This window comes from Athene noctua, chromosome 7, assembly GCF_965140245.1.
Source record: "Athene noctua chromosome 7, bAthNoc1.hap1.1, whole genome shotgun sequence".
Taxonomy (NCBI): Eukaryota; Metazoa; Chordata; class Aves; order Strigiformes; family Strigidae; genus Athene; species Athene noctua.
The window spans coordinates 40,862,983-41,151,340 of NC_134043.1; the positions used below are offsets into that span (position 1 = coordinate 40,862,983).

Below are 288,358 nucleotides of genomic sequence, written 5' to 3' on the forward strand. Positions count from 1 at the left end.
TTATTGTTTGGCACTTGTACTTGAAGTGTTCTCTGTGAGTCAGGCTGAAAGTTAACACGCACTAAATAATAATACAGAAGCAGCCAATTAGTAAAAATGCATCAAAGCACTCTGTAATGGAACCATAGTAGCAGCTGATATAGGACTTTTGATGTAATTACTGGGGCTAAGATGTCAAATGATTGAACAAACCAGCAAATCAATGAACTGTGCCTGTACAGACTATTAAAATCTAGAGTGGCAAGGGATCTTAAGGTATCATTCAACACAGTACTCTGCAGTGAGTCATTTTTGGCAAAAGTTTGCTGAGAGGTTGTGAAATCTGCTCTGTTGTAGGTTTTAAGAACAAAGCCTAGGCAATCTGTGCCAATGCTTACTCACCCAAACCATGAGAATTTTTTCCTAACATCTAATTTAAATCTTCCTTCCTCAAATTTTAGCTCATCGCCTCTTCTGCTAGTCTCAGTCAACATGAAGAACAGGTTGTTTTATTCTTCTCTGCTGCAGCCTTTCACAGATTTGACATACCATCAGACATTGCACAGGCTCTGGTGAGGGCTGCGCCCGCCCATCCACCACACCGTGAGTGCCAGCGGGTCTGAATGGGGGGGCTGCCCCACTGCCAGGGCTGCAAACAGCTAGTTCAACCCTGAGGGCCAACGTATCTTTGCATATCCTGTCTCTGCTATCTTAGTCAAGGCTGGGGCTCTCAGGTGATAGAAGAGGGCGCTAAAATCCAGCATCACTGTCACTGAGTCTTGATAAGGTTATTGACCTTATAGATAACTTCTTTAAGTTGGAAAAAAATAATTCTCTCCTTACTTCTAAGCACAAACAACTAACTCTTGCTTTAACTAGGCATTGGGCACAGACTTCACATTCATATTGTGAGAATATCAATATATTTTTTTTGACCTATTTAAATCATATAATTAGAAAAAAAAACCACATAAGCAGGACTGACACATTATTCAGCTTTGGAAAAAAAATTAAATAAGACAAAAAAAAGCCCCAAACTGGGCTTTTAAAGTTTGGGATATTGTCCCAGCAGTAGAAAAATTACTGAGAGGTTGTTGGAGAAGGGACATCTTTTAAGTTTTCTTGCTTTCTTTCTTTCCTAGCTTAGAGTCCTGAAACTGAAGGAGTTGCTGACCTCTAACTGTGGTATTACAAAGTGAAAATGAGGACATTCTGATAGGAAAATAGAGCCCTGTGCGTCACTCACTGTATGCAAGTCTTTAATACTAGCGCCCCCGGATAATTGACTAGTCATGAAACTTTCAGCGATTTAAAACAAAGAAAAAAACCAACTATTTAATTTCACTGCTTCTCTACAAAATATAAGTTATTATATTTAAAAATGAGTGTTCAATTGACTGAGGAGTCTCAAACTGATAACTCAGTTGTGCCCTCAGCAATAGCTGTAGCAGGCTGAATGCAGCCTCAGTGCTTCCACTACATGGCACACAGCGGGAGATAAGGAGGATGATACAAACAGCAGGGTTACAACAGCCTCCTTTTCTGTGAGCACATCTCCCTATCTATACTATCTATTAGCAGACATCACATGGGCAATAGAAGCTAAACTGAAGCTCCTTAGGTGATTTCAGGGCTGTTTCAGAAGATAGCACACAAAGATGTGACACACGGCAGCTAAAAAGCAAGGTGCCGAAAACATTTAGAGTGAAAGTGTTGTGCGAGGTGGGGTAGAGATCTGGAGTATTTTGCAGGTCTGCAATAATGGTGGCAGGGGTCTCGCAGGAACTCATCTGCAAAGTACAGGAGGAGTGTGAAGAATGAAACGAAACAAAAAGCCTTACACCCTTTCCTCAGCGAAAGGCCTTTTTCTCAGGGCTCATACCTGAGAAGACAGGTGCTGGTGTTTCCCTTTAATAGCCTCACAGATCCAGTTTGGCAGTAAAAGGAATAAGTGGGTAACATCCTCTAAGAGCCTGCCCACAGTCACTGACGGGACCTGCGGATGCCGGGGGCTTCTTCCCCTGCCACTGGGGCAGGTCCCCGACAGTGCTGGGCTGGGGAGCGCTGCCTGGGGCAGGCTCATCCTCTGCCCCTTCCTCTCACTTGCTGCAAGGTGTTTAAAGGCAAACCTCAAAGCTTCTGCTCCGAGAAGAGATTTTTCCCCATCAAATTCACTTGATGGATGTTTATCTGGAACACTCTATTTATTACCCCGAAGCTTGTATTCCCAGTTATTTCACATGAACAATGGTGGAAGTCACTTGAATGGTATCCAAGGAGGCAACTTCACTGAACTAAACTAATTAATCTTGTCTTATTGCTGTTTACAGTTGTTTTCAAATAGACAGTAACTGATCCCGTAGAGCCCATTATAGCTCCCCAGTACAGAACACTTCATGAAGACATGCAATACGTTTATCAGAGCTGGTTTTGCTTCTTAAAATAATGTTGTTAAGCTACTCCATTTCATTCATAACGTATTATTTTCCACTTCTTGCTGTCAGCCTCTAGCTCACATTTTGCTCCCCCTGGATCTCATTTTCCTTTTCGTTTCAATAACATTGATTTCACCCGTATGCGCCTTCTATTTCTGGCGCATCATTCCAGTTTTGCCACTAGGTGTCATCAGAACGCACCCCAGCACCGCGGCTCCCCCCCTGCAGAAAGATTCGGGAATTCGGGGAGGGAGGGGAAGGGAAATTCTCATGAGCTGCCAGTAATTGAAAGAGTAATAAGGGGACCACAGTTCTGATTTCTCCATGCCTTTCTCTGTTTAGCTACACTTTTGCATTACAGCAACAAGATGCAAACAGCACGCTCCAAACATTTACACTGAGGGTGGTTGACATCAGTTTACCTTTGGTTTCATTAAGAGTTATTCTAAAGTCTTCCGAGATTTACAGCGTTCACCAGCACGCCTGGAAGAACTCTCCTTGCGTCAGGCCTTCCTGGATTTTCAACAAGCCACTGGAGCTCCCCATTACACGACATCTACAAGAAGAAAAAAAAAAAAAAGTACAAATTGAAGAGGCATCAGATAGGACATTCTCATTTATTCCAGGGTTTCACTTTAAAAGCATTTAACACCCCCCCTGCCCAGTAGACAGTAAAGCAATTTCTTTTTCAAAACAAATGTAACTCTTCATCCTTGTCTATGTCTCTCGCTCCCTAAATTTTTACTTTTTCAACCAAAAACGTTAAATGCTGTTTCTACCTATCACAGTCTAGCTGCCCATTTCTGTATGCTGTCACTTGTCCAGCTCTTCATCTCTACACTCATTTACTGCACAGGGGAATTCTTTTTTTTTAAACCATCTGGACTAGAAACCTCAATAAATGACAGGCATTCACCAGGGCTGTTAATCAGATCCCTGATATAAAAACAGTATCTGTCAAGTGCAGAAATAAACCTGCCCTGAATTTACATAGATGGCCAGGCGCCATAGGACTTGCTGTGTGCGTGGGGGAAAAGTAAACACAGGCAAAGGTGTGCCAAGGTGGTAGAACCACGTCCTGCAGCCAGGCCCACAGCCAGGCCAGCAGCAGGCCGCTGCCAGCTCTGCTGAGCTGGTTTCGGTTCCTCTGACACCAGCCAAGGGATTCAAAAGATCCGAATACAGGGAGAGATTCACCCCTTCATTCTCTTAAATAGCATCTATTAGCAAGTTACAGAGAGCACACTGCAGGAAAAAAGACCAGAGTCACTAAAGCTTCTAGTACCTTTCAGAAAAACAAACCAGCACAAATAAATTCCAAGGTTTATTTTGCCTCAGCTCACACAAGCCAAAACATTTTCATTGATTTATCATTCCTGTAAGGCCTAGTTTTTAGACTTTTACCTTTTGAGGTGGTTTAGCTGGACTGGATGCTACCCAACACCTTTTAGCTCAGCTGGCTTCTGGCTGGGTCAGCGTGGGATCCTGCTTCCTTCAGGGATCCGAGGAAAACAACCCTACATTTTCATTTGCAGTTATTCTTAATGTGAGGCAGATCGCAGAGCCTCCTTCACTCACTTAATTTCTTTGGGGGTAGAAAGAAAACTAATTAAACAAGGATAAGGAGAGTCTCAATCTGGAAACCCTCTACTTCTTGCTGTGCCCATGATGTCCGGAATTGGTACAGAGGAGGGAAGCACAGCAGGGAAAAAGAGTCCTGGGTCAGTTTCGAGTATGTACAGAAGCCTGGGAAACTCTGGCATATGCCTTTGGCTTGTGTGAGATGGCTACTTGCATGAAACTCTGGCTTCACAGGATTCTGCAAACCGAAATTACTGTTAAATATAACCCCTAGATTTCACACAGGACGAGTTATTATTAATATCCCATCTACTTGACCTAGATTCAGTACACTGCAAAGTGCCATGTTTAAATTTAACTTCTAAAGAAAAAATAATTAAATTGAAAAATCAGTCACTGGACAATTTCACATTCAGTTCATTTAAGGTCAGATTGTTGCTGTCTCAGAGAACATAAGTTATAATAGTTTAAGTTTTCTTAATGGTTCAAGTTCAGAAGTGATGTGAAATTAGTCATAGCTGAATAATGGCTAATGAGTCTAAATTGCCATATAGCATACATATCGAGTGGTATGTACCCATTTACATCCTCTTTGACTCACTAGTTGGATCCAAAAAGACAAGGGGCAGGAATTGCCACCAGGGGTTCTGGGTGGTTCAAAACGTCATAGCTGAAGTGGACAAGGCAGGCACTCCAGTCCACGGCTTGGCAGAGGGATCGGAGTTGCTTCCCAAGGGTATTTCTGCTGCTACACAGGAGTTGCTGTTAGATGTGATCTGCTGTGGGTGATGGACCTTTGCAATCCATGCGGTACCATTTCAACAGTTTTGCACCTTAGGGAAAACCCTAATCCAGGGTTAAACATGTTCAACTTGCTTCAAACTTCAGTCCTCTTCAATTAGCAGCTCTGAGTTATGTTTTGGGTTTCTTTAGAAAATCTATAATCATCCAGTTAGAGAGGTTCTTCTGTCTTACATCTAATGGGTTCCCCAGCTGGAGGTACTTCGGGCTTCCATCTATTTTTTCAAACCACAATAATTTCATTCAGCACAACCTTTTCAATAGAATTTCATAGTACTAATAAGTATAAAGATTTTCTAACTTCATCGTGGTATATGCATCTCCACTGTTCAGAGATCTTAGCTCAGTGTAGTTTGGTTCTAGATTAAGATATATAATTCCAGATTTAAAGATTTGCATCTTTGGTTTTTGGGCTTTTTTTTTTTTTTTTCTTTTTAGTTTATGGCTCTGACTAATTAAGTATAGAAGTATTTGCCTATGAAAAAGGATCACTGGTATTTTTATTATAGCACGATAAATGTCAGTTAATGCTAAGTTTTTAATTTGTCTTTACAAGAAGTAAAATTTTATTGTATACTATATTTTTAAAATGTCTTGTTAGGTTCTGTGGCACACAATTTTATTGACTTCTAACAGTAAACTGAAGTAATCTAATTACTTTAGAAAAGTAATTTGCAAAGTACTTTAGAAAAGTACCTTTTTCTTTTAATGATATATTTCTGATTAATCTGTGTTTTCAGGGTAAAAATGTTGGTACGGCTGGTACTAATAAAATCATTCTTTGAGGATGAAGTGTATGTGACATACTTTAAACAGAGCCTTGGTAGACTCAGTTTTACAGACGTGCAGAACTTCTGCAACTTAAAGCTGTAGTTCTAAAAATTTAAAAGAAAGCTATTTGCAAGTTTAACTGCACTCATCTCAGAATAGCAGCAGCTGGTCATAAGAAAATCCATCTATCTGCATTACTTCCTTTACTCTGAGATGTAGCGTAAATCAAATATCCCTAGTGCCAGCTCGACTGATAGCCAAGCGTTACACTTTTATTCCTAAAGCTTTGCATTTCAAGGGAGCATGAAGCATCAGAAAGAATCACAGATTGTTAGTCTTTATCTGCATATCAAGTCAGAATTTTTATTACAAAGATCCTTGTTTTTCTTTTCAATGGGCATGCCTGTGGGAGGAGCACAGCTGGTGAGACAGCTGTAGTGAAGTTGACTTCATGGAGGTTCCTGCAAGGAATCTGCTCAACAGAGAATTACAGATTTTTAGGGTGCAGTTCTTTCCTGTTTCCTTCTTCCCTGTGTTAGTGAAGAAAAGGAAATTCCTTAGATGAATCTCCTTTATGCAGAAGTTTTGTGACACTTTTGTTAACTGCATTTTTCCTTCAACAGGAAACCAAGCAAAGGAGGACAGAGGCCATGTCAGAACATGGAACTGAGCTGTGTACCTCAGTCACTAGGCTTCTTGTCACAGCCAAGGCTATATCTCCAAGGGCAGGCATTATGCAGATAATAGAAGTATGGGAGGAATCTTTGAAAAGACAATGAATCACAAATTCAAGTTCTAGCTATTTAAAAAACTTGAAGAGTTCTTCTAACTTAGCTGTATCCTGAGAATATTAACAAATATTTTCAGTACATTTAAAAAAAAAGAAAACAAATAAGCATGACCAATTTGAAGTTCTCAGGCAACAGGAAACAATATCTTTTTTTCCCTTTTTTCTTTCTTCTTTTTTTAAAAAAATATCAACCTGAAGGCTTCTTAGAAGGCTGAACTATTTCTATTATAATCCCACATTCAGGTGTTCCAGGTGTGGCAAGTACTACTGAGCTTTCCTTGGGGTCCGTTGTTATCCTGATACGATGACTCTGTGAGAACTTCAGAAATACTTGGCATCAGCTCTCAATTCCTTTACAATGCCTACAAAGAGATTTCTTTGGAGGTACATATTTAACCTCTGTATTTTCAGCACCAAGAAGAAATGCATTTCTGCTGGGGAGTGGTGGTGGTAATTTTATGGCTTCTTTATCCTCTAAAGCTTTAACTCTGAAAATACAGAGTTCCAATACAGCAGAAGCATTTTGTTTGTTTAGTTGTTTTAATGCCGCTAGAAATACGAAGATCCTTCTCAGCAAATAGGGGGAAAAATATCCCACCACCAGTAGTATAGGCAGACCAAATATCACGCCTTCGTAACAGTACACAGAAATAAGAAAATTAGTCAGACTGGTCTACTGTTGTGTGTCAGATACAAATAAGTTTGAAATTAGATTTTTCTCTTTACAGTACCTGTACATACTTTGTAGAGATCAGCTTACAAATGGCTCCAGGTTATCTACCATGACAAGGCAGTCTTGTCCGTGGGTGTGCTGCAGAGCCACAAGCTGTAGGATAAGTGCTAGAGATCAGAGAAGCCAAACATTCAAGATTTCCAAAAGTTATGGCAAGGACACTCAGCTGGTTGAAGTGAATGGTGTCACTCTTTCCTCCTTGCCATTATAAGGCAAAGAAAAGAGCTGCGGTGTGACCTCCATCTTCCTTTCAATAATAGAAAATGGGTGAGAGGCTAATTTCCCATCAGCACAGGGGCCTGGCAGCCTGTTTCATGGATTGCTTTGATTCAGTTCTGGTAAAACTGCTCCTGTTTCCCCCTTTCAAAGAGTCCTTAGCTGTTTTTAGGGTCCTGGTGTTTCTTTTTATCAGCAGGCAATATAAGCAACTCCCTTTGTCTCAACTGTGTGTGAAAGAGACACTCACAGAATTGAAAATTTTATATTAAACTAGAAAGCAAGTGGGTGATCTGTTGAAATGCATCGTTGTGTGAACTGCTTGTTGAAAGCATGCAGCCAAGCTTTGAGAAAAGGTGGGAACAATCACTGCTGTCAGCCTTCCGAACACCAAGCAAAAAAAGTTTGATGGTTTTCATCTTCTCTATCTGTCATGATGAGACAAGACAATTCCTTTGACAACGTGGTGAAATGTATTTCTAAAATGAAAGAGGATGACTGTAATTTTTTTGATTTCGATCTTCTTAAAAGAAACCTTATTTGCTATCTGGAGTCCATTTCTATTGACCTTGTTCTCTGTAAACCTCCAGATGTATTTTGGAAGAATCAGATACTTTAAGATGTGATCAAGGCAGGAATAAATTTTCCACATGAGAAGATTTAAAAGGATGTCTGGTCATGTTCATACAGTCTTTAGCGGATTACTGTTTGTAAAGCCGATATGTTGTATTTAAATTCTGTATTGTAACCACTTCAGTGTTATTCCTATTTGAGACACTGAAGAATATGAGCAGTTACCCCATTCAAACATTGTCATCAGTCCATTTGGTATTTGTATTAGCAGTGGAAAACAGAATCCAAACAACATCACGTAATTTAAGCCTCATTAACAGGTTTCAAATCAGACTAACAAGAATCAAAAAAGCATAGGTATTTCTTCTTTACACCCATACTAATGTGTTGAGAACCCATTTTGTCAGTGACCTCAAGTTCTCTATCGCTGCCTCCTGAGGAACAACATGCAATAGCATTTTGTGTTCCTTATGCCAAGGTCAAACAAGGCTAATGAATCAGGATGAGAGACTTCCTTTCTCTCTCATGACAAGAACAAAATTAATTTTGGTGCTCACCAACATTTTTACTGAAATACTGGAAATCTCTGACAAGTTCTACCTTTGTTATCAATGTTCTACACTATTACAGAAGTATGGAGTTGAAGGTCTTTAAACACATGCAATGAGCAAATGAATAAAAAGAAATAACCATCACCATCCAAGTTTCTTCATTGCTTTCTTGTAACTCCTTGACTTGGAACATTTGCCAACTCTGGAGATGTTGACAGTAAATATGCCTTGTGGAAAAAGAATAGATTTTATGAACTTACCGCACATCGGAGCTTTTTCAAGTCACAGAATCAAATTTGGCAGGTAGCCCTAGGAAAGAAAAACTAAAAAAGAAAAAGTTTTTTACTGTGCATATATACTTTTTAGGTGATCAAGCCATGGCACACAGAAAGAGACATGCCAGTAAAGTAGGTTAGAGTGGCCAGGTGAAGTTCCCAACACCGAGCAGAGAGAGGGCTTCAATGGCCCACTTCATACAATCTATCAAGCGTCTGTCAACAGCATTTTAGTTTAAAACTTTAGCTGTATATTCTTTAAGTGACAACACGGAAGTGCATTTCAAATCACAACTGAATTCTTGCTCACTCGCAATGTGGAACAAAACCTGACAGTCTGAAAACACACCTTTGTAAATACATTTTCCTCCTTAAATGCCTGTGAGTGCATTATACCTCTTAGTAGATCACACATCACCCTGGTGCAGCGAGAGCTCCCTCACCTCTTGCAGCCCACCTTGCCCACTCTTATCTTGCTGCCTCCTCTCTGTACTGGTGGAGCATCATCCTGGCACACAGCAAGCAGTTGCTACAGGACACAAATTTAAATATAAAATATATCAATTTTCCATTAATTCCCTTTAAAAATGGATGTCAATTATGGCAGGTGTTGTGGTTTAACACCAGCTGGCAACTAAACACCACACAGCCACTCACTCACTCCCCTCTGGTGGGATGGGGGAGAGAATTGAAAGGGTAAAAATAAGAAAACTCGTGGGTTGAAATAAAGACAGTTTAATAGGTAGAGCAAAAGGCGTGCATGCAAACAAAGGAAAACGAGGAGTTCGTTCAGCATTTCCCATTGGCAGGCAGGTGTTCAGCCATCCCCAGGAAAGCAGGGCTCCATCACATGTAATGATGACTTCAGAAGACACCACCACCATAACTCCAAATATCCTCCCCTTCCTTCTTATTCCTCCAGCTTTATATGCTGAGCATGATGTCATATGGTGCAGGATATTGCTCTGGTGAGTCAGAGTCAGCTGTCCCAGCTGTGTCCCCTCCCAACCTCTTGTGCACCCCCAGCCTGCTTGCTGGTGGGGTGGTGTGAGGAGCAGAAAAGGCCTTGACTCCAAGTGAGCACTGCTCAGCAGTAACTAAAACATCTCTGCATTATAAACACTGTTTTCAGCACAAATCCACAACATGGTCCCATAGTAGCTGCTGTGAAGAAAATTAACTCTATCCCAGACAAAACCAGCACAGCAGGCAACATGTGTAAGGAGTTTAGTATTTTCAGGAAGAGGCTAAAACTGTTTAATGCTTTTTTTTCCCATGACAGGGGACTGCAGAGCAGGCCAGCTCCAATGATTTAGAAGGCACCAGAGCGTTCCCGGCATTCAGTCCCAGAGAGGGAATGGCAAGTCATAACTTTTAAAATGAACTTCTGCATTTGAAAATGTAGATGTAATTTTTAGCACCACCTACATTTGAACAGTTCTGCTGCCTCTGCTACCACTAATCAGTACGTCCCGCACTAAATCGTTTACAGAGAGCAACCACTGAAGCTGATTTACGAGCCTGGTGCCAGGCCTGGCACCACAAAGGGCTCAGGTGGTAGAAAGTATCTGTGCTTGTGTGGTCCCCCACCCCTTATGTATTCCAAAGATGGGTAGCAGAGAAAGGGAAGGCTGTAACTGGGGTCTGTTTAGCATCAGCAAAGAACTGGAGTCTGGGATTTATGGTTTGGTGGCTGTCACAGCTGAAAAGCATTCACTAATGAAGTCCAAATTGGTGTCAGAGAGACATTGTGTTCCTGTTCCCATCTCCCTTTTCTTGGGGTGAATAATACATCAGCACTCACCTGTGAAAGTCACAGGTAACTCTCATATTGGAGGGTTTTTCTACATGAACTCTGATTCCCTCTCTGCCGGGGGAGGCAGGCAGGAAGGTGAGATGCAGGAAATGCATCTCTGCCCCAGGAAAGGAGCAAGGCATAGACTGAAGGCACTCTGGAGGATTAACTTTTAAAGATATGTAGCCCTGGACTCAGGGGCAGATAGAGAACAGCAGACAGATCTCTTGTCCCTCTGATGCATGTCAGATATTCAGAAGGAAAAGAAGTCAAACCCCAGCACATAATATAAGGCATGCATTTGCTCTGCAGCATGGGTGGACTGTGTTCAGAACAGGAGCACACCTCTGTGTGATCCCATCAGGGGTTATACAGACAAGAAAAAGCAAGGATGGAGCCAGTGTATTTGCTCTTACATAAATCAAACACCCACTATTTCCTTTGTCCTGTTTGGCAAAGGGTAGGCTCACACTATTCGACTGTGAGAGCCTCAGAGCAGTTCCAGTGAAGCCAGGCGGTGAAGATTCATTTTTTATTCAGCCTTTGCAGAAAATGTTGGAGAACATTTTAAAATTCGAATTGCATGTGAAAACCTGATTTGGCACAGTTGAACATGAAAATTAGCTTTGAATGAAGCTACCACCTGCCTTCCTGAGGAGATAATATATCCCAAAAAGGAAGTATTTACAGGCACCACTGACCTTCTAAGGCAAGCATCAGATCTGCCAGAAAATGTGCTTAGCACAGTCAAGGCTGACGGAGCTTAGACAGATAAAATGAGAAGGGTCATGGTAATGTTGTCCCCTATTCTAAGGCTTTCTTATGTGCTAAAATCCGACATCACGGTATCTCCTGCCAGTTTTACTCTCCCTGCAGGTGTTGTGGTGGTGGTTCCTTTTTTTTTTTTTTTTTTTTTTTTTAAGGGGTGGGAGGTGGGGTTTTGCTGCTATAAGTGAGCTGTAGGGAAGATAATGAAGGTGAACTGTTTGGTGACTTTATAGTTTAGGGAGCTGCTTTCAAGTTCAAGGGAAGAATGGAAAAATCTCACCAGCACTTGCTGGAAAATGAAGGCAGACTTCAGAGATGGAGGAGGGAGCTGACACCTTGACAGACTCTGAGAACTGATACTTAAGAGGCTGATAGAGGGCCAGAGAAACAAGTGGCATGGTTTGATGTGGTCAAGGAAGAAGCTAGAGAGAGGATCAATGAGTCAGATATAATCAGAAGGCAAGTAAGTATGATGCTGCGGTATGTTCAGACATGGGATGGCAAGAGCTTGTCTGGCAGAAATTGGTCCTTGAACAGTAGGAAAAACCTCCCTCTTACAGCTGGAGGAGAGGAAGCGTCTAAATGGAAAAGTAACTTGGGTGAATGGCTCTGGGGAAAACCAAAAGTGACAACCTTTTATGAGCAAGAGTCCTCCTGAAGGAAACACAAAATCCTGGGGAAACGAAATGGAAATTTCCTTTGCTGGACAAGAGCCGTGTTTCGGTCTGGAGCGCCAGAGAGGGTGCTCATTGCCTGGAAAAGCCATCTTGAAAGCCATGGCTCAGATTTAGTACTCTGACAGAACCAACTGGCTGCTGTGTGTATTGGGCATTTAAATCTGCTGAAATTACATCGTATATCTGAAGTGTAAACCGCAGCCTTTGAAAAAGAAGCCTGCGTGCTGTGGCTGCACCTAGCCTAGGAAAACAGCTTACAGTAGCTAACACCTCCTAACGAATGTGTTTTTCAGCACCACTACAGTCAAATGCTTTCATTTAAGACTGACCTAAACATGTCAGTCCCTCTCCTGATATCAACCTGCTTCACGAGTCCAGACATGGCTGTCCTGGCACTTGTGCTGCCTGCATTTTGTGGTTGCGAGTCTGGCTATGCCTGTTCCTCTCCTCAGCCCGTCTGATGGGGAAGGCATCCCTTTCCTCCAGGGTGCCTCAGGTCTTCTGTGCAAGAGAAAGCTGTCTGCTGATTCTAAGTTGTTCCTGGACTAATAAAGCCACTGCAGACGCCTACACCTGTCTAATCTCTTGTAAAGGGACTGACCTGATTCTGTCCCTTCACAGAACACATGAAAAAGTTTTATGCTGAAGGAAAGTTTTACTACTGTTTTCTTTAGTTCCACTAAAGTCCTTAACATCCCTTTCTCTTTATATCTCATGGAATTGAGACAAACAGTGGAGTCACTCGAATACTTTCTAACAGTCAGTGAAAAACTGTTGCCAAAGTGTGAACTTCATTGTTCAGTTTTGTTCCATTTTCATTTGGCTCGCACAGTAAAATCACAATATTTTGCCTACCTTTATTTCAGGGGGGAGGAAGGAGTAGTTTTGTTTGTATGGTTGTACAGATCTGAATTTGTTTTCAGAGAGAAATATTTTGTGCAGTGGATTTATGTCTGAGAACACATCTACATTCTGTGGATTTTGCTGGCCAGTTCTCTAACTTACATAACCCTGCTTCTGAGATGTCGGGTGCCCTTTTTTCAGTCAGCATCTTACCCGCATAAACCAGTGAATGTTCATCAGATTCAGCCAGCAGCAGCCTTACTGTGTGTTGCACAGAGTATTTTTTTTTCCTATTATAATCCACCTTCTTGCTGCTGCTTTAGTATATTGCCAACATCTCCCTTAAGCAGTCCATAATGCTTGTCTAAAAAATATAACCAATTTTTGTATTGATCTTTCCTTTTCAAGTCTGATAGGTTGCAGAAGAAATATGCAATTCAAAACTCAAACAGTCCATTGCTCCAAAACACATGTACCCAGAGACAAATGCAGAACAGGTGTCAGCTGTGGTCCTCGATGCTCTAATAGAAGTTGCTTGGCTGTGAACACAGGATGTGAGCAAGATTGCTGAGAAGTTTTTCAGCCATTGAACTGGTTGAATGGCTTCAGATAATCTAAACAAATAACTTTGGGAAAACGTATTTGTTTTAGCAAAACTCACCAATGCCTGAAACAGATCACATTCCAAATACCGTAAAGTCCTTTTTTTTGGCCTGAAAAATATCACCTCAGCTCCTTCAAAATCCAGTCACAATATTGCAACACAAATAATTTCCCCTTCCTGTCATTTTGACTCTCTCACCTTTCTAGGTGCATACTCCTTTCAGTTCCCCTTCTTCAGCCTACTACAGATAAGACGCTTGTGTTCATTTTTTCAGGCTTTCATAGCAGATGCCCACCATGTTGTGAGTGATCAGTCAGTATTAGTGCTGCAAGTTTCCTTCAGCTTCAAATTACCTGGTAACACAATGATTACTTTCGATTTTTCAGCAGACCACCTTTTTTATCTTTCAGAATTATTGACTTAAATAGAACTATTTAAGAGAGGTCACCTAGTCCAGCCTTTTGCTCAAGGCATTTGGAGTTGGATCAGGCTGCTCACCTGGCTCCATATAAGAGCTTCCCCAAAGGCGGATATTCGGATATTGCAATAACCTTCCCGGACAACCTGCATCAGGGCTTACCCGCTTTTACTGTGAAACCTTTTTTTTTTTTTTTTTTTTTTTTCTTATGCGCAGTCAGAACATTCTTTCCTACGGCTTTTGGCTGTCTCCTCTCATCCTCTCATGGGGCTTCTGTGGGACACATCAGTCTTTTCCCTGTGACCACAGATCAGACACTTGAGGACAGTGGCCAGAACAGCCACAACCTTCTCCAGGCTCAACAAGCCCACCTCGCTTTCCTGAACACAACATGCTGGTTTCCCAACCACCTTTGTGGCCTTCTCCCAGACTTGCTCCAATTTGTCAAAATCTCTCTCATATCAGAGGCCCCAGACAGGACATGTTACTCCAGGTGCAGCTTGGAAAGTGCCAAACAGAGGAGTTTTACCACATCCCTGAACCTGTTGGCCATGGTTTTGCTAATACAGCACAGTATTCAGTTAGGCTCTGCTGCCACAAGGGCGCACTGTAGACCCGTGTTCAATTTGTACACCAAAAAATTTGGGTGTCCTCCCACCCCGCCCGGGTCCTTTCCCGCAGAGCTGCTTTCTGTTGAGTGGGCCCGGTCTGCAGTATTGCATGGGGTGTCTCCTGTCCTTCCCAGACACGGGACTTGGCCTCTGCCTGAGCCCCATGAGGTTACCATCAAGCCAGGTGTCCAGTTTGCAGCGGTCGCTCCGGGCAGCAGCCTTACCCTCCAGCATTAGCGCCCGGAAAGGCAGCCCCCCGGCTGGGGATTAAAACTTGCACACTTGCCAAGTGCTCTCCATCCCACTGGTCACTGGTGAGTGCGTTACATGTTACTGACCCGAGGAGCAACACTCAGCTGGCTCTCACAGACCGCAAACAGCTGACCAACGTGTCACGCGTGGTGGCCCAGCCGCTCCTCCAGCCACCCTGCAGCCACCCACTCCGTCCATGCTGCCCCCATTTGCCTGCTGTGACTCCAAGAGCGATGGTGTCGAAGCCGTACTGAAGCCAATGTAAGGGCACCCACTGCTCCCCCTTGCCTGCACAGACAGGCATCTCCTCCCAGAAAGCACTCAGGCTGCTCAGGCATGATTTTGCCTTTTGTAAACCCATGTTGGCCAATCCCAACCACCTACTTGTTTTCATGTGCTTGGATTTCTGCCATTTTTGAAGACAAGCATAAAATTGTCCTTTTTCCAGTCACTAGGAACCTCCCTCAACTGCAGGCCTTTCAAAGGCGACAGGCTCCATTTGGCCTCCTCCACTTCTGGTGCTTGGCAGGAGTTGGGTCTTGGCATTCAGCATCTAGCACAGTATCATACAAATAAACATGAATAGGACACTAAACCAAATAGAAATATTTCTAAATCAATGTTACTTTAATCCAAAACCATTACAATATCTAAGAATTCTAGATACTCAAAAATATATACACAGTTTTAGCTGAAATACTGGTCATTCCGATAAACACTTGAGGATGCTTAGGTTGTCACTTGAAATAAGAATGTTAAGAAAAAAATGGTTAAAAAAATATACTAGCCATCGTAAGAAAATCATCATGACCACTGTGACCAGAAGGTGACAGCTGTGGAGATTTACTGTCTAACCAAGCATGAATAAGTAGTACAGTACCTCACTTATTCAAAGTGACATGTTCAAAAGATATACAGTGAGCCTCACTGGATTATTGCCAGATGCGTAAAGGTAGTGAAATACTTCCTGCAGAGCTTAAGACAACCATGTTCTCTTTTTTTCAGACAAATGTGACAAATTCTTCTGCAAAACTTTTCTGAGCATAAAATTTATAGTCCAAGAACACAGCGTAAGAGAGCAAAATAATTTATTTTTTAATGAATAATCTGTTTCTTACAGGAAACATTTATTAGTTTATAGTAGATGGACTCAAATTCCCAGTGTAACATTATCATTGGAGTTCAAGTGGTGATGTGGACAGGGCAATATGTATGCCGGTTTCCGTCTTCTGCCTTCCGCCATCTTACTGAAGTCAGAAGGAAATATTACTGTTTTGACCTGCAGAAATGAGACGCACACATACCTGTATCCTGCAATGATCATAGAAGATCCTATTTCTGTATTTTTCTTAAAAGTATATATCTATATAGATTACTGAACCATGTCCTCTGTTTGATACCCTTTATGGAAATATTTTGCACTACAAGGACCATGATCCAGACACACGCACCAGCAGAAAGTTCCTGCTGATGTGTCCACGTACAGCCTGAATCCTTTTTCTTCTGCTACAGAAAGATGGCAGTGCCAGGTGACAATCCCTGACCAATACAGTGCCCCTTATAACTTTTGACTTCTCACACAGGAACAGCTTGCAGCTCAGAGCCCAGTGAGCAGACCTAGAATAACAGACATACGGGAGGATGTGGTCTGTAACTTCAACCTTACTACCTCAGTGGTTTTCACAATTAATATATTTATTCAAAATGGTAACTGCAATGTAAATATTATATTTCAGTACTAGCCCTTTGTAATTAAAAAATCCATTCATTTCATAGCTAGCTGACTGTAATGCTATTACACCTCAAGAGAAAACATCCTAACACCAAAAAAAAAGCTGATAGCCTTTGTGCAAGTATGAATTTTCCTTCTCATGTAGAGCTCATTTCTAAAATGTGAGAGCCCAGCAGGCATAATGAAGTTTGCCATTTATCATGTAATTATCATCTCAAATGCTCAGTCCTGCATGTCATGGACAAAGTTTTGGTGGCAAGCAGAGGTACAGTACACACAATATAAGTTAACACAGCAAAGAGTACAAAGCGTGTTGAATATGAATTTGAACATGAGTCTTCCTTGGCTTACAATCACAATCTGTGAAACGCAAAGAGCTAAAGGACTAAGCAATTTCTCTCACTGCTGAATGACACGACACATTCTCTCACTCTTAGTGGCCTAAATATTTCTCCAGTGTAAGATGCTCTTTGAAATAATCAGCCATCCAACAAATCTACACATCCCTGGCCAGTCCCCTCCTTAGTACAGGTTTTCTGTACCTTATATGGGAATATTTTCAATTGCAGAAACTTGTAATTGCTTTACATTTCTCATCACTGACAGTAGGTTATAAAAAGCAGCTAAAATAGCATGTTTCCCGAAGAACCAATTAAAATACACTTCTGTAGATCTATCTCATGTTGGACAGAAACACGATCCTCATGCAAGTAACTCCTCTGAAAGTGGCTGAGGAGCTAAACCTGACTCCCCACAAGCATGAGTTACAAAATCAGACACAAACAGATGCACATGCAAGACTGCCTACCGGTTACTACCTTGCAATTCTCACAGTCCACAGGATTAATACAATTTACCCGCTTCCTCGGAAGATGCTAAAAGTCCAGATTCCCTTAGCTATCTCTTTGTAGGCGATTCTCCAGTGAATTATCCTCTCACAACACAGTCGACTGCTCCACTGAATAGTGGAAATTGGGCAGAATTACACTTGCAGAAAATGGTCTCTAATATGTGGCATCTATGAGCTATATGTTGGTCTGTAAATTCTCTATTATAAAGTTTCTGAAATTCTTACTCCTTGGCCTTTCTGGCTTTGTAATGGCCCCGTTGGCTTTGTATTAACCCTAACAGTCTTACAGTTGAATCTTTTTACTCTTGTACTTTACTTTTTCACTTTATATCAACGAAGAAAAGATTTTTACAGAATAGATCAAGCTTTTCATCAGGGAAAAAGATAATTTCAAAGCTTCCTCAAGCACTTGCCTTCAAAAGCCTGCTGCATCAAGCAGCTGTCTACTTTGCCTACGCTTCAGAGCAAGTCCTGGCTCCAAAGTGACCCGTTTCCAGTCTCAGGTATGCCCAGGTTGGTTTTAAAGTTAATCCTTAATCTCCATCAGAGATGGCATAACCATGCTGCAGCACTTTGGCAGTGCAATAGTAAAACCATAATCACCCACCTGGCTCTACTGCTTCTTCCTCTGAAACTCCAGTGTGGTGAATGTTTACAGTCTTACTGCAAAAATGCCCCAGTAAAGGCTGTAACAGGATGCAGCAAGGAAAAGATGTTAAAACACAAGGGAAGTAAACACAGGTTCTGTAATTATACTTTATGGCAACTCTAGTGCTTTGTCTGCTCCTGAAGGCTCCTTTAGGTAAATTTGTTTGTTCCAGGTTTTTTTTCTTCTGTACCAATTAATAAACACAAGAAGCAGGAATATTTTTCTTATTATTTTATTGAAAAGGTACATTTAAAAAAATACACAGACATTTTACTATTATGGATTGCAGATAAAGATGCTCTAAAAGTTAATTCTATTTTGTTTTTCTTTCTTCCACCTGTTCTCCCCATTATCACATAATGACTTCAGTCTGAGTACTGCATATTGATATCACCTTTATAAAAGGGTTGGGGCATTACTGCAATATATTCAGTAAACAGATAATACAGTAAATTATAAATATTTTATGTTCTGTACATTATTGCATTAGGGAGCCACAACATTATGCAGCATTGTTACAAAGGAAACTAGTTAGAAATGAAGAAGAAAGGATATTTAGGTACAAATACATGGATCCGTTGCCTTCTTGAACAATGCATGTGAGCTGTGGTAATGTGCAATTGAAAAGCTTTTTTTTCTCTTTAAACATTGCTTAGCAACAACAGTGAGTAAACAACAAAAATAAGTTAAATGAAAGTAGCAAACAAGTAGTAATCTTAACTATTTATATGTTATATGGCTTTCTATTTTAAATTTCTCTAAATAAAGTGTGACACAAAAGAAATAATTAAAAGCTTCAGCACTGCATTGCTTTCAAACATCTGCACAGAAACTAAAAATATTAAAATCAGACGTGTGATACATCTTTAGTACTACACAAGATACACCAGTACTGGGGCCTAGGACAGTACACAATTCCTGTCAACAAGAGCACACTGAAAAGAAAAAGACGCAATTCATTTTTGAGATGTTACCCACAATCAAGCATTTGGTTCATCTACCTTTTTTCCATATTAGATGATACCCCATTGGTTTTCAGAGAAGTATTTACATAAGTGTGAGTGAGGAAGACCCTAGTTTTCAAGTCTGTCAGGAAAATATTTTACGATCGTTGATTACAAGGTGCATCATATATATTGAAAAAAAAAATTAAAAAGTAATAGATGTATGAATCTTTAATGGTGTAAATTTTATGAGCAATTAAGTTTTTACTAAATCACTCTATTTGGATTAAAAAAGGAGAGACAGAGAAAGACTGAAAAAGAAAGTTGTCTAGACTCCAGAATGCAGTACCGTCAAAGATGAATTTTATGATGTGGGTGGCTGAGGTGTCACGCTGGATGGCATTTTCAAAAGAGAAAGACATTTTAACATCTTGACCCTTTTCCTGCTTTTCTTTTACCCTTTCTACTGGCCATAGTCATCTCTTTTTTACATCAATAAATTAGTATGGTGCAAAAAGTATGGAAGCAGGTGTTGCCCTGATGGGACCATGGCCTGGCCTGAGGAGAGCTGGTGGTATTGCAGGTGCCTGGAACAAGGATGCAGAGGGGCGAGGAGGAAGGGACAGAGCTGATGATACAGCTGCAGCCGCAGCCAGAGGAGATGAAAGGAAAGCAGGTGCAAGAGGCTTAATCATGTCCTTCTGGAATGCAAGTTTTGCCTGGAATAAAACACACAAAATAGCAACGTAAATACAGTTCTCCCCATGCCCACTTTTACATGAGAGAGAAATGAACCCTGGCAAAGGGCACACCATGGTTTCTCACAGAAACCTCATGTCAGCTGCTTAGAAATTTTACCCACATTGTCTTCTTGCTCTCAAGGCAATTAAAGCAACCAAATTGTATATGTAAAGATACATAAATATCTTGAGTGTAGGGGCAGTCACACTGACATTTAGAGGAAGCGTAATTTGGATGTAAACAACATTAGATTATGTAAATCATAACTGTGCAAGAAATATTAAAAAAAATAATAATTAAGACTTCAATGCCAAAAGTCAAATTTTCCACTTGCAAAAGTGAATATTAGAAAAGTAGAGTGGTCAAGATGGCAAGCTAGTATTAGTCCAGTCAGCTTTTAACCTGCCATTGCAGAGCTGCTCTTTTCAAAATAGAAATATTTTTTAAGATCAACACCATAAAGAATTCTTTCTGAAAGAATTATTACTCAGTTTATGATCTAAAATTGTTGCTGGTGCTTGCAGTGAAAAAGCTAATCAGAAATATATACACCAGTCTCACTGAAAAGGGTTTGCGCCACAACCACACATTTGTGGGGGCAAAGATACTCACATCCTTCATTGAGTGGAGGGCTCTCCTTATGCAATAGGTTATAAAATGAAGTATTACACAAGTGAAGAAGATTAGTGTGTGCAGAACCTATCACGTGCGGAGACTTAGAGAAAGCCTGCGGCATTTGCCTCTATATGCTTACAAAGACATATTAACGTTTCAGCTTTTAAAGGCTTTTCACGTGCTTACTCTTGCACACACGCATTTGCATCTCTCTCTTTCCAACCTATAAATTGTTTCTGTGCCATAGGTGGCATGCACTTTTCCCTAATGAATAAAATACAGGCTGAGTCATGAGCAAATGAACATACAATCTGTGCTGTGCTAGAGCCAGCCCGAACTCCAGCTGCAGCTGACTGGCAGAACCAGCTTGGGGAATTCCTGGGAATGCAGGTCGGTGTGAAAGGGGAACAGCTAGGGGCAGGTGTTTCGGTAGCCAGTGACAGACACAGCCCGATGATGCAGATAGGCAATCAAGTCTCTTAAACACCTGGTAACTCTTTTGCACCAACATAATACATCCACACAGCACTCTGCTTTGCTGTATGGAGAGAACGAGCATTAGTATTTTTATATCTTAACATCTTATGTCCTTTTCCCTGACCGCATCCATCGTAACTGAGAGTTACGTCAGGTGCCCAGAAAGGCAGAGTATTTACATTGCTGCCTTCAAGAAGTGTGCTAGCCCAGCAGAGCTGATACCGTTCCATGGGGCACACGGTTCATTCCCATTCCACTGATTATTCCCTTCTTCCTAGCAGTAAATAACACATGCAGTGCTGTCTGCGTGTCTTTGTCTGGGCAGACAGAACACGTAACTATCTTCAAATCTGATCCCCATGCAGACTCAGCCTTCAGGGGAGAAAAGCTGCAGAAGCATCAGGTCTGTCATGTTCCTGTCTCTGTGCACTGGGAGTCCCCAAGGTCACAAATTCACACAGACAGTGATGAGAAATAAAAATACTTACTGCTAAAATACTTGGGCTGCGCTGCAGTTTGTTGTAAGGACTATATTTGGGTTTCATAGGCTTCCCTGCAACTCTGTCCTTATGCCTTCGGCTGGAAATGTGCTGAAATAAATATCCTCACATTTAATTAGCTGTTTAAACATTTCTCAGTTTTGAGTTTGAAATTGATTTATCAGCAGGATATGCCTAAGCCCCTGTTTGTAAGATAAAGTAGGTTCTTTAGAGAGAGCAAAGATGAGTTTTGCTAAATTAAACATAACAATTTGGAGCACATCAAACAGAGAATCAGAAACTAATCAAATACAGTGAATTCTGTGATCCGAGACAGGCTCTGCAAATTATTGATATTTTGGTTAATATTTCCTTTTTCCACTTGAGGAGCTTTGAACCAGGCAGAGCTGTGATCACTAGGTCATAGGGATATTCAGAAGTAGGAGGCAAATTTCAGTCTCGCTGATGCTGTTTGGCTGCATAAATAATTCACTGTTAGTTGAAGGAAGAACCAGTACCCAGGGATATGTCTACACCATGCAATTTAATATTATCTTAGAGATAACTGAAATAACTGGGAATGAGAGGACACATCCACAGAGCACAGCACCATCCAGTTAAGAGACTCCTCTTTGGGTAGCAGTGTTTGTACTGGCACAGCTCTGCACCCAGGGCTAATTGGCTTGGACAGAGCAGAGCTGCATGTTCACACGGCTATGCTGTTAGTGGTGGTGTTGCTCTACACAATTCAGACATATCTACAGTATTGCCCTCCTGCTGATTGTCCTAAACCAATAGATTCAAGTCACATTCTCCTTCTCACATAGTATTAAAAAGTATCCCAGCTGATTGAAACAGCAGCAAAAGAGGAATTGAGGGAACCTCAATCCAGAATTTCTCCATTTGGGAGTCCAAAGTTTAAATCTCTCTCTTGAGCCAGAGAAAACTTTTAAACTAGATCTGCTATGTTACTCATTGATACTGACCACCTCGTCCCTGACTCCCAAGACCATTTCTTCCCCAGCTGGAACACCTAGGTGAACATGACCTATGGTGAACTATTTAGAAATAGTTGTGGGATGACAGAAAAGAAACACGAGGTCCACTTTTTGCCAAACCATCTTCACACAGACCTACATTGCACCTAAAATACTGCAGCGCAGCTAAAAACAACAAAGGAGCCCCAGATACATGCAAGCTACCTGTTTAAGTTGAATTTCCGAATTAACATGGACATCACAGATTTCACAATGAAATGTCTTGTTCTGCAGTCCTGAGCCTTTACTGCCATTCTGCATCTTCAGGCGGGATCCAGGCCTGGGGTAAGACTTGATGGGACCAGCACCGTTCCGAGCCTCAACCATGGTCTTGTGCTTGGAGCCTAATGGGCACGGAGACACAGGTGAGTTAATGATCAGCAACATACAACCATGTCCATTAGCCTTGGGACTTTTTGTAACACATTTATCTCCAAGACAGAATGATTAAAGTCACCACAGATTGGGACTAATGACGACTCTGGATTTGGTGAGTCTAATTCCCACTTCCTCAATCTAAAGGGAAGACAGGCAGTGGGTGAAGGGTTTGTACAAAAAGGGAACAACAGGCACGCTGGACCACTGCCTCTCTGTCTGGGGGCAGTGTGTGACTGTATGGCCAAGGTGGTTTTTGCTTATTCTTCTGCCAAAATCCATATAGCTGCTGAATCATAAAAAAAGGCATTAGCCAAGAATAGGATAGGAATCACAGCAATCACTCAAAACCTGCCTAGGAACAGGAATACTTCAGTCAGTATCCTCTGATTTGGAAGAAATGGTTGCTTCGGCCATTTCAAGAATAGATTACAGCTGTCAAACCAGCTTCAGTGGTTTGTTAACAAGCTTTACATCAGCAGCGTATCACAGAGCAGCCAGAGCACATTAGGGATTGCTGCTTGTGGCCTTTTGAAGGGTGCATATCTAATCTGCAATAATCAAAAGATTCTAGGACATCTAGGAAATCTAAGGAGCCCACCATAAATTATCAAACATATCAAATAATAAAAACTACTATAAGTTGTACCAGCATAAAAACAGATACCAGAGACAGTGAGATGAAATATGAAAGAGAGAGCGAGCTGACATTTTAGAAACCTTAGTGTTTCAGACAACTATGATCCTCACTATGAAGGTATGATGGAATCCGACTAGGTAACATGAACTGTAGGGATTTTGTCAACTAAAAGCCTTTAGAGAACATGAAGGACAGTTAAAAAAATAATAGAGAGCGCTTCAATGAAGTATCAAACACTACACGTGAAACTGTCATTAACAGAAAAGTTTTTGTAACTTGCCATTGTAAGTTTTAACTAAAAGACTCTTCAGTGAAGTGTGACTACCACAGTGACAGAAAACCAGCTTGTGAATTTTAAAAATAATCACACACTACTGACTTGCACTGTATGCATACTCACCTGTATTGTGGGCTTCTAGTTGTGACAGGGAATTCACAGCCACTTTGCATAATGAACAGTAAAGTAGTTTTTTGGCTTTTTCCTCTTCTGACTCAGAAACTGTGTTAGGAGCTCCATTTGTGCTCTTAGAGGATGAGGCAGGTGTTGCTGGTGCCACTGCTGCCACTCCAGGTTTGGGAAGAAAAGGACCCACTTCTGTACTGGACTGCTGACTTGCACTACTGGGTTTTGCTTTCCCTTTGTCTTCTAAAAGAAGCAAAGTACTTATGTCATAACATGCTGCACACACACACACACACACACACACACAGAATCGCACAGTAATAGTCCTGTGGTTTTAGCGAACCTAACAAAACAGGGGCCTCATTCATCTTTTTTTATACAGGACAGCAGCATCCTTGAAATCCTGTTAAAATCCCACCATGAAATGTGTGTAATTTGACAAAAGGGGTGATTTTCCTGGTTTTTAAGGTTACCAGTGAATACCAATGACTTCAACAAATTCATGCCAGCTGTTGTTGCTGTCATGCTGCAGGTTTGCCCAGTTGAAAGGAGCCCAAGAAAGCCCAAAGGCAGCCAGGGTTAAGGACTGGAGAGCACTCAGAGACATGCAAGGCTTTGCACTGGGGATTACAAGAATATTTCTGACAAACAATATATTTGCCTTTAGAATGGCTCAAGTTTCTCAAAGTCACTGGGAAGACACTGAAAAGCTCCAGCACCATCTTGACATATGATATCCCTCATTTCGGTTACTGGAGTTGATTATGGTACTACACTGCACACATGAACACAGCTGCTAATATTTTTTGGCTTTTCAAAGAACAATTTCCCATATATCTGGAGATCAGATAGCTCCAACGTGCATTTGGTGCATTCCTCTATCACTTCACAAGCATGAGTCAATCATCTGTGCTCCTATGAGACAGGTAGGCAGGTATTACTTCATTTTACAGATGGTGATTTCAAAGCAAGAGATTAAATGTCCCAACTGTGCCTAAAGAGGAATTTTGTGCCAGAGCCAGTATTCACATGCTCCTTGCCTACATGTTGTCTACAAGAGCTCATTACATTTTAAGCCATTAAACTGCAGTCTGTGTGACCACAAGCCATTGTTTTGCAGTAGTGAAAGTTTACAAGCAGTAAAACAAGCCCACCCATAAAGAAGATGGGAGGGGAGGGGGACAGGACAGTGGTTCTGGTATGAGCAACCCTGATAAAATGGACCTAAGAAATGATTGTGTAAGTGACCTGTTGTCACTCTGAACAAAAGGAATCAAATTTTATCATCTAAGCGAGTACAACATCTACATAACAGCAACCTCTTAAAAACTACTTACATCCCATTCGAAACTTACGGCAGAGATTTAAACAGTGTTGAACTGATTTGAAAAACTAGGTTCTATTTTGAGCACTTGGTTATTTTTAAATATGGGCCCTTGCACTTAATATTCACAGCTACCAGACTCTGTTTTAACATCACTCTGTGTATCAGGCCAATGCCGTGCTACCAAGAATTCTGAAAACAGGATTGTACCCCCTACAACAAACCCTTCAGAGTGCATATGAACTAAAAACAGGCATCCTGAAACTAAAATCCACAGTTGTTGGCATATTTCCCTGAAGTGCATTGCAGTACATCAATTTTAGATTGTTAAAAACCAGAAGAAAGAAAATTCTAATAAAAGAATTATTATTTTCTTAAATAGCTATAAAAATGCTTTGAAATTACGCAACATGAACTGTACTAAACATTGAAAATTATCAAGTACAAAGAATAGTAGGGCCAAATTAATGAAAAAAACAGGTTCTGAAGGTATTTTGATTGATAAAGTATGACAAAAGAAAGTGATGTTAAATCATAGTTCATAGACTCTTCAATTTTAATCTCTATCGTAATAAGTTACATCTGCAAAAAAATATACGGCTTGTGAGTCTTCATAAAATACATGGGTTTAATAAATAGCATTTACTAACATTCGAAATTAACGAGTTTACAATATGGAAAGATTTCAGAGGTTGGGGGGGAGGTTATGTTGTTTCTCATGTATTTTTTCTAATGTAAGCATAATGATTTGGTGCTTTTGAAACACTTCCTGGAGACAGAAAACATCTCCTCCTGTGAGAGAGCGAGCAGGACAGGGCCAGCAGTGACGCCAGCAGATGTGCTCCAAGGTGGGCCCCTGCCCTGGGAGACTGCCCCACGCACCCAGTGCACCGTGCACCCTCCTGCCTGCAGCCCCTGTCCTTGCTCTTCAAACTGTCTGCAAGAAGAGGGAGCAGGTTTTAATTTGTTTTGCTGTCAAGCGTCTGTGGAGTTAGATCCTGAGCAACGGAGTAAGATCCATTTTGCACAGGCCACCAATTACCATTTCAGAGTGATGGTTTTCCATCGCTGAATTTAACAGATGATTGAAAAATGACAAATTTCATTTCCCACTTCTCCTCACTTAGCCGGCCACCAGCTGATGTGGTATGCCAATTTTTAAAATATTCCCTAGATTTACAGTGTTTTCACTATTCATAATACAAAGGAATTCTGGAGTATATAATGCGTAACAAGCTAACAAGAAAACTTCTAGAAAACGAAAGAGAAGTTACCAGCATCCAGCTGGGCTCAATTCTGCCAGTATTGCAGCTTTTGGAAAGAACCTCAGTTCACATAATAATTCCATCATTTGGAAAGCTTCCTGACACAAATAAGCTCTTCATCCATGGGGATGTATAAGGAGAGACATACACCCCTCTATGAATTAATGTTTCCTGCCACCATTCTGAATGCTTAATGCAGAACATCTTCAAAGATCATAATTGTAAGGTTATTATACAGTTTAACTCCCACAGAAAGTACATGGAGCTAAGTGCATATTTGTCACTGCAGTGGGGCCAGAATTGGGTTTTCCTGGCTTCTAAAATCAGAAAATTGCACTTCTCTAAATGGGCTTTTGATAACAGCTCATTGTTTTCAATCCACAGAATTCGAAACACCATTACTTACAGTTTTATGTTTGAGACAGAAATGCCAAGTATTCAAATGCGAAAAGCACAGGAAATGCAAATAGCGTGTATATACAAAGCACGAAGAAGACTACTCTTTTACTTGTACTTATACCACAGAACTAACAAATAATATCTCCATGCAGAAATCAGAAATGTAACTGCTAATGCCCGCATGCAGATATATATACTGCCAGACTGTAATCACTTTACAAAATACATGTGGATGGTGAGATGCAGCTGTAGGCTCATAGTCCTCCTGCTATTTCTGAAGGCAAGTATTATTGAGAATAGGCTCACATTTGCTCTGATCTCCACCTGGGCCAAGCCCACGAAGCCCAACAGAGGCAAACACGTGCATGAGTGAGTCCATCCTGCCCAGGACCAGGGATGCACTGGCTTCTGCTGCACAGCTCCGCAGAGCACAGCTGGAAGCAGGAGACCACGGCAGTATCAACCTCCTCCCAGAAAACTGTAGCTGTGATTCAACCTGAGTCAGGGTCAGGTTGAAATGCTCACGTCATAACTCATGTGCAAGAGGTTAATTTAAAATCTAACTCGTACTGTTGTACTGTATCCGACTATGGGGGGTTTTTTCCACATAGGAAGGCCATATTTCATCTGTGTTGAATTCCTGTCTTTAAGTCTCCCTTTTCCTCAAGACTCCAGAGAAGTAAATCAATGGTTCATTTCAAGTTCTTACTGAAGTCTGAATTTATTCTGAAATAGAGCCCAAGGAAAAAATAAAGCAAGCTAATTAAGTATTGCTTCAGGCTCAGTAATATCAATGCTCTTGTCGCCTACTTACATTGTTTCAATTCTGCTTTGAAGTTGTTTTCACATATTTCTGGTCGTTTGCCTTATGTTTGTGTCAGCAGCATGTTAAAATTCAAGACTTATTTATCTAATTATACCCTCATTTCAACTGTACATACCAAAGTCAGGACACAGCACAGGATAACATCAGGCAGGTTCAAATCTAACAGGTTCTAGGTTCTGATGCAAGGCCAGCTGAATGATTTACCAACCTTTGAAGGTCATGTGCCGCTCACTACAGTTGCTATAGCATAATCTGTAAAACCTACCCGTTAATGCTGAAATCCTAGTCCAGTTAAGTGAATGGGTTTGGCACTATCTCAAAAAAAAAGGGCGCAAATGCTACAATAAAACTTTTCCCCTCTGACACTCAACTTGCATCTCTTCGGTTACTTTCTTTCCTGGTGAACAACTAAATGGGAACTCTCTGCCCTGGCTCATAGACCACTAGTCAACGCAGTCCATGCAGAAAATGAAAATAATGTATTTTTTTTATCCCCCTAACCACTCCATTAAGCAGTTCGGCTTATAAGGTACCTTTAAGAGAGTTCACTTGGTTTACTTTATCATTTGTGTGAAGTGTTTACAAATTTATAACATATATATATATGCACATTATAAATTTATATTTTTAAATGATCTCTTACCATACTAAGATATGACTATAAGTATTGCTTTCTACAGCTAGGAAATACCTTTTTTTCTTTTTGAGCAAGAGTGATGATTTTGGTGCATCTTAGAAGTTCTAATTTGGACTTCACGATGAAAATACACACTCCATTTTCAATAGGAAAGTAACTTAAAATTCAGATCCTTAATTCAGAATTGAGATTCTTAATAAAAATAAAACCAGGAGAGTTCTAAAACTCATTATAAATCTAGCCATTCAAATGATAAAGGTTTTTCTGTATCATTGCTACTTATATCCCACAACATGCCTATCTGCACAGTTTTATCACCGCAGACAGGCAAAACATAACTTTGCAATAAACTTCTGTTCCACAGCAGCTTGTGCAGATAGCAATGGAAATTAAAAGATTATCCAAGGTAAAGATAATACATGTGATACATTTGCAGGAGCACTTTCCAACACATATGCTTTTAGAAACAGAGTTCTGCTATGATCCTAATACTCCTTACTAAACTGTCACGTACATTTTCTGCTTGTCTGTAATAAAGAAATAAACCTGCTCTTACTGTGACAGTAACAGAAGTAATAATATTTCAGTTACTGAAAACAGACATTCTGTGTGTGTGTGCATGTGATAAAAAGTACAGCTTTACACCTGTCTGCGCCTCTCCTCTGCCAGAAGCTGGGACTATAACCCACGACTTGTGCCGAAGGCTGAGCACACAGACAGACAAGGATCCCAGGACAGAGAACAGCCTCCCAGAGCAGTGCTGGCTGCAACAGAGGCAGCTCCCCACTGGGAAGAGACCATGCCGCACTGAAGAGCTGCCATACACGAAGGACTTACAATGTAAGGGCAGCACAGACATTGCAGAACGGCCACTGCTGCTCTAGACAACCCCACACCAAAGCTCTTTTGAGAGGTTTGCTCATTTCCCATCCTTGAAATGGAGATTTGTTTTTATAATTCTTCCACCTGCTCCTGCAACAGAACAGCCTAGAAAATAGCATAATGGAAAAACTATTTTCAGCTGTCTAGATATTTATTATTCTCCTTCGTAAAGGTAAGAAAATAGTAAATACTTGTGTTCTTTTTCTTCTTGAAATACCCGAAGGAAAGAGCCATGCAATTTTCAATGGCATTTCCAGCCTAAACCAGCTGCATTAGGAGAAAGACAGCAACAAAATAATTTACTGTGTAACTTGATCACTGTATGGTTATCAAGCCCATGCAACCGGTGAACAGAACCGATGCATCGTTAGGTGCATATCCTCTGGTGCGATCAGCCTTGTTCAGAGTGGGATGTCACAATACCACCCCACTACTGAAAGAATGACTTTTTAAAGCATGGACAGCTTGACGACCCTGAACGCCTTAAATTAATTTCCATCTATGCCATGGTAACTAAACTCAAAAGTGATTTCTGAAAGTTTATGTTTTATTTATGGGTTACTAGAAATGTGGTGCAAAGACTGTCTTATGATAGTCTTGATTTCACATTAAGATGTGTTACAGGGAACTGGTATTAGTCTGAAGTGTTGGTTTTGGAGGGTAATTGAAACTTTGAGGTAAAGCAAGCATATCTCCCAAAGCAGTAGAGCTGCACTGAGTGAAACAGATTTTCAGGTTCTCCCTGTAATTTCAACAGCTCCAAATATGCCTATGAATATTAGGCTGCATTAAACAACCTTTGAAGCATACAGTGATTACAGAATGGGAAGAGGAAATCAATCAGATTGTCAGACTATTGTATAAATACTCCTTCCCTCATCAACTGTGTGGCAAAGGTAAAATCAGTTGCATTAATTACAGCCATATACAATCCAAGAAATTTTGCTGAAAAGCTTATCACTGTAGCTCATTTGGCATCAATAAACACAAAGTAAAAAGATGTTTATTGAAAAATAAAATGCTCAGTTAAAATTTGACATGATAGATGATTGGCACATCTGACATAAAAATAAAGAGTGACACTTATTTCCCACTACATTTTTGCTTCCTACACTTCTTTATAAAACATGCCCATTGACAACGCTGCAGAGAGGCAAGTTAATTGATATTATTCAAATATATCATTTGACCTTGCTGTTCTAAGGTTTTTTTCACACAGAACAAGAAGGTGGTCCCCAGATGAAGCAATTTTCAGTTTAAGAGCAGAGATCACTGCTGCAGACAGACAGGTATGAAATCACAAAAGAGACAGAACAACCGGTCACCAACACAGGCACCGCTGTGGCAGCCAAACTTCACACAAACTTTCTTCTGCTTTTCAATCCATCACAGAGAAAGATAAATTTTCAGAGGTGAGAGTAACAGAAGTTAAGTTTGGCAGCTGTTTGCTGGGAGCTCTTCACAAATTGGACCAGGAAAAGGGGAAAGCTGCTTGGGAAGCTGGCTTCAACGGCTGATGGGTGGTAGGTGCAAGTCAGCATCTTGAAAAAGACATTACAGAAGACATACAAAGGTATAAAGAGTTTTGAAAGTGAAGGGCTTGATTTTGGAGAGAGAAAAACCAGTAGCTTCAGCTGTACCACAGAAATACTGTAACAAAATTTGCAGCATTTACAACAAAAACATGGAAGTAGAGAGATCACAATCAAAGAGGTTACAAGCCTGGCTGAAAGTAATTAAGGGAGATGTTAAGAAACAAGGACAAAATAAAAACAAGGTGGGAAAAACTCATTTAGTCACACTGTACTTGAAGGACTGCCTAAACAAACCCTAGGATTTATCCTGGAACGCAGGCCTGGGGCAGAGAGAACACCCACAACTACTGGAAACAGTAGTTGCTGTATATCTCTTTGCCCTGAAATAAGATATGGAGGGAGAAGATGATCAATGACTGAATTAATAGAATGACAAAAAGGGCCTCCTTCAATACATTAGAGAAAAGCTACTGAATAGAAAGGCAGACAGTAGCTCTAGTAAGAAAAGCAACTTTCAAAACATTGCTCTTCACAGAAAGTCTTATCTTCTGCTGGCTCACACTGCTATAAAAGAATAAAGCATCACTTACACAATTAATTACCCTTTTTATGAAGAAAAAGATGAACACTACGAGAAATATATGCCATAAAGATAATAGCAAGAAAGCAATTAAGTCACTAGTGGTCACAGCCTTACAGCATTTGTAACCACTCTGTCCTGCATCTCAGCATCACTCAAAAAAACCAACAAAGAGCATTAGATTATTTCTTGACACTCATTAAGACAGAATTAGCTAACTTTGATAAGGGATTCCAAAATCTTTTTTTTGTTTTAGCTCCACATTTGCTGAATAATGAGACTCTAATGGCTGTCAGACAAAATACCTACTTTCTCACCAGTTGTGCAGTCTACTGAGAAATGAGGCTAAAAAACCCGTAGGGCTCTGTTCTAGAAAAATTCCACTGCAAACCTACATGCAAATCAGACAGCAAAGCGTATCTATTAACCCTTTGATTACCATTAGCTTTTGTAAAATGTTTTTTCTTGTCTTTCAGGCCTGTCTCAAAAACAGATAGGTTTGATAGAATGAAAGTTGTTACATGAAATAAATCTGTTTGACACATGCTAAAGGAAACCAATTTTGTTTCTATACAAAAATGAGAAACAAACAGAAGCTATAAATACAAAGCTTTTAATCTCAAACACAAATGTGCACTGAAATAAGCTACAACATTTTTTCTCAAGATACTGAAGATACATCAGGAAATGTCTGGATGGCTCTGCAACACTGAGTGAACTCTGTAGCTAGACTGATTATTTCATTAACTGCATCACTACTCTCCAACAGGCTGAGCCAAAGCATCTTTCTCATTTCAGAAGTATAGCTTGTTTGGCTATAGTACAACAGTGATATTGATACTTAATTTCTTGGATATTTTATTTCTTATTTGGCATACCAAAGACTCCAGGGAATTTTCTTACAAAAGAACCTGTCATTTTTTTCAGAGTAAAAAATTATTTGCAACTGATCAGACTAAAGTTGTAATGTTATCAAGGTTTACTTTTGAAATTTTGGATGGGTTCAATTTTTATGAAAGCAGACTGATGAGAATTAGAAAATATTCACAAGTACACACAGTTCTGCAACCGTAAAATCTTGCCCTGCAAAATCTATTTCTGTACCTATTTGTACACCTTCCTGAACAGAGTGCCTGCTGCTTCAATTACTTGTGTGTCTGAGATGATCCCACTATAACATCTGATTTCTAGTCAGTTCCTTGTATATTTGGAGATTCTGGGGGAATTCATTTTGGTTGGTTGGCTAGTGTTTTAGATCTGTTTTACTGATCAAGATAAAGAAAAATCTGGGTGCAGTCACCAGGGAGGGAAGAAAAAAAAAGGGAGGGGGGGGCATTCATATTTCAAAAATCAAATTCAAATCAACACAATTTCTCCACGCAAAATAAGAAGAACAAGAAGAAGGGATGATTCTGCACTGTTAGCCAAAATGCAGGAGTGTACGGACTATGTCTGGAGCAAGCAAAGTAACTTCTAAGACTCACCAGAAGCAGCTTGTGTTGTGTCTCCATTTCACCTGCTTGTCTCCAGTTCTGCTATTTTACAGAATCCAGGTTATACTGGACTTCTCTTTTCCTCATTTGAAAAGAGATTTTTACAATTTACACACCCTCCTTTTACAATTTTTAGACTGAATATGGGTAACTATGGTAAATGCAGTGCCTTAGTTCTGAGGAAAACCAGGTCATCTACAAACACAAATACAGAGCAATTTCCTAGGGTACATTGCCGATATCTCATTTCTCAGTGACACATCATTCTCCTGTTTATAGAAGGTTGGGAAACTTTCACTAGATGTTTGTTCACGAAACTCAGCAAGATCAGTAGCACTACGCTGCCAACAGTTGAAAACAAGATGGATCTGACCAGCAGACACATAACAACACATGGCTAGCAAGGGTGGATGTTAATTTAACAAGAATCCATAAAGTGAGGCTATCCCAACAGCTTGGGCTGACTGGGTCCCGTTGCTGTATGTCTAGGTAAATTTACTTTAAATCTATCTTAACCTTTCATCTTTTCTGATCTATGACAGTCTGTATTGGCTGGAATGGAAAAATATGGTTTGGGCAAAGTCTGAAATATAATGTAAGTTCTGTTATTACAAAATGTGACTCATTTCGGCAAAAGTAAATGTTTTTGCTGGTTAAACATCTTTTTCTGACACCAGACATCTATTATTTTGTACATATTTTATATTCCCATTACAGACTCTGCCACATTTATTTTAGAGGTTCTGGAACACAAACTTTCTATAGTACTGCACTGTCTTTTTAACATTTTAATAATTTAGGAATGCTGAGAAAAATAACATTCAAAGATTACAACAAACATGCTGTATTCTGCCCAGACATCCTTTGCTTCTGCTTAAAAATGCCTTGGTTCATCTCCTCAACTATAAAAATAACACTGCCTCCTCCATCTATGAATCTGAAATATATTACTAGAAAGACATTTCACTTGCTGTTCATGAAAAAAAAAAAAAAAAAATTCTTAAAATTCTACCCGCATCCGCTAAAGTGCTTTGGAACTCAATACAAAATTTATGGGTGTCTAACTGAATGAATCAAGAAGAACTGACAATCTGCATGCAAGTACATTCTTGCGGGCCTGCGTCTGAACTACTCACTTGGTACTTGCCCAAGCAGAACTGCCATTGAAGTTAACTTTGAAACACCTTCATTTCAGTTAAATGACATCTATAATTGTGCATTCTCATGGATTTCCGTGGCAGGCTTGCCTGAGGACTGCCCTCAAGATTTGACAGTAAATTGCATTTCAAATATAACTTGTCTAACAGACGCCAAAATATTTTCACTCTCCTTGAAAACAAGTAATAAGGAAATTATATGTATCCTATTGCTTGTATGTATACAATACTATAAACTATAAGAAATGTAGCATGCTAGTACTTCTTTATACTACAGGAAATGTAGCATATTTCTCATACCAAGTCAATAACGCAGCAGCTGTAGAGTTAAGGCGGAAGGATGATTAACAGAAGATTTTTCAAAAGACCTATTTGTCTGATGTGCTAGTGATGGATGTTGTTGCTTTTGGTTTTGATTCAGCATCTCTGAACAATTTGGTATCAAAACCAACTCACCAACTTCCTGGTCTCACAATTGCCTGCCATCCCCTAGCAACACGCATTTTTTCTTGTGTTCTAAATGCTGCTTGCATTTATGTTGCAAAACCAAAGATAAGTATGAGCAAAAATAGCATTTACCAAAAAACCCCCAAATCAAGCTACATCACTGATTGGGTGGAAGTTACCACTAGACCAGCTTGTACTCTCAGAGGTCTTTTCCTTTACTCAGTTGCTGAGAAATACTGAAAACATCCACCAGCAAGACTGTATTCCCCAATCATAAGTACACATATTTCCCAGAAAAAAAAAGGTTAAAAGAAAATTAGAACATTTATCTCATTTAGGGGAAAATCCAAAGCATCCTGAAGCAACAGCACTGGGCCTGACCCGTTCTTTTATATTTGGAGACTGAGAGAAAAGGAGGAAATTTAACTAAAATTTTACAGACTTGACACAACCTTTAACTTTGGCACAACTGGACACAGACAAATTCCATTCACCTGCCAACTGTATGAGTAATCATCAGTATTCTGTCATTTAGTCCCTGATTATGTGAGAAAACTAGATGTCTGGCATCAAAAGAATGGCCTTTCTTTAGAAATATATCTTGTTCGTAAGCTTTGTGAAAGTATTAGGTACAGATAAAGCTACTCCTCCCAGGCTTATTAAAAAACCAACAAAACCAGCAGCTGTCTTTTTTGGGAGTTTTCCATTCTAATGGATTTAAAGGGCTAATTTCAGTCCTACGTAAATACAGAGAACTTCCACTGATTTGAATTTATTAGTCATATAAAAACAAACCTAGGGCTTGCTTCACAAATTAATTTTCTCTTCGGCAAATGATACTGTCATTCGTCATCAAAATCATAAACATCTTAAGGTGACAGAAGGGGAGATTTTATTTCTCTCATTTGCAATTTTACAAAACCTCATTACATAACCCTCATTTGTTAGGATACTTCTGGATCATCTTTCTTCCTAATAGAAAACTGTAAAGCAGATGAGTGACACTGGTATATCAGTCTCAACTCTCTTTTTTGCCAGCTACTTGGTTTTTGTCTCATTTTCTCCCCTTCTCCATTTCCTCACCTGAAGACTCAAGAACTGTTGTAATAGTATGTTGTAAAGACAATGATGAGTAAAGAAAGATGCGATACATAATAGTTCTGGTAGAGCCACTTTTCTGGTATTATGTCCTCTACAGAAATATACATACATATATTTGCTAGTAAGTTTTGTTATTTCATATTCATTTTATTATCATTCCATTATCATCCTATCCCAAAACATCTCTGGATATTCAATGGGCACATCATTAGCAGAACAAAGAAGAAAAAAAAAGATGCCCTATTTCACAATATAACAGGGTTGCTGAAAGATTCAATGTATATAAATGGATTATTTAAATGATCACATGCATCTAGCTAAAATAAAAACAACAGCAGCTGAGAGCATCCCTGGCTCTGCTCCCACTGTCCAGCAACATTAGTAGAGTCATTCTTGCTTGGCCCAATGCCTACCTTTACCTCTTCTCAAAGAAAAACATGGTATAATTTTAAGGATGCTAATGAAAAAATATGCAGTGAAATTCCAGTTTTTACAACTAGAATAAGTAAAAGCAATAGCGGTATACTGTTTTAATGATACAGGACACATGAACAGGTGGCCAGCAGGGACAGGGAAGGGATCTCACCCCTGTACTCGGCACTGGTGAGGCCGCACCTCTATCACTGGGTTCAGTTTTGGGCCCCTCCCTACAAAAAGGCCATTGAATGACTCGAGCGTGTCCAGAGAAGGGCAACGGAGCTGGGGCAGGGTCTGGAGCACAGGTCTGATGGGGAGCGGCTGAGGGAACTGGGGGGGTTCAGTCTGGAGAAGAGGAGGCTGAGGGGAGACCTCATCGCCCTCTACAGCTCCCTGAAAGGAGGGTGCAGAGACGGGGGATGAGTCTCTTTAGCCTAGTAACAAGTGATAGGACAAGAGGGAGTGGCCTCAAGTTGATCCAGGAAAGGTTTAGACTGGATATTAGGAATCATTTCTTTCCAGAAGGGGTTGTTGGGCATTGGAATGGGCTGCCCAGGGCAGTGGTGGAGTCCCCATCCCTGGAGGGGTTTAAGAGTCAGGTTGACATAGTGCTGAGGGATCTGGTGTAGTTGGGAACTGTCAGTGCCAGATTAACAGTTGGACTGGATGATCTTCATGGTCCTTTTCAACCTAGATGATTCTGTGATTCTGTGAATGCTCAGGCACAGAGCAGAGCACTCAAATAGAGTCTTATTTCATCTTACAATATATTTTTGATGCAGAGCTTCAGCTGTAACTGAAGAAAGAAAAGATTGACCTTTTTCAATCTGAACAGGAATTGCAACAGCTCATCAACGTAATTGTGTCAGCTGCAGAGCTTATTTTTCAGTTAATGGCACCTATAATCAGTTTTCAGTAGAGGTGCAGAATTTGATATATGCAGTTAGCATTATCATAGACAGACTGAAGAAACTCCTGAAGACTTCCAGGAGCTCTCAGGAGTTTATCAACACCAAAACATGCAGAATGACTGCTCTTCCGTTCAGGTTGTAAGATACACGTGGAAAGATGAGGCTTGAATATCCACTTTTGAGAAGCATGAATAGTAACAGTGTCAGGGAAGAAAATATTTAAATACCCAACCTATTATAATGATTTCCTGTTAATAGAGTTTGATTTGCTAATTATCCTTTTGGATAATTCATCCTAAGATCATAAAGCAAACAGCAACTTTCTGAAACAGCTGCTGAAATAACCCACCAGAAAATGCCCAGAGGCTATTTAGTACCGAATCCAATAGATGTGTTATGTGCCACTGGCAGTGTATTTTACATACCAATACATATCAATAATATAATGTTCACATAAATACATGCATGGTACTTGCAAGAGTGTATCGATAAATTTATGAGATTTATTAATTCTATTTTATATTATTAACTGTAAAAGCACTGTGGTCAAGCAGTAAATTCTACACTGTGCCTTTACCTCTGTTTTGGGGACAACAGGGCAGTATAGAGCGATTTTCAGATGGCTGTAAAACACTGAATGAAAACAGAACAAAACTTACCATCCTCAGAGGGTTTAATGAAAAAAAGGCCTTGAAATGACTCTCCTTGCTGGCTTAATCTCATTGAATTTACTACTCAGTTGATCATAAACTAATGCCTTTATCTAACAGAAATATGCCTGTGCTTAGCAGGCACTATCTGAATACACATAAACACAGATGCATGGTTATTTTATAGCATATAACTTCAGCAGAATTCTTTATGTAAGCATAAATGTGAAGAAATGATGAGGCTCGTGAGTAGCTTTTGATGGAGGCTAGACATAATGACAAGCATATTTGAGGGGCATAAGACAGAACCTCTAAATATGGCTCATTGACATTGGGGGACAGTAAGCCAAACACATCTTTGTCATGTTCCTTTCCTAGAGCCTCCCTCTCTCCCTGCCCCACCCTCAATATTCAACTTTGTCACAACATATTTTGATGTCTCGATGACTTCAGTGCATAACAAAGAAATAAGAGATTGAAGAATAAATGCCCTAGAAACACTCTAAACTTAGAGGTTCTTATAATGGTATCTGTATGTCAAACAACCTAGAATTCCTCAGAACAGATATACCACAGTTCAGCTGTGGAGGCTGCATGTCTCTATCTTCTAGCTATTTCTGAAGGATTTTCTGAAAAAAAGTTTATTGGAGCTATGTAAACAAGCCATTCATTTAAAATGAGTGGAAAACAAGGTGATAAATGGAAATAAATGTTAAGGTGAAAAAGGATTTTGTTAAGAGAACTGGTACCATTTTTAGGATTACTTCAAGTACAGAGATGCATATGGGAAAGTTTAGAATTTAAGCACTGGCAGAAAGATTTTTAAAATAAGCAATGAAAGCAACATGACTAAGGGAGTGTCCTGATGGTGGACTTGTGAAATAGGAACTGAGCCCTCCCATGGGACATTACACCTCATTGGTAGCTGATGAATAAACAGCACTGGTAATTGGGACACTGGAGAAATCCAACCCATTGTTATCTTCCTGAGTAAATGTGATTCAACACACTCCACTTTAGGAGTAACAGGGAAAAAAAAGACTCAGTTTTGTTGTCAAAGCACCCATAGAAAGCCCTCAATGAACTAAAACCCACAAAGACCTCAAGGTCAAAATCTGATAAAGCTTGGAGTTACCAGTCCTGTCTAATGAGCCAACTAATTGCCATATGTCTACATGACATCAAGTGGCATTTATTAGGTCCATCAACATGTCTAGGCTGTTTTCAAAATGTGAGCTAGCCCATTCGGTGTCAGACACTGTACGGCATTCTAGCATGACAACGTTCCTCAGAACAACCTCCAGCTGGTTTTAGTTACACAGCTGGAACGACTGGAATAACTCTTACAGGGCCCACTTAGGATCAAGCAGCTGGCAAACAACTTCCCAGTCGCATCCCTTTCCTACCGTCCTCACTGTACAGAGCAGATCCGCACAGGACTGCTCATACCCTGGAGTATCATCACCATGACCCTGGCAATTGCTTGTTAAGCTATCCTGAGGCATGGCTACAGAACAAAGCAGTAGTAAGAGGGGTCAGGATTTGAAACAGGGTCTAGCATTTGGCCTACTTAGGTGCACAGTGTTGCCTATTCCTGTACCAGCTGAACAAAGGAATTTTGACAGAGCATGAAAAGGGTTTATCTGTACCCAAGTCCCAAGCAGCAGAGCCTTCTGCTCTTATTTGAGCAAGGACTGAACTTGAAATGCCCATACCTACCATTTCATAAACAGCTCTCACTGGCACAAAGGAAATACAGCATATACTGAATGGATCAAAAACAGGAAAAAAATGACCTTACTTTTATGATCTGAAACTTTGTTTTGACTATTTTGGATAGTTTAAAACAGTTGCATTTACTTCCTGATTTTTATATCAAAGCAAAATGCAAAGAAGGTGATACCGCATCATCTGTCTGCTTAATTTTGAACTATTTATTTTGATTTTGAAGTGTGATCAAAGAATTCCTCTTTGCTTGATAAGTAAGCAGTGACATTTTAATCCAGTTATTATCATATGCATTCCTAAAGGACTCATCAATGTAAGCATCTAGGCTGTGCTAACCTTGGATCACAGACACTGTCTTCTACTGCATTCTCAGAGCTATATTTAAAACATACTCTAAATATTCTAAACTGTGTTATGTACTGGTTGTTACTCCTGTCCTTTTCTAAAGCAATGCCATACACATATGCCATACACATATGCATACTCCTTTGCAAAACCATCCTGAAAATCCTGAGCTTCCACAGGGAGGGAAGGGAATCTTTGCTCCTGTATTGGGTTTGCGTGGCAAGGTTTTGTTAGCAGGGGGACTAGAGTGGTGGCTTCTGTGAGAAGCTGTCAGAAGCTTCCCCTATGTCTGATGAAGCCAACGCCAGCTAGGCTCCAAGATGAACCTGCCACCAGCCAAGGTCAAGCCCATCAGCAACAGTGGTAGCGCCTCTGTGATAACATATTTAACAAGAGGGGGGGAAAAAAGCTGAGCAACAGCAATTGCAGCTGGAGGGAGGAGTGAGAATATGTGAGAGAAGCAATTCTGCAGACACCAAGGCCAGTGAAGAAGGAGGGGAGGAGGTGCTGGGGCAGAGATTCCCCTGCAGGCCGTGGTGCAGGCTGTGGTGCAGGCCGTGGTGCAGGCCGTGGTGCAGGCCGTGGTGAGGCAGCTGTGCCCTGCACCCATGGAGGTTAACGGTGGAGCAGAGACCCACCTGCAGCCCGGGGGGGACCCATGCCAGAATATGTGCACACCCCAAAGGCCCAAAGGAGGCTGTGGCCCCGTGGGAAGCCCGCGCTGGAGCAGGCTCCTGGCAGGACCTGTGGCCCCATGGAGAGAGGAGCCCACGCTGGAGCAGGTTTGCCGTCAGGACTTGTGACCCCCAGGGGACCCACCCTGGAGCAGCCTGTGCCTGAGGGGCTGCACCCCGTGGGAGGGACCCGCACTGGACCAGTTTGTGAAGGAAGGAGCCTTTTGTTTGATGAAGCCTGTGGGAAGGACTCACGTTGGAGTGGCTTGTGGAGGACTGTCTCCCTTGGGAGGGACCCCACACAGGAGCAGGGAAACAGTGTGAGGAGTTCTCCCCCTGAGGAGGAAGGAGCAGCAGAAACAATGTGTGATGACCTGACCACAACCCCCATTCCTTGTCCCCCTGTGTCACTGGCAGAGAGGAGGTAGAGAAATCAGGAGTGAATTTGAGCTCAGGAAGAAGGGAGGAGTGGGGGGAAGGTGTTTTAAGATTTGGTTTTATTCCTTGTTATGCTACTCTGACTTGATTGATAATAAATCAACTTTTCTCCAAGTTGAGTCTTTTTTGCCCATGATGGTAACTAGTGAGTGATCTCTTGACCCACGAGCCTTTCATTATATTTTTCTCTCCCCTGCCTAGCTGAGGAGGGGGAGTGATAGAGCAGCTTTGGTGGGCATCTGACATCCAGCCAGAGTCAACTCACCACAGCTCCACATGAAAGAGCATCTCCCAGTGCTGTTAACACTGCTGTTCTGTAAACATGTCTCAAAGCAGCTACAAAAAAACTTGCAGTGTCACAGTAGTGATTTTCTAGTGTATGAAACTGTTCTATATCCATTACTAGACTTTTCCTGGGTGCTTACAGAAACTGTGTGGGAGACAGGTTATGAAAGAGTTTCTTATGGACACTTCCAATCAGCAAATACTCATCAGGACAAGCTGACATGATCCAACAAGAGGTAGGGGAACAACCACCTTATCGTACATCATCTGTGGCATTTTCTTCCTGTTTGCAGAAATAGTGAACAGGAACTTACAAGTACCAATAAACAAGTATTTTCTAAATGGTGAGGAGTTGTGCGCTTGGAAAATAAGATCACATAATAGTCTAATCATGTTAGGATGAAAAATTTGCACAATCCAACTCATTGATATCCACTTACCTAAGGTTGCAGTCAACTCAGCATTATGGTACTATGGCTTTATCATTAGATATTTGCCAAGGATCAATTTACAAAAGTAAATTCTGAGTCATAATGTATTATTAACATCAGCAGGGAAGACCACTCTCTCACAACCTGGGCATCGTCACGCTTAGACCGACTTCCAGAATCACCCTTTTTTGTCTTAGGTCACTTTTGTCTGCAGGAGCCTACATTCTTCTGGAAACTTCCCAAAAAACTTAGATTAATGTAACTTTTGTAGCTCTACCAGCAGCTACACTTCTAAAGTTGAAAGAAACAGCTGTAGAGAGACCACTGCATCATAAGTTTTGAAAAATAAGTACTGGATGAATTTGAGGTTTGCCTTTGATAGATTCATCACACAAGCTGAGCTAACAGTGAAATCATTTTTCCAGTTACTACTACAACAGTGACTTCTGACAAGTAAGTGTTTTGGATCTCAAGCCACGTCTGACCCATAGAGGACATGGCTCTGTAGCAAACTTAACTTGACATATAAGTTCAATATATAGCAACTGGTCAGTCTGGAGAGCTCCAGATCATTCAAAATGACAGCACATCTAAAAGGCTTCTAGTCATGTCTGTTGTGTCCTTTTATTAGCAGACCTACATAAAAAGAATAATAAATTCAGCTTATCAGTTTACTACAATACTCCCTACTCATTCTGCACTAATACCAGTGGAAGTACAGCAGATAACAAAGGAACACAAGAACTTAAAACTGTCTTCTCTGTTTAGCTGCTTATTCTTCTCTTCCATACTCAAGAAAAGGACATCAGGAATTACTTACTTCTTGATGAACATTTCTCAGGAACTTAGGAAATTCTCCAATGTTAAACAGCTTCACAAATAGCGAAATTTAATTCTCTTCCTTGATTCCATGTAGCCCCTACCTTATGTCCTTCTAATGCAATTTTTTCAGACCTGCACCACACAAATACACTCTCAAATCCCCTGTCCTGAAGACCAACATAGTGCCTGGCCAGTCAGCAGGCCAAGCAAAACAGAGCTCACATGGTAGCATCTCTCAGGATGGACCTTAATGCTTCCCCTCTACCCAGGTGCCAATTCTCATCAAATTTATAGAAGCGTCACTAAAACCTCTTCATCTTGATGATTTTTTTTTTTTTTTTTACATTAGGCAATACAGTAAAAATTGTGAAGACAGGGCCAGAGAATAACAGAGATAAAGACAGATGATGTGACCATAACGCTCATTTCCTCTGGAAATCAGGAAAAAAAACACGACCACAAATACACGTGTGAACTGAAAATCTTAGTATTAGAAATCTTTTAAGGAAAACTAAAATATACCTACACAGTTAATACACAGCAATAATCCATTTCTCAGATGATGAAAACTGTGTTAAAATGTTCAGAAAAAAATGGTATCAGTTAATTTGCTCCAAAGCAAAAAAAAAAAATCCACCACTGATTCCCAGAAGCAACATAGTGATTGCTCTAGTTGCAGTAAGCATTATGTTAAAGAGCTAAACATATATTAAAGAACAGATGAACTATTGCCTCCGTAAGGGAAAGCTTAGCTGAATTAGGAAAAAATATGTTTGGTCTCATGTCCATAGGCTGGTAAAAACCCCAGTCTCCCAGCCCTTCCCCACCTCCACAACCAGCATTCCCTGCGTATACAGAGAATTTGCCATTCCAGGTTCAGGTTTTTGCCCTCCCAAACGCCCCATCCGCAATCTCCTGCAGAGCAGTAACAGGCTCTGAGGAGCCTCCCCTCCACTGAGAACCCCACTGTTCTCCTCATGGGAAGGAAGTGTTTAACTAAATCACCACTGTGATTTACTTGTAATGTAGAAGCCCTTGCAGTGGCATAATCCAACAGACACAGATGGTAATCTGTCTAATTTGTGAGGAGTAATTAATAGTGTAAAGCACCACACTGTCAAAACAGAGCAATATAAAAATATCACGAGCGGGTTTCCCTTGTCATTGGTTAAATTATTTTATCAAAAACTGAATGTAGAGGTGTGAATGATTTTAGGTACATTACACAGAAAAGAATAAAATTAAGTCAGGGACAGATCTCACAGGCTGGCAAAGAAACCACAAGAGAGATCCAGACTTATGGAAGAGGTGATGGAATCTGTAAAAGATGCTGAAACTTTAGTTATTTGGCCCTCGGTCTTTGGCATAGGCGGGGGAGGGCATTATACAATTACATTATCACAGATTGCATTCTTAACATGTTAAATCCTCTACAGTTTTAACTGATATCTTAAGCAGTTATCTGAGTTCTTACGGTTCTTACTGGAGCAGTACGCTGTTTTAACCAAAGCTGCTTCTGATATTTCAGAGAGTGAAACATTTATCAAATATTTTAGATTTCTTTCCATTGACATTCTATTTAGACCAATAGTCATTTGCTGCTGTTTTATAGTAACATGGCTCGTTGAGTACTGTGTCCAGGTTTGGGCACCTCAATACGAGAGAGATCTTGAGGGGCTGGAGCAAGTGCAGAGGAGGGCAACGAGGCTGGTGAAGGGCCTGGAGAATAAATCCTGTGAGGAGCCATTGAAGGAGCTGGGACTGTTTAGTTTGAGGAGGAGAAGACTGAGGGGCGACCTCATCACTCTCTACAGCTCCCTGAAAAGGACATTGCAGAGGTTGGTGCTGGTCTCTTCTCACAGGTGATTAGTGACAACAAGAGGGAATGGCTTGAAACTGCAACAGGGGAGGGTCAGACTGGACACGAGGAGAAAATGTTTCCCAGAAAGAGTGGTCAGAGAGTGGAACAGGCTGCCCAGGGAGGGGGGGAATCCCCATCCCGGGGTGTGTTTAAGGGTCATTTGGATGAGATGTTGGGGAATGTGATGCAAGGAAGAACTTTGTAGAGTTGTGCTGATGGTTGGACTCGATGATCCCAAGGGGCTTTTCCAACCTGAATGATTCTGTGATTTACCTGAAAATGCTACCTGTTATCTCTCTCAAACCTAAAATGTGATTTGCTAGATGAAGCAAACCAAAATTTGGGATGCATCATCATTGCTAAGGACCAGAAAAAGACAGTTTTGGTGCTGCTGTGAAGAGATCAGGATGAAAAGTAGCTACTGATAGGGAATTATTTTCTTGTGTGTGTGTCAGAAAACTGTGTCATTTACCTTACAGCATCTGAGTCGATTTCAGCTCTGGTGAAGATAATAATAAACAGTTACCAAGGCAGAAGCAAATTTATCGGAAGCAGTCTATTAGACCAACAGTTGGGTAACCCACAGCAGGTGCTTTCTCCTGGATAACAAGTACAGCATTTCACTGCCAATGAGTTCAGGAAATTCTCCTGTTTCATTCAGTAACACAACACTGACAGAGCAGAAAGAGACTCAAGCAACTCCACTGCAATTAGTGTTACTGATCTTCCTCAGATTACCAATACGGAAAAAAAAAAAAAAAAAAGTGATGTTGAAGCACTAATGAGCTGTGGAAGTCAGGAAATATCCCTGCCATGAGGCTTCACTACACTTCCGTAGGCATGTTTTCCTGTTTTAGCAATACTATCCTACTCAGAAAAGAAAAAAAAAAAAAAATCTTACAAAGGTTTACATTAAATGCTTCAGCTAAATACATCTCAGACTTGTCCCTCCACCCACATCCATCCATTATTATTGTTGTACGAACAACATCCATACTTTATAGGAGTAAATTCACAAGTTTTTAAAAAAAAATAAATCAACTTTAGCGTTCAGGGACACCAGATGTTTCACAGATGTGAAAAAGCACTTTGATAATACCAAAACGAAGAGAGCACAGTAAATAGTTTAGAAAACACAAGTCATGGATCACTGTCATGCAACCAGATTCTCTCGTACAAACACCAAAAAAAGGAGAAAATAACGAATGTATAGAACAAAAAGTTTTCATTGACCTGATTTGTCAGAGATGTTGGCTGTGACTGGCGTGGTGGAGCAGCTTGTGTTAGCCTTTGCGCTGTCCTTGGAAGAACCAACTTTGGGTTTATTTTTCGTTGCCTCTAGTGCTTTGACCTTCTTGGCATGTTTACTTCCTTTGTAGTGGGCCTCGGCCTGGCTCTACAAAGGAGAACAAATCAGGCTCACTTTTTTCTGTACTTCTATATAACACAATGGATGACAAGGCAGAAAAGTGACACTTTCAATAGTAGGCACCATATTATTCCACCTAGAAAATTTTAGTAGATTTGTACTAACAGTTTTCCTAGATGTAAGTTCTTATATATTCAAATGGTAGGATTTTAATGAATGGCACATGTTTTCAGTAACTCAGAAAATGGGGTTTCAAGATTATATAAAACTCTGTCACTCCTAATGGAATTCTTCACCTCCATGGTGCTTAAAGATTTAAAGCACTATAGAAATGTAAACACACCCAATTCAGAAAGATGATACTCAATTTGCATGTAATGTTCCCTAGTCTTTATTGCTTGTAGTTAGAAAGATGTACCATGCTGTAACATGACTAAATAATCCATTTTTCCTTCTGTTTGATCTAGTACAAAAGTCATCAAGTATTTTCATCATTACACTAACTGCAATTGAAACAGGCATTAATGACATTATGTCTTCACTATTAGATCAAGCCAGGAAGGGTTAAAATGAATAAACACCATACCTATAAACTTCAGTAGACCCAAGTAAATCACAGAAAACTAAATACTTATCAGACTTGATTGTTTTATAAATTGCCTTGAATATTTTTTCCAACGACTAAGAAAACTGAAGCCTGAAGGACAGGAAGGAGAGAAGTTTTTGGTTTTTTGTTGGGGTTTTTTGTGGTTTTTTTTGGCTAAAGTGCTTTATATATAAAGTACTCTTCTTGGTCTGCCCTAACAAAACAGCAGAAATATATATCAAGATGTAATGTTTACTTCACCTTTGTCTTAAAACTATCCTCAGAAACTAGGTCAATGTTTTTGAAGTTGCACAGCTAAAGCTAGACATGTAAGTAAGTGCCCATTTTTTCAATGATTTTGAGTCCCCATTATTGTTCCTGACTCAGCAAGCTGCCTTGACAAAATCAGGCCACTTTGTCAGGTGCAAAACTAAGGAACTACATGCTTAATACAAACTACAAAGCTTAGAAATTTCAGCTAAAAAAAAGTTTTTCTTGACTTCTTAAGAAATTAATTTACCAAAACCGGGTAAGAAACATAATTTTACACAAAACGCAGTCTATTGTCATAACAGCATACTATCCAGCAACAGCTTTGCATTATTAGTATTTCTAAACATAATCTAAAAAAAATATTTCAGACATACTACTAGGTGCCTCTATTGAAGGTTACATATTAACTAAGAAAGTTAATATTGTAGTTTATTTCAAACTAAAACACTCAGAGAAAGCATGCTTCATGTAACCAGGTGACACCTTGACACCTGGCATATAAAAAGCATCAGTGCAAGTAAACTTCTACCATGTCCATGCAAAAACACGTTCTCTCTCTTCAATTGATCAGGATTAATGTATTTAATTGTTAAATGAAGTGAGCCATGAAACAAGTCACATGCTTTTTATAAAAAGCAACTATAACATCTAAGACATTTGAATTCCGTAAGGAGTGTTGCCATAACAAGGAAAATTGTTTTAAGATCAGCAGAAATAGGCATTACAATACAGTCACCTTGGGACAGCATGTAATAACATTTTTATCATATGACAAAGTGAACAGAAGAAACAGTTGAACCAGACAAGAGAATAGACAGTGTATTGGAGTCCTCACAAAAATTACATGCATCATTCAAACTGATTGAGAACTGCTGCTAAAATAGAGGAGTGAGGTTCATACACACCAAGGCTTCTTAAAGTGATTATACACCCTGTGAAACACAGTGTTTTCCATCTTGAACGGATAGTGTATGTGACATGCTGTGGCTGCACCTTTTCTTTTTATAGATTTCAGTAAGCACACATTTAATAAGAAAGGCTGCTAGATAAGTTTTACTTTTAATTCCTTTGAAATTGAGATTTAAAAAAACCCCAACTTTATTATAAAACCAGTAAAAAGTCTACTCATCGATCGCTATTAAACTACTTCTTGATTTTAAGACCTCTGAAATATTAACACGTGTACAAACACAATTTAAGGATTATAAAGAAACCACTAAACAGCTATACCACTGCTACTATGTGCACTACTTAAAGGGACACTTGTCAACTTCCAGGTTGGGCCTCTTCAGTTCTGAACGTGGGTAGAGGAGCACAGATCTGTTTGCACCCTGTTATGTTGATGGGCCTTACACAGGCACAGGAGTCTCACCCTGTCTTTCTCTGCCGTTGCTGGGTTTGTGTATTTCTCTTAAGCTTTGCTGTTGCTACATGATGCACTAGAAGGATTGTTTGCCATCCACAAAATTAAATAAACTACTCACACATTACATTGTACAAAAAGTGAAGCTAAAAAATGAGGTGTATATATACCCTTTCCATTCCAAACCTTTTAACGTTAAATAATAGCAAGTACAAGATTTTCCACTCAAGCCTTCTCAAGTTGATGATGTCCCTTTAAATATTTGAACTCTGTGGTCTGAGCAGATGTGTGCTGTTGATAGGATCATATGCTGCCTGAGGCCAAAGCTATAACGTAAGAGACGTAAGTGCACTCAAGAGAAAGACTTAGTAAGTCAATTCCTTGATAATAAGCCTTTCTGCTGATATTTGCAATAATAATGCCTGCAATATCAGTAATAACCTACTGCAGTCTTTGATTCCTTTCATTCAATCCTCATATAGTGTACATTAGACCTGTCGAGAACAAACAAGCCCAGGCAGAATTAAAATTAAGATTTCCATAAACACAAGCAAAGTCTCATGGAAACATGGTGAATGGAGTCACTTTTGATTTAAGTTTTATAATTATAATAATCTTTTTATTATGAAAATTCATGGTTGTGCATTATAAGGCCAGAAAGTATTGCTACAACCATCTAAAGCAGAGCTTCTGAAAACACCAACCTTTTCTAAAATTGTTTGAACTAGTCCATACTCCTTTGGGGAAAAAAATTGTCCAGCCTTAATTTTGAAGTAGCTAGGGATGGAAAATCTACCTTTGGTAAACTGTTTCAGTGCCTCACTTTGTCGGTTAAGAACATTACATTTATTTCTACAATGAATTTGCCTAGTTTCCACTTCCAGTGTCTGTATTTTCTTAAACTTTGGGGTTTCAGGCTCTTTCAACTCATCTCTGTTCTGAATGGAAGCACAGATACTCTTTCCAAACACGAAGTTAGAGAAGCATTCCCTGAGATACTGAAGCAGTGTTTCCTAGCCCCAGAAGCACTATTTTCTAACCCTTTCAGATACACCCGAAGTTCAGAGTTTGCTTATTATCCATTATGGGATAAATTGATTCTGTTGCCTTTCGGTGCGTGAAACGCAGTATCAGCATGGAACTGTGTTCTGTGAAGCCATCTTACAAAAACCACTGGGAGCTTTCTGGAGACATAGTAAGCAAAAGAAAAAAGAACGGCTATGGGAATCTGAAATTGGAACACAAATTCTGATTATTATTGGTACCAATTACTCTGATTGTTAATGTCCTGCTCACTACTAACGCTAGTTTTATAAAATATTTGCACAAGTACCACATTAAAGGCAAACATATTTGCTCCAAGTCCCATTTTAAACTTGTTTCTGGCACAAATACAGCAATACAATACAGGTTACAAGCTCTGTAACATACATCATTGAAATAAGCCATGACATACAAAATTTGCATTTTTAGTTAAGACATGAAGCTGAACATCTACTTTCATTTGCTCTGATAATCCAAAGGAAATGCCGTACACACAAGGTGTAAAAGTCAAATGTATAAAAGAAACGTATTTTACCAGTTTTAATATAAACCCCAATAAAATATGAAATTAAGAGTAAATATCTTAGGGATGCGATATTTTAAATGGATACTGAATGTACTTTTTTGATCATCATTAACTAAACTGACTAATGCAAATTCCATAGCATGAAAACAGTATTTGAGAAAATAAAAAAAAAGCTAGGAAAAGCCAAAATAAAGATAGGTAACCTTAAGGAATCTCTTTGTACTCATGTACTGCGGTGCTTTTTAACTGCATAATAATTTATTCCAGTGTATAGGGCTGTATTTACTGTAGGGGTGAATCAATTCTAGAGTAAAATAATTCAACATTATCGGCATATTTTTTATTTCAAAAAAAGTTAAATTTATTGCTTATGTAATAAAAATTAAATTTCACCATTGAACTATTATTATAATTTTTAAACAAAATGCTTAATAGGTTAAGGAAGACACTTTTTGAAAAGGTACAGTAAGAAAATATTTCACATGAAAGAACTCCCTACCTAAAAGGAAAAGCTAATTTCCACTTGGTTCTAAAACTGATTGTGGTCTACTCGCTTGACATATACACATTACAACATTTTAAAATGGAATCTCCCTACTTATTAGAAAGTATAGAAAGTCATCAAGTTCTGCCTAGTAAGATTTAATGAACAGGAAAAGCTTTAAGCTGCAATAAATGTGACATTAAATACCAGAATGCAAAAATACGTTTGTAATGACAGGCCAAATTCCCCAACAGTGTTTGTGCATTTGCCTGGCATTACTTTTTGACCAACAGGATGCATATTTTAAGACACTAAATCTATGGTCCAAATCTTTAGAAGAGTGTGGCTTAGTGAAAAGCTGTATTTTTAATTCAGTTGCAAATAACTAAGGATATCATTGTCAGACAAATAAATATGCAATTTTCTCCTGTTTTTCAAATTTCTACACCTTAAAACAGTGGAAGGATGCTTGTCCTTTCTGAGCAATCTAGATTTTTAGTTCTGTCCAGAGTCTTTAAGTAGTAATGAAAGAAACCAACCAAGTAATTTTTAATTTTTTTTTTTAATAAAGCCTTCTATGGTATAAAGATTAATGACTTAGTTGTAAGAAAGGACAAGTTTTTCTCTCTAAAAATGTATTTCATTGAGACACACAAATGATTCAAAGGTTACATTTTATTTAAAATCTAAAGTAATTGCTACTTTCACCTCCAAATTACAAAGTTTGAAATTTAAGTATCAGGATCTTAAACTGTGAGACTGCACATAACACGTTAACCTTATATACTACACTGCATCTAATAAAACATCAGCAATGCAAATCTTCATCTTCTACACGTAAACATGCCTTCTAAAATAAATGTGAATATCATTAGCATATTATAGTGCTTAAAATAACCCTGGTAGCTTTACTTTGCGTAAACTTAACTATGCGTATATGTACAGATATGCATATATAGAAAGATACAGATAACCAGGAAACTGACAGATCATACAGATTCACTGATAGTGGTATTACCTTTAAGCAAACTGAAATTCAGGTAAGACTGCAGTACAAAAGATTACTGGAAATTATCCCCATCAGGAGCAATGACTGGCAGTATATTTGAAATCATCACTATTCATTTTGACAGTTCACAAGTGACTGAGTTTTAGAATCTATTTGGTGTGTGAATGAGTAATTAACTGAATTTATTACTACATAAAGAGACGAAATATTAACCTACCAGATCACTTCAATGACAACCTTGTGCAAGGTTTGACTAAATCAGATGGTTCAGGGTGTATGTGTGACATCAAGACTTTTTTCAGGTTTCTTCATGATCAGCTGAAGTAGCCCTTCCTTGATGGAAATAAGACCACTGGACTGCCAACGCTTAAGCTGAATGCTTGAATCTGTTACCACAATATCCAGTCTGACAATTAATATATAAAATTACATATATGTAGAGCGGCATGACATTAGGAAGGAGAAATACAGAAATAAAGGGAGACTGAAGTATCTACATGGGAAGTCCAGGTTCATGCCTTAAGCTCTGCAATACTAGGTGAGTGCCATAACTAAATGGAACTGAACATGGTGGCTTGGAGCTCCTATTTCTTCTCCCCTCCTACTACATCTTGTTAAAGCGGGAATTCTGCCCTGCATGAGAAGTCTTCTCCACAGCAATTTTATCACAAATGCTGTACTAATTTGGTGTCAATACAGTGGTAATCTCCGATGAAAAATATTTTGTTTAAAATACCACAAAAGCTTCTGCCAGTAACAGTTCAACCACATAGAAAATTTACAACTGGAAGACTTAACAGATACGTAATAATCTTGAAAACATGTATTCTGCTCTGGAGTATTTATAAAGATAAATTCTTCCTGCATACCATAAAAAGTTTTACATAATTTTAAGCTAAAAAAAATGTAACGTCCTAAATACAGTCATAACATACGCTGTAGAAAGACCACCTCTCAACACCTGTGTACCTGCCCACTTCTATACATCAAGCCGATTCTAATTCCAGAGGGCATATCATTGATACAGAATTTCCTTATTTTATAATTATTTCAGAATACTTACAATGTCCTCATAATATTCAGGTCTTTATCTGAAATTATCACTAGCTTGAATTACTTAAGCTTATTTTGAAATCAACAGAACTTGTGTCTGAAAGATATAAATAAGGCCTAAGTAGTGCTCGAAGATAAGTAACAGTATTCCTGTAAAAGCATGGATCTAAGCAAGGCCATGACTTCTCGAATTCCTGGTAACTACAGAATTCCACCATAACTACATAGTCTCAAGTACAAAAATCATCATTGTTTTTGGAGGTGTGGAAGTAGCTAGGCTAACCATAACTGCATTACATGAGGCAGTAAGGAGAAGGGGTTTAAGGAAGAGTGTGCACCACCCCCGTGAGGGCTCTCCTGGCATGGCTGCAATGGGAGTGGTCCTATTAGAGGAGGCATCTAGCTAACTGCAAGATTGGAGGAGCACAGAGGTGTTTATATCCATAACATACTGTCATTTTAATTCACAGCATGTCCTAAACTACACAGCTCCCTTCCTTCAAATAGTGAAACGTCTACCAAATGTCTGATCACATAGTTCACCTCTTAGAACCATATTGTAAGAGTATACATCTTTATGTGAGGAGCACATAAATTAAGAAGAATTTAGACTAGAATAGTAACTTTAATTAAAAAAATACACAAAGTGATAAATTAGGAAGTGGTGTTGAAAAACTTAGTTCTATCTCATTTGATATTAATCAGATGTAATTGAAGAAATCTGCAAAACTGAAGAGTTCATACATCTGTTATATCAAAGCTATGCATTATTTCTTCAGTTCTGTTCTTAACAAATTTCTAAAACCTAATTGCTCCAAATACTAAGGTAGATTACTATTGAAAAGGACACAGAAAAATCACAAAGCTGTGAACATCAGCCATGTCAGAAGTAGTCAACTCATATTTTAAATATCTCAAACTTAGTTAAAAGCTCTGTTAAATAGCTGTTATCTGAAAAGAACTTTCAGCATGTTATAACCCTGTACTGTATAATCGTGCAATATTTCTGTCATGTTGGAGCTAACAACTTTCATCATTTTGTCAGTTCTGTCTACAAAACAGAAAATTACCTTCACAAGTTCCTGAGAGTTATGCTTTTAATTACCTCCTATCCACTTCACTACCCTCCATACCCAAAGAATCAATATATATAGTCTTATTTATAGAAAAAACTTAAAACATTTGACAAAAGACGACAGTTCTGTAGATTCTGACTTGATGCTATTGATTATTCTGTGTTAATCTTTTTGACAGCACGAGTGATTCATCCAAATTTGCAAAGTTAACATTAGGTAATACTTGTCTAAACTTCAAAACTTTGCCTTCCTGTTTTTTAAAAAAAGATGATCACTATCATCACATCATTTTTATTAGCTATAAATGCAATAAACAGTAAGATGACCTTCAGCATCTCTTAATGCCAAACTGTTACATCTGCTTTTTCTGATGAGCCTACAAGGTGTTTTTCTTGATTTCTGAGTCTTCACAGGTGACAACAAAAAGCAGTACCAACTTACAGTCATTACTCACAGAGCAACATGCTGCAGAAACACAAGTTTATTTAAATATCAAATGACATCCTATCAACAAGATGGTACCTACCAGGCTGTATTGCAGCCAAAGACCTTCCTACAGGAAACAGAAAGTGCACAGAGGGAAGCAGGTATTTCTTTTAGATGTGACCAACAGATGATAAACTCTGTTTTCAAAAAAACCCACCACAAAACAAACAAACAAAGAAAACAAATAAAAAACCATGTGGACTGCTGGCTGCACTGCTGACATAATGTGAGTTTGGAGTACAAAGAGGTCCGGCTGCTGAGGAAAGGGACTGGATTAGCACTGACATTACTGTATAGTGCTCAAGCTCCAAACTCTGGGCTATCAGTACAAGTAAAGAGGGAGAAGAGCAGAGAGAAGTTACTTACACATAAGGTGATGATTCATAGATATGGAGAAAAAAGCAATTCTGCAGAAGCCAAACAGGCATCCTTGCAACTGCAACTCACTTTTCTCTTATGGCTGCAAGCTACAGTGTCAGATGCCATAACAGAATATAACAGACATCTCAGAGACAGTCTGGCCAAAGCTCCACAGCTGCTGGAGGGACTTACCGCCACACAGCAGCTGCAGGAGATGCTGCAGATTCATCTGGTGGCCAGAAGAAATGGGAAAAAATGAGCCAAGGGTAGGCAGAGAAGGAATCTACATGGGATAGAGATAGAAAACAGGCATTTTTCCCCTTGCCCTGTTGCTACTGGACCCTCTTACGGGTATCATAAGGATTCAGCAAAGTCACTCAAGCTGCTTTTTGTTTCTGCTAGCACGTCTGTAATATTAATAATTAATATCAACAAGTCAGACCTATGTAATTAATATGAAAACTTATTTAGCAAAGCTTATCTATAGTCCACATAGATATACCATGGATTTGGAAGGAATCCCAGAATTCTTAAAACGAAAAAAAAAAATTTTTTTCAAAGGCTAAGACGGATCTTTCTTAGCATGCTTGTTTCCTCTTGGTGGAATACAGTTACGTCTCTTGCTCTGGTAGCCTTTAAGCAAGCGTAAAATCTGACTCACTATCACAATCTGTTCCATGAAGAGGATTCTTCCTCTTCTGCTGCCTGGTCTCTGGTGGTAGTAAACATAACTGAGATGTTTCTCTCTTTTTTTGAGCTGGATTATAACACAAGACCATAGCTTGAACTTTACTGACACACTAGTCACTGCTGCACTGGAACACATACTGTTTCATCATCAGATAGAAATTAAAAGATAAAATGGTGTTAAGATAAAACGATAAAAGGTATTTTGATGCAAAGATAGAAACATCTGTGTTCATTCTAATATACTGGAGCAAATCCAACTGTAACTATTAATGGATGGTGCTTTTTTTTAAAAAAAACCCCACAGTTTAAAAAAATATAAATTCTTCTGTATAACAGAATAAAGTTTAAACAGGCTGCAGCAACTATCTCATTGACTATTCTGACTAATCAGTCTCATCAACTGCCAATCTTCATAATGCTATCCTCCCTAAATTGAATATTTCCAATTTAATTCAACAGCAGTTGACTCCTGATATCTACCATCATTAACAACTAGTTTAGGAAAAAGCCATTTCTCTACTCCCTCCTCACTTTTTTGCCATTTCACTTCCAGTTGTTGAGAGCTCTACTAACTTTCCAGTTTTCTGGTAACATAATATTGAGAGTAATTAACTTTCCCTTTTTTCTTTTAATGCTTTTTCTCCTCACTAAATCCTGCTTTCCACCTCTTAAAAAAAAACAAACAAAAAAAAAAAAAAAAAAAAAACAAAAAAACCAAACCCCACAACAAGAATTAAAAAAAAAAAAAAACAAACCAAACGAAAAAGAACATAGAAGGCAAACCTAGTAAGTGGGGATTCAGTTCTAGAAACTCACCTCCAACTGCCTGGTGTGGATATCCCAGGTACAGCAGATACTCAAATGACAAGACAGTTAGGTTTAGGCACCCAAACCCACCTTAAGTACCAGCTAGAGCATCTTAACTGGATCATGTGAAAAACACTGTTGAAGTAACCTCAGTTATCACTGTTGTCAGGTCAATACTACTATCGTAGATAAAATTCCCACTCAGGGACCTCAAAATTCAGGCTATTAAAACAACTTTAGTTTGGTGTTACTTCACAGAGATGGCATTTTATTTTTCTCTTTCTCAAGACTTTGGATCATTTCTTTTGTACTACAGTTTCTGCTGGAGTTGACAGAGCTTGGAAGGGGTGGTCAAACTGCTTATGCCATAATTTATTATCAGAAAAACACAAGTTCCAAATTGACTGTTGACTGACTTCAAAACTGCAGTTAATGAATTCTAGGAAATGATAGACAGAGTATGATGGCGAATGCCTATGAGTATCAATCAAACCCCATCATTTATTTTTTGGAAGAAGATAAATGGGTCAGGCTAAAACTAGACCAAATTCAGTTTGTACGTAGATGTTTTCTTCATGTTATACTTTTAAAAATTTCTTTAAAAGTATGGGAGACTGTACTGTAGAATTCAGTTAGGAAACACTATTCAGATTATAATCTGGTAGAAGAAAAACAGCATTATCCTAAAATTTTTTATTTTTCAAAATACAGAAAGCAATACTTCAACATTAGATGTTTACTCTCACATTGGAGACAACCCATTTAAAAAATCTCCTTCCAGCCCTAGTATCAGACTTTCTCTTCCTGCAGATAGCTGCAGATCCCTGCCTCTGAATCTTGATACCGGAACATTCTCACTAAAGCTAAACATGCAGACACATTAGCAGAAGAAAACTGAAACCTTTGCAATTTACTGTATTAATCTAGGGGAAGGTTTGACAACTATAAACTGATGAGTCTGAATGTTTGATTTATTGATCCAGACCAATGGGTGTCCACAGTGTGAATGAAAGATTGCAGGCAAGGAAAGCAATTTTGTTCTCACAGATGAACATCCACTGATCCGTATGTTACTCATGGAATAGATAAAGCACTACCAGAATCAGGCCAGAATCATCAAACATCATGCAACTGAAATTCATTTAGGAGAACAAAAGTAAGAAAACTACTTAATAGCTTCCTTCTGTCATTTTTATTTCCTTTGCTTGCGTAATTTAGGTCAAAGGAAGTTCAAAGAAACAGAATGCCCATCAACAACAAGGAGCATGTTGGCCTTGTAGAGCCAGAAGAAACTGCAAGTGTGAAGTGGCTGCACTACAAATCTCACTCTGCAATGTGCTATGCTCGAGGTTTTTATGCAGGTTATCAGTGTTTGATGCTACCCAAAAGACTCTTAATACATTCTTAGGATGTTACATGGTGGAACTGATTGGACTAGATGATCTTCACGGTCTTTTCCAAACTAGATGATTCTGTGATTCACTGAAAGATTCAACAGTTACAAGGTTCACAAAATCTGACTCCCTTTTCCCCAACCCACAAAACACAAGATGGATTGCAGAGACCACTTCACCTCTGAAGCATAATTTCATGTTATAAAGTGACCAAAAAGAAAAATACAAGCAAAGAGTTCAGATTTTCATTTCTGTGAAGGAGCTTTTAACAAACGAAGAAAGAACTGTAAGAGTCTGCAGATCTTAGCTGAAAGGCCATTAGCAGTGCCTCAGTGAAATTACAACAACGCAGACTATGGGGAGATGGTGGGGGTGGTGAGAATAATAGCTGAATATTATAAGATCTCGCTCTCTCAGGAAAAAAAAAAAAAAAAAGCAACACACACTCAGATAAATAACTCTTAAGGCCAAAAGACTGAACCTGGAGGATATATTTAAAATCTTATGTAAGCTTCCCAGGAGAAGCTGAATAATCCAAAGAAAGTCTAGATAGCTTTTAAAATAGAAGTGCTACACTACGAAAACACATTCTCCAAAAATTCCTGTAAGTTGTGGTTATGAAATATTTGTGAAACTTAAATTTATATTTAAGCATTTTCCGGTATTAATAACACTACTAGAATCTCAGTGCATTCTAAAATCAAATTCCCATGTTGTTTGTGGGTGTCGTGGTAAAGCAAACTGCTGTAGAAAGTAAGGAACTGCATTTTATCACTAACAGTGACACAGTCCTAATGCTTCATCTCTTCATGCAGTCATCCATTACAAAAGGATGATCGTATTTTCTAGTAACTAGAACTGGGCATATTGATCACGTTCAGAAAGAAAGGAGAACGACACCGTATGAATACACCTGCTCCAGAAGAAGAAAGAAGGCTATAATCTGCCATGCTTTTGTGATGCCACTATTGAAAGCAGAATATGATACTCACAAAGTAGAACAAAAAGGGCGTAAGTCTAGATTGGTAAAATTGCTCGGTTGGCAGATGTACAAACCAATATAATATTTCAGCTCATTTTTTGTTTTGAGCCACTAAGTGGTGATTCAATCCATCTGCCTGAAGTGCTGTTTGTTCACCTGAATGTCAGTGCAGACAGAATGACTCCTCTAGGGACAAGCCCCATCAGAGGAACCTTGACTTCAGGAGGAGAGGGAAGAGCAGGAACAGGCTGAGCTGCTTCCCTGCTGATGGAGTAAGGTCCAGCTCAGATCCATGGAGCCTAGGGAAATTTTTAAAAACTTTATTGGTTCTTTGTTTTAATCAGTGAAAGTAGGTATCTGGATCAAGTATCAGAGCAGAAAGATTTTTCTGACCTTAAATCTTAACCTTAAAGAGGAAACAAGTGAATTAAATTTTAAATAATGACACTTGAAATCCGTTATCTAAGTAGGTATTGCCACTTCAAAGAAAGTTTAATAAGCCTGTCAAAAGATGACAGATTTAGAAATCAATCTGAAGGTTAAGATAGCACTGCTTCAGAATCCTTACCAGACTAGACAAGAAAGCCAAACTGTTGAAACCACTTTACAAGACACTTTTCAAAGTGGAATGGTAGAGGCAGAGAAAATCAGAGTAATAGGTATGGGTGTTTTACTCCAAATCTCTAGGAGCACCAAGTACTTGAAAGCAAACTATTTCTGAGAATGAAGTTGTAACAGCAACATATAGAATATTAAACACATCACTTACAGATTTGTTCTTACAGGTGAGATCAACAAAAATATATGAGAATTTGGGGGGTTTTTTAATAAGCTTAATGACATTAGTAAGTCGTCTCCCAGAACAAACACATATTTTTAAACTGTTAAAGGTCATAACTTTTGTAGACATAGTTTTCTTGAATTTCTTTCATTTTCAAGCTACTGAGGAAAAACATTAGTTGGGTATATATTTTAAATGTATCAGTCAATGTACTCTTTTGTAATGTATTTTTTTAATTACACCTCAGAAAGCAGTTTCCTTGAACTTTATCATATGCGAAAAGACAGCTAGAAATAAATGTTCGTATTTATTACAAATGAAAGTTACCGGAAGAGTGACTTTATTAAGAAATCAAAAGACATTATCAGCAAGGATGTAGGAACAACAGGAAAATTATATTTCTTCTGGGAGAAGAGTGGGTATGACACAGAGAACTCGAAGGGAAGATTTTCTGTCTGCTCTCATTCTTTTTTTTTTTTAATTTCTTTTTGCAGTGCATCTTGGAGGTTACTGACTGCCAAATGGGATATCGACAATGGACGTGACATTAGATATCACGCCAGACCCATTCAAGATAATCAAAGAGCAATGTTAACTCTATGGACTTCCACCTCTGAGTAGACAAATGATCAGTCTAGCAGGCTGAGCAGAATGTAGCCAGAACTGGAGAAAAGAGATTTAGATTAATTATATCTAATGTACCAGTTGGAAAAAAAGAAAAAAAGGAATTAAAATAGCCAATACTCACATCAGAGTTAAAGCGAAGCTGGCAAACATTACAGGAAATTACTTGTTTCTTCTTTGGGGGAATGGAGACTCCAAATGTATGGTTTATGACTGCTTTTTGCACAGGATCCATCTGAAGAACAAGCAACAATCAATTTACAACTTTTTAGGGCAACATACAGTATAGAATAAAAATGAAAAATAACAATGTCTGCTGGAAGCTTTTCCTTTTCTTTTTCTTTTTTTTTGAGATAAACAGGAAGAAATAAAATTTCAGCCCTCATAATAATTAGATTTAGCATACGTTAGAGAATTGGTAGCACGCCAGAGCTTATGAAAAAAAGGCAGCTCCGTTGTTACCGCCATCCCCAGGCTACTAAACAGTTTCTCCCCGCACCCCGCACACAGTCTATGCTGCGGGGCCCCACTGTCACGTCTGAATTGCAAAGAGCCCCCTGAAAGCCTTTCCCTATCACCTGCTGATCCAACAGACACATTACAAGAAACCACTTTTGCCCCCTAACAAATCACTGTCATTTCTCTCTACTTGTTTTTTCTGTTCAGTGATAGATATTAGCACTTACGTGGAAAATATTCTCTCCTGAAGACCTCTTCGTGAGAGGAGGTCCTTTACAGGCTCTATTAGAAACACCACTTGCTGGGAACAAAGGTCCCAATGCCCATTTCTGTGCAGAACAGATGAGTGACAGAGCCCATAGGAAGGCTGGAGTTTGGAGGAGCACACAGGGAGTGTTTGCACCAACAAAGGGTACTGAAGTGACCACACCAGAAAACACTATGAAGAATGTAAGATAAGTGAAGCACTGAATATATTAATCCTAAATTTGACTGAGCATTTTCAGGAACTGGGAACTGATTATCACTTTTTTGCTAAATATCAGGACCCCTGTTGGTCCCCAGTTTAGAACATCCTCCGAGTGGCAGAGAGCTCTCTTTTTAACACTGCTGGAGCTTAGGGAATGGCACTGGATGTTAGGGAAACTGAGTTTGTAACTGCTACTCTGTTGAGGCCTCAAGCATAATATATCGTTTTTCCTAACATGGCATGGATACAGATTAAAATTAATTTCCTGACTCAAAAAGATTCAAACATATTTTTCTAATTCAAATAGAATATCTGATCTGGTCTGATCTCACAGTTGATCCTGCTCTGAGCAGGAGGCTGAACCAGATGACCTCTGAAGTCCCTTTCAACTCGAATTATCCTACGAGCATCTCTGCAGGAGTGGTCCTCCATCCTTATTTAAGATGAGAAATGGATTTGGAAGAGAAGAGGGCAAACAATTACAATCTACAAGAAAAGTGCTCATTTTCCAACCTTGTTTTTAAACCAGCTCAGGAGAAAATATTTCAATTTGTTATAAAGTCGTATTTTTCTGAAGCTTGCTTTGCAGTTCACAATGATGATTGTTTTTCCTTTACAGTTTTATTTGAAGAGACCAAACCTGGCTGTTTAATATTGGGTGGTACACGTCATATATTTGATACTAAGCTGATTAATAAAGGAAGAGAGAAAAGTTAAAGTTACTGATTCATTAGTTAAAGAATTGTAACAGTAAATTAGCTGCTTCCAGACTTTCTAAACCTGAGGATAAATACTGTAATTTTCCCCTAATACACATTTAAGCTTCCAGAGAAGCCTGTACTAATGAGGATTTTCTTCACATATATGCAGATACACAAATACACAAGCTCAATAAAAACATACTGCATCATATCTGCCTAAAAAGACATTCTCTGATAATCTATTACTTAACATTAAACACTCACTTAATTTTGTTGGACTACAGCTCCATAGGTTTCTTGCTACATTCCTTTTAAACCAAATGCATGGTTTTGTAAATGTCATTGATAACAAAGTTTCTGGAAAGATGATATCATTTTTATCAGCTTTTGCCATTAAATACTGTATTTCATTGTCATAGGGGTACCATATTAAGACAATTACAAAAGCAAAAACCCCTTGTCTAGAATGAACTACTGATTAAAGTGTTGTTACAAACTATGTGATAGTCTAAAAAAACCCTCTTATAATAAATATCCTTATTTCCTTTTTTTCTGTTTTTAGAATATATTGACAGTCCAAAGTTTAAAAGCTTAAAATATAACAAAAAACCTGTTTGACTTATATTATGCAGGGTGATGCAATAAATGGTACATCACAATTATACATGCAGATTAAAAGTTTTTGGAGCATCCATTTTATAATACATATACCAGTCAATATATATTACTACATTACATATATCAAAAAATTGTTGTATAATTAAGGAATAGGGTTTTTTTCTTAAATGGAAGATATGCTTTGCTTTTCAATTTAACCACTAATTGTTAGATCAGGTAAACTAGAACAAAAGAGTAATACTGAGAAGTACCTCAACCATTTGAAGTGTCTGAGATCAGTGAAAAGAAAATAGCAAAAATACCCACTAACGTCTGCAGTCCCGTTTAAAAAAATAAAAAGGGAAAAAGAAGCGGTGATCAATGACTCCTCTGTGCATTCCAGATAACAATCCACAGCGCTAGCGTTAGGCAGTGCAGTTCAAAACCATATAACGCAGACTACGCATAAAGTCCCAATTTCAAACAGATGTAGCAGCACAAGGACAAAATCTACACAAATAATACAGCTCACGCTGCTTCCAGAAAGTACCACTCGGGATCCCCAGGGGAAAAGCTAATGATCCTTCCCAAACTGGAGCCCCGCATGTAGTCTGGTCATGATTAGAATTCAAGAAGTGCAACATTAACAATTAATAGCTTTTAAATATATCAGAAACTGGGATGGATTACAGCATGCTGGAAAAATAAAATAGTATCTCTCTGTTAGAAGATTAATGCTGCAGAGTAAACTGATCTCAGATCACTACACAAAATTGTCCTCTTCATTGCAGGGAGGAAAGGAATAGGAAAGAGGGAGAGAGTAATTTGTTGAGGTGTATATTAGGAAATGACGCAGCATACTTTGCCCAGTGGGGAGCACCAGTATTTAAAAACCAGTTCTATAAAACAAAAAAATAAGAGAAGCTAGCAGCTACTACAAATGCAAATAAAAATCTGCACTATGCTGTTTATGCTACAGGAGGAATTAATAAAGCAATTCACAGTGCTCTGGTAGCCATAACTAAGTTTAACAACCTTTTAGTCTTGTTCTCCTATTTCAATTGCTTTAATAAAAATTTAAATTTAAAAATGCCTTTCCAACAAAGTTGAAGTTGCTATCTTTTTGCAACGAGGTTCCTTAAAACCACTCAAGTGGTGTAAGTGAGGAAGGATTAACAGAATCTGGACAGGTTCAGCAGTAATCTACTACTACTATTTCCTGATTTCAGAACATGCAAACATGAGACTTTACAACTACTGAGACTGGTGACAATGACTTTCAAAGCACTTTAAAAATGCAAATGTAGTGACAGACAACCCAAAAACGTAGTACTGCTAAACTCTATTGAAGTTCCATCTAGGCTATCATTTCATCCCCCAAAACAATCATATGTAGTTACCAAGAGAACAAGAGCAGCACAAACATACATCCTATTTCCCCCAACTATTTTCACAAGGTTCACATATTTTTCCACCAAAAATTTTCCAGAGCCAGCTGTTTTCTGTGTATTTGTTAAATCCCGGTGACTTTCTCTTGCATAGTCACCCCTTGAACTGATGTAAAACAGTCTGCACTCTTTGCATTGTAGGCATTGGATCTCAATCTCCTGTGTCAAGAAACAATTTTTGTTCTAACTTGCAACTCAATTTTGTAAAACCTGTACCACACCCCAGGTTATCTCTGTGTTGCTCAGTCATTCTGTGCACAGAAACCATTCCATTCTTTTGAGCATCATTGTTGCCCTTCTCAATCCTACAATTTAATAAATTCAAACAAATATTTTGAAGAAATGAACAGGAAACCTATACAATACTCAGGGGCGGATCACTACTGAACTCTGAGCTGATGTTTACACGGAGTCACTATTATAAACTTGAGATCTCACTCCCAAGTGTTAATAGCCAATTCACAGCACATTACTTTCTATGTGAAGTTTTGTGAAGTTTTCAATGTGTGCCATCACTTTACATTTGTCTAGATGGAACTTCACCAACTATTTGTTGTCTGGCTTCTCAGTCTCATTAAGGTCTTTCCCTATGTTTTGGTCTTTCTTTGCTCCCACTACCCTAGAGAACACCATTAGCAAACTTCCTCAGATCACTTACCTCACAAGCATCTTTCTGGAATATCAGGATCCCCTTATGCCAATTTAGTTTTCTTAAAAACCTTTGCCAAGGGGTTTTGTGAAAACCTTTTTGGTAATTCGAAACGTGTCCATTAAAACATCGCTATTCAGATGTTTGTTGACCCTTACAAGCAGGTTTGTAAAGAAGGATTTTAAAAAGGAATGATGTTGACACTTTACAGGCAGTTTACAGTATGAGGTGTCCTCTTATATTATTTATATTGAGGTTTCTATTAATTTGCCTAGCAAAAAGATGCCACCCAAAAGCTTACATTCTGCATGGAATGGGTTTCTGAAACTTGCATCATATTTGCAAGTCCTCAGGTACAACAGCAGTTTTATATGAGCTGTTACACATCATCATCAGTAATTCAACAATTTCATCCTTGAATTCCCTTATAATTCTTGCTACCAGAAACTCTCCCTGCCCTGTACTATACCATGGTACCACAGATTCTTCTGGCGCCTTCTGAGAGCTGAACCAGACTACTAAGAGACATCAAAGTAGGCACAGGAAGGAGAAAAAAAACATAAATTGAGCAAGTGCATCAGGAGAGCTCCTTCAGTGAAATTAAAGTTCTGGTTATTTTAAAAGATGTCTTTACACATAGCAGACAGTATAAACACCAATTTGCGACCCTCAGAAATAAATTGCACTGATCCCACCAAGAGGTAAATTCCCACAAACAGAAAGGTTACATATAATTTCTAAGCCTTTTGTTTAAATGAGGTGACACTACATGGGCAAGAAAAGCTGCTTTTTGTGGTGTTGGAAATCCAGAATATCTGTATTAGTTTTTGCTCACGTGCAATCTCCAGTTTAAAAGTTTGGATAAGTCCAGATGCTTATCTGAGTTGCAGCTGTATAGTATCCAGGTCTAAATGGCTAGTTACACATCTGAGCTAGTGATAGTGCACCGATTTACATTTGCCATTTCTACCTAATGACTTAATTTCTAAGCCTTCATTCTCTTCCCGATCTGCTTAGCTACTGAAGCATGCTAAACAAGTGTCAAACATGTTATTGCTACCACTCCAACAAAAATCTACAGCCAAAAGCTCTGTCTTCTTGCAACAGCAGCATAACCTCACATCTGAGTAAGGTTTAGAGTTGTGACTGGGAATTTATGCACTCAGCTCAGTTACCTCTCATCATGTAACTCTTGGGTCAAATCTAAAATTGTCTGTTAGACAAGCATTTGTAAACAGAATGGTAAGTGGGTATAAGAGATTTAACTGAGTATCACTTAACCACTAGGCATTAAGAAGCTCATGAAAAAACAGTAAGAGTGGCCCTACGGCATACTGTGTTGTTTTACTCTGATGAAGCAAAACTTTAAACTGTATATGGAACAAACTGATAACATAATCCAATGTTTCCCTCTGGTAATCAAAGGGAGAAAACAGGGGCATATATAATTTACCAGTGCAGGAGCAGCATCTAAATTAAGTTCTGGGATTTTTTTCAAGTGTTGGACAACACTTCTTATTTGTGTGTCATCATTGTGAAGACACACAACATCTTTTTCAGTATCCTTCTAGATCACAAGAGCTATGTGAACTCCTCCTGTGTTTAAGTTCCACTTGTCAGGTAAACTGAGCACACTGCCACTGTGGAGAACGACCGCACGCTGAAACTTATAATAAATTCTGCCATATATACACAGTCTCCTACCATAAATGTGACCAAAAAGAGTGACAGAAGTGAATACACATACTCAACAGAGCACATATTTAAAATCCCTAGCATAAAATCAGAAACATTAACATTGTGATACAATAGTTGGCACAGTTGACCAACACAAACTGGTAAGAATCTGTTCTCTCCATATTTGTGCTGCTTTTATCCCAACAGGGAGCATATTTCTCATTTGGCTAATGCTAAGTGTAATTTACTGTTCAAATCAATGCAACGCTGTTATACATTTCCTTGCCTATTCTTCATCACCAGGAACACCTGAGTCAGCTCTACAGATGAAGCTCTACCTGAAAAGAGGTGGTAGTAAGGTGGGTGTCAGTCTCTTTTCCCAGGTAACAAGAGGAAATGGCTTCAAACTGCACCTGGGGAGGCTTAGATTGGATATTAGGAAAAATTTATTCACCAGAAGGATTATCAAGCACTGGAACAGGCTGTTCAGGGAAGTGGTTGAGTCACCATCCCTGAAGGTATTTCAAAGATGTGTAGATGTGGTGCTTAGGGACGTTGGTTTAGTGGTGGACTTAATAGCACTAGGTTAATGATTGGACTCAATGATCTTAAGGATCTTTTCCAACCTAAATGATTCTATGATTCTGTGATGTGCACGACTTCCTTATCTTGGGGGAATGCCATCAATGCTCCTCAAGTACCAACCCTCCTTGACTAGCACAGAGCACTTCCCCACAGAGATGTATTCCTGTATGGTGAGCTTGCAGTTCTCTAAACACCACCTCCCCACACCTCTACCTCTATGCTCTTCACATCTGGGAATCTGAAAAAAACAAGCAGATGTAAATGGCCAATAACCAAGCCAGGGGAGGGTTTCTGTCAAGATTCCCAGCAGCTGATTCAGAGACTTGTGCAAATGTTCAAACAAAACAGAAAGAATAATTAATTTACAACATTATAGGGGTTTTTACCATAATCCTGTGGTCCAACTGAGGGTTGCTTTAATCACATTTTGTTGTCTAACAGACTCTCTTAATGTATGTACACGTAGCACATTTGCATAGAGCATGAAATCTGGATCTCATTGAAATCAAACCTAACGTCACTCAGACTGCAATGAGCCCATGATTTTACTTTTTGTTTCTCTTTTAAATTCTGAGTAGATGTCTTTCCCCAAGTGCAGAAAGACATAAGCATCCACTAAGAAAAAATTCAGACCCCAGGGACTAATATCTCCCTTCACTTCCACATGGTTCCCAAAATACAGTAACAACGTTGTACTCTGAAGGCTTATTTCTCTGAATGCAACTTCTGTGTTTGTGTCTCCCCCTCTTGATCAATTTGGCAGCAAGTTCCAGCTTCCCCAAAGAAAACTGTGACTGTGGTAGTTGTGGTCTCCACACACTACTAACTAGTCAGTGAAATCAGCCTGGAGGCATTTGAAAACAAAACAAAAACCTTGCTGTAATTCACTTGCTAACACATCAGATACTACAGCTATCCGTGAAGAGTTGTTGAAATAACTGTGAGTACTTGAAAAACAAAGAAGGAAAGAGACACCTTTGGAGTTTAGACTTCTAAGACATTTTTAGTACAAGACAACTAAAAGGGCACCCAGTGCTGGGAACAACCTTTTATGTCTTAAAAGAGGTGAAATATTAATAAATCCAGCTTTCTCATTTTCCTTTTAGAGACTGAGGTTCAACTAATATTATTTTTGTAGATCCCACATTACTTCTGTTAACGGAGTTGCAGGGCTGGAGTCCTGGACCTGGGAGACCAGTTTTCTATCTCCGGCCACTAGCAGTTAGGCTTCCCTCCCTACTTTTTTTATGTCCAGTCCTATGGCATAATGCAGAGTCACTTGGTGTGCTATCCTCTTGCATGTTCGCCTTTGTAGAGTACAGCTTGCACAGAAAAATGAAAAAGGGAATGATTCTCTCTGAGTGCTTGTATTCACAATCACAGAGAATACTGAAATCAATGCCTGCAGCAATCTACAGATTTGTTTTAGACCAGAAGGAACCATTACACTTGACTTCCCCAAAAATTCATGACACAATTTAATTCATTGGAGAGTTTCATCCCTTAATATTCTGAAGGCTGACAATTTGTGGTCAGACAGACCCTAAATTTTGAGAAACAAACCTCAACAGCTTGATTTACAAGTTTCCAAGTAAGTTAATTTACATCACCGGGGAAGCAATGCTTACCATGTCTATTATAAATCACTTGATCTAGTTGTCCTTCTCTGTTAAAGGTCACCCTAATCTCAGGTGCCTTCTGAACGCGTAGGCACTTGTACGCTGCAATCATATCAGCTCTTAACCTTCTCTTTGATAAACCAAGTCCCTTAAGCCTCTTGCTATGAAAGCCTTGATTCATTTGGTAGGTTTTCTCCTACTCTCTTTCAGATTTTCAATGTCATTGAAACATAGGTACTAAAAGTTAGAAGAATACGCTCAAATATACTTTCTCTTTACCTGCTTAATGACAGCTTTTTTGTTTTAACAAGAAATGTATTCATCTTCTTGCCTCAGCATCAACTTGGGAAGCACAGCCCTAAATCTTTACTGACACGCCCATTTATGCATCTTGTGTGCTAGCACAAGTAATTTCACCATCACACGTCCTTCTCTATCTTAGGACATGTTCTAACCCTGCCTAGAAGAGGGAGCTGGCTGAAATGGCACCAAACTGGGAATCTTATGTCAGAGTAGCAACTGCTTTCAGTAGGGTTTTCACTTAGAAAGTCTAATTTGCAAGAGTTTGTCAGACCAAGCTCCGGAGGCCAAGGATGTATCTGAGCCTTCTCAGTAGAATTTTGGTTCTCCTAAACCAGTCCAAAATAGTTTAGACCAACATAAGCAAAAGGAAAAACAATCTACACTGTCCAACTGAAATAAAATGAGGGATTTTCTGATCTTTTCGTCTTCTATCCTCCTCTATCTTTGAAATTCCCTGGCTTAACTCAAAAAACTCTGTATTAAAAAAACACCAAAAACCAATAGGTAAACAAACTCTAATCTCTTCCTACCCGTCTCTTCTCCCTGTATAAAATGATATGATTAAGTACAGAAATCAGAAGAGAACTGAGAAAACACCTTTTAATTCTTTTTTATTATTATTTTTTTCAGTGCTGGGGATATCTCCTCTGTCCTTCCTTCCCTTCATCCATGGAAATATGTATTGCATGTTAAAAATAATTTCTGGTTTAGAAAATCGTAATTAGGAGAGCCTTAGAAAGAGTGTTCTAAAACTTAAATACCACTGCTGTTTTAGAAATTGTTGTGGGAAAGATTGTTAGAATTTCATAATTGATTCCTGGAGAACAACAACGCAAAGAAACACTTGGTGAGCCAGCACAGAAAAAAAAAAAAATAATTGGAATCTGGTCTCAGTTTCTTATAAGACCTATTCTCAAGTGAGGATATAAATACATAAAAGGACTTTGTTTGTAATGTGAACACCAACAACAGATTTAACCCTTATGATACAAAAATGTCAACTTTTCTGCTCCAGACGAGATTGGAGATTTTTGTGGGTGAAATAAAGAAACATAAAGCTGCCAAAAATGTTTTGGGATAAAAGAAAATTCCCTCCCAAGCAAATGGAGAATGAGGAAAAAAGCAAGTATCTGAGGTTTAATGCTTCTTTATTTATCCTAAACTAAACCCGCTTTAAATAATCAGCAGCAGCTTTTTTTAATGCATCAAGATTACTCCTCTACCACAGTACAAGACTTTGTATCTGTAAGATTAATTTTTAGGACCATGATAGTCCAAACCTCAGAAAAAGAACAAAGTCAAGTACAAACCCAATAGTTAAACTAATACTCAAGGAATATGACAATTTCCCTTCCCTTCGGGGCTTTGCTGGCTCACAAATGTAACTGTACATGGCTCACTTCACCTGAGCATCATATTATTACTTTGTAAAAAGGAAATAAAAATGCTTTGAGCCTCACAAAAAGGCTGAAAGGTCTAAATAACATGTTTAAGATGCTTCAAAATAATCTGATGGAAGATGCTATACAGTTCTATTTATTTATTAAGGCTGCTGTTATTCAGAACACTCAGCTGTATTCAGCTAAACAAAAAACCACTACCAAAACCATCTTGCCTCCAGACCCAACAAAAAAATAAAAACATACTACAGTTTGAGACTTGCTGAAAATCAGACCAATAACATACTCTGAGAGCAAAACTATTCTTGTTACACTACCTATTACCATCTGGCAGTAAAATAATATGAACAAGTAAAATAATGTGAAAAATCACCTTTCAGTAGAATCCTGCCAAAAGACTCAAGCCTAGGAGTTAGTAGTCAGAAAAACAGTTTAGATAACATGTGGGGTAAACAAGATTCCTGATTTTTGCTTTCATCTTTGAGATGGTCCTTTTCTTCTTAAGGGTCTGCTCTAAGTTTTGCTGACAATTTTCCTGCTCCCAGCATGGTCCAGAACATCAACGACACAAAGATGAAGGGTATCCCATTATGTATATTTGAATTTCTTCTACAGTTCTGAACTGTGCAAGGAGTTGTTAGGGACAAATTCGTGGCCTTGGTTAATTTTGTGAACAGGAGAGGATAAAGACACAAGAAGCCTAGTCTTCTGAAATGAATTAATATAATTATCTTTCACATACTGAAAAAAATATCAAAAAGGAGGATAAATTATATCTGTATATATACATTTGAATATAAAGATATAAAACTGCTAAATATGAGAAGCAAATCAGAACCAAGAGCTGCATAAATACGTTAGCTGACAGCTGTCACCTACTCTTTTCAATAAGTAAGGAATAATATGTTTTCTTCATTTAAAAATCAGTAATGTTGTTTCTGTCTTAGGTTTGGGTTTTTTTTATTAGACCACACCCTACACGAACAGCCTTTAACATGGTTTTGATTAAAAAGAGCTGTATTTAGATGTGAAACTTTAAAGAAACATTCCATTTCTAATTAAACCTGTTGTGAAACTTACTGTAGTATCAAAGTCTGGTGGTTGGTGGTTTTGGTTTTTTTTTGTTTTGGTGGGTTTTTTTTCTTTCAGTCTAAGTAAATGAGACACAAAGCAAGGTAGAAGCTTGTCTCTTCTAACAAATACACGAGCAAGAAATGTGATCTTCTTTCCCTAGTGTTAACCTGGGGAAGCAGCTGAAGTTCGTGGTATCTCTACTGTGAGACCAGACAGACTGAATACAGAGAAGACTGTTTTGAAAGGCACAGATTTCAGATCAGCCTTGCTCTGGTAGTTGCAATGAGCTGGTCAGAGCTTCAAACGTGTTCTCACTGGTTTTCAGGTGTGCTAAAGAAAGACAGGTTTCACACCATGACTTTAAATTGTCACACAGTACTTTTAAGTTGTCATAAAATTGACTGTATCTAGATTAACAGACCAGTAGCTATACTCAAATTCAGAAAGAAAGAGTACAATAAAAATTAATTCTTAGTACATGCTTGTAATTCATTCATTAATAATTATTGTAGTAATTCTTAGTTTCTCACTGACCAATGTGAGGAGGGAAGAAAAGCCAGACATACAGCCAGGATGCTGCAAAAGCAGCCACTTCTGTATTCATCAGACACATGGAGAATTAGATTTATCTAAAGGTGCTCTAGAATGTTGCTTAGGACAAGACTTACAATTAGGAACTAGCAAAACCTTTATAAGCACAATGGTGCAACACACATACCTTGCTTGTCTTAAACTACAATTCTGTGACTGCTTGCTTTGAGGGGAGACGTTTTCCTCACAGTATTTGCAAAACATCCTTCAGTGATCTAATGTCTAAAATATTTACGGCTAACAACCCTCTCCCTTTAACCAGCTTCCTTATGTCATGAACATGCTACTAACTTGAGAAGAAAGCAATTCAATGAAGACAAAGGCTTCTTAGCTTTTCCCTATGCTGACCAGGAAAAGAAATAAATACTGCTGAAGTGCTGGAGGCACTAACTTCCAGATTTCTGTAAAGACAGAAACACATAGACAAGGAACACATTTTCTGGAAGACTCAGCAAACGGTTGGATTTGTATGCAGAAACTGTATTTCTTTAAAGAATTAGGCTTCTGACCTAATTACTTGTACGCACAGTAATGGATATATTGCAGCACTTTAGGACTCATTTTTCAGAAAACCCACTGTGGCTGCCGAGCCCCTGAGAAGCGGTGGGGAAAGGCTACGGCACCTGGTGACTTCTGTTTCTCACCAGTGAGTGTCAGTGCACTTTGTCCTTTGAGACAGGGTTTCCTATCTGGCTGCTGATGTGGGAACTGAGCGGAGGAAGCTCATCCATTCAATTCCTGTTAGAGAAAATACAAAGCAACATGAAACCTCAAACAATAATTAACATTTGTAGAGATTCTCCCTTAAAGCTCATCTGTATTATTTTAAGTAAGATTTTTTCCTGAGAATAATATGTATTAAAGACTAGCAACAAGTCAGAAAAGTACTTCTTTAGGCTCACCAATTTAACATAGTTGCTCTTTGAAGAGATTCTTGACAGGAACTAAGGAACCTGCATCTTTATGTTAAAATACCACAAACCATAAAAGCTTCAGACTGATTGACAACTCCCTGCTTTTGGCAGCAATTTTATTTCTTTTTTTTCCCCATATCTAACTCTGTATCTCACCAGGTGTTTGCTTCAAGCTCAATCTTTTTTGAAAGTTTCAGCTGAAATGGCTCAAGTATTTTGTGGGAAAAATATACCACCTTAAATAAGCATTTTTCAGGGCTTCCAAAGGCTGAGAAGAATTCTTCCAAAAACTGCTACCACTGTTAAAAGAGATCTCTGCTGGTTTGCATCAAAGCCATAGAAAGACAAGGAGAAATTCCTGGCTTGGTACAAAAAGCCTAAAGACACAAAGAAAATGGACTACAGGAAACTGAAAAGAGTCAGACGTGGAGGGTTATAAAAGGGCTTTCCAGCCAAGTACTGTGAGAGGAGGGAGTCAGAGGAGAAAGCAAAGACTAGTCACAGAGCAGAGGTCTGTGTTGCCAGAATTTGGGCTTTATTATGTGGTTCCTGAACCTCTGTTTTCCTCACCTATAAGTATCTGTGAAAACACCTATTATTCTTTTTATTCCCTTTCTAAAAGGTAACAGGCGGATTCCTCATGTTGTAGTTTGGATGATTCTGGCTATGGCTTGGAAAACACAAACTATTATATCCGTAATAATTAAAAATGAAATAGGAATGTTTTTAAGAGCTTGACACAGGAATAGAAGGGAAATCTGAAGTACCTTTTGTGCTGCATGACTATAAAAAAGGATATAAAATGTCTCTAAGAAAGAAATCTTGCCATTACTTGATTAAAAAAACAACCAACAAAAAACCTCAAACAAAATACCCAGCTACTCCAAAAAACACCTCTTCGTCTAAGTTAATTGCTTAAATTTCCTTTCTGTGCTGTTAATGAATGTAATGTACAGCTCCTACAAAACTTCACCTGCTCTCTGGAGCACTGTTTCAGAGAGAGGAGCAGAGCAGGTCACCTCCCTCCAGCACTTCACAAAAGGGAAACGGGAAATCAGAGCACATGGACAGGCTACGTAAAGAGGACCGTAGAGAAGGGGTTGCCAACATCCAGTTGGCTGCATCTGTAATTTGCTCCTCCTATATACAATCCTGAGCTCCAGAGCGTACTTTGGCACTGTAGCAGGGCGTTAAGTGGCTGAATTTCAGACCCTGCTAAGGAAAGAGAAAGCTCCTGAGCCACAGAGCCATGCCAAATGCAGAAGAGGCACTTGGCGCAGAAGGGCGCGTGAAGCCGGTGGTATGAGTGCCCTGCACACTTATCTGCAGACCTCTGCTTCTGCCTTGGCTGATTACTGGGCCCTTCAAATGAGAACTAGATAGGTAGCAAATAAAAGTGAGGGACATAATTGAAAATGCAGAAGAGGAAAGAGCAAATTAATCCCTCCCAGTAGTTGTCTTGGGGGTAGGCCAGGGATACTTAGTACAGGCAGGGCTATTGCTGGAGAAGAGACAGAGATTTCTAAGTTACTAGTCAGCTTGTCTTTCCCTTCCTGTAGCCCATTCCAGCTGGCTCACCTTCACTGGCAGATGTAAAACACTTCTGGTCCACTTTGCAAGGGGACTGAGGGAACTCTAATATAAAGAATCAGCATAAACCTACTCGAAGAGAAATAGACACTAAAGCAGTAAGTAGGCCACATTAACCCGTGTGTCCTCTAAAATATGAAGGTATGAACCAGCATTTAGAAACCAATCATGGGCTAGTTAGATGGAAAACATTTCACTAACGTGAAAGCTACAAGAGATGCTATAATCTTTGATTACCCCCGAGGCCCTAACAAACTCAGAAGGAAGCATATGAATTGCTGATCATTTTCTATGATGATAGAATCTTTCTCAGATTCTGCTGATACTGCTTTTGTGCAGACTGATCAGTCCCTGGCTGTACCACTTCAACTAAATTTGAATGATGTAGTGCTGCTCGCACTTCAGGACAAGGTAGGTCATGGTGGAGTCCTGAGATTTTTTTTTCCTGAGGAGTATACATCCTTTATAGGGAGATGCAGACTGATCATTAAGTTTGCCTCACAAGATGAACCCTGGCTTTCAGCCACTTTAGCACATGCATCATGATAACCTTCCACGATGCGATCACAAAGCATCCTTTTTTCATTCAGTACACAAGATGAGTGACATGAGATAAAAAATCAGGGAGGTGTAGAGAAAGAATGGTACAGAAGGCAAAGCTGTGTGGTAGAAGCCAGGGAGTATGAAATTCAAGATTACATTATAATAAACGCAGAATGAGGACCACAGTAATCTTAGCTTTGATTTCTACTGACTTTATGCACTTGACTTTGAAGTCTTACAGATCTTTAAACATAATCAATATGCAAGATGATGCATGTTAAGGAATCATTAGTCATTTTAGTGTGCTAAAAAAGAGCTCTGCTTAAAACAATACCATTTTGTACAGCATGCGTTCCAAATCGGAGGTACCAATTCGGGAAGTTCCCATAATGCTGTCTCCAATTCTGCTATAGACAAGAACATTTTAAGTAATACCAGCCGAGAATTTGATTCAAGCTATATGTTTCAGACAGAGGGGTATGAGTAACTGAGCAAGAGCTTTTAGAACTTGATGCCAGGACAAACATGATGTCACCTTTCGATCCACTGCTGCAGCACTTCTGAGAGAGGGTTTGTCTTTCTGTGCAGCAATTCAGGTTCAGGCTGTGACAGTCTGATCATGCCTGTCTTGTTCTGACCAAACTATTTGCCAGTGCTGGGAAAAGACCAGGAAAGAAGAGAGCACCTATTCTGCAATACTTCTCTGTTTGGAATCCTTCATTCTGCCCTTAGAAGATCCCTTTCTGGCTGATCTGTTGAAACAAAAAGGCATCCTTACTGAGGAATAAAGGCATGTATGAAAGGAGTTAGTGCAATCATTCCCCAATTAATTTTTCCTTTATAATAATAACTAAGTTCTAAGGAACAAAGACATTTAATCGTGGTGTGAATCAGTAAGTACTATACACATGTGCACAGCATTTTTAGTACTAACATTATTAGAAGAAACAGAGGGGAGGTGTTTTAAACTAAACCACACAATTCCATCAAGAAAATAGGATATACTTGGGGTAGGTATTTCTTTTAAAAAAAATCAGGGTCTGCTCAGTGCCTCATTTGGAAGTACCCCATGTGGAGAGAAGCAAGTGATCAGAACACTTTCACAAACGAAATGGGAACGCTGATATTTCATCTGGAGCATCACAGATGTTTTCAGAATTGAAAATGTCAAAGTTAACTGTGGAAGAAAGGGTTTACCCCAGATTTTAAATGTATTTCCATAAATAAGAGAAGTTCTTTCGGAAACACGGTAGGGGGAGTTCCTTTAAACATGTTTTACCTTGTTTTTCCTGCCCTCGTAGTTACTGTATCAAGCTCCTAAGCAAAAACTTTTCTTTTTTTAGGCCACTAGGCCACTGAAATTAAGTTACAAACCACCTCCTGGCAAGGTTTATAAGTATGTTTCTGTATCTGACTGCTATTGAAAAATGAACAGGTGGATCCAAAGAAGTTTTCTCTTGAGACCACATTTCTTTTTGCTACCTTCAGTGAACACTTGGAAGCATGAACAGCAGCCCGGGCACATGCTGCAGGGTCTCCTCAGTCCTACTGAAGGCAAAGAGATTGAGTGCTGCACACTAGAGGTTTCACTGCCTACAATCCTTGACAAGTCCTTGTGAGTGAAGTGCACAGATTTCCTGACTGATCCAGAAGGCAAAAGATGTCTTTTTTTGTGGTGAGGGACAAAAAGCTTTTCCAATATTCTGTTTCTGCACAATATGAAAAATTAAGGCACTCTGGATGACGCATACATTATGGGCCAACTGGATTTAGCCTATACTCACTCACTCGAACTTTTCTGGAAAAAGGCTTTTTACAAACTTTTATATAGTCCCCCCCCCTTACAGTGAAAAATAACAAAAAAAGATTGTATATACACAAACATAGAAATCTATATTTGCAAAGACTGTGCTAAGTTAGAAAGAAAGGAAACGCATGACAGCTGGCATTCACTGTGCCTGCCAGTAGATAACCATGAATGATTTAGTTTTCCAATGAGCTTTAAAGTCCATTGTAAAAGACTGTTAGGGAAAATCAATACCTGCAAGATAAATGGCAAAGTCTGTGAAACAGAAATAGAGTAGTACTGATCCACGGTTCCTCAAAAAAGAGAGTTAAACATGTGGTGTCTGTGGTGCATAGCAGCATGATTTTATACAATTATCTAGACTTCCAAGGGAGGAAGTACACATTCAGTTGACAATATTTGCCGATTACGCCAGGCCTCTTATTTTTAATAAAACCCATAGACGTTTGGAGAGGAATGACAAGTGTGAAGGATAAACGTTCCAGGAATTAGGCAAATGGTATATAACCCAGATAAATGTAAGCTAGTGTACATAGGCAAAACCAGTCTAAATATCCAAATTAATCTGTCTCTAAAGGCTACTGCAACTCAGAAATTCAATAATAAGACCAGTAAGCAAGTAATGCTGGTTGACTCTACTACTACAGCATCCCTAAAGAAAAGGTTCTCCAAGTCTTTATGTCTTTATGTCCTGTGAAAAAGCTCACCTATAAAACCAGTGCAACTGGAAAGCAGACAAATCAGTAACAAATAAAATTCCTGAATGTATTAGAAAGAGGATGGAAAATGCACACCATGCCTAGAAGGTGAGAATGACATACTGCTTTCTTAAAACTGTATTGAGTTTTGGTCATGCACTTTAAACCTACCTGGATTTTTTCTAACCTTTTATCTCTTTGTACACATGCACATGTGTGTATCCCCCCAATTTATACACATACACATCACCACATCTCCCTCATAAGTGCACAAGTTTCACATATACATTTTGAAATGATTTAGTAATATTTGCTACTGTTTATAATATGCACTGGGCTGCTGACATTTGAAAGAAACTGGCTGATACGTTACCTCATAACCATCCCACAGCACCTTGTGCTGTAGCACAGGTCTGTCAGCAAGACGTATTTGCAATTCATGAAGAAAAAAATATGCTCCTGCTGTTTTAACTTCAGACAGAAGGTGAGTTTGCAAAAGGAAACACTTGGCAGTGGTTCAGCTGATCACTGTCTGGCGACGGTAACACTGCTTCCCCTTCCATCCCCCCCGCAATTACAGAGACAAGTACGATGCTGTACAGTTCAGGCAACGGTCACGTACAAACAGATCGTACTCGCTGACTTGGCAGAAATGACCCAGAGCAATTTCTTTCCTGTTGCTATTAGCTTACTATTTGGCAACTCGTTCCATGCTGAATTACCTCCACACATGGAAACCTGAGTGGCAACATGCAAAATATTGGTTTTGGTGTTCTGAATGCATTTAAGGTAATAATTAATTAAACAAATGATGAAGGCTGATAGCAAAACAGAAATTTTATAACATTCAGAACCATTTTATGAGCTGTTACAGAAGCAGGAGCTACATTAAAGGAGTGGTTTTGTTACTGCTACTCTGATAAACGTGGAGAAGTATAGAAGCATTGAGCATTATTTTGTCAATTTTTTTTTTTTTTTTCCCAAAAAAATCCAAGATGCTTTACCATAAACTAAAAATAGCAGGTTCACATTTTTCATATTGGCTGGCTGCTCTCTTAGACTTTATTGTTATTATACAGAATTAACAAGACCCTCCAGTTGCTTCACATAGCTTAGTTAGAAGGTTGGGTACCAGTCTGAGCCTTTCACACAAGGGAACAGCAACCACCACAGCACAGACAAAAAGGGTTCTCTAGAATTGTGTCAGCAATGCACTGTTTTAAGGCAGCTTCAGCTGTGGATATTAGAACCAGCTTGGAAAGCACACATTGAAACTAAATGTGGAAACACCTTTACTTACTGTGTTAAAATTTGGGAAGAATCCAACAGCAGAACTGCTGTCCACAGGGAAGGACATAAAGGGTTTGATATCCAGGGAAGGCTGCATCATCAAGGTAGGTGTGCGCACAAGGGTGGGAAGTGTAGTAGCGCCTGCCAAGAGCAAACAAAACCAGGAATTCATAGTATTCTCCTTTCCACATCACACACAGTATAGCTGACACAATCGCCAAGAAAAAATAATACAGAGAGGTAATAAAGTGTCCCTGTAGGAGTTAATATCATTAAAAGAAACCTATTTTCACACACTGCAGATGAGGCAGAGCACTTCCCTATGGCCATGGATACTCAGACACTAAAGGGGAGACATATGGCATATAAATCACACTGGCAGGTAGAATAAATCCTTTCTCAAGCTGAAAAATTCTTCTGTGCCAAAAAGGCCAGGATGGGCATGCATGGAAGTCAGATGTTTTGCAATTCATGGTTGCCTATTAGATTAGCTAGCACAGACAATACACACGAGACAAAATCCAGAGGTTTGTTTCCAAATAGTGAGCTGCATGTTATTTTTTCCTCTTCTGACAGTAACTATCAGGTGCTGCACAAACACCATTTCACCTAACATGTAAAAAAACGCCTTCTGTTTTACAGTGCAAGGCAAATATTAGAAAACCGACAACTAAATAATCAGCTAACACATAAACAAACACAACTCCTTATATACAATGCAAACTACCATTTTCTTAATTGGAGCCCAGATCTTTCTCTCCAAACAAGGGCTTTCTAGAAATCTGCATACTGAAATTCTTTCTGTATACCACTTGAGAATCATTCCCCAGAAAGACCCCGAGGGAATGGGAAGGCACAGATGTCCAAATATTCATTTTTAACTAGTTATCTGCCCTATTCACACAATAGTGTGCCTAGTACACAGCCTCCAGCTATGCCTGTGGGAGTATTTTTTTCCTGAAATCATACAAAATAGATTTCAAATAAAATTTCCCTCATTGAATTAAAAAAAACAAAAAAAAAAAAAAAACACAAAAAAACACAAAAAAACCCAAAAAAAACAATAAGAAAAAAATCTCCGTTTCTTTTTCCTGGGTTGAATAAATAATTCAGCACTGACTGGAGCAGGCACTGGAACACAAGTGTCCCACACCTCTAAAGGAGGGTGAGTCACACTCTGTCTCTCCTACCTCTGCCAGAATTTCTCCATAATTACCTCCTTCTCCCACTCACCCATGGCCAGCACATCATCTAGGAGCGTAACAGTGCTCTTAGGAGTTTCTCTGGTCTCAAGCAGAGCTTCACCCAATACCTAAACTTTTTCTCATAGAAGTTATCTGACCATTTAAAATGTAGTCAGGAAGGGGGGGGGGGGCGGGGGAAGGAGAAAAGTAAGCAAATAATTTTCCCTCTCTTCTCCCATAAAATCAGATAATTTGCATCTATTTGCAAGATGCCAGGCAATGCATATGGGCTGCCTGAGTACCAGTCTTCCATTAAGGGATCTCCCTTTCTCCCTGTTAAGGACATGCAAAATTTAAGACAGAGTAAAAATTTTCCTCCTTTTCATCTCACCATCCTGCCTCCACAGACATAATTTCAAACCCATCTTATGCTATCCAAGAGGAAAGCTGAGTTCAGAAACCAGATGGGGCTGCATAGATTTTTTGGACGACCAAACACTTATAACTAGCCCTGAGCTCAAATTTTGTAGATGCTGGAGAGACAGTCATTTTGATCACAGCTGCACCACAGTAAACATTATATTATGGTCTAGAAGATGAATAGGAGGCTATATCTATTCTTTGTTTCTCCTACAGGAAAAGTGTGATGGTTGCACAAAGATGGGTCATTGACAACTATGGAGAGGTATCTGTTGAACACCATCCCAACTGAGCTGCACAACTTGAAAGAAAGAAGATGCTTGAGACACTTTCCCAGAATATTTTCTCCCTTCTGCTACCCCAATACTTTCATAAACGTAAGGTTTATTTCTGCATAAGCCCATGAAACTCACTGACAGTTGTGCTTAATTAACTGTAAGTCAAAGCTTATTCAAGTGGAGTCACAAATGTCAAAAAACTAAAGGCTAACATGCCTATAGTTTCTTCTTCATATCCATAATGAAAAAAATGTATCAATAGGAAAGCAGCGTGTCAGAGGATTTATCCAAAGAAAGTATCTTCAACTGCAAAAATGATTATTTCTACTAGTTGGTTTTGAAACAGTAGATTTACATAATTTGGATTTCAGAGTTGTATTCAAACAGCAGCTATCTTGTATTCAATTACCTAAAGCCCATAAAGTGCCATCATCAATCTAACTTCTACAAGTTTCTCTTTGAAGTTCATAAGCAATTATAGATCCATGAAGTTAAAAAAGATGTCCTCTCTTTACATACACATACTTCAATGAAGCTATGCTTACATATTTTAACTAAATTTTACAGAAAAAAAATATAACAGCATAGAGTTGTGACTGACATTTAAAAACAAAGTTAAGCCAGCTTTCTGACGCCGTCTTTAACCAAGGTATTGAAAAAATGTGCCAGGGAAGTTTTAAAAATTAAAAAATAATTAGCACCCTCCTGCAAACAATGCAATTTTCTTTGTACTCCTTGGCTGAGCACAGAGTTCATGCAACAAAGATATTTGAAGTCTGCCTACAGTTTTGCAGTCCAAGGTGTTTCTGCTGCCAGAGTAATATCTGACCAGTAGACTCGGATACAATTCGGAGTCTGTACAGAATAAAAACCATACACACCTACCAGGCTGATTAATGGAAGCATTAATAAGAAAAAACTTGTTCACTTCTGTTCATCAGCTTACTACTTAAACTATTGCAAATCAAATACCAGTGGAGCTGTTTGACTGAAGTTTGATTTTCAGAGCCACCTTTGAAAGTCTCTGGAATAACGATCAGCTAAAGAGAACCTAAACTACAGGCAGAACCACTTCAGAACAAAATCATCAGATCAAACAGAACAGGGCACAGTTTTGAGCTAGCATTGTTCCCAAAGGTCAAACAGATTCTCACCACCACATCTGTATGCAGACCTGAGCTAAGCAGGAATACTGGCACAAGAATGATGTAGCTGACAAGCTTCATTATCTTCATAAATTTAACAGATGTTTACCATTTCACTAGCATTTTAATAATAAAGACAACTTACCGTGTCAAACACAGATTGTTTTAAACTACTTGTAAATCTTTAGCATAAATATAACTGACCTTTCTTGTAAATTCATTTGCTCATTCCAGCTTCATTATTTTTAAATGGTGTTTTACCTTCGTAACTTCAATTTTGACTCCCACAGCAGGAGTCACCTATGTACTGGAGATGCAAGCAGCAGTCAGACTTTGCCAAAAGGCACTGAACCTCACTGGTCCCTTTTACCCTTGTCTAAGAGGAGGAAAACATGTTTTCATCTGAGCAGATGATCCAAAATGTCTCATTTTATTAAAAGCTTTTCTTCCTCCTACACATACTCATCTGAAAAACAAGTCCCTGTGTCATCGGTGCTGCTCCCCTTTAGCCATATACAGATGTGGTTTCACGCACACCAATGCACTGGGATGCTGATGTTTCTGTAAAAGTTGAAATGTTGTAATCTTTACTCAAATTTGATCTCTCTCTAACAAAAAAGGCATGTAATGAATAGATTAAGCAGTAGTGAATAGATTAAGCAGTGAAAGTGGTATCTTGGGGGAGCAACTAGAGAGTCTTGCACTGGTCACTCCTATGGCAAGACGAGTCTCAGGGGCCAGTGAGACAGCGTTCAGTGAGACAGCGTTCAGCCAGGTGCAACAAAGGGAGCAGACAACATGGTGACTCGAGGAGTCTCTACCAACAACCCCCTGCAGCTCTTTTGCGGTTTCACAGAAAAACTGCAGAAGCCAAGATTGGCAAGATTGTCGCTTTGGCAGAAGCAAATCACAGCTAACTTTGGCCATGGTGAACAGTCACTGCTCATCTTTTTCAAGTAAGAGTCATGTCAAGTTCAGCTCTAAGCACACAGTTTCTCTCTTTGTACCTCCCAAAAACTATTTGTGAAAGTATTACTTTACAATTTTCTCCCTAAGTGCTTTTCTTTATCACTGACAAACACAAAAATAAAATGTGTAATGTCTGCACATTAGTTCCTCTGATTTGGGTCAATATTAGACCATTACATGAAAACCCCAATTCCATCACAGAACTTACTCATCTAAAAAACTTTCGGCCACAACAGCCCCCATCAACACTACAGGCTTGGGGAGGAGTCGCTGGAGAGCTGCCAGTCAGAGAGGGACCTGGGGAGGTGATTGACAGCCGGCTGAACAGGAGCCAGCAGTGTGCCCAGGGGGCCAAGAAGGCTAATGGCATTCTGGCTTGTGTCAGCACTGGCGTGGCCAGCAGGGACAGGGAAGGGATCTGACCCCTGTGCTCGGCACTGGTGAGGCCGCACCTCGATTCCTGTGTTCAGTTTTGGGCCCCTCACCCCAAAAAGGCCATTGAATGACTCGAGCGTGTCCAGAGAAGGGCAACAGAGCTGGGGCAGGGTCTGGAGCACAGGTCTGCTGGGGAGCGGCTGAGGGAACTGGGGGGGTTTAGTCTGGAGAAGAGGAGGCTGAGGGGAGACCTCATCGCCCTCTACAGCTCCCTGAAAGGAGGGTGCAGAGAGCTAGGGATGAGTCTCTTTAGCCTAGTAGAAAGTGACAGGACAAGAGGGAATGGCCTCAAGTTGTGCCAGGGAAAGTTTAGACTAGATATTAGGAAGTATTTCTTTCCAGAAGGGGTTGTTGGGCGTTGGAATGGGCTGCCCACGGAGGTGGTGGAGTCCCCATCCCTGGAGGTGTTTAACAGTCAGGTCACTTTAGTGCTTAAGAATATGGTGTAGTTGAGAACTGTCAGTGCTAGGTTAATGGTTGGACTAGATGATCATCAAGGTCCTTTCCAACCTAGATGATTCTGTGAAAACACATTTTGTGAACAATTTCAGCATACTTAAAGAAATTAATTACTTTCCAGACTTGAAAGCATGCTCTTCTGAAGTCTTCATTAAAGGCAACTATAGAGAAACCTAAAGCCATGCTCAAGTGTCTCCCCTTTTTCTATTACCTGAAGATATTACTAGAATGTTTAATACTCTGATGCAAGGAAGCAGTCGACACTCAGAACAAGAGCAGTGGAAGAGTAACTTAAGTGCTATCAGGACTTAATAGAAGTATGAAGTCGACTAATTTCTGTGAACTGGACAATCTACATTCACCTCAGATTGCATGTGGTGGCCTTTGTTTTAATTTGTGTCGTGCACAGTACTTGGGAAAACTTCAAAGGGACCTCGTTTGAGTTATTTACACCCACCACCACTTAGGCACATTACACTGAGAGTTTTCAGCTTATGGACAGGCTGCGCTGGCTTTTTCATCTCTGAATTATCTGACCGTTTTCAGCTATGAGCAACCTCTACTTTCTACACCAGTATTGAGTAGTCAGTCTCATCTGGCCAGGGCACAGGAGCAGTATAACTGATAGGATGGGTCAGTACTGGGCTTTCTTCTTCCCTGACCTTTTCAGTGAAGTGTTTTTCAGACACTGTTTAACCCAACAGTATCCCTTCAAAGGTAGATGAAAAGTTGTCCCTTTCATTTTGCCTACATTAGCTGAATTCGTAATGGACTGCAGCCACACTATGCACAGCCAGCCTGCCTTTAGACTTCACAGTCATCTTCATTTAAAGTATTTTCCTTCAGAGCTCCAGAAGAGAGAACAGGCACGACATATTTTAAACAGCTCCGTGGAAGGATTCTGAGATAATTCTGCATGCGTCCATCTATGAGCTGCTTCTGGGACCCTACAGTTTCAGTAGTTTATTAAGTTGTCAGTGGAAATTCTGAACATTGTCAGAAATATTTACTTCAGCATGTGGCTCAAAAAACAGTTTTAGAAACAGGTTAGAGCCAGAGGTAGTGCCTAGGTTTTCATATTGAATAAAAATCTCTTCAGCTCTATCACCTATGCCTTGCCAAAAACTAAAAAAAACCCAAAAAAACCCCAAACCCCACCACCACCACAAAAACCCCAACTTGCACAAGACACTTTCTTATATGCAGCTTTAAGGGAAGATTGACACAATGAAATTATGTTTATAAAAAAAACCCACCTAACTACAGAAATAGACATCATTGAAAAATAGCTTTCTTCCCTTATATCTGATGCCCCCTTTGCACATGCCCCAGATCTACCTGCTTTCACTACAGGGTTTTTTCCCCCACAAATGAGGGTAAAAATCAACCACTTGCAAGTCACTACATTTTGTAGTTTAGGTATCTATATGACATTAGCCCCTGAGATCTTTCCCAATACTTAACATAAATATTAGTCTTATTTCCTTCTCAATATGATGAGTTTACAGGATTCTGAGTTTTTCTAACTTTGTTTAGTTACAGTTATACATTGGTATTAGAGAATATCACGTGTTCCTGTTTATTGCTAAGATAAACCGATAAGAACAAGTTAAGTGCGAGTAAAATAATTCTGAGTTTCTGAACAGCCGGTGTTGATATCAAAATGCTTAAGGAAAAATCTATTCTAGAAGTATTCCATAAATAATACTCATGGAAGTAAACCTTAAGACATTTTTCTCCTCTTAAATAAAAAGCAATGTGAATAAATACATCATTTTAGTAGATTTTCTTTTTCAGGATTCACTCAGAAGAACAAACATTGCTTCCTTATAATAAAGTATTATGATAAATGAGATGATAACCATAGGGACTACAGTTCTGTCAAAAGTAAAGTAGTCAATAAGAGATAAGACCATTACTTCAAAAGATTTTCCCAAACGGCAAATTAACATGATCCTAAGAGATAACTCACTATCCAGGCAAGTTATTTTTAAAAATAACTTGAAGCAGTAAGCCCAGTATATATGAGACATGGCACTGGCCACAGCTGACAACAGGAAAAATGCTAAGAACTTCTCTGCCCTCAGGGCACTGTACAAACTAACTCACTAACGAATGAGGATGCAGATCCTTTGGGAGTTGATATGTTTACCATCAGAGCTACTGATACACACGCATCTTCTAAAACTTGGAGAGTGCACTGAATTCATACCTCTTAAACATTATTCACCTATCAGTGGACCAGTCAGACCTTCCATCAAATTATGGATGGATTTAAAAAGCACTGTACATGCCTATCCAGGTTTGGGAACTAATATTGGGTAAATCCTCAAAAGATGTGTTTTTTCAGAAGCCACGAGGACAGGCAGCAAGAACTGGTTGTAGAGCTTATGGCTATTCAACAGCACTAAGCAAGAACCACTCCACGTAATAAGACAAGTGATAAGAAAGCACTGGTCCAGGTCTAGCCTTCCATAGCAACAAATGGATACAGACATGTCAAGTATTTTGCACTCCATTCTGAGTTGATTTTTCCAGTAGATGTTTCAGCAAACCCAAAGGCATTTGACACAACTTCACTGCAATGTACAAATTATCTACATATTGTATAATTTAAGCTCTTCGTGCTCAAGAATGACCTATTTAAATCCATGTCAGATTATGAAAATAATTCTCTCCCTACAAATTAAAACATGATTTCCAGTATGCTTGAGCATGAAGTTAGTATTTTCATTATTATCCATCTACAAATAAATGTTCTATGAAGGCGTGCTAACAGAATTCCATATTCTCTTTTTGTATAAAATCAGATACCGTGAAATGAGGTATTTCTACATTTCAAATACATGTAGGACTCCACCAACTAGGTCAATAACAAAAATAAATTGAAATCTGGTGCTGTTGAAATGAATGGAAGCTCTAGAGCTCTAGCATTTAATCAATCCAATAAGTCAACCATCACTTACTTACCTAATATTGGTAATTATATATAACTCATTTACAGTCAGAAAGTAAGTACAGCAATATATTGCATGTATTTCACATAAGAATTCTAAAAATAAAAACATAAACGTACTTGTACCTACAAGTAAGTAAATCTTTATTAGATCAGATCCTTCCTCATTGAAATATTAGGGATGACTTGGAATTACTTTAACTTCGATAAACTGTTAATATTCATCTGCCTATCTAATTGTTTTCCATCTCTAATACCTTATGATTTAAGGTTGTTCATTTAAAAGAATAAAAACATAAACTACAGATCATAAATACTATGCATATAGTTGATATGAAGACAATCCTGGAAAAGCTGATATTGAAAACTTCTATTATTATAATATTGATATTCAGAAGAACTGTGTCAATATTTGTTTCCTTAATCTCTACATTTAGTACAAGGAGAACAAATACTGATGTTTACCTAGCAGGGGAGGGGGGGGAATGGTAGAGGCATATCAATAGGAAACTAGGATTTTAGTATTTTAGAGACAAATGCAACAAAACATTTATCAAGAAAAATCTTATTCTCCTTGCAATTGCCTTCATTTCTAACAGTTTGTAGTAACAACAGGAATCCCCACAGGTTTTGTACAGAATATACCAGAACAGATGGAGTGAGAAGTCGAGTCCAATAATTAGAAGTGGAACAGATTATCACGCATTTTCCTTAAATAACTGTGTTACAATTGCCTGATCATAACATTTGGAAGAGCCCTGTCCCTCCCTGGATTTGCAGAATCTGTGACACACTCCCGTTCTCTTTCTCCTTTAGCCACCACTTGTGTTCTTGCACACCTGCAAAACATACTGCCTTTTACAGCAATTGTGCTACAATGCTCCACACTTTTCAAATTTTTTTTTTTTTTGCAGTATTTATATTCCCAAAAGAAGTGTAGTATCAAAGCATGTTTGTTAGCACTGGCTCCCTGTCAAGTCTAAGCAATTAAATAAATTAAGGAACATCTTTCACTATATTTAGCAGAAACATCCTGGCTGCAGTACAACGGCAATCTGCTATTATCCATAGGTAGTATGGAAATATTTATTATCAGTTTCTTAAAAGAGCTAATTGTCTAGACTTCTAAAGCAACCAAGACAATTTGTTTGACTGGAAAGCAGAGCAGCATGTTATAGGTTAACACCATCAAGCTCAGTAAACTGAATTTTATTCCAATCCAGCAGTGACAACTATTAATAAATGTAACCCTCCTGCCTGCATTAAAGTCAGCTGGCGCTTTGCAGTCTATCCCAGTTTCTTTTTTCTCAGAATCTCCTGGCTTGCTCAAGCCTCTCCCTCTGATACCCACAGCCCAAGTGAGCAGCTCTGTCCCATCTTCTGTTCTTATCTGCTTCTAGGAAACACTGCTTTGGAGTTGTTTTCACTTTGAAGTTTTCCAGGTATGACAGAAAAAACATCTGTGTCTTTTTCAGTTCTCTACTCTCTTGCCTAATGCACTAATGGAGATCTTTCTGAAATCCATAGGATCTTTTTTCTTGATTGATTCAAACCAGGCCCTCCCCATTGATTCAAACCAGGCCCTCCCCTTGCCTCTTCCACTCTCCCAACAGAAAGGAACAGTGACAGAGGGTATTTGTTTGCTTTTATGCTGTCACCCTTAACTAAGACCATGACATCCCACATGCCTACTGAACTCAGTCTTGTCCAGAGCATGGTGCAACTTCCATGCCAGTCCCTGGATTTTTCCCCTCAGTGCATATTAGCTGTTGGGCATCAAGCCTTCAGGTGTGCCAAGATGAAGCGCTGCACTCCCTTTCCTCTCAGTTAAAGATTCTGATTTAAAACAATGTTTTGTTACAAAATGAAGCTTCCCTAACAAGGAAGAGGAACAAAAAAGCTCAATTTACATGACTTTAAAGGTTTCATCATTTGAGGGATGGGGCTTGGTTGCAGCTAGCTTTTAAGAGAGTCTGTTGTCACTTCAATTCTCATACAACCTGATGTTTCTCAAAATCCAACTCTTATCCTGAATTCTGTCATTGCTGAGCTCATCACCTAAAAGTGAGCCTCAGCACAGACTTTTTTTCAGGAGGTACTGAGTTGCTATCCACTGAAACCAAACAAGTCTGCCACCAGGAATGCTGCTGGGTGACCGTTTGGTTAGTAGTCCGTCAAAACCATTACGCCTTAACTTTTACATTTGGGGGATTTATGTCTGCAGTTGTCTTCTTGGTTCTCATTCCATTTCAATACTCCAACACAGCAGCTCAGCAGCACTGTGCACAAAATATCATAGGGGGTCTAGACCCATATATGAATCCTCACAAGTGTGTCTAATCACTTAACCACGTTAGACAATTTCCAACTCTCTTAGAAGTCACCATAGCTCAGAGAATTTCATGTCTTGTTTGTTTTTCCCACATATTAGACAATCACCTTTAGAAAATATGGTTACCCAAGTTGCTTCTTGCTTTCTTTTTGTAAGTTCTTCTATTGGTACTGCTCCCTAAATACTCGTCAGATAAAAGATTGCAACAGCAGCTAATTTAGGTTGTTGAAAGTGGTCTATTGAAACTATCTCCAGTGGAAATCAAGATCTCTACTGAATGAAAAATTTTCCACATTCAGAAATTTAAAAAAAGCTTGAAGATCCAGTCCATCCCCTTTCTATCCAAAAGGTCACAATTTCAGTCAGAATCTTACCCTTAGTTGCTATCATTTCTATAGCTAGGTACATGCTTTTAGAAGAACCACTATCTTTCTGTTTAGAAATAAGAAACAATGAGACCAAGAAGAAAGACAGATTTTAAAACCATCATAACATTGTCCCTGCAGCCTACATTCCACACTGAATTTAACTGCTCTGCCACAGCATAGGGCATGCAGCATACAGCCACCCGTCCAAAGGAGGTCAAACACGTAAAGGCAGTGGGGAGATTCACCACACACACAGTTTAAGTTAAGTCCAAGTGATATAAATTTTTTTCTAAGATTGGTTTACTGAAGAAATTTCTAGATGGCTTAGAAGTAGTTTAAAGGAAAAAATAAAAAAGTCTTACATAATTTCCTAGAAAGCTCCTCCTTCCCAAACTTCTCCAATTCTTACCGCTGCCCCTAACTAAAGCAACAAGAATGTCTTCATATTTCCTGGAAGATCCTGGAAGATTTAAACTTACTCCTGATTAGATGCAATACTAGCAATACTACATCTCCTTCTTTTCAGAGCCCATGCTCATAAAAGTCACAGCAAGGAACAAGTGAGAGCTCCATTTCTTGAGCTTTACAAGTTACCAGTGCACTTTGTACTGTACCTGGAAACACAAAAACCACAGAGACCTCATCCCACTCAAGAAAGTAGGAACCAGATTCAGCACTTCTCTCACCTAAAAATACAAATAAAGGTACTTTAACCTGGCTGTGAAAAGAGCATAAGAGTTGCTTTTCTGACCAAAGTTCTGTAGGCCATTTAGAAATGGAAGACAGATATTACAAGTTCACCAGTGCCTTACAACATTCAGATGCTGCAGAGGTTTTTGCTATAACCACACAACCATGTGGTTATAGCAAAGCAAAAGCATAATAAAACACAGACCATGTAGTCCCATAAAGGCTTCCCACTGTTAATCGGTGCCATGATGCTTACCTTAGTCCCTAATATTACAATCCGCCTTCTCTGCAGCATTTAAACTCGAGTGAGATAAATAATCCTTTCATTTCAATGCAGTGCTTTTGTAATATTGGGTGCTATGAGACAGTGGGCAGCCAGCAAGCCTGAACAAATCTGGGCTGTTGTAATTGTGTGCTTAGCTTTAATTACCTTTGAGAAGAGTGTTTGCAAATTGACTCGAGAGGGAGGGCAGCCTGCTATTGACATCACCAGATCAAATACAACCTAGAAGACTGATAAACTGTATTTCAGTGGCATTTTCCCTGCTATTATTCTTAGAAATAAACTTAGATGGGTTACTAGCTAGCTGTCTGCTACAGATCTGCATTTTAAATAAGTTCTGGGAAAAAAAAAAAAAATAAAAGAATGGTGTCTGCTTCAATTTTTTTAAAAGCTCATAAAAGGAGACCTCGGAGCACAGAGTTACAGAAAAGGTGGGGTCATGACATTCAAAAGATCAAAGTCCACAAATCCTGGCTTCCCTGAAATAAGGTTTATTTATTCTCAGAGTCAGGATTGAAAATATTTTCAAGTTCTTATTCATCAATCCTAACTATAATAAGTGCTATCTACCCTATATTACACAGGGAGGAATGAAGGCAATAGATTTCAAATTAACATATCGGGTAGCACAGATCACCACACACATGATCTTATTGAAGATTAATTAAACACTGGTGTCTGACTAGAAATCTTATTCTGCTTTTGGGTACAGCAGTGCACCAGCTCTACCAGGATTAGACCATAAAGGCTTTTGATGCTGTTACATTTTCAAAGACTGAATGACATGAACTTGGGCAAAACTATACTTAGCTACATTCAGAAAGAGGCCAAAAAAACCCCAGTATATAACCGAATGTTTCTGTTTAATTAAATTGAGATTTGACCAAAGAAGAAATTTTTAAAAACAAAATATTAAAACTGACTTTTAAAAGGTCTTCAGTCAGAATAAACGTTTCAAAAAAGTCACCCCTAATTTCCCAGGGACTAATTAATATCACTTTAATATGCCTTATTTCATAAATTAAATCTAATTAATCAAGCACTTTACTGAAAATAAAGAGAAATAAACACGAGGGGAGAGTTGATGTAAAAAAAGTGTGAAAGCATTTTTTATGAAACGTGCCATGCAGCCTGCATCTACTTTCCATGGCCACACCGAATAGAGGCTGGACAGCCCCACGGCCCCTCCATTCCTGAGACTCCCCTTGAGCCAGCGCAGGGAGTCAGACCAGCTGGAAACAAACTGGCAATGTATCAACGAAAGAGAAATTTGCTTTCAACCAGACCAATGAGCTGGTTGAGCTGAACTTACGGTTGTGAAACAGAGAATACTGAGACACAGGTGGCTGAAAAGAAAAATTCTGTGAGTGCTTGATGCTTCTTATTCTCATCCAGACTAGCCCTAATCTTTCCTGCAGTGCAGCAGACAAATTTCATGCCTGCCACACTATGTTTCGGGTGGTATCTCTCAGGACAATATCCATCTTAGCTGATTATGTGGCAGTTAACTCCCATTCAGCTTGTGATACACAGCAATCCTTTCCTGCATTCTCAGAGTAGTGATTCCTGCTTAGGCATTGCATTGGTTATTACTCAGCTCCTGTTTTCCTACTGCTCTGGGACTTTTTCTTCTTTTCAAAAGCGGTAACACCTCTGCTATTTCCATCTGTGCAAGTGTCCTTGTGTTGTGTTTGTCAGAACGTGTGTTTTGAAGATTCTAGTTCATCGAGACAGTCTGACCTTTCTTACAGGTTTTTGTTGTTTATATTGGTGACTGTCACATTAACACAATTCATCTAATGAAAAATAATGCAAAACATGGCACCATGCAACCCAAACTTATTGGCTTCCTCTGACACTCACAGAATAGCAATCCACCTTTCTCTTTGGTATTCTGCAAGTATTGTAAATGCACTTATAGAAAGATTTCTTAGAGTTTGATGCTTACTTCAGTCTCATTTTATTTTCTAATTTTGTCCTACACATTCATGTTACTCTTTCTTCATCATCCTCAGTAATGTAAACTACTTTCCATTTCCTCCTTCTACATACAGTCTGTGCCCAAGTCCATACAAACTTTATAGTTTAGTCAAATTACCCTTGTCACACTTCCTATCTTTCCTCTGCCATGGGATAGTTTGCAGTCGTGCTCTAATTAGGGTCTCTTTAAAAGAGCTTCCAAACCCTTACAGTATGCTTGATAAAAGAAATATCCTGATAAGGGTATCTTAAAGAAAAATCCCCTTAATCCTCTTCTCAAAATTACTTTCACTGCTGGTTCTTTGGTGTATTACGATCTAGTCGCATTTTGTTGCAAAACTTTAAAAATCAGGCAAGATGGCTATTCTGTTGTTATTTCTGTTATGAAGCAACTTAGTATTCAGTATCCTAAATGTTAGTTTAAAGACAGATCTAAGCAGTATACAGGCTTCAGCCTGCCTCCTGGAACAGACAGACGTATTTCACAGAATGACTTGCAGTCCAGAGAGGAGCACAGCTTACTCTATCTATTACCACATATTCTGGCCTACACACTGAAAGTCTCTCTCCATTTCTGTGCAAATGTCCTGAATCATAACATCTCCTTGCATAAATACTTGCTGCAGTAGCATGCTAAATTTGGCAAGAGAAGTTTGCAAAACTGTGTATGGAAGACTGGCTCATTCATTAAGGTCAAGGCTTATACATTCCTGTGGATACACCAGTCCTGGTTTCACAGTTAAGCATGCATTTCAGAATGGGTTTAACGTATGCCATACATTTCTGCAATAGATACAGCCTTTCAGAGTGAAACCATACTCCAGAATATACTCACTGTTGTAAAACCTAAGGACTCTAACCAAAGTCCCTAATTCGAGAGCTCAAGTTCCTTAAGCAGGTGATTGAGTAGGCAGCTCTGAACTTGCATTTTGCAGCTGCAGTTCAACCACCCACAGAAGGAGCCCCCATTTCAACATGGTCACCTACAACAGACAGCATAAGTGATCTCCCTCCATCTGCACTATGTACCTACACCCATGGAATTTCTGTGTTGTTTTTCCAGAATTTTCAAAAATATTCTCTGGAAGTATTTGATGTTAGAGTCTGGGTCAAACTTGTCCATAACTATAGTATATGCCCGCCAGCACAGGAGAAGATTGCGCAACTGAACTCACCATTAACTTGCTTTTATGCACTTTGACCGGGAAGATACATGATGACCTTAGCTGCTTCCAAAGTAAAGTAATTCCATAGGTATTTTAAAAAGTGTATCAAGAGTGGAGAGTAAAACATGAAAGACAAGAATAAGTCCATTTGCCAGTAGCAGAATGTTTATACTAAAGAGATAAATATATATAAAGTATTCTAAATACACCCCTTAAAGACGTGATGGATTAAGTTTGAGGTTTATTAATTTAAAGTTCATTTCACCGCATGTTTTGCAAAGATAGTTTTCATCTCACAACTTCCGGCCAACACAGAAATTCAGGCTTCTACAACACCTTTTACACAGGAAATGAACTTCAAATATCTTCTATTAAACACTTCTGAAAGTTACACCAAAAAAATGAGTCATGAAAAGTGAAATTTAATCCTCAGATGTCTTTTCTATTAAAGAAGAAAAGAAATGTACGTCACGTATTTTACATGCTTTATGGAATGCCCACTTGAATAGAATACCATGACTGATACCTCAACTAAAAAAAAATCAAAACCCCAAAAGATAGGTATGTCTTTAGGCAACGCTGGAGCCAAAATAGAAAATAGCCATAAACATTTTCTTTTTCCCAGATTTAACAACACTGTTTGCAACAATGAACTCCAGAAGAGTCTACATGAAGAGTTCTACCTGAAAAAAAGAGAGGAAATGCATCTCCAACACAAACTCAGTAGTTATCCAATGGCATGAGATCTCACCTGCAGCACAGTATTTAATTCCTGGTATCCATGATGAAGGATAGGAAAAACGAATTAAAATGAAAATAAGAAGAAATCATAAGAACAGCTAAATTCCAGTGTGGTAAGAATTAGAAAACTTTTAACTAGTTTTGATATTGTAAACCTCTATGCCTACAAGAACAGAGGTTTGGACAAGATGAGCCTTGTCCAGTATTTCTATTTCTACATGTGCATATTCAAACAAAGTGGAAAAAAACTGTAAATTAATCTAAGAATTTGATAGATACATATGATTTTCATATGTAGGGCTAGGTATAGATTATAGATTGATATAGAGTGCAGAATTAAAATAAGACTTAGACAAAACCTACAGAAAGTAAAAGTATCTGGACATTCTGTCTGAAAAGTTTTTTAAAGATGACCTTGGTCACACAATGAGAAATATGGAAAAAAGGTATAAATAGTGAAATCGTTTAATGTGTTTGCAAATAATATTTGAGTTGCAAGAGTGACAGATTGACCTGTCAGAGTAGCAGTTAAGGTGAAGCACAAAGAAGCCCAGTTCCTTCTTCTGCATAAAACCATCATTCACAAAGCCTAATAACCTGGCCACAGGGACAAAGCTCAAAGTATCCCTTACATGAAGCAAGGACTTACCATTCCCTTTCTGATAAAGCTTATTGTGTTGAGCAGCAGTACCTTTTAACTTGGAAAGGATTCACAAATTGAAAAGAGACTGAGGCAAAAAAATATGAGAAGCAAGCTCTGGGAAGTCTAGAAAATACAAGAAGTTAAATATGGACACCCTAGGAACAATACACGACATGCAGAGGCAAGAGAAGGGACAGGGTGTTTGAAAGGCTTCTGAAGTAAAGAATGCTGAAAGTTTTGAAGAGCAGAGAGAACTGAAATAAAAGGATATAACTGAGAAAAACAAGTCTGAACCATCAGGGAAAGCTTCTTGACACCAAGATTATTCTGAGTGATATTTAATGTTTACGGTGGCAGCCTTTTTGAGCTGAACCAGACCGTGGAAATAATCTCCCAAGAGAATATGGGAAACTCAACCACACATGCATTTGTATCAAGACTGAATAAAATAATGTTATATGTATAAGAGAAGCAATTCCACATTGACAAGGCAAGGATTAGATGACCGGCAATGGGTACCATGATTGCAGTCATTAAAGACAAATTGCAATAAGGTATTTATAGTCAGTGTCAAACTTTTATGAAGTACAAACATGGCCTTGCTCGATTTCAAGGAGGCTATGTCTTTCAGAAATAGTTTTATCAGGAGTTTTGGTTAAGAGATCAATAAAACACAATTTAACAGAAGAAAACAAAAGCACAAACATACTGTACAAGCTAACATCAACGATGTCACCGTTCTACAGCACAGAAGTGGGTGCTTCCTCCACAAATAGGGTTGTCAAAATTTAACATCATAACATGGAAATAAACAGAAATATCTCTGTATTTATTTGTATAGAGAAATAAAAAGCTTTAGCTTAATAAAAGACAAAAGCACTTATTTCTGCTTGAAATTTGCTTTTTTATTTTCCTGTGGTACTTTCATTTTTTGCATTTGAAATGCAGAGAATATAAACACTAACAGAATCACTCTGACAGGAATTACGGACCTATTCCTGTGGACAAGCACAGCAGAAAAACTTTTCACATGTATGCTTCTGTGAAATCTGGTTGTTGACAATTGAACATTTCAGTAGCTCTCAATACAGCAGCAGTTGCAAATTCTGGGAAAAGAAGGTTGCTAAGATTCCCTCTCACTCTGCAAGTGGAATTTTCCACTTTATATAAATACTATTTTTGTCAAAGCAACTTGTACAGAGCCGTGCTACCACTGCACATGAAATGGAAAGTTCCACAGCTGTAATGAAACTGGGAATTTTGTTCATGGAACACTTTTATTTTTGTATTAAGGACAAACATGCATCATAGTCAAGAGCAGCATTGCTTATCTTTGCAATAAATACAAGATTTACAATTTTATTCCTAAATATAAGTTGTATCTGATTTTAAATGTTAATTTTCCATAACGCATTTCTAGCAAAGTTCACGATAAAACACGCTGAGCACAGCTGCTAGTTGCCATGTCCCTCACACCTAGCATAACAACTTGCTTGCATACAAAGCACCATGATCTCAATCTGTGAAAAGCACAAACAGCTTTCATTTACGGATATTATGATTTGTGCAAATTGCAGCAAAGCAAGCTATCTATCAAAGAATTTATACTTACTTCTTCTAGAGTGATGGCAACTTTCAGCCGTTATTACTAGACACATCAAAGCATTTTGATTAAAAGTTGATCACTGAACCACAGAAAGTAGGGCCAGACTATCTCAAGTCATTCAATCCATCTACACAAAAATAAAACAAGACTTCTACCTTAAATCGACAGTGTCAAACTCCACAATATTTGAAAATCACTCTACTATAGATAGCACTCAGAACAGAGGGAAAAGAAGTAAAGATAAGTGAAAAGCTGGCAGGAGATGAAAAAAAGACTGCTACTGTCTCCATGGAATTTTGTGCATTTTCTGTGCACATGTGTAGCCCAAAAAAGAAAATCACATCTCTGAAACAGATCTTCATGAACTGTAAAGAGGTATTCACTACAAAAATCCCTAATATGTCTCACATTTAAAAGAAAGGTTGGCAAGATTATGTGATATCTGCAGGAGTAAATAGCAAATAATGACAAGTGTTAAGGTCTTGGTCATAGTCTGAAACTTTAATTACTTAAGAGAAAATATAGAGGAAAATAATCAGGCAGATTATAGTTTTCAATTATGAACACTAATTGATGGAATTATAACAACAACTTAGGCATTTCAGAGTTCATCCTTCAATAGTAACTAGATGCCAAAAGATCTGTTCTGTGTAAACCACTGAGAACAATATAGACATATGGTCCAGCCTTCCCTGAAGGTCTGAAATCCCACTGCTCAAAGTTTTGTTTACACTGGAAAAGTTACAGTTACAAAAATATAAACAAATATTTGGTTTGTGAAAAAAAAAAAAAAAAAAATTGTCATTGGTGATAAACCACACCAAAAAAGAATCTTACGCAACTTTCAGTTTTCAGAAGAGCTTCTAGGCCTGGACTTAGGGGCAATAATAGCTTTGCTTGTAGGGTGAGCAATTTAGGGAATCAGTGAGATTTAATACACACATCAGAAGGGAAATGCTCCCCAAAAGATTAAAACATAGGGAAGAGGACTGAAATGAGATATAAAATTTCACTGTAAGACAAGGTACAGAATCGAGCTTGAAGGGATACTGACTTAAGTGGGCACTGCTCGGCTTGAGGCTGGCCTGTAGTTACCTGGTCTTTGGCTCCTCCTGTGACAGATGTACAGTCCCATTTGGCACTATTACATACGTAACTGTCCTCAAGAGAGCAAACAGGTACAAAGAACCCTCCACTACTTATGTTACAACCGCTCTGTGAAAAGGAGCCTGTCAGTCTCAAGTACTGCTGTTATCCCATCTCTCATAAAATTCATTTTATTAAGCGACCTGACAACTCCTGTCCCCCACTTCCATTGACCTATACCACTTAAACTCATCAAGCACATTTGCCCAAGTTTATTTCACTCTCATTTAGATTCCCACTAGATTCTCCTTTCTTTTACTGCTTTACAGATGGTTTAAGGTATCTGACAAATGAATGAGTAGGTGGCAACTCTTTATCCTGACGTCTACCCTCCACACATTAAAAGTCAGAATGACAAAAATCTTTACATTTGTGAATTCCCTTGCAATGCCTTTCAGGTGACAGTCAAGCATGTCCAAACAGTTTTCTTAGTTTCTTCCCTGACACCACAGCAATGAGGCGATGGCAGAATTAGTAAAAATATGCAAGACGACTTACATCCTTCCCTATCCGATTGGTATCTCTCCTCAGCACCGTGTGTGTACTGCTGGCAGCTCTCACAACAGCAAAGCACGAGCCCCTGCCTCAAGCTCCCATCCCCACCCCATCCAGAGTGCTCTGCTGTCCCAAAAGCCTGCTCCTGTAGACCATTCCACTTTTCACCACTGCAGCTTAACACAAAATAAGTGGAAGAGATCCCTTGCAGAGAGCCTGAATCAGTTCTGACTACAACGACAACTTCCTGAAGCGGTGCATAATTTGAAGGGTACCTGTTCATATAAGCTTTAAAAATACCTAAGAGAAAATAACCAAGACAAAAACCCCCATTAGTTCATTCAAAGTAATCCCAAACTTTTCACGAGAAAGTTACAAAGCTGTTAACACCAAGTAATAGAGAGCTTGTAACAGGGCTCTCCTCTGAAACCTGCAGTTCCAATGTTAACCACAGCAGTGACCACATCACTCCCTTAAGCACATCTGGTCTCAAACTGTACAGCAGAAGCAGCTGTAAACAAACAAATGAATAATTGCTATGAGATCTCAGCTTAAGTTTTAAGTTGTCACACAACAGTCAAGGCCTATGTAAGGTTAGAGTTTCAGTTCAATTGTTTTTAAAAAGTCTAATAACTGGCAGCTTCAAAAATGTGTTATTTTATTTGAATTACATGTATGCTTTGGGTTTACCTATGGACTTTCAAAACCAAAAGGCTGCTCAGAAAGCTTCTGTATCTGAGACAAAACAAATACGGAAATCAAGCTTTCACCAAGAGTTGGATGAGTTTCATAGTGTGAACAGGCTAACTTATTTGAATAAAACAAATTAAAGAAAATGCACTAATGTTGTCTTCACTTAGGATTGACACAAACAAGTATAACTGGAGTCATGAGTAACCGAGGACCACATTGAGTATCTGTCCAGTTCTCTGAAGTCTAAAACAGACATCACATCGTCTCTTGTGCTGTTGTCAGTGAATGAAGCTGTTCTGTTTGCTGCATTAAAAGAGGGTTTGTGTGATGCTGTCAAGTCAGATCAAAGAACAACTGGTTGCAATCTGCATCCTCCATCTTTCTCATAGAGTAGGAAAGTCTTCTTTGATAACAGATGGTTCAAACAATCAGGAACCCTGGATTCAAGAAATGAGGTGACACCTTTACAAAATACAGAGCACTAACATGATACATTGACTGAAGAAAGTAGCACTCAAATGGAGTTGATTTAAGATTCCAAAAGAGGTCTTGGTACACACTGCACTGACAGCATGCAGACATACATATTAAGAAGCAAAATTCTCACAGTACATCCAGCACCATGAGTTCAAAGAGATTTGTTAAATATCGGACATATTATTTAAAATAATATAGTTTTGTTTTCATTGACTCATCTGTCGCTACTTTTGTTTAAAAATAGATTTCCTAACGTAGTATATCTCAACTACATAAAAACTACTTTCATTCCTATTCACCCCACTTCAACATTAAGCATCCTTTTTTGAAATTGTTCTCCTCTCATAGCTGGTTTCCAGCACTAGTCTCAGCAGTGTTCAGTCTGATTTTCTCAAGGCTTTTTCCCCATGAACGATTTTCAATTTTACATGTCAGTAAAATATCCAAGCCCCTGGCACGCTGGGGTTAAGATCAAAAACTGATGATAACTCCTCCCAAACCCCTTTTATTTTATTATTTGTAACAAAAGCATTGCCTTTTATTTTTTAACATGCTTCATTTTTCGGATCAACACTGTAGCTAGATGAGAAGTTTAACTTTTATCCCCTTTAGAAACTGATCCCACTTTTCCAAAGTAGCATTTGCTCTCTGTTCCATCAAGAAATTGAGAAGACAGCCTGAGCTCCTCTCCAGGCAGCATGCATTGTATATACAAGGAGCTCTTCATTTTTCATACAACTCACTCCATTAGAAAAGGTAAGCCACAGTTTACTGTTGAATTTTAAAACACTACCTGGTGTATAATTCATAAAAACTGTTACTTGCATAAACTTTACTTTTTCTGGTATGCTTTCTGCTTTAAAATGTTACGTGCAATTCTTCAGCCATAGGTGCAGTATCTATTACTGGCTGTAAGTGACCATACACTGGCATCCATTTTGTTGCTATCAACATTCACTTGAGCATTACAGATTTTTTGGCTGACAACATCACCTACTGCTTTGTTGTTACGCTTAAAGTTGCCATGGAGACAAAAGAACAGCTGAACAGCAATTTTAATGCTTGAGAAATGCTTATTCTTTAGTAATAGGATGCTACTTGCCAGTATGGAGTCTCAGGTTTTAATGAAAGTTGTTATAAATAGTAACTTTTGAATCAAAGGCTCACTCAAAAAAAAAAAAAAAAAAAAGAACAAAGACAAAAAAGGACTTGTGTTACCTCCTGCCCACCCTAGTTCTACTGGTAATGAACAGAAGCAGAGGAGACTGTCTCCCTGGTCTCCCTGCTGTGGCACAAGAGATGAGCACAACAGAAGTTGCCTCCAGCCCCATATTCTGCAGGATACAACAGCCGCTGCACCAAGACGCTTACCTTATTTTCTCTCCATGTGCCTCTAGGTTGCAAATAACCTCAAAATGGGAAGGAATAAGGAAGTTCCATGCTTCATCTTCCTCACCAACTCAGGTAAAGTGCTGCTCCATCCACAAAACCACAACATGAACTACGAAAAAAAATCAAGGATCCTCTCCTTGAATTTCTTCCTCTAGCCATACAGATCCGCTTTTTTTCTAGCACAACCCTTCCTACACAGAGTATGTGTAGAAGCTCAGACTAGCAGCTGAATCCCACTGCTCTCTGCTCATAATCCATTAACTCACATTACAGTGTAACTTGCCACTGATGGGAATTGAGGGCGCTCAGCCTTGGCATACTTGGCACCCTTCAGATTCCAGTCCTAGATGTTTAATTCCTTCCATCTCACCGAAGCTCCTGCTCCTGAGTGGGCAGAACACATGGGATCAAAATGAGTATCACCTAAAGACTTTTCTATCTTAAATCCTGTTGCTGGTGAGTCGAGAATTTCTAATCATTGCAAATAGCAGATTATCCCTGCTTTGGTGCAGTGGATCAGAGACAAAAATGCAATAAAGCAGAGTCTTGTCCTGCAAGCTTACCAGCAGGCAAAGTAAGCAGCTGTCAGGGACAGCTGAAGGAATATTCTCCTAGACAAGAGCCTGCCCTCACCCTCCACTTGACACTACTGTCCTCCTCCCACCACCTCAATGGCAGCAAGAACACAAATCCTACTCCCAGAGGCTGCTGCCTGATTCTCCCCAGCAGTAGGAGCAGCTTTAGTCCCTCAATTTCCTGCTCCACGAGCAGACCCTGACCTGCCTGTTCCCATCAGGTGCAGGATAATACAGTCAGGGCAAATACTCCAGGAACACAAAAATGTGGTAGGGAATAATGCACAAGAGGAGGAAGAAGTCTGAGGTAAAGATGATTCTTCCTCCTCCTTATCAGACCTCTCTTCTGAAAGACTCCTGCATGCCCTCTCCCAGTCACTGAATTCTCTTCCCTCCCTGCCTTTGCTGCCCACAACACTGACATCCCACTTGCAGCTCCTTTTACCTCTACAAAAGCTTCTTGCGAACCCACAGATTTCAAGAATCCAGCCTCTGTGCCAAAATGCACTTTGTGACACTTCAGACAGAACACTTCACAGTGAGGATTACGATCTTTTACTCACGTTGGAGAAAATCTGCTTTTGCTAAGAAGCCTTGAATTAACTTCGGAGCTCACAGAAGCAAAAATATTAAATGTTAATATATGAAAGAACAGGCAGGCTGTGACAGCGGAGGTCTGTTCCTCTAGCTTGGAAGTTTCCAGCTGAGTGAGAACATTCTATTGATAAACTGAAATTAAACACACAGATTGATCCTGGTTTTACAAATTCTCTGTTCTATAGCAAAGGTACTTAAAGTGGAAATAAAATTCTGAAAGAACACTAATTTTTTGGTTTTTTGAGCAAATATTTTTCTATTATTTGAGGAAAAGAGGGGAGACAATTATGAAAGCTTTTATTAGTTATTTATTTCAGCATCTCAGACAGCACTCTGCAATCCTAAAGTCTAAGCAACGTGATGCAAATGATCACAACAAAGAGAAGGAGTGAAAAGGTAAGAGCAATTTCATCAAAAAGAGGGCAAGACAGTATTTAAAATAAGCTCATTGCCCACTCTCAGGAGTTGCATTATTCCAAGCTCTGTTTTGTCTCAGCGGGTCCCGCTCTAGACTTGTCCAGTCACAGAGAGATTACACAGTTTAAGCAAGTCACCTGGGCAGATGCCCAGCAAGACAGGAGCTCATTCCAAAAAGAGACAGTGCTCTCCTCTTACCACATCTTATTTAGAGGCATCAACAGCCTGTGACAGGGATGCCCGGCAACAGCACACAACCCCCATTTTGGAAGAGCGTCTATCAGGGCCAGCGGAGGGCTGGGACTTGGGCATCACCCCACCAACACTGTAGCAGCTGCCAGTTTCTGACAAGTCTGAGCCAACACGCTGGTCTCCAGATACAGACAGAAAAATGCAGTTTGGCACATCACTTCTGACAGGTTGCCAAGCCCAATTCCACATCTCTCTAAAAGTGAGGGATGAAGGGAGAAGATAAATCTGCTAACAAAATGATGATGTTTCTGATCCTTGTGCCCTCACAGTCAAGCCTGAATGGAAGGGAAAGAAGTCCACGTACCATGAAACTAAGTAAAACTCAAAGGGAAAAGGAAAACAGCTGAATGGCAGACTCAGCTCCATCCCACTGTCATTTTTATCAAATATGTTTGTAATTGCTCCCACCATGAGAGAGAAAATTCTTCTCTGAAACACAATTAAAAAAACCATGTGATGGGGAATGAAATAAAAGGCTTCAATTTAAAAGGCTACATGGAAAGACCATTTTATAGGGGGAAGACTTTTGGAAAAGTTTGTTCAATTAAAAAATTCCAGATGGAACTCAAAGCAAGAAACATAACTTCAAGGTCAAGTTGTATTTGAAGATTAACATATATTCCGAAATTATGAGGAATATGAAAGCGTGTGCATTAAAAGCTTAATAGCTGTTCCCACAAATTCCTTGCGAGAGACAATGTACTAGCATCTATGTGAAGTCTGGCTTAATTCATTTAAGGACACCTGATAAAAACCCACAGATGTAACTTCCTCAAAGTATTAGTCTTTCTTTCACATGACAACTAGATTTAAAAAATAAAGAAAATTAATGCCTCAATAATACCTTAAATATTATGATATCTTAATGTCTTAATATCTTAAATAAACAAGGACAATATCAGGATAAACTGGGGGCTGAAGGAGTAGGGTACTCGGACTACTCAAGAGCAAAGGATGAAATGCATTTAAGAGTAAACAGAGGTCAACATACAAAGTTTTAGAAGGGATCCAATCAAATTATGGAAACGAAGAATAATGCAGAAACTGGCAAACACATGCACAGATGATCTAGCAACTTCTAGCAAAAAACACCAAAAGCACAGACTTAACTCTTATCTTGCTATATTAACTTAGTACTTCCTTGCTGCACCTTAGTCAGTGAGATGAGGGATTCCTCGGTGTGAAGGCGCAGATGCAGGAAGCATTTCCTCTGAGAAGTTTGGCAGAGAGAAGCTGCATTGCTGCTCAGAGCCAGGAGCTCTGGGTAGAACACGGCTGTTACAGCCACCACGCAATGTCCTTGTAAACTCAAATTAACAAACCCTGCTGCCCTTCCAGTAAGTACATCATTTATCCTTTTGTTTCTTGTGGTGTGAACAACCATTCCAGATGCAATTTAATACGTTTGAGTATTTTCTCAGAGGTCACTATCAGGTACTTCATTATTTCATGTTTCGTTAGGAAATTAATCCTTAGGGTATCAGGGTTTTAAATTCTGATGAAAGGTCTTAAAATTCCTCCTGGATTTGTATCTGTAATTGACGGTGTTATATAATTTTTAAATACTGAATGACTTACAACTGGATATAAAATACTGTCTTTGTAGAAACTGTTATGCTTCTTAGTATTTCTTACACTTTCCTTGCTTTAAGGGTCTAGGATTTCAAGCCCTGATATTTGCATTTAGAAGAAGCGATCCCTCTCTTTCAAGCAGAAGTCTTCCCTTTGTTTAATTTTTAAAAGCAAAGACAGTGCTAAGATCATAATTTTTGTTAGACTTGCATAACTACATCTTAAAGTACTTCTCAAACAGTTGTAACAGAAGATTTCCCAAATCTTACAGCTAGCCCTCCAACTGTGGGCAAAATAAATCCCTAAGTTTACAGACTCGGCACGTTAAATGTATCTAGACGAATCATTCCTATTTAGACCAAGTATTAGAAAGTTTTTCTGTGTTCTGTGGTTCATTTCCTCTGTAATCAGCTCACCCTCCCAGTCCACAAAAGCTGCTCATTTCTTTTAACTCAAAGAGCGACTCAGATCCCCGTAATGTATCTCTGAAAAGTTAAAGACTATTACTAGCTTCTTAAGTATCACTACAGTATAGCAAGTCTTTAGTTTTAATTTAATTGGATTCCTGAAGAGGAAGAAAACAGGTTATTTAGTAGTTTCTGTTTCCTTGTTTGTTTTACTATTATTAAGCTGTAATAGGATTCTATCCCTTTCATTATCTTATACTATTTCTCAATGGCCAAACTTAAACAGGGACTCAAAAAGTAAAATTATACTATTCTTAATGTCCCAAGAGCAGAGAGCTAAAACAGTAAACTGATACCACTTACAGCTGCTAGAAGTAAGCATTTGGCTTAAAGACCCTTCATGTAATCTAACAAACGTTTCAAAGCACCACATACACACAGAGCATGCCGCTAAAAGTAACTCCAAGGTTTCTGCACGCAGAGAAACAGCAATAATCAAATGGTAGAATACTGAGTATCACCTGTATGAATGCAGTGACCAGGATAGGAACCACAGACTAACCCCACTACAGGGAAGCACTGTTCAAAATGTATCTTATCTAGTTGACCAGATATTGACAATTTTGAAATAAATTATTGTAATGAGGTTCTTAAGATGCTTAAATGCAACCATAGAACACCATTCTTACTGCTATTACTTGACTAATTTAAAAGGAAATTAGTATCTGTACCCTCACTGCACCACAAATATTTGAGGCATAAATACTGTAAGCAAAGAATGCCCCTTAGTTTGATACACTGGGGCATAATTAGAAATGATGGGATGGAGTAAATGAATGGTATTCCCAAGGCTTAATATTGGGAAAACCAATACCCAAAACAACCTATGCAATAAAGCAGAAGGAGAGCATCCTGTGGGAAAGGCAGGAAAGCTAATAGCTTAGGACTTCTAAAGAAATATCAGAAAATAATGAAATCAGTGACTGCAGTCTATTTTCACATGTTTCAGTATCAGTTTCACTTATGTTTCATTTGTATTTTTAATATTAAAACTTATAAAATTTATCTTAAATGTGATAATTACCATAATTTTAAAATTTAAAGAGCACAGAGCCACTGAGTAATCATGCAGTCTCTAACACTGCTGATCTTAAAGTATAGCCTTTACTATTGAGTATGCTTAATGAAATGCTGACTGATTTTGTTCTATAGCTGGAGTTCTACTTAATCAGAAAGCGCACGTCACTCCCCATGGGCTCCTTTGCACTCAAGAATCAGAACCAAGATAAAAATCCACCCCCCCAATTTTACTTATCTTTTGTTTAAATTGGACAAAGACCAGATTTTGCGGATTGCTGAGCCTATTTCTATTCTCACATATGCTCTTGTTCATTAGATTAATTCCACTAGCCTCAGAAGATTCAGAGGGGTGAAAAATAAAGACTAAGCAAGTCAGATACAAGACAGTTGGAGCTGAAGTATACATCCACGACAGACTGACCGGCAGTACATTAGGCAGCTGACAGGCAGTGGAGATGCTGATCAGCCTTTTGTTTTAAAGCATGTCAGAAATACAGTCTACCACTTCAGAGGACAACTCCTCAATCCACTGCAGTAAGCAGCAAAACTTCCAGCAAAACCAGAATTACAAGCTAACAATTTAAGGGGAGAGAACAACGTTCACAGTGAATCTTGCAAAACTTGATCACTCAGCTTTACAGCTTGGCACGTACCATAAAACTATAAGAACACCAGGAAAGAGAGATGGACACCCTACTCCTTTACCTCCAAGTATATCTTTCACTGGCTGAACAGCTACCCTTTCAGTGCCATCAAATAACGAGCACAGAAATTACTTTTCCAGTTAAATCATGGATTGAATCTATCCATATTACTCAATCTTCTCAAAAGATTTAAAACACTTTGTATAAACTCTTTTTATGTCTATGGTGTCCTTAGTTTCCTATAGTTCTTAGAAAGCCTGGAGTAAAGTCTCTCTTCCCACTATTAGTGATATCCCTAATGTGATCTTGACTGTATCCTCTATGTTTGGGGTTTTTTTCCCCAGAAACCCCACTGCTTCTGTAATTCTCTGCCACAGTGCTCTCCCTAGCTGTTCTGACATCTCTTCCTCCCTTCAGTCTCAGACAGCACATTAAAAATAAAAAAGTCGCAAATACTTCACTCATACAATTTTCCTTCCCAGCCTCAGCCTTTGTCACACACTTAACCTGAAGTTATACACTGTGCTCCTGCAAAATGGCCTCTCTTCCCAGGCACCCTATCTAACAAATCTTCTATTTACAGAGAAGCACTTTACTAAGTTATCTGTAGTCCTAGAGATTTGGGACTCTCTGAGAGAAGAGACAGGCTTTTGCATTAAACTAAATGAAGCTTCTTGGTTTTGCAAGAACATGGAAAGGGGAGAGAGCAGGGATTTAGGAAGAGCTTCAGCTATGGACATTACCTTTCAGGACAGAATTCATTAACTCCTATAAGCTTTTTGTACTTACCAAAAATCTGAATAGCTATACAATACAGAATCACAGCATCATCTAGGTTGGAAAAGACCTTGAACATCATCCAGTCCAACTCTTAATCTAACACTGACCATTCTTAACTACACCAGATCCCTCAGTGCTGTCAATGCGACTCTTAAACCCCTCCAGGGATGGGGACTCCACCACGTCCCTGGGCAGCCCATTCCAACGCCCAACAACCCCTTCTGGAAAGAAATGATTCCTAATATCCAGTCTAAACCTTCCCTGGCGCAACTTGAGGCCATTCCCTCTTGTCCTATCGCTTGTTACTTGGTTAAAGAGACTCATCCCCAGCTCTCTGCACCCTCCTGTCAGGGAGCTGTAGAGGGCGATGAGGTCTCCCCTCAGCCTCCTCTTCTCCAGACTAAACCCCCCCAGTTCCCCCAGCCGCTCCCCAGCAGACCTGTGCTCCAGACCCTGCACCAGCTCCGTTGCCCTTCTCTGGACACGCTCGAGTCATTCAATGGCCTTTTTGGGGTGAGGGGCCCAAAACTGAACACAGGAATCGAGGGGCGGCCTCACCAGTGCCGAGCACAGGGGTGAGATCCCTTCCCTGTCCCTCTTGGCCACGCCAGTGCTGACACAAGCCAGGATGCCATTGGCCTTCTTGGCGACCTGAGCACACTGCTGGCTCCTGTTCAGCCGCTGTCAATCAATCACTACATGTTTGTATGTTCAAATTAAGATCTTGGAACTCTTGCTATTTCTTTAGGAATTGCAACCTTCTTTTTATAAGTGAGTAAGTTTTAAAAGTTCATAAATGCATGTCCTATAGATTAAGAAATCTGCTATCTAGTTAGCCATGATTTTTCTACGATTTACTCATACATGCAGTACTTTGATTCTCTGTCAGAGATAACCTCACCCACCCACAAGGCACGGCTGCTTTCTTGTTCTGCTGTGCTACTATCTGTCACTTCAGGAAGTTGGCAGTAGCTTTTCAAAGAACTTTTCAGAACTATTTTTACACCTATTATTGACATTTCTACGTAAGCTTCAACTGTACCCCTAGGACATGGTGACAGACATTATTATATGGTATCTCAAGTCACTAAAGAGCAGTTGTTAATATCAACAACTGATTAATTTTTACACAGTATACAGAGCACATGAATCAACCTAAGAATAGCCCTGGCAGCTATTGCCAAACACAATCTCTAATCTACATAATCCTCTTCAATTCAAACTTTAAAAAAGAGAAAATAAAACTTGTTTTCAGTAGCATGGAACCTCCAAAATATTTTCAAACTCTTTAAAGGTGGAATTCTGGGAAAAACAACACAAGATACTTTAGCTACTTCTCCTGATTAAGAATTAGCTGCCTTCTCAGAATTCTTTTAATTTCCTATCTACCCTTAAGACATGGGCTACCAAAAAAAAATTTTAAAAAACTAATCAAGGAACTGGCCTATGGCTGACTCATTAGCCTCTTGCCATACCTATTTCATTCTGTCCTCTGAGTCTAGTTTCATGAAGGCCTCCTGATGTATGTTGTCAAGAACTACTTTCCTAAGAACAATGTAGTGCTGTATCCCTAAGTAATCATAAGTAACATAAAAGTAATTTAAGTCTCCGGAGTCTGCAATAGTTCTATTTTAACAATTATATATTATATACAAGGATATATTATATTTTGGTTTCTTTACAACAAATTGAACACAACTACGTATAGGACAAGTTTAGGGGGTTTTTGGGGGCAGTGTTTTGTTTTGGGGTTTCACTTCTATTCATAGCCTTTTCTCAATCAGTCAAAACAGGCTATTCTACAGGCTTAGGATAGACACCATCCAAGTTGTTGAGCAATATGGTAGTGTTATGTAATATGGTAAAAGTTATGACTTCATGCTTTCCTGTGCAAGAACAAGAAATACAGGTCACAGCGAGCAAGATATGGTGAGATGAACTTGATCACTCTTTTGTGTTTAGCAAATGTCTTGACATTTAACAATGCATGTATTGTTGTAGAATGACAAAGAGGAGCAGGTCAAAAACAAATTTTCCTTCCACCATTCTGAAAGCTCTTTCTTCAGATTCCCCATAAAATCTAGAAAGAACAATCTGATTCTGTACTAAACTGAACTTGACAACTAAAAATCACAGCATCACCAAGGACATAAATTTTAGTTAATGTCTAACTACCTGCTAAAATCAGAGAAAAAAAAATTACTTCAGAATATAATTTAGTTATATATGCAAGTCTTTTTTTTTTTTAATTCTAGTACCACACAAGCATATAAGCAGGATGCTAAGTAAGAAAACAGTATCAAATGGAGCTCTGCATAGGCATGAAGATACTAGTCGGCCAGCAGGCGGGTTTTGAAAATAACATATAAATGCTGGTGCGATGCCTCATCACTTGTGTATAACTGAACCTATCACTGTTACATCAATCATTACCTCTTCAAATAAAGGAATCTGCTTTATCAGGGAACAGTGGTCATCGGTCTGAATCTACACCCAAAGGGTGTATATAGAATTTCTTTGGGGAGCACTGCCCTTTGGAACATGCAAGCCTGAGATACAGTTCTCTTTGGTAACAACCGTTAATGAAATTACTTAATAAAACAGAGATTTCAATCACAAAGACTACAAAAGTTTATTTGTGTCATAACATAAGCCTAACTTCATTGTCTGGCTTGCATTACTACAATAGACAGCACATTTAGAACAACTAGGAGGCCTGCACATTACTTTTTACTGTAAGACCACGTTTTTCAGTAGCTTATAATTTGTCAGTATAAGTTTTCCTTCTCTGGTTTAAATTTTTATTACTGTTTTAAATTTCAAGTCACTACTGAGAACATATATTATAAATAACTGTATGGAATATACACATGAACAAAGAAAAACTGGTAGACATCACCCAATGAGGATTACCTGATGCTGTCCATTGAGAAAGATTCTTAAAATTTTGGGTAACTTCTCACATTTCTGTTGATCGTTGATATTTGGAAGAATCTCCTCACCATCTCCATCTAATCTTTGATTTATTGATGTACCTTCTGAAGGGTTAAATATCACCAGTTCCTACCCTCACCTTTGCCCCAGAGAGATTTCAACAGCCTACCAAAAAACTGACCAATCTCAGAAAGGACCATGCTACTTCTGAAGCTCATGCCGTACCCACAACCTTCACACACCAGGGTAAAAGAGCAAAATGTCCACTCTCAAAACTGAAATTTAGTGCAGTACTACCTCCTCTCTTTCCAATGGACAGGTCTCCTCCAGGGGTATGAGGACAGGCAGGCCTTTCTCTCAACCATTCTTTGCAGGTAGCACATGCCTACCCACAGAAATCAGGGAACAACAACATTTTTCAGAATCCTCACAAGAAGAATGTTGGAAACAAGAGGAACTAAGGTTTAGCTTCCTCTTACAAGTTTCTGGATTCAGCAACTTTTTGCCTGAATTGAAAATTGCCAACTTTTATTGTCAGATAATATTATTAGCCCTATAGATAAGACAATAATGGGAAATAATAAGTATACCATCCCCTGTCCCTTCATGTCCCTTTCTGGTTGCACTGAGGTCAGTTACGTTCTGGCTTCCCTTTGCCTATCTGCCTGCAATGAAGACAGAGCTTCTCCCTAAAGGCACACAGAACGAACAGAATAAACATCACAGCAAAGAATTAAAGGAAGATATAAGTAAATCACACGTAAAGAAATTCCTTATCTATGCCCAAGCAAGCTGTATCAGGATCAGATTTTTTCTCGACTAATCTTCTTTAGAGACTCACAAAAACACTAATGAAAGATCTGATCAAAATTCCAGAAATTAAAGAAGAAAACTCTTCCAAATATAACATACTTCTAAACAATCCCTTGTTTTAATTGCGCAACTCCAAATCTCAGTCAACAAGATTCCACAGAATTGAAGCCAAACCCATCCCCAACTGTACACGTCTAACTAAAAAAGAAAGCTGTTGTTCAGATAGATCCTACCTGGTTTTACCAGTTAAACCAAGTTTTGTAGGAGAGAGTACTGCCTGCCTCTGTGTCCACTACCTATTGATTGTTGTGTAAATATTAGGCTTCCTGCTTGGGGAGAAATACTGCAAAGTTTCTTTCAGTTCTGTTTGCACATTTCAAACTTGTGCGTGGTTTAGAACAAGGAAGTTTATGTAATGTTCCCAAGAAAGTGCAGTACATCATGGCTTATTTTAATTCAGGTATGAATACATGACACAGATGAATTCACAAAACACTCCTTTCATCTGAAATTTAAGTAGTAACCCTTTTTCCCCTGAAGGTTTAAGCAGCTTTAAGTGACAAAATGATTATACTTTCCTGTTTCTATAAAGCAATACTGGATAGAAACAGCTTAGGATGAATTTTTCCTGAATTTATTCAAATACGAATATACCATCAACTATAAGGAAATTTGAATAAGTCATTCTAAAACATCTCAGTGTTCCCTACAGCTATAGAATATAATGATTTTAAACTTTGCTCAAAGCATTTTAGTATTACAGCACATAACAGCATCTTTTCCCCAAAGGCCAAGTTTTTAAGCACTGAACAAACCCAAATATCTGTTTGCAAACCAAGAAATCTGTATATACATCTGGGATATTCACCTATCTAGACATAAACCTATGATGCAAATTTTATTTGTGCACTACCCATTACTAGTGCCCATCACTGAAATACTTGCTTACTTGTAAAGCTGGCTTCATCTTTGCTACAAAGAAAGCTTTTTAAATTGCTGTTATCAGGAAGTAATATTGGGAAAGTGACGGTGGAGTACTTCTGTACTTCTGGATTACCACTCTTTACCCAACACCTCCCACAGGCTCGGAGTCCCGTTCAAACACTCCCTTTCTAGGACCCTTTCTGACCCCTATTGCTACCTCTTGCCCCTGTGACTCAGAGCCTGCTTCCCCAAAAGCAAGGTCAGTGGTAGTCACTGCCATCAGCAAGGGCTAGTCATTTTTCCTCATCTGGCAGCATTTGTGTTGCTCAGGTCTTGCTGAAATTCGTATCATCTTTGGTGCACAAGCTTCCAAGTTTTATTGTGTTTCCCCTCTTAACAGAGTATCTCAGCTTAAGAGAACTGCATGTTCTGCATAAAGCAGTTCTGATGAGTCAAAAGTGAGGTTTTTTCGTTAGTTGGGTTTCTTTGTTGATTTGGGGTGGGGTTTTTTTTACGCTTTCTGGATAGACAGGATTTCCTCTATTGTTTTCATCACATTGCAACTGTCCCCAAAGGCTTGACCCCAATTTTTGAACTCTTACTGCTCTCTCTCAGCCTGCCAGCCATTTTTCCAGGACACCATCAGCTTGGGCTTGTCGTTCACCAGCCAAGGGCAGCAGACAGACAATGCGTGGCCAGCACAGACTTCCCATCACCTATGCCTTGTCTTCCAGGTGTCAGGAATAACCCAAGATTTTTGGGCTGCCTGCACTGCCCACAGCAAATGGCTGCTCGGCAGTGCATGGCAGGCTGGCCCATTCCTGTGGGCTGTCAGATAAGCCACACTGGAAAAACAAAGATAAATATGAATCCAGACATTACCATGATAACAGTAGCACAGGGAAATTATGACGAGTGATGTTTAACTAAGCATCCTAAAGGTGGCATGGAAGGTGTGGACTGCTCCAAGTTCAGAGAGAATTAAGACATTTCTAAATACAGAATGCTGAAATCACATTAAGGGAGCAACAGAAACAACCAAATCACCAGATTTCTCTCAGACTTCTCTGTTAAAACCTTCTACAACATGTATTTCTTTGCAATACAGAAAATTGTCATGGCTATGACTGAATACACAAAATGACAAAGAGAAGCAAAGGTCTAGAAAAATCAGAGAGCATTTACCTACCACAAAGAACTCGGCATCCAAGCTGTAAAACAATGATCATCAAACAAACCATAAGAACAATGTCACAGACACATATTTGGTGAAAAAGACAATAAGGGATAAATGCTTATGAAAATAGCTATATTTGCAGCTCTGAAGCATCTACAAACACACAATCTGACTTGCTGAAATCTGAACAGCTTCATTAGACTAAGATGAATACTGCACTAATCCTAAATTCTGCCTAATAAAAACATCTCCCCAGGTCATTTTCATGACTTTAGAAATTTAAAACAGGTGACAGTAACCAAAAATTATGGTCAATGGATACATACTGATTTTAGTAAAAAAAGAGAAAAAAAAGTAGCTTTAAAAGCAATGGAATCCTATGAAACAGAATTTGCCACAGTCTGAGGACGATCATACTTACACAGAGCAGAGGGTATTTTATAACAATCAATTCACAGAAAATGAGCATTCTATTAGTATTTATTTCAACATCTGAAAGAACTATCAATGACATTCCTCCAAACAAGGTTGCCTTATGTAAAAAAAAAAAAAAATATATATATATATAAAATGTTTTCTATAAGCTAATCATCTAAATATAACCAGGACTTTGAGGATAGAAAGAGAGCATTTATGTTTTCAACCTAACAAGGGATCCTAAGAGGAACTTTCTGAATGCATCATGCACATTTTTAACGCTGCAGCTAAGCAGCACAGTGTAATCTGCAACATATTAACATTTCATAAGCTCAGTAATTTGAAGTTGTTCTTTAAAATACACATGAAGGCATCCTCCCTTTCAAATGCTATTACTATTCATGGTTATTGAAACTATTATACAACATAGTATCAGTCAACAGGATTTAGCGGCATAATGCTAAAAGGAAATTAAAGACATACAATAATCAAGCATTACATTTTTACAGTAAACCATCAGTGTGCTTGCAAATAAGAAACAAATTTATTTTAATATTTAAGAAATACATTCTTCCAATGGGCTTACTAACATGAATTTTCATTTATAGCCTTCCTTCAGAAAATGTCACGATTAGCATCTGAACAGGGAAAAGAAAAAGATAAAGTTCAAATGCTGACTTTGGGCATTTGTATTTCTCTGACGTAGTTTACCTAAAGATAAAAAGTATCTAAAAAAAACCAGATCACAGGCACCCACAGTGCTAATATTTCCTAATTCGACTACTCAGTTCCTAAACTACAATAAATGAGAGCAGCTTTCACTAATGGATTGCTATTAAAAATAAATCAGCAAAACAGTGCATGTATTTCTCCTTCCATACAGCTGGAGCGAGCATACAGCCGTCTATTATGCAGCTAGTTGAAAGACAGATTTCAACCTCCACATGGAATTACTTACCCAGAAGCATGTTTCTCATCTACAGTTAGTTCAGCAGAATAGAAAGTTCTGTACAATAGATCTAGCAAAGGGAAAGTTCTCACAAGCTCCTTTTTGACTTGGTGCAAGTTTTGAGTAGGGCTTGAACTTGAGCTGCTGAGAAATATGCCTTGCCCCATAAAGCTGCTGGGACACCTTACTTCACTCTCATTGGTGAATGATACCTCTTCAGACTATGTAGAAGCGATGCAGAGACAAGCAGTAGCTGGTGCCACCTTAATTTAACAAAAACCATAAAAAAAAAGTTGTCACTTCACTGAAGCGTTGAAGTTATATATTTTAATATATCTCTCCTGCACCTGGTTTTAAACTAGTTGCCCATACTTGACCAAGGGAAAAACTCCCCACTGAATGACTGTATTACTGTAAGTAACTCTACTGTATTACTCTAAGTAATACAGCATATCAAGGAAAATCTAAATGGTAGACTAAACTCAAGTTTTGCAAAACCAAATGTCCCGTTTTTCCATAGTGCTTGATTACATCACAGGTGAATTTGCCTCCTCTGATACAAAGGTCTTCCTTTAAAGAAATACCAGCAGGGACCTGGTTTAGGATTTATTTTGTTTAGCTCAGAAGTCACCTAAGAGAGTAATTTAGACGTGGAATAGAAGCATTTAGAACACTGCTGCTATCATGGGAAATACCTACGGTCCACTAAAACCCAGCAAAGACTGTTTTTGCACCATTAAAAGTAAGTACTGCTATGAAGAGACAAAAAGTCTCTCTTCCTATTATAAAAGCAAAAGACATGTCATCTGAAAGCTGGGACTCAAATCATAAACTTTGAACAGAAAGACGTACTCATGCCCTGCATCCCCTCAGTTTGGGATGTACTGTGTCAGTACACCACAGCTGGGGTCTGCACAGAACTTCTGACTCTCCAAAAGAGTTTTTCCAAGAGTATTCTAGTAAGGATTCTTGACAGAAAGAGTTCAATTAAAAAATATATATATATATCCAAGAGCATTAGGGACAGATTTTTATCTGATGCAATTTGCAGTTGCAATAATGTCAGATAATTCCCCGTGGAGAAACTGAGGATTATGGAAGAAACCTTGTATATAACCCTTTCACTTCAGTGCTTTGCCTTCAATGTAGAGAGTTAAGATTTACTTGATATCATCTATTTTTTACAAAAGTGGAGTGATGGGAGGAGGGGTAGAAGAGGACTTTAAAGAGCAAATTACTTGGAACAAACTTCCATACACCTAGAAGTACTAGACAAAATTTTTGTGACCAGTTTAATTTTGTACCCAGTCCTTAATAAAACATATTGTTCCAGTGACGACACTCTTCTCTAGGGTGTGACTATTGGTTACGCAAAACAGCACATACAAAACTTTAGCTTGATCTTATTTTATTCTACAACCTCCTACTCTTCATTCTTTCTACTAAAAGGGGAATTACTTTGATAATTGCCTGCCAACATGACTTGGCAGCAATTACATGATTTTGTTACATGTCCTGAAATATTTGGTGTTCTTGTTAAAATCCCTTCCTTTAAAAAAAAAAAAAAAAAAAAAAGAGGGGGGTGGGCACCGCTAGCAGTAACCATCACAGAAAAACAGTGGAAAAAATGAATCAGGTTTGACATAAAAAAGGCAAATAAAAATGAAACCCAATTAAAAATAAACTCCTCTGATTTTTAAGCAAATCTTGTGATCTTGGAAGATGTGACTCATTCTTATTGCACAACTGGGACTGGTAACACCAAACCTCTATGAAACTTTATGTGGGTTTTATATAGACTCTGATTATTTAGCAAGATGACCAATATTCCCAAATAAATACTACGTTCTCTCATGCTGACAGTAATACTAATACTTGTATTTTCTGTGTTGTCAAAGGATTTTTTTTTTTTTTTTCATTTCACTAACTGCAGAAGTGTCTCACACATTCCATAAGCACACAGTATGTTTATGCATTATAGCAAGACGAAATGGCAATAACTATATCCCCCCCTGAACTGGCAGCCATGCTTCCCCCACTCCCTCCACTTGTTTCAATGACTGTAATGTCTCTTTTTTTGGCAATGTTTGATAGTTCCTTGCTAAAGCCATTACAATGCACTAGCGTGCTCAGGTTTAACCATGTAGCTGGTTCGTTGTACTGTAGCTCCCTTCTATTTCCATTTCCCTCTCAATAGCATATAACAGCTCGTCTCACAGAAGACCAGTCTTTGGTTGCAGAGGAAGGTCTTAGAAGTCACTAATGTCGGTTTTAATGTTTTAGCCTGCCCTCTAGCTCACATCTAAAATGTGATCTTCAGGACACAGTTTTAACTACCAATCTCTCTTCCCTTCCCTTTAAAACAACTACTGACTCTCATCTACTCTGCTAATGCCCACTGTCCCAAGATTTTCTTTTGTCCAAGAAGGCCTCCTCAGAAGTTCATAATCAGCGCTGTCACAGCATGGATGGCCCCTCCACACCACCAGCATGAAAGCCTCTTCGGCTATGAAGGCATGCAAGCACAACAGGTACAAGCACAATAGAGATGTGGGTAAGGAGAAAAGTGGGACAGCACTTTGTTTTGGAGCATCAATTTGAGGTGATCATGCTGCTATTGCCATTCATGGTGCTAAAGAAGCAACAAGAGTAAGGATAGGTGACCGAAGAGAGAGAGGAGAAACAGTGGAATACAGAGAAGAAAGATGAAAAAAAGGACTTAAACATTGTATAATATACGAGAGAAGAATGAAATGAAAGGTCAAAATGTTATTGTAAGTTAAGAGAAGGCAGAGAAGGAGAAATTAAAAGGAAGCAAAAACATTAAGGAGAAATTAAAGTAAAACAGCCAAAGAACAATGGTAAATTAAATATGACAGAAGTGAACACATTTTTTTCCAGCTAGTTATCAGGCGCTGACCTTCCAGAAGACAAGGTGGTACAACATTCACTGCAAGTGTGGTGCCTACTACCACAAATCTAATTAAGGGGAAGAGAGAGAGCACAAGAGCATGCACACTAGGACCACAGAGCAACAAGAAAGGCCTCTTGAGAAGGTTATCTGCGGGCAAGTGAACTCGTCTCATTCATGCGCAACTCCTGTAGTCAAAGAATAAAGAGCTGACATACAGCTCAAGTGATAAGATAAGATGCTCAGGTGATGTCTTTTAAAAAAAAAAAAAAAGTTCATGCTTTAAAATTTTTTTCCCCTGTATTTTCCTAGTACCTCTCTTTCGCATGTGGAGGCTGGAGAAGTGGCATTTTGAGCATTTATAACACATTACTTATCATCTTTGACTAACAAGTTTTGATAACAAACGAAAGTCACCTAGAATCCATCAACGTCTACACAAAACACTGTGTTTAGACTTCCATTCTTTCTACATCCATTCTCTGTCCCCAGACTCCTTTGATACAGGTAAGTCTCCCCAGTAGACTGCAATATAACTTGCTTGTGTTTCGTCTGATGTTCAGAAACTTGGAGAATTTTACTGTCAGGATGTAATTGAAGAAAAATAAGACAGTGTATGTAGATGTGTCATATTTTCAGCTTGAGTACAGAGCAAATCATCCTTCCAGAAGTTCAAAATTTAGCACTATGTACTTCTGGAGAGATTAGTGTCAAACAGCAATAATAGTACCTGACTGTCAAATTCGTAAGAGGCTTCTCTGCACGGCCATGCTTGGATCCTTCACGTTTGGTCCTTTGCTTTTCACGCAAGAACAACACTCTAGGCTTGTTGTACCTGTTTTCAAGGTTGTATCTTCAGTGCACCATATACTAGTCACCTACAGAAGTGCTGCAGAAGCTTTTCATGAAAGGAAAAATGTGCTATAGCTACTACATCTAGTAATAACATAGACCCATCATGGTTCTTATTCCTCATTTTTGTTCACTAGATATTTTCACATATATATTTTGAACACAAGAATGCTACTGTTAAGATCTCAGCTAAAACGAGTATCATGAATATCTCAATGAATTTATAATACATGAAACATCACTCTAATGAACTACAAGCACTCTCCAGAGACATTGACTTAAACCAGTGACCAGTATGTGAAACGACGAACCTTTGGTCAATAAACCTCTTGTAATAAAGGATTCATACCAGTAACCCAAACTTTGCTAAGCACAGGGAGTGCCAAATCATCCATGCTTTGCTTCTGAAATTCAAGGTGGGAATCAAAGCAAAGGCAAGCTAACTTTGTCAGGAGAATACTGAAGACCTGTCAAACATTCTGGGGAATCTACTGATTAGTATTTCAGTCCAATGCATTTAATACATTCCCTAAGAATCATCTCAGTTTGAACAAGGAAAACAGAAGCGAGGTAGAATAACCTGACCCTACTGTACAGACACACAGGAACAAGCAGAAGACATCATCAAGCACATGTGCAGTGAATAACAGCTAAATCCCTCTCTCACTAGATAAATTTCACAAGACATGATGAACTTCCAAGGCTTCTCAGAAATCTCTCCAAACAGAAAAGTATTGAATCAAAGAAGTTCAATTATTCTTTGAGTCTTTTTCCCACATCAGGTTAGTGAGTTGTGGTATTAAACATGAAGACACAGGCTCAAAGCAGAGGTCAGCAACTGTGTTCTCCTAAACTCTCAAATTATAACCCCAAGACTTATGCACATCCAGTCAAATATGAATCACAGCTCTGTCTTCCCCTCATACAGAGCACTAGGTCCAGCCCTCACTAAAAGTTTTGCTCTAGGAGAATTTAGAAAAGCAACATTTAAGTCCGCCCCTCTCATAGTAAAAACATATTTGAAATGCATATTAAAGGACTACTAAAAACTACCAGCTCACACTGTGTATCTTGTTACTTGTGCTTGCATGAAGTAAATCCTGCTTATTGCTAGTTGTCTGTATATCTACTTCACACAGATGCTTCACACATATATTCACGTGTGTATACATGCCATTAAACTTTGCACTCTGTACTTTGTTGCATGCTAAATAAAATAATAAAACAATATTCCTGTTCCAGTTTACAGTAGTCAAAAAAAGAAAATATATCATTACATTCCAGATCCTTAGATCTTAATTTTGCCATGAGAGGTGAACTACAGCGCATCCTCAAAGATGACATTTTACCTTCAACCATTTCTCCGAGGAGACAGGCGAGATGACAAATATATTCCCCTATATGCTATCCTTTTATGGAGCACAGAAGTCTTTCCATACTTAGCAACTAGGTGTCACTCCATTTAAGACATGCACCTTTGTCATGGCAAAGGATAAGACAGCCATAAGAACTTAGTGTAATTTAATTCTCACCCTGAACAGGGATCTTCATAGACAAATTTTTAAATCTTTCTCCACCCTCAAGGACTGCAGTGGATCCGACAGGTGTGCAGCCCTCAAGGCCCTAACAAATACTGATGAGAATATCAAAGGCATGCCACTCCAGTTATAAAGGTACAGCAAAACCTACTTTTGTTCAAACCATTAATCACCACTGCCCCATCTCACTTGCTACTTTGACCCAAGAATTTGTCATTATAAGGTCTAGATGACAACAAATGTTTTAGGACCCATCCCAGTACTTACTTATGTAAGTGCTTCACTGAAGTTGGAAAAAGAGAACAAACTTAGTTTCTGCTTAGGATCTTGTGCTCCCAAACATTGGAGAAGAGGATGTTTCCCAGGCAGTATATCAGTTCCCCTTAATTCTTTATCACGAACATGCAGATTTTGAAAGACTCATCACATCAGAGTTCTCTAACTCTGTTTATATTGTATTCTGTATAACCTTCAGAAAAAAATTAGAATTGAAAAGGCAGTGTATTTGGAAATGGCAAAAATTAAGTCATATATATCTCTTTCCCGATTTTTCCTTCCAAAATTCAAATACCATAATGTTAATGATAGAGTTCCTAAATAATGTGAACAAAGGGGAATCACACTAAGCTGCTGCAAGTTAGTCTAAAAAATTCTATAAAACATTGCTTGATGCTTTTTAATAATATGTATTACAGTAATGCTGAGAGGTGTCAAATGACATCAAGCTCCACAGTACTGAACTCTACATACACAAGAAAGAATTCCTGACCTAAGAGACTACAGTTCAAGTAAGCAATACCAAAAAAAGATATGTGACAAGTACATCAAGTTTTATGTATAATGAATTAAAGCATCTGTGACTTTCCCAAAGTCAAAAAGAAACTACATGATATGCCCTGCTTTATAATAACAAATCTCTACAAAGCAAGTTCTATTCTGATAATTTAATTCAGACATCTTTAATGGAGCTGGAAAACAGTTATCCCATCATACCAGATAAATCCCAGTGACATTGCTCCTGAAATACAAGGTTTTTTTAGAAAGTGATGACACGCCATTTAAAAAAAAACCAAAAAAAAAACCACAACAAAAAACCCCACAACAACTTAACATTCCAATGTCATTTGCCAAGTACCTCCTCACCGAGGAAGAAGCAACACTTGTGTTCCAGAGATTACAAAACTGTGGTGTAGACCTGTGCAGGTAGGCTGGGCAAGTCTTTGTGCTTGAACAAAAGCATAAGCACTTTCAAGTAGAAAGGGAAAAGGAAAAGGGAGCAGGGGACAAGGATTTGGGTTGCTGAAAGCACTTTCTACAGCTTGGGCAGGGGGAGCATATTATGGCGTATGTTGATACCAGTAAGAGCTACTGTCTGATTCTAAGGAAAATATTTGACTTCACTGTCATGAATACCTTGAAAGAAACTCTTTAACTATCTTGAAAGCCACCCCTTTGACACCAGAAATATGAAAATACAGTAAAGGCTGTGGGAGAGGAGCAAAAAAAAGTTCCATGCAGATAATTTTTTTTTTTTTAAATCAGCATGCTTCTCTCTGTTGTTAAGCCATAATAGATGTTAGCAAACCAATCATCAATTCAGATGACATAAATGGAAGCAGAGTAGGTCACAGTCAAAGAAATGTTAGATACGTGATAAAAAATGAGAAAGACATTTGCACTAACATGAAAAAGTAAGTTTAAGACAGCTTTCTAAGCCATTATTTAGTTTGAAAATACATTAAAATCCTTCCAGTGACTCTAAGAGCCTTAGGAATTATTAAAAAAACCCCAAATGTAAACAAAACATGCATACTGTTTGCAAGGATTAATATGCCAAAAAAGTTTGAACGTAGGCAGGAAGTATCAAGAGAGTTTTAGTGAGAGAATGAAGCCATAAGAAATAAATGACACATCCAGGTATAATATGGACTGACAGCTCAAACTGCATTAATCCTCTGTTTTAAGGACCATCTCATAAAAAAATACGAATTTGTCCTTCTCCCTCTCCTTGGAGTGTTTCAAAACAAAATTTTAAATTAGAAGCAGCAGCATAGCAAAGACAAAAAACATTTGATGAGCTGATTTGTTTCATTTACATTTTTAAGGAGATAATGACACAATGATAATTTAAAGTTCATATTTTTGGCAGGACAGGACTTTTTTGTAACAAATACTCAGAGTTGATGACGGCATTGAGCCACTGACTTGTCCAAATTTGTGCTAGTAAAAGCCCCAAATTACCTTCTGATGTTTGAGTGCTGGGTTATGAAAAGAGTAACATCCTGATAAAAGAAGAAACAGAAAAAGAAATTAAACCATATCAAGAAACACCATCCCTGACTCACAGGCTCACTCATTAGGGGATCTTAGTGGCAGACTTATCCAAGATATTAATATCTGTTTCTGTTCAGATTTTAACTTTTTTTTTCCCCCCCCGAATGGACATTCTCATTTAATGGCAGGGCACAACAGGAAATTTCTACAGATGAACACACTTCTGATAAAATGCAGGGCTGGAAGGCTGTATAGTCTAGTCCTAACCTGGGTGTTTCAACAGGACTCAAGTATGACACAGTGCCACTGTTTTAGCATTTGTATTAATCCAGAGTTGTAAAACAGATGCTGACGACATTCTCCTGCCTTCAGGGGCTGAGTTGTTTAACTGGCACAATCTGAGAAACACAATTTCTACCCATGCTCTGTAAATGTGAAGTGAGATGTCTGTTCTTCTGTGGACTGTGTATTGGTTCCAGTCTTCTCCCACACAGCCTCTTCAAGTTGGAGAGGAATTGCATGTTCCCCAGACTCCCTTTCCTTCAGTCCTTCTCTGCCACCTTCTCCTGGTTTTCCTTTTCTTGGTCTTTCCATCTATCCCTTCTTAATTCACACTCGACTGTGCATAACTATGATGACACTGGCCCCTCTCTTCCTTTGCTTTTTCTTCTCACACAAGAATCCTTTTTGTCTTTGGTGCTGCTTGAGTTAGAAGCTGGGGTTTTTTCCTGGGTTCGCACAATATCTCATTCTGGAGCCTCTGTTCCAGTATTTCTGCATTTCTGCAATACATCTGATCAATGGCACTAGCTTTGGAGCCAGCTGGAGAGAAAGCACACTCTTCCATCAGCACAGCTACATTGCAGATCATGGGAAGGGAGAAAGCTGTAAAGAATGGAGACACCCAGCACACAGGAATCCATCTCTGGGCTATTTTGGACAGGGAAGATGGGTGCGAGAAGATGATCAAGGACCCTGGCATTGCGGGTGGGGGGGTGGGGGGTGTCGTTTCTGGGGTAAGGCAGCTGAATTTCAGTGTAGTAGGGCACAGTCTGTTGTAATAAATTCCCTCTGAAGCAGATGGATGTCTGTTACTCTCTGAAGGGACCAGTCTCTCAGAGCATGGTGACAAGTAGTAGCTTGTTTTTATTTCAGCCTTAGGTGTGAAAGCCAATTAAACTGCTTAACTGACACAAGACCCAGAGTTAATTTTTCTTGGCAGCCAGCCTTCTCTTTCTACAAAGTTACTGAATTGCGTGCATGGGCTTTGCGAAGACAGCATCTGTACAGACACATCAGAACTAGAAGCAGATTTACACCTGTTAAAATCCATCTCAAAGGTTTGCAGGTTCACAGATGCACACAGTTGTTTGAATGTTTCAGAGATTCTGTAAGTATTTATATCTACTACGAATATAAGCATATGCTCCCAAAGCTGTGTATGAGCAAGTGCAAGATATACAGAAGGTTGGCTGAAAATTGCCAGGCTTCGATGGAAGAAGAAAAACAACCCTCCCCTCCACGACTCCAGGAACAGTGCAGCAGCAGTGGCTTCGCTGTCAGACCTCCACCTATACCATTCTGGTGGAAAATTCCATCAGTTCGCTCTGCAGCTTCCAAAACTAATGCTTCTAAAAGCATCACGAGTTGTGTAGGGTATGTCGTTTACAGCTCAAAAATCACAGCAACATCTCAGAGCGATTACTTGATCTTGAAATATTATCTCTGAAATCACATTATAATCGATAAGCTTTCCTCATGGAAGGTTATTTGCAATGTATATATGGCATCCTCTCTTTCCAATCTGGATAAAATACTAATCTGGCAATTTTAACCTCTAAGCTTCTTCTTTGACTCCTTAGCTGCCTTTTATCACATGCATTCAGGTATGTATTTCCTCCAGGGCATCTGAGACCAGTTTTATCCCTTTGGGACAACTTGCTCACATAGAACATCTTTTCTTTAACAGGGTACTCAGTCAGCTAATCTAAGTTCTCCAGAGACATTTAAAGCACTCACAGCATTAAGTAAGGTCATTCCAGACACCCATTATGAGTTTTGAAGCAACCTGATTTAATCAATCATAGATTGAAGTCATTTGGATTTGGTCAATCAGAATGGCATGTATTTTCATTGATTTTCTTGAAACAAATTTGTATGTTCTTCAACAGGTTCATAGCACTGAAGTCTGCCACACTTTTGACAAAGTGCCAACATACTGCAATGCATGACAGGATGCAGATTTATAGCCATAAAAACATAACTGAGTTTTTAATTGTCATACAGAAAACAGATAAGCATCACAACAGGTCTTTTTTTAAATACAACTGACATGCCTCTGCATTTTTTCTAATAAAAATCTCATTCAAATTAGGTTATTTCAACACCATTATTATCTACATAAAAATACCAGAAGCGTCAAGCTATTTGACTAATCTTTTCCTAATCTAGTGATCATTCCAGAGGGCTATTTCACTATTATCTCTCACTCAATTCCATTTCCAAGAGCACTGAGCCTCTAAAACTACACAGAAGCCAAAAGAAACTGCAGACACCGTGTCCTTGGAAAACTGGGCCAGCTGTCTTTCTGGGACTTGCAGTCCTTCAGATTCACCTCAGTTTAAGTCTGAGAAATCTTTAAATGAATGGTGCTGAAACACAACAATTGCAATTACCCCTGCTTATACAGTAGTAATTTAAGCTGCCATAATAGGTTGGTTTCCTAATAAAAATATGGGCAAGATCTACTAATGTAGATGAGACTTACATCTGTCCTACCTGTAAATGATATTACAACACAGATTTTGTTGAGCAAGCCAGTTTGCTAGGGAAGCTTTATGAATTGCCACATAATGAAACACAAACAACAAACATTCAGGAACGGATGAACTAAAAGCAACTGAATGAGATGGACACTGCAGTATAGCCTGCACCTCCTTTAGCCACAGAGCATTTAGGCACCGACTGGCACTTACATACAGTTTAATGGAAATAAGACACAATTTACATTGTCTTTTAAACGTATAAAGGTTTTCTGGACTCTTTCCTTGAAAAAGTGCTCTGAATATTAAAGTCTTGTCATCAGATCGCTCTATTTCCCAGTGTACCCAGTTATTCCTAAGTCCCTTGTTTTTCCCAGTTATGTCTGGCCTCTTGGGCTCAGGAAAAAAGTGATGGAGATCACTCAGTGTTTTCCAGTTTAATAAAATCATAATAGTTGTATTCTTACAAATAGAAAGCTTCTAGTTTAGAGAAGCAAGTTTTAAGTCACTTGAGTAGAGGACCATTTTTTTTGAATGAGTCTTTTTTTAAATATGGACAAATTCCCATATTGTTCTTATGAACTACTCCAAAAACCCTCGGGCCAGCATCAAGCATTTGATAGGATCACAGTGGAGAAAAACACTTTTACACCCACTTCAAGTCCTCCAAAGGCAAATCAATTGCTGCACCAACATCAACATACTAGCAAAAATAAGACTACAGGTCCTGTTAAAAGCCCTGCTGGGCAGCAGATGGAGCCAGCACCCACCTACAAAGCTAACAGAGTGACATTAAAGCCCTTTGTTCACTTGTCTTTACATTTTTCTCCAAGTCAGGCTAGTGAAGAAGTTGAACGTGCTTTGGTATATGAATTTGGGATAGAAAAGTCACCTGCTTCTTGTTTCCCCAAACCTTCTGACTGGTGTAGTGACTAACTGTAACTCAACCCTGCTATTCTGAGATCTGCACTACTTTACAACAACTCCAGGTCACTACTTTTGTGGGTTTCTACTTACCTGGGATGTTCTCCTCAGGTGCTAGGCAGACATGACGAGAGCATCCAGAAATATGGTTGCACAGAGCAGCCTGCAAGGCTAGGTCATGCTATCTCATTTTAAAAGCAGATGAATAATGGTGGACTGTATTTTCAATCTCATTTTCACTTCCTTCTGCAATACACAGAAATATCTGTACTGCCTGGGTATGGATTAACTAGGTAGTCTGGGCTTCCTGTCAGCACTATAGTATCACCAGTTAAAGTACCTTAACAAGTGCCTTTACTTAGTGAAGGGGCAGTGTGAGAAAGCAGCTCACCCTCTCCCAACCTATCCACAATTATTTAAGAAGCAGGATATTATTCTACTATTTCTGTATTTTCAACATATTTCTAGGTCTCCATGCCCACTGCTCTACTGAGCACGTCAGGTATCTTCCTTTATTTCACCAATTTCAAAGAAAAATTTAATGAGTACACAGTAGCTAAGCAGACTTAGTGGAAGATGAGCAGAAATGGTTGATCTTAGGATAATTTAGCCTTAGGTTTCCCCTTCTCAATTTCACATTCTTTAGATAAAAATAACATCTTTCTTAAGAATTTTCCTTTAAAAATTTGCTCCTTAGAGAGAAGCTTGAGAAAAGAGTAAAATGACTTTGGTTTCTTCTTTAAAAACTGGACTTCTACAGAAAATTAAGAACACCACACATGGAGGTAAATCAGTGTTCAATTTGTCATCCCAAATCATTAAAAATATGTTGTGTATGAGAAAATAACTGCTTTTGGAAGTATAGGTTTCAAGACGTTTATACACAAAGCAAAAAAAAATTTGCATAAAAGATAACTCACAGAAAGAAAAAGCCTCTGTAATTAACTGAGTATCTTCAAATCCTACAGGCCAAGAATCTTATGTCCTTCAAAATCAGTGAGAAGAATACAGACCAGTATCAGTCTTGCCCCAGAGCATATTCAGTGGGTTAACATGCACAGAGCAGCCATTCTCAAATACATCATGAGAAAGAGGTAGGTACCTCCTGAACTTAGAAAAAGAACCTTACAGAAAAATTTTGCCCTCTTTGGAAATAAATTGGACCTGCAGCCAAACAACTGTCTCACCTCAGTGTAAACAAACATGAACGATTAGGAGCAACAGAACTGTGAAACACGAATATTTCCACATTACGAAATCAGCAAAAGAGTAATTCAGTATTTTACTCTTGGACATCTCTGAACAGAGTCACACAAGCACTCTCCTGTCTATCTCTCCCAAACAGGTCACACACACTTGTATCATTCAGCATTGCTGGCCCCTAACAAGAGAAAAACTGACTAATGAGACAAGCGTTGCTTCTGTACCAGAGCCAGATTTGGATCTAGACGGAAACTTGAGATGCAAAGAAGAGCCAGAGCAACTTCGTCTCAATGCTTCCTATAACCTTTCATTTTCATACAGGGAAGTTTACTGGGAACAGAGTTACATAAAGAGTAGCACCAGAATACATCTGCTTGTAACCTCACATTCACTTTTTGAGGAAGGCCAATATCCTAGTTTTTCCTTACAGAGAAATGGACATCTTCTATCAATAAGAACACAGAGATAAAGAATGGAATAAAATAGAAACCATGTCTGACATTACTGGCTGTGAATCTAAACACAGATTGCAGAACAGCATAAACCAGCACTGGCTATTTCAACTACTTTCAAAATCTCAGTATGAAACAAATTTTAAATCTGAATTAAGATTAATCTTTAATCCTGGATCCCACTCTACTAAGTGCTTGTCAGGCTTCACTGGAATACTGTCTACAGTTCTGGTCCCCACAGATCAAGACAGACATGGACAGACTGGAGATGTACAAAGAAGAGCCTCCTGAAGATGACCAAAAGGCTGGAGAACCTGCCTTATGAGGAGAGACTGAAGGAGATGGGTCTCTTCTCATGGAAAAGATAAGGTTTAGGGGGGATGTCAACACAATATTTCAGTACTTAAAAGGCAGCTGCAGAAAGGATTGAGGCTCTCTCTTTGCAAGGAACCACATGAAGAGGACAAGGGGCAATGAGTACAAGTTACACTGGGACAGGTTTAATCTTGATACAAGAAAAAAAAAAATTATAGTAAGATCAGTCATTCACTGGAACAACTTCCCCAGAGTCATGGTGGAGTCCGTGTTGCTTGAGGTTTTCAAGATGCAACTGAACACAGTGCTAGATAACCTCATCTAGGGTCCCATTCCCAGGGAAGGTTGGACCAGATGGTCTTCTGAGGTCCCTTCCAACCTAGGCTGTTCTCCGATACTATGATTAATCAGTTTTGCAAGAATATGACATGATAAAGGTTATAAGTATACATATATATGCTGATGATGCCAAAAGACTTATGAAAAAAAAATCATTTTAGTGAAAAAATATCACAAGAATGCTAAATTAACATAACACAATATTATCAAAGAGCTTATCTCTTGATCACCTTTTTCAAAACAGCCATTTAAACTCTGTGATGATTTCCACAATTCTGCCTGTATAGCATTTCTGCTTAAGCAAGTTCCAAGTGACAGCCACTATGCATAGCACAGTCCATCAATGAGGAAGAGTTTTATCTAATAACAGATAGAAGATCTAAACATGCGGTTCTAGAGCACAAAAACAACATTAAGAAATCTCATAAAGCCTACACTCATGAAATCAACCTACAAGGGAAAGTGGCCATCTATATTGCTAACAGCCACCTGCCAAAATCCCCGTAGACTATGTGAAATGACTGAGTCCACTCTTTGTACAAAACCCTGAGAGATGAAAAGTTATTGTTCTTATGACTAAATGATCACAACTCAAAATACTGTGACTTAAAATTTTCAAGATATAAAAATTCCAAGAATGATCCAGTCAAGACACTTTTAAAAATCTCTACTGCTCCATGCATTCTCTGAAGCTCTAGTATCAAAGTGACATAGGAAATCCACTTTTATATTCTAACAAAAAATATTACCCATAATACCAGGGTTTGGAAAGGTGAATATGAAACGGAAATTTCATGTCTTCAGCTTCAGTTGTTGAAACATGAGGGGAAACACACACAAAAAACGCCCCCCAAACAGTTTGGTTTTATTTTCTCTCGTTACTATAATATTGACAAGAAAGTGCTTGTGGATTGTAACTAGCTGCAATAGCACCTAATATTGCATGCTCTGTGCTCCTCTTCCTCAGAGGAGGTGGTTTTTTGTAGCAGATAAGAATAGCCAGTCAATGCTGACCTGGAAATGGGCTCATTATCATTTCCCATAAGACTAGTGTCTTACTGTGAAATATATTCAGTAGTTTTACAAACAGAAAGGTCAAGTCCCAAAACCTTTATTCATCTTGTACCTCCCATTTTTGTGTTGTCTATCCAGAAGAAAATTTAATTCGCTGGAATAAAGATATTATCAGTTTTCAGTATAATACATTACCTTGCCACAAGTTCTTTCTTCTCCCCTACCTCACCCATGTGAACTTTGTTATTGCAGTATTAGTTACTGGGTTTACTTAAATCATTTCTTCTCTGTTACACCTTAAAACATTGTAACAAGACAGACCATAATCAAGTATCAGCTGATTCTTCAAGACCTCTACAACTGGTTTTAATTCTTTTCTATGCAGATGAGAGCTAGCACCAGCAGTCAAATGAAAAAAAAAAAAAAAAAAAGCAAGCATAAGAAAATAAGTTGTGCTAAATGATACTAGTTAAGCATAAGAAAATAAGTTGTGCTAAATGATACTAGTTCACAAAATGAGAGACTAGCCCGTTAGTGTAAGAATCTAGCTTAAAATTTAGACATAGCCTGCTGCTCAGATATCTTCAAGAAAGGAACCAACCAGAGGTTGGTAAGACTGTCTTTCAAGCATCTCTACTATAATAACATGTAAGAGTTCAAATGTTTACTTCCCAATATTGTTAAAATGGAGCTTTAATACTGTTCATAATAGATGGAATTTTTATATAGAAGCTTCTACAATATTGTTAGTAAGCTCAGTTGAATTAAAATTAAAATAATTGTAAAAATACATGCTTCCCCCCCCGCCTTTGTACCTTCTATAAGTTTGTTGGGTTTATTTTCTTTTTGTTCCTTGCCTGTACAAAACAGAGGACATGCTTAAGCATGCTTAACCGCCTTGCTGAAGAGGATACTAACGTATAAATTCCCAAGAACAGACATATTTACATGATATAAATCCATAAAAAAATAAAGCCAATCCTCGAATCTTTTTACATAATTATATATTATTACTCAGTTTCTGTTTTTCTCAACTTTTTATTAAGAATATAACACTTTGTGCTTTAACATAATTTCCCCTCATCTCTATTGACTTGAGAAGCTTTCCATCAGGAAAGAAAAAAAAAAAAAAGGTAATGAAATATGATAATTACAGCTCTGGTCCTTTTTGTCAGCTACAAGTTTGGGAATCAGAGCTGCTTTTGCTTAATAAAGTAGCTGCTGAATTAAAATCCTGCTCATCTAACATCATATCTTTCAAAGGGGTAAGGGTAAAATATTTAAGAAAGTTTTCCCATAATAGCCACTGGCAAAACTCTTAATTATGCTGAAACTATGAGAACTATTTTGCCTTATTTTTTCCTATCATGAATATTCAGCCTGAAACAGATACAGTTGTTTGGAAAATTGCAATTACATTATCCCTTGGTGCCTCTTGATCTTATGCAGACGGCTCTGATAATTAACATTTACAAGAGGACAACCACCCCTCTGTCGACGGATACAGCCCGGGTATCAAGATTAACACCAATATAGTTTGCCAGCTTGATCCAATTTTATTAAGCACAGAGCATCTTATATACTATTAAGGCGTGATCGCATACAGCTAAACAAGCTGTGATTGGTTCTAAGCTACTGTCCACACAATATAACTCATATTTCATTGGTACAACGCAAGAAGCACACGCAAGAAGCACGAGCCTATGGACCTCCTACTCAATGTTTCAACTTTACTCCATATCTCTACTTAAGGAATTTGCTAAACAATAGCTCTCTATGCAGTGGCAAGCCAGAGAGGAACATTGAACAGTGAGTTCTTTACACAGAGGCAGCTAGCAGAGAATTACTTATGTCGGTACCAAGGACCAGGTGGCCGTTATCTTCCAAAAACTTCTCTACATCTCCCCCTTTTTCTTTTTGAACAATCAGGACTTGGCTTGTCACCTTAGTGATGAATTGCTTGATACACAAAACACTAATACCTATTATAAACATTGCAATCATAATATAAAAGCAAAATCGAATCAATTCCTGCAACAAGCTACCTAACCAAAAGGGAAGATTCTATTTTCCGAAAAGAGTCTGAAGCCAACTATCAAATCCGGAGCGATGTTGCTGAATGTGCTGTATATTCTGTTTCATCAGGCTAAGTGCCTTGTGAATGGATTCGGAATTATCAGACAGATTCATACAGCACATTCCATCAAAATCTTCACAACCATGTCCTTGTGCCAATAGTAAGAAATCAACTGCTGCTCTATTTTGTAGCACGGCATGTCTAATCTACATCGGTTAGACACTACTATCTACATCGGTTAGTAAAGCTGAAATGATCTCTGAGGTTAGATTAAATTGCTTTACACTCCAACAAGCCAATTTTTCTAAGTTAACTAAAGCATTTGCAGAAGCAATACCTGGCGCTAACAAAGAGGCAAAAAATAACTGAGTTCTACTCGTTAGCTCCACATTGTCCTTGCAGTCTTCAGTCAGGATTTCTAGAGATCGGGCTTTCCTTCTACCTTGTGTGAGATCATGCTGACTGGGTGCAAACAATGTAAGTTTCCCTATGTAACAAGGTCCTCCAAAGGCATGTCCTGGGATGCTGCCCCAGGCTCGATCTCCACAAATCAAAAAATACCCTTTGGGCAACATTTTAGCACTACCATTATTCCATATTCCTTTTTCTGGTAATCGTGAACCTAAAAATACAGAAGCCTCTATGCTTCCACAATAATTACTGAAGAGATGTAAACCAGGCCAGGGAGAAGAAACATCAGTAGCATAGGGTAAACGACTGTATGTCAAGCCTGGCTGAAGTCTGTCCGGACTGATGTTTAAGGAGCGTAAATGAGTATCAAATGTTGCAAAGGAAAAACATCCCCATGGCATTCCTCCTGTGCTTTTACTTTCATGAGCCATAAGGGATCCTTTTAATTCTAATTCTTGTATTGGATTCAGGGCACTGATGTTGAGACTATTGATTATTCATCCTTGAAATAAAGGCCAAGACAGATCATGACATGTTTGTATACGGTTATAGAGGGTCATGCAATTCCCTATGACATCATGAAAAACATTCTGAGCCTGAGTAAAGTTGAGAATCATACCATCAAAATCCTTAAGGTTAAAATAGGGATATCCAATTAAACATGTTCTAAAAGGGTCAGTAGCAGAAGCAAGGCTCAAATAAAATGAATCTTGGCCAGTTTGATTCACCCATGTAACCCACATATTTGTTCTGACATCAATTTTTGTCACATCTGATATTACCAATGTTGACATATTTACTAAAATCCACATTAATGTTAACCACATCATGATAGCCTAACGGCGTTTTCTCCTTTTAGTTTTACGCTTCCATGCAAATCTTTTCGCACAATTTGCTTTAGTTTTTTCCCATAATGGGGCAGGCTAAAGATCCAACTGTCAGCCAACCTCCTTCTAAAATAGCATCTCGGATTACTCCAGTCCATCGTCGTTGCACAGGATCAAGGTTAGATACTGTAGTATGACAAGATGGAAGTTGTTGTATAGTCGGAGCTGTATTTGTTGTAGCTGCTGTTGGTGGTGGTGGTGGCAGTGGTGGTGCAGAAGGAATTGCAGGGCCTTCATTAGAGAGCCACCAAGTGGTAGATTTTAAAGAGTCCTTTTTTATCTCAGCACTGGGATGCAACTCCTCCAGTTTTTTCATTAGTTGATGTAACAGTTTGTCATTTTCTAGGTCGTCTGCAGCAGGAGCTGCTGGAGGCGTGTCTGTTGGAGGCGTGGTACTGCCAGAGTTATTAAATGACGATGAGGAAGAGGAGGAACCAGAAACCGGGAGAGATGGATATGCTTGTGGGCGGCAACTAGATCCACCTTGCTCCACCTCCTCTTTCTTAACTTCCTCCATCTTAGAAGCAGTCTCTTTCACTTCTGTTTTATTCTCAGTTGAAACCGGAACTGCACTGCTTGTACCCCCCCTTCCACACGAGCTATGACTTCTGCTGCAGAAGGAGCAACAGGAGCTGACATACCACGAACTGGCAACTTAGTAACATCAAGGCCAAAAAATTACACCACTCCACGATGTGGGGTGGCTGCTTTGTTCACCTCTGTGTTATCTGATTGTAACGCCTCTATTGCTGCAGCGGCGACCTTCCACTCAGCTTTCATCTCTTGTAAAGCAGTAATCACTTCCCACCACACCGATCCAAGACCCTTTGCTTTCTTTCCTGCTTTTCCACCCTTTATAGTAAAGTTCCACGGTAAATCTCCTACAGCCCTCCACTCGGATGGATTAAATAACATAGAGGCACTGAGGCAAAGCTGTTGTTCCTGTGCCCATTGCACCAAGTCCTTTAGCTTGGACAGACTCACATCACTACCTCTCTTAGAGAGTATACTTGTGAGGAGCCGTATCGCTGCTTCCACTGCTTGTGCCATAGCAGCTTACCTTCGCAGAGGACAGCCTGCAGAACTGTCTCCTAACTCCAGAAGTGCGTCTGTGCGCCGGCTTCTGTGTTTCCCTGCGTCGCTTTTATCCGAAGTTCTCCGCTCACCGCCACGTCTCAGTCAATGTTTTAAGAAGAAGGCAGCCCCACGTTGGGCGCCATTTTGTCGACGGATACAGCCCGGGTATCAAGAATAACACCAATATGGTTTGCCAGCTTGATCCAATTTTATTAAGCACAGAGTATCTTATATACTATTAAGGCGTGATTGCATACAGCTAAACAAACTGTGATTGGTTCTAAGCTACTGTCCACACAATATAACTCATATTTCATTGGTACAACGCAAGAAGCACACGCAAGAAGCACGAGCCTATGGACCTCCTACTCAATGTTTCAACTTTACTCCATATCTCTACTTAAGGAATTTGCTAAACAATAGCTCTCTATGCAGTGGCAAGCCAGAGGGGAACATTGAACAGTAAGTTCTTTACACAGAGGCAGCTAGCAGAGAATTACTCATGTCAGTATCAAGGACCAGGTGGCCGCTATCTTCCAAAAACTTCTCCACACCCCTCCATCTATAAAACACCCAGCGTCCAAGTTTTAACAACATTATGTATGAAGCTGAAGTTCACTACGCCATGTGGGAACTGAAAATTGGGATGCATCTTCACATTAGCTACATGAAATGCTGCGTACTTGCTTTTATGATTGGATTTACAGAAGCTGTGACAATTTTAAAATCAATTAATAATCTGTCACAAAAGATCATTCCCCAAGATGATTCTGCAACTCTACTTTCCCAAAGGTAGAAGAGCTTCCTCTCTAGATAAACGTATCCACAGATATACATAAACCTATTCTGCCTTAGAAGACACACCATGAATGCCACAGTGAGAAACAGCCTGGCTTTTAGATCAGTAAGACCCCACTCCTTTTTCCCCCTCCTCCTCAAAACGCAGCTTCATCGAGTATTTCTATTAGGTAAGACTAAGTGTATACTGTAGTTCCAGATTACTTCCAGATCGTCAAGAGCAATATACAATTTAACACAGACAAAGTACATCTCAGTCTTGTGTAGATTATATGAATACAGTGTTTTCATTGATCCCACACCCATGCAAAGTAACACACATTTAGCAAATGAACAAAATCTTAAGAGTCTGTTTCTCAGCTCTACATTACAGACAAACAGAACTGTCCTGCAAACTCTTCAGAGTTCAGAAACGATTAACTCAAACGACAAGGTCATCAAGATAAGAACAAAATCAATAGGATCGTCCTTCTGAGCTCTTTTCAGGTATGGATAGTAAGTCTCTACAGCACATTGTTCTCCACACTAGTTCCTTTTTATTCAAATATTTACCCTAGTTGCAATTTAACTTATGGTTTATTTTGTAAGGTGTCAGTGTTCTGGTTTTGACTTTAATACAATTTCTTGCATCTGGTAGGACTGCACTCTTGTAAGGCCTTGCTCAGTATACACAACATCCCAGTCAAACCTGGGTAATGCATAGCTTGCTGAAGAGAATGGGAAAATAGTGCTGAAATAATGGAAGACAGCATCTGGATATTATAGTTATGACCACCATTATAAGCCAGAATGAAAGTCTAATGAATTAACATCAAATCTAATGTAAACACGAGTGCAGAAATTGGACTCTTTTGATTGCAGCCAGTGATGATCTCTCCTGAACAAACCTATGCACAGCCTGAAGGAGGGGCTGGACTCCAGACACCACCAAAACTTGTATGCATGAGCTAGTGGTGGGAAAGCACTTATCAGATGATGACAAGCACCAGCATAGTTTATGTTTAGATGTTGAACAGTAAATTTTAAGGTCCTTTGCAAAGTAGTCTCTCTACCACCCTTCCAATCCTTCCACCAATAATGTCAGCACCAACTCATTCATTTCTCACAAGCGGATCACTCCCTATGCCACCCCTGACACTAGAAATTTCTGTCTAATGGTCGCCCAGTTTGTCATCATAAACCTTTTGATGGATTACTTTAAAGAAACTGTCACCTTCTAGTAGCTAGGTAGATAATTCTTGACAGGACTCATATTTAACATTTTCCATGTACAGTTTGTGAAAAAGCAACAATACTGCATATCTGGGCTATATAAACCAGGTATTTTCTACATAATCTTTATTTTGGCCTATAACCATGTTCCTTTCTTCTGTCTGTGATCTCACACTTCCTGATTCAGGTTTTAAAGCACCTGTAAATCAGGAAATCGGTACTGTCTTGTGCCCTCTACCCCTGGGGAGCCTACCACAACACAACCCTGTCTGCCAAAATATAGAAAGGACACACGGCATTTTTACCAGGATACTGAAGTTACTGCCACGAACATAAGATACCAAAAGTAAGAATTTTTGGGGAAAATGAGGAAAATTTAACCAATACAGTCAGACGTACAAACTTTGCATTATTTAACTCAAAGTTGTTTTCTTTACTTTGAAGATTTGTCCCATCCTTTCAATAGCACATAACCTGTAACACTGGAGTGCCTGATTAATTTAATCTCATTTACTTAAGTGCTTGTAAAAGAATTCAGAAAATGTGCTACAGAAAGTATACTAATAATATTTCAAAAGTATACTAATAATATTTCAAAATTCAAATGAAAACACAGTGTAATGCATATGCATAAATTCACATTTTATTTATATAGAAATGTATATAATGTGATAAAACCAACATTCATGTTTTATCTGGGAAGAAACTGATTTTCAACAGCAACAACTGCAAGAGCGATCCCCTAAAACACGTTTGGACACCACTGAAATAGTATAAAAAGATTGTTTTCAAAATTTATTTCATAAATAATTATGAAGGTAATTCAGCTGTTTGTTCTGATTCAGATAAATGTGCATATATTACACATGCTGGCTGGGAAAAACAACAAACCTATGATTTCTGAAACTCTCAGAGTCTTAAAGTTATAAATATGGCAAATGAATGGAAATATTCTATTAATATGTACCTCAAACACAGATTATAATTAAATGGATTAGTACTATACAGAATCTTTTAGCTCCCCTTTGGTTAATCTGGATTAACATGTAGATTTTTTTAGGAATAAGAGCAAAGAAAGTTTCTAGATGTTATGTAATTCTAATCAGCCATATATTAACTGACTACATAAATCTACAGGAGTAATGAGTTACATTTCAGTACCATTATCATTAAGCCTGCAAATGTTCAGCAACTAAATGAAATTTCCCCCAGAAAAGGTGCCCCTACTATTGTAAGGATTTAAAGACTTAGAAATGTTCTGGGTTCAAAGGAATGGAAATAAAAGTTGTTACTCTAAGCAATGTATGCTTTTAATAAATGTGAATGCTATTTATTGATAAAGGAGGATGATTAGGAAATATTCTAGAAAGTGTGCAAATACAGTCTCTCACACAGCACAGATTTTGGTGTATCTGCACAGGTGCAATGATAAAAGCATCATGCAGCAGTGCTATGTACTTCGTTCACATTAATTCAGAGTAGATATAACACTTGTTATTTCAACATATAATGCAAACTTCAGCACTGAAGTTCCATTCTTCCTTTTGGAATTATTCAATGCAGTAAGACTGGATACAGCTAGGATAAATAAAACTCTTGGCTTATAAACCAATTAGGTGATAAAACTTGTAGGTTTTATCACCTAATTTCAAAACTTGTATGTAACTAAAGAAGAGAGAAAATATTGCCTGTATTTGAGTAGCACTGCCAATACATTTAGACACACTAATACAAGTCAAGGTTTATTAAGTATTAAAAATGCAAAATCTTCTATGCTACCATAGAAATCCAATCTACTACCTTAGCCTTTATTTGGTAAATTAAAATAGACAGAATCTAGAAACACATTAGAAGTAAATATTTCTCCATCAATTGTAGGATTTAATCATATCCATACCTCTTCATATAGTTATTGATGGCAGCACATTTCAATAAAATCACATCTCAGAGCCTTACTTAAAAACACATAAGTAGTCTATCAAAGCAATAAACACATAAAACCACTCACAAATCAAGAAAATTAGCTGACTGATGTGGATGCTACAACCAGAATAAAGTTATACCCATTCCAAACAGTCTCCAAGCATGACATTGAATACACTGCATTTTCCACACCTTGCTGAGGATTTGCAAATAAAAGCTGGAGTACCACACCATGCCCACAGAACTTGCTTCAATGCTTGACCATGATCTGATGTACAACCCCAGTGGTACCTGGTACCAGTGGTGAAGCTCCAGAGTACAAGACATTGCACTGGTTTTACTGCCTTTGAGTCACTGAAGAGAAATCTATGTTTAATCACAAATCTTCAAGATATTTACTAAAATACTTCAAATTAAGCTCTCAATTGCTCTGTTGAATTGCAAACTCAACACCTTGTCAGATTAAGTCCTTGCTGAAACCCAAATGCGTGCCACTTTGTCTAACCATTAAGCTGTTATGCATAGGATGAACTATCATACAAAGCTACCTTGAGTTTTCCTAGCCTTGCTAATTTTAATATCCATATTGCTGATTTGAATCTTCAAAAGCTTTTGAGTGAACACTTTTTTATCCCAACAGTAACTTAAAGTACAGTTTTTAGGAAAAAAAACCAAATACATCGCATGTTAACAGAATAGAGGCTTGCATTATCACAAATTAATATAACTACTGACTCAAAAATCAAGACCTACTTTAACCATAATGTATAATTTCCCATTATACAGGTCTCTGCCAATTTAATATTCATACACTAAGATAGTTTAATGTTTTCCATATGTGTTTGAAGGCAGTCCAATCTGGCTAAAAGTAGAAGTTTCAAGCTCTTCAACTCAATTCTCTGTACACTACCATCTTGAAGGGAGAAATCAGGAATACGTTTCTGGAGTGGAAACTGTTTCAAGACTCCTACCGAATAAAACAAGTGTGCCACAGAAACCTTCCCAGAGGTGTGCTCAGCAGAAAGCAGCTTGGCAACAGACAATTCTACGAACCTCTCAGAAATCTCAGAGGCTGAAACACTGAATTCTAGATGTGGACATATGGATTTGCAACGTCACCTTAGAGAGACAGAATTTAGAAACTAATTAATGATGTCAGTCAACATAATCTAATGTTTTTTCTTGTGTAAAAGCTTAGCCGTGGACAATACACTTGTACGATAAATGTGGAGAGAATCCCCTTGGGTTTCAGGAAGTGGCAACTTGATCACAGTGGCTACATTGAAACATTTTATCACAGATCTGATTTTGCAAGTGGTAATTCTCCTTTGATCAGTTGCTAAGTTGAGAAGATAATCGAGGGACAGTGAATATCTGGAGGCAACTATACCGGCCACGTTCAAAATACAAACAAGCTATGTAAATCAAGAGCAGCTCATCTCTAATAAACTCAGAATGGTGGTACTCTCTATAAATAGAGACTAAGTACCAGCAGTGCCACCACAGCATGCTAATCACATGCACACCCTTAAACAGCCACTGGTGGGCTAAGCTTAATGACAGGCCAGAAAAAGCATTTGAGGAACAGACAGAAACACCTGCCATGAATTAAAATAAACCTACCTAGCTTCTGTTTTCAGTAATATGGTGCTTAACTGCTACATTTGGAAAAGGCATAAAGAAAAAAATCAGTTTGTCTTTGCAGAACATTAGAACACATATTCAAAACAAACTAGACAGAGTTCAAGCCACAACAGTAGATAGAGATACAGGTTTTATTTGGCAGCATGGAAAAAACAAGAGTTATCATCTAGACACAGGTCATTTCACACAAGGAGAGAAGCTCTGCAACCTCTTGCACTTGAAGAGATGCAGAAAAGCCCTTATCTAACATAATAAACAGGGCAGGCAGTCACTGCCTTTACAAATGCAGCTAAAGACCATCTTAATCCTTCAGAGTATAAAGCACCACCAAAATTTCAGCAATATCCACTCCCTCAGCTGAAGCCATCTTTGTTCGAAGAAATACTATCTAAAAGGGGTTTTGCTAACGGCATATGAGTCTGAGCCTTCTCCAAGATGCTGACAACCACAGCCATGTCATCATTCCCAACTGACAAACGTGGAAGTGACTTCAATGGCTGACAGGGGTCATAAAGGTTACCAGGATGGAAAAAAAACCCAAACTTAATTCAGCCGCAATGCCACAAGCACAAGACACAGGCATACTCAAATTTGTTATATTTAAAGCTCCCCACATACCACATACACTAAAAATATATCATATGCATTTACTTCATAAAACCTTCCTTGCAGTTTCCTCCTGTACACAGGAAGGAAGAACTGCGCACAAAAAAATGCTCAAAACATCATCTCAAAGGAGTTCTAAGGGCATTTGGTATGACAGTGATAAGCGGTGTATAAATAATATCATGAATAGAACCTATTTTTACGCACATTTGTTTAGTTTACATATCAGCAACTGAAAAGTAACTAGCAAACAGTTCTTCTTGGTTGGCAGACAAATAAAATTGTAGTTTTATTTATGGTTACAACATACAATTGGGAAAAAAAACTGCTTATTTTGAGATTACCCTATAAAAGCATCATTATTCAAGGTAGTCAAAGACCAAAACTTTTGACTTTCAAAACACTTCCAGATGTTCCTCCAGAAAGATTTATTTTTTAGTAGTTTATGCTAACGTTACAAAAAGCTTCCATATTTTTAAACAGCTGTAATTAAGATGCCACAATATTTTATGAAAGACATTCAGGTACTGCATATTTCTCAGTGACTTCAGCTAGCATGTCTTTTACACTCTTGTTAGATTCTGTAGTCCTGAATTCTGCATATTCCCAAGCATATTTCCTCTGCTTAGGCATAACAGGAAATAACCTGAAGTGAGAACCAAATAATTTATGCTCTCATGAATACACGCAACTCTAAATTAATCGCAATTCACTGAAATCATCCATCACTGCTTAGACAACTAGTATAGCACTTCTCCGCCCACCTCAGTTTTGTATTCTGAAATTATCTTTAGTTATTTTTTAATTCTACATGTGCGTATGTTACATACAACCATACATATCCCTATAAAAGAATGTAAGTCAAAAAACTGCTGATTTAACTCATTAGACAAAAGACTAATAACCAAATCAGTCTGAAAAATCATACTTTGAACAATGGTTTTAGTAATAGATTAGGTCATATTTTTTATCCTTGAAAGCCCAGTTATGAAGAAATAGGCCTTGAATCAGTTCCATATGCCCATAAAATTGCATGCAGAATTTTTTTTTTCAGTTGTGTAATAGTGTACTCTGCTTATTTCAAATTATCTCCTTGGGATATGTTCTCGTACTCAGGTATTTCCTTGAGTCACATTCATGTACTTTAAGTGTTTTCACTTTCAGACATTGCTTAGGACTTACTTCCCTTTTCTGTTTTTTTCATTATTAAAATGCTTAAAAGCATTTCAGAAGTTTCCTGTGATACAATCTTTACCATCTCCTATAAAAATAGCAGAGTTTCTCTTTATCCATGCCTTTTCTACATGACCTCAATCTCCTAACGTTTGAAAGAACCACGTTCTTCTTCGAACTGCTTAGATCTTATTTTCTTTTGGTGTATGAGATTTATTACCTGTGAAATATTTTATTGCCTTATTTACTCGCTTCAGTGTCCCATTCTGCTTTAGGGGTGCCTGTAGCTGATCTGCCTACTTTCCAAGACAACGATGTTAATGACTCCAGCTGATGTTCCTACTTTTCCAGCCAATGGAAATGTGAGCCCTGTTCCTGCAAGCAGCATGTTTCCTGAAGCACTGCCCAAGCTCACTCCAAAGTGCTCATTACATAGAGCAAAGCCAGGCATATACCCTGAGCTGCTCCACAAAACTGCAGAAGACTACACTCAGTCGCCTCCTAAAGAAAACTAAATCCTTTATCTTTTCCGTAAGTAGAACTACTCAACATAAAAGCAGGTGAGTCATGAGAAGGGGAAAAAAAAACCCCAAACACCAAACCAACCCACTAAAGCTTATTCTCTCCGAGGAAGTGGCTTAAGACACAGATAGTTTGATAATGGGAAAATAAAAATCAGAATCAGTATATTTTTGTAAAACCTTATATTTAAGGATCTCCACGTCATTTAAAGCCATTAATTCACTGAGCCTTTCAACACGTCTTGTCCTTGTTCAGATAGCACTGAAAAATGAATGTGCAAGCTTTTGCTCACAAATTTTACACACAAAAAGCCAAGAAAGTATATTTTTTAAAAAATAATGTTTTGGTTCAGTTGCACACATAGAAAACACCTTAAGAAATCTGAATTTTCTTCACCCAGCAATATGAAACTGGCCATTCAATTATCAAATAAACAACCGAAAAGATAATTCATGCAATAAATACCTATGACTAAGAAATTCAATTTCCCCCTTAAACATGGAGAAATAAGTGCCAAACTTGAAGGAAAACATCCTGCTACGAGCTCCTTCCAATTACTGTGCCATCTCAGATGTACCGTGTAGCCTGATCAGAGTGGTCATTCCAACTTCCTTGAGTCTCTTGTAGATACTTACATTCTATTTAACTATGATACACAGCCCAAATGTTTAACACCATTCCAACATCTCCAGATAAAAAAATAGTTTAACAGCATTTGACAGATGAAAGGAATGAACAGGCAGTGCACAAGGACACCGATTATGGTTATAAGCTTACAAATCCAAGTTAAAAAATCTCCACATTTATGCAATCACATATTTATATTTTTGTTGAAATGTAACAGAAGTTTCAGATTCAGCAAGCATAAAATTTGGACTCTGCATTGAACACTGGGGACCTAGAATTGGGTTGCTGAAAAGCTGGGTGTGTGCAACATGCATCACAACCTGAGATAGGCAGTTAGGAGGTCTCTGACCACTTCCTGTCTCATTCTTCATAGCCTGTTAAGGCTGTGTACTTGTTTTCTGAGGGCGGTCCATTGATTCATTCTTCCTTTTCAAAAGCAAATGCCCTCATGACTGAGTTTTACTTACAAGGCATGTAAAGAAACTAACAACTTACATAAGGAAAACCACCAAATTTTTACAACTCTCTCATTAACATATCAGCTATACTGTGCTTAGCCCACTAAAAAAAAGCAACCCTGCCCAAGCCAAAGACTGTCCTACGGAAACACACAAATCTAATATGCAGAAAAACAGATTAACCTCCAGGAAGCTGTTCTACTTGGTTTTGCTCATATATTAGCCATTCTTCTACCATGATATAATGAAGTGTTGCCAAAACAAATGTTCACTTTCATGAGAAACATCAAGAAAATCACTTGACTTTAGCAGAGTGATTTTTTTCTAAATCATTCTCTCCTTCCAATCTGCTCTATTGTCTTCATGCATTACGTTCCAAAGCAGATTTTAAAATTTTGGGGATTAAGTCTTTCCCGTAATTCTGTAGAAGTCTAGGATAATAAAATCCTGGATCTTAAGGCATACCTCTGAAACAAATAATCATTTAGTAAATTACTATAAAATACAACTAGCTCTGAGCAAAATTCTTCGCACTTGTAAAGATGATCCTAACTAGTTCTATGCCAAGACAAAGCTGAAGACTTTTTCTAAAAAAAAAAACAAAAACAAAAAACACCCCACAGTGTAATCTAAAATCTTGTTTAAAGTTTCTTTTTGCTACAAGGTTATATTGAACAGTTACATGATTTTTTTTTTCTTCAACTTGAAATCAAGACTTACTGTACCTAAATATTTAAGACTCCCTTATAGAACATTCATTGGCAGGCAGGTATTTTTCATTATAATTCATTATATCAAATCTTTTTTTTTTTTTTTTTTTTTTAAGGCATTTTATTAAGTCTCCATGCTCCAGATTCTCTCCAATTCTTATTACCATTTACATACCCTATGGTGAGGCTGACAAGAAGTAATGTGGATTTGACAACCAGAAGCACAGGAATCTAGCAAGAAATTACTATGCAAATGTGTCTGGGAGAAGATAACAGTAATAAATATTTGCTGATGGGTCTTTTGCTCCAGTAGGTGGCACATTTATAATGAAAACTTAACAGCAGTTTAAGCCAAAGATCAGAAGCCTCAGATGTACATGTGCTGATGGATGACAAAAGAGGAAAAACACTTCTAGGTGTTGTCATTTTAGGGGAACCAAGCCAAGCTCACTACCTTAGATGAAAATATTTTCCTTCCAACTTCTCACATTCTATGGATGCTTTATTTAGTGAAAAAAGTAGTCTTTGTTCAGCAGTTACTAGCAACTTCCAAAACTGTGTTTCAAAATACTCAGATACTGTCAAAGCTGAAACATGAAGCAAAATAGGCAACATTAGGTTTGCCATTAAAAGAAATGCCTGAACAGTTATTTAAATAAAACAACTTTTTAACATGTTAAGCTTAAATTAATCCTACAGCTAAAGGAACATAAGTCACAGTCATTCCTGACTTTTGTCAGCAGTAGCATGGCCAGCAGGGTCAAGGAAAGGATCTGACCCCTGGACTCGGCACTGGTGAGGCCGCCCCTCGATTCCTGTGTTCAGTTTTGGGCCCCTCACTACAAAAAGGCCATTGAATGACTCGAGCGTGTCCAGAGAAGGGCAACGGAGCTGGGGCAGGGTCTGGAGCACAGGTCTGCTGGGGAGCGGCTGGGGGAACTGGGGGGGTTCAGTCTGGAGAAGAGGAGGCTGAGGGGAGACCTCATCGCCCTCTGCAACTCCCTGACAGGAGGGTGCAGAGAGCTGGGGATGAGTCTCTTTAACCAAGTAACAAGCGATAGGACAAGAGGGAATGGCCTCAAGTTGCTCCAGGGAAGGTTTAGACTGGATATTAGGAATCATTTCTTTCCAGAAGGGGTTGTTGGGCGTTGGAATGGGCTGCCCAGGGAGGTGGTGGAGTCCCCATCCCTGGAGGGGTTCAAGAGTCGGGTCAACATAGCACTGAGGGATCTGGTGTAGTTGGGAACTGTCAGTGTGAGGTTAACGGTTGGACTGGATGATCTTCAAGGTCCTTTCCAACCTAGTTGATTCTGTGACAGTAAAGCACACTACATTTTTACTTCACTGTAAAGTAAATTATAAACTCTGACACTAAAAGAAAATTATAAGAGTGGAGAGAAAACACTAATATACGATTATATAAAATTTCAGTTTAGACTACAAGGGAAGAACTGACCTGGGGTAACTACTTAACTTCAGTAAGGGGAAGCAGAGGGAGGGTTTACACAGCAGGAAAAAAAAGCAGGCAATTCAGGAGTGACCAACTTTCCCAGACATTCAATGATGTGTAGAAGAGCGGAACTCTCCTTTTGTTTTAGTTTGAGTGTTTCCACTTCAGATACTGTTACAGAATAACTTCCTTTGTTAATTTAAACCATGCTGGATTTTCAGCTCTTAAAATATAAAATTGCAGCACATTTTTGGATTTATTCATGGACAACACTCTCAAAATCCTGAATACTGGCTGACATATGGATCATGGGTCATCCTTGACACAGAAGTGAGAAAAGCTTACATAAAGGTCAAGTTTGCAAGTCATACAGAAATTGCAAAAATAAATTCCAAGCAATACTGAAATTCATAGAGCTTTTTTACTCCCAGTTCTGTGGGATAAAGTTTGATATCAGGAAAAAAGCCATATTCTGGCGCATGCGCTTTGGAGTCAGAAATCCTGAACACCAACTTGCAAGGTATTAGAAAGATTAATATTATGTATTACAGTCACAGGCTTAAACGTCTTGTCCAAGACAGTTTTGTGCAACTAAACTGTAAACATTTTACCTTAAGTATAACAGGAAGGAATTAGTCATCCAAATAAATTAGTATGCTTATACTGTGCTTCTACTCCTACCACAAACTACAGAAAGAATTCTTTGTGGATAGATGGATGTGGGTTCTGGGGACATGCTCCAAAGGAGTTAAAGACATCCCAAGGATAATGATCTGAATAAAACACTGTATTATATTGTCTCTAAACAATCCCAATGGAGTGGGGAAAAGACAATGGCTAATGGGCATGCCTGTCAGGTACTAGTAGTAATGTACCAAAAAATATAAAGACTCAACAAAATTATTTACATGGTTAGATTACAGATGTTGTCAGTTCCAAAACTTCAGGTAAAACTGTAAGGAAACATCTGTCAGGTAAACCATACAGGTAGTGTCTTTATAAGCTGATTAGGAAATAGGCAGAAGATTCTGTATTCCCTGTTTTTTGCCTTTTCATTGAAGGTGTGCTGTAGATAAATAAAAGTCTTCGATATTAATACCAAGAAAATTAGGTGAAATAGTAAGCACACATGATATAAAGGAAATAGATTACAACTACACCACCCCAATCCCCACATTAATATTAAGCTTCACGCATTTGAAAAAAAAGAAAAAAAGACAAAAGTCACTGCACATCCTGGGTGGTATCAAGAAGTGGACATCGAGCTGCTGCACAGCTGTCTTTCATACAGGATTAGAACATACAGCTTTAGAAACAGAGACCATCTCTACAGAAGAGCAAAACAAGCTGGGTATACCATAAGCAAAGGATTTGACCTGGAAAACAACTGTCCTTTCACAAGTACTCACTGAGAAAAGCTTGATCCTGGCAGCTGGAAATTAACTGGAGGAGAGGAAAAGACAGCAAAAGTCCAGAAAAATCTTGAGAAGTATTGGTATCATAACTTGATGCTAAGAAAAAGAACTTTATGAACTCAAAGTCTGGCTGAAAGAGTATGTTACTGTTGATCGGACTTTAAAAACCAGGATCCAACAGTCCACTACTGTGGAGGCAAAGCTGTCATTTGGATTCATCAGAGAGCCACTGAGACCACTAATGTGAACCATGCTATTAAAAGAAAAAAGTAACACATGCTCTCTTCAGATGTTACACAGTCCCTGTTTGCAACTGCACACTTAATACAAACAGTGCTGGACTTTAAATCAAGCTTCCTTGCATTTTAGAAGGAGAATTCATCTAATAGTATAGGTTCTTTAATAGTAGGGAAGAAAAGGCACCTCCTGACTCATAATTAGAAAATTCAAATTGGCAGTAAGATGCAGTTCTTAACTGCAAAGGTAAAGGGTTGTTACACTGTTGAATTGTTTAGATAAGTAAATTCATCACATCCCGAAGTCCTTAAATTGAACTTGGATGTGTCTCTAAATAATGTGTTCTAGTTCAATTGCAGATTTATTGGACTTAACAGCAAGCACTGGCATGTTAGGGAAAGCAATTTCTTCTACTGAAGGAATTAATGCTTGAGATTATTTTGTCTGGTATTGTACAGGAGATAAGGCTCGGTGATTCATTTGGTCCTCAGAGTCTATGAGCCCAACTGGATGCACTGATTCTTAATTTGTTTATACCAGAAGAGTCAGGCTAGACCATACATGGCTTTCAAATTTGTTGACTTCCAAATTTCTTGGTAACAAGTTTCGTTTGATTAGTGTAACAAGAAGATTTTTCTCATTATTTTCAGTTAATTGGTAGAAGTCCCTTCAGACCTCACTTCACTCTAGCAGTTGATTGCTCCACTAATGGTCAACAACAAGATCAAAGAAAAAAGAGTAAGAGACTGTTTCTACAGGATTGCAGTTCCTCAGAGTCCTCCACTGTGTGTCTGCAATGTCACTGGTTTTTGCTCTAACAGCTACACAACACCTGAAGCCTTGAGCTTGCAATACAATTTCTACTGACCCTAGGACTCTATTAAAGGTAGCCAATAAACTACATGTCCACACAATAGATGGCCTAGAAAATAATATAGTGAGTAAAGGGATTTCAATTTCAGGGTAGGTAGTATATTTACAGTAGCACATCAGTTTCTTGCAGATTACCGCCACTCAACTACCTACTAAAATCTGCCATTTTGACACATTTCAGGATATACAATTTCTAGCTACATATTTTGGACCACTCAAGACAGAATAAAAAATGCTGTTTTTTCACCCAGATTCCATGCACGATCCCTATCTGGTACATGAGCACCTCATCCAGTCTTTCTGAACTACTACTGTTTTTCCAGCAGTATGCTTTTACCACCCAGAGATCAGTGCAGAACAAATGAGGAACATCCTGTGTCAGAGGGGCTGGATCAGCTCCCTTCTGCGTAGTGTGGAGCTGTCGGTTCCAAGAACGATAACCCCTTGCACAGGATGAATGAGACTCCAAGCAGTCAAACAGCCTGCTAATCGGCAGCCAGCAGAACGAACACATTCCCGCTCTCCGCTCCGTAGCTATTCAATTAATGCATGACAACTTTTATGATTAGGATTCTTATCTTAGTTATTTAAAGCAGTTAAAGTAACTCTGATGCATTGCATCAACCTTGCAGAGGTAAGACTTGAAGCAGCCGTGGTAGTGTGCTTACTGTCTATCAAAGCAATCCCAGGTTTTCAAACGAGGAAAGCACTACAAAGTAGAAATACTTAAAAAGTATAGATGGCTTTATCTGCCCAATTCATCCACTGACTTCAAGTCTGGTTAATCATAACAAATACTTCTGAAGCAAAACTGTAAAAAGACGGGAAAATAACTGCATTTAGTTTAAGACAGAAAGTATGTGTCTGTCATTCCATCACCTCCCAAGAATTGAAGCAAAAAACAAGGACATTACGATTGTAAACATGGCCTGTCTTTGCCAGGGTAGATGTCCAGTGCAGTAATATGCAACAGACGGGATCATTATCCACTAAAACCTGCTCTTTCCTTCTGTCATCGGAGTCTTGACATAAAATGTGATTGAAATCTGTAACTTCAGTTTCAAAGACGTCTTTAAATTTCACTGATGCTTGCTATTCAATAAGCCCTTCAAATATATTTTTTGCATATAAAAGACCACCACCAGAAGAAGCCTACATCAGTTAAAAAACTCAACAAAGCTTCTCTTCAAAACAGCCTTCAGTAAAGGTGGTTGGATGTTTTATTTGAAATAATGATAATAAAAATGAAATCATCTGTCAAAAATATTATTTATAAAGCTATTTTTAACCTTTTGAATTGTGTTTTATTTAATAACATGCCTATTATGCATAGAATGGACTTCTGATGATAAACAGTTTGGTATAACAAATTGCATTTCTAAACACAGATAAAAAGGTTTGGTACACCATATTTATTCAAATACTAGTCTCCTGGTATAAAAATAAAGAAGAAACACAAAATACTTAAAAATTCAAATGCTTGTGCATTTCTTCAGAATTATTTTGATTAATTGTGCATTTCCTCAAAAGACATTTTCTCCACAAGAAGTCTTCCTAGATTTAAAAAAAATGTTTTAAATTAAAAGCCAAAACAAAACCCCCCAAATACAGCACAGAATTCACACTGCCTAGTCATTTGCCTCTTCAGCTGTGATCAACTTCACTTGCAATTTATAAGCACAGCTGATGGGGGCAAAACCCTGGGATGCTTCAGCATCCCATACCTTCTGGTGAGCAGTACTGCATCACTGCACACCACACATTTGCTTCACGTTTTGCAGGTAGAAAAACAAAGGAACTGATCAAACTTTCAGCCAGAATGCGAAAAACGGGAAAAAAAAAAAAAAAATCAAAATCCAGTGTGCATCTCCTCAAGTAGTATTTTTTAATGCCTGTCCCCAAAAATATCATGTTACTACTTTTCACCTTTTTAACACAGCATTTTTAATAGCCAGTTGTATTTTCTTCTGCTCCAATTCAAGCTCCTATTCTTAAACCATACCCAACAACTTGTGAACACTTACATGAATGTTTAACCTTATGTACATGATGAGCCATCACTATAGTCTCAGATAAAGTGCACATGTGAGGAGTAGCTGGTCCTTGAAAAGTCTGGAACACCCTGACTCCAGCCACACCACTGTTTCATTTCATGCATCAGGATGCAGCAATGCCTTCTGCTCTCACAGATTCCTTCCTCTTATTTTAATTTATTTCTTGAGTTAATTGGCACATCACAGTTAAGCTCTAACCCAAATCTCTCCCTCATCACCACCAAGCCCATTAACATCTTTCCAACAAGGAGCATGTGCATGAAAGACAGGGAGGAGAAGTCCTGCGTTTAGGTTGCAGAGCACCTTCAGAGCATGGAAATCCCCAGTAGCCTTTGTCCATTCTTGCAATAGCTCATTATGGCTTATCCGGTTTCTTGGAAGAGTCCAGTAAAGTTGGGCTTGATCAATGAATAAATATAATTTGTGAACAACATGATAGCTTTAGGTAAAAGCTGGTAAAGCCTTGACAAGTATTTACAAATCCAATATCTGGTTATAAATCAAAATTTATAATTACATAGCTATATATAACACACGGTATTATGTCAGTTCAATGATTTTTTTTTTTCAGAATTACTTAGTAGTTTGGATATGGATAAACATTTCAAACTATTCTTTCCATAAATTATACTTTACTCATGGGTATCTTCATATACTTACCGAGCAACAGACTGTTTCTGCCTCATAACTGAATAATTGTTAGTGAACAAAATAAACCACTAAGTACCAAACACTGACTATTTACCATAAAATCTTCTAAAATTTGTGAATTTATAAAATATTTAAATAAATAGCTTTGTCATCCAGATATTCATGTGCATTTCCTTACAAAGCATAAGTAGATTACAGACTTAATTCATTAGCTGCTGGTAAATGATTATGTTATCAGTTTGGATTTTAAGATTCATTGATTGTCCAGTTGAGAAACATTACCTACAGAAGTTTACCAACAGCATAGATACCATGCAGTAACAATAACTTCCACAGTAGTAGTACATAATTAAGAGAAAAATGTGAACTCAAGTATTTTTTTTCCAGCAAAGGTAATCTGAAGTAACCTCTAAAACAAAAGGCATTTGTCTTGTTTGTTTTGAGGAAGGGGGAAAGAAAAGAAAGAAAGAAGATATTTTTCCTTTGAAGGAAAAATACTTGTTAGAGAGAATAAATTACAATGAGCAAGTGTTTGCAAATGACAAATTGAAGAAGGAACCAACAATATTTTTACTTTTTTCTGCCACATTTTTCCTTGTTTCTGTCAATAGTTACTAAAAAATATCTGGTACTACACCACTTTAATATAAGCATTCTTTATAATAATGTTGACAAAAACACTTGGGTTTGTTTTCATGATGATTTAATACCCAGCAAATAAAATTATAGTATTCCAGCTTTGGGTTTTCTGAAAGTTTGTGCCCTGCTCATCAGCTGAAGTGACTGAAAAGCTTAAATCTTATTTTCAGAAGTAACGTGGGTACACAGGTGCCAAGTGCTATTTATGTTTCCTTAAAAAGAGGTTGCTACAGAGGATGGATTTTTTCTATTCAGAAACTTACTAGAGACGTATCAGGCTTCAATGGTACCACTAACAAAGCTGGCCACAATACACTAATTGCAATTCCTAACAATAACCTTCAGCTCTTTCCAACTAGTCTGCTTTTTCCTGATGAGGTGATCGCTGTGACTCTTTATCCAGATGTGCCACTCGAAAGCCTAGAAATCTTCCTCACCTCTTTATTTTCTCCATGCTCTATTTGTGTTCTGCTGATAAAAAAAAAAAAAAAAAAAAAAAAAAAGCGCCTCCTTTTCTATTCCCGCTTAAATGCTAGGTCCCAGAAGTATGGTTTCATTCTACCTATTATGAAACACAACATTTCAGGATATCATCACTGCAAACACCCTAAACTGAGCAAGAGGAGACTGCACACATGAAAATTTTGAATCCGGTTTTAGAAAAAAGGCAAGACAATTTTAAGAACTTCCTACAGGAATTTCTTCCCTCCCCTTCCTCTCTCTGTTCCCCCTACTACAAGGTATCATAAAGAAAGAAAATGGAGGCCCCTGTGCAAAGTCACAAACTTCCAGGTGGTATGTTCTGACTTCTAATTATGTCATTACAGAACATTTAAAGAGAGCAAAAGGGAAACCAGCACACTGGAGACCTGTTCTCTGTCTCTTCTTCTAGCTTTGTAAAAGTATAAACATTACCCAAGTGAACAGCTAATAAAACAATGAAGCAAAAAAATCCAAAGAACAACACACTACAATAACCTCAGGAGTCCCCAGACCTGGAATCATACTTGAATCACCTGAACACAGGCAATCTGAACACAGATCTCATACACCATCCAGAACAACCACACACACTAACAAGAGCTACCACCACATATATCATACCATAAATTATTGTCCAGTCAAAAGTCTGACACTTTCACAAGTTCACTACCAGGAAAAGGTTTGCTCACTGAGCTTTCACAGTCATATCCTTTCCCTCAGGTAGCGTCTATAACACACTATATATATTTGAAAATCTCAGTCCTTAAAGAAGCTGTATTTCTCTAGTCACAGAGTATTAAAAAGACTTCGTCATCTCCTCCCAAGATCTGCACTACTCAATCACAAACAAACTTTTCCAGGCTACAGAATTTAGCCTTTTATCTGCCCCAAATGCTGGTGTCAATACAAAAGCACTCTCCTTACATCCACACACATCAAAAAGTACCCTGCTCTCCCCACTTAAAAAAAAATAAAAAAATTTATCTGTACAGGAACAAAAAGCATACGTGAAAGAGGGAAGTTTTCAGTTCATTTTCTCTTCAAAGACATGTTATGATTACTGCTCAGAATCCAACAGAACAGAAAGCTTATGAAAGAAACCACACAATTTCTTGGCTGAACATTCCAGGTGAAACCTCCAGAACATCTTTGGCTCTTCAGCCTACAGACAGTGAAAAACATATATAAACTACAGCTTCAGCAGTAAGGCTTCAACAGGGCTGCCACAGTGAACTACAGTTCTCAGTTTACTCAGCTCCTCTGACAGGAATCATCAGTGACCTTCACTAAAAAAGGCAAATTCAAGATTTCCACAAAAAGCTTGACTAGAGTTGAGTCCCAAAGTCAAGTGATGAACGTGGAATTGCTCACAACCCCATACCACTTCCCCAATCATTTTTTCCTTTTATCTTACAGTACCCTCTTCTGCAGAATCTCCTTGTAAATAATCTCACAGTAGTGAGGCTGCTATCCCCCAACTGCTCTCAAACTGTGAAAGAACACCAAACACTAACAATGATGTCTTCTAAAGGAGAAGAAATTAAAATTATAGTGCCATGTGATAATTGGCAATCTGATACAGAAATGGCTCTTGAGTCAGTAGAACTCCCCACCAGGAAGTGAAGTAGCTTTGTCCAGTGTAACGAGCACACCAGATCTTGCTTCTCACTTTACCTACCAATGTGAAATGGCAGGAGGGGAAATATGCAGCAATAAAGACACTTGGAAGAGGATGCAAGATCTTTGAAGCTGAAAGCACCTTACAGATAACAACCTCTTGGAACAAAGAACTAGCCAGCTTGAAATGTGACAAGCTTCTATTCATAGAGATAAAAAGCACAGATAAAAAGAATCCCAAAAAGAATAAAAGGACAAGAAAAGGCATTCTAGCTCAAGCACTTAAAGAAATAAAACAAGTTTTATATGTCATGGTGGTGACATGTCACACATTGTTTTCCAAATGTTGGTAACAATATTTTCTGTCTGGTAGCCTTTAAACACACACTGAAGAATAGCAAGCAAATCTATTCAAGGGTCCTAAAATGACAGCAATCTTTCCTCTTTTTTTAAAGCTGTATAAAAACCAGGCTGTCAGTCTGCATCTATCTTGTGACTACAGGGTGATCCAAACAACACAGCTTTGAGAAAGGAGTTTTGTTGAAGTTATACTCTGCTGGGCCTTCCACGCATCCTTGACAAAGTGCAGTAGTCTCCATAGCTTCACTTCTCTTCCTCCTCTATGATGATGTAATAATAAGCCTAAGTTTACTTCTTAAGTAAGCTTCTGGAAGCTATGCCTTCCAGCTTCTTTCCCAGGAAGGCAAATCATTAGCAGATCAGGATCTCTCCCCATTACTTAAGAGAAGAAATATCACTAGTTCTAGAGCCCACCACGTCTTCCACACAAAATGCAATGTCAAATTCTGCTCAATTCTGTCTGCAAGAGGCAAAGAAGCAAATATTGTATCATTAAAAAAATGCTTATTGCAGGATCAAATCTGAATTATGGAGACCTATGTTAAAAGCAACACAATTTAAAAGTACCTCATACACAAGAGAAATTAATGTACACTGGACAAAGTAACCCCAGTAAAGCCTATAAATGCACAGTGTTAACCACCTTAATCTTTCACTAATGATAGCTGCTAGTGAGGGAACAGTCAGCAATGTGACAGAGTTAGAATGCCCTCTTCCAAGAATGACGCACAGGTTAAAGTGTCGTCTCATCAATTTATGAATTACATGTATTAAAGGAGGTTTTACAAAGGTATTTGCTAACAACTTATTTTGTCTCCTATAGATTTCCAAAGAAAGAGCAAAGTTTGTAACGTGCTCTGAAGTTGCTTTCTAAAAAGCATCTCCCTTGAATGTTTAGGGTGCTTCATATACAATTTTCAAGCGTATTTTGGCCTTGATCGTTATAAATAAGCACACAGAGCAAATCAGCATTGAGGGAGAGTAATTTTCCATGTCATGAAAAAAAGCTTATTGCAAAGTGATTATAAAACTCTGTATGAAGTGTAAGAAAGTGACAATGAATTTAATAATTTTGTGTCATGAATACCAAATGCATGCTATCTGAAAGACTACAACAAAATAACTCCAAAATGCTGTCACAAAATGTGAGTAGTTTAGGTCACTGGGGAGAACCTTCCTTTATTAAGGTCTTCCTATGATTCCCACCACAAATAGGGGGTTTTTGTTTGGTGGTTTGTTTGGGTTTTGTTGTGGTTGTTTGGTTTTTGGGTTTTTTTGGGGGGTGGTGGTTGTTTTGGGTTTTGTTTGTTTGTTTTTATCTCCAAAGAACACCTTAGCAGAAGCTATCAGCTTTGACAGAACACCAAAATTCTGGCACTGAACCATAAATTGACCATTACCATAAAAAGAACTGCTAAATGAGAAACCATGTGCTCAGTATAAAACTAATTTCATGCTTTCAAAAGCACACAGTGGCTTCTAGCAAGATAGTGGCCCTGGGACTTGCAAAGACAGATTGGCTAATACAAATGGTGTGTGCTCCTGATGCAGTCTGCTTAGCCAAGCTTTACATGTACTGGCAGTAAATGGAAATTCTCGAATCTTCTGTCAAACAAATACACACTTATCTATAACTTTAGAGCTGAAAGCTATAAAACAGCTGCCTCATAAATATATTTAGCAGGAAAACGCGTATGAGCTGTCCTAGTTCCTCATAAAAAAAAAAATCAAAACCAACACACACAGCAGTCGTTACATAGTAAGCATAGACATTTCTATAGCAGGCAAGAAAAACATTTTAATAAATATTTTACAGCATCTTTCCTTCTTTTATTAAAAAAAAAATACTATCAAACACAAATATAATCATAGCACGTCTCACCACAAACTAAACATACTAGCAGAAGAGCAATGCTTAATAAGTAACTCCGTTGAACTGATTTTTGTGTTCTGCTATAGGTGGAATTCTCAATAAACTTTTTTTTTTTTTAAACACATAAGTATAAAGTCTATTTAGTTTATGATAATGCTTCTTTTGAGCTTAAAGATTTACTGCTAGAACTTGACAGGCTACCTTTAGCACACTATCTGTTCCCTTTAAATAAAACTTACTGCACTAAATCTCAAATTTAACTGGTTAGGGAGAAGCAACAGTAATTTTATACCCTTCTTAAGGCAAGCTGTCAGTGCAAACAAATTACTGGAAGCTATCCTGGGCATGACAGGTCATAACTTTTAATATTAACAATGACAGACGCAAGATGTCAAATCCTGTATACAATTTACTTCATTCTTTACCTTCTTAGTTTATCTACAGAATCCAACAGCTCTTGTGTTTTACATATCATTGTAACTACAATTTGAGATTTAACAAGCCAGAAAGCAAGCTCTGGTAAGAGGTATTTAGTCACACTGCTAATTAGCTTCTTTCTATAACAATAATACAGCAACACTGACATGTTCAAAAAACATTTAAAATGCATAGGAAGTCACCTACTGGAAAGATGCCCTCTGCAAACAGCAAGCAAGGAAAGGGAGCTTGCCACATATTTAGAGTTACTTTTAATAATGAAATAAGAAGAAAAATATACATTATATGCCTTGTCATTTTCCTTACCCTTTCTACTAGAATAACTAAAATACAAATGAATGCACACAGAAATAATGCCAAACATGTAAGCATCCACTCTTAATATCATATCAGAAAGCAATTCAGTGAAGTTTAATAATAAAAATCATGCTCACCTCTACTGGGAAGTCCACTCCACATTATGGCAATACTATTTAAGCAGCTTAAACAGCAACCAAGTTACATAAACAAAACTTCCAGTATGTGACCAATATGATCTACGGTGCTACAGACTTGGCTCCAGCCCTGATCATCTGTGTGACAGTACACTGTTATACCAGTGCAGCCTCAAACCTTCCCAGATGCCGGCTTATTGCATTGCTCATTGAAAATCCTTCACACGCTGGCAACATTTTAGGGAAGGACAAGCACACTCTGAGTCATTTGTAAAGAAAGCAAAGCAATTTCAGTTCTGTATCTTCATGCGTACCGAAACACAGAGCACTGTCAAAGTAGAAGTCTGAGGTGAATTTATGCTGAGAAACAGGCAACCCAAGCCTTCATTATCAATGCATGGAATCAGCTACACTGATCAAATTCAAACAAACCATTAAAACAGAAAGGAATATGATTATGAAAGGCTCTACAGATTCAGCTCCAAACCACACAAAACGAAGAATCATCTATCTAGACGTGTAAATGTTAAAAATAGCTCTGTCTTTTCTACAATGAACACGAGACAGGGGAGAATCAGTAGCCTCTATTCTGATAAGGTTCGTTATTGGAAAAAAATCCAGCAACAAAAATTAATGATTCCTTACAGCTTTTCTAAATAAGATTCATTTACAATTATGCAAATGAACAAATAAGTACTTTTTAACCACATAATAGCCAAAGTCTATTATACATAAACAAATAGGGCATCTATTAAAGAGAAGCATAAATATTTGGATGAAAAATTTTAGAATTCTGACCCAGAAAAGATCTGTACAGTCCAGCAAATTAAGTATTTGTACAAAAAAAAAAAAAAATCAACAACTAAAATCATGACATTACATGACCAATGCCTTCACCTTTCAAAAGCAACAATAATTTTTAATTACTTACAATGAAAAATCTCCATGGCTTATTAAATTCATGCTCTTCCTACTCCCCCACAGACTTGCCACTGTGTAAAGCTTTTTGTCTTTTCAGGTACTTCATATGTTTTCTTTCCCAAAAATGTAAGAGGGCATGTGTTGCTGTGCATACCCACAGAGATACACAGCATAATAAGAATCAGAGGTAATCACAACTAGGTTACATTTGCAAAGAAATAGAAAGACATGGGAGTTTTTATTATAATACCTGTGCAGCTATACAAATATACCACTGTGTTATGAGACAACTATCAGAGAAATTTTGGCAGGATCTGATCCCAGATGAGGATACTTATCGTACAAAGAGAGTATCTGATTTACTTTTGCAAGATAAAAAAAAAATAAAATAAAATAAACTGATCTGACTTTATTATTTTTTCAGCCATTTCAATATAGAAATCACTGCTGGAAATGGTGCACTGAATAAAAATGATGACTCTGCATCTATAGATCCCTTTTCATCTCAGCTGTCTACACCTGTAAAGTGTGGATCACATCCTTCAAAAAGACAGTGAAGAAATCCTTGCAGCAACATGAACTCAACTGATTTCAGTAGCTCTCCGGGGCATTGCCAGGGCTCTTTAAATAACAAGGGAGACCCCTCAACTTGAGCAGAAGTTTTGCCATCACCACTCCTGCAGCCATTCTCAGCTTGAAATCATGTCTGATGAGCAGCTGTATTTTTGGTCCTATACCCCAGAACATCCGAATATCTAATATCTTACATGCAGGTTCATAACTGCCCCTGAAGACAGGTTAAACTCTTTAAGAAGAGATTTTGCAGCGAATTTTGATATAAGAATATATTTATGAAAACTAGTGGCAAAGAGTGCCAACTGTGGTAGCCAATTTTATTTTTAAATGCTTCCCCACTCCACCGAAAGCATCACCCGCCGTAAACCACTTTTTTTCCATACTAGCCACATACTGTTTGCTTACCAATGGCATTCATGGGCTCCCCACCTACAAGATAATGAAGTAGAGGCTAAAATGAATAATTGGCCTGATAACCATTACCAACTTCAGAAAAGGTTGGGTTTTCTTTTTTCCACTAGGGAATTTTTGGAAGTTTTGCTCTAATGCAACTTGACAATTACTTAAAAACAACCAATCTCCTCAAAGACTACCACTAAGTACACATATCATCTACTTATTATTTTTATTAGTTTTACCAGTACTTTCACAGTGCAGCTACTCAAATGCAGAAGAAAGTATTATCGATATAGTTTATAGTTATTAGCAAATGAGAAAACATCTTTAATATGAGCTCTTGTCCCTTGATATTAACTATGATCATAATCATTTTGTAAGGAGTATCAAGTGCACCTAAACAATATAATAAATCCCCATAATTTCAGAGCAGCCAGTCATGACTGCTGTGAAAGAAAAACAGCAATCACTTATCATAAATACATTTCATAATTTAGGAAAAATGTTAACATGTAACATTACATATTTCTTAAGTTGTGGAAGATACCCAAGTGAGGAAAGAATGTGGAACCATCTACCAAATGCAGTCCTGTTCAGAAGACCACTGAATAAGAAAAGAAGTCAACATACCCTGTAGTGAGAAGTTAAATAGTAACAGTTTGTCAACAGCTCACTAATCCAAGTTTCATTACAGGAACGTAACGTTTTTTTATTATTATTATTATATTGGAGAAAGGTAAGTTTTGCTTTTTAGCAAAAGAGTCTAATCTCTTCCAAACAGAGCCGCAAAAAAGGACAGCAAAACAGGGAGCAACCTCCCTTTCACGTGGGGGGCAGATACCCTGAGGCATCACTTCACTTTGTGTCCCCACAGCAGCTTTATTCAAACTGCTTTCCAAAAGGCTGGGCTGTAGGCAGCAGATGTGGAAGGCATAACAAGTGCTGACCTTCTACAAGTGCAAAAAAGGTTTTGGCATAACACAAGAAAGAGTAAGCTCACAGTACTTTCCACTACCCTCCTCCTCTTCTCTATAGTCTTACACACCAATTCTGTAGCTAATGCATGCATGCATTTAGTAGGACTCAGCTCACAAACTTTTTCGAGATACTTTTGGTTGCTGCTTAGCATTCCTCTGAGTACTTGGTAGAATAATTCATAAAGATCTTCTGTAATAAAAGTCAGATTATCCTTGTTCTTTTTTTAGAAAAATGAAAGACAAACACTGATGAGGAATTTGAGGACCTAGATCAAGAGGCTTAAAGGAAGCAAAAATTTTTCTCCATTAAGTTGGCACAAAGCAGTCTTAGATGGCAACTAAGCTACCTGCCAGAAAGCTAGCCTTGGCCCAGTTAAGGATTCAAGCCTACATACAGAGACCTCCATTTAGGATCAGATTCTTCTGACAATTAAAAAAACAAGGAAAAACTCCACTGAAATCTGAGTATTGCACTACAGTTTCATTCTGTTTTAACAGACCATTGCCTAATCCTGCACTGACCTAGTCACCTGGCAAGGTAATTTCTCTACAGTTTAATTTTTTTTTTAAAAAAAAAAAAAAAAAAGCCTTCCTCATATGCACCAGGCCAAAGGTGGACATGTGGATTTAAGGCTAGCTGGAATATTTACCGAATAATTTCACAACATTTATCAATAGTCAGTTTTACTTTTTAAGATAAAGAAAAAGTCAAATGCTTAGAAAATTAATTATTCATTTAAATTAGATGTTTAAGAAAGTCCTTTTCATTTGACATAGCTGAAGACAGTATTCACTCTTCCTAACTCTAGATGTTTGGCAAACAAATATGCAAATTAGCTTTGAAGGATAATTCTGAGCACTTGCATCGTAAGCTTCCCTGCCTCCACTAACTTGAAAGGATTCCTAGACTTCCAACTTAATTTGGCATCACACAAGGAGGCAAAGCAGTCTAATCTCTGTTGCCAAAAGTGAAGAAAATCTGCCTTCTCCACAATCTCTTGTTTTCCTCCCATGTCCAATATTGCTGTTTTACCTTCTCCCCTGCACTAGAGTTACCAGGCCCTTTTTGTGACCTGATTTAAGTCATGAACACAACAGAAGTCTAGTTCTTTATGCATTTATTTTGCTAGTTTAACAAACCCCTGCCTGTCATTGCTGTGAGCCAGATCACACAACTATGCGTTGATGAACTCTCAGGAAATCACGCCATGATCATTCCTCAGTATCACAGGAGAACACATCAACTTGTAGGACTGTTCCCTACAGAGTCACACCATAGGAACCCACAGCATTTCCAAAACTGTCCTGCAAGGTCAGAGATTTCAAGAGCAAAAAGGCAGAGCTGCTATCAGAATATACACTGCCAGAGGACTGATGCCCCAATCTCACTTCCAGCCAAACAGACAGAAAGATCTTCAAATAAGCATTAGTGAGTGGTATCTGGACCCTAAAGCACATTTGTTGTTTAAAACTGCCTAGGACCGAGGAAAAAGTGATTCTGCTCTGCCTACTTCTAGAACTTGGGCATTTACTGCAACAAAAAAGAAACCACCTTACCCATTTCCAGGGATCTGTAAAAGCTGGACTTCAGGAGGTATTTCGAATACATTCACTCTTAAAACTACACCAACCATTTCCATGTTAGCATGGGGGCAAATAAAAGAGAATCAGGAGATCACCGCAAGATACCACCCCACAAAACAAATACTGAGAATTTGTGGAGCAAAATCGGTGTCATCTTCAAATGACAACTGGGAGAAATATAACGTAGTCGCCCACAGAACTGGCCACAGCATATATTAACAAACAACTCGCTCTTATGCCTGCTTCATAAAAAAGGCTGAGGAAAATAACGGTAGCAGAAGAAGGCAACAAAGGGCCCGGCGGTGCCTCGTCCGCGGGATGGCCCGGCCTGCAGCACCATCTCGTGGAGGCCTTGCGGACCCGCAGCCAGGCCGCCCTTCCCGCCCGCGGAATGCTGCCCCCTCCTGCCTTCAGCTCCTCAACCAGTCACTCCTCAGCTCTCTGTTAGCAGACAGGAAGGCAAGAAATCTTAAATTAGCCACGTTCGTGGCACGATCTCAAAACTGGTTCCTCTCCCTTTGAAGAGGAGATACTTTAGCCCTTGTATTCGAGTTGGCGGGTGGGATTTCACAGACATTAATCACAGAATCAACTAGGCTGGAAAAGACCTTGAAGATCATCCAGTACAACAATTTACCTAACACTGACAGTTCCTAACTACACCAGATCTCTCAGCACTGTCAACCCGATTCTTAAACACCTCCAGGGATGGGGACTCCACCACCCCCCTGGGCAGCCCATTCCAACACCCAACAACCCCCAACAACCCCTTCTGGAAAGAAATGATTCCTAATATCCAGTCTAAACCTTCCCTGGCGCAACTTGAGGCCATTCCTTCTTGTCCTATTGCTTGTTACTAGGCTAAAGAGACTCATCCCCAGCTCTCTGCACCCTCCTTTCAGGTAGCTGTAGAGGGCGATGAGGTCTCCCCTCTGCCTCCTCTTCTCCAGACTAAACCCCCCCAGTTCCCTCAGCCGCTCCCCAGCAGACCTGTGCTCCAGACCCTGCACCAGCTCCGTTGCCCTTCTCTGGACACGCTCGAGTCATTCAATGGCCTTTTTGGGGTGAGGGGCCCAAAACTGAACACAGGAATCGAGGGGCGGCCTCACCAGTGCCGAGTACAGGGGTGAGATCCCTTCCCTGTCCCTGCTGGCCACGCTATTGCTGACACAAGCCAGGATGCCATTGGCCTTCTTGGCGACCTGAGCACACTGCTGCCTCCTGTTCAGCCAGCTGTCAATCACCCCCCCAGGTCCCTCTCTGACTGGCAGCTCTCCAGCCACTCCTCCCCAGGCCTGTAGCGCTGCTGGGGGTTGTTGTGGCCCAAGGGCAGCCCCCGGCATTTGGCCTTAGTGTAACTCCTCCAGTTGGCCTCAGCCCATGGCTCCAGCCCGTCCAGGTCTCTCTGCAGAGCCTCCCTACCCTCGAGCAGATCAACACTCCCACCCAACTGGGTGTCATCTGCAAACTGACTGAGGGTGCCCTCGATCCCCTCGTCTAGATCATCAATAAAGATGTTAAACAGGAGTGGCCCCAACACCCAGCCCTGGGGGACACCACTCGTGACTGGCTGCCAACTGGATTTAACTCCATTCACCACCACTCTTTGGGCCCGGCCATCAGCCAGTTTTTTACTCAGCAAAGCGTGTGCCCATCCAAGCCTCGAGCAGCCAGTTTCTCCAGGAGAATTCTGTGGGAATCGGTGTCAAAGGCCTTTCTAAAGTCAAGGTAAACTACATCCACAGCCTTTCCCCCATTCAATAAGCAGGTTGTCGTAGAAGGAGATCAGGTTTCTCAGGCAGGACCTGCCTTTCATAAACCCCTGCTGACTGGGCCTGATCCCCTGGTTGCCCATTATATGACTTGTAACGGCACTCGAGATGACCTGCTCCATGATCTTCCCTGGCACCAAGGTCAGACTGACAGGTCTATAGTTTCCCAGATCCTCCTTTCTGCCTCTCTTGTAGCTGGGTGTCACATTTGCCACCTTCCAGTCCAATGGGACCTCCCCAGTCAGCCATGACTTCAGGTAAATCATGGACAGAGGCTTGGCGAGCACATCTGCCGACTCCCTCGGGTGTAACCCACCTGCTCCCACAGCCTTGTGTGCATCCCAGTGGTGCAGCAGGTCTCTGACCACCTCCTCTTCAACTGTGCTGACCTCAGTCTGCTTCCCCTCCCCATCTCCCAGCTCCTGAGGCTGGGTGTCCAGGGAACAGCCAGTTCCACTGCTAAACACTGAGGCAAAGTAGGCATTGAGCACCTCAGCCTTTTCCTCATCCTTAGTTACCATGTTTCCCTCTGCATCCAGTAAAGGAGGGAGATTTTCTTTAATCCTTCTTTTGTTGTTAATGAATTGATAGAAACATGTTTTGTTATCCTTAACAGCTGTAGCCAGGTTGAGCTCTAGCTGTGCTTTGGCTCTCCTGATGTTCTCCCTGCATAACTTCATCTTTATAGTCTTCATGAGAGTCCTGGCCCCTCTTCCAAAGGGAACAGATTCTCCTTTTGTTCTTGAGGTCCAGCCAAAGGTCCCTGTTTAGCCAGGCCGGCCTCCTTCCCCGCCTGCTTGTTTCCCGGCACACGGGCACAGCCTGCTCCTGCGCCTTTCAGACTCCTCTCCTGAAGTATGCCCGGCCTTCCTGGACTCCCATATCCTTCAGGGCAGCCTCCCAAGGGATTTTGTCAATCGGTCTTTTGAACAGGTCACAGTTTGCCCTCTGGAAGTCTAAGGTGGCAGTTTTACTAACCCCTCTCTTTGTTCCTCCAAGGATCGAAAGCTCAGTCATCTCATGGTCACTGCACCCTGGACGGCCTCTGGCCTTCACCTCCCCCCCAGGCTCTTCCCTGTTCACAAGCAGCAGGTCCAGGAGGCACCTTCCCTGCCGGCTCACTCACCAGCTGGGTGAGGAAGTTATCCTCCACATTCCAGGAACCTCCTGGACTGTTCCCTCTCTGCGGTGCTGTGATCCCAGCAGATACCTGGGAGGTTAAAGTCCCCCACAAGAACAACATCAAGTGACCGCGACATTTCCCCCAACTGTTTATAGAAAGCTTCACCCACCTCACTGCTTTGGTTGGGGGGTCTGTAGCGGACTCCCGCAGCAAGATCTGCTTTATTGGCCCTTAACCTAACCCACGCACTCTCAACCCCGTTATCACTAACCTGATTTCTGAGCTCCCACAGCATTCTCTAGCACACAGGGGCACTCCACCACCTCTCCTTCCCTGTCTGTCCCTCCTGAAGAGCTTGCAGCCATCGACTGCAGCACTCCAGCTGTGTGAGGCATCCCACCACGTTTGTGTGATAGCTACTGTGTCATAGTTCTCGTGCTGCATCATGGCCTCAAGCTGCCCCTGTTCGTTGCTCACACTGTGTGCACTGGTATAGATGCCCATGAGATGTGCTTTGGGTACCCCAGCTGCTGCGACCAGACCGACCCACAGCTATCGCCCCTGCGACCAGACTGACCCACAGCTATCGCCGCTGCAGGCTCCAGCAAGACACATGCTGCTGAAAAGCTTTGAACGGGCCCACTCCCAAAAACCTCTTCCCCAAGATAGCAAATAACTACCCTTTCTCTTACTGCTTATAGGAAATAACTGAAATAACTTCCAGTTCAAGCTGCAGAACCAAATACCGACTTTTTTATTTTCCTGAAACTTCATTTATTTCCTTCTGGCAGAAGCCTGGCAGTACCTCAGATGTGCCTGGCACAAGGGTAGGGAGGGCCCTTGGGAATGCTATTGTTGACATACTTCAGCCTGAGCTGCAGTAAGATGGGATGGGTACAAACGGTAATGAACAGTCACTAACATAAGCAGTTCAAAGCCTCTAACAGAGTGCAATATATTCTTCCAGTGGAACGCTGTTTTCTTCACACACCTTATTTTTAACACCAATCTAAAGAAAATGAGGAGTTCAATCAAAGTCCTCTAATTTAGTCAATTAATTTCTTGATTTGGTCAATATAAAGAGCTGTAAACTTTATTTCATATTCAATTTTACTCGCTGTGAAGTAACTGAAATTGCATGTACAGGTACAATAGCAAAATAGCTTTTAGATTTCATTAATGGGGTGGAGGAGGCAAAATAAACAAGAGTCTATAGAAACAGAGCAGGCTTTTTAGAAAAATATGTTCCCAAGTACCTTTTGAAATTCTATGACAAATGTACCCTTACTCTAAAGAAGTAACTTTTAAATTATCTCTAAAAAGATACTTAGACTTTAAATATACAAAATCTCCTCATTTATGCATTGTAGAGTATTATTGCCAAGACCTGGAATTCTATAGTTACCAAATCTTAGTAAACTTTTCAACAGTGGTACAAGGACCATTACATATTACTGAAAGTTAGGAGCAACAAATTGAGGTTATAGTTGTAAAACACAGTGAAAATCCACAATTAAAGGGATGCTTTGTAACAACAACAACCTGAGGCCAGCTGTCACAGAGAGGACCGTCAGAAGAGGATTGATATGAAAATACGTCTCATACTCCTTTGCATTCATCCCCATTTGGAAGAAAGTGCAAGAGACAAGGAGACTGGATGCAGTGATAGTACACAGATCAGTTCTGTCACACAGGATCAAGATAGTCCTGGCAGATCTGTAATCCTGGTTTCTGTACTGTCAACGAATATTTACAGTTGTGTATATTTTACATAACTTCCAACAGGAAGATTATTAATTTCACATTCATTTTATGAAGACAGAGGAAAACTCCAATCACAGATTAGCAGGAACCTTTGCAGAAAGTTTCCCAAGGTGTGTTGAACTGTTCACTACCTGGTTTGTTAGAAGGGTATGTAGTTATAACAATGAAGTATGAGAGGGGCTATTTGCTTCCTTCACACATGGAATAAAGTCTGTTCATTGGCGAGGTGAGATAAATATAATTGTTCTCGTAACCATCTGCACAATTAATTCCATTTACAATGTTAGCCAAAGAAATGGGAAAGGAAAACTCCTATTACAAGGGTTAATAACACTTCAGAGGACATGGATTTAAACTGAGCCTGGATAATGTCAATTTATAAGAACATTAATTTCTACTTATTTTTGGAAAGTGTTCTTTGAGAACTACATTTCAGTAAATCTTGTTCTCGTACTGGCTCTTAAGCCTATGCAAGGCATTTCTTTCTTTTAAATGCTGTAAACCCAACATCCTTCAGCTATGAAAACAGAACGCCTATTTCAACATATACTCATTAGACAAGCATAACTAGTAAGTAACTAGGACATAGTCTAATGTAGAGATCAGTGAACAAAGCCTAAGCTATACGGTAACCCCAAAGCATGCGTTCTAGCAATTTTAGAATATTCTCAACATCAGAGCATTCTTCGAGCAACAGAGCAATGGTACCAGTGCATCAGCTGCAATGCCCAGGAATGACAGCAAAGACATCAGGTGCAGGGATCCAGACAAAAAAAAAAAAAAAACCAACAGAAAATACACACTGAAAACATTTAAAATGTTTTCTGTCAGTACAGAGAGGAATTTAAATCAAATCAGAATCTCACAGATACTAAGGTGATATAAGAATACATTCAATTAAGTAATTTAGGTGTTATTCAATAAGAATTTAATCTTTTGGACCACAGGCCTTACCCAAAGGATACTCTTACACTGCCTGGTTCTAAACCAAACAAAACAATACCACAGAATTCAAAAAAAGTCAAATTCAGTTAATAAGAATTAAAATCAGAAAAAAAAAAAAAAAAAAAAAAGCTAAACCCTTTAATGCAGTTTGACTGCTTCTATACAAAACAAAAAACCCAAAGCAAATCCCCTCATGTGGCTAATAAAAAAAATTTCTAATAAAATTAAAACTTTTCTCATGAAGATTTGAGAGTTATTTCATCAATACCAAGTGTTAGTAATAAGCAGCAACTTTTGCTTCCTCTAGACACTAATTCCTTAAACCTGCAGCATTTTATTGATCTCAGAAGTAGAAAGGATGACTTGCTATACTTGCTTGAGATGTAGAGAATACTTTTAAGATCTACTTTGGCCCTTTTAGATTGTCCAATGTCCAGACCTCCTGAATTATGCTTAACAAAATAAATGGAAGGGAAGAAAGAAAGTATCTTTTTCAACTACCAGTAAGAAAAGTGTCCTTAAAGTGCTCAAACAAATTTCCTTCAATGCTGTTGGAAAATTACAGAAAAAGGATAATCCCTGCAGCAAAATCCTTAAACTATGAACATCAAAGCAAGAGACCATATGGTATACCAGGACCCCTTAAAAAAGGGAAGGAGAGTCTCAACATCCTTACCCTTACAACCATACAAGATTGAATCATTTGTTCCATGTGTTCACATTCTTATATGCATAGAGAAGCAAGGAAGTAATACATTCTCCTCAGAATAGCTATGAGTTGAATCTAACACTGAAATAAAAAAGACCAAAACAATACAACAAAAAAAGCACATTATGTGCTATGCACCTTTACACTATGCATGTTAAATGCATTTTGCCCAAGCATTTGGGACCTTTGTTTTGCCCAGTAAGTAAAATGTATTATTTCAAATTACTTCTCACTTGAATGAAAGTAATTCAAAGGCAGACCACTGAAAACAGAAACAATAAATGGGCCAGGCCTGTAAATTCCAGCTCTCCTCCCGCTCTTCCCACCACTACATTCATGCACCACTACTACAGTTTCTTCTGTACACATAGCATCCTTCCAGAACCTTCTTTTGGTAACAAAGAAGATGGCAAAAGGCATGAGTATTTGAAGCCACAACAGCTATTTTTAAACTAGACCATATCTCAACTACTACACAAGGCCCAACACAGCCCTTCACCATGCACTGATGGAGTATTGCCTCAACAGAAGTTGGCTTCACAGGAGAAGAAATACACCAGTAGTTCTGAACATGGCAAAACATTAGTAACTATTCGTATTAATCTGTATTGTTTAATGGTTATGTTGGGTGGGGATGGTAGAGCTTCCTCAGATTTCTTGCCCAAAATCTGACATCTCCTACTAATCATGTACCTGTGCTTGTACTTGCAAACAAAGTGCCAGGAGCTGTACTTGTAGGGAGTTTTCCATTATTTAGCTGCTTCACTCTTTTCAGGTGAGACTTCCCATTGTAATGAACTTGAGCTTGTGCTGCAGAGTTCAGCTGTATATTGCACACTTCGCAGAAGGAAAACAGTATCTTCTTTTTTTCTTTGCTTAATTGATAGTCCTGTCTGTCATTTCTCAGTCCTTTCTCTTCAAAGCCCCGTAGAAAAGCTGGTTGATTCATAATCCCATCTTCAAAGACGTGGTCAGGACTTAACGGACGCTTCATACCTACAAATCAAACAAACAAAATTGTTACTAGAAGCCAAATAATGATTCTTACTACTAAATCAGCATTTTCTTTTTTTTAAAATGCTGTACAACACGCTCCAAAGACCAGTTCCAACAAACAGGGTTCCAAATGGCAGAGGCATTGCTTAATAGAGAAATACATGCATTTGTGCCACACCACAGAGCTCAGAAATAATAAGTCGGTGATATATCACAGTCTGCGCACAACACCACCTCACAACTCGTTATTTTGTTCCGGAAGCTCTCTATTTTAAGGCAGGTTTATTATTGCATTTCTAACAGAGGTTAAGATTATTTTCAAACACATTTCCTTTGCTTCACTAAACACTGGTTCCAGAGCTTTTCACTTTCCAATGCCCACAGCAGTACCCACTGCCTCAAATACAATTATTCAACAAAAAGGATGCTGATAAGAGATGTTACTGAAACGCTGGAAGAAAGCTGACTGTTCAAGTGAGACTAATGAATATTTTCCACTTTTATATACACCCAAATCTTCAGCCTTCATACAAGCATTAAGATGTTGTCTACAGCAGTCCATCAATGCCTTCACAACTAAAACTATTCTAGAGAAATGCCAGCTAGAAGTTAGTTTTGTAGCATCTACACAAATACACAGTAAATGATGGTCCCTGAACAACAATCCAAGAGCCTGAAATATGCACACGTCCCTAGAAAATAAAACTTCATAATGATAAATGAACCAAGCTGCACAAAGAACAATTTTATATATGGGCTGGGGGGGGGGGGCAGGAAGTGTGTACTTCTGTATTTTATTTAATATGCTGCTAAACCAGGAGAGAAGGAAGGGGGGGGGGGCACTCCTTACCAGGGGGAGAAGGGTCTAGAATAACTCTAATATTTCTGTTTTCTTGGCTAAAGAACTTGGTGTTCACATTTTATTCGTCTTCCTGCCCCCCTCGCCCCAAATACTCTGGATCAGCTGAAGGCTGGGTCAGAGAGCTGTGCAGATGAGCAGTTCTTTACAGGCAAGAGTGCACCTATAATCAGCTTTCAGAAGCAAAGAGGCTTCAAGTGCAGGCCCCTTTTTTAGCCCTGGGAACCAGAGGAGGACAGATCTTGATGCACACCTACCATCCTGGTAGGCAGGAGGAATGAGAGAGACCACACCTCCACGCACACAAAACAGAACACAAAAGCAGCCGTAGCAATCCTCCCCGAAACAGTGTAGTATTCACAAGCAGAACTAGAATAGTCCTCTCGTTATCCAGACAAGTATATTACCAAGAGAAAGTCTGGTTCTTTGGCACAGGTATACAAATGGAAACAACTTCAGAGTTAGGTTCTTTAAAGAGTCATTTATATGGCGGGATGGAGTATTTCATCACATTCCTAAATCTAGCCCATGCTTAAAATTTTAGTATTTGTACAGATTCCTCCTCAGGCATGATTCACAGATCAAGTATTCTAAATAAACAGATTTCATATAGCTAATGGTCTTATCAAATAAACAAAAAATATAAACAACACATTAATTAAGATAAACAGCACATCAAATACTAAAAAAAAAAATTATTAAAAATAACTGTAGGGTAGAGGCACCTAATTGCTTTTAAAACCAAAATACTAGTGATCCTGAAAACCTAGGCTAGATACTGTCACACTAAATCATTTAAGCATAAGTATCATATTTCAAGGCAAGCAACCAAGGTCCTTGACTCAGTTGAGCTTAGATGACGTTTTCATCTGAAAATTTAATCTGCTTAGAGCTTTGGTATTTGTTACTTTTCAATGTATTTTTTAAACCATAAATAACTTCCCCTACTCCCTTTGTTTTCTGTATATTTTTATTTCAACAGCACTGTTGGTTTTGTTCCCTGAAGTAAAAGGTTTTGAAACAAAAGTATCTTTATATTACATTGTTTTAGATCCGATAAACATGCAAACTTTATCATTTAATAATAAAATAAAGAAGTTTACAAATCCTGGCTTGTCAAAAATCTCATGTTTGATTGGAGAAAGCAAGTAATTCAAAATATAATTCAGTAATTATTTCAATAATCTCTAAGATTTTAATGAAAGTTGTTTTGGATACATTTAAAAGTGGTAGAGGCACACATCTGCATTGGGAAGCTGTGTGGGTCAGAAGGCAAAGTGATGGAGCAGACAGCTGCTGCTGAGTACATGTAACAGCACCAGGACCTTTCAAAGGCGATATATTTTGGAAAGTACCAGTGCAGTACTGCATTAGCCCGTTATCACCGCAGCACAATATACACACACTCCTGGGCTGCACATTTTGGTTTACTTTCATTCAACAGAGTGAAACCTGTCAGCTGTTAAAGTTGTTAAAGACTGCCAAAATATGAACCAAAGCAGGCTAAGTGGGGAAAATCAGAACACTTGCCTCAAAAGTGCACTCCTGACATGACCAAAAATGTTTTTAATATGGACACACCCTGAAAGAACAACTGAGCACAGCAAGGACTCAAACACCGCACCTACACCCTAAGGCATCCCAGCTGCCAGTCTAGAAAGAAAATTAACCTTCAAAGAAAAAGAAATTACTGTCCAAGTTTCACTTTTCTTTTTACAAACAGAATAGTTTTAAACTCACTCCTACTACAAAGTACTGTCTTAGTTGCATTCACACGGGACAAATGAGTCCTTAAAGCAATCTCTTGCTACAAATTTAAGAAATAAGAAAAACAAGCCGAAATTTTTAAATAACCCTTATTGTCTAAAGCTCTGCATCTAAATTAAAAGGTGACCTGATTATAAGCAGCACTGACCTCCAAACAACTGATGGGAACAGCAGATGCAAAGCACTTCTGAAAAAATACCTACCTTGAGCATCTTAAACCTTGGCTTTAGGGGGGCTTGCAACAGCATGCTCTGATCAGTCCAACCCTGGAGAGGACCTGTACATGCAGCCAGAGACCAAACCACGCTAGCCCTCAGAATCCTGCCGGCTCCTACACAGAAATCCCAGCCCTTGTCTTCCTGGATTTGAGAGACCTGAACATTTGGCACAGCAAATAATCCGTGTTTGAAAAGCCTTGTCCAGACCCTTTTAAAGTCATTAAGAAGAAAGTGGTGGTGGCAAATATCCACCAAGATTTTACAGTATGCACATCTTTCACATAGTACTAACAGCTTTTACTAAAACTGATCACTTCTTGTGATGTATGCATTTATTTAAAAAATTAAAAGGTTATTTCTCATAAGGTCCCATTTGTCTTTAAAATACTGTCTCCTTCTTTTCTTCTTTAAAGTTAGAGTTGGAAAAACACACCTTTACAAATCTCTACTGAAATGTCTTGGCTCTAGATTATACAGAACAAGTACAATTCTGCATTGAGTCAGTGTTAAGAATCTCACCATGAATGCAATCTATTTTGTAAGAGGGGTAACCTTTCATTAGAAGGCCATCTGAATGCTTTAACACTTTTATGAAAGAAACTTGTACATACACTTTAAATTGCAATTTTAAAAAAACCCACGCATGAAAAAACTTGAGCATTGCTCCTATTCTCAACATTTCCTAGTCACTCAAATTTATGCAAGCAAGCATCTGGCAAATGTCTTTTTCTTTTTTCTTCGAAAAGAGCTTTTCCGTGCAGACAGATTTTGAGGAGTTCTGGATGGTACTTATTCTCACTCACCAGGAGTCAGATATGAAATGAGGCCATTTCGTTCCTCAGGCTTACACATAGCTCAATAACATTATCATGTAACAGAAGCAGCTACTTGAGACTACAGCCAGTGAACCGAGAATAAAGAGAAGTTACATGATCATTATATCCTGCAAAATCACAAAAAAACATTTAGAGTAATAGTTATAGATTGGATTGTGAAGTATTTAGAAATAGGTTTAAGACTTAAAACAAGAATACAAGTTCATTGAAAAGGAGAAAGGATGGAAAATACAACAGATCAATCCTGCGAGCTCCCACTTTTGTAAAACCTGGATAGAGCACAGTATAGGCCATTCAGCAGCAGCTGATACATAACAATATCCACAAATTAAAATGTCCCATACATAAAGGACACGATTCTGTGGAGTGACACACAGGTAGTGTGATTACAAAGGTAGTGCTATATCACTGTAGTTGTATTTACTCAACAACTTAGAGGACTAGACCCAATTGAAAATTGAAAGGTGAGAACGAAGAAAAAAAGCAGGAAACAAAGAAGAGCATCCAAGTATGTTAGAAAACTTCCGGCTGAAATGATTCAGAAAAATCAAAGTCCATAAAGGGATCGTACGCCATATTCATCCTTCACCGGTATTTGAAAGTCTGCTTCTTTCTCTTGCAAACATAAGTTCCGATTCAAACAAGACATACTCTTTTTTACTCTGATCAAAATCATAAGAGAAGGCAATGCAAGTGTAAGAGCTTATCAGGTATTCGACATAAGCTGTTACCAGACTAAACAAGTTGTCCCCCATCACATTTCCTACTCAGTACGCGGAGGTGATCTATCCGAATGGATTCTGCAAGCAATACTAGAGCAAGAATAAATTAGTGATTTATGACACCACATTAAAATTCCTAGGTGTCATGAGATACCCTGTTAGGATTTCTGAAACCACATCTTCTCAGCCTCTTACAGCTGGCAAAGAAATCTAAGCATGGACAGCCTTTGTACTTGAAGCTCAAGGCAATTAGCCTTTCAATTTAGCTAATTTACTTTTAAACAGAGTTGTGCTTTCAAAGGAGCTACAAAGAAGTAGCATATATAGTACACTGCTGTAGGTGAGAATGTGCAAATCTTTACTCAGAGGAAATAAGCTTTGGTTATCCTAATGAATTAGTGATGGTTACATGAAGCATTCTTTTCCTGAGTGCTGGTCTAAACTTTTTGCAATGCCCATTCCTAATTAGTTGATACTTCAAAGAACCACTATGCTGGAAGTGTAATTAGACTGCTGTCCCTCTGTGGATCTGTGCCAGGTAAGCAAAACAGAAAACGTATTTTAACAGCTTACATATGGGCAAAGAGATTTTTCTCCTTTAGCCTTTGGAAATAGTTACTTGAGTTATGAAAGACACAGAAACAAATATAAAAATTAACCAGCTTGTAATTTCCAAAAAGGTTCATTCAGACAACTGGCAGGGGCTGGGGAAAGAAAGAGACACCCAAGACTAAGCCTTGTGCTGTACACCTCTTAAGCACCTCTTGTGGGGAAAAATTATCTATGCAGATGGACCAGTGAAGTCTGCGCACATGCCCTAAGAGCTGTGGTCTTGCACTGGAGCAAGTATGATTCCATAGCTCCTCATCTCTGTGATAAAACACTCACACACAAAAACACACCCCAAAGAGCTTGAATACCTCCAATGCATTATTTAAAAGAAATTCACTAGAGCCGCTTTTGAGAAGTCTTATGACCTTTTTTATATTTTTAGATAGTATTTCCCAAACATAGATAAACTATCAAGAGGCATATGGTTTGCACCATCTGGGCAACAAGTTCTATTGGGATACTGTGGTGAACAGCATATGCGTAGTGCCTTGTGCGCAGTATCCTACAGTGTTAAAAAAGCACTAGAGACTATTTTGAAGCCAACCTTCAAAAATCTCCCATATGTTTAAGGGACCAGTTTTCTTTCAGAAGATGTGTTCCTCTTTCTTTCAGTACAAATCAAAACAGAGAACTGCCATGTTTAATCTTCATCTTGTTCTGAAATTTCTCAAGGAGGCATCAAATTCTGCAACGTTTCCACCTGTCAAACTATTTATTACCCATCCATACACATCTGATCAACTCTTCCTTTTTTCTTTCATCTCTACTCACAAAGCACATAGAATGTTTTAGTACAGTAAAAACTGGATGGTTCAGAAAAGCAAATACATTTTTATTCCTTGTGACAGATAAATAATCAGTTAATCATAGCACACTGACCAAACGAGGTTAAGTAATTTTTTAGCCCATATTTTGATGCTAGTTTATCAATGTGAAGAAGAATAGCAAGCCAGCTTGCTATTCCTGTTCATGAAAACTTTTGAATGGTATAGTATGACAAATGGCTGACAGCCTCTTCACTAACACATTTTAGAGTATTTAACATCTGAATGAGATTCTCTTTAAACTACAAAAATAGATGGTTGTTTCACAACACAAACATTAGCTGTTCATTACAAGGTAATTCAGAAAACCGAAAACATTTAAGTAGCTAGTATTTTGCTTAGTTCTACTGATGCCTGCCAGCTCATGCCTGCAAGCAGTTGGTGCTAGCTTAGGTAAGTGGCCTCAGACAAGAATTCGCCCAAGGGAGTAATTTTTGTAACTGGGATGGGTACATCCCGGGGAGGGCAGAGAAACTAACTGACACCTGTGGTAGTCAAAGATAAGAAAGCTGAGAAACTTTACAGACAGAGCAATGAGCCAAGACAAGGCTTTATATGGAAAAAAACTCAAGAGTTCATAGAAAGGACACTAAGAGACACCTCTTCAACAACCACTAGGGACCACCCCAGACCACTGAAAACCCCCATGGAAGCCCCTCGGAGACCCTTCCCCAAATCTTCGTACACTTGCACAATATATTAACATATGCATTAGATCCTCTGGAAATAGGTGTGTACTTCTCAGAAATTATATGAATATTCATTTCTTTTATTGTATAAAAGTGTGCTTTTGGTTTTCGGCATGCACGTTAGGTGGAATGATCCCCCGTGCATCCAGTGCTGCAATAAAGAATGCTTGCCTTCTAAAAACTTCAAACTAATATAGGGTTCTTTTGAAACCAAATTTACGGTAACACTACCAGCCGTGAAACTGTCCATGTTAAGGAAACATAAAATTAGACATACTGTACTAGACTGGGAGCTCAGCTAAACTGGAGTAAAAATCACTCCTGGTTTAGATTATCACAGATTGCAGTTGCATGTGCCCATGTCTGTGGCTAGCTCTAATTATAAGGCTGATCCTTTCCTCTTCAGCCCCCAAATTCACGGATTTCTGGCATTCTTAACATTAACAAGAATAGATTTACACATCAATTTACTTACCAAAGAGATATATCCTCACCTGACATAACATACCTGACTGCTGCCATGAAGGTTAATCAAGTTTGGAGTCCAGAGAGCTATACTGGATTATGGTTCAAGAGGAACAGATAGTTTTCCAGCATTATCATAACATGATTTTGCTTGATGACCCATTTGACAAGTTGGTACTTTCTACTTGGGAATCTGTCATTAAGCCATTACTTACCTTCAGTTAACTTGCACTCCACTTTAGGTACTCTTATCTAATTGCAGAACAAAATCTAGCTGCCCAAAGTGTTCAACACATGGTTGTATATGTCACCTTAAGACTTCTGTCCTCCCCTACCACGTACGTGCATATGTCTATCAGAGGCAACAGACCTGCCAGGAAAATGGCTACTCGACTCACTTACCTTTCTCCATCAACAATTCTGTTGAATAAATCTCTACAACACTCCCAATAACCACTGCCACCCCTACTGTATTGTCTGCAACACATTTAATAAGGTATCACATAGTCCAGTCTTTGCATTTTAGTTTCCTCATAAACAAAAAAGAGTCCGTGACATACCAAACATCACTGATTCAGTATTGGGTCATATTTGCATAGTAATTCATCCAGGAACTCTAGTTTTCAATCACAGACGTCAACCCCAAACATTCTGTATTTTTAAAGCAACACCCAGGAAGCAGGAAAAAACCTACCACAAAAATATGGACAGACTTACATGAGTTCTTTGTCAGACAAAGTCAGGATTAAAACATCTCACATGCCAAAATGCCAAGCAGCCAGGAAAAAACAGTAATCATTTTTAAAGTATCCCACCTATTTTTTTAAGATTAAACATGTGAAAAGTACAAGTCATTTTAACAGCAACTCCTCAAAAAATAGATAATTTTTTTTTAAAGCTTACTTTTTTCAAGCAGAAGTGAACAAAGTGAATCTTCTTAAGTGTATTCCCAATTTTGCCCATTTTCACAATCTGCTTCCTTGAGACTAGGGAACTGCCTTGTCAATTAGTAATTTAATAAAACAAATTGAATGATACTGTCTCAAAGATAATTTTCTGAGACTTTCCTAAATCTTTAGACTTCTACAAAGTTGCTAGATCAGGTTTTTTACTTGTATCTTTCAAAGTATTGTATCCAAGTGTTCTTTTAAATCAAAGGACTAATCTTGTATTCCTCCACAGAAAAACCATCTGCACTGAAGAACATGAAACATTAATTAGATGCACCTCCACCAGATTTTACAACTCAGAAGAGCAGAGAACAAACTTAGAAAAGGAAAATGATGTAGAGGATACAGTTTGAACCAGCCTTCAACAATAGAAGGACCACAAAAAAATTGGGAGTTTTTTAAAGAACAAATTATTTCTCTATGTTTTAGAATAATCTCTCAAAATGTATGATAACTTAATACCCACTCTAAAGCAAATGGCTTTTAACTAGAGAACTGGTACAAGATGTAAGGTACTTCTAGTGAAGCATATATTTTATTCATAAAAAAAGTTTTGGGCATGAACTTGCATGAATAAAGTTCAAAACCCACTGACATAATGGGAGATTCCCACAGGGTATTTGAATCTGGCTGTTGCTTTATCTTTCTTGAGCATAATCACATTTGAGGAGTATATAGTTTTAGTCTCAGGAAGCAAAAATCATTTTGTATCTTTCTTAAAAACATTCAGAATTCACCTAAGCATGAAGGGAAGCCACAGCGGAAAGCCAGGCAGAGTAGACAGTCACCTTGTTCATACAGCCCATGTCTGACAATGCTAGGAGCTGAATGAAAGTTGTACTGGAAACCATTAATTCAGGATAAAGCCTGGTAATACTGCAAAACAGCTCTTGGACACAAAGGGAAGAACTCTGAGGACTGTGAGAAAATAATACCTGGGCATGAACCAAAAACCAAACTACATTCATAAATAGTGTGAGATTAAGACACATCAGCACTGAGAATATGAAGGAGAGAAAACCCTGCTCAAAACTACAAGCATGATCAGTGGCAGTGAATGTCAGTCCTAAAGTGCTCCTAAAAAGATGAGGATCCTCCCAGGTTAGTCATCTGTAAGAGGCTGTCAATGTCCATGTAAACTATTGATTCTCTTTTTGAACTTAAAAATACTGAAAGCAATGTTCCCTTAAAGTACAAAGGTAAAGGGACATAACATATGTTTGGTCTTATTAACGACTTAAGATTTATGATCAAGTTCTAAGAGAATTATCCAACCGGTAGCGACAGACCGTAAGAATAGGCAAGTGGATCACCTAGTTTGAAGTCATATGCAGGAACAGACCAGGTAAAGTCAGCACTGCCTTGAATGTAACCCTTCGTTTCCCATTTTCCTTGTTTAAAGGAACCGAAGTTAAGCATATTTTATACTGATACTGTACTCCGAGAGCCCCCCGGCAGAGTCGAATATATGGCCACTCCCTAATTCCTCCTGCCCATCCATGGACTTGCACAAACCTCTCCCAAACTTGAGCTGACAGTCAACTCAGGCTTCAAGTGACTGCTACCTGCAAAATCCATTTCGAATACCTATTTTATTCCACATTAAAATACACTTCCATTCATAAAAAATGAGGCAGCCTTTTGCTGGTCTTGCTGACAATTCACACTCTGATGCAGAAATAGCACATGCATGTGTTTCCATGCTGCAGATAATCCACCCTGCTTTCCCTCAATTAAGAGCCTGTTAGAGTGAATGCCTTTGCTCATACAAATTTGACAGACAAATGCTCCTCATTTCTTTGCATTCCAGTCAGTACAACCATGCTACCGCACTAATATAATTCGGAGTGGATAAACTCTTGTACATACCTCTAAGATTTACACTTTAAGCTAAAAAATAGTACTTGAATTGAGAAGAATTCATGTGGGGTTTTATTTGGCTGTCTCCCCTTTTATTATTCATTTGTATAAAATCAAGTATTATATGCAAATAGTATACTAAGAGGCAAAAACACTTGAAGAGACTCCGATAGTACATTGCCCCTATGCCAAAACTTTCATACCAGAGAACCACTGGCAATTCCAACAGCGCTAAACTGCATAAAAATTTTAAGTGCCACACTCTTGTAGATGTTCTATACCAAGTATTCTGAAGGTACCGAGAAAAAAAATAGTCATCAGCCATTTGAATCACTGAAGTAGAAGTCATTTCATTAAACTGTTGCTTCATACCCATTTCAGCAGATACACAGACCAGCTAAGTGCAAATAAAACATGCTGTAACACAAACCAAAACAGATGTCTTAACTGCAGTATAAAGCAAATTGCATGATACACAGATTTCTTCCTTCCAAAGATGTTTGTACTTGATATAACCCAGAGCTTCCTACAGGAACAGCTTTACTGTCTAAAATACTCTACGTAAAGAAGCTGTCACATGAATAACAAGCAACCCTTCCAACCAAAACTGGTCTAAGTAGTATTTCTCAAAGCACTTATGACCAGAAGAAAGACTTGGTGCATAAAGCCAGGGACAGAAAAGATGAGCAAAACAGCCTGTGGGTATCCTCATGGTTCACATGTCTGTCTGTGTATCCCCGACCTGGGAGAAGGGAAGATGGGAGGACAGACAGAAGATGTGCATTTCCACTCCTGCATCTGCAACAAAACTCTAGGGTTTATTTTGCAAGTAATTTTACACCTTTGTGTCCAAATCATCCCCTCCCTTCACCCACCAACTCAGGCTAGACTGTCAAAGCAAAGACACGCTTTGTAGCATGCATTTGTGCTCATTATCAGCGTCAGGTATGATCTGAGGCATCTAAACATCACCTCTGACACAGTACTTAAGAAACAGAAGAATTTTTTTTTTAGTAAAAAAGCAACAACAAAGACTAAAGGTCTGCCAAAATAAGGGCTGTTCAAATGCACCACAAAAATGAACAAACTATGAAAGAATCACCTTACATCCACCCATATTACAGAGATGGACTCGAGGCACACAGTTCAGCTTTTGCTGATTACTGCATAAAGCGAGCTTCTCGCAGTGTTGACTGCATACCAACTGCCGCGCTAACAAGCAGTGTCTTCCTTCGGACATTTACAAACATCAGAATGCTTATTCATGACAGTCCCACATATCATCTGCCATCCCAGATGGTGACTGGTGGGATGCTGATTTTGTCCTAAGGCAGTTACCACCCACCAAGATAGTATATGCAGGGCTAAACAAAAAGCATGTGCCATCTGCTATCAAGTTTATAAGACTTTGAGACCTACTAGGTTAGTTTAAGTTTATTTTAGATCAGACAGGTCAGAAGGCTATGGCTCTCTAAATGCCCAATAAAAGCAGGGTAAATTGCACTGTTAACAGGCATGCAGTAAATCAAGAACAAGTGACAACGTGCTGCTGGGCCCACCTCTAACACCTTGAGAGCAGCAAAGGATTCTCACTGTGATCAGTGGCAAAAGGCACATACAGCCCACAAGCTCAGAGGGAACCAGATGGAATCTGAGACCAGGAAGCAAGATGAAATTCTGCAGAACTTACAGATTTCTTTGGCCTGAAGAAATTTTAGAAATTTTCCTTCTTGCTGACAGGATGTTTTTTCTGCCTCCTTTGCTTGCATCTCTCTACTGCTATCATTTTGACAGCTGTTCTCCATCTTATGATTTCTTGCCCAGCCCCAGCTCTTTTCCTACCCCCATATCTCCGTAGATTCTTCTTGTCCTCCGGCTCATGTGTTGTCATACTATATACACATAGAGGAAATAAAAGTCAAGTAAAAAGCAGAACTAGTGTGACATCTTCTGCCTGCTTCACAAACAGCGCAAACTTCCTCTTACTCACTTCATCTGTCATACCCATTTATAGATGGTTAACAGAAAATACAGCAATTTCCCCAGTCTGGGGCCATTAAGCACTCAAACTACATAAAATTCTACACGTTCCTCTCTAAATCATCTAATTAAATATTTTTTGTACATTGATAAAAATATAAAGCAAGAAGAGAAAATATAAAAACACATCCACCAGTGCATTTTTCCAAACAGTTCTAAATCACCAGGTACATGAAAACCTTTCACTGAGGCAGGGAATTAACCCTTGCACAAGTGTAAAGGTTACATCACTGTCTGCACAGATGAAAAAAAAGTATTGGTTAAACTCACCCCTTAAGAAGTGGGATTTCAAAACACAGCCAAATGGCCTTTAAATCATTAACATCAGAAAAACAGGGCATGGGAGAGATCGTGAAGGTCTGTACTGCACAGTAATGACAGAGAGGGGTTTCAGAGGTCTCTGCCGAGGCCCAGCACTGTATGAGCCCCTGGTGCTACAGCCCACACTAACAAGGCTGCATCAGCAGAGATCCTCCTGGAAGCCCGGGAGCGGATGCTGAAGGAAGACGCCTCCAGTCAGCACGAGTGCATCACCGCCTCCAGCATTCATACCATGTCGGGTAGAGGCAGGGCAAAAGAACAGAATACACCAAACAGTCACCTCCAAATGACAGCTCAGCTCCTAAGAAAAAGTAGGACCCATCTAAAGAAATAAAATATGGGCAAGTACATGCAAAGAGAAGGATTTGTCACTCCTCTCCCCCCAAGGAAGCAACCAGAGGCAATGTGGGGCACGAGGTAGAGTTTCTCCATGCTCCTTAACAAAAAGTTTCCTTGCTCTTCTTTAAATGACTGTTAGTACAACTGTCAGTTGCTTTAAATCATCTTAGACTGCTTCCTCTACTGCAGAGACCACAAATACCAATCTATGCATCCTACAGCAGCTATATGCAGAACACGTGGTTTTATTGCATGTCCATGTAATAATTTATGTAATTAAAACCCAATGCCACAATAAAGTTATTTAACACAAAAAGATCTGACAAATAAAATTATGCAAGTCACAGTTAGTCCTATACTGCCTTCCTGCACAGAATACAATTCTTTCATCTCCTTGGGGATGTAAACATTTTTCCACCTTTCATTTTACAACTACGAATCTGAAGTCTTCACAGAAATTCATGCATACTGCTCCCATAAAAAGTAAAAACATCATTTTGCAAAGGGATAAACTTCTGATGAAGGCAGTCACACTGAAAATTGGCTGTTAATCTCCTCTGAATAAATAAAACCCCCAGAAAGATGGAAGTGTGATCAGAATATGTATTTTTGCCCTTGAAAATGCTGAGGTGTACAACAAGAAGCTTTTACTTCAGTATTTACAGCTGAAGTTATCCTTCAGAAGCCCAGTTTACTCTCATGAGATATTACTTTCTGGCCATTCACTTTTCAAAGCCCTTTGCAACTTTAAGATGGCAGTAAAGCTGACTTTTATACCTTATTTCAGTAGATCTCTCTCCCTTGCTGGAGCTGCTGCATTCCTTGGAGACATTTGGTGATTCTTCAACTTCCTAAATGTTTTATTAATCAAGAAATTTTTAAAAATTATTATTTTTGCAGTGTGTAAACAGTTGACTTTATAATGCAAAACATCCTTGTGATAAACAATTCCTCTAACAGATCCCTTGATTAATTAAGACCTTGCTCTCTCACACTAGCTTATCTAGCTGACCTGTGCTCAAGTTACACTTTGCTGAATAGCGATAACTGAAGACAATTTCTCCTAAAAGACAACTTTAAACACACTTACTGCCTTAAAAGATCCAGTGGATTGAATATGCCTCCTGCGCCGACATCACAAACATGACATTTTGAAACATCATTTAGAAAGGTTCACTTAAAAAAACCTACTTTATCAATCTAATGTCTCGTTTACTTACGACACTCTGCTCATCAGTTCAGGGCTGCTAGCTCTCAGAATTGTAACTTGCAGTATTAGGCATTTTTCTTAAGTCTGGCTCATGCAGCCATAAAAATCCCCACGAACTCTAGCTTTTTAAGTATCCCTCTAATCCTTGTAGAGATGACTGAAAATAGGAACCCTAAAGGCTCAAAAACTAGAAGGGAAATAAAGAGAAACCAAACTGATTTTTATACTAGGACCTGATAAATTTTTGAATGTTCTGAGCTGACAACGCATCTGGCAGCTAGGCAGGAGTGTTGATCTCAGCCATGCACTTGATCAAGTCTTGTACTGCTGCTATGCTTTATCACTACAAGAAACACGAGACTTTAAAAAAAAAAAAAAAAAAAAAGACCTTTAAGTTCAGTCCTCATGAACCTTAGCCAGGACAATCAGACCTGTATTTGGCCATACAAGGTTTTCCAGAGTCATCTCCAGCCACTGGTTCTGGGCCAACACTGACTGTTGGTTTAAAATTTCTCTTTCCCTGGTGTGTGCAGTGCCTACATGCATCAGAAGGCAGGTGTTTCCTCTTCCTTCACATTCCCACAACCTCCCCCTTTATTTTCCAAGACTAAGGAAGTCTCCCCATAAAAAAAACAGGATCTCCTTTTCCCCAACCAGGACACTTCTCTGCACCCATCTCAGTCTGAACTCATCACAAGCAGTAATCAAACCAGTTCCCTGAACTCCAGATGGGGACTCATCTGTTTTGCAATTGCAACATTAATGCTTCTTTATCCCTAAAAAGCAGGAAGGGTAGGCTTCCCTAGTTCATTTAACAAAATACTTAAAAACAATATACAAATAATTTTTTTTTTGTTTAGTCATAAGCAATTAAAAACCTGACAAATATCAGTGAGAATTCTCAGCTTCTAATTCATTCATCTTATATTAAATGGCCAATTCAATCAGTAACCAAAACTGTCAATTAAATGCCACGTTACTGTTTTTAAATATTTATCAGTCCTTAGCTAAGACATGAACAAAGAGAGTCCAGTTCAACTGTCAGCAGAAACACACTGTCGTCTGCCACAGGAAACCACATGTGAAAGCAACTAGAGTTCCAGAGATCCCACAACATACCCTTGCAATGGATATTAAGGACTTAGTTTCCACAAGAAATTTCTAAATATGTACAGTTGGAAATTTTCCACTTATATTTTCTACTTCCCCTTGGAAAATCCTGTTTTGTAGCCAAAGTTTTCTCGAGGAAGATAATCAATTTAGTCAAAATGTTATTTTCAGAAATTGCAGTCATTAAATAGCATCATGAACACCTGTTTCAGCACTGTCAAACAAGCATGCAAATGGAAAAACTGAAAACCTAAGAACTCTAAATGTTACAGAAGTACCCTTCAAAAGGCTTTTTGCTTGTTTGTTTAACATTTAAAGACTTTTCCCCAAATTTAGAACAAGAATCTAAGTCGTCACTGAGAAGTCAAATGAGGTAGCTGCTTTGGTTTCTGAACACTTTTAACCAACAAGGTCTTTTAATTCAGAGACCCTTTGTGAACTAAGCTGATATTGTGAAAGTCTCCTCACTCCTGCTCATCTTTTGAACTGGGATAGCTCAGGGGCCAGCTGTAGCTGTGCTAGAGATGATCAACAAATATTTTTCAGGAAATGGGGCTGTATCCTAATCCCCACTCTCCCCCTTCAATATATAAAAAATCTCTTCTAAAAATAAGCAAAAAACCCCAAAATAGGCAATAGGGAGAAAGAAGCATCTTAAGGGCTAACTCTATAGCTCAGTGTGACTACAGATGCTATAGCAGAACCTCCAGCCACAGTACAGCAATATCCTGGTATTGATCAACCTGGAGCTCTTGACCTCTAAAGACATCCAAGGTTCACATTGGATCATGAAAACTTTCTCAGGAGAAATGGTCACCATTTGCATTTTATTGCGTTTCTCATTGCATACTTGTGGCCCAGCCTTACATTCCTCACACTGCAAAAATTCCCAAGGGTAAGTGGAACAATCTTGTGTCTGCCTTTGGGTTTGCCCAACATGGAAACTCTAATGACCAAAACATTCACACAGCCAATCACCTATGGATTAACCATATTCAAAATATCAAAAGCTGTAAAACACGTTTAGTGTGTCAAAGCAAGAAAGAAAATTTAACAGGTTACTCTATCCTATCTCCTATCCTAACTTTGGGAAAACCAAAGTTCTTGCTCGACTCCTTGAGCAAGCATGACATGTGACACAATTATATTCCATTGCTACTGCTGGGCCAAGCATATACACACACACACATATATACAAAACATATATGGGCACCTTGTCAGATTCTCTCACTTTACCCTTTCCATGAAGTAGCAGTGAAGCAGACATCCTGTTACCCCAATGCACAAGCCAATGCTCAAATAGTTTTTAACTCTCAAGATAGCACCTGCAGTACAATTACCATTTATTGGAATTCTGTTTTATCCAGCTTCTTAGTGAGAAAATTCTTGCATTTCAATAACTAAGCAGTATCTATTACATTATAAGAAAAACAAATAAAATAAGAGACTTCACAGCCTCCAAAATCAAGTAGAGGTAGGTCACAAGCTTTTTGTCACAATCTTCTAAAGGCATTTCATACTGCTCTAACATAACTGCATTCAAGGTCTCCATTCAACAACAGTGTCCTCCCAGTTCTGCAAAGGGGTTCACCAATAACTTCTGTACCAGGTAAAGTTTTTCTAACTCTTTTTGAATTACACTGTAATTCCAAAGGACAAGATCCATACTTATTTACACTTGCTACAGCATTACGTGTGTCTACGTCAAAAGGACAAAACACGACTTAGGTACTAATGACTCCATTTTTGCTCTCAAAACAATCTGTAGGTACAGTACACAGGCTGATCTATTGCCTGCTCCTGCCATGAGGACATATCTTGTCTAGATTATCTGAATAAATCCTCAATAACAATAGAGGAATGGTTTCATCGTGCACATTTTCTAGATACAAAGACAGATAAAACTGCTACCATTTTAAAGGACCTTTAACTCTTTTTCCTATGTCTGACTGACTGGACTCTTAAAACAATGGTTTAGGACCACTTCATCTGTTCTCTTGTTGACCGTCCCAAACCAAATAGACAGACAGACCAGGGAACCACAAAGTTAAATTACTTTCCTTTTGCAGTCATTCATCTGATTCCTTTAATGAACATGCATATTTCAGGGTAAGCACATATTTTGGGGGGAAAATTTAAGAGAGAATCTGAAACTTTGCAAAGTTCTTATTGCAACAACCACCCAAAAAAAGTAGTATAACCCCTATACTGAAGTCACTAATAAATACAGCCTGCCTATATTTTTCAGTTCACATCCTAAACAACGTTACATTGTACTCTTAAAATGCTACCACTTCTCACTCTCAGGATATCATATATTCTTTGTTATGTGATGCAATTCCCATTTTTAAAATACATACAGACCCTCTGAAATAAAGCACACTACACAAATACATGTCATTTATTACCAGTGATAAGCATTTGCTTGTCATTCATAAGCATTAACATCAGTAAGCATTCTGGAAAAAAGTTCATATGGAATACCAGTTATTGAGTTTGCTTTGAGTTTTTTTAATTAAATTCTTGACTTCATACTCTGTTGATAAAAGACATGAACAGGAAGAGCATCAGCTGATTTTCCTAAACCAAATCACACTAACAATTTACCCTAGCATACTGCAGAACCCTGGAATAAAAACTGCAATTTCTTCAATGTGCATAAAAATCATAGTGAACTCATTTACTGAAAGTAGAATAGAAAGCTGTATGGAATCGGTATATTCTATGTAGAAATAACGAATTACATTTCAAATTAATTCTTGTGCAAGAAAAATAGTTGGAAACAAATAAATTGGTGTCCTAAAACTGTCGAAGAGTGAACTCATTTGGGAACTACAGCTGTTGCCCTTTAGAGATTTGGATTAAAATCCATCATTATCTTTCAGTTAATACTCTTTTCATCGACCAATCAGCAGTCATATGGTGTTTACCAACCCCGGTCACTTAACCCACTTGAATGGCCTTTGTACTTCAATACAATCAGATTACTTCTAATCTAAATGATTTGTGTCCTTTATGGGACAGATAAACACTAATCCCAAGGTTCCTAAAACATAGCAAGCCTAAACAGTGCCGGTACAGCATCCACTGTTTGTTGTTTTAATAGAATATTTCATTCAAGTTGGGAAACACTGATTTGATCACACTGACCCTGCCTTTTAGATACTCATTCCAAGTTTCTTACCTAGACAAAGAAGAAACATTTATTAGCAAACACCACCAACTAAGATATATAAAATCAGCCACAAATAATCAATATACGAACACTTAGATACTACTTTTTGATCAAATTATTTCACATGAAAAAATATTTATTCTTTAAAAGTAGACTAAGCAAGGAGGAACATTTTAAAACTCCTTGTTCGGCAAGGAGTTACACACGGTAATGGCCCACGGTCCCCAGCTCCCAAGTTAAGAAGTCCGCCTGTTCAGAATGGTTTTCCAAGGATTCAGCAGTTAAAGTGTCCTCAATCATTCCTGTTCTTCAGTTAATCTTGGGTGACACTTGGAAGTGTGAGTTTAACATCTAATTACATTTAACAGTAATACGCTTAGGCTCTGATCTCACAAATGCTTCTGCACAGGTGGATCAGCGAGCATGCAACAATCCCCCTAGGAAAGGAGGGACCCACAGATGCAAATATATTTGCATGATTGAAGCCAGGTACATCACTGTACCTGTACCTTGAAAAATACCAAAGTCATGAGCAAGAACAATTTAATACTTTGGTAGTAACCTCACGATGACAGCAAGTATGCAAGCACCTTCATGTAAAGATAGTATCCGTGTTACCCTATTATAGTCACATTCGTCAACGTGTAATTTCTTACCTAGAAAAATGTGTAACTAAAATTCCAACTCCCTACAAAACATATCACCTTGTAAAATATAACGGATCATATCCCAAGTTAAGACAGGATGAGCCTACTCAAAATTGGGTAAAACATTCCCAAAGAAAAATTAGGATGCTGGATGATCTTAATAGTATCTGTAGCTATTACCTTACACAAAGCTAAACAGCTTCACTTACCATACCTCAGCACAGGTGCTTATATTTCCTATTAACTAAAACTCTTTCCTAGTTGATGACCTAAACTAGAAAGGCCATTTTCTTATGGAAAAGAAAATGGAGAATGCGTTCACATGCAGAGGCTGCTCTGAGCAGGTGACCTCAGCCTACCTCATAGCGATGAGCGAGCTAACACACAAACAGAGAATCAGGAACCTCCACCATTGCCAAAATTCTCTTTTACAACTGAGACGCAAGCCTGACACATAAACCTTTAAAAAGCCTCCATCCAAATTTGAGTGAGGCAGATCATCCTATATCACAGCACACAGTGCAATCCCTTCATGCCCTATGAAATCTGCCATTCTGGCAGCAAGGACTTCCAGGATTATACAGTGAATGGCACATGTACTCCTTACTCTACTCTGGAAATGGCTCTTTTGGTGTTCCTTATACTTTGAGCAAGATCTCTATTACATGTTATGTAACAGCCTCCTTGAAAGATCCATCAGAAATTACAGGTTGTTTGAGATTTCCCAGAAGTTGCACCAATCTCAGAAGTGCTAGGAAAGCTTATACAATTCACTTGTGGAACTACGAGCTAACACATCACCAAATACAAAGTTTAAGAGGAGTGATCTACCTTTCCAAGAGCAGTCACCTTTGCTTTTCACTATTTTCTCAAGCTCTGCCACAACCTCAGATGGTTGCATAATTCATTGAATACTATATTTCTGTTATCTTAACTGCAGTCATGAAGTAAGCCCAAACTGCAACTGTAAAATGGCAAGTCAGTTTCTCTTCTACCGTCATTCAAAATAATGATGAGAGTCCAACACCCAGAAGCCAAAGATACAAATACAAAAATGACCTGCACAGCAGACTTCCACGATTAGACCCACTGCCAGCGCTTGCAAGAGGAGGAGTGTTATTTCTTTCCCCAGATACCTAAAAATTCCTGGACCGGCTGTCCCAAAGATGCTGGTTCCAGGATAGATTGTAAGGTCTAGAAAGACTGAAAAAAATATTTATGAATATGAGAAAGTGATCAGAAATTTGAAGGAAGAACTTGCAAATTCTACAAATCCTTAAATACTTAATGAATAAATACCAGGCAATAGCAAAACATCACCCTCTGTGAACCCCAAAATATATGTCAGAAACCCTATCTCCCATCATGGGAGTAGGTAGTAGGTAACAGTTTTCACTTACAAACTCAGTAGCTCATGGGTTAGGTAACAAACTACAAAGGTACCACATGGTTCTTTGAAGATTAATAGCAGTAATTCAAACTTCACAAGAGGGAAAACAAAGAAAAAGGATGGGACCTACAGATCTCTCAGGAGAGACCAGAACCCTCAGATGCAAGCCAGCAAAGGCCTTTGTGGCTCCACAGAGATAGGACTACAGACTAAATAAGGAATGGATGTTTTCTGGAATACGTAGGAAATGCCCATAGACCACAACAGATTCAGAATTAAATACATGTGGGTTTGTATCCACACAGATGCTACAGGTATACCTGTAATGTTACTGCACTCTTGGCAGGATGTGATAATTCTTGAACTTAAACTATGCAGCTGCACAGCAAAATAAAAAGGACCTCTCATTCCACTCCTGTACTTCACATGGCTCCTCTCAGCAATTACTGAAAGCGGCTGCCCCAACTAGAAACCAGATGATTTCTGGAGATGGAAACAAGGCTGAAGTCAGTCAGCAGTATCCCTGGTTTTTGTCCCCCCTCCCCACTCCAGAAGACACACTTAGACCATGAACCACTAAGAAGCCAGATATACCTGAGTATACAGAAACATAACTAGGGAAGCTTCAGGTGTATGAGTAATACAGCAAACTGCTGCTTTCTTCAAAAAAGTTACTTAAGTAGTCAAAGTAGCAATTTGAAAAGACCCTTCCCAAAATCCCTTGGCTAGCAAATACAATTGGCCTGCTAAGGGTTTACCAACCCCATTACTGGAATTAAATCATGCTGGAACACTATTTTTCCCGTATCAAGAAAATAGTTAGAGCTGGATTCTAAATATGTGAAACAGCTGCATTAAAGTTTGAGCAAGAAAGATTACATCTGCATTTCTACTCTTACCCGCTATTTTTATGCTTTATGGAAGAGCCACATTCCCTCCTCGCTCCAATGAATTGTATATGTGACAAGGAAGCAAACAACTATAAGTCACAGCAACATGGACTTTTATGTCCTTGCCATAATAAATGAGAAGATGCTTACGGCTGCTTTCTTCTCCAGCACACCAGTCACCTAGCTAGGGGAAACCGTTAAACAACTAGAGGTGCGATCCCATTCTAGCTTTCCACTTCATTAAGTCATACATCATTTTTACGTAGGAGTCATTGGGCTATAAATCATGTGAGGCAGAACGAGAGCTAATTAAAGGGTCAGATAAGCATAGGATTTTGCATCCTTGCATATCAAAGAGCTCTAAAATTGGCCATATTTTATATAAAACATTGTCAAATATTAAAAAGACATTTCAAGCAGGTAAATATTTTCTTCTAAGAGGTGGGCATTTCTATCTGAAAGGCATCTATATTTAGTTTCCTAGCATGGAAGCCCCACGAAACCCTGAGTCGGTCCTTTTTAGTTTTTTAGTAACAAACTTAACTCCGCCTTGCACACGTGTTGCAGTGCAGTCTCGTATACTGTCTTTGAACTTAGGTTTTTTTCCAGTTAGAGCAACCTCTTCTGAAGACAGCAATTCACAACCTAAGAAATCTCCACATGCACTAAGGCAAAGCATTAATCAAATGCACCTAAATCCAGCAGTTAAAGTTAAGTGTGAGCACTTCAGGCTACTTAGAGGATTCCCTTGCCAATAAGGTATGGCTCACTTGAGAAAAAACAATCTATTTCCTGGTACCAGATTTCTCAGTCGATGCAATTATGTAGTAAAAGATCTTCTCTGAAGGGTTAGAGGTAAATCTGATGCAGACATGTTAACTAAAATATATATCTCTCTCTCTCACAACCCAGGAGGGCTTTTAAGTACGCATAATATTACTGTGACACCTAGAGCATCTGTTAGTAGGTGAGAAACCCGTGATATCAAGGCCATATAAAAAACCAGCATGAGGATGATCCTCTTAGCTCCAAGAGCTTTTTCTCTAGAGATATGGATATATGTTTTATTTTTATTTCTTCTTCTTTTTAGTGACCTAATAATTGTAGCTACTAAAGCGTATCATCAAACACAAGAGAATTCATCTCAGAGTAATTATTAACTATATATGTTTTTAAATACGTGTATTCATCAGTCTCAATAACGTGTAACTCCAAGGAATAGTCTAGTGCTTATGCGGCAGTCCTATACTTCATTTTCATAACTTTGGTTTCCCACCAAATACCTTAAAACACAGAAGAACAATTTTTTTCTGCTCTGAATGTATACACAGGTTTGACAACTAAGCTTTAAAAATAAAGAGCATCATTCTTTTATTCTGTTGAAGGAAAAAAAAAAAAAAAGGTATGTGAAATTTTTCAAAAATACTTTTATTTCAAGCTTGACTGACTGGAAAAAGGGCTCCAAAATATTTTTATTAAAAACGGGGCAGGATCCATATGAAGATTCAAATTTTACTTGGGTATCCCAGTATCCCTGTGAGTCGTCGGCCACTCCTGCAATTTGTAGAGCTAGGCTGTAATCAGGAAGGGGAACGTTGATCAGATACACAGCTAGGTCAAATACTAAGCTCACCAAGCCAACACTGGGGTCAAGAAATTATAAAAGCCAAGAAATACAACGAGGCAGGTGTAGAGGATGATCAGGAGCGGCAAGGACGAGCAGCAGGGGCCAGGCAGGGCTGCCTGCACTCAGCCCACGAAGCCACAGTTCACTCTCCTGTGACCTGCAAACCTGAAGCATCCCAAGCAATCTCGAGGAAGTTTTTCATCTTCACACTATCCCACAAACTTTAAGAAGTATTTGGCAGTACTCCGATAAGTGAATTAAGTTCTGCCTGTGGCTTTTTGGAAAAATAAAAAATACAAATCCTAGTAACAATCATTCTAGAGAGATTCTGACAATGCTTAAAAAACCACTAATGCCCATTTTTGAAAACTAGCCCATTCAGAAATGCAAGCTGAAATGATCCTTTTAAACAAAAAAATCCTTTTGTAGCCCAAAGCCAGCTACTTCAACCTGATAAGTAATTTTAAAATATATCTGGTTTTTGCAACAAGTCATTGACATGAAAGGAATTTGAGGGTTCCTGTAAGATGGAAGAAGCAGCAGCAGTAGCAACATAACAATAAATGACAAGAATGGATTCCAAAATATATGTATAGTCAAAAATTCATAATCAAAAACACTCAAAACTTCGATGCAGTGTCATACAAAATATGATTGCCAGCTCTGTAAAAACAAAAGCCATTCCATACAAAACATCATGTTAATATTAAACACATTTATACAGCAGTAGTGTACAAAAGCAAATCTGCCAAGACCCCCATGCTCAGCATGAAACATGCTGTTGACTCGTAACTCCCCATGACAGTTCGCATAGTTATCACAACCACATGGTAAAAGAAACCTCTGAGCAACTGTGTACAAGGCAGGAAGAGGCTGTGGTCCTGCACATACAGATTACAAACCCCCCCACACTCTTGTCGACCACAGCCCTTCTGTGTCATGGCATCTGGGGTCTAATGCCAGCATGCGATTTTTAAAAAAAAATTTTAAAAAATCACCAAATCAGATCAGTATAAATCTTTTCCTCTGAACAAGAAGAAAGTTTTCCTGTCCTTGCTCAAGATCTAGACATCCACTTTAGAGATGGAAAAGAAAATTCAAATCTTTTCTTACGAAGCCACAATACAGAAATTTGATCAATATTCTAATTTACAGTTACAAAAATGAAATGCTGGGGTTTCAGGGGCCAAGCCCCAAATTAAGGTTGACATATGGGTGATTCCCACAGCCCTTCCCAAAGGGGGGTGAGTTTGCCTTCAGGCTTCCCTCCAGGGTGGTGCCGGCCCGGCAGACAGAGCCATTGGGTAAAGGAGCCCCGGGTGTCCCGCACTGAGTGACCAAAGGTCAGGTGTCTCACTGAGGGATAAAAGCTGGGACCCCTTGCAGGAGGGGCAGTGTCTGTGTGTGAGGTGGGTGCCCTGTGCAGAGTTCCCTGTTGGGGAAGGACCTCCCGCCTCCCTGGGACTGGGCTCCAGTCAGATCTGGCTGTTGTAAACGCGGGCTGTGTAGAGATTCAGTGTGTGGCTTCCTTGGTCTTATGTGTCTGGTTTGTTGACTCAGTTGTCTCCCGTCCCTTCTATGGGAGACTGCATGTCACCATTTATTCCACCCGTTGTTGGTCATGTGTTGTCGTTGTTGGGGTCAGTGGGATTGATGTCGATTATGTATAATCTGATGGACTTGTTTGTACCCCCAGTGCTCACCCATGTACTGACCCTTTTGTACCAAATACAATCTGGTTATTGGTTCATCTTTATGCTGGCTGTGTCCTTTATGCTAGGCCTGATAATTGGCAAAACAGAAAACAAAGTGAAAGGCTTCTGAAAGCTACAAGTAACACGTAAGAGAGGTCCATGGGGTTTCTTCAATAGCAGAGGTTTTTCCAGCTCTTTTAAACTGCAACAAGCCACCACCAAGTTACATGCAGAAATACTGGCTAACACAAATTCACTGAAAGAGTTAAAAACAAGCATTCCCATTTTGTCTACCTCTCTCCTCCCCATCCTATTTGAGTTACATGATAAATTGCAATTATGAAGGGGACAACTGAGACACATCAAAGTTACAGTTAGCACAGGGCACTACAACATAGTTGACAATATAACCAAATTATGAAGTTCACCACATAATAAAATTTTTACATTAGTTCTGCAACATTTGTTATTACTGATCATCAGTGCAACTTTATTTGATGCTTGCTGAAGTTTGTAAAGCTCCACTGTCTGGTTTCTTATGCTATTTTTGTAGCATTCCTGAGTTGGTGAGACTCCTCAGCATGTGGGTTAAAGACAGCAGAATTTGACTTGAAGTGTTTTCTCAAACCTGTTTGAAAGAAAAGTGTAAGAAAGCCAGTGTAGGTGGCTCTTGTCTAGCCTTTCAGGAATATCACTTGCTCCAGAGCATCTGTCACCTACCTGAAGTAAAGGAGGGGTCCCAAGTTCAGTGGATATAGTCTTATTCAAACCTAGATCCGTAAAGCTGCAGCAGTCTCAGATACTTCTAAAAGAAGAGTGATTTGCATCTTCAGAATTTATTTTATAGTTTTGCAGACAACAAATATTAATTTTGAGCAGTTTAATACTACAAAGAATAAGACAACAGCACCAAACATCCCTACCCATATGTTACTTTATATTTTTCATATTACCTATGGGACTAGCACTATTATAACTCCATTTTGGCTGCCCAAAACTGTCTATAACAAGGTTCTGCTGCTTCTGATGTCACCTGTCTAAAATAACAGGCTGAACTTCTCCAGACTGGGATCTGATGATATCTGAGCAAATCAGTGAAACACAAAGCACATCAAGCCTCTAATGCTGCTCCACATAGTACGAAGTTCGTTTCTTTAATTGTTCCAGAAGCTCCAGAAGCCAGGCTCTGGATCTAAACATTTGAAACACACTTATAAACAATTCAAGATTTACCATAATTCCTCAGGACAGAATTTAGGAGATTGTATAGCTTGCTTTTTAAAAAAAAAAAAAAAGCTAATAGGTTCTTTAAATTACAAGACCATGTTCTTCCCTCTCCTCTCAGACTGGAGATGAATAAATACAGTCAACATAAGTCATAAGAACAGCTACCTCCTGTAAAAAACCTACCTCATTTGCTGTAGAAGTTGAAAGAAAAGCAGGAGACTGCAAGAGAAAAAGATTCTCTCAAGGTTATGGCACTTGAATGCTGCAGTGCAGAATCTATCCGTATCCTGGGCTCTACCACAGAGTTGCTAGTAATGCTAGGCAAGTTGCTTAATTCAATCCTTCCACAATCACTAACTGGGCATGCCTTTTCTGGGAGCCTAACTCGATAACTGCGAGCTGCTGGATGCTCATGCTGTGAACACACACTACATCATTCCAAGTGTTGACACACCAGTCCCCACGACTCAAACTGAGCATCTAACATTACTGAAGACCTCTCCCTGTGCCAAAGCTCCCCCACCATGTCGGAAGAAAGCCATACATTTATGTCATGGAAGCGTTGCACAGATTTTTATTTTTTTTTCCCCCAATTGTGAAGCACACAGCTACTATAAGCCGAGCACCAGTGAAATGCCCACATTCTCAGAATTATGTTCAAGTGACAAGGCACTCACCAAGAGAGTCAGGAAAAGTCATTTGTCAGTAAGTAAGCGTTACCTACCCTGTGTACAAAGGCTGGCCAAAGTCCCACCGAAAACCCCCAAAATTTACTCCTGTTTATACACACCCACAGGCTCAGTTAAGGTTGTACAGACAACACTTTCTGGTCTTTCAATTTTCAAGTAGTTAACTTGGCAATTTTCAAGTTGTCTCAATGCTGTTTGATGTCTACAGTATGGGTATTCTTGCTCCTCTGATTAACAAGGGATCCAGTTAAGCATCAAACATGGTATTGACTAGGCACAGGCCCCACAAACTACCAAACATGCAGCTGTCTGGCATAGACTGCACCTGCATTGCAGATAACAGACTGCAGAAACGGACAAAGGCAGAATCTTTTTCTGTAAAGCTTTGACACCGATTTATAAGGGGTTTTCTTAGTTAGTAACATGTATTAAATAATGTAATTTTAAGAGAAAGATGAAGTGCATCTAGGCACTTACATGCATTTGCAATTCCAAGTCAAAGATTCACCATCCAATTATTAGCAGGTGGCCAAAGGAAGAAAGTTTAGACAATTTTTTTTTTTTGGTCATATGCAGTCATGCAAAGATAGAGGCTAGGTACTCCTCTGCTAGCTTGTACTAGCATTTCCATTACAAAATCCCATTAGGAGGCTCCTATCTATACCTTCTTTGGAAGTCTTGGTACACAGAGCTGAGTAAGAACTTTGAGAGTATTTACTTAGTATCTTATCCTCACTCCTCTTCCCTGGGATACATCTTGATAATGAGTCTCTATGCTCAAAAAAATTTTTTCCCTAGCTTAGGAAAACAAGCTCATTTTTAAAGCTCAAAATTATGACAGATAAAAATAAACACTGTAAAGTATAAACCAAGTCACATAAAAATCACTTCCCATTTTGAAGCATACTCTACTAACGTTGCCTGTCATATCACTGATCCTTCAACTAATTAATCTTTGAAATTGCATCAAATTGTAATAGGACTAAGGAGACCTGATAGTCTACTGTATTTAAATGGGATATACTGAGAAGTGTCAAATTAAAACTCAACAGCATGAGCTGTTAAACAAAATCTCCCACCATATGTTTAACTTGCTGGTACCTGCACAAGTATATACAGAGAGAACAACATGGCCTACAGCCATAACCACTTATGATATAAACTCATTAGATCTTACAAGTTTAGTAACGCTGAGTAGTGTTAAAGATTCAGTAGGTGGCATCCTCTGCTGGGAATCAGCACTACACCAGCCACCATTAAGTAAATCGATTATGAACCCCTCTGCATGAGAAGACACTGGTTGTAGAATGGCAGCAGTATGGCTGCTATGATGCACCAAAAGCCTCACAAAACATAACAATATCACAGCACATAAAAAAAGTATGTTTTAACATGACAATATAATTCAGTCTTTACCTCAGATTACTTTGCTCTCCTTAACTCTACCGTTTCAGACAGGTACAGAATTGTTCTTCGGTGCCTGTAGTAAGCAGTTACACAGTCTTCCTTTATTACACAAGACTTTAGGCTTTTAAGGATCGCCTTCCCTGTCACAAGTAATGGTGTGAACGCCATCATATTATCACAGAGTGGACTGGCTTTGAGCTTTGATGTTTGTTTGCAAGAGAAGACTTGGTGAGACACCTCTCAGTATGATTCAGTGAGCTGCAGGAGACGACATTACCCTACTTCACATGCAAAATGAATGACTTGGTTGCAGGTGTGCCCCAAATCCTTTGTACCTTCAGCACTGGCGTGTCTGCACCAGTTTGCAATAGAAAGCCAAGAGTAATGAAACGCTGTCCAGTACATTCCAGAACGATAGCATCTTACCAATACCGCAACCCATCATCCTGTCACATAGCAAAATCATCAGGAAAAGGTCCAAACAGCTGTGAATGAGGAGGCATAATTACGCCGATTCTGCGACACAAGAAAGTGCATATCACCTATTTGCAAACTGAAATCTATTTTATGCAGTCTCTGCATTCTAGGCAACTCACATTTTAAAACCTATGCAACACTTAAACAGAGAAGGCTATGTAATTGAAAAGAATTTCAGTGTATAAAGTGAAGTGAAAAGGACTGTAGATGTCTAAAGCTTCTACATGTACTCATGTTTAGTTATCCCCCCCTTAAACTCCCTATCATAAATGTTTAACACCAAAAACGTTGTTGTCAATAAACAAAGTGTTACTGTATGATTTCACTGAGGAATGAAGTATTAGCAATGTTTTCATAACAGCCTAACCTGCTCATATCCAAATGTTGATCAATAATATAAACAGCACAGTTTTAATGTGCCTAGATATGTATTAGCACCACCTGTCATTACAAGATCCATCTGGCAGTTTAACAGCAGCGAATTGGTAAGGTACCAATATTGATAAGCAGAGGACTGGAACTGCACTGATACAGTTAGATTGGTTTACAAGGCTTCTATTTTTACAAGCCTTGGCAGCTCAGGTTCTCTAATGAATTTTTAACATGTCAATTAATATGTTTATAGAAAGCAATGTCAGCTTTAGCTAATGCATAAGAAAAATCACAGTTGCATGCAAAACGTACAACATATGTGTTAAGATTCTACACTTTACATTTGAGAAAGTCAAAAGAATTATTGCAGATGATCTAATGAGAACACTCATCTAAAAAGGAAACATGATAAAATTGCAAAGTTAATGGGCATGATTCATCACTCTTGGAAATATTAGCTCAACTTCATGAAATGTGATGTATTTCAGGGCATTAAAAAAAAAAAAAAATGTTTTCTTTTTGGCTGTTGTGGTTTAACCGCAGCCAGTAGCTAAGCACCACACAGCCACTCACTCACTCTTCCCCCCCTCAGTGTAATGGGGAGAAGAATCAGAAAAAAAAAGAAAACTCATGGGTTGAAAGAATGGTGTAATAACTAAAAGAAAATAACAATAATAATAATAATAATAAAATATAATAATAATGTGTAACACAAAAAGAGAGATAAATGAAACCCGGGAGAAGACAAGCGATGCACAGTCAGTTGCTCACCACCCGCTGACCCATGCCCAAGCAGCGATCGGCCCCTCCCGGCCAACTCCCCCCAGTTTATACACTGTGCATGGCGTTCCATGGTGTGGAACAGCCCTTTGGCTAGTTCGGGTCGGCCGTCCTGGCCACAGTCCCTCCCAGCTTCTTGTGCACCTCCTCGCTGGCAGAGCACGGGAAACTGAAAAATGCTTAACTTAGGATCAGCACTACTTAGCAACAACTGAAACATCAGTGTGTTATCAACATTATTCTCACACTAAATCCAAAGCACGGCACTGTACCAGCTACTAGGAAGAAAATGAACGCTATCCCAGCCGAAACCAGGACACTGACAAATAGAGACCCTGGTCTCCTGTCATTAAAAACACATTATACCAAAACAAATTACCAAGTATTTTGTTATTTTTAACAACTTACTGTTGATGCCATAAATTAAGTGATGCTTACTTAAGAATATATGCTTCCACTACATGTAACTGTATTAGAATGCTAGCTACTGTTCTACAGCACTTTATCCAGTAACGTACAATGATGTTAAATGTCGGCACTGTACAGATAAAATTTTCCCTGTAATTCCCCAGTTTGCCCTGTGCATTATGTAAAATCAAAACACAGATTAATTTTAGGAAAAACATTCTTAAAAATCCTTAGGACACAAATTTTCAAAATGTTTGAAATGTTTTCTGTTAAAAACATCGTCATTTGTCAAATAATGAAAACCATAAACTTCCTATAGTAAGACTATGCACGCTCTGTAAAGTTGCGGTAAAAGGAGATATTTTACCTTTGGAAAGGACCTGTACATTTCTCACTTGTGGGCAAAATAACAATAGAGAATTGCCCTTCAGTCAGCATTTGAATTGCATCTGTAAAGCTCGGTAAGCAGAGCATCTGGTGAAAATCTACCAGCCTATGCAGCTAGAGTGATATTACGGTCACACAGGAGAGTGAAGTTCCTGTAATTCCTTCAGTTCTCTGTCCATTCATCAGCCTGAGAATAAAAGATGCAAGTGCAGTCTATGGATTTAGGTAAATTTCCCCTTTTTTAATCGAGATATTATCGCATTTAACATCTGTCTCTACCTTCAGAGCATCAGAGGTAATCGAGGATCACATCGCGTAAAATATTCACATTTGTATCTTGATGGGTGACATACATTAAATACTACAATTTTCTGAATGAAATGCAAAAGTTACAGGACTAAAATATTTATCTGATACAAGCCGACATTAAAGGAATTTCAATGGTTTTAAAGCATATAACAAAGTGACATCAGAATTTCAGAAAGCAAGCTATTCAGACTGCAAAGTCATCTTTTCTTCCAATTAACTACAGATGACCTAGGCTCTGCAGCATATTTTGGTACACTGGGGAATCTTGCACTCCAGTTCCGTACTCGGTTACATCCCAACACTGCCTGATGAATGTTTCAGGATTTGAGACTACCACAGCTGTACCATATGTCCATTTTTAAAATAACACCAATGCCTTGGTTCATAAATTCTCAAACTCTTAGAGCAAATATTCTCAAACCACAGTCCCTTGTGATAACCTGAAGAGCAATGACTGAAATGACAGTTAAGCATCTGTTATGTTTTATGCAGCAATCCTCATTGCCATTTGAAATCCTAGGACTTGCAGAGCTAATTAACAAGCCTACGCTCCCCAAAAGATTATCTTCCACAAGGCTTTTCCTGCTTTTATACCGCCTTATCCCTGAGCAACTGTATTCAAGGAGGAAGATATCCTCTCAGTTAAAACTTAGCTGAAGAAAACCAAAAAGATGGGGAAAAAAAGATGCTGACAGGCGAGAAGTGCTGGTTGAGAGACAGTGGTGCTGGTGTGAGTACATTTGTCCCTGACGAGAGATGCACCGTGCAGAGGGAGCGCAGGGGCAACAGCCAGCTCCCACTAGTGCAGAAAGAAGCAAAACGGCACAATCTCTTGACACCAGCTAGGTCTTGTTAATACTTTTAAGTGTAACCAAACGCCCGTTATATTATTCATTGGGAAGAAAACACAGAAACTTGGTAACTCAGTGAAGATACCATGCCAGAGGATTGTTTCCTTTCTAATTTCTTACCACCTTCTGGATTATTTAATCAAACAACAGAAAAAGAAGTATGACCCGTTTCATAACTCCCAGTTTCTCTTCTGCCTTCAGGGCTCACACAATCACAGCAACCCCTGCTCACTGATAAAAGTGTGAGGTACAGAAAACCCATGTGGCGAGACCAAACACCAGAAAAAAGTTTGTGGCCATGGAGGAACACCTTAGCAACCAAAAAGAAGAAAGGAAAAAGAAAAACCTTGTCCCTCCCTCTAAGCAATCTCCTGATGACCCGGTGAGTTGGAAGGACTAGCAAGATTACTTATTTGGAACAGGAGAAGCATAACCCATTCAAACTCATGTAGCATCAGCTTAGACTGTGGAGAGAGAGACACCTTTTTCTCCTTTTTAGAACTGAAGTAACAGGGCAGGGGGCAGCTGCATCCACTGGTGAGCACAACACTGCTGTGAGAGGCAGAAGCTTCAAACAGCACGTCCTCCCTGCAGTCACCAGCCTGGGTGTCTCACCATTACCCCTCATTCTGGACCTGCAGTAGCAACGTTTCATCTGCATCTGTTGCAATCACGGAGACGCATCCCCATCAATTTAAGGTTTTTACGCTACCATTCCGTATGACATTCCATTTAGATAAGAAAACTCACAGGTTCTTGCCAGTAACAGAGGACATGTTTTGCACCTAGTTTTTATAGTTTGTGAAAGGCATCACTGAAATAGCAACAGAGGATGGGAAATAAAACTATCATCTCCCTCCTCCTATAAGTAGTAGCTAGCTGCAGTTAAATGTTGGCTTTGAAGATTTATTTAAACTTTTGTGTACTCGCAGCGCCGCATTTTTCTAACTTTTCCATTTACAGACTCTTCCATTCAAGATTAACAATAGAGAGCCAGTGCCCAGAAGATTTAAAGCCATGAAAAGAGCTCCCTAGTTTGTTTAGGAGTCAAAAATCAACAGAAAGCAAACACGAGCATTCAGAAATGCACAAATATTCCGACAATTTCTCAGAAACAAGGCAATTTCTTGTCTGTACCCACAGAAAACTCAGCCTCGCACCTACCTCTCCTGTACATGCTTTGAAACAGCGTCACCAGGACTTAAAGTTTAACATTTTAGGCGTGCCACCGCCATCCACGGGCTGGCGATGGAGCCTGCGAAGCCAAGCACTTACACTCCTCACCGGTAACAAGCTCATCGAGGAGGGCTCCTTCACGGAGGCTAATTCCTCCTCTGCTGAAGAAACGTACCTTTCCCGAAGTCGTCGTGATTTACAAAACACGAAAGCCGAGCTGCGCTCACGCAACTGTTGGGTTACGAAGTCACTCGGCAGGCGAGGGAAGCGGCGCTCCGTCCAGCCCGGAGCCCAGGAGAGCCCCGCACCCTTCCGCGGGGAGAGGAACTCTTCCGCGCGTCCCTCGCGCAGCCGAAGCCCCCGACCTCGGCGGCGGCGCCTCACCTGCCCGGCGGCAAACGCCGCTGCGAGGGACGCCCGGGCGGGACCCCCGGGGGGACCCCCGGGGGGGCCCGCGCCGCCGCCCGCCGCCCGCCGCCCCCCGTTCCCCGCCGGCAAAGTTTGCGCGGCGGCGCGGGCGGGCTTGACCGCGGCTCCGGCTCTGGCCGTTGCCGGTGACCGGGCCGGGCATCGCCGGCGCGCAGAGCGCTCGCCCCAACTCCTCCTCGCCCTCCGCCGCGCCGTGACATTGGGCAAGGTCCCCGCCGGCACCTGCCGGGCCCCGGGGCACCGCCCGCCCCTTACCTCAGCCGCCGCCGAGACGCCAGGAGGGAGCGGGGCGGAGGCAGCCCCGCTCCGGCCGGACCGAGCCGAGCGCGCCCCAACTCCGCCGGCCCCCGGCGGCTGGCCCGCTGCCGCCGGCCCGGCGCATGCGTCCGCGCGGCCCCGGCGGTGCGGGGCGGGGTGCGGGCCGGGGGGGCGCGGGGCGGTCCCCGCCTCGGCGGGCTCCGGCGGGCCGCCCGCGGGGGGCGGAGAGGCCCCGGCCCCGGGGGGCGGCGAGGCCCCGGCACCTGCGGGCGCGCCTCCCGCCGGGCGGGGGCCGGGCCGGGCCCTGGCCGCGGGCTCCGGCGAGGGCGGAGCCGCCCGAGGTGCGGGCGCTGCCCCCGGGCGCCTCTCGGCGAGGGGCGAGGAAAGCGGCTGCTGTGGGGAGCAGCGCCCTCCAGCACAGCGTGTTTCGTTCCCCTGGGCAAACCCAGAGCTGGCCGGTCGCGGTTACCTCAGAATTTCCGATTCTTCGGGGACTTCTGGTGCCAGGAGCATCACAGCCGTCCCCCAGGAGCAACAGCTTTCAAAAAAAAACCCAAACCAAAACAAAACCCAACAAACCATCAACCAACCAGCTGGAACACCGTGCCTCCTGCTTCTCTTGCCCCCCGCCCCTTCAGTTTCTGGTCGTCAGAGGTTTCTCTTTGTTTCTAAAATTTAAACAAACCGCCAGTAAGGCTCCCAAGCCTTTGGCTTTGTCAGCCCACCTGTGTGTGGTGCAGAGCAAGAAGCGCCACTAGTGAGTTCTGGTTTGTAAACTGTGCAGAACCGTATCTTAAATATAATCGTTACACTAGAAAACATCGGGTTTTGTAAGTGTACTTAATAGAAAAATAATATTGTAAATGACAGAAACATTAACTGCAATACAAGCCTAAGTATAAACATTTTTATAGTATCAGCTTTTATAATTCGAATATCCATCCTCCTGTAGAACATGATGCAAACGGGTGAAATCCTGCAGCGCTTACTTTGTTGTTTCTCAGCAAAAAGAAAAACAAGATTTAACGTTGGAGAAAACCCTCTCACCGTATTTTAATTTCAGCTTTTGGAGAGTAGCGGTGCTACTTAATACCGTTAAGAATTGCATCATACCTTGTTTACAGTTTTATGTTCAATAACTTCTTTTATAATTCAGGACAGGAAATTTTCAGAGTTTGAATTAATCATCCCATGAAAACATGAATATAGCCCTTCTTCTAGTGCTTTACCTACCACAGACTATTTGCTAAGAAGAAATCTGAACTCTTAAAGCATCACTAAGTTTTTCAAAGATTTGCTGAGGTCTCTCTCCTACAGAGAGAAAGAGAAGCTGAAAACGGGACACTTTTCTTTTTTCCCAGACACAGTAGGGAGAATCTGCTACTGAAACTGGGAACACTGGACCAATGGTAGAGGATTTGCAAGTGTACGCAACCCCTTCAGTAACACCGCTCAAAAAAGCCTCAACCAACCAAACAAACAAAAAACAGACTGGCAGGATTTGGGGTCAGTCAGACACTAAATTGATCATCTTGAAAAAGAACATCCATGTATGATCGCACATTAGCTATATCCAACATTTTCATATTTGATTATCTTTTGTCTATCTCTTAGCTCTTTTCAACATAAACTTGCTGTAATCTAGAACAACAGTCTCCAAAATACATTCAGAAATCACAAAATATATATCAGGACTGGAAAAAAAAAATCAGCGATTTTCTCTTCATATCCAACTGTTAAGTCCTATTGTAAAGAACTAAGAATATTATGCTCATGAAATACTATTTTTCTATGTAAGCAGCTGTTGTAGTTGCCATAGAAATGTTATTCAGTCTCAAACTGAAAGGTGGTCTACAATGACCATGGACCACATTCGCTCTTAAGATGAAAATGTTTAAGAACCCCTGTGAATACTCTAACATTCTTCAGAACAAATACATTTCTGTTCAGTAGGCTCATGAATTACTTTTTACAAAAAAAAAAAAATGTTATTTCAGTGAATGCTAACCATCAACCTCCTACAGAAAGATGTAATGGCGGATAGATAATTGTATATGGGTTTGAACACTTCATGTGAAAATATATCTTGGATCCGTCTTTGAAAGAACTGTTCTCATCAGAAACAGCAACATTCAACACTTAATTGTAAACATCTTTATAAAGCATTTCAGTGAAGTTTTCCATTGTCCATGGCATGGATAAGAATCCACCATTCTTCATGCTGGCTCCCTGCCAAAGGCTGTGCTCTAGAAGATGGTATGGGTGGGAAAGATGGAAAATTTTAAATGCCCTGTGATCTGTATTATCAAAGTGTCACATTTCATCTCTGTCAAATGCTGAAAGCACACTTGAAGTTATAAAATTATAAAATTGTTGTGCAATTAGTATTTCTTAGGAGCTGAAGAATATCAAAACAATTGCGTAAGTGGTGTGAGCAACAGGAACACCATTTAACCTAGGAGAGCTTATAAGGAGATGACTGGTCTGTAAACTCAGAAGAAAGGAGAGGCTGCTATTTGCTGCATGTCCCCTGAAAAGCTGCATAAACCAACTAATAAGAACAGGGAGAGGTGGGATCCTATCCTGAGAAAAGTAAGAATATGTAGAGTAGGCAGAAGACATAGCGAGTGTGAATGACAACTGTATTTTATCATTTCAGTTTATTGAGAACTTTACATTTGGCTCTACCAAAGTAAACTTAGGTGGTTTGGGTTTTTTTAAAACATCTGTCACTGAGAACAGATTTAATGTGACACGAGTTTGTCACTGAAGAACATAGATCCATGCAGAATGGTGCGTGCAAGCAAACCTCTTAGGGATGCCCACAACCCAAAATCAGTTAGGGAAATACCAAGAGCTGGGAAGTATTTCCTACCAAAGGGAACAGTAATATTAAAGCTGGATGACATTTCGTATCAGATTACGAGTAGGGGTCACCGCCGGGAGGCTTCAAGCGACCCTCACAGACATGACTTGCCCTCTAAGAGACATAGTGCAAGAAATCTAACTTCTTCTCCTTCCTCCAGGAAACAGGGCAACTACTGAGTTCTCTGCACTAATCCAGTTTACATATATATGAAAGGCCTACTGCTTATTTTGAGGAAGGCTTCCTTTACTTGACTGTTGTACTTTCTATGAGAATTAAGGCTCAATCTACGAGAATTAAGGCTCAATAAGTTTTTATTATTGTTCACGTCAAAAACAAGCTGCCTCTAAGTACCACAGGGCATTTCAGGTAATGAATATTGGGGGGGGGGGGGGGGGTGGGTACGTGTGTGTGCTGCATGTGTCATATCTATGCAAAATATAAAATTACTATCTTAATGCTTCAAATGTTGATTACCTTCTTGGTGATCCCATAAGGCCAATAATGAAATAAACACAAGTCTTTCCAATACTTTTCAACAGGCTTCCTCAGTTGTAGGGAGAGGCGCTCGGAAGATCTCGCGATGTATGGGAAGAATAGAGGCGCATGAGAGATCTCGTGATGTACGGAAAGAACAGGGTTCTAAAGACCTCGCGATGTGCAAAAGGCGTATATAAAGCAATTGCGCAGTTAATAAAATCGCGCAAATAGCAACCACCATATTGGCGTTTGTGCTTTTGTTCCCGCGAAGGTTTTAACCTCCTGCAAGGGTTAGCTGTGATCTGAGCGCCACGTGTCCGTGGATTGGCAGGTAGAAAAAGACAGCTAATACCTTACCACAACACTCAGTAACCTATTTGATATTAGCCTTCGGTGAGAAATGTTTTAGTAAAAAAGGCTTCAGAAGTTGGGAGACCAGTTGTAGAAGCAGAGACTACAGGTAGAGCTAGTTCAATATTTCTTTCCCTTCCATTAAGTACCAAGTCTTCTTATAATGGAAGATGTTTCTAAGGGATTACCTCAACATCCCTTCTTTCCCAGGGTAACTGGCCCAGACTCTAAACCCATATTCTCTTGGTTTTAACTGAATATGGGCAGCCTTCTGTGTTTGCTTTGCACTCTACCCATGCCAAGACACTTAACAGCCTTTTTCACCATGTAGATGTGAAGAAAAAAGAGGTGTTTGCTTTTTTTTTTTTTCCTGAAGATTTCCACCCTTTTCTACGGTCTTCAAAATTAATATCTGACAAGAGAGTTTTAATAAAATACCGCTAAAAATCTAACTACTTACTTTCATGCATGGAAAAAGTATGATGAAGAAGGTCCCTCTGATGACTGAAGTATGATTTTCCATGCCTGAATCCATGTCCCCGTCCCTAATCAAACTGAGATTTTCCTGGTATTTTCTCACAACATTGCTTCAAAAGACTTCCTAAGAGTTTTTCCCAGTGGCATGCCATTCCTTGTTTGTCACCTGTTTGTTGATTATTTTTTTTTTTCCAGTAAATAAATTCTTTAGATTTGTGTCTGGATCAAGTATTTTTTTAAAGACTTTTGAAACTTCATTGATTTCCTTACTCAATTTAAAATTCACAGCTGTATGTGTGTCTTGCATTTTGGTTCCTGCAAGGGAATCTGACATTTTATAACCAGATACCTTATATGCCTATACATTTTCTAGCTTCCCTGTTACTGCCTCTGGGGAAACAATCTCAGATTTTGTAGATCTCCATCTGCCTCCCCTGTAAAAACAGACAAAGCAACTACTTAGCCACCCTGTTACTTGCTAAGTAATCTATCTTTATTTTTTTAAGTAGGGCAATGATTTATTTTGTTGTCCTTTTTCACTTTGCATCTATATTTAATGGAGTCCTTGTTACGTGAGATGCTTTTTGCAACTTGCTGTTAACTCTTTACTGCTCTTTTTTTATTATTCCCAACAGATTTCCAATTTTCTGGTGTTTTTAAAGTGTGTTTAAGTGTCCTGCTTGTCTTCTTAGCTGCTCAGAGATACCCCTTTTTAAAACTTGTGTCTGCTAACTATAATGAATTCTCAGATCTGATTAATTTAGCTTGGGGAGGGTGCCTGCAAATAATCTGCATTATTCAAAATTATTTGATAAGTTGTTTATATGAATAGACTTTACTCTCTGAATTATCTGCCAACCATTCAATCTTATATAACTATGTTATTTGTACTGTGTGACAGGTCAGTTAATTCCCACGTTTTTATTTCCTGACTACACGTTGAGTCGAAGTATGTGGATTTAGATTGCAAGCTGTTTGGCACAAGGAGTTCTCTTTATTATCTGTCTACGTTATGCTCAGAAAAACACATCTATGAGCTATGATTAGGGTTGTATGTGCACATTCAATATGAATAATAAATAACAAACCGAATAACTGGATGGTCATATGAATGCTTCTTCACAAATCTGTTTTCATTTACATACAATTCTTTTCAAAATCACTTGTGAACAAATGTTTGGTTTATACTAAGTAAAAACATTAAAAGTTGCAAATCAGCAATAAATATTTTGTTTTAATGAAATATTTGCATCTGTACTTCATTACCTTCCCAGCTATGTTAAATGTTTTTGTGTTTTTGCAGGACGTTCTTCATTTAAGAAGCTGAAGCAGAAAACAGTGCTCTAAAGAAAAACATATGACATTTTTCCAAACACTTGAAAAGCAGCTAAACCCTTCCTTTCAGTCACAATCTGTTCTAAGAATGAGAGCTCACTGGTACATATTGAGACTATTCAATGTTATCCTGTCCCCTGAGAATATCAGCTTCACAGATAACATGGAGGCCTATTCCTCTGCATAACTGATTTACTGTGAATGCTGGAAACATAGCATTCGTAATTTAGAGGATAAAAAATTCCATCAGCAGACAGGGAAAATCTTTGCAAAAGAGAGTCAGAGTCTTTAAATTCTAATTCAGTTCATGGAATCAGATAATTTCTAGGCAGAGAGGAACAATTGGATAAGGAGAGTACATTAGTGATATAGGACTTAAGAAGTTGAAAACTGGCAGAGGGAACATCTGAAAACCTCACGGTAAAGTACCCAGGTGGGCTAGCCAGATGGCATACTATTTGTTTTCACTACTTCATTTAACATAGAAACAAACTGTTCTTCAGCTGAAAAACAAAACCAATTAGAATATTTCTTTCCCTCAGTGTTCCTAAACCAGCATCCATTAAAAATCACCAGGGGTTTCCAGATAAGAACTATGCAGTTCCTCTTCTAAAGTCCAGGTGAAAGATCAGAGTCACCTCCTGAGTTCCCATCTGTTTTTAAAAATAATACTACCTGCACAGCATAGGAGATGAGGAACTGTGAGAAGCATGGTATAAGGAATTTGAGCTAATGCGTTTCTTCTTTGGTGTCACTGAGTCAAAACCAAGGGTAATGTATCATATATAGTTATATATTGGAAATTTTTCTATTAATATACAAATAGTGCAACAAACTATGATTCCAAGAAAATCTGAATTGAAAAGATCATTCTTCGGCTATGGGACGGTGGTCCCTTCTCTAAGAGATCTGCCACTTCAAGGACAGACAACAAGCTAAGCATATGCAGCATAACTTTGCCACTTTTCCCCTGATGGACAAGTATGAAATAAAAAATTAAATGTAAATGTTAGTGGTTTGGATCACATGGGAAACTAGTTATCTTCTCTCCTGGTCTGTGGATTGAAAAAGGTACCAAGAATAAGAGTAATCTTATTCTTTACATACCCAGAGCTTACCTTGGAAAAGCTAGTGTGGGGTAAAATACGGGTGGTGGTGAAAGACAGACTCTTTTCTTTACAACAGCCTCGGGACCTTCTCTGACAATGAGAATAAGAGAAAGCATTATGAAAATGCATTGTGATCCTTGATTGCAAGTGCTTGGATTAACACTATTCAGTATGAAGTCTCAATGCATCATCCAGAATTATGAAATAAATAATAGTCCTTCTAATTAATCCTCAGGGAGAATCATTCCAGTGACATGGGATTTGGCTCTAACTGCAGCTCTGTCTGTGTCTTAAACAAGACTACCAGTGCAAATTTGGCAACACAGCTGGTATTACTTAGCTACTTAACTGAACTGGTATAGCGTGCCATAAAATTCTGTGTATGGCTGTAGAGACATCTGCTAGGTGCTTTATGCTGGTATCGCAGCGTATTCCAGTACAGGAGGGCTATGCAAGTACATTACTATGCCAGGATATACACATACACATCAGCTCTACCGATACAAAGATCCACACTAAATGTTTGTACTAGCATTACATGTGTTACTGGACACTGTGTGCCATGCTATTATATTATTTCTGAAAATTTGACTACTGGGTTGTTGGGGTTTTTTTTTCTCCCACCAGCAGACAGACTGCATATTAAGACTTCTCTCTCATATGGAAACTTTTCCTTTTCCATATCAAAACTTTTTTTTTTTTTTTTCTTTTCCTGTCAAAAGGAAAAACCAGGACAAAACCCAAAACTAAGTAGTTACATCCATACAAAATCTGAACAGAGACCAGGTCTAAGAATATGTAAAGGACAAGCTGCAGCTGTGCTTGTTTAATTTCAGTAGAAATGTGAGAAATTGCATCAATAGGGTGGATGTCTCTTAGACACACTGGATGAGTCATATGAATCCATCTACAGGGCACAGTAATTGGCCACCTACAAGAGCATGCTTGTGCTGTAAGAACAGTACAGAAAAAAAAAGGTGACCAAGAACAAGATTTGGATTATTCTGATTTCCTATTTTCATAGGGTTTTTATGCATGCATACATATATTTGAGTTCCAGAAAATTACTTCTGCTTAACCAGTAGAAAGGACGGATATATTATGCGGACATATCATCTTTAAAAGACACAGAGATTTCATACATAGTGTTAAGACTGGATGATACTATTGATTAAGGAGTAATATTGTGATTACTGAATTTTATTTGGCAGATAATGTAGTAAATCACTTTGGGAAACTTGAGATGGGTTCCTCATTTTGAAGATTAATTTTAATACACAGCCTTGTAATTACATTGTATATTTAAAAAAAACCAACACAATGTGCAATTAAATAGCTGCTTATTAAACATACAACCCTGCAGCCTTATAAAATTACAATTTTGTAATTAAAATACAATTACTGTATTTGCCACTAAGTCCCATAACAATTCTCAAATAATTAATATTTTCTTAGTTTGTTTTTATGGATCCTTTACATTAAGACTTTAGGAGATTAATTCTGATAGAATAGAAATGATACCAACACTTGAGTTCTACATCTGATTTTCTCAGGGTTTATAATTCAGCTGAAAAAAACAGTTGTGGTTTTTTTTTTTTTTTCCCAGTACATTTTCATTCATTCATTTACTTACTCAGTCTGTAGAAAAAAGACAGTAATAGATACAGCTTAATTATAAACTAAACAGATCAAAAGCTGCCTCCATGATTATACAGTTCCAAAAAAGAACAGTCACCAAAATAGTATCCACCAAACCAAATTACATCTGATGTAACCACAGAGAAGCAAATCAAACCTCATGTGCAAAGTAAAATCTGGGCTACTGTTGAGATCTGCCTTCTCTCTAAGAGGAGGCTTAGCATGTACAAAAAAAAGCATCGCTTCAGCACTGTCAAAAGAAAAAGCGGAATGGGAAGCTTGCAGATCTCAGAAGTGAATTGCTTAGACTACAGCTGCAAAAAAAGAGACACACCTAGTCTTATACTTGTGGATTTCTTACCAAACCAAGCTCCTCAGACAGCACAGACGTTGCTGGAGCAGAGGGGAGGTGGTCTCTGTGAAACCCTTCCCATCACTGTGCCAGGTACGGGGCTGAGCCAGCCTTGTGATCGGGGATCTCTGCAGGGCACACAAGCCTGAGGCACTGGTTTACAACATGTGCCAGGCAGCGTGCTTCCTCAGAACTAGTAAAAAATATATATCATGATGTTTCTGTTTCATGAAGCCTCTGTAGTCTGTAGAACAAGTCTTTCTCCTGGGTGTTGCGAGTGCCAAGCGACAGGCTGTAAGGAAATACAGCAGCAGTCCCAGGGATAACGATAAGGCACGGGGATCTCTGGGGGCTTTTCAAGGTCTATTGCAGGTTTTGGAGAATGTGCAGATTTTGGTACCAGATTTACTGCCTGTGCCAGAAAGGAGAAACAAATTCCCCCTGAGCTCCTATCCTGTCCATTTGATGAAAGCTCCAAGGGGAACACTGATGTATATTCTGCTTTCCACGTGGATAAGACAATGCTTCAGTACGCAGATACACATTTATCTACCAAACAACAAATGCAGTTTATATATTGGGGAGGTTTTATCAAAATTGGTCCACCCTGTAATTATGCTGAGAAATGAATTGAATGGTATTTGAATAACTTAAGGTAAATGAGCTATTAACCTACAGGATATTTTACCAAATGATTCATGTGCACTCGCTCTTTTCCTCTTCCCTCCCACTTCACCATAAAGGTGAAATGAATGACTAGGTTGATCAGGACATCAGCAATCATGGCTGCAGCAGTGTTCAGCAGAAATGAAAAGCAACCTTCCTTATCCTAAACAATCCAGATATATTAAAACAGTAGGATTTTTATTTTTTTTTTTAAAGTTTGGACAACATAGGAAAATAGGAAAGAATCAAGCAAGACACTGGGTAGTCTCATTTTCTTATAACAAGAAACCCCTATCGGAAAGAAGCATAGAATTGAATGAATTAAATCTGCAATCAGACTGAGAGGAAGACAAAGTGATGCTCTGCTCAGCTCTACACCTACACAAAGTCCCTATCTCTCACAATTTTTAGCTCATTAGGGACAACTTTCCATATTTCTTTTCCCAGTAGGCACAGGAAATCAGCTCTTTTGAAAATATGTGACAGTCTGGCAACTGCATGGCACAGACGGGCTGTTGTGTCTCAGCAAAGAAAACGATATATGACATGATTGTCTCTACTGCCAGCCATCATCCTACAAAACCTTACAACCTCCACTGATTCCCTTTGGAGCTTAAAATCTTCATGGCAGCAAATGTAGTGGGGAGACAGGCTCCACCTAAGAGCCTGCATTCATTCTTTCTTCACAGTAGAATAACGAATAGTAAATGGGTTAGAAAAAAGTTATTTTCCCAAGAGCTCATTGCAGCTGCATCTTGGTTGCTGCCTGTTGGCAGCCCTTGCTGCATGGGCTGGCAGGCCAGCTTCGGCCCTTCTGGACAAAGGTCAGAGTCATATCTTGCTCTCAGCTGATTAAAACAAGCAGAGTTTCCGTGTGACCCTTGCACCAGGTTCACATCTTCTCATTGAATAATACAGGTCTTCAACAAAAAATTTCCACTGCCCCTATATAATTTTGCTATGTCAAAAAATATTTCAGTAATTTTTTCTCTGCACTATATACTTCTACAAGTAAAACTGGTATCAACTGGGGAATCTCCTGCCCTCTTGAAATTAGGCTGTATTTAGGGGCGGGGAGGTGGACACCTCTGTCATTGGATTATGAACATGTGTTTCCTGGCTTCTACCCCAAACACAGTAGTCACATCTGAAAGTTAAGTATGTGGTATTTTGCTGTTTCATGTTGTAAACTACAACCCTGTTTAAGACCAATCGTTAAGATTAGGACCTAGAAACAATATAAAGCAAGATGAGAGAACTTGCTTATGACTCTGTATGGAGAAGAGTGAGAAATCTGCAGAACAGACTGAGAAGATACAGCCAGCCCAGGCTGTCTAGCTCTGAGATTCTCTGGCATGGACTGTGCATGTATGTAACACCTAAACAGAGCACACTGTATGAAATATTATCCACAATGAGGGAGTTTGTAGCCCAGGAGATCGTTTCGTGTTCCTGTACGAGCTTGTATCCATCCCTGGGGGGGTTCCCATGTCCGCTCCTCGGCGCTGCATCAGGTCGGGTCGGAGGGTAACCCACTGCCATGGCCCAGTGCTGGGCTCCAGCACCAGGCTGTTCCTGGGACGTTGCTCCCCCTCCAGCAGCCTGCTTCTACCCCTGTCCTTCCCTCAGCGCTACCCCTGTCCTTCCCTCAGCGCTATCCCTGTCCTTCCCTCAGCGGTACCCTTGTCCTTCCCTCAGCAGTACCCTTGTCCTTCCCTCAGCGGTACCCCTGTCCTTCCCTCAGCGGTACCCCTCTCCTTCCCTCAGCGGTACCCCTGTCCTTCCCTCAGCGGTACCCCTGTCCTTCCCTCAGCGGTACCCCTGTCCTTCCCTCAGCGGTACCCTTGTCCTTCCCTCAGCGGTACCCCTGTCCTTCCCTCAGCGGTACCCCTGTCCTTCCCTCAGCGGTACCCTTGTCCTTCCCTCAGCGGTACCCCTGTCCTTCCCTCAGCGGTACCCTTGTCCTTCCCTCAGCGGTACCCCTGTCCTTCCCTCAGCGGTACCCCTGTCCTTCCCTCAGCGGTACCCTTGTCCTTCCCTCAGCGGTACCCCTGTCCTTCCCTCAGCTGTACCCTTGTCCTTCCCTCAGCTGTACCCTTGTCCTGCCATCGGTTCAGCCGGCTGGAGGGCACAGAGGAAAGCCTGGGGAAGCACTTAACAGTAAAGGCCAGCAGAGAGCAAGGAAAGGAGATGTGGCAGGGCAGGGCTGTCCCCGGCCTGGCGCTTAGGCCTGTGACATTCTCCCCGTGCTGCGTGCCAGGCTGCTGCATCTCTGTGTCTGCCGTAACACAGGGCCTGACAGGAGATTAATAAACCCGGAGGGACTAATGCTGTGTTCACACTTCCTCCTGCTTTTGTCACCTGCTGTAGCAAGTCAGGGACACAGCAGCTCTGTAATATCTACTTGTCATTCAGTTAAGTAGTTCAAGGGATTAAGATGGTTTTCAATAAGTAAAATATTTTATTTCACTGCTTTTTTTGGTCCTTGGCATGAAACAAATTAAACTCTAGCTGTTTCTCAAGTAGTTTCAAATGAAGCTGCTCAACCACCTGGAGCCACAACAAGGGAGATGATTTTTCACACCCAGTCTCTTTACCTTATTCATTTAAATCTTTCCCTTTAAATACCTTTTGAAAGGTATTTGAAGATAAAGTCCTTGAATTATCCCCTTGGAAAGATTTTCATCTTCAACCATTTAATACTTTAATTCAAGTTGTTGGTTGTATAAATTATGTCAAAGGTCTTTAGGGGAATTATTTACCTCATTTTTAGTTACATGATAAATATTCAGTAAAAATTAAAAGTATTAACTTAAATGTAATTACAATTACAGGAACCACCAAAAGACATAGGAGGGAACCTACATAGTTTTTTAATTTAATTCATCGGGACATTCAAAAAGCTTTTAACAAGTCCTGCACAAGAGGCTATTAAAGAGATCAACCAGTGGTGAGGTAAGACATCAGGGATCTGAAACATGGCGCTAGAATATAAAGCATCATTGCGATTTAACCCTAGCCAGCAACTAAGCTCCACTCAGCTGCCCGCTCGCTTGCTCACTTCCCCCCGTGTCGCAATGGGGGATAGAAGCACAAGAATAAAAGTGAGAAAACTCTTGGGTTGAGATAAAGACAGTTTAATAGATAAAGCGAAAGCTGCATGTGCAAGCAAAGGAAACCAGGGAATTAATTCACCACTTTCCATTAGCAGGAAGGTGTTCAGCCATCCCCCGGAAAGCAGGGCTCCGTCATGCACAATGGTTACTTGGGAAGACAAACACCGTAACTCCGAATGTCCCCCCTTCCTTCTTCCTCCCCCAGTTGTATATGCTGAGCATGATGTCACGTGGTGTAGGATATCCCTCAGGTGAGCTGGAGTCAGCTCTCCTGGCTGTGCCCCCTCCCAACTCCTTGTGCACCCCTGGCTTACTCGCTGGTAGGGTGGTGTTAGGAACAGAAAAAGCCTTGATACTGTGCAAGCATGGCTCAGAAATAACAAACACATCTCTATTATCAACACTGTTTTCAGCACAAAACTATAACATAGCCCCATACTAGCTACTATGAAGAAAATTAACTCTATCCCAGCCAAAACCACCACAAGCATACAAACACATGGATTTTCTGGATAGCAAGAGATTAACAGTAAAAACAGTCCTCAAACCCCGTTCTAACATTGTGTGGTGCTGCTTCTACCATTCAGCTTACTTGGACAAAAGTGATAGGAAACGAAAGAAACTGAATTAGTTGAAAGGACAACACAATGACAGCTGAAAGTCACTTTTGACAGGAACATGGTAATGTACATTAGAGGAAACCTGGTTAATTATTCATGCAAATTTGGTGTACCAATCTTGGAAGTAAGACCAGAGCATCACTGTGGATAGCTCAGTCACCCTGATCACCATAGTGGCTGTCAAGATGCAAACATAGAGACTGTTCCAAAGCATAAGGAAAAGCAAAAGAAACTCCACCAAAAATACAATGTAATTTTGACAATTAGTGGTATGGTCCCGTCAATCGGGATGCTGTGTTTGCTGGCCCCAGAGGATGGCACAGAATCCCAGAGTGAGAGAGAAAGGAGAGGGAATAAAAATGATCATAGGCTGTGAAGGCTTTCCTTCTGAAGTGAAACTCTGAAGAAGTGTTTACAAAAAAGATGAATAGGAAAGCACTTAGACCTGGACACTGGCAATAATGAATATTATATGGAAATAAAATGAGCACTTCTCACTCTATCTTGTAACAGGACAGACATTCAATGAAAATTAAAACAACACATTTAAAAGAGATTACACCTTTTTTTTTCTTTTAATGTAGGACACAATTCCATAAACATAGTCTGCAAGATTTGTGGCATCTTCTTCTGAAACACTGACTGATAAGGAACTAAATATCTCACATGTAATTCAGAATAATCAGATGGAGCAGAAAGCTTATTAAGAAAATAAAAGGAGCCTTCTAGAGATATGAGGTTCCCCTTCCCTCCCTTTCATTTCTTTTTATAAAAAGATATTATGATGGTCTTCGCAGAAAAAGGAGAGACTGGAGTTATTAGGAACAAGGAATAAGATGAAGTGAAAGCCAGCATTAGGGTTAAAGTGCAAATTAAACCTGTCATTCAAAACGAGAATTTCACAGACTGCTGACAACTGCCACTTAACTAACCTTGAAACTCACTGTCGCTCGACTGAAGGATGATATACAGATTGTCACCAAAACGGGATAGAAGAACTTATTGACACCGATGGGATGTAGATAACAGACCCTCCTTTATTACTGGCCGGGGGTGCAGGGGGGTCGTCTCACCACCAACACACACCTAACTCATGTAGCATGCTGATTATATTGGATACAGTCATACATACTAATCAAGTTCTCATACATAAACATGTTAACTCCCATAACTCATTTTCTTATTCTCACCTCTTTCCAGTCATGTGCACTTGAGTCCTGAAATGAGTCAGGGGCTGCTTTTGCAACCACCAGAGACTACTGCCCTAATTGAAAGGCCCTCCAATGCCCTTGACCCAAGGATTTTTGGCTCACACTGCAATTTTAACATTCTTCGAGGCCCTTTCACAATGTAACTGTTTTTACAGTACCTGGTCTATAGGGCAATAAATCATCCTTACTGGACAGTCTAACAATGGTACCTCATCATGAGTCTTATTCTCGGTATAGAAATCTAGTTAATAATTATCACTAGTCTACATGGCCTCAGACTGGGACTTAAAAAACGAACTTTGAAGCAGTGTATAACTGGTTATATAGTTACTCTAAATCATTCGTTATTTAAACCCAAATCATCAAAAATCATTAAAATCACCTCAAATTAATAACAAATCTGTAACAAGATCATTAAAACAATTGGTCTTCACGCCGTATTTTCTTTATAAACTAGAATGAAACTGAAATTATGGAAATAAAGCCTTCCATAACACTGTGAAACAAAAGGCATTTTTGACTATATATGCACCCAAAATGAGGTAGACTAGAGTCTTGAGTAGAAACCCTGTGCACTAAACCCAGTGATTGCTCCTTACCACAGGGGTAATGACAGTCACACAGCCCACAGGATACGCCACCCATCTTCCCTGTATACTGAGGCAGAGCCTCATCTTGACAGGCATACTGTTCTCGTTAAGCTTCAACGTCAGTTACTCCTGGAAAGGAAAGTATAATTGCATGTATATAAAACATCAGAATGTGACACCAAAATATACACTAACACTGCTGGTATCTGTAATCCCACCTTTAGAAGTGCCTGTCATTAGGTACTATAAAAAAATACATATTTTTCCACTTCGGTGGCATTAGATTACACCATATATCACCACAGAACCTCACTGAATGTTTTGTTTTGTTTTGTTTTTCCCCAGTCATATTTCACAATATCAGGACGATGAATATTTTGTACTGTTAACACAATATAAAGGAAAAATAATGTTTGGGAGCTATTCAGATAGTACAGCAATAAAGCTCATTTCACAGACTACAAATAGCTGAAATTTAGTCGAATGAGCTATATTAATTCACACATACAACTAATCCTAAACTCTCGCGTAAAAAGAGAACGAAAATAGGAGACTGTGGGCAAGTGTAAGTGTGTGTTTATACATATGTGGAAAACTGAAATACACTTCTCCAATATGTCTGTGCCTCTGTAAATAGAGAGCTAAAAATGAAATGGGAGGAAAGAGTTGCTTTGCGAAATGAAACAAACAAAGCGAGTCGGTGTGCATAGGGATGAATTTAGCCTGAGGTTCCACAAGGAGCATGGAGGCTGCCTCCTTCCCTGCCAAAGCCCTAGCAATGAATCCATCCTCACAACCATAATCACATACTCAGCACGAGTGAAGGAAATGATGGGCTGTGAGGCACTTGTGCATGACATCTCAAAGAATTCCTGTTTCAAACAGGTACAGTGATCAAAACAGGCCGATGCACCATCTCTCTCCTACAAAGAGGTATAACAAGGGTTTTTTTCTGTGCAGAGAAGAGAGGACAGGAATGAACAGAGCTGCAAAGGGTCGTCTCCTTTTTTTTTTTTTTTTTTTTTTTTCCAAATGCATATTTTCAGTTTCTCATTTCAATCACTGATCAAGTCACTCTGTTTCAATTTTTTCTTAAGCACTTTTGTGTTCCACCTCTGGTGACTCATAACGAAGGGTACAGCACAAGAAGAAGGGGGCCCTGTGAATCTAATCAAAGAACAAGAGTCTAGGACAAGACATCCAACCTCAAGGCCTGAACAAAGGAAACATTCATTAAAAGTGTGCATACCATTCCAGGTAGTCACCACTTAAGTATTCCTTCCTCATGGCAAGCCACAAAGACTGTCTGCACCCAAAACATAATACGATCTAATATATCAACTTCTCAATTAGCTGTTTCAGCCCCCAAATTAATGCAATTTTCTGTCCCCCATAAATATCCCCTGACACTGAAATCTGTTAAAACAGGTTAACAGACAGAGAAGACCCAGAGGAGGCCACATGAAACCTATCAACTACTGAAACCTATCAACTACTTAAGCCCACTTCTAAAGGTGTATATATACACGCTAGATTTGGGGCACGAGATGCTGTTTTTGAAAGGGAACAGAAAGAGGTGACCATTTCTTCCTTTTTAAGGGACATGGGAGACGGGAAGGGGAGGACAGTTTGAGAGAGATCTGTTGTCATGCATTTCCCTGAAGACATGTGTTTAACACTCCCAGCAGTAAGTGGTGGTGGTAAGAGAGGGAGGGTGGCATTCTCACTAAGACTGAAACAGCAAACTAAAGGGCTGCTGTCAACCACCTAACTGAGACCACTCATAAATTGGTGGAATCTTTCTCTCTTCATCATGACTGTCCTACATTATTTTTCCAGGGGAATTTTCAAGTTGACTATTTGGGCACTTCTCATACCAAATGAAAAATTAGGACACTTCCACCTATGACTGATAATCAGGAAGAAGATGAAGAAGGAAACGAGGAAAATATTTGCAAAAGCTAAGCTTGGTGTAATGAAGCTATTCCCTTTGTGCTCTTTTATAGCTAAGAGAGGCCATTTCAGTCCACTGTGTGCTGCAGAAGTTTTCTTCACTTATGTCCTGTAAAGCAGCCATGGTAGGTGAGACTCACAGGGCTCAAGACAGCTGGCGTGAAAACCCTCAGTGCACATGAGGAACTGACCAGACCTACCGTTTACCATGCCTGAATCATTACGAGAGCAATAATCACCAAAATGGATGTCAACATAACACACCCAGGTCTGAACTTGTGTAATGAGGGATGACAGGGAGGGGACAGTCAGATGCATCTCTCTCCTAGGTATAGGTGATGGATAAACTGGCTGAGCACTGCACACCTCTCTCTGCAAGCCTCTGTGTGAGCCTTTATGGCCAAAAGATTCTGGTGCATGTCGTAGTCTCCAGTAAGAAGATGCCAACTCTTAGTACTCCTTACAGGCACACAGAGGCCGATGGGATACAACTCTCCGCTACATGTTGACCCCTCTTTACTTTTTCTGCTGTTACTAGTACCACCACAGCTCCTCTGGGAGCATATTGGCATAGACAAAGCCCTTCAACAACCTCTTTATTTAAATTCAAAAACCTGTAAAACTCCACCAATACTTCTTCCTAGCAAAGGTGGTGCAAAATAAAGGCAACCAGAAGTAAATGTTTACAAATGTAAGACTGATCGACCTCATCAAACTTGCAATTGTCCTGTAACTCATTATTTCGAGGTAAGGAGGAAAAGGAAAGAAGTGTGCTGCATGATTGTTCTTTGTTGTAGAAGTGTGCACACACTCTTCCTTCAGCCAAGTTATCCTTTAAAGATCAGTTTTTTGATGCATTATGCAAGTGATATATAGTAAATTTTTAATGTGTATTTTTGGCATTATACTTTTTGAAATGGCTAACACTGCATGTGATAAAGAACAAAGTTCAGAAGTGCTAGGAAAAAATGGAAAAAACAGAACAGGAGAAAAATGAGGAAAAGCCTAATGAGAGTAAGAATACTGAGCAACACAAATACAGGCAATGCAGGAGCAGCATATATAACTGGCCAGATGAAAGACATACTTCTCTCCCTTTTAAATCAATGGGCATCTCTACAATTAGCTTAAGTCTTACTTCAGGGCAAGGAAGGATGCTGAAAATTTCCAGTAGATATGGGATGGAGTGGGCTTATCCATGGGGACTTGAAAATACAAGGAATCTTCAAGTTAAACTAAATTTTAGGTAAGGTATTAACAAAGGAATTTTTACAGAGCTTTGTATTATGCAAAAAGCCCAGAATCTGAAATTTGACAAGAGATTTCACAGCTGTGACTGAGGCATAGAGTACCGCCTAAAGCAATAGGTAAGCAAGTAAAAAAAAAAAGGCAAGGGACCAGCAATTTTAAAGGGAGAACACACATTTCAGTTAAGTAATTAAGGAGCAATACCAGTCAACAAGCTAAAACCAATTAGCACTGCACCTACACAACTGTGTCAGTGGCTCCCTGCTGTGAGAACAGCTTTGACCTCATCTCCTTACCTGCCATGAGCACCCTGACACTGAAGACAAATTCTCTTGCTTCTTGGAGCTTTGCATCCTCTTCCACATCATTGCTCTTTCTCCCACCACCTTCTTTTAAGAAATGTTGCAGCTTATTTTCTCCCTCAGGAAAAATTTTGTTCCCCACTTTATTTTACAACATAATCATAGAATCACAGAATGGTTTGGGTTGGAAGGGACCTTAAAGATCATCCAGTCCCACCCCCCTGCCATGGGCAGGGACACCTTCCACTAGCCCAGGTTGCCCAAAGCCCCGTCCAACCTGGCCTTGAACCCTGCCAGGGAGGGGGCAGCCACAGCTGCTCTGGGCAGCCTGTGCCAGTGTCTCACCACCCTCACAGGGAAGAATTTCTTCCTTACGTTAAACCTAAATCTACCCTCTTTCAGCTTAAAACTGTTACCCCTCATCCTATCCCTACCCTCCCTGATGCAGAGTCCCTCCCCAGCTTTCCTGCAGCCCCTTTCAGTACTGGAAGGCCGCTGTAGGGTCTCCCCAGAGCCTTCTCTCCTCTGGGCTGAACACCCCCAACTCTCTCAGCCGGTCCTCACAGGGGAGGTGCTCCAGCCCCTCATCACCTTCGTGGCCTCCTCTTGAGCTGCTCAAGCAGGTCCCTGTCCTTCTGATGTTGGTGCCCCCAGAGCTGGACACAGCACTGCAGGTGGGGTCTCATGAGAGCAGAGTAGAGGGGGAGAATGCCCTCCCTCGCCCTGCTGGCCACACTGCTCTGGATGCAGCCCAGGACACGGTTGGATTTCTGGGCTGTGAGCGCACATTGCTGGCTCACAGTCAGTTTTCCACCCACAAATACCCCCAAGTCCTTCTCTGCAGGGCTGTTCTCAAACCGTGCTGACCACACCACACAGCTTGGTGTCTCTGTTGAACTTGCTGAGGGTGCACTCAATCCCACTGTCCGTGTGGCCAACAAAGATGTGAACCAGCACCGGCCCCAGTACCAGCCCCTCAGGAATGCCATTTGTCACTGCTCTCCACTTGGATATTGAACCATTGACCGCAACTCTTTGAGTGTTATCATCCAGCCAATTCCTTATCCACTGAGTGGTCCATCTGTCAAACCCGTGTCTTTCCAATTTAGAGTCAAGGATGTCATGTGGGACAGTGTCCTGCACAAGTCCAGGTAGATGATGTCAGTTCTTCTTCCCTTATTCACCAACACTGTAACCCTGTCACAGAAGGCCACTAAACTTGTCAGGCATGATTTGCCTTTAGTGAAGCCGTGTTGGGTGTCACCAGTCACCTCCTTATTTTCCATGTACCCTAGCACAGCTTCCAGAAGGATCCATGCCATGATCCTGCCCCGCACAGAGGTGAGACTGACTGGCCTGTAGTTCCCCAGGTCTGCTGTATTTCCCTTTTTAAAAATGGAGGCTATGTTTCCCCCTTTCCAGTCAGTGAGAACTTCACCAGATTGCCACGACTTCCCAAATATGATGGATAGTGGCTTAACGACCTCATCTGCCAGTTCCCTCAGGACCTGTCACATCAGCATCTTGTCAGGTCCCATGGACTTGTGCACCTTAGATGGTCTCAAACTTGATCTTCTCCTACGGTAGGCAGTTTTTCCTTCTTCCAGTCCCCATCTTTACCTTCTGTGTCTTGAATGATGTGGCTGGAGCCCTCGCCGGTGAACATTGAGGCAAAAGTCATTGAGTATCTCAGACTTCTCCATGTCCGCAATAGAAAAAGAGGACTCAAGACAGACATAGCTTAAATGGAGTCAAAATGTGACAGTTAATTCTCTTAACGGACTTGTGTTTTATGGGTTAACAAGCCATTTTCCCAACAATGCTAAGCTTTAAGTCGCACCCCCTCCTTTTTTTTTTTTTTTTCTTTTTAAAGTTATAAGAAAATGCTTGATGATAGTCATGAGTAGACAAGAAAAGAAAATCCCTAACTAGTGTCAGCCAAATTATAGACTTGCTTGAGGATAACATATAAAAAGCAGAACATTTCTGAACTGACCTTGTTTTTCCAGTGTATAAAGTAGTATTTAGCTCATGCCACTTTTAGCCTACTAATGTAAGTTTTATGTAGAGTTTTAATTAAAATACCCCTTATTCTGCATTTTTACTTCATTTCCTAAAGAAATATTTTGACAAATAAAAAAGCTTTAAAAAAATACCCAATTGGAAAAAATTTAAGGACAAGTTTCCCTGCTCTCTGAGTGTTATTAGAGTAACTGGAGTCAATTCTCTCTGCTAACATAATAGACTCTTGTTTTGTTTAGATTCTAAAAAAAAAAAAAAAAATAGCCTTATGCTTTCCTAAACAGTGAAAAATAATTCAAAGTAGTTTAAGAATGGTGAATGAAGATTTTATATTCATAAGGCTGTACAAATTTAATGACAGGGAGGCACTTAAATTGCTACTGGAGCTTGAAGTGTCCACCCTAGCTCATGTATTCTTTTGGTGGCTGACGTGCTCACCTATTTCAGAGTATACCCTGCATTCAAAAGTTAAGACGAGTTATGTTACTGGAACCTTAAGTAAATTAGAGAACACCACACTCATAGGTTAAAACAATATACTGTCTTAATCTAATTAGTACTACTAGTAATTTCCAAAACTGAATTTGATTTTCAATATGTACATGATCTCTTTGTAAACTTCATTTAACATGAATGACACAAACAGAAAAACATTCCTGTAGTCAAGTTCCCATTCCCATGCACAACTGTGGAGATGAACCATCTACGGTTTGAGGACTGCAATATTGCTTAAAAAGCAACTAAAACTGCTTTGGAAAGCATGATCTGTTAATGACAATTTTGAAGTATTTTTAACAAAGGGAGTGGATAGTTTTCCCAAAATTTCTAATTTATTCACACTATGCAGCCATATTTTGACGATTTATATAACAAGATGACTTAAACAGTGGTAGTCTTTTTTTTTTTTTTTCCAAAACCCCCCCATTCTTCAGACTTGAGTATGTGAATAATCAGCTTCACAGCCTTACTCCCAATAAATTTATAGTTAGAGAACAGAATAATGCTTCTTACAAACACCACAAACGTCTCGGTCAAGATCTATTCCTACGTGGATGGTGAATTCACTGGGTGAGTCAGCAGCTCATCTCTGGAACACCACGAGCAAATTCAGAAACGTAGCCAGGGAGTCCTAGCAAGAGGGATGCAATCTCTCTATACTGTATCTATGAACGTGGATATTACAACTACTTCGGAAAGGTCAATTTTAGGTATATGAGATCAAAACAGGTTGTCACAAGTTCCTTCCCAAACATCTTTTTGGTTCATAGCGGCTCAGGCCAAGCCGAGTCTGACAGTTTCTTCTAGAAGCTGTTCCCCCTTGAGGGGCGAAGGCAGACAGCGTGATGGAACTCGTGCCCGAGTGCTGACCAGCACAAGGGACTGGGGGAGCCAACTCAAGAAGCAAACAGCGGTTACATATTTAAACACCCCACAAAGACCAAGGCCCAGATGGCTGACAGCGCATTGCTATGAATACCCCCACTCATCACACACTTTTGTAAGTCCAAGGGTACAGGTTGCTAGTTACAGGGCACATACACAGCACATTTCTCTGACACATTTTCATTCTTCTGAGTCAAGAGCACTCGTGGCTGAAACCTGCAGCTCAGTAAGACCAAAGCAGCTTAGTATTTATTTTATGTGAGAGGCAGCCAAGTCATTACCTGAACACAGCCCAGAAGCAGTTGCATTAGGTGACTTCTGATAGCAGAGGTCTGTTAAACAAAGTCAGAACCAGACCCAACTGCAAAAAGCTAAGGTTAGGAGGTTTAACCATGCTTTTAAGTAACAAGCATTAACAGCTGAGCAAAATAGTGAAGAGCTTCTTGAAGTCTTTGTGTCAAAACTGCTATTCAAAACACAATAGAGAGCTCCAGTATTTATTACAGACTAGATGCACGAGTCAATTCATTACCGTGCATGGTCTACAATTAGCTGTTACTGCTGCGGAAAGCAAGCCTGAGATCACCGTGGACCACTCAGCTCTACAGCAATTGAGAGGATAGACTGAAAACAAACCCTCAAATTCTTATGTCACTATGCAGCTCCTGGAATATCCTTATTTTGAGTACTACATAGTATTTTGACTTCCCTTGTAAAGAATATAGTAAAATAAATAACTAGGGCAGGAGGACTGATCAGGGCTACAGAACAGTTCCCCACAAGGAGAGATTACAGGTGAATTTTTACTTATGGAAAAGAAATTGCCAAGAATATACAGGTTTAGGTCTAGAAAAATCACAAACAAGATGGCAGGCAGGAAACAACTACACACATTATTCATAAAACCCATCAGAAAGCAGAAAAGCGATCAGGCAGAAGACAGAAAAGAAACATACTTTTATGTAAAATATTGGAACTGCTGGCAAAGGACCCCCAAAATGAGTTAAAGAATTAGGCCACTTAAAGGGCAAGGCCATATTCAGAGATGCTCATAGTGCCTTTGGCTCAGGAAGCCCTTAAGCAACAGTCTGCTAAAAACTGGGAAAGCACTCGGTATTACTGACCACCAGGTCTCTGGGCTGGAGACACTTTTGCTCTGCCCCAGCGCAGCCGTTCTTCTGAGCACGTGCCTGTTAGTCGGCAGGCAGGCATCAGAACCGCTGCTCACTGCCTGACTGCTTCTAGCTAACATGAACCTGCTCATAGTAGTAATGTTAACAATAACAGCTGTTTTTAATAGGTCATTCTATTACATATCTATTAATATTTCTGGAAATAAAAAACAACCCACTGAGAAATTGTATATGCAGCTAAGACCCCAGCTCAATTCCTAATCTCACCCTCTCCCTTTTTCGCTATCAAAGAGCACAGTATTTTTATCAGCTAGGATGAAATAACACAAAGAACTGGAGATGTTTAAGATGGCATTTCCTGCTCACCATGTCTGAGATCAAACACTTCATTTTTTAATGTTTTGTTTTCACATTTATTGGTTTAATGTATTTCCATTTATTAAAGATGTAACTAAGAAGCTTTTTAACTTGAACAAAATATCTCAAAAGCTATGGGTTAATAAAATTTATGCTATTAAACCCATAACACAGTAAGGGAAGCATTACTCTAGATAAATTAAGTTTGTAGAATTAAACCATTATGAAGTACAGATCATTTCCAGTCATGTTTATAGAGAGCTATCAAAGCAGCATAACAAGTATCAGCAGAATTCTTTTTAAAAAACATTCTTTCAAATTAAGTTCTCCTGGAATTAACATATACTGTCAAAATGCACAAATCATTTTGAAAATGAGAAGTGCGTGGGACAAAAAAAACCACCAGCGTTTAAAGATATACCTCATGATGCCACTAAAACATTTTTAGCTGTGTGGTATAAGACAGAAATCTTATTTTTTCTCTGCAATATGAATTTATTTTCCATGAAAATGTTTTTGACTGAAAATGTTTTATTACATGAAAGCTTGCAGAAATAAATTCTGTTAAATACAGAAAACATTTTAAAAATGTGACATTTTTCTTAGAAAAATGTTGTGACAAGATTTAGGCAAAACTGATGTATTTCCTTAGGAATTGTTCTATTTTCTGTTATAAAACAGCTCAAATACATTTTCTACGTTTTATACAAGATGAAATATGATTTACACATGAAATGTGTAAGATGTCATATACCCAGCAACTGTGTTCATTCCACACAGTAAAAAAAAAAAAAAAAGTGGTCTTACAGCATCAACAATTGCATAATATACAACCACCACCTGTGTCTTTCCTACTGACCATGTCCACACTACTCCCTATTTCCAGCTGAAAGACTTGCAAAATTTTCCTTAGTTACTATTGAGATTCAGTGCCTTAACCAGATGATTTTGATTTATTACTCATACAATGAATGTTGAGCTAGTTGCTTCAAATGACTCCAGGTAGAACAATTTATAATATAAACTGCTGCAACTGATTTTTTTTTTTTTAAACTATGCCTCCAATAAATTTAAGCACTTCAAGCCATGTAGTTCAAAACTAAAAAGATTTGAAACACCTCTTATTTTGTTTTCTTATTTTTTTTATATACTGGGAAAGACGTTCCTTATTAAACACTTCCTTTGTAGGGCTAGAGCTGCAATCTATGACTTTAAAATCAAACTCATAGTTGAAAAAAACAACCTAATTTTTTCCCACAAGTGTAACTAGCTCAGGATGTTGCAATATTAAAAAACATTGTGAAAAGTAACAGAACAAGTTGACACACTTTCAAATGTGACATTTAAAACAGCAATATTGCTTTTCCAATTTTTAACTCTAGAAGAAAAAAAATCAGCTGGAGTATTTCCTGAAAATTTTGGTCAAACTTGCTTCCCTGTTTGCGAAGTTAATAGAATAAACAACTACAGAATGCCTGAAGCACTCATGCTGGTTTGAAAATTTTTATAAAGCCTTCTCATGTAGCATTCAGATTGCAATCTGAAATTGTTGCGTTTATCACCCTAGCCTCTCTATCTGACTTTCAACTTACAAGCAAAGTTAAACCTCCATGGTTTTTAGATGATAAAGTTACAAATACTTGAAACTAAGTGACAAAACCACCCATTCTGCTGAGATCTTAACAGGTTTATTCACAAAATAAACTGCTTCATCTTTCTGAAGGAAGAATTTAACAGAAATGCTCAATGCGATAATTATAAAAAAGTGGTACTGAAAATCTGAAAAAGTCTGATAAAATTTACAAATGCAAACTATCACTTTGTACAAAAGGTTTTTTTAAAGAAAGTTTAGTAACAGGTTTTAAAATACAGTTTTAACAGCTCAGAAATGCACATTTATGTCAAACTCTGGTTAGGTATTATTTTCGTCTGTATGGGGAATTCTCCCTTCGTCTGTCCTCATTCTTTCTTGATTCTCTGTACTGGTCAGAATAACGGTTGTACTTCTCTCGGTGTTTCTCTGAGCCATTTCTGTATCTGTCTTCTTGTTCCTCCTCTCTCGGACTTGAATTATTATGGCCTCTCTCTCCAGATTTTGATCTCTCTCTTTTTCTGCTGCGATGTCCATTATCTTTGCTCCAGTGTCTGTAATTTTCATCATCAGACAAAGAAGCCCTTCTCTCTGCTTTCTTTGGTTTTGAATTACCGTGTTTATTTACCAGATCCTTACTTCTTTCATGGTTCCGATCCTTGCCACCATGGTAAGCGTCTCTGTCATTGGACTCGTCTCTGTGATGATATTTTGATACGTCATCTCTTCTGTGCGATTCTCTCAAATTTCGATGATTTCTTTCTGATTTGCTCTCAGTATCACTTCTTTCCTCTTGCTGCCTCCTTCCCATTTTCTTTTCCAGTGATTTCCTTTTTCTGTCTTGTTTTTTCCTGGAAACTTTATCAGATTCTCTATTTTTCTTTTGCATTCTCCTTCTTTTGGCTTTAGGAACATCTGAAATTATAAAAAAATATGGAAATAAGGTTGCATTTTAATTTATTATGATTAACTTGTTTAACAACATAGAAAGTTATAGAGGTATTTTCTGTTGGAAAACTTTTGTGGGTATGTATCCGGACAAAGGTTTCAAAATAATGAGCTTTGATTTTATTGCTCCCCCCACCCCCAACTGTGTCATGCAATGGGGGAAAATTCAAGCATTTGTTAATTGAGCAGGTACTGATTTTAAATGTCTGTCTGCATTACAGGCTTTTTATTTTACATAAAGAGAAATTCTCCATAAAAGTGTGAACAGACTATCAAGCCCAAGAGTACTCTCTATTTTTCCTCTAAGCTTCAATATTTCTCAGTAACTCCACTGTTATTAACACAAGTACCTCATGTTAACAAAAAGCAAGGTCACAATGCATCAGCCTAAAACCTTAAGAGCATACAAATAAGAAATTAGGGAATATCCCTCTGCACTTCATCCCATTTACAATCACGATGCAGTTCAAAAAGAAACTTCCTCCTTAACTTAACAAAAACCCGAACAAACCTGCACTTGAATGCAAAACATTACTAAGCAGTCATATCAGTATTAAAACAGAGCAAGTTACTAAATGGGAATCTGCAAACCTGTTGATCCAAGAATTTTTTAGTTATGCAAGATACGCTTTCATATTTGAAGATTTAAAATTCTATCTGCTGACAAAACTCCAATAACCTTCCCCCCACCCCCGGTTATTTGTTTAAGAGGGAACAACTCAGATTTGTACAGATGTGGCTGCCACTCAGGAGTATCCATCAGCAGGGCTTTTATCCCTTATCTACCTGCAACTGTTGCCTGATCTTTGAGAAATTCTACCCATCATCATCCTCTTGCTAACTTGATACAAAAAGGCTAGGCATAGGCTGTAAAGTCATACATCAAAGCACTCTCACAAGTAATTCTTTTAGGAAAGATCACCCTTCCCAGACCATCCAGTCTCTTAAAATCCTTTAGTTTTCCAACTACTTCCTGGAAAAGCTTATCAATTAAAGGAGATTAAAAACAGCAGAGAGGGAAAAAAAATCTTCAACACTATCCTATGGTGAAACTAGAGTCATGCTGAGATGGCTTGAGACAGTGGTACTGCAGCAACATAACAATGGCCCTCTGGCTCACTTTCAGAAGAAACAGCCACAGCTTTGTCAACAATTTGAGATTAAAACTAACCTCTGTATTTCTAAATACACAGTAGTGCTCATCCCAGTGGAAGAGGCCTTACTCTTCCTGTTTGCTCTTTATAAGGAACCTCTAGATTTCAGTTGACCATATTCATCAGTAGCAGCCATTTAAGAATAACCATTCATTACTGTATAAACTATAGTATCGTATCAGCTGTTTCTAATCACCTTTTGAAAATATCACAGACAAACTGATTCAATAGTACATCAAATATCTGAATTTTACAGGAGCTGGCTAGCTCATGTCTGAACTAAGTCTCCCTGGCATTCTGATAAAATGTGATAATGGATCAATTCAGATAGATTTTAATGAATTAAAAGTTTTCTAAACAGTGTTTTCCCTATTATTTTACATCCACCAGAATACAGAAAAAGACCTGAGAAAGTAGATACAAAGACCGAAGCTGCTTTGATGACAGATTTTGTCCTCTGCTGGACCTGTTTTGGTTGGAATGACCTCTCCAGAGCAGTGTTGAGCTGAGCTAGCTGGTAAAGTTCCATACTTTAAGTGTCAGTAAGACAGTAATTTTTAATTTAGCTGTATGGTTGATTTCTCATCAGCAGGTTTTCTATTTTCTCTTATACACTGCACTGTTAAAACACTGAAACACTATAGCACATTCCTCCGAAAAATGACTTTCAACTCTACCAAGTTATTTTAAAGATTTAAAACGCTGCAAACACAGGAAGACTTGGAGTTATAACCAGTACTGTACCTCAACCAAGCTGACCATTAAAGAATATAGTTACCTCCAATTAGTGTTCTGACCACTGTATTTAAGTACACGAGAATCAGGAGGGAAAAAAAAAAAAGTGAAAGCAGGCTGCAAAGATATAAAAATGCAAGTTTTCGTGAATGTGTTCCTGAATGGAGGAAGGCCAAGTAGTAAAAGGGAAGGTCCTAAGCTTACAAAAATAGTGTTCATCATACTAGCAGACTGCAGACTCAGTTGGTTTGTCACTAAGGACTTACCTCTCTGTTTCCTATCAAGCAGCTCAGCAGAGCTGCAGCTGTCTATGCAGGAGCCATCTGGCTCTTTGCTGAACCAACACCTCTCTGACCCTGTTTAACTGTGCCTTCCTCTAGTGCTTTGTAGTCATTAATGTGATGACACACAAACCAGACTTTGTACAGTAAAACTGCAATGGAGAACAAAAAAGCATTTCCAAAGCATGAGCAGTTCACACTGCTTTTATTTTATTAATCAACATTTTTATTTCAAAGGTGTGTAATAAATCAAATTATCTTTGAATCAGCAAGCTTCTGTATTATAGAAAGTCATGCTGTGTTATCATCTGCCCACATTATATACAATGGGGGAGACTGCACACACTAACTCATACTAGCATGTACTTGATAGATTAAGCAATGTTTATGACACTTCACATCAAATAGAAGGTTCTACATCAGCAGGATGGTGTAAGATGCTAAACACTAATTATAATGCAGAACTATAAAATACTAAGTTGTCAGCAAAAGCTAATTTTTCCTTGGAGATTTCTCTATAGACAAGAACCTTCCCTGTATCACCACACACACTCTTCCTGAGGAAGAGGAATTAGAAATGGAGACCTGGAAGGAGAATAAAATTTAAACACAGCGCTAGAACTGAACCATGTAGTTTCCAACCCATGAAGTTAGCACATATTCACAGGGAAGGACACAAGTAGTATCAAGCTCACTCAATGAAGCCAAGCAAAGAAAAGAGTTGTAGGCATTAGCCTCTACAGTTCACCAGTCAGCATCCCACAGAGGTATTAATAGGGAATCACTCTAATCCCTCCATCCTCCACTAAACAGAAGTGATAGTACTGTGCAACACAGAAATGTTCCTCAGACTCTTAGAAACGGAACACAGTTTTTCTAAACTCCCAAATGAATTTCCATGAACAATATTAAATATTTTAAAACTTGTTTTTTAAAAAAAGGATTAGTTTTTAATGCAGGGAAACTATCACTGTCTAGCTAGTTTCTCCTCAAAACAAGCATACAGAGAAACAGAAATAAATAGGTGTATAGAAGTAAATAATAAAGTAGTAAATAGTTATAGTTAACCATAGCTACGGCTGTGTTTAAATACCTGAGTCACTGCTGTTGTCACTGCTAGATGAGGAGTCACTGCTGCTGGATGACTCTGAGCTACTGCTACTGCTGCTGTCAGAATCTGATGAAGAGTCTGTCTCTGAAGATGAAGAGGAATCTGATGACTCAACATCTTGTTTCTGTGTCATTATCATCTTTGGTGCATTTTTAAGATGCTCCCGTAATTCATCCCTAATTAACAAAAAAACCCACCTTGTTTTCACTTTTTTTTTTTTTTTTTTTGGGGGGGGGGGGGCGGGGAAGAGAGGGAAATTAAGTATCAAATCAGAAAAGTGTTCCTCACGTTAGTCCTCCAAGGCCAATAGAAGTGAAGAAATTGATGGCAAAGCGAGTATTTCTTGGGTTATCCCGAGGCATTAATCCCTCAAAGAAAGGCTGCAATGTTCTGATGGAAACAAACATCTAAATTAAACACCATGCCAGTTTAGCACTAATTCTCACTGACATTAATAAACTGAAAAAGAAACTGTATGGGTCTCCACAGGACAGCAAAAATTTTCCTCTTCATTTGTTTTTCAAAACTTTAATTGTTGGTATCTGTGATGTATCTGATCAAAATGCTATTTAAACAATTGCTCTTTTATGAAAACATAAACTTCTTCCACAGAAGAAAAATTACATATATAGTATCAAATTAGGACAACAGAAAGCCTGATTTTGTGAAGCCCTGAAGAGACTTATGAAATTGCATTAGCCTGTGAAAGCAGATTATAATACTTGTTGTCCAAGAAGTTCAAAGATCTAGGTATCTATGCTTAAATCTCAAACAGGGACCTAAGTTTAGTTTCAAGTTGAAGTTTACATGAGCTAGAGCATCTACTAAATCCTTCATCATACATAGAAGAAATCCCAATTTACAGGAAACAGCTTAAGCAACCGAAAGGAACACTGCCAGAATGCAATGTATTAAATCACCTACAGGCTTAAAAGAATGTGCTATTTACACTACACTTAAGGATAAGCAACTAATCCTTGAAAAACTGTTATTAGTATTTATGTGCTTTTTTCTAAGTTTTGTCAGAAAAAGATGCCACAGTAACACTACACAGATATATAGCTGAGAATATATAAAAATAGACTTGCACTTGGAAAATTCTTATAACAAGCTGAATGTCATTGAGAAAAAAAAAAGTAAGATACATCTTGCAAACAGGCATGCACGTATCTGAACACAAATGGATGGTAACACACTCAGCTTAATTGCTCACTCATTGCAATGACTAAATTGATACGTGCACTTATTCTTGAAGTACAGCAGCTACAGAACTACACTTAGTTGAACTTGAAAACAGAATACTTAGCCGTACTTTTTCAGATAAAGAAACTAATTACATTTACAGTTTTTAAAATGAAATTTCAACTTACTCATCTTTTAACCGTGTATTTAGATTAGGAAGTCCCATATATTCACTGAGTTCCTGAAAGAATATTTTGACAAAAATTCTACTGGAGGATGTGGTAGTTTCTTCACTCAGTATTATACATTCAAGGACCTGCAAATATTTAGAAAAAACCCTTTAGTTTAAACATAAATTATTTTATTTATCTTAAAAAACTTCCGTCCTCCTGCAATAACTAATAAAGATTTTATTTTTCCTTCCCCAGGAACATAAACTCTGTAATTCCTAGTTGAGATTTTCTTCTTCAGAAATTCTTTTCTACCATATGGGAGCAGTTTCTGATCATATTTATGCTACTAATTCTTTAAGGATTTATTTTATCCAGGAAAGCTCCGTAACAGAAAATCAGGTGTATGAACTTCTGGGAAGTTAAAGCTTTCTGACTTAAGGTCTAAAGGAGCAAAACGTACTGACTTCTGTGTGCCTGAAGTGTGACAATTAGACTAGGCTGTGAAACAAGAATAAAACAGTATGAAGAGTTACCTTGATATTTATTTCTTCATTTTTAATGTTATACTATTATATCTCAGAATGCAAGACCACCTTTATTTATTCATTTGGCACTAAATCACAGAAAGGCAGTATTTTAAGATTTTTGACAATCGTAAAACTTCTAATATATAATTTTAAAGGTTTCTTTAGGCTTGTTTTTTAAAGACAGTACTGCTATTTACATTGCTGATTAAAAGTTCAAAATTCTAAAAAAAGTACATTTTAATAAACCAATTCCAGCTGAGCTCCAGAAAATAAAAGCTTAAATCACTACTTAAGAATGAGGGAAGGAGGATAACGATGCACAAGGAGCAAAAAGAGGAGATGGAGCAACACAGAGTTGTTCAACAACGTCTCAGAAGATACTTAAAATAATCCATTTTGCTACAAATACAAGTAGTTCCAAATTGTAGAATAAATACGAAAACTAATGTATTGTATATTATTTCTGAATACCAGAGATAAATTATTGAAAAGGAAATCTAGGACAATATCCTTTTTTTACTTACACTCCATGGAATCGAATCCGTGTACAGTAGATGAGCAAACATCTTGGCAACATTTCTCAGTTTGTTCGTTTCCAAACGATGAATGGTATCATATTGTTCTTTGAAAATAGCTTCAAAGGACTCCATATATTCTTTTTTTAACATGCAGAAACGCTGAGACAACATTGTACAATTTAAACAACAGGATTAAACAAAATATTGAATATGCAAATAACCTACATGTAAGTGACCTAATGGTGCAAACATTTACCACAAGGTTTTCTTTTTAAATAACCCTTGGAGGAGAAGAATATACCTTCAAATGGGTACATTTTATTGCTTTCAACAGTTTGTCAGAAGAAGAAACTCATCTGCATTGCAAAGTACTAATTATCAGTTTTGAACTACACCAAATTATCCAGTAAATGCTTTTACTTCTGCACATGCAGTATTTTCACCTGATGTAACGCCAACAAATGTAACTTTTTTTCATGACATCATTGAACGACTATTTAAAATAGCAGCAGGGAACACAGCAGTAAGACATTTTGAACATAAACATTCCAAAGAACGTGGAAATAAACATTCATATTCTACTGAATGTGTAGATTCGTATGATTAGTGCTTTGTAACCGAATGTCAGCAGAAGTATTTCCTCAAATACAGGACGAGAAATACAAATCAACAAACCCACTACCTTTCAGCATAACTTGCTCCCTTGAGAAGACAAGTATTCTATCTTAACTATCAGACCTGTCAATATAGATACAGAAAACTTAGTAACTAAGAAATAATGGCAACTAAATTAGTAATTAGTTAAAGAGCTAGCTGTTTACTGAAAAACAAACAAAAACCCCACCCACAACCCTGGGACAGTAAATATTTAGTGTTGTGCTCTAAATAAAACCTACTAATGAGCAGCTTCGAATGCAGTGGTAAAAGAGTCTCCAAAATTAATCTTCAGCAGGAAATTTTCTGGTAACTCAGAATACTGTTACCTCTTTTTAGTACCATTCCTTTGTCACTGATTTATTGTCCATTAATTTGTCCATTAAAACTTAAGTTTGACACACAGAAAAGTAAATCAATGAAGTTATCTACCATAAAGCGCACATTCTGAAAACGGAACTCACCCCTGCCAGTAAACCGAAGAATTTCTCATATGTTCTTTGCTGAGCACAGCAGTCAAGTATCATATTGCAGAGTTCTTTCTGGTTTAAGATAAAAAAAATTCTTCAGGTAAACTCACTGTAGCATGCAAGAAGACACCATTAGTAAGTGCAAAAATATTGAAGAAAGCCTTACATGGATGCGAGCTTTGAAAGAAGAGCATTTACTTAAAACTTCATTGGCAACATAAGTAGTTTTCTGAATTTCTCAGGTTTCAGAAATTATCTGGGACACTAGTATTAACTTTACCCATTCAAATTTCTTCTTCTGCTCATACTAAAATTTATGAGCTAACACACTGTACATGTAACCAAAAAATGTAAAAAATAATTTACAAACTGACTTTACCACAGTGCCAAAAGGAGATGTAAGATTAAAAAGGAAAGTTTTTAGAGATTTTGTGGTTTTGGTTTAATTTATTGGGGAATTTTTTGTGTTTTTTTTTTTTCTTTTTCAAAAGCACCCTGCATTTATAAGAATGTAGATTCTTCGCAACTTCCAAATGTCAAAACAGCCAAGCCATTTGGTAACTCACGATACAATGTGCATACTTAGCAGCAGATTTCCAAAGTCAGAAATATCTGTAGATTTTGGTATATACAAGGTTCTTTTAATTAGATGTAATTATCATGACAAGCTCTGCTTACCGTAAACAAGCAGAAGGCAGTGCTTCACTGCAACTGCTTCACCAGAGCCTGAGAATGACATTCAGAAAGTCTAAACTCAGCCTTGGGAAGCCAGTATGCCTGGACTTCCTCTATAACCAAGAGAGTGAGAGGAACTGCTCTAAAGACACTGGTTTAGACTCATGTTCTGTTCTGAATCACCCTCTAGAAAAGCATCTCTCCTTCTTAGCTAGGGAGGTGCAGAGAAAGCCTAGCTAGACTAGCCTCCCCAAAAGTTTTATGCATCACCTTGCCTCCCCCCCCGACTACCTTCCATTTTTCCCCCTTCCATGGTGGACATGGATGCAAGCACCAGCTATGGCAGGCCTACAGAAGAGGCTCTCCTTCCACCAATACCCTATCAAACAGTTAGTCCCAGTATTTTTGAAGTACAGAATCACAGAATCGTCTAGGTTGGAAAAGACCTTGAAGATCATCCAGTACAACCATCAACCCAACACTAACAGTTCCCAATTGCACCAGATCCCTCAGGACTATGCAACCCGACTCTTGAACCCCTCCAGGGATGGGGACTCCACCACCTCCCTGGGCAGCCCATTCCAACGCCCAACAACCCCTTCTGGAAAGAAATGATTCCTAATATCCAGTCTAAACCTTCTCTGGTGCAACTTGAGGCCGTTCCCTCTTGTCCTATCGCTTGTTACTTGGTTAAAGAGACTCATCCCCCGTCTCTGCACTCTCCTGTCAGGGAGCTGTAGAGGGCGATGAGGTCTCCCCTCAGCCTCCTCTTCTCCAGACTAAACCCCCCCAGTTCCCTCAGCCGCTCCCCAGCAGACCTGTGCTCCAGACCCTGCACCAGCTCCATTGCCCTTCTCTGGACACGCTCGAGTCATTCAATGGCCTTTTTGGGGTGAGGGGCCCAAAACTGAACACAGGAATCGAGGTGCGGCCTCACCAGTGCCGAGTACAGGGGTGAGATCCCTTCCCTGTCCCTGCTGGCCACACTATTGCTGACACAAGCCAGGATGCCATTGGCCTTCTTGGCTACCTGGGCACACTGCTGGCTCCTGTTCAGCCGGCTGTCAATCACCCCCCCAGGTCCCTCTCTGACTGGCAGCTCTCCAGCCACTCCTCCCCAAGCCTGTAGCGCTGCTGGGGGTTGTTGTGGCCCAAGGGCAGCCCCCGGCATTTGCCCTTAGTGAAACTCCCCCAGTTGGGCTCAGCCCATGGCTCCAGCCTGTCCAGGTCTCTCTGCAGAGCCTCCCTGCCCTCGAGCAGATCAACACTCCCACCCAATTGGGTGTCATCTGCAAACTGACTGAGGGTGCCCTCGATCCCCTCGTCTAGATCATCAATAAAGATGTTAAACAGGGCCCCTACACCAGCCCTGGGGGACACCACTCGTGACTGGCTGCCAACTGGATTTAACTCCCTTCACCACCACTCTTTGGGTCCAGCTATCCAGGTTGTCTGGCTCCCTTTCTCCTTGTTCCCCAACACACCATCACCCCAAGATCATTACTGAACTGCCCTCTGGCAGCTACCTCCTCCTATTTCTTCACACACAGCAAACTAAGAACCAGGGAACACACAGAGGTAGATTCTGCTTTGTACATGGCCTCTAGGACCAGAGCCTTTCACCAGCTGAGAGCAGCGATCTAGGCAAATAAGCATACATGTTTAAAACCAAACTTATTCCTCTGACTTACTCTGTAGGTTACAGATTGTAATGCAATTATGAACTGGTTTAGATGCAATTATGAACTGGTTTAGGGTTTATTTTGAAACATTAAGATGAGTGAAGCAAACATTTTTATGTAAATTAAGAACCATGAAATACACAGCACTTAAACAGGACTGCAGTTTTTTCTCATTAATTTTTATTATTATTTTCTCATAAGACTAACTCCATAGCATAAACCAATTTAAGAGATTCCCAAACAGGTTTTTGGTTGTCAGTCATGTATCTTTCACGATTAGTTTAATTTCTCCTTAAACTAATAATAACACTCCCATAAAAAATGCTGAATAATTTCAAGCATTTTGTCCTCTTTATATCTCACGAGTTTACTGTAACACATACGATTTCACTCTCCCGCTTGTGCCATTCTTCCAAGAATGTATCCCAAAAAGAAACATTTTGCTCATCATAAAACTCAAAACAAATAAAAGCCAACCATGCTGAACGGGAAAAAAAGTATCTTCTCCAAATAATGAGGCAGTAATGTATCAAACTTAGATGTGTTTAAAGGCATTCCTTTCAACACTGTCACACCGTGTTAGTGTGATATATTAAAATGCATATTAACTTTTTATATTATCCTGTTCTACAGTAATGCTGCAGTTAATCAGTTTTTAAACAATAAAAAGGGTAAAGTGCTGATGCCACTGCTAAGAATGTCAGCAAGACTTGAAAAACAAATTACTTTTCTTCCTCATCTTAAACGCAATTATAACATTGGCATCCCCTGTGGTTTACAGTAATTAAATATTTTAACATTTTAATTAAATATGACAACGATTTCTAGGAGGCTATCTTGAATAACCACACGCATTAAAATAGAGTTGCCCACAAAGACACTGTTGCTAGTGTTATCTAAACAACTTGAGGTTAGGTCTATAGTAACCGTCTTCCAGATTAAAAATTAAAAAAAACTTTAAAATGATTTAATTATTTCTTCAGAGATGCGACAAGTTCACATGGGAATTCTAGCTTCATTTATTGCTTTAAAGGTTAGTTAACTCATTTCTGTACTTCCAGTGATAACACTTCTGGTGATGCTTATGTCAGGAAGAGCCTGCATTTAGTCCATCACTTACTTTAAAGAATTCAATGAATTTGTTTCCCAGTTTTACAGGCAATTTATATACTGTGTTGGTCAGCAGTTTTCATACAATGCTCAACAAGGGACTATTCATCTTAGTTAAAAAAAGTATGTATAGCTATCCAATCATGAAGTAAACCACTTTGAAAATATCTGAGATTACAAAAGATCATTCATTATCTGTACGGAAAGATCTTATATTCATTATTGTATCATGGAAAAACAGGCACTTCCCCAAACTGCTAAGACAGAAGGAGAAAGCTCCCTCGAAATACACTGCATTTCTTACAGCTCTCCCTAAACATTTCCTACTAGCTCTTATCCAAAAAGGATAATGGTTTAGACAGACCATGGCTCAATCTAACTTGGCAAGTATCCTCATACATTTAAAGATGCTAAAGGGTAAACTAGGAAAGACAGAAAAAATCAGACTTGCCTTTTTCCCCAGTTTTATCATTTTAAAAAACAAGCACACCCTGCCCACTCTGTATTCTCTCAGCTTCACACAAAGGCTCTTTCACTGCAGATGGAAGAGCTAGAGCAACTCTAGTTTTCTCACTCCCTTCTGATCATGGGTTCCTTTTTACAGCTACTAGTGTGTCCTCCCCCCCCCCATTTCTTCCCTTATTTTTTGCTATTCCTTTTCTTTAAGATTTGCATTCAGCTAAGACTGCAATTTTGGAGCTGCCCCACAGGCCGCCTCCAAGAGGTCTCCTTCTCCCCTCCCTAGCTGGAAGCGATGTAATTTCCACCTCCTCTCCCTTGCCAGCCACAGGGCTCTGTTCCATCCACTGCATGCACAAGCTGAAGCAATCATGAGACACCCCCACCCTGTAAGCTAATGTAGCTTCTTAAAATACAAAACTAACAGCGCCAGCACTTGGTTTACCGAGCAAAGAACATAGGTTGGTTTAAATCAATGTGAAATTTGAATTATGTGAAATTTGTGCCTTGCATTTTATACATTTGCACTGCTTTTGCAGATGTCACAGGTCAGCCAAAACATCTAGTTCATTCACATCTACATAACTATTTAGAAACTGTTTTCAATTTAATTGTGTAATCTACGTTATTAACTGTAGGGAATGAAAGAGGAAAACTGCTTTCACTAATGGGTCTTCCCAAATTTTAACTCAATATCCAGATTTTGCACCTATACATACATTTCCTGACGTTCTGTATCTTCAGGCATTACATTGACGCCAATGGCACTGTATGTTACAGAAATTAAAGCCACTGAAGAAGCAAAGACCTTGTCTATTGAAGCCTTATATCCTAACTACAGAGTGTTCAGAAGCAGGGTGGGGGTTTTTGGGTTGTAGTCTTCTGAGGCTCCTACAATGTGTGAAAACCAGGTCAAAACCACCATGTAATTTGTAAAAACTTTGATCACTGTAAAATGGCCAGACAGTAGCATAATATAAACAAGTATACAAATCAACAGTTTTGACTTAAAAGACATCAAAGTCCAGTTTCTAGTGGGAGTGTGGACCTCAAACTCAAGGCTACTGGTAACACTAATAACTTCTTTCTTTCTTCAACACCTTTTGAAGACTCCCAAGGAACTGACCTCAGATTGCTTTTCAATTTCTGATATATGCCTCTCTAGTGTTAAATATATTATTTCCACTTTGAATATCTAATTCACAAGCCATATAAGATAACTTGTGTATCTATGTACCAAATAAACATCCTGTAAACTGATGGACTGTCAAAATTATTCCCAGGATCATACAGGTCATAAAGCGATAGCCAGTTTAAGAAACTATGCCCTGTAGGTAGGGATTACTTATTGCCCCTTGGATTAAGAAACAGCTGTAAGCACACAGTCCTTTTCAACACAAAGGAAATCAGGCTGAGGATCAGCTTCTTCCTAAAGTTTTGAAATTACTAACATTCAGCTATCAGCATTTTTAAAGAATTAAGATTTTTAATAATTATATTTTAGATTTTATATAATATATACATTCTTATTTTACTGTTATTTATCATACTAAAGCACCTGGAAACTAAGATAACTAATGCCTTAAGCTGGGTTGATCTTCAGATCAGTAGTTTGAGAATAAGATCATACCAATGGAACTTGCAAACTTAAGGCAATGTATTTGAAAACAAGTACAGTTAAATTTAATGAAAAATCTTAACTAAATGCTACGATAGTCCAGGCTAAAGTAGCATATGGTTCAGAAAATGAGGTGCATCCATGTCATTAGACTTACAGTTCCAGACATTAACAACAACAAAAGCAGCAGGGAAATAAAGGAAGTTTATGTATTAACAGAACTGCAATTAAATATACTTTAAACCTCAATGTCAGAGTTACTGCTCTGTACTTCTTTTTAAAAAAATTGGTAAGTTATGAAAATTCAGATTGATTCAGCATCTCAGGTCCATAAGAAGAAACCCTTTTTCAAAAGACAAGAAATCTACTTGAGGATGATCGCCTTTTACAGGCAGTATAGCAAGCCCGTGAACGAATCATGGTGCCACTGCCAAACCTACCAGCTGCAATGCCCTACAACAAAGGAAACCAATGAATCTAAGAAATTACCGACTTGATCAGAACAGAATTATCAGCTTCAGACCATCCCACTCTATACCAGTTTCCTGGTCTACATTCTCACCGAATGTCAAAATAAGTACTTCTGTTAACTTCAAGACTCGATGCATAAATAGCACAAGAGACACTGACACCCCCACCCCTCCAACTAGGACTGTTTTGAGCAAGTGTGACACCATCCTGTAAAAATGAAAATGTGTCAAATGCATGCATAATTCTTTCAAGAAGGATGTGCCTACAATAACTTTTCTCTTTCCAAGTGAAAAAAAACCCTATCCCATGACCCATTACTTTGTCTGAGATAACTGCATTGAGGGTCAGATATTCTTATAGAAGAGGCTCTAATTTAATTTAGCAAAGTTACAAGCATTGCTGTATACTACTTCAGTTCTCATCACAGTCAACAACAACAACAAAAATGGAACAAAAGCCTGAAAGCCAATCTGTTTTAGGCACATTTTCAAAGAGTAATTACAATGTTGTATTTCTGGTTGAGTTGTCCCCACCCCACCTCCCACCTTGAGGGAGACTGGGCAAGAAGGTAAGACAATTCCTTTTCTGCTCTCAGCTTGTATGATGCTAAGAACCTTTTAAAATTAAGTATTCTGTAGGCAGTATCATCTTTAAGAAAAAGACCAAACCAAACCAACTCTATTCCTCATATATGTTTTCCTAAAGAAGTATCAATTCTCTAGCTAAGTGGTTGTCACGCCTGTCTAGATTTGTAGTACTGTGAGGATCCTCAACTCCTTTTCTTCCAGCTAAAAACCATCAGAAACTGAAATGTACTCCTCCAAGAACAGAGGCAATGAAAATCTCTTAAGGGAAAGTATAATAAGCATATTCCTGACATTTTAGTCAGGCTTGCTGTTTGCATTCCTCACAGTTCAGAAGCCAGAACAACTGGTAATACCATACTCCTCTAACTACAATTTTAATTTATTTAAATTTTCTTCTTTGGTAATGCATGGGATTGATGCAGCTTTAACACAGATGTACTGGGTCTGGCTGAGCTGGAAGTGGTTTTCCCCTATAGCAGCGCTCACGGTGCTGTGGTTTATGCTGGGAGCTGGCAGGGTGTTGGCAGCACCCTGGTGTTGTGGCTGCTGCTGAGCAGTGCTTACACAGCACCAAGGCTCTTTCTGACATTTCCCCCAGTGGGACGGGGTGGGCAAGATCTTGGGAGGGGACACAGCCAGGACAGCTGACCCCAACTGACCAAAGGGATATTCCAGACCATATGACGTCTGCTCAGTAAAAAGCTGGGAGAAAGGAGGAAGGGGGGGGTCACCCTTGTTCCTCAGAGGCAACCACTGCGTGTATTGGAGCCCTGTGTCCTGAGAAGGCCCGACATCGCCTGTCCATGGGAAGTAGAGAATAAATCTGTTTGCTTTTGCTTCCGCACGCGGACCTTTGCTTCGCTTTGCTTATATTAAAACTGCTTTTGTTTCACCCACAGGGGTTAGTTTATTTTCTTTCCCCTCTTTACCCTGTTGAGAAAACAAGGGGAAAGGGGGGGGGGGGGGGGGGGGGGAAAGTGATAGAGCGACTTGGTGGATACCTGGCATTTAGCCAGAGTTAAACCATCACAAGAGATAATAACAGTACTTTTTAAAAAGAGAAATAGCATGCTCTGCCAAGACTGAACATATGCCCAAAGCAGCAACCGTAAGGCTTGCTTAGAACAGCTTCTCACACGCTGTAGTACAGACTACAATAAAGCTTTTCAACTTTTGGTCTGCAGGCTTCAGTTGGGTCTAAATAACACCAAGAAAAGCAAGCCTCCTCCTATTAAATTTACTGCAAAAAGAATTTCAACTATTTAAATTTCTTTTTTCTTAAAAAAAAAGAAATCAGAAACCAATACATGAAAACAATATTCTGAGTATCTGTCATACTTAATTACTACAGCCTAATGCAGAATAGAACTAGGATACTGAAGTGAGTCAAATAAGCAACAACAACAAAAAGAGCAATAAACCCCTTTGTTAAAGCTTAAGAATCCACATGGAAGAGTATGAGAAACAGAGTCCTAAAGCACACGAGATGCATACAAGTGTCTTCATATCTCAGTTACAGTAACAACATTCACAGATCAGAAATAAAGAAGCAGAGGTATGCTAGGTTAGCAAGAGTTCACCTGGAACCTGCTCCTCAAGAGGGGATGGATGTCAGCACAAGAGATACTGAAGAAGTAAAATTTAGAAGGCTTTCATACCTGGAGAAGCATTCAGAAGAGAGTTCAAAAACAAAGCAGGGGAAAAAAAAAAAAAAATCTAAAAAATCAGAAGCAGGAAGACAGTGATACCATTTCATCTGCTGAAGTCATACGAAACAGAATAACAGGAAAAACGAAATTAATTTGAATAGGCTTTTAGTAACAGATTTAGGAAAAATTCTCATAATAGAACTGAGAAAAGTCACAAGACTTTTTAAGTGGTAGAACAAGAGAGGATCTACAAAACATCACGCACAGAGGCATCCTGAAAACCTGTAACATGGAAGACACAGTGTAAAAAAGGATCAGGAAGAAAATTTGTGACAATAAAGTTTGGAAATGGCTTCTGGACATTTATATTAAACAGGCAGCAAAAAAACACAGAGGAGAATACTTTTGCTCATTCAAGGTAGCTACGACATGCCAAAAAAGGTTACAGAAAGAAGGAGCCTGAAGAGTTACAAAAATTCCACAAAGACAGAGAAACAAGAAAGCAGATTGCCTACATCTATCAAAGATTAATAAAATACAGAAGAAATTTATGCATTTCAGTCATTAAAAATTAAATCTTCTTTAGAAGGGCCCACTGACGCAGAAGATGACATTGAACATGCTGGAGTCATCTAAAAAACTACTGAAAAGGACAAGAACCAGATCAAGCGCAATCAGGAGTACAGTCAAACACAAGGTCCAGGTACAAGAAGCTGATGCTTCCAGAATCCTGGAGCAAAAATAAATGAAAGTCAAGGAAAAAGAAAAACTGGAAACAAAACCTGAGTTTGTAAACCTGGAAAAGAAAACTGTGGAAAGAAAGGTGTTTTCTAGAGAAACTTAGGACATTGTAGTAGACAAACTTTTCACCTAAAAAAAGATGCGGGGGGAAAAAAAAGAAAGGACGAGATGGAAATGAGTATTTTGAGGAAGGAGAATATATAGCTGGAGACTAAAAATTAACTGCACGCAAATCAGATGGGAAATGGAAGATAGATGTTTCCGTTTAACAACATCATTCACTTCTGAAAAAACAGGATTTCAGTTCATGGCAAAATGAAAAATGTGTTTATGTCAGAACACAATAATTTTAGGCTAGTAAATTTAAAAAATGACTGCCAACATTCCCCTCAGCACCTGGTACTAAACTGCAAGGCCAAAAAGCAGTATTATGTTGTTCTATTCTGTAGATTATCCATTTGAACCTTAATCCTCTTTCTGCGAGTCAGAGCTGTGTGACAGATCCATTGCTGGTATTAAGCATACAAACACTCATGTTGCACAGCAGTTAACATAACATGATAATCTGATGATTTAACCGCTGATAAAAACTGCTAAATATATTCCTGAACTCAGCCCTACTAAATCATGCCGAAAATCTCTGTAAAGATTTCCAGAACAATTAACCTGTAAGAAAGTTGTTAAGACTGTATTAGTCTCAAAACTGTTGTTCACGTCTGTCTTCAGGTTTTGACTATTCCTATCAGGTTTGAGATTGTGTTTAATTGACATTTCACTACTCAAAGCCTGTGGAAAAGTCTTAAAGACAGAACTAAAAAAACCCTGGTTTTATTAACTAAAGCCTTCCAGAAGGAAAACATGAAGATACTGTAAAATTAAACTTAATTTTAACAATGAGAATTTTAAGTTTTGCCTGATTTTTATGGAATAGAAACTGCATTAAACAATACTTCATTCAAACACCCTTGTACCTGCTTCTCGTGATAAACACAATTCATAGCACAGAGAATGAGCTCTTATTTACAGGGTCTTAACCGTAAGAAACGGCCAACCCATGATATCATCATCTCTCCTACACTCAATCTAAATTGCCATTTTCTTACAAGCATAAACAAACTGAAGATTCACCCAAGAGTTCAGCAAACATTTCAGGAACTTCTCAAGATTGGTTAAAGCTTTGAATCACAAGGTGCGAAGAAGTTATAAAGACACAACATCCTGCAATGCAGTCTGCTGAAGCTCTCAGTAAAACAGACCCAAAAAAAAGCCCCAGAAGTGCTTTATGGCTAAAAAGATAATCCTGTGGTTTGTTTTGATAATAAAAGCAGTGGGAATCCATTCAATAAAGGCTGCAATCAGATATTAAGATAAGATAATAAGATATTAACTTGAAAGAATAAAAGATCATTTTCCTTGTTTAGAAATTGACAGTTAATTCAAGTAGAAGTTTCCTGCTGAACACATTCAGTTTTTTATCCACATAGACAGACTCGAGCCCCATAAATCCTTGAATAATTTTGTCTGTATCAGGTTGCTCTTTCTGCTCTCACACTGATTAGGAAACCTTGAGTTTTTTTCTTTTTACCCCATAAACACTCCTTAGGAGCTGTAAGTCTATCCAATGAGCAAGTCAAAGGTCTCACATCTTTAAGACGAGGTGAAAAGTAATGATGATGATTAAGGGGGGGGGGGAAAATCAGCAAAATGAAGCTGCCTCATGATTAGAAGTCAGTTTTACAGCAGTTTTGAACTTTGAATTGTAGTAATTCCTAGTACTGAACTGTAGGTTTTGTATTATTAAAAAATTGGTATCAACCTATGATTCAGTCTTTTTAGACAGATATACACTTGCACACAGACACACAAAATGCCAAAAATAACACTTACGCATTTATTTTAAAAGCATTTCATTCACAATTACAACTGAATCATAACTACATCACCTCAGATTCCTCTTTTTTAATGGGGTGGTGTGCTAACCAAAATAAATAATTTAAGCACCACAAACTGCGATATTCAAATACATAAACTCTTATTCATCTAAATATAGTAGTTTTCAAAGAACTCTGTAAATTTTTATATTAAAAACTGTGATGCTTAGTGAATTTGACACACTTTCCAGAGCACAGAGTGATAGGAAAGAATCTGTTAGAATGAAATATCAAGGGAACAAAGTAATATTGTCTAGAGACTTGACTAGACAAATAGTGGGATATCATATTTTGTCTCCTCTGATCATTTGTTCTTTATATAGACATGAAAGTCAGTGGAAACATTTCATAGATTATAGTGCTGCTGGTCACAAAGATACTGTACTCTAAATTAGTTAGCACTGTATTTAATTGATTCCCAGCAGTCCTGGTTTTTTTCCTCTTTAGAATTCTTCAGGTTATGCTTCGCTGAGAATTATAATCCTATGCCTGCTTGGTATTGCATTTCATGCACAGAATTAAAGAATTAGATGAGAAAATACACAACAATCATCTGAATTCTCAGGTTATTCCATGTAAATTCCTTATTTAAATAGTACAAGAACTGAAAAAAACAGGCAACCGATTTCTGATTACTAGATTAAACAGAGTTTTCAAAGAACACTTAACTGTAGCCCAGATCTTCACTTACTAGTTACTCTTTTTAAGGTTACTTTTACACAGAACAGTGATAATTAAGACCACAAGAGAATTAACAGCTCTCTCAAGAGCAACCCTCATGACAGCTTACAACTGATTTAAAAGCTGTTTATATAATTAGATTGATATCTACATTCTACCAGGATATAGTATAAGTACTAGCTGAAGGACAGTTTCCTTCACCTGAAAACATACCAACTGTATCGATCTTACACAGCATCTGAAGACAAAACAGATTTTGTCTGACATCTCCAAGATTACAAGTTACAACTGCTTTAATTCAATACACTGCTGTTCAAAGAGGACTGTGAAAAGCAGCAAAACAACACATTCTTTTAGCACTATGCTAAATTTCAAGCCACACTGATAAAGTCCACAGCTGCCTGCAAATATGATCTTCAACTCCAAGTTCTTTCAGAGACACAGCTCTGAGAAAGAATGACTGCCACGTTAACAGTACTTTTATCATAGCATAAATGTTTCAACAGTCCAACCAACAAAGCTTTTCAAACAGGCTCTGAGCAAGCTTTTGAACTGCTTGACAGAAAGAAGCAATTGCCTAAGACAAATCTCTCATGAAATATGTGTCAGCTTATTTGCTCTAAAGGTTTTAAGACTTATTTTGAGGAACAGCAGCTGTATGGAATCACTCATTCATCTGCTTGCTATATAGACTAGGTCCCGGGACAAGAGTAAGGATTCTAGATACTACCATAGGACTATTTCTTAATAATATTAATAACAAAAAAAGAGTAAGAAGCAAAGCTTACAGTCTGACTTTCAGGAAAGTCCATCTTAAGCAATTTGTGAGCACATTCTTCAAAGTCTAAGCTGCAAAAAGAGAAAAAATACTTCTCATTATCTACGAAATACATGCTATGCTAAAAACATTCCAGAATTATATTGATTGTTGGTGATAAAACCGCAACTGTTTTGAAATAAAGTATCTTGTTCACATTCAGAAAGCTGTTTGTTTTGTTGGTGTTTTTGATGTTGTGGGGTTTTTTTAATAAACATTTTGTATTTCAGGAGTTTGTATCTAAAAGTTAATCCAAAGTCATTACATTTGCAGACAATCTGAAAACAAGATGACTCGGGTCATTATTACTATTACATCATCTTACAAAACTTAGCAAAACAAACATGTAGCTCATTTTGCACATCCTGAAAAACACCGAAATGCAAGCACCGTACATAAGCTCCAAACGCAGCACATACCACTCCCTTCTTTTTGCACTCCTGTTCTTGCATGTTGAAAGCCTTTAGCTACCAGTAAATACCTCCCTCCACCCAAGATGCACAAATTCAAGTATGGCAAAAAAGTATTGAACACTAACTCTGAGAAACAGAGGAGCCTTTCGTACCCCTCAGTATGGTCTTAATTGATATGTCGAATGATTAATACCACAACTACATTCTCTCACTCCTTGTGCAGGTTCAGACCTGCAGAATACTGTGGGCCATGCCTACTTTTAATGATAAAATTGAGTGGCATGCAACACATGAAACTCTCCTTTCAACCAGGAGGCACATGAGTTATACACATTTTGATTATTTGCACCAGGTACTGCAAAGGAATTTCATTCTCAAGACGAATACAAATACAGCATACTTCAAGGCTGGTATCTGTATACTTATTTTCCAAACAGTGCAGATGGGAACAGACCTAAAGAGTACCACACTGCAGAACTCCTTACTCTCAGAATTAGAAAAAACTCTACAGTATCTCTACTTTAAGCATGTCACATTTTTTTTCAGAAATTCTTAGAATGCTGTGTAATCTGAAGATCACTGACTTGTGTTCACTGAAAATTTTTATTATGGCAATCCTCATAGAAAAGTCCCAGTGCACTACTCAAACATTTCGAAACAATTAAGATTTATCTTATAATACAATCAGGTCAGGCTCCATGAAGAATGCTTCTCTGCTTTTACTGCACATTAAAAAGGAATTTAGAAAGAAAGAGAATTCCAATTCACTCATTTCAAAGGAACTACACTCACATGTGTACAAAGTATATTCTCATAAGTGTACAAAGTATATTATATTTACCTTGACTGAATAGCAAGATAAATTGTACGACGGAAGGACACCAGGTTAATTTCTGTTTTGTCATGAACAGTAACTTTCTGACCTGAGGAAGGAAAACACGAAGAGCAAAACTCTGAGGCATATATATGTAATCTCTTAGAACAGCCCTATTTACTAAGTCTGTAGCACACTATGTAACGCTTTCTCCAAAAGTACTTAGGAGCGTTTAGCAGGTTTACGTATTTTTGGTTTATTTTTTTCTTCTCTAAAAATAAAATAATCAAAAACCCAGTATTTGTGTCATCTGTAATTTAAGTTTTAAGAAAATAACTGTCTTTTTAAAGACCTTTCATGTAACTTAGCCACTGCAACCTCTGGGTTTAACATTTCTTGTCTATGTTGTAGCAACATATTTTCTGCATAATTTATCTATACGACACTTTACGTAGCCTTCCTGATTTTAACAGGACATTCTTTGTTTCTGTTATGTTTAGGATCTATATAACAGCAATCTGCAAAGTTCTGTTTTGCCCTGGAGCATGTGTGGAAAAACCCATTCCAAACCAAAACCATTATGGGAACACCACCTTCATTCATAAGGTGCTCGCTATTCCTTCATGCTTTTAAAGTTTTGTAATAGCATAAATGATGAAGTGTTATGCAAATTCCCACACTCCTCATCAGCCTGGAAGCTCTGCTCTTCTGTGAAATACTCCAGCAAACTGGTGAGGAAATCCATTCCTGGTATTCTACAAGAACAGGACCCGACTGGCTTTTCAATTACTCACACAGTCTGGACAAACATTTCAGTTACACTTATCCATCAGGTTTTTTTCCTGGGAATCAAATGCATTCTGTCAAAATGTGCAAATGCGGACTGCTTCCACTAAAGATTGAGAAAGGGGGCCAAAACTGAACTAAGAGACACAGAGGATGTACATACAGTTGTAAGAAAACCCATTCTGATTTTGAAAGTGACTTAAGAATATGACAGAGCACTAGAAAGTGTCCAGAAAGGTTGTCTTTACTTGTTTTCACTTTCATGATTTTTTTGTCTTATGATTGCAGCACTTTTCTCGCATGAAATTAATATGGTCAAGAACAATCAGGCAAAGTTGCTTTTCATGTTCTGCCTGTGCCAAATGCTTCCTTTTAGGCCATTATTTTTATACTATTTGCTAGTAAATGCTTAGATGTGAGAATAACTTAAGGTTAAAACATCCCGTAACATTTGAATAGTCTTAGTTTCACACAAGTTAAGCTTTTCTTTCCTGTCATCTACAACCAATCACTAGTAAGGTGCCAGTCATACACTTACCACCTTCATCCTCCTCTTCATCATCGTCATCATCTTCATCGTCCTCACTACTTCCAGCCTCTTGATCTGCTTCAGATTCACTGTCACCTTCATCAAGAATTTCTGGAAGAGCAGTATCTCACATTAAAGAGCTATAGATCACAATAGCTTCATTACAAAAAAAACTTGATCTGACACCTAAGAGTGAAAGGGTGTCTCAATGGAGAATGTGAAAAAGCCAAAAAAATAGGTAAATCATAACTGAAGGAAAATGTAGCTGGAAGAAACTGTACCAAAGAAAATAGCAGGAATACATTGGAAAGGCCTACGATGAACTTAAAAGACAGTTATCTGGGACATAAACATCACCCACCGTTAAATAACAAAGGTTGGTAACAATAGCTGGATAAGTAAAGGCCCTATAAATGTGTAAATATAAAAATATTATAAAATGTGTATACACACATCCCCCTACCTTTCTTCAGCATTTTGTATTTCTCTTCATTTTCCATGAAGTTTGGATCCATCTTGAAAACATCTTTAGAATAAAAGAGAATCTTTATTTAAAATACAAAATTAAGAAAACCATGAATATTTAATCTAAGTTGTTTTCACAGGGAATGTCATGATAGAGTTATCTTCCATTTCTAACTTACTAAGAACATCCTCTGGGTTGTAGTCATCTTCTAATGGCAACATATGAGTAAACTGATCCTCCTCTTCCACAAGGTCTAATCCTTCTGGAATGATTGGATGATCCTTGAAGCCATCCTTCCTTACAGCAAACATGACTTCTATCATATACTGAACACGCATATCTATTTTAGATTCATGCAGAATATGTCGAAGACGGTCAAAGATTGCTTTGGAAAAAAAGACAGTAATTTAAATATAAAAAGGATTTATTAATACGCACGCCAAAAAGACATTATGGCTAATGATACTTACCATTAATAGCTCTAGGAGAAACTTCTGTTAATTTCAGGCCACTCTCTTTAATAAATCCAATTGCTACTTCAATACTGTCATCAGTAGGCCTTTCAAGAAGCAAAGTGAGCATTTCCAGACATAAAACCTCATGAGCCTATGGAAAGAATATCAGTAAAGAATTAGAATGTACAATGCTACACTCTTATTACAGTGATTTACTTGATGGAGGAGCAATCCAGCCTTTGAGAATGTCACAACACACTTGTTCAATCACACACACAAGGTAACAACAGTAGGACAAAGCTAATTAAGAGGAAGTCAAAATTTCAAATAAAACTGTACCACTTGTATTTACACCAACTTGGTAGTGAATGTGACTATGCTATTGAAGTGAAAAAGCAAGCAATGAAAAGCATTTTGCCATTAAGAAAAAAAATAGAATGCATTTCCAAGAAGCAAATAAAACAGCACTTACATTACAGAAACTAGTTGTAAGTGCATTGTGTCTATAATTAAATTTGGTCTTCCAGGATCAGGGATATAAAAGCAAATGGCATACCTCAGATTAGTTTCCTCTTTACCAAAATGCTGTACATTCCCAATGCATTCCCGAAACACTGCTTCTTACCATTACTTTAGTTGGAGTATCCTGATTTCTAACACAAAAAAGTGACATAGAGCTGGATACAAATTTGATTTAGATGCAACTGACACTAGTTCTGCCTACATAAATGTTTAAGACAGATGACAGTGCTGTATCTGTTTAAGATCTGTGGGGCAGAGCCTCAGATGACACTTGCCTTGCCTCAATATTTATCTGAATACTAGTCCAATCACATTTACAAAATCTGGGGAAGCTCAAGTGGAATAGTAAGTGATTATTGCACAGGCAGTTACCAGCGTCTTTTCTTAAAAAGGTCCTAACAACTTAAAGAGGGCATTAAAAGGAAACCTGAACTTAGATTTTCAGTAACCTTTAGAACAGGGAGAGCATCTTCACTTAGGCTACTGCTGTCTTGAAACTAAAGAAATAGCCATATAGAATTTGGATTGAGTAGAAACATGAAGTAACATACCACATTCTGATTCATCAAATGTGCGACAAATTTTGAAGATGTTAGACAGAGTTGCTGCAAAAGAAATAAAGCACAAAATTTTAACACATCGTATATGGAAGAAAAAAAAATTTAACTCAGACACACTACAGATTTTTGCATCTCAATGAAATTAAGTCATGAAGCTATTTTGGGATACTGATAGATGTTCACAACTAGGACTGTACACATTAAAAAACCCCTCTATCACACTACCAACTCAGACTAGGTTGTCAAGCTTTAGTGATACTCTAATACTACTATACTATGTACTAATGATGGGTCCCTTCCCACAGGTCTTAGCTGTGTTTCTTTGAAGTATGTAATTTGAACACACTTGATACAAGGTTAACAGAGCCGAACTACAAATTTCAGCATGTTGCCTCTTCACATTTTGCATACCTTATCGTTTCTGCGATATCCTTTCCGAAAATTAAGTATCAACCTCTTGAGAATCAATTCACCAATATTTGGAAACTTTGAATTGATAATTGCCACAAGAGCTGCATAAACGTGGGTGAAAATTGGAGAGGCGCTCTGAGCTTGCAAAATGGATCTAGACAGCAATCCCCTGTAAAAATACGTAAGTTTAAGTTTTTTCTGGTAATAAAGCATTTAATGTTTTTATTTATTACGTATCACATAAAATAGGATTGTACAGCTGAAACAGTTAGAAGATACCAGGCGGTCATTTTCAAACCACTGTTTATCATGCCACAAATAGTTTTGCAAAACGTATTGCTCAAATGTGTCTGAGGCAAGAACTTCTTAAACTGATGCCTATCTTTCATTAAATACTGTTCCTATTATAACTACATTTGAAAAAGCTAAACATGTAAAAAGTCTTCATCCTGTACCCTGCAATATCCCTTCTTTAACCCCAACACAGGCTATTCTTGGCTTTGAATTTTTTTTCTTTCCCCCTGTTGAAAAAACAAAATCCTGTTTGTGACAGATCTGCTTTGCAACTATTTACCAAAAACACAGAATTGTGTTCCAGTATAATGATAACTTAAATAAGCAAAACAAACTTGTAAGAAATAAAAAATATGTTTCCCTGAAGAGGTCCCTAACAATAAAGATCTACCTAGGAGTAATAAAATTGAATGTTGAGTAAAATCAGAATGGACAAAGTAATGCTGTTCTCAAATGGAACTGCGTATTTTCAACATAATAATTATATATTTTGGAACTGACAACTGATTGCAAAAGACTACTGCTTAGAGCCTAAACGAATGTAAACACACGGCTCATGAAACAGTTCTATTATACTAATGATCTCTCATACATTCATATCAAGACTAAAGTCTGAAAAGAATCCGACTTTTTTCTCCCTCTGTTTTGCTTCTTCTAATGATTTAGCACATAGAATTTGACTTTTGCTGTATTACTCCATCATAAATGGGTGAGGGGGAAAAAAAAGCCCTCCAAATGTGAATCTTCAGAGTGCACACTATCTCTGGTCTACTGAAATCTTCCAAAAAAACCCTCCTAATGGTACTAAATACAAACTACCTAAGGACCTTATTCTCTCTTGCTTTGGAGTTGACAAATGGAATAGAATTCATTTCACACTAGTGCACAGAAACAGAGGATCTAATTTTGAAACTATTACTTACTCTCACTTACAAACTGAAACCGGTCTGGTTCAGCTCCTATTTACTCTCCACTTACAAAACTCAGAAAAGGACTTTACAGCTAAGTAAAACTTCATGTCATTACTTGTATATGCACCTCTGTGCAAATCTGAAAGTCAAAATTAACTGTAAAAAGGGAAATTTATAAGCTTATAGGCCACACAAGAACTTCCAGACAAGTGTATTCTAAAAACATTCAATAAGCTCATTTTTAAACTAAAATATTACTGCTTGTATGAAAATTAAGTTTTGGGGACGTGAAACGCAGGGAAGGAAAAAGCAGTTCTACAACAGACTGCTTGAGACTTCATTATTACTTTTAACAGGAATCACATTCAGGAACTACTTGCTCCCTCTCTACATTTTAGTTAATTCTCTTCTGTTATTTTTTACTATTTGCAGGATTCTGATCTTCTCATCTGACATTCAAGTAAGTAACGCATTCCTTAGCTATAACCTCCTCAAATAATAGTGATTAAGTTGTGACGGAGAAAGTATTGCTATCTGTATGAAATGTAACAGAGCTATTTCTGGATATTTTGTTCAGGTGGTTTCTTTGTTGGTGGTGGTTTGGGTTTGTTTGTTTGTTTTAAAAGGCAGCCAATCTAAGAAGCCCATACTCCTTTACACTAGCATATCTAACCTCTATTGACATCGAAGTTAAAGCAAGGAAAGGCATCACACAGTACCTGCACAGTCACCATGACTTAGTACTGAGCTCAAATAGCATAATAATCTTTTCTCTACACTGCAACAATAAACAATCCAACCAGATAACTGTAGTAAAACTTGTCTTGCTAAATACTGGCTACAGATATTATATGTCCCACAGAAAAAAATCCAGGAATACAAAAGGAAATAGACACACCTGTAAATTGCAAGTCATTCAAGTAAAATGTGTAGGCAAAACCTTTAAGAAAAGGAAACATATACCATCTGTTGCACTCTTAGTCCCCCAAGCATACAATCTCTTTCCATCCAGCCCCTTCCCCAAGTAGGGGACTACTTTGCATAGGACAAAGTAGCCTAAGGTTAATTGTAAAAACTGACTAGCATCCATACACCACATATAGCACAGTGACGTACACATGAACAGTATACATACTAGAAGAAAAGCAAAAGAATTGTTTTGAAATACTAGCTCACCTTCCCCGAACAATATTTTCCTGAAGAAGCTCATGAATGATATTTTCTATATTAGAAACATTCACTTTATTGACAAGACCATTGATTGACTTCTTCAAGGCTTCCCAGCTCATCCTCTGATACGCCAAGCTATTACAAAGACATCACAAATTAATGATGCGTAAATTTGAGGTAGCACTGAGTGATTTTTTTTATATATATGAAAACGTGAATTTAAGTTGTAATCAGTAAAATAGGAAAGAAAATATTCACTGCATAGATGTGAAGACTAATTCACAATTATACATTTAACTGTTTGGAAATCACTGAACGAACATGATAAACCAAAATATAATTCTCCGCAGATAGGTATAACCCAGTATGTTCAGTTTTCTAAGACAGTAAAAAAAAAAAAAAAATCATCCTGGGTTATGTTCTGCATCCCACTTTCCCATTTACACTTTACAGCAGAAGCAGGTGCAGTTATAATCTGATTCTTTTATGCTTCTTCTGATAAAAATATACCTTCAAAAGAATGATCACAGCCCTCAAGAGGTATCTCAATTTCACCACGCTCACTGAAATCCTTTACTGTTTTGCTTTTCAGTAAAAATTCTAATATGTTACTTTCAACTCACCTATTTTTATCAGTGATTTGCTCTTGCATCATCCTGAGCTTGGCAGGTGGAATATACGCACCACCTGTGCGAGTAAGGATTGGATCCACTTCTTCTTTCTTCTTCTTTGAAGTGGTCTCATCATGAGCAAGTGAGCTCTGCACTGTTGACCTCTCCGGACTCCTACGATCAGGTGATGAATATCTTCTCTGCCTCCTTCGATCAGATTCTCTCTCCTCCCATTTCTCATGGTGTCTGTCTCTTCCTCTTTCCATTCTTCTAAAACAAATCACCAAACACCCAAGGGTTCATGAAAAGTCTTCACCATTTTATTCTTTAAAATGAGTATTTTATTACTGATTAAGAAAGGGCTTAATACCTTCCTTCTGAAGTTCTGTCATCATAGTATTCCCTTCTTGAATATTCCTGATCGTATCTGCTGTCATCAGAGTATCTTCTCCTTCTGGGAGATGGAGACCTGTCATGCTCAATACCCCTATTCACAACCCAAGACACAAAATTCTTAGTAATTAGAAAAGCAATGCTATTAACATCTGCTTGCAATACGATGCTACGATAAAAAACTGTTCCACTTCTGCAACCTGAGTTTCAATATACACATCATTCAAATAGTGGCTGCTCCTTTTATAGTAATTTGTTGTCATAAAAAAAAAATAAAATCAAAAATCAAACCAGCACTGTAAGAGGAAGCTCCTCCTAGAACTTAAACTTAAATGCTGAATGGTAAGAACATCCAATACCAAAGGTAAATTCAGCACCATGCATTCCTTGAAACACATGCAGCAATTTGTTTCATCTGCTTTTGCCTGTGTAGCATGAAGCAGAATAGACATTATTAGAAAAAAATGATACTGTCTTTAGTACAAGAGGTTTCATTTCAATTAGAATGTGACATTGAAAGTAAACTGGTAGCAGTTCATCTCATGCCTCGATAGACTGCACTTCAAATGATATTTCTCTACCTCCTGCTGGCATCAGTATTCTTGCTCTAAGGAGACAACTGTGGTATCAGCAGTATGCGAGTCCAAGCATAAAGCTGGCATCTAATTTTCATTTTCAAGTCCCATCAAATTCAGTAATTTAACTGAATGCTAAGGATTTTTTTAAGAATTCATTTTAATAGCAAATCTACTTATTTACTGCTTTATTGACATGCAAGTATTTTATTAAACTTACACTTATTTTTTACTGCTCAGTTACGGCAATATATAAAAACAAACAGAACCTGATTGGTCTTTGGTTTTTTGTTGTTTTTTTTTTTAACTCAACTCACTATGTTTGGTATATATATAGAATTGTAGGGTATAAAAATCAGTCTACCTGTCCTCTGGAGACAAACTTTTTTGGTGTGAACTGTAGTTTTCCTTCCTCTCGTAACTGGAATCATGCTTTAATAAAACAGAAAGAAAAAAAATCAAGCCCCAACAATATATATTAATTACTGTGAGCACACATATTCTGAGATCAGAGTGTATCATGTCTTCAGTTCCCTATTCCTTTACAAGAAGGGCCATCAAATAAAGCTAATGGCAGTCAGTTATGACAAGGAGAGCTGGTTCTAAACAACAACAGTTAAGCAGCTGGACTCCCTGCTACAGGATGCTGCAGATGCCAAAGGATTACGTGGGTTCAAGAGACTGAACGGTGAAGAAAAAACTCACATGCGTTACCAAAAAAATGTTTCTGTCTCAGGAAGCTGCAAATAGGCAGAGACTGGAAGAGTATGTGAGCAAGTACTTCTGTGGTTGCACCGTTCCCAAACTTTTCAAGGCAACTGCTGTCTGTTACTGCTGGACGCTACAGTACATGGACCTTTGGTCTACCCTTTCTGCTTCCTTCTTCCATGCACCATTTTACACTTTGTAATATCACATGCAATACAATTAACAGAAGTCTACCACTTCTTCTTTGAAGAGTGCCTTTCCTCTCTCCTAAAAATCCCCTTTATTGTATAATTTTTCCCTACCTTCCTCCTTTTTACTAACCATTTTCTCATGAGTCATCCCCAGCTTCATACATTATATAAACATCTAAGTTACACTGTTCCACTTGACAGATCCTGGAAGTAAATTCTAGATTTTTTGAAGTGTAAGTTTGCAGGATTGTTTAAGTAATAACACATTTAAATAGTTGCAGCAAATTCTGTAAGCTGAACCATAACATATAAAAGTACGGAATCATACACAAAAATCAGAGTATGAGAGCACCTACAACACACATAGGAAGAAATTCACTTCATCAAGATGCTTCAAAACTAGTCTGGTACAGCTAAAAGCAGCTTTTATAACCTCTAGGTTTTTTTGTAAGGCTCTACTCTTCCCTTAAAATACTATGATTTTTCAGAACCACAATCTCACGTTATTATCCACTGTGAAATAGGTAACACTTTACCTTGACGCAGAAACTCAACACAAGGACTTGATTACGCACCTTGACCAAACTTTTTGCAGAAATACTCCGTTTGTTGAAGTGGCATTCTATCCATTAGCATGCTAGCACACTAGTTTTTGCCCCACAAAAGAACCAGTTATAACTGTTGGTTAGTAGAATACAATGACACCTCCTTCATAAGCAGACTGTGATGGACAATTACACCCAACTATCTCCAAAAATTAGGAGGAAAACTCTCTTTACTAAATTGCAAGTGTGGTGTTTACAATGAGTTGTGTAAATAAACCTAACATCAAATAAGGCTTCCTAAATAAAGAATAGCAACACAAAGTTTATGAGCATCTTCCTATCAACGGACCAATGAGGCTGACTTGCTATCACTCGAATTGGGGTATGTGTAAATATGTATTTATATTTTTGAGGCCACTGTAACATATTCTAGAATATCACCTTCCCTAGGGTACATTTCTAACACTGTGTTAAAGTTATTCTCGCAATTATCTTGCTGGAATCAAGACAACAGTACAAAACAAAGGCACTGCATCATTTCCTCAGAGTATGCATCCCTACAAAAGTAATGTTCATCTGACAACTTCATTCCAGAGTAACATTGTGTTTGATGGCAAAGCTAGTACAAGACATTCACATATTTTCACAAAAGTTTTATTCTCCTTTCAATACTTGTTTGTGGGACTACTGCATATGTCAGATCACTGAAATAATTCAAGGTTAAAAAGAGTTCTTATGTTGTTTTTTTCCCAAAATAATATAATGCAAGACTGTAACCTCAGCTTCCAAGAAAGCGATAATAAAAATCTCTGAAAAACACAGAACAGTTACTGTATTTAAATAATATTTAGCAGATGGGATGAAATTAATCTTTTCAGAATGATCCATTCTCATGAGTTCTACATCATCTGCCTTTGCCCAAGCAGACCCAAAAAGACAAGTGTTCACAGAGATAAAAGAACGTTATGGTGTCTCCGTATTTGGCAGTTATCATGTCTCCTTGCAGAAACAGCCATGTTTGCTGGAGAACTTGTTACCCTCAGCTCTTTGTGACCAGGCTATCTGCCACAAGTTAAAGCCTTCTTCCTTGTCCATTTTGATCAAAATGATTATCTGAAAGTGACTAAACAGTGTGCTTTTGCTAACTGGCTTATTCTGACACATGAGGGAGCACTACCATAACCAGACTAGGAAGATACAAGAAGATATCAAACTATCGCTCAAGCACCCCTATTAGAAACCACTTCAGTCGGAAAAGTTGGAACCAATAGAGTGAAGCCCATGAGGGGTCGAGCTCTAGAAACATAGGCAGAAAAACACCAGAGAGTTCAGTGTACCGGAATAGTACTGCTCCACTAACCTGTCCCAAGTTCAGTGTACTCTACAAACGTCACATTTCTAAACCATCATCTTAGCAAAGTAATTTTAAAGCAATTTTTTTCTTCTTGCATTCCTAAAAATCACTCCCCCATCCATTCATAGTCATACCACACAGATTTTAAACGGGAAAGCTTTAACTTTCACGGTAAGAAATCGTTGCCACATTAACGGCTACTTCCTGTCTTTTGGTCTTTTCATTTTAACATCACTGTTAGGTTTTAAAGCCTCTTTTCTCCGTTCCTCTACCTGGTTCTCTGTTGAGCCATCATTCAGCCACTTTTCACCAACTACTTTATCATTACATGCCAATAATGTTCAGAACTTTCACTGCTAGGACAGCAGGTACTAGAAACTGCTGCAATCCACTGACTTCACAGGGGTGTTTATCCTGTAAACAGCTGCTGGCAACTGTGGGTATTGTTTGCTTTAAATTCAGGAAGTTTTATTTAATGTAACATCAACTATAAACTTAACTGCCAGTAGTAAGGGAATTATCAATCAAACCCTACGATTTAGGTTTCAGAACACTTACGTTTACTTGCGTCACCCTGCTCTTCATCTTGACTTCCTACGTTTTACCAAGTTCTCAATATGCAGCAACGAAACAGTCCAAGGCAGAGTTCAGCATATGAAAGACATTTAATCTGTAACACAGAGAAGACAATCAAAAACTTTCTGCTGCACACAGTGCAGGAACCTGCGCTTTTAGTTTGTTCTTTAAAGCTATGCTTGCATCGCTCCTCACAACAAAACAGACACCCCCCCGCCCCAAACTAGTCAGATCTCTCCAGGTTACACAGTACCTGTGGTAGGAGATAAAGGCTGTAAAACAGCAGCCGGGAGTTCACCGGCTCCCCCGCCGCGGCCGCTCGGCACAGCCACCCGCGAGACCCGGCGGCCAGGCCGCGGCAGGGGATGGCGAGGCCCTGCCGCCGAGGCCCTGCCCACGGGCCCGGGCCCAGCCCCGACCGCGGCCGGCCACCGAGCCCCTCCGTGGGGCTGCGTTACCGCCCAGCCCGCGTCCCCCCGCCCGCTGCTAAGCGGCGGCCTAGGAGGGCGCGTCACGGCCACCCGACCCGGGGGCGGACCCCGGGGGCGAGCGGGCGGCGCTTGCGGGCTCCCCCCACCGCCGGGGGCGAGGGGAGAAGCGCGGAGGGGTGCCCCGCCGCCCTGCCCGCGGCAGCGCCACCACCCGCGAACGGCCCGCGGCCCCCCGGCTGCGCACCCACCGCCCGGCGCCGCTCACCGCCCGCTTCCGGCGGAACACTGCGCACCACGGCCGCGAGGCGCCGAGGCCCCGCCCAGCAGCGGCGCTCGGCGCGCGCACGCGGCTCTGGGGGCGGTGCCGGGGGAGCGCGAGGGTGCGGCCGCGCGCTGGGGAGCGCAGTCCGGCCGCGCCGCGCCCCGCCGCCATCTTGGCGGGACAGCCGCGGCCTCGCCCGGGGGCGGCGCGGCCGTGCGGCGGCCGCATGCGCCGGCGCCGCCTGTATTATTGGCCGTCAGTCTGTTGTCTGCAGCAAAAGTGCTTGTAGCTGTTGTTGTCGGGGAAAAAAAAACCCATCCAAACCACCGAACAAAACAGCCGATAGCATGGCTCCTGAGTAGCTCTATAGCAGGTGTAGTGTGCACGTCTAGTGCTGACTTCTTGGGTGCAGGTGTCACTGATTTGCCACGAATTAGAATTAATTTTGTTTGATTCTAGTATGAATACAGAATTATAAGAGATATTTCAGTAGGGTTCTATGTTTACATTTATCTTGCATTTTGCACATCTAACCAGCAACCAATGCTACTATAAACTCCTCTGTATAGCCCTGTACCAAGGCCGAAGTATTGCTCAGTAATCATTTACTAGGTACACCTAGATACTGCTTAAGGAATTAGATTTAGAATTGAAAATAATTCTGTTTGAAGTTGTTGGAGATGTCTAGACACATAAGTAATTTATTACCTAGAATGCATTGGATAATGTCTCAGATGTACCACAACTTGAGATTAATGAGAACTGGGGAGAATGAACTGTCACAGTTTACAGATCTCTGCCACGGAACAGTGAAACTAGGTAAGAGGTAATTCCGGCACGGGGAGATCACGATCACCAACTCATGGGTCACCAACCCAAATTACACCCCAGACTCATTTCTAGAGGTTTCTAAGCTTTAGTGCGCAGAATTGGAAAAAGGAAGGATGATAATTTCCAGGAATTCTTGTGTTTATGTATGAATACCTAATGAATATGTGTGATTGAATAATACATAAACTGTATGATTCTTGTGCTTGGTGTGCGTTGCTGGTGAGAGCACTCACCCGCGCACCTGGCCGTCAATAAAGAAGTGTCTGCTTATCTGCATCAAGTTGGTGGCGATAAGTTTTTATCCTGGTTCTTCAGTGACACAGGCATCTCAGAAAAAACAACCCCATCACTTACCAAACGTGCCAGGTTCATGGCAGAAATACAGGTAACAGCAAACAAGCAGTCAACGTGCTTCCCTTAAGGATGAGAAGCTGTCCCAAGTCTTCCAGCATGTCCAGAGTCTTCCAGCATCTCTAAAATTTAGTGAATTTACTGGGTGAATTCTGGACACCTGCCCCTTGAATAACACCTGTAGCATGCACTTTTGGCACTTGCACACGAGCTGTTGGTTAAACAGTACTTGAAATAGATCCAGGACCTACATAATACGTTATACCAAGTTGAGTGTTACAATACTGTTAGGATACCTTTTTATTAGTGGAGGTTGTTTTGGCCTCTGAGCACCACTGCTTCACACTCACAGAGGACCTGTGGCTTATTACAGGCACTAATTTGGATTGTGGAAAGTAATTAAATGCGTATAAGGGGGGGGGGGGGGAGGAAAATGCTATATAAGTTCTTAAAATGCTCACGGTTCATTTTCAGCTCTTGTGTGATAACGAAAATACACTCTTAGAGGACACAGCAGATCAGGGTCAGAAAGGCATTAATTCAGCCAAGAGCCAGATGGTTCCTGCAAGGATATCTATGGCAGAGCCGTGCAGCAGCACTGCTGTGCTGTGCCTGCCAGCACCTGCCTGCCAGTCCCTGCATGTGCATATGTAGTGGGACATGGTATTTGTTGAGGGGAGAAAGTGGCAACAAGGTGGGAACAGTGCTGGAAAAATGCTGCTCACAATTTCCCCTTTCAAACAGAAGGGAGAGATGCATCAACATCTGAAATGCTGGGGTTTCAGGGGCCAAGCCCCAAATTAAGGTTGACATATGGGTGATTCCCACAGCCCTTCCCAAAGGGGGGTGAGTTTGCCTTCAGGCTTCCCTCCAGGGTGGTGCCGGCCCGGCAGACAGAGCCATTGGGTAAAGGAGCCCCGGGTGTCCCGCACTGAGTGACCAAAGGTCAGGTGTCCCACTGAGGGATAAAAGCTGGGACCCCTTGCAGGAGGGGCAGTGTCTGTGTGTGGGGTGGATGCCCTGTGCAGAGTTCCCTGTTGGGGAAGGACCTCCCGCCTCCCTGGGACTGGGCTCCAGTCAGGTCTGGCTGTTGTAAACGCGGGCTGTGTAGAGATTCAGTGTGTGGCTTCCTTGGTCTGATGTGTTTGGTTTGTTGACTCGGTTGTCTCCCGTCCCTTCTATGGGAAACTGCATTTCACCATTTATCCCACCCGTTGTTGGTCGTGTGGTGTCGTTGGTGGTGGTGTCATTGGGATTGATGTCAATCATGTATAATCTGACTGACTTGTTTGTGCCCCCAGCGCTCACCCATGTACTGACCCTTTTGTACCAAATACAATCTGGTTATTGGTTCATCTTTATGCTGGCTGTGTCCTTTATGCTAGGCCTAATAATTGGCAAAACAACAGCAGGGTAATTCTGATGAGCAGTAGTGTATGTTGGCCTTATGCTGACTCACAGACAAAAATCCAGTGTTATCTGCTAATGTGTTCCCTGCGTTCCTTCCACAGCTGAAATTTGATCAGCTATCATATTCATAGACCAATCCACAAGATTGTTTCCTGGGAGCGGCAGGTATTAGCTACATCACCCCTGCAAGAACGAGGGAATGAAAGCATGGCATTCTCCCTGCTTTATCCCTGTTCCCCCTTCCTTTCTTGTAAGAACTGCACCCCTGATTGTGCACTTCAGTCGTGGCAGTGGGAAAGTGTCTTTCTTACAACTAGGTAGCTGTCAAGAAGGAGGTGTCTTCTTCTGTACTGTACAGTCCTTGCCCTGTCTCAAGCCCCCAGGGCAGCCCAGCATGGCCAAATCTGGAGCCCAGAAGCTGGGGGACTCCTGGTTGTGCCTAGGGTCGTGTTGCCTTTCTCTGCCCCATGTTTTGCAGCCCTGATGCATCGCCTTGGTCGTCTAGGTCAGTGAGCCAATCTGAATAAGTTTTAGTGACTGTGGTCCTAGAAACTGCAAACCTCAAGTCCTCCCTATGTGTTTTGTAAAGCAAGAAGGGACCAGAGAGCTGAATCACTCACTTCAGGTGCAGAGTGACTAAAAGGGTCATAAGGGCTTAATCGCCTTTTTGTGTTGAGATGCTGATCAGTCTTACATGCCAGACAACAGTATGGGGAAGCAGCATGCATGGGGGAAAACGTAGAGATGCATTATTTCTTGAAACAATAGGAAAATTTTATTGAAACAGTGCAGAAAAACAGCTAATTCAATACACCACAAAGTATGGAATAAACAGTGAAATCAAAATGCTGAACTAAAAGCAAAATGAAGATGTTTCCTTTAAAAAAAGATAAATTTGAAATTTATGACACAATGTTCCATAAGAATGTAAAGTAGAAGTCTGATACAGTTGTTATTTTTGAGGAAAATCCCTTCAATACAGAGTTATTGGAAATCTTCTAGTGACTTATCCTGCAATATTTATTGCTTAGGCTACAAATTTTAAGGTCACACGTTTTTGAAAAGCATACTTCTCGGTATCTTCTTGCTACTTTTTAAGAATTATTTACTGTCAGGAATCCCAGAATTTTTTTCATGTTCACAGCAGCTCACACTTATATGCAATTGCTGGAATAGGTACCTTTTTTTAACTGACCTTTCACAACACTGATTTGCTTCCTTTATTATTCAGCAGCCTTATTCTTCTGTTTGCGCTTGATGTATATCCATGGAAGTCAGTTCTCATTGTGGGAATGATAAGGGGCTTCTAGAGGATTAAGATGTTGATTAAAAAAAGGTAGTTACTGAAAGGATAGGGATTTTTGTTAATAACAAGGAAACTTTTAATTTGTACATGCTCTGAAAGATTTGTTGTTGCTTAAATACATGCGTATAGAGCACAAGATGAGACTGCTTTCATGTTTAACACTTCCCATTTTATTCATTCTTATCAGTATGGAAATACAGTTTTTATTTTGCAAGAATTCTCTTGGGGCAAGGCTATTTGTACTGAAACAAAATGTTTTTAAATCCCAGTGATGCAAACCACTTCCTCTTTGTCCCCTGTGGATTGCTTTGCAAGATCAGGACTACAATAACCTCTGTATCAAAGTCTTGCTTGAAGTGAAGTGTGGGGCTGGTGAATTTGCAGAGCTGGGACCTGACAGCTGTGAACTTGTAAATGGCGTGGGCTTAGCATGATGACTTTGACTGGGCCCTTATTGCTTAATTGCTTATGGATTTTTTTTTAATGTTTGACTGCATATTTGCTAAGGGTAAAAGACAGGCTTAGTTATGTAGCTTGGAAATGTGACCATAATTATGCTTCACTTTAAATAGGGCTTGATTCCACCACCAAGTTCTGTCATGCAGATGATTACCGGTGACATTAGGACGTTATATCACATAACCAGCTTTTCTGAAATGCTATAATTTAAAAGAACCATTTCTCCCCAGCATTTATGCTCACATTGAGTATACATTAGTAAATATAAGGCTCGGATTTTTTGATGCAAATATAGGAAAACGTTTTAATCATGATAACTTTCATGCAGTCATACCATTTAGTTAAAATTCAGATCCAGCATTTCATTCTGCAAAGGTACACGGATGCCATTAAGAGTCTATTGTCACTGGTGCTTTGTGAAGAAATACCGGTTTCCATGAACATAACTAGTTGGTTTGTTAGGCTACAAAATATGTAAAGGAGAGAATAGTTGAAGTACATAATCAAATGATGGATTCTACCTATTATTATGAAACACCAATATTTGTTTTGATTCTGCTGCCATCTGTTCTTAGTATTCCTAAAACTATGCTGTCTCTTACTTTTCTTTTGAACATGCACAGCCCTATTTTAGTAGGGTCCCTAGTAGTAATGAGAGTCATATTGAAAACATGGATCCATCTCCTTTTAGTATAAAAAGAGGGTAGTTGCATTTTTTTCTTTTAGTGCTGAAACAACTGAGCACTCTCAGCACTCCTTTCTCTTTAGGTCAGATGACTAGTTTTTGTAGCTAGTATTTCGCTTAACTGCATCATGCAGGCAGGAGGACACAAGACAAAGAATTCTGCGTACTTCTCCGGTGTTGTTCAAACAGGAATCCACATTCCTTCTTTATAAAGTTTCTCGTACCCTGCTCAGGGAAAGGACTAGCCTTTTCCCCCACTTCTTTCCTAAATGTTCTTAAATTACATATTCCTTTGTTTCTTAATGATACCACATTCCTAGCTGTGGGAATGGAATACCTTGTTTTCTCCTTGACCATATAATTTCTGTTCAGGACTCCTGAGCTGTTTTTCCAGTTTTGCCAATGACTTGCTGTGATACATTTCAGCTAATTCCTTATCTTCGTCTCTGTTCTGATAACACTGTTGTAGAACAACAGAGAAAACACAGCTTCTTTGGGTGCATTTGGCTTATAGTTGATCAGTTTTTGTAGGGTGTTTTTTTTCCTTTGTGGATGAAACCATATGAATGCAATTAAATTAATATTTTTAGGGGTATTTTTAATATTTTCTGGTAATGTTAATTTTTAAAACTAACAACTGAATTTAGTAAAGCTTTCTCAAGGTTGGAAAGTGTTACAAGCTTCTTTCTTTTTGTAGGTTCTTAAATCAACTTATTTATTCTCTGCTGAACATTATAGTCCTTCTTTGTCATATCATGTAACGCCTGTAAAACTACTTTCATTGCAACAAATATTACAGGCTTGAATCCTCAGTGTTCAAAAAAAATATCACAACATAGTGAGAAGGGGACATTCATGATTTGACAGATTAATTTTGGTTTGATAGATTAATGTGGTGCAGCAGTTGAAGACTTAGCCACCAAGATTTAAGCTGTCTGTGCAAGACTATGATCCCATAGAAGAGTGAGAGAAAGGGAGCATCAGCCCATGGCTGAGATCATTGGGTATGCTATGCAGCACTTCAACTTAAAACCACTTTGGTTTAAACTAAGGTACTACTCTTTACTCTCCAGCACTTGAAGCATTAGTAAAATGAGTACAAACCTGTTCTCAAACTTTTCCAAAGGCCTTCAGTGCTATTGTAAAATTGTTCTGCACTGAGACAACAACTATTTTTACTTCTAAAGTCATAAAATTCAACTCTCTTTTTTACTTTATAATACTAAGAATAAACAATAAAGCAAGAAATCCCTAATCAAAACAAACACGGGGGTAGGATATGTTAAATAATAACAATTGGGAAAAGTACATCTTTTTTTCTGCATATAACTAAGTTTTATCTACAGAATTTGATTTCTTTGGCTTTTTAAAATTATTTGCAACTGTGGTGCTTACCAGGAGACTAAAACCAGCATGTATCTGGATGGTTATACAAATTCTGACAATATGAATTGCTAAATGCTTTCACTAGATATTCCGTGAACCCACCGCAAACATGTCGCCTGCCTGTGGATGCTCTGTGGTTTCCCATTCTGCTGTGAAAGTAATTTTTTTCCTGACTCACACTGTGTAAACAGGTGTCATGAAATAAAAAGGCATATGGCATCAGTGTGGCAGCAGCATCTCACGAGAAGGACGTCCTGTGGCTGATGGCACATGTACCATCATTCAGGCTGTCCCTTCAAATGCCCTGGGAGAGAGCAAACACGGACAGCTGAGCATTCCCCTCAGAGGGAGCCTGGGGACAGGGATGGGAAGTAAACAGTCTGCTTCCAGGTGCCTTCACCAGGAGACAACTGGTTACCTCTGAGAAACAAGTTTGTTTTGAAAGCAGCCGAATACACAGGGTGACATAAATTGCACTCCAGTTCTCTGCTTTAATGTGGAAAGCAGAGGAGGGGCTGGGAAGGTGGGATTCATTGAACAAGAAATGGAAAGGGCAATTTAGTACTGAATAGAAGCAGTGAAGTGAGATTTTTTCCCTTTCTCCTTTCCTAAGTTAATTCTTTTACTATTGGATTACAGAGGGAAGGTCCCTTCTGCTCATTTCTTCTCTGCTGTGCTCATCTTGCAGTATGTCACCCTTACATTTTATTCCTTATCGGGGTGAATGGAAAATACCTTCAGTTTTATAGTGGGTCTAGTCTTGTGGTTTGGCAACGTGCTTTAAGAAATGTAAGTTTTAATTCTATGAGGGTGAAAAGAACATATATGTCCAAAGCCTGCACTTCCTGAGTGAATGCTTTAAGGAGTAGACTGCAGTGCAGGTTGAATACCCCAGACCAGCCTTTTTTAATCTACTACACTCCAGTTTCCTACTTCTGGAGAGTCGGAGGAATTCAGATGCATCCTCTTGCTTGGTGTGTCTTGCACAGCTTCTTGCTCAGCATGTGAGCCTTCTTAATTGCCTGGGAAGCACTCAGTTCTCTCTGCTTGTGGTGGATGAAGCATCTAACTGTAGCAATTCTAATCACCCTGCAGGAGCCATGCAGCTAGTCTGTAAGTGTAAGAGATGGTTAGGATCTCTTATCTCTATCTCACTGAAGTAAATTCTTGCAATTGGAATGCAGCATCATTATGGAGTCTGGAAAAAAAAAATAAAAATCCAAAGACAAAAACACAGAAGAAACAAACAAGCAAAACAAAAAAAGCCCTGAAGAAGTGTATACTCAATCATCAGTCCTACATGTACGCACAAGTAACCCCAGTGACCTCACAGATCTTTCCCCACATGCAAAGAGCAGGTAACAGCACCTTCACCCAGTGGAACCAGTCAGAGTGTGGCAGGACTCTGTTCAACCCTGGACTGAAACTTGACCCTCCCAGTTCCAGTGAAATGCATAGAAGCACGAGGGACTCATAAACATTATTAATCACATACTGGAAGAAACTGCATGAGAATACTCTAACTAGAGTTCTTTGGCGATTACTTTCATCTGGGTTTATATGTATGTATGAGTTATCTCAGGGCATGTCTACTCGATAGTGCAAGTGAAGTGGAGGTAAATGAGCTAAATTAAGCTTAAATGAGCTAGTTCTGGTACCAAAACCCACATAGCCACACTAGGTAGAAATCTGTGTTGTCTGATACACCTTGTTTCATTAGGTTAGCACAGTGCTATGGATGGGTTAGCAGGATCACATTGCTTCTGATATCTGAACTAACTCATGTCAAGTGGATTTATGTATATTTAGGACAGCAATAATCAACATAGAATGCTTCTCCTTTTCTTAAGTGAGCACAATGATAGGTCAGACCTTAAAATACAGTAACACCCAATTAATATAAAATTAAACCAACATGAGAAGTTGTGCCTTCAGATAAGGCAAATTTAAAATATAAATTTCTATGCACTGAAAAGGCTGAAAGCAATGACAATTCAACTGAGACTAATAGCAATTAAACCAAACATAATTATAATCTTTGAAACCTGCACAAAGGGAGAAAGGATAATGTGTCCAACAAATTCATATTCATCAGCTTAATGTTGTGCATGAATACTCCATTAGTAAGTCACAGAAAACATAGTTTTAGTCATGTTGTTTTCCCAAGGCAGTTTTTGTCATTGTGCTTGAAATGATACAAGTTAAAAATCATCCATATGCTGCCTGGACTGGTGCCTTTTCTGGCATAAGCAACTGTAGCTCCATCAACTCCCAGTCTTCCATAAATGAGCAATAAAGGTTCGTATCCAGAAGCTCACTGAAAGTAATACCACTGGAAAGGCAACCATAGCTGCTCCAATACCTTATTCTGGTAGCAGATTCTTTGCAATTCTTATTCCTTTGTTCATTAATCACAGAATGATGGATTGGAGACTGGTTTCCCTCACTGCTTTATTAAGAGCGAGGCATTTATACACAACTAATTCCAATTAAAATGAATCAGTGTGACCTTTAGCATGCTGTAGAATCAAAATTTTGTGCAGGGCTCAAACTGTATTTCTAGATAGCCGTTACAATGCACCATACTCCGCACCTCATATGAGACAAGAAATCACATCCTCTGCAGCTTCCGTACAAGGTCAGATAAGTGAGCTGAGCCTAGCCAGCAAAGGAGGTCTGAGACAGCAAAGATGAACTTGTTCGGTAGCGGAGTGGGACATGGCCACGCGATCCCCTCTGCTACCTCTTTTGTGGCAGCAGTAACCTCTGCTACAGGGTGTTAAGAACCAACATGTGTGTGAGGGAGAAAGAAACCTCTTACATCGTGTATATACCGCTGTTTCAGAGGGATCTAATGTTTATGCTGTGAAGTCCTGTCACTGTTACATTTTCATAAATGCTAGAAGATCAGGGATTTACAATACTAATTGAGAAGTATCTCTTTTTGGTACCTCAAATGGTGACACTCGTGACACTCTATCACAAATTTTATTTTTTCCAAGAAAGCACCAGCAGAGTCTTTGCTTGCTTTCAAACCTCATCAAAGCAAAGCTATCTCCATGAGCTCAGTGGGTAGGGATGATCATACGTGGAACTTCCACACAATTTCCACCGTGTGAAAACACATCACATACGTTTTCTATTATTTTTAATGACAGTCTCTCAGCTGCTTCTCATAGTAGTCAAAAATCTGTTCAGCTCTTGTTTAAAGTAGGTTCCTAATCTGTATGCTAAGGTTTTCTTTATTTTAATTGTGTGGCAATGCTGTTGTCCTACCACTTTCTGGGACTGGAAACAATTTCTGTCCCTTCAGGAACCTTCTACCCTTAAAGTAATATACAAAGCTTATTATCCAGAGAAGAAGGGCACAGGAAATGCAGATTGGCATAAAAAAGGATTTTGTTGACTCTCAGGGTTTGCTCATTATTGTTGGGTTTTTGTTTGTTTGAAGCCATTCCTATTCAGTGGTGTAGACTGCAGCCAGAAGTAGTGTTGTAGGTACAGGTCACCCTGATCTGTGTGAACTGGTGTTTTCCTGTCCTTAGTTTCACTTCACCCTTACACACTACAGAATAATGCTGGTTCTACTCCATAGTGGCAAGAGTTCATCAAACCAGGGTGTTATTCTGCAGTGAGCCTCCTGACGTTAGAATAAGTCTGTCTAAAATTTTGAGGCTATACCATGAATTGAGCTGTATCATCATTTGACAGCTTTAGCTTATTTAGCAACTAAAATTCTTTTTTAGCAACTAAAACCTGTTCAATTACGATTTTGTTCCTTTGTGCTGATTTTTTTTTTTAGCCTTTATGAAGTATTTTTGTATCTCCTAGCCTTTAAAGAAAAAAATTTCTCTGCTGTTCTGCACAGCTGGGGCGGTGAAGCCCCTTGTGGGGACATGACATTCAGTGCCAGAAGGTGGGTTTGTGCCCAGAAACTGTAGGATAGGGTATGATGAATGCACTTTTGGTTTTGCCTACCTGTATTAAAGTGGCAGTTGTATAGCATAATGCACTGGTTAGTGGTTTGAGGGTTTGTGGCCACATTCTTTGCTAAGCATGCAAAGCTTATGTGGTGTAATCTTCTCTCACTGAAATCTTGATATATAATTTTACTCAAATTTTACTCTTTAAATAGAAAGGGAACATGACTGTAAAGATATCAGAAACAAGAATATTCCATCCATACTGGAAATCCCACCTACATTTTTTCCTGTATTAAGGACCAATTAATTAATTGTTACGTGTTTCTAAAAATGGGGTTAGACCCTTCCTCAACTTTGCTTTTTCAAGGTAGAAATGGAAAATATGTGTTCTTCCCCCAGTTTATCTTTCACAACAGTTATAAAAAAATTAGTTTCCTGTTTCTTCTGTCACTTTTCTGCTGTATTTTCATGATTCGAGCAGAAGCATCCACTCAAGCCTTTAACTACAGGACAAGTTAGCATAGCTATTTCTCAGCTACTGAACTGGCATTTGGATGTTGTGTTCGTCTTTCATCTGTTCGGCAATGCAGAGAGAAAGGACTGTCTGACTGGAGCTAGTGACTAATTGCAATGTACCTCATGTGACATTAAAGCGTAAATACATCAGGGTAGATGATATACCATAAAGTACTAGAAAGACTACATATAGTTTGCCTTGTTTAGTGGACCTGAAATGTTAAAAACCTGTGTATTAATTAATTCTTCTGAATTTCTTCAGTTTCTTGATAAATCTTATGGTCCTGATGTCATAACAGAACATCCAGATATGGGCAGGACCCTGCTCCTGGATCTTGCAGTGTATCCAGCTAGGTGAGTTCATCTCAATAGAGATTAAAAAACTTAGAAGGTTGGTTAAAAACATTTTCTTCAGAGTTTAAATACAGTAACGATGCTGGGAAGACCCCCTGAAGTATTTCACAAAGACCTTTATTATACACAGAACAGTAACATGATTGAAAAAATAAAGGCAAGAGAGTATAGTTAACAAGTAATAATTCTAAAATTAAGCATAATTGTATTAAAATATTTATTCCTCTGTAACAGCCAACTAGTGCTGCAGTAAGTATTAGGTTTTGTGAGAATGTGATGCCAATAGTCTTTTCCTGGAAGCGATACATATTAGTTGAAGTGCAGCTTTTCACTATGTGAGATCAACATTTGTGTTCAGGTTGAAGAATGTTCCCTGACTTGTGATCGTAGCTGGTCTAAATCCTCACAGAGCCTTAATACTGTCTCCTGTCTCTCATTTTAATCTTTTTAATAGTAGTATGTATCATAGCAGTTGTTCCTTAGTCCTACCCACACTGTCTTTTTTTCTCCAAGATAGAAGCTTCTTTTGGTGGTGTGTAATGGAAGAGTTAGCACTTCAATCTAGAAGAGAAGATTTTTCACTCAATAAGCAGAGATGCTCTAAATAGATTAAAACCATGACTTCGGAGTGACATGACAGCATGGATGTCATTCAGTATGATTTTAAACAAAATATAGAGTTTCTGTCATGTTTAAAAATACATATATTTAAAAAACAATTTCAGAGAAATTGGCAAAATGACGGATTCAAAATAACGAAAACAAATGCGAAAGTGTTGATGCTCCTTTGATAGTTTTACAAGTTGTAGTGTGGTTTTACACACTGTATTTTCAACGGTAAGAGCTCTTGGCCTTTTTCCACTTTACCTCGAGACGGATATTTTTTTTCCCTTTAAATTACTATAGTATATTGTCTAAAATTTTACTAAGAGCTGCGCTATGCAGAAGAAGTCACCATAACAAGCTCCTTTAGAAATGTATTCATGTCATGAAGTGCTACATTTGTTAATTACCTTTCCTTAGCGCTATAGCCGACCTTCAAATTAATAGCTGTTTCAAACTATAGGCAAACAGTAGGTGCCCGACTTAATTAACTCTGACTCTGTGTGATGTGATTTGTATCTTGTTGCTTGTGCTAAAAATGGCCACTGGTTCTCCTATGGCATATGGCTGTATTTCTCAAAGGGCTGTGATGTAGCAACTTTAAGATCTAGCACACGTTACTGTTATTTGATGGTTTAGTTACCATTATGGCCTGCAGATCAGAAGATCTGCAAGCACCGGGGCACAGCTAATGGAGCTAATGCCAAACTAATTGCATTATTGTTTTGATGAAGACCTCCTATAAATAACAAACACAAAGCTATTAATGTGTGGGAATACCAGAACAGACATGGGTGGGAATCTTCTGAAGGGCAGAATCCCACTGCACTCAAGGAAGAGATTTCTTATTTTCCCCTGCATGGTTAAATTCTAATCCCAAGCACTGCCTCCTTCCTGCACCACTGTGGCCACTCACAGTTCCTTTCAACTACCCCGGGTAGGGAATTCAGCTGCTCAGCTGCTGGTGTGGTTATACTTCTTTGCTGCCCTGTTACTGGTGAAGTATCTACTTCATGAAACTTCTGGGGACACCATGACTGCAGCTGAACACTGACAAAAAACTGCCTGCTTCCCAGGAGTCCTTCCGAACAGACAGATGTCATCCTCACTGTGGGGCAGGTCACATAAAAGCAGTTCTCTTTTGAAAGCACAGAGCAACCGTGAACAGTGCTCATAGAAGACCTGTCTGGGTACAGGTGGCACTCTGTCAGTCACCTCTGCGTCCCGCTTAACAGGAGGCATTCAGGCATACCAACACATACTTCATTTGTTAAAAAATTTGTAAAGATTTGAGATTTTTTTTCAAAATACGCAGTTGTAAATGTCCCATCCTTTTTGATCATGGTGGAAAGACTTCTGTATTTTCAGGCATAAAATGCAGCAAAAAAGTATACACAAAAATAGGAATTTTCTTTAACATTTTGCTACAGAATGGTAAAGCCCATATCAGAAAAATTCATAGTAACAAGCAATTAACCAATAATTATATCAATACTTAGAGTCACACTATGGTTTAATATCTAATGAATATTTTTTGGTTTCTAATGGGCTTTCTCCTTAGATGTTAAATTTAAAGGGAGGCAGTATACTCATCTTACAGTTGGTAAATGTACTTTCTATTTTGAGTCCTTAACGGTCTTTGCAAAGTACCAAATGTTCCTATTTCCTATGAGAAGGGTTTCCAAATAAGCCTTTGGCACTGTTTCTGAACAAAGCAGGACCACTGTAGAAATAAACTGGCTTCGTGTCTCAAATCTCCATGGGGTTTATAAGGCAAAATGACTTCAGGAGAGAAAGTAGGTTAAAGCAAGGACAGAGAGCCTCTTCAATTAACAGAGCTGAAAATAAGCATAAATACTCACCCCATTCAGTACGCTTCGGATTCAGTAGTTCTAAAAAAGAACACAGATCAAAAAGAAAAAAATTACTAAGATTTACAAAAACATGTTCCTTAACTCTTACTTGGATGAGGCATCCTGCAGTTCTACTATGATTCAGCTTTAAACTGGGTTTACTTTATAGATGTAATTTTAAAAATCTCATTTGATATAATCTTAAATTTTGAAGGTAGTCATTTTTTGGACATGAATATTTCCTGAAAACCTGATATGATTTACTTTTTGGTGTGTGTTCCTGTCAGTATGCATTAGGAAGTGCTGGAGGGTTTGTTTTTTTTGCTGTGTTTTTTTAAAGCATTGGATCATAGGTAATTTGCTTGTATAAGAAGTAATAGGAGAAAGAATGTCTTGTTAATCAATTCTTTTCAGAATTTCTTCTTTTGAGCACAGATGCTCTAGGAATTAACATGTATTCCTATTTTTTCCTTACCTAATCTAATAGCTGTTGTTATTTTCTACCATACCAATTGATAGCAACAATATGGATTTTTTTCCCCCACCTCCTACCTATAGCTATAATGAACTGTTACTTCTGGAAATCCTTTTATAAGTTCCCTGATATATTGTTCCACTGCTTCTCAGCTCCGGTTATGAATTATGTTGAAGTTAGTTATTAATTTTTGACACTAAGAAGCTTTCATAGCTCCAAAATTTACTGATAATACTTCTACCACTTTTGTGTCATTCTCTATAGTATCACGTATCATTGTGGGAAATTGAATTCTGTGAACAGAAGCATCTTCTTTTTCTCAGCTTTTCTCCCTTCTTTTCATAATGAAACAGTGCCCCCAAGAGCTTTTATTTAGGAAAGGGCAGTTTAAGAAAATTAAGTCAATTAACTATTCACCAGCATATTAATCTCTAAACATAAAAATTCTGCCCAGCATTGCAACCAGAGATGTTGGTTTGAAGGACAGTCAAAAGACAGTTTATTTTGGTTTTCTTATTTTATACCAAATAATAGTTAGCTAAATGACTGAATTCTAATATTTCCAGTATGGAGCCCTCTGCCTGCAGAGGACATCTTTGCTGGTATTCTGAAGAAAGGGAGGATGCGCTGCCTGCCGAGGCTGCAGAGCATTGCTTCTTGGCGAGTTTCTTTATTGCTGGGCTAGTTTTGTCCTTTGCCGGTTGACATCAGGACAGCTGGCAGCGGCCCAGGAGGCAGCAGGAAGCACTGTTTGTTTGTTTGTGTGTGGATAAACAGCGAAGAAAGATGGCACGAAGTGAAGGAAAACAAAGAGAGTAGAGAATGAATAGTTTTAGCTACAGCAGAGTCATAAAAATACAAATTAATAAGCCTTTAAGCATTTTCCCTAAAATACACGAAAATCACGTGAAAATAATAATGAATAGCCTCTAAATCTCATAGAGGCAAATTTTTATAATAACCTGAAGTGGTATAATTTTTTAGCATTTTTTGTGTTGAGTCATCACTACTTTTTCTAAGTAATACACAACAGTTGATTGACAGCATCATGACTGTTGAAAAACTGAGGAACCATCATCACAGCATCTAGTAGATTCATCATCCTTAAAGAAGGAATGTTTTTAAGCAAAATTTGGAAATGAAAAAATGACAGTTTATCTGCCAATGAGCCTTTATATTCAGAGAGAGCATGAGGAAGAGGGGAAGGGTAAGAGGGAAAAAGAGGTTTGAAAACAGGAAAGGATGCCACTTGGGAAAAAAAATCCCCTTTATTAATATTTGACTTCAGTGTAGGATTGAATTTACTGTATTATTAGTGCCACAGAGCACAAGAAGAGTCATAAGTCATAAGAAGGAGAGGAAAGGAGAGGAAAGGAAAGGGGAAAGGAAAGGGGAAAGGAAAGGGGAAAGGAGAAAGGAAAGGAGAAAGGAAAGGAGAAAGGAAAGGAAAGGAGAAAGGAAAGGAAAGGAGAAAGGAAAGGAAAGGAAAGGAGAAAGGAAAAGAAGGAGAAGGGAAAAGAAGGAGAAAGGAAAAGAAGGAGAAAGGAAAAGAAGGAGAAAGGAAAAGAAAGGAGAAAGGAAAAAGGAAAGGAAAGGAGAAAGGAAAGGAGAAAGGAAAAGAGAAAGGAAAGGAGAAAGGAAAAGAGAAAGGAAAAGAGAGGAAAGGAGAAAGGAAAGGAGAAAGGAAAGGAGAAAGGGAAGGAGAAAGGAAAGGAGAAAGGAAAGGAGAAAGGAAAGGAGAAAGGAAAGGAGAAAGGAAAGGAAAGGAAAGGAAAGGAAAGGAAAGGAAAGGAAAGGAAAGGAAAGGAAAGGAAAGGAAAGGAAAGGAAAGGAAAGGAAAGGAAAGGAAAGGAAAGGAAAGGAAAGGAAAGGAAAGGAAAGGAAAGGAAAGGAAAGGAAAGGAAAGGAAAGGAAAGGAAAGGAAAGGAAAGGAAAAGGGAAAAGAAGGAGAAGGGAAAAGAAGGAGAAAGGAAAAGAAAGGAGAAAGGGGAAAGGAAAAAGGAAAAAGTGGGTTTTGTGGAAAATTAATCACTGGCTTCAGCCTGCAAACTAGTTTCATGAGTATATTTAACTATAATCCAAGGCTGTCTGCAGATTACCTACCATATACAGACAGGACAATTTGGACTGCAGATCTTCCCAGAAAAGATGATACCCAGTCTAATCTGATTGCTTGAAGTAGTTCTCTACTGAAAAGTAGCAATGTTTATGGTTAAGTAAAAGGGTGTACATCAGAGCGATGATACAAGTTTGTGTATGGACAGTAAACATTTAGGTGTGATTAGCTCATTGTTGGGAGCGGCAAAGGGAGAGACAGGGAATAAAAAGGACTGGGGATTGTGGCTGACAGGCTGAGGTTGGGTTTGTGAGAGGAACAGCCAGGAGAAGTGGGCATGGCCCTTCATTTCTCTGTAATGGTTGGTCTCCTGGGGTAACAGACCTTACTGGAAAGCAAGAAAAAGATTCCTATCAATGAGCTCCACACCAGTGAAAACTACTTCAGAATAATTGAAAATGAAAGTTGAGAGCATCCGCCTCACACGGCAGTTACCCTAATTTGTCAGCAGTGACAAATTAAAATCCATGAAACGGAAAGGAAGAACTCCCTGTCCTGGCAAAGTCTCCCTGTCAGTCCCACATACCACAGTCACTAACAGATGAGCTTTGCAGCACGCTGTGATGTTCAGCAAGACAGGCTATTTCACACCACACTGAGGAGCTGGGATTATGTAAGTGCAAGCCTATCAAAGTCGCATATTCCCACACTTCAGCTGATTTTTCCACTGCCCAGCTGAGGCACCTTCTGGCTTCAGCAGGGTCCTCTCCACCTGCTGAGCTGGTGACCCTCCAGCTTTGCTCACACTCTCTTACTGACTGCTGGTTCAAGACAGCTGCTTTCTCCACAAAGTAAGTTTGTTCCCCTCCAATATTTCCTACGCCACCCTGCTGCCCCGATAGAGTCTAACCCTGAAAAACATACACCACAGACAGAATTCTGGGTAGTTCTATGTCCTTTTCTCCATCCCATTGCATGGGTTGCCCATAAATTGAAATTTAGAAATGAAATTTAAAAACATACATGTGCCAATAATTGCTTTAAAAAACTGTCAATAGCCTGTCACAGTAACAGCTTAGGACTTGCATCTGTCACAGTAGTAAGTTTAAATAGTAGGCATGGTGTCCCAAAGTAGCCTGCTAATACCCCTCTTCAGCTGAGTGATCTAGTTTCCTTAGCTATATTTCCATTTAAACAACAGATGATTTCCAGTCAGGTCCTAGGCCACTGAGAGCTTTAGAGGTCGAAGCCAGTACTTTGAGCTCTACCTGGACACAGTACAGAGCATTTCAGACCGATAAATTAAGTCTGAAAGGCTTGTGATGTGGTAAGGTCTGTGCCAGGACATAATGCAGTAAACTAGATGATGTTCAGATCAAGAGTGCAGCCAGCCAGATGTGGTTATTTCTGAGTTGTACAGATCTGTGTGAAAGAAGACAACTATGAGATAGTACTATAAAACACACAGACAAGAAATAAATCATAGAATTCCTAGGCACTCCCAAGTTCCAAAGACTAAAACTATGCTCTCAGTCGTGGGAGAAGCAACAGAATTAAGCATAGCTCTGTGACACATAGCTTTGTTCTCTGCACAGTTAGTGTCTAGATTCTGCAGCTTCCCTCCCTTCATTACACATTCACTAAATATTTTGACATGGAAGTTAAAAACTCATTTTGGGTTGCAGACTATGTCCATTCTTCATCTCACTGAGTTTAAAAACTTTATTATTCCTTGTTGTATTAGAATTACAACTAATTAGATTCCCTAATAATAATAAAATAAATGTGCTGTAACTTATCTGTCAAATTCATCTACATAGACAATCTTTTAAAGGCTATACTGGCTTCTGAAATAAATGTAAATAAAGATCTACTGTCTTAATCACTGTTTTATGGATCTTCACAGCTTTGACACCACACATCTAGTTTTTCCAGTTTGTTTGCAATCACAGCACATACCTTAGGGGTGGTAGAATAAACTCTACTCTGAGAAAATTAAACAAGTACTCTTTTAATATTTAGGTGACTTGTTATAGTTACAGACACTTCAGTAGGAGTCACTGGTGTTTTGTGCTTGATACAAGCACAGGTAAGTGGTGGTATAGCTGATCAGCGTGCCTTTTCACTAGGCATTCAGTGCATTATTTGCAATTCGCTGGTTTTATTTTGTTCTGATTAATAATCTGACACATTTCAGATCTTTAGGCAATATTTCACTATCTAATGTTCATAGTTATAAAAATAACCTGATGCATTTATTTCCTAGCATTCAAAATTCAGCATTTTGCCTTCATCTGGGTTTTTCTTTTTAGCATTAACACAGTCAAATATGAAACTTGAACAGGTGTATTAATGAGTATGAGATTTCCTTTCCCAGTACAGCAAACAGTTCTGCTGCTCTTCACGTTTCTTTCCTTTCAGAACTGTAGTCAACATTTGCCAACTTGAGTTGGCAATACCAAAATGTGATCCTACACTGCAAGTCACTTCTGGTAGAGCAGTAACCTGCAAGCACGTGTGTAGCATTACTCCTGCTTGAAACAACAGTATTCCAGCTTTGCATTTGTTAATTAGCTGGAGTGTGTGTGTGGAAAGAGGAGGTCTGCTTTTTTTTTTTTTTTTTAAGGAATATTTATAACTAATTTCTCCATCTATAGAAGTAATTTCAACTTCAAATGAGAAGTAATTTCAATGGCTGGAGGCTAGGCCCCTCTAATCCTGGTCAGAGTTTTTGTTACTCACTTCTTGTAAAAATGACTAAGAAGTTCCTTCAAGAGGAACAGACGATCAGCCCTTCTACTACTCTGTCTGGGGAATTGGCTACTGGAAACTGGAGCAACATTTTTCCTGGAAGAATCAGTTTTGTGATTGTTTTTCCTCACAACTCATGTACCTGTTGTTACGGAGGCTTTCAAATAAACAACCAACCACCAAAAATGAAAAATTTATTGTCAACACAATTAAGTAGCCCTCTCCAAATTAAAGGTTCGAATGCCTGTGAGAGAAGAACAGAACAACTTCCTAGGGTTTAACGACAACCCAAAACGCAGGACAAAGCACAACTCTGTAGGGTTTAACGACAACCCAAACCGCTCTATCACTCACCTGACAAGTGAGGGCTCTCAGCCTCGAGGACCTGCTCAGGGCAGCGTCCTGACCCAAGGCACCTCGAGGAGTTTCCTTGGGCGATGTCCCAACCCAGGGGGAGAGTCCTTGACCGGTGTGTGCTGCTCCAGGGGACAAGCTCCAGATGGCTCCCCCAGGGGACTCCATGGATGCCCAGGCCAACTCTGACCTGGAGTCAATAGCAGCTCCCATTGGCCAAAGGCCCCAATTACTGTGCAGCCCCGAGAGCAAGGGCAATCAGGAGCTGCTACACTTCAGCAGCCAAGGAGCCCTGTTTTCATTGGGCGGGTGTGCCTGCCACACCAGTGCATCTAGGATCAAAGTAGGTTTTCCATCCCACTTGCTCGTGTCATCTTCTACATGTTCCTCATGTGTCTCCCTGGGATTGTCAGGATGACAGCATACTTTTTCCAAATGTTCTCCTAGTTTTTCAGGTTTCTGCACTTGTTCAAGGGTGAAGTTTCAAAACACTGGAGGTTCCCACCATCCTAGGCATTTGCCCATGCTATCCCACACACCTTGCCACTCATAACTCTCCAGCCTTGGTGTAGGTCTCTGGGTGGTACGCTTAAATAGTTGGTTTAATCCTGAACAACACCTGAATCACATTCAGGGACATGCTGGCTCCTAGTAATAGGACCATGTTAGTTTCAACATCCCAAGGATACTAAAAATTTTCAAAATTCTCAAACGCTATTGTAATTAGCCTGGAGGAGAAGGGGGAGGTGAAGCAAGGTGTCTCCCCATAGATTGCCTCTCTGAGGAGAAAAGGTAAAGAGTGTAATTTATTAATACTTTCACTAGATGGCTCCCGAAGTACAGAGGTGACGGCAATGCTGAGTAAAAATACCGGATTAGTCCCACAATCTATACTACTATCATACCATAAACCAGTGTTATATAGTACATCAAAGCAAAAACCCTAATCCACCTCCTATGGGCGATAATCAGCAGCACAGGGACTATATACAGCAAGTGAGGTGATTCGTAAGAACAAGCACCACAACTCTAAGAGCCAGTACATCGACACTGTGACCAGTGACTAATTATTAAACTAATATAACGAATGCCTATAACAATTTTGTTTTAACACACTCTGGTCATCTGTCATTATTTCAACCCTTCGAGACCCACGCTGGGTGCCAAATCTGATTGTTGTGGTTTAAGCCCAGCCAGCAGCTAAGCATCACACAGCTACTCGCTCACTCCTCCCTGCTCCCAGTGGGATGGGGAGGAGCATTGGAAAAAAAGAAAAACTTGTGGGTTAAGAGAAAAAAGGTTTAATAACTAAAATAAAATATAATATCATAATAGCATAATAATAATAATAGTAATGAAAAGGCATATAACATAGAGATAAATGAAACCCGGGAGAAGACAAGCGATGCACAGTCAGTTGCTCACCACCCGCTGACCCATGCCCAAGCAGCGATCGGCCCCTCCCGGCCAACTCCCCCCAGTTTATACACTGTGCATGGCGTTCCATGGTGTGGAACAGCCCTTTGGCTAGTTCGGGTCGGCCGTCCTGGCCACAGTCCCTCCCAGCTTCTTGTGCACCTCCTCGCTGGCAGAGCACGGGAAACTGAAAAATGCTTAACTTAGGATCAGCACTACTTAGCAACAACTGAAACATCAGTGTGTTATCAACATTATTCTCACACTAAATCCAAAGCACGGCACTGTACCAGCTACTAGGAAGAAAATTAACGCTATCCCAGCCGAAACCAGGACAAGCAGGCACTAATTTCTCCCTTTCTTAATTTGATTTCTATGTGACAGTACACTTGACAAAGACAAAACGTTGTGGAAGAAAAGGAGATGATGGTTTTACAACTGGGGTGGAGTGAATTTTACAAAACATGGGAGAAAGGTGACCTCTGTTCAGAAGCGTCCCTGCTCGTTAGCAGATGGCTGTGGTTTAATGATTCCACTGTGGTGCAAGGAAGGAATCAAATTAGATGTTGTGTGAAGCTGTCATTACTCTGTGTGTTTCTTTGTATAGTTCCAGTTTAAAGCATGTCGTTCCTTTCATAGCAGCCCCTCAGATTACTGTATCTCATCCTTTCCACATCAAAGTGCTGTCAGCACTTTTATAGTATAAAAAGGATGCAGAGATAATTTTACAATACATTCTCTTCAAACGGCATTGACTTGTACACTTGCAACATTTCTTTTTATTCTGGGATTTGCAGAAGAAGATGCACTAAAATGAGTAGCATCTTAAAACTGAACAAAACCAGGAACAGAAATATCTATTTAATATTCGACCAAAGCACCTCTGCAGGGATGGTGGGGATTTTAGAAAGTCAATTCTTCTCAAGTGCTGTCTGAATTATATTTCAGTCAGCTAGTAAGAACCATTGTGAGTGTGGAAAACATGTCCATTCTTTGAAAAGCATGGATCATCTCTTTTTATTTACTAGCTGAAAAAAATATAGTACCTTAAAAAGTCTTCAGTGAAATATATAGTAAGTCAGATCCCACTCCCAACATCAAAGGCACAGCCTCAGCTAGTAACCACTGTGTAGGGAGCTATATTTGCTGTGTTGACCTTACTGATTTATGACAAAGTTAAAAAAAAAAATATACAGGAAGGAAACAAGTGAAAGGCAGCAGAATGACAGAACTTTGTAGGATTGGCTTTAACTTTGTATTACTTTCTTTAAATCCATTCTGCCAAGAAATGTGCTATCTTCTTAGATACTCATTATGAGGCTACACATATATAATCTGTAAATGTTTCACATTGTATTTCCTAGCCCTGTTTGTCATTTGCCAGCATCTATATAAGAGGTTGTCACAGAACTGAGTAATGATAGGATGGGGAATAGAAATGTGAAAAGCTGATAGGTGAACTTCAAAAGGGAAGGCAGCCTATGTGTTGGCAAGCAGACAAGCAATTTGGTGTGGTTTGTCTGCCCATCTCCCATCTCGGCTATTCTCAACAGCTGGGACTGGAGTGATACGATCTAGGACTTGGCCTCTTTACCCTGGCGGAAGGATAAAGGTGTTGGACCCTACTATGTCACTGGTGCTAACTGTGTTTACTGTGGTCAGCTTTTCACTTAGGTTTTCTGATATTCTCCCTGATTTTCTACATAGGCAAGTAATAACGTAACAAGCTCTTGGAGTTTTAGGTGGATGTGGTGTACCATACTCAGGAAGACATGGGGATCTCTGCCATGCAATGGCAGTTGAAGGCAACACAACATGGAGGAAGAATTCTGGCCAGGATTCTATGTACTGCCACAGAAACGATAAGGCTTGGTAAGCAGGCAGGAACTTCATGTTTCTTTCACAGATAAATTCTAGAATTTTGGTTTTATCTCAAATTTCAAAGATTTCAGATATTTATATTTTTTTTACAACAGAAAATAGAACTACAAATCAATAAATAATTACCATAGTGTTGAATTTCATATTCAAGGTTATGATACAATAGTCAAAGATTTTTTTTTCAAAATAAAAAAGCAAAGCATTACTGGGAAGTAAGGTGAACATGTTCACATGACAGCATAAAGTTCAATGAGAGAAGCAGAACAGTGAATATTTGGGTAACTCAGTTTTTTGAACTTGATGGAAAACCAATTTCGAAATAATGGGAATGAAAGTTTAGATCTATATATAGTATGTTTGTCAGATCCATCTCTATCTAAATGCTGTTCACCTTTGTCTCAGAATTCTAAGATTTGCACTCAAAACTATTTTTTCCTTCCTCAGTCGTCATTTTGCTCCCTTATGAGCATATGACTGTCAGTAGTGTGTGCTTTGCTCTTCATGAACGCAAAAAGACAAATGCTTAATGAAAATCTTTCATCTTACACAGAGGTCACAAACTGATCTTGGTTACGTCAGTGTAAATCTGGAGAAACTCAGCTGGGCTCAATGGACTTGCTCAGGCCTGAAATCAATTATTGCTCTGGTGTAAGTGAGATGGAGTGCAGCTCATCGCCCCAGTTCTGGCATTGAGATGCAAATGGGAACCGGGGAACGGGGGAGCATTGCCCAGGCATCTCAGTGGCAGTCCCGGCCGCACAGTGCTCCTTGGCACTACTCGTGCAGAACAGGCGAGCAACAATGCTGGGGCGTGCCCGGGTGCTGCATCCCATGTAGCTACACATCCGAGGAGCGAACAGGGGGAGATTCAATAGAAGTCCGCAATTGTTATGCAGCCATGCAAGAACAGAAACAAAATGCAGCTTAAATACTCCTCCCCCAGTCCAGCCCCTCTGATTATGCCTCCAATAACCACAGTGGTAGCTGTGGTGCCCATTTTTCCATTTCAGTCTCTGGCATCTGTGGGCACTGGCGCTGAAGCAGGCCCCAGCGGGATGCCTGGAAGGCAGTGCTGTGCCAGGTTAGTGATGGGCTACATCAGTTTAGATAAACCGATGCTTCCTGACACCCACCCTGTGAGAGCCACCTTGTAGGAACAAGCTGCAAACATACACCACAAAGTACCTTTCCATATCTTCCTGTGTCTTGCCTCCTACCACAACCAACAAGCAATTAAGAACATGAGGTAATATACTGCAGCAGTTTAAAAATTACACTTCCCACCTTATCACTTTTTACACAGAGAATTTAACCCAAAGTTGCACATATCTCCTATTAGTGGTTGGGTCTCAACTGTTCTCACAGAGGTACCCCAGTAGCACAACGGGATTCTCTGGGGGGTGCAGATCCCTTCCCCAGGGAGCCTCCTCTCCAGCTTGCATCAGCACTCATAAAAGACAGAGGCTCTTAAGAGTTCTGTTTTCTTTGTCATACCAGTATTTTCCTACATAGTGGCTATTACTCTATATAAGACAAAATAACACTGAAATAGATTTTTTTATCCTTGGTGATATTTATTCACTAGTGATTTTTCCCCTCTGGTCACTGATGTAAGTAAATGTGAAAAGCAGAAATATTGATTAGGCAGCTAGTTCTGAAAGCAAAGAATGACGTCAAATTAACAAGCAAACTAATCCTCCATTTCTTTTTATCCAGTTTTATTGCAATTATTTAGCGTTCTTTACCTTTCACTATTTCTTCTGCTGCAGTTGGCAAACCTGGGAAAAAATTTAAGTGTATAAAATATTAGATCAATTTTGCAGTAAGTTTGAACTAATTTAGCTTATTCTTTGAAAATGGGGGAATTGCATCATGGACAGTATTTTCTTCAGTGGATTTGCCACTTTATTTTGAAAAATCTCTTTACCAGGGTAACTTTCTTGTCCTCCATTTAACTCCTTATTAAAAACTCCATATGACATTATATGCAGTTGTTATACCTGCCATACCAATATCACAGAATAGTCCAGGTTGGAGAAGACCTTGAAGATCATCCAGTCCAACCATTAACCCAACATTGACAATTCCCAACTACGCCATATCCCTAAGCACTATGTCAACTCTACTCTTGAACCCCTCCAGGGATGGGGACGCCACCACTGCCCTGGGCAGCCCATTCCAATGCCCAACAACCCCTTCTGGAAAGAAATGATTCCTAATATCCAGTCTAAACCTTCCCTGGTGCAACTTGAGGCCGTTCCCTCTTGTCCTATCGCTTGTTACTTGGTTAAAGAGACTCATCCCCAGCTCTCTGCACCCTCCTGTCAGGGAGCTGTAGAGGGCGATGAGGTCTCCCCTCAGCCTCCTCTTCTCCAGACTAAACCCCCCCAGTTCCCTCAGCCGCTCCCCAGCAGACCTGTGCTCCAGACCCTGCACCAGCTCCGTTGCCCTTCTCTGGACACGCTCGAGTCATTCAATGGCCTTTTTGGGGTGAGGGGCCCAAAACTGAACACAGGAATCGAGGTGCGGCCTCACCAGTGCCGAGTACAGGGGTGAGATCCCTTCCCTGTCCCTGCTGGCCACGCTATTGCTGACACAAGCCAGGATGCCATTGGCCTTCTTGGCCCCCTGGGCACACTGCTGGCTCCTGTTCAGCCGGCTGTCAATCACCTCCCCAGGTCCTTCTCTGACTGGCAGCTCTCCAGCCACTCCTCCCCAGGCCTGTAGCGCTGCTGGGGGTTGTTGTGGCCCAAGGGCAGCCCCCGACATTTGCCCTTACTGAAACTCCCCCAGTTGGCCTCAGCCCATGGCTCCAGCCTGTCCAGGTCTCTCTGCAGAGCCTCCCTACCCTCGAGCAGATCAACACTCCCACCCAACTGGGTGTCATCTGCAAACTGACTGAAGGTGCACTCGATCCCCTCGTCTAGATCATCAATAAAGATGTTAAACAGGAGTGGCCCCAACACCAACCCTGGGGGACACCACTCGTGACCGGCTGCCAACTGGATTTAACTCCCTTCACCACCACTCTTTGGGCCCGGCCATCAGCCAGTTTTTTACTCAGCAAAGCGTGTGCCCATCCAAGCCTCGAGCAGCCAGTTTCTCCAGGAGAATTCTGTGGGAATCGGTGTCAAAGGCCTTTCTAAAGTCAAGGTAAACTACATCCACAGCCTTTCCCCCATTCAATAAGCAGGTTGTCATAGAAGGAGATCAGGTTTGTCAGGCAGGACCTGCCTTTCATAAACCCCTGCTGACTGGGCCTGATCCCCTGGTTGCCCATTATATGACTTGTAACGGCACTCGAGATGACCTGCTCCATGACCTTCCCTGGCACCGAGGTCACACTGACAGGTCTATAGTTTCCCAGATCCTCCTTTCTGCCTCTCTTGTAGCTGGGTGTCACATTTGCCACCCTCCAGTCCAATGGGACCTCCCCAGTCAGCCATGACTTCAGGTAAATCATGGACAGAGGCTTGGCGAGCACATCTGCCAACTCCCTCAGCACCCTCGGGTGTAACCCACCTGCTCCCACAGCCTTGTGTGCATCCCAGTGGTGCAGCAGGTCTCTGACCACCTCCTCTTCAACTGTGCTGACTTCAGTCTGCTTCCCCTCCCCATCTCCCAGCTCCTGAGGCTGGGTGTCCAGGGAACAGCCAGTTCCACTGCTAAACACTGAGGCAAAGCAGGCATTGAGCACCTCAGCCTTTTCCTCATCCTTAGTTACCATGTTTCCCTCTGCATCCAGTAAAGGAGGGAGATTTTCCTTAATCCTCCTTTTGTTGTTAATGAATTGATAGAAACATGTTTTGTTATCCTTAACAGCTGTAGCCAGGTTGAGCTCTAGCTGTGCTTTGGCTCTCCTGATGTTCTCCCTGCATAACTTCATCTTTATAGTCTTCATGAGAGTCCTGGCCCCTCTTCCAAAGGGAACAGATTCTCCTTTTGTTCTTGAGGTCCAGCCAAAGGTCCCTGTTTAGCCAGGCCGGTCTCCTTCCCCGCCTGCTTGTTTCCCGGCACACGGGCACAGCCTGCTCCTGCGCCTTTCAGACTCCTCTCCTGAAGTATGTCCGGCCTTCCTGGACTCCCATATCCTTCAGGGCAGCCTCCCAAGGGATTTTGTCAATCGGTCTTTTGAACAGGTCACAGTTTGCCCTCTGGAAGTCTAAGGTGGCAGTTTTACTAACCCCTCTCTTTGTTCCTCCAAGGATCGAAAGCTCAGTCATCTCATGGTCACTGCACCCTGGACGGCCTCTGGCCTTCATCTCCCCCCCAGGCTCTTCCCTGTTCACAAGCAGCAGGTCCAGGAGGCACCTTCCCTGCCGGCTCACTCACCAGCTGGGTGAGGAAGTTATCCTCCACATTCCAGGAACCTCCTGGACTGTTCCCTCTCTGCGGTGCTGTGATCCCAGCAGATACCTGGGAGGTTAAAGTCCCCCACAAGAACAACATCAAGTGACCGCGAGATTTCCCCCAGCTGTTTATAGAAAGCTTCACCCACCTCACTGCTTTGGTTGGGGGGTCTGTAGCAGACTCCCGCAGCAAGATCTGCTTTATTGGCCCTTAACCTAACCCACGCACTCTCAACCCCGTTATCACTAACCTGATTTCTGAGCTCCCACAGCATTCTCTAGCACACAGGGGCACTCCACCACCTCTCCTTCCCTGTCTGTCCCTCCTGAAGAGCTTGCAGCCATCGACTGCAGCACTCCAGCTGTGTGAGGCATCCCACCACGTTTCTGTGATAGCTACTGTGTCATAGTTCTCGTGCTGCATCATGGCCTCAAGCTGCCCCTGTTTGTTGCTCACACTGTGTGCACTGGTATAGATGCCCATGAGATGAGCTCATGAATCCAACACCTTTTTGTGAGTGTGGGCCCCATTCCCTACAAGACCCTTCTCAGGTGCTTCCACGGTTCCTAAATGTCTTTCCCTTCTCTCAAATGCAGCGGCAGAGGGAGAGCCCCCACCAGTCCACCATCCTTCAAGCCACGGCATGCTTCCCTTGAGCTTATTCCTAACATGCCCAGTTATCTCCCCATACCCCGTCATACCTAGTTTAAAGCCCTGTCGATAAGCCCTGCTAACTCCTGCCCCAGAATCCTTTTCCCCTCTGGGACAGCTGCATCCCACCTGTCTCATTTGTCACCAGCAGACCAGGTGCCTTATAAACCTTGCCATGGTCAAAGAACCCAAAATTCTGATGGTGGCACCACTCTCTCAGCCACGTGTTAATCAGATATGTGTGTTTACACCTCGTTCAGAACGCTGCTACTAAAATTGACGGTGGTCATTTTCTTCATTTATAGTCCTTTTAGACAACCTGGAACATCTATCTATGTTCTGCCCACTAGTTATCTAAAAAGTACCCAGCAAAAAAAGGGGATGAAATCAGCAAACTAACTTTCAGATAAGCTCCTTATAAAATTTTTTTGTGAATTACAGGTGGTGGCAGGAACACCTCTGTGCTCCCTCACACCCCACAGGGGCTAGGGCTTTTCACATGGCAGCCACCGGCTCGTTCATGCCCTCATTTTCACACCTGTGGCAGAACACCGTGGGTGCTGTCAGGTATGTGCCCTGGCCAGGGGGAGACCAGCACATCCCTCTCCACCATGGCAGGAAAAGGGAGGCAGGAGCCCTGGTCAACAGTTGAGACCTTTGGGCAACAATACGCTTTGGTCTGGAGAAGTTTCTGGAACGCGGATCATATATGACCACAGCTGAGATCAACCAGGCTATAAAATGGATCCCCTTCTGGAGATCCTCTTTGAGTAGTTCTCCTGGGAGCAGCAGGTCTGTGATCGGAAGCCCTCCCCTTGGGAATGGGACACCAACCAAGGAAACCTCCCAGGACTGAGTGCCCTCACCCCCACCTTGGTGAGCGAATACTCCTGCTGGACATCCTTGAGAAAGCTCTTGTCCCTTTGGGTGAACGATTACACATTCTGGGTACCCTTGAGTGAGATGTTTTCCCTCCAGTGAGTGAGCGTGTGCACGCTTTGGCATCATCAATCTAATGTGTCGTCATCCTTCTGTCTCGCTGTGTAGTAGCAACTTCCCCAGCTGGTACCCCGAACCTGCAGATTGTTAAATGTTCATGGAGAACTGTTTTGATTGCCCCTGTTGTCTTCTTGGTTTTGGCTGTTCACATTTGGTTACAAATTTTAGTTTGTTCATTATCTGTGTGGAGTCGCTTTGGTATACCTATGTAACACGGCTATATTGCAAAGTTTTTCTTCTCTGATTGCCAAATGTGGCCATTTTCTGACTTACACTGAATTCCTTTTCTGAAGGTTTCCTTACACAAAACTACATTCTAGCGCTCAGTCTTAAAACCAGAGATTTGTCCCATCATAGCTTTGGGTTGTTATTTCACTATACACAATAAAAAGATCAGTCACAAATGAAGCTTTGACCTTCATTTCGGGAGTAACAGTTTTTCCAATCTATGGCTAACTTGATACTACTAAAAATACTTTAAAACTGTATGTGTAAAGATTTGTTACGAGATATGCAAGCTTGCATTATTTAATGATACTTTCATTAGGACTGTTGCTAGTGATACGGGGGGAGGACTGCAGAAACGCGTGCCTGTCGGCTAAGCATGGATGGCAATTGGAGGCTGCTAGGCTCAGGGCCCTGACTTTAGTGTTCAAATAGATGAGGACAGCCCCTTGTGACATCCCTGAGCGATGGATGGTGATGTCCCCAAGCGATGGCTTCTGATGTCACCAAAGAATGGCCTGCAACATCTCCAAGTCATGGACTGTGACATCCCCAAGTGAGTGACGGTTATGTCCCTGAGCAGTGGGTTCTGACGTCACCAAAGGATGGGCCACGACATCTCCAAGCAGTTGACTGACGTCCCCAAACAATGGATCATGGCCACGTGTCCATTGCTGCTTATATTTGGGTGCTGAGCCTCACACAACCAGCTCATGCCCACACTCCAGCTGAGTAAGTTTGGGATCTCTGGAGTGTTGAGCAAGGCTTTTGGTGCTGGTGTTGTGCTTGGCGAGTTTGTTGCGCTCTCCGTATCCAACCCCAGAGCTGCCAGAGTATATTCCCTGGCCCTGTCCAGTTCAGGCAGCTGGGACACCCAGGAGGCCTGCTCAAAGCAGCAGAGGTGAGCTGGGAGGGGAAACCTCACCCTGGGATCTGGGAGACTTTTCTTCTCAAGGCACCTGGACATTTCTTCCACCCCTCCCTGGGCCAGCCAGTGGCCATGGCTGCTCTCCCCTTTCTAGTGTGACACCGGCCGCTGCAGTGCCAGTGAGAGGGAGGGCTTGGCATCCCCAGCTCCCCCCAGCCCACTGCAGAGAGTGGAGAGCATGGCTGTGGAACTGGAGAACCGCTGACCAATATGCCTGGATAGCCGGGAGGAGGCCAGCTATGTGATGCCATGCCTCCACCAACTCTGCTCTCCGTGCATCCTGCGGTGGGCTGAGAGCAAGTCCAAGGGCCCTGTCTGCAGCAGGAGGATCCTCTCCACTGTGCCGTAAGTGCAGGCAGGCGATGACTTTGAGGAGCATGTCACCACACCACTGGCAGCGCATCAGTCCTTGGCCACCAAGCAGGAGGAGCTCCAGGGCACCCAGCTGCCCACAGTCTCCACTGCCCTGCAGCATCACAGCCATCAGCTGCAGGGCTAGTGCCCAGGCCTCCTGTGGGCAGCCTCCATCCCCACATCTGGGCACTGCTCTTCCCAGATGTCCTGGTTCAGCTCGGACAGGGTTAAGTTTCCCCAGCAGTGGGGAGGGATCTCCAGACGGGTTATTTAATACCCTGCTGATGTCAGGTTTGGGCGCCCAAGCGCGGGAAGAGTGGGGACGGCTTTTGTTCGTCATCGCTCCCCTTCGCTGCTCTATCCTTGTGGAGTATCTCTGTATACCTCTTGTCCTGTTCATTGTTATTACTCTTTATTGTTACTGCTAGTGTTGTTGTTTGGTTTATTATTTGTTACACTGTTGTATTAAATCTGTCCTCATCCCAACCCCGGGGTTTGTTTGTCACTCCCTGCCCCGTCTGGTTCGAGGGTGGGGGAGGGACAATGGCAGTGTGGTCTCGGGTCCCGGCAGGGCCTAAACCCCCACACCAGAGCACCCAGCTCTGCTCCAGCCCCGGCTGCCCTGGCCGCAACAGGAGTCGGGGCTGATCTTCAAGGGTGGCCGCTAGGAACCAGCAGCAGCAGCACAGGGTCATCCTATACAGCTCGCACCTCTTTGGCCTGGATGAGGAAACCCTGTTCCAGCTGTGGTGGGACGTCCTGGGCAGGCACACGAGGACCTCTGTGCGCCAGCTGATGGACACCACCGTGCGCTGGCGCAGCGGGGAGGCCTAATGTTGGGTGGGCCTGGGGGATGCCTGTGCTGCTGAGGAGCAGACAGGCAGCCCCGCAGCTGCTGCCGGCCCCACTGCCTCCCGAGGCGGGTCCTCTGCCCCCAACTCATCCCTTTGTGGGGTTCGCAGCAGCCCCCCACTCTGTCCCTGTTCCCACCCACAGGGAGAAAGAAGAGCCACAGGATGACCCAGAGGAAGCTGTGCCTGGGCCCTTCACTCCCAGCTGGGGCAGCCAACACTCCCCTGGGGGTCCCCTGGTGAGCCCTGAAGAGGAGGGCTTGCAGCCCCGAGGAACTCTCCCAGCCCCCCAAGAAGCCACCCTGCCATCTGTAACACTGGGAAGGTACTTCAGTGGCCAGCCAAGATACATCCTGGCTGACAGCTGGGACTCAGGACAGTCCCCAAGAGATCCCAGCCCCTTGAATCTAATAATAAAATGCAGTGAAAGAAAATAAAGGCATGAGAACTGCAGAAAAATCCTCAGTATTACTATCAACCTTGGTGGCACTGCTCTCCCCACCTGTGCTGCTTTCTCCCCCTTCTCCTGGGGCTACGCCATGTTTCCCCACGTGTCCGTTGGGCACTCCTACCTCATCTCCCAGAGCCTTGTGAACTCGGTGCAGAGCCTGCAGTCTGGTACTCTCATGGGACTCACGGGACGCAGTGCACCCACTGCGGCTCCCGTTACACTGCGGGGCAGAGGAATGGGGGCAGGAGACCAGATGAGGCTCAGGTCCATGGAGGAGCAGAGACACAAGCCTCTCTGCTTCCGTCAGTGGAATGAAGGAGGAGGAAGGGGCAGAGGTGCACCAGAGCAGAGAGACTCGCTGTTACCCGTGGTGAGGCAGCAGGGCTGCCCTCCGCCACCCACGGAGTCACGGGTGGAACAGATGCCCACCTGCCGCC

At 39.5% G+C, this 288,358-nt stretch overlaps 2 protein-coding genes and 1 long non-coding RNA gene across 9 annotated transcripts; all 3 read right to left on the minus strand.

Moving 5' to 3' along the window:
* Window positions 1–17,543: 17,543 nt before the first annotated feature.
* Window positions 17,544–198,695, minus strand: ZNF385B (zinc finger protein 385B). 4 transcript variants are annotated; one of them, XM_074910972.1, is made up of 9 exons: window positions 198,549–198,695; window positions 165,234–165,536; window positions 77,155–77,285; window positions 58,855–58,965; window positions 45,057–45,219; window positions 23,613–23,858; window positions 22,363–22,541; window positions 21,170–21,271; window positions 18,059–19,567 (listed from the first exon to the last, which is right to left on the minus strand). In XM_074910972.1, exons 2-9 carry the CDS (start codon window positions 165,532–165,534, stop codon window positions 19,349–19,351), a joined length of 1,452 nt encoding a protein of 483 aa, XP_074767073.1. In that variant the 5' UTR covers window positions 165,535–165,536; window positions 198,549–198,695; the 3' UTR covers window positions 18,059–19,348. The 4 variants fall into 4 exon arrangements, with proteins under 4 accessions (XP_074767076.1, XP_074767075.1, XP_074767077.1 ...); XM_074910976.1 differs by lacking the exon at window positions 198,549–198,695 and having other exon boundaries at window positions 17,549–19,567; window positions 165,234–165,534; XM_074910975.1 differs by lacking the exons at window positions 77,155–77,285; window positions 165,234–165,536; window positions 198,549–198,695 and adding an exon at window positions 70,947–71,024 and having other exon boundaries at window positions 17,544–19,567.
* Window positions 190,307–191,301, minus strand: LOC141962858 (uncharacterized). The gene is made up of 3 exons (XR_012633996.1): window positions 191,192–191,301; window positions 190,502–190,586; window positions 190,307–190,409 (listed from the first exon to the last, which is right to left on the minus strand). It is a non-coding gene; the product is annotated as an uncharacterized LOC141962858 (long non-coding RNA).
* A 20,961-nt stretch (window positions 198,696–219,656) lies between the features above and the next one.
* Window positions 219,657–256,621, minus strand: CWC22 (CWC22 spliceosome associated protein homolog). Of its 4 annotated transcripts, none has more exons than XM_074910978.1 (20): window positions 256,506–256,621; window positions 255,792–255,903; window positions 252,800–252,867; window positions 251,838–251,954; window positions 251,480–251,737; window positions 250,863–250,991; window positions 248,482–248,650; window positions 248,062–248,115; window positions 247,004–247,139; window positions 246,712–246,918; window positions 246,531–246,593; window positions 246,077–246,178; window positions 244,780–244,861; window positions 243,497–243,557; window positions 231,099–231,176; window positions 229,987–230,139; window positions 228,951–229,078; window positions 227,869–227,970; window positions 227,563–227,756; window positions 219,657–224,266 (listed from the first exon to the last, which is right to left on the minus strand). In XM_074910978.1, the coding sequence occupies exons 2-20, from the start codon at window positions 255,816–255,818 to the stop codon at window positions 223,680–223,682; spliced, it is 2,715 nt and encodes a 904-aa protein (XP_074767079.1). In that variant the 5' UTR covers window positions 255,819–255,903; window positions 256,506–256,621; the 3' UTR covers window positions 219,657–223,679. The 4 variants fall into 4 exon arrangements, with proteins under 4 accessions (XP_074767079.1, XP_074767081.1, XP_074767080.1 ...); XM_074910980.1 differs by having other exon boundaries at window positions 256,489–256,511; XM_074910979.1 differs by having other exon boundaries at window positions 256,485–256,507.
* Window positions 256,622–288,358: the final 31,737 nt, after the last annotated feature.

What these genes read in the sequence shown, in the direction of transcription:
- ZNF385B (XM_074910976.1), bottom strand. Translation starts at nt 165,534, where the DNA reads ATGAAGCGTCCGTTAAGTCCTGACCACGTCTTTGAAGATGGGATTATG. An exon ending in TCTTCCCAAATTTTAACACA is followed by an intron (nt 58,966 to 77,154) that starts GTAAGTAAAGGT and finishes CTTGTTCTTCAG; the next exon opens with ATGGATCCTGTGCAAAAAGC. An exon ending in ACTAGAAGCCCACAATACAG is followed by an intron (nt 22,542 to 23,612) that starts GTGAGTATGCAT and finishes CGTGCCCATTAG; the next exon opens with GCTCCAAGCACAAGACCATG.
- CWC22 (XM_074910978.1), bottom strand. Translation starts at nt 255,818, where the DNA reads ATGAAGAGCAGGGTGACGCAAGTAAAC. An exon ending in CAACCCAGAGGATGTTCTTA is followed by an intron (nt 246,594 to 246,711) that starts GTAAGTTAGAAA and finishes TTTATTCTAAAG; the next exon opens with ATGTTTTCAAGATGGATCCA. An exon ending in ACTTTCCTGAAAGTCAGACT is followed by an intron (nt 231,177 to 243,496) that starts GTAAGCTTTGCT and finishes ATCTTAAACCAG; the next exon opens with AAAGAACTCTGCAATATGAT.